General features: G+C 39.4%; 1 protein-coding gene, 2 long non-coding RNA genes and 1 other non-coding gene across 6 annotated transcripts; 2 read left to right on the plus strand and 2 right to left on the minus strand.

Moving 5' to 3' along the window:
* Window positions 1-28,971: 28,971 nt before the first annotated feature.
* Window positions 28,972-152,798, minus strand: LOC106998073 (uncharacterized). 3 transcript variants are annotated; one of them, XR_013417007.1, is made up of 5 exons: window positions 152,686-152,798; window positions 80,609-80,713; window positions 32,633-34,199; window positions 29,615-29,661; window positions 28,972-29,094 (listed from the first exon to the last, which is right to left on the minus strand). It is a non-coding gene; the product is annotated as an uncharacterized LOC106998073 (long non-coding RNA). The 3 variants fall into 3 exon arrangements; XR_013417008.1 differs by lacking the exons at window positions 80,609-80,713; window positions 152,686-152,798 and adding an exon at window positions 57,695-63,843; XR_013417009.1 differs by lacking the exons at window positions 80,609-80,713; window positions 152,686-152,798 and adding an exon at window positions 49,809-49,949.
* Window positions 152,799-238,374: 85,576 nt separating this feature from the next.
* LOC106998072 (uncharacterized) lies at window positions 238,375-259,568 on the minus strand. Its single transcript, XR_013417010.1, has 3 exons — window positions 259,242-259,568; window positions 258,866-258,970; window positions 238,375-243,275 (listed from the first exon to the last, which is right to left on the minus strand). It is a non-coding gene; the product is annotated as an uncharacterized LOC106998072 (long non-coding RNA).
* On the plus strand, window positions 243,727-243,801 carry LOC114677860 (small nucleolar RNA SNORD28). The gene has a single exon (XR_003729289.1). It is a non-coding gene; the product is annotated as a small nucleolar RNA SNORD28 (small nucleolar RNA).
* Window positions 254,644-255,792, plus strand: LOC709077 (PSME3-interacting protein). Its single transcript, XM_078001237.1, has one exon. It carries the CDS (start codon window positions 254,859-254,861, stop codon window positions 255,621-255,623), a length of 765 nt encoding a protein of 254 aa, XP_077857363.1. The 5' UTR covers window positions 254,644-254,858; the 3' UTR covers window positions 255,624-255,792.
* Window positions 259,569-288,358: the final 28,790 nt, after the last annotated feature.

Here is a 288,358-nt window from a genome sequence, read left to right on the forward strand (position 1 = left end):
ATGAGCATACCACATGACTCAGTCCTAGTTTTGCAAGTCCATGACTGACACTCATGTTAATTTACTGAGCAGGACAAGGTTGGGCTTGGAGAATTGAATACAATAACACCAGAACATGGAAAAGACTTTACGCAACATCACTAAATGTCACTTGTCCTGATTTTTAATTTAGTGCCTTTCATTTGTGTTTTCCTATTTCTGAGTGTGTATTTGCAGCACTAAGTACACTTTCTTTTTCTTTTTATCCCATTTTAATATTTTTTCCATTTTAAAATGTTTTATATAACTCCTCATTTGCCATCTCTCTGCAAAGCCATGAACTCCAGGACAGCTGCTGAAAATAAACAGGCTTGGGGAGAACAGAGAAAAGGAGAGCCAGGAACAATTCCACTCAGTGCAGTCCTCCCATCCTTGTTCCAGGGTAACTCTTGATACATCCCCTTTGCCCGTTCATTTCCTCTAACCCACCCTAGGGGTGATGAATCTGATCAGTAATGGTGTGAAGGGAAAATGTTTTTCCCACTCGTCTCTTCTCCGTCTAATTCCGTCTTTGAATTTGTCTGCCATTTACTGAATACGATGTTATTTCCACAAACTCCTGTTAGGGGGATGCAGGATACATCCCAAAGAGAAGCTCTGGGATGACTACCTTGAGCTTCCAAATATATAATCCCTCAAATCATACTCAGGATGCCACCAGGATCAAGAAACCGGGACTATGGAGTGACAGCTAGCTCTCCTTCCTCTCTACAAGCCAATAGGACCATAGCTGAATCCTTTAACTCACCCCCAATGTGCCACCAATTCAGGGAGTCACTTCCTGAAAGCCAACTCTGACAACACAACTCCTTGCCTTCCAAACTTGGGTGCCCTTAAGAGGGAGCTGAGACTTGCCAGTTTTCTTTTGCAGGGTCATTAATCCAGTGCCTTTTGTGACAGCTAAACTCACTGGGAAAAAAAAGAAATTCAAAATGATTTCAGTGGCAGGCAGCTTCTGAAATTTTCCAAATGTACTTTTTTAGCTCTCTATTTCCCTTAAGCCATATGATGTCATTTGCCTCTCAGTCCCTGAGTGCCAAAAATTCTGCTTTCATATCTCTGAAATTTGCCAAACTATAAAAACCTCAGATCTCAGTTTGGGTTTTTATCCCGCTCGCCAAAAAGGCAAAAAAATTACTTTCTACACTTTCAAAGTAAGAATCTCAGTCACACACACACACACAAAATTCTCAGTTCACAAATCCAGTAAGTCTTTTACTGTGTGTCCCCCTGTTTGGGCTAATAGGCTGCCCTAATTTTATTCAGAATTTTTATTTCAATAGCTTGTCATCTGCTGCTTCAGGACATACCTAAAAATCCTGACGCTCCCGACTTGACAGGTAACTAGGAGACTGATTTTCAAATGCAGTTTTACTTTGCTGTAGGACGTGTTCATTAGTGATTTTTGAAGTTAGAACATTTTCCCACTGATTTGGAAGATTCGTAGATTCTTGTTATGTATTTACCCAAGCTTTTTACTTCACCTAAGAGAGAGGCAGAGAGAAAACCTGCTTCCCTTTCTAATTACAGTCCCATTTCCTTAGCAAGTCCTTGAAAAAAGAATTCCCCAAGTCTCTAATCATCTCTCTAGTCGTAATCTCCATAATTGTGTCCCTTCCAGATTCCTTCTTGGCACAGCCCAGGGACTGATTTGCTCCATGTGGTTAAAAACCTTTTATTTTATGCCAGTTAGGACTTGTTTTCACGGCTTGCCTTCTTGGGCCTTAATGCTACATTGGATGCCATTGATCTTCACAGGCTCCTTTTCTATCCCCAGTGAGTGATTGTAGCCCTCGTTCCATCTTCTTAATGGAGGGGCCGACTAAACCTGTCTGACGGGATTCTAACTACAGGGTTCCACTAGGATACCGCCTCCGCTACATTTTCTTTTCTCCATTTAGTTGATCAGTTCAATACAAAACCATTAGGAAGAGAATTATTTCTGCCATAACATTGCCTCAAATAAAAAACGGGGTTCATTGGTCTTAATTCATCCTTAGACTGTTGGTTCTGAACCTTGGACAATTTTACCCCCACTCTTGCCCCTAGGGGACACTTAGCGATGTCTGGACACATTTTCAGTTGTCGCAACTTGGGGGAGGGGTTGCTACCGTCATGCAGTAAGTAGAAGCGCAGGGATACTGCTTAACACCCCGACATATATGGGACTGCCCCCATAACAAAGAATCCTCTGGTCCCAAGGTCAGTAGTGAAGAGGCTGAGAAACGTGCTGTAGACGAAGCATGACCCAGCCACCACATAAGTCCATCGATTTTCTCTGATTTCTCCGTGTCCCCACCTTCTAGGAGACTGCCTGGCGCATGATCATTGTTTGTTGATGAGCCTATGGAACTTTAAAGAACTCTCCCTCTGGCCAGGCACGGTGGCTCACGCCTGTAATCCCTGCACTTTGGGAGGCCGAGGCAGGTGGAACACGAGGTCACTAGTTCAAGACCAGCCTGGCCAACATGGTGAAACCTCCTCTCTACTAAAAATAAAAAATTAGCTGGGTGTGGTGGCGTGGGCCTGTAATCCCAGCTACTCGGGAGGCTGAGGCAGAATTGCTTGAACCAGGACCGGGGAGGCGGAGGTTGCAGTGAGCCGAGATCGCACCACTGCACTCCAGCCTGGGCTGCAGAGCCAGACTCTGTCTCTAACATCAACAACAACAAAGCACTGTCCCTCGCTGGCATTCTAACGATTATCCATCTTCAGTAATAGCAGCAAAGTGTTGCTTACAGTCTAACTGGAATTCTTTGGGTTGCAGGCTAGCCCGTTTCTTTCTAAGTTCTGTCCTCACTGGAGAGGGCAACACCTGCACACACTTTTCTCAGCCATGTGGCAAAGGTCTTCCTTTGAGCCTTGGGATATGAAGTCAGGTCCCGGACAAGGGTTCTTCTATTCCTAAGGGCTCCAAGCTCTCTTGAGGGATATTACCAACTATCCTCTGGACTGGTGATTAGGTCCTTCTAGATTAGATTAAGGTCCCATAAAGGAGAGGGAAAAGTCCATCCTAACTGACCCCCGCGAAGGGTCTCTGGCGTTGGTGGTATAAGAAAGGCAAGGGTCAGTGTTACACATAAGGTTTAGGAGGGCAGCTCAGGGAGAGCCCCTAAAAGCATCCCTAGCTGGGCTCTGGTACTTCTGAAAGGAGCTGTTAATGGAAGACCTCAGTTCGGGGACGCAACAGCCGCAGCAAGCAGAATCGCTGATAGAGGTGGCAGGGATGGGGGTGGAGAAGGCAAAGAAGGTGGAGGGGAGGTGGGAAGTAAGGTCCGCAGGTAGAATGAAGCCACGGATGGCCCAGTAGCGCCACAGCTCACTGAGATTATTGTCCAGGACTATTCAACTAGCTCTCTTAGAAGCACTTGGAAACGTCCCAGCTTTCTTACCTGTGGAGTCCACACCCACAAGGACCCCCGTTATGCAGGTTCTGTGGAGCAGAGGCGGTACCCTAATGGAACCCTGGAGCAAACTCCAGTATCATATTGGGACCTCTGAGTTTTACAAAATTATTAAGACACCAAGCATCTTATAAGAACTTGAATGTCTTTTTGAGGCATATGATCGCTAAACCTGTATTCACTTTTCCTTTGTTAATTACCATTGAGTATAACCCCTAACAGGAGAGAGAGCTTATAAAAACAAAAACCACATATATATGTGGTTTCAGCACCAAACACTTCGCCAGACCAGCCATTAGATACTAGATTGTCTGGTCTGGGCTCCTCCACGCCCTGTTATACACCCTGATCACTCTCTAAAGAAGTTCTAATGAGTAATGAAAAGGACTGATCTTGAGCTGCTGGTTGGAATTCTCTACTTCCATTGCAAGAAACCATCCCGAGTAATTTCCCATTCTGGTTGCTGTTTTCATTGGGTCTCTTTCTTCGCATGGAATTTCCTCATGTGCTTAGGAATTTTATGTGGGAAGTTACCTGTTAGTCTCTCTCCTTCCCCCACCCCACTTTCTCTCTCTCTCTCTCTCTCTCTCTCTCTCTCTCTTTCTCTCTCTCTCTCCCTCTCTCTCTTTCCTCCTCTCTTCTTTTTTATTACCCATCCCTCCACTCCCCGTCTGAAACTTTTCTAGTCACTTCTCCTCGTCTTCCTCTCACCCCACCTGCCATCTCATAGATAGTTCTTTTGAAATTTTGGGGTGATGCTGGGGCTATCCCAGATCCAGCCTCCAGTCCAGCCAACCACCCAACTCTTTCCTTGGCCATAAGGTCACTCTCTGGTCCTGCTGCAGTCTGCTGCTTAGTGCTACAGGGCCAGGCACCAGATACTAGTTTGGGCAGGTACCATTTTGTCCAGAGTCATCTCTTGGGCATGGGAATGGGAGCAAGTGGCGGCACCAGATCCACCCAGCCCTAAGTTTTGTTTTTGTTTTTGTTTTTGTTTTTTTGCAAGGGTGTGGTACTTGAGACACAGTCTTGCTCTCTCACCCAGGCTGGAGTGCAGTAGTGTGATCATAGCTCACTGCAGCCTCAAACTCCTGGGATCAAGTGATCCTCTTATCTCAGCCTCCTGAGTAGCTGGAACCACAAGCATACACTACCAAGCCCGGCTACTTTTTAAATTTTTCGTAGAGATGGGTGTATGTTTCCAGGCTGGTCTGGAACTTCTGGCCTCAAGCAATCCTCCTGCCTCAGCCTCCCAAGGTGCTGGGATTACAGGTGCAAGCCCTAAGTTTTAATTTATGGGTCTGGTTTATGTGACTTGTCTCTCAAGGAGCATGTTTGCATGTCATTTCCCACAGAAGTTTAAACCCTCAGTCACCAGTCCCCTCTGCTGACTTCCAGACCAGTAGGCCGACCCCAGTCTGCACCTTAAATTGCTGTTATTTTCTGAGCACAGCTATTTATTTTCTATGTTTCTTTTTTTAATGCTTTAACGTGCGTTGCTGAGTATTAGGAAAGAAGGGATACTCTGGAGCATGAACCCTGATGCCGTCTTGAGAGGAAGACTTCCCTGAAGGCTTAATTTTATATTGATATTTATTTTTTCCACTTATAAGGATGATGGATATTCAACGTGGAGAATGTGAGAAGCTGAAAATTATAACTCTGAAATAACCACTGTTAATATTTTAGTGCATTTCTTTTAAACCTTTGACTCTATAAATGTATATGCACAAATACACACACTCATACACTTACAAAATTGATTCATAGTGCGCCTTCAGTTTGATCTTCTGCCTTTATTTTATTACCAATTATTGTTCTTCATGTAGTCTGAATACAATACATACTCACTGTGGAAAATTCATGAAACGCAGAAGTAGGAAAGATATCTTTTCTCTAATTTCACCATCCAGTGGTAACCACTGTGAAAATGAAGTATTTCATTCTATGAATTTTTAGAAATTTGAATAAAATATATAATTTTACACAATGCTTTTTTACATAATATGATATCATGGGCACTTTTCCATGATTTGCAGTGACCACACAGCTGTAATGTTGTGGAGTTTTCCCCATGAATAAAGGTCAGAGTATATAACCCACGCATTTTGTGATTTTTTGTAACTTAGTTTGAAAAAGGTACCCATCAACCTTCAAAAAGAATATGCATTCTCAGCTTAATTTCTAATCATTATTTCAGTCTCATTAAGTATATCTTACAAATTTTTGACACCCTTATTACTTTTTTAATCTCCATGATCTTCGAAGGCTTGGAAAATTGTGTTAAAGGCTCACACAGCAGTCTTGCAACCAATTTATCTTTGTGGTAAGAACTTTGGTTGATGTATGTAGTTTAGGTAGATGGCTCTCAAAAGAACATGTTCCTTATTCACTGTGTCTTTTATCAAAATAAAAGCTCCTCTTTGGTTTAATGATTGTACCTTAATTTCTATTTTGTCTGATGTTAATTCTGCGGCCACATATTGCTTTCCTTCATTGTTTCCCTGAAATATATTTGGCAAACATTTAATTGTAAACTTTTTGTTGTTGTTGGTTCTTTATTGAGGAGTGACTTGGAACCAGGTGATAGAGAGATTTGATTTACTTTTAAAAAATCTTTGTCCTCTACTTATTGTCATACATGACACATGTGGACTTATTATCATTTTATTGTTATCATCATCAGATATTTCTTTTGTTGTCTGCTGTTAGACATTTTTCTGGCTTTTCCTTCTGAAGTAGTTTGGCAAGTATGTATCTTATTTATGATTCTATTAATAGTTACATTTGTGGTTTCATAATCTTTGTTAGAGATAGGGTTCAGTGACAGAGACCGGGTCTAGAACATTGTCTAGAGTGGCTTTACCAGACAGGCACTGACTGTTCTCATATCAGAGGAAGTGGGGACAGAGGAACGCAGGGTCGCAGCTGCTCCCAAAGGGTCATCCCATGGCCCAAGCTCCTTTTCTTTCTCTGCTTTGTCATCCTAAGAATAAAACTTGCATCTCATGGAGCCTCAGAGTCCCAAAAGACAGAGGGCTGCATCTTGGGCCTCCATCTACATTCCAAACAGGAAGAAAGGTGAAGAGGAGGGTGGAAGGGGGCGAGAGTGCACAACAGGAGGGAAGAGGCGACGATCTGGATCTGGGTAGTGAAACTTCCCTGGAACCCCCAGCCAGCTTCCTCCCTAAACAATCGTGTTACATGGCCATCTCTAGCTGCAAGAAAGCTGAGAAATAGACAATTTGTGCTGAGTAGTTTGCCATCCTGCACAAGACTGAGTTTTGGTTAGTAAGAAAGAATATATTTTCGTCAAACAATTAGAAACGCTTGCCATTATTTCAGAGATTGTCAAAGATAAGAGCAAAACTGTGTTTTGTCTGTCTGCAGCTTCTGCTCTCCCAACCCCACTCCTGCACAACTGCATTGTAACTGTGTATTTGTGAATTAAAACACATTTAAATCAATTTTCTTACTAAATTATGGTTTTAGATTATAGGACGTTTCTTTTGAAAGTTTCAAAATCACATTCAGCTTTTAAAACATACTTGAGCATTAAATGTATTACTTAAATTTAATATTATTTTCTCTGTTTACTTCAGATTCTTATATATCATAAAATTGTCTTTTTTACACTTTGAATTTTGAGTTTTGTGTTTTGTTTGTTCGTTTTTGCTTTTTTTACAGTTTTCTAAAGTATGTATTCAAGAGATTTTGGAAAATATTTGCTAAGTGGTATGCTAAGTGGTATGTGTTCTGGGCTCTTGCATATTAGAAATTCTCTTCCTAATTCAACAATCCAGAGCCTAACTTGTGGGTAACATTTGAAAATAGTTGCCATTACAAAAAGCATTAAAAAGCAGGCAAAGGACATGAACAGATGCTTTTCAAAAGAAGACATACATGCAGGCCAACAAACATATATTTAAAAAGTTCAGGATCACTGATCATTAGAGAAATGCAAGTCAAAACCACAATGAGATACCACTGAACACCAGTCAAAATGGCTATCATTAAAAAATCAAAAATAACAGATGCTGGCAAGGTTGTGGAGAAAAAGGCACATATACACTCTTAGTGGGAGTGTAAATTAGTTCAACCGTTGTGGAAAGCAATATAGTGATTCCTCAAAGAGCTGAAAACAGAACTACCATTTCACCCAGCAATCCCGTTACTAAATATATACCCAGAGGAATATAAATCATTTTACCATAAAGATACATGCACACGAATGTTCATTGTGGCACTAGTCACAATAGCAAAGACATGGAATCACCATAAATGTCCATCAGTAGTAGAATGGATAAGGAAAACATGGTACATAGACACCATGGAATACTATAAAGCCATAAAAAAGAACAAGATCATGTCTTTTGAGGGAACCTGCTTGGAGCTGGAGGCCATTATCCTTAGCAAACTAATGCAGGAAAAGAAAACCAAATACCATGTGTTCTCACTTATAAGTGGGAGCCACATGATGAGAACTCATGAACACAAAGAAGAGAAAAACAGGGGACTCCTTAAGGGTGGAGGGGGAGAGAAGAAAGAGGAGTTGAAAAAATTGCTATTGGGTACTAGGCTTAGTACCTGGGAGAGGAAATAATCTGTACAACAAACCTCCATGACACAAATTTACCTGTATAAAAAGCCTGTACAAAAAGCCTGTAAATGTACCTCCTGACCTAAAAGTTAAAAAATAAATAAAATAAATACAAATAAATGGACTCACTTAGGCTACTGATCACTTTATAACCAAAAAGTAACTTGCTCTTCTCTGAAATCCAGAGCCAACAATTTTTGAATTTCCAAACAAAACAAAACAAAACATAATTCTGAAAGCATTGACAAAACAGCACAGATCTTAACTGAACTTATAATATGAAGGCAGGAGCCACACTGCACACCACTTAAAAAGACTTCTACAAATGTATTTCTCCATTGCACTCACCCTTTTCTTAAAGTTTCATGCTTTATAGCAGGTACCGTGTCACCTCTCTTGCTGCATCTTGGCCCTCCTTGAACATTTGGCTTTCTGTTGCTCTCTCCTACAGTCTCTGAAATCTGTCCATTTACTTTTTATTTTTAATTTTGTTTTTAATTTTCTCTTTTTTGGCATGCAGTGTGTATATTTTGCCAAATGCACAGAACTGTGCACCCCTCACCCCAAACAGGATACAGGAAACATCATCCCAAAGGTTCCTCATGCTTGCCCCTTTGTAATCCAACCCTCTCTTCCCCGACCCCTGGCAGCCACTGATTGGTTATTTCTATCATTTTGCTTTTTGCATTTTGCTTTTTTTCCCTCCCTCTGTCATTTTGGAATCACACACTATATAGCTGTTTGAATCTGGCTTTTTTCATTGGCGTAATACATTTCATATTCATTCAAGTTGTTGCATATATCTATAGTTTGTTCCTTTCTGTTTCTGAGTAATATTTCATTGCTCGGACACACCACAGTGTGTTTATTCATTGGCCAGGGTAATGAGTGAAATTATGTCTCCAAAAAAGACGTATCCAAATCTTACTCCCCTTTATCTGTAAATGTTTCCTTATTTTAAACAGCATATTGGCAGATGTAATCAAGTTCAAATGAGACCATGCTGGATTAGAGGGGGCCCTAAATCCAGTGGCTGATATCATTATGCGAGAAAGGAGAAAGAGATTTAGATACAGAGACATGGAAGAGACACAGGGAAGAAAGCCATGTGCGGATGGAGATAGAGATTGGAGTGAGGCATCTGCAAGCCAAGCAACACTAGGGATTGTGGGAAGCCATCAGAAGGGAGGAAGAGGCAACTAAGGATTTTTCCCTAGCACCTTTAAAGGAAGCATGGCTCTGCCAACACTTTACTTTGGATTTCTAGCTTCCAGAACTGTGAGAAAATTAATTTCTGCTATTTTAAGCCTCCAAATTTGTGATTTTTTTTTTTTTTTTTTTTTAGAGCAGCCCTAGGAAACTAATAAAGCCAAATGAAGGGTATTTGGGTTATTTATAATTTGGGGAATAAATTATGAATAAAGTTGTGATAAAAATTCATGTCCAGGTTTTTGTGTGACCATAGGTTTTCATTTCTCTAGAGTAAAATAGGAGCGAGATTGCTAGACTGTATGTTAAATACATGTTTAAGTTTATTTTAAAAACTGCCATGCTCTTCACCAAAGCAGCTCTACCGTTTTGCACTTCTAGCAATGAATAAGAATTCGAGCTGCCCTTCATCCTCACCAGTACTTGTTTTTACCAGATTCTTTCTTTGTTTTTTTAAAATTTTAGCCATTCTCATAGTTGTGCAGTGGTATCTCATTGTGGTTTAATTTATATTACCTTAATGACTAATAGTATTAGTCCATTTTTACACTGCTAAAAAAGACATACATGAGACTTCGTAACTTATAAAGAAAAAGAAGTTTAATGGACTCACAGTCCCACATGGCTGGGGAGGCCTCAAATCACAGTGGAAGGTGAAGGAGGAGCAAAGTCACATCTTACATAGCATCAGGCAAGAGTGAATGAGTTACCAGCAGGGCAAATGCCAGATGCTTATAAAACCATCAGATCTTGTGAGAACTCGCTCATTATCACAAGAACAGTGTGGGGGAAACTGCCCATGATTCAATTATCTCCACCTGGCCGCACCCTTGACACATGAGGATTATTGCAATTCAAGGTGAGACTTGGGTGGGGACACAGAGCCAAACCGTATCACTAATGATGTAGAACATTTTTTCAGGTCCTTTAATGCCATCCATATATTTTCTTTGGTTAAATGTCTGTGCAAATACTTTGCCCATTTTTAATTAAATTGTTGGCTTTCTTATCGCTGAGCTTTTAGAAATTATTATATATTCCTACATGTGCTTTATCAGATATATATTTTACAAATATGTTCTCCTAATCTTTGTCTAGTCTTTTCTTAGTGTCTTTTTAAAAGCAAAATTTTTAATTTTGATAAAGTCCAATTTATCATTTTTTCTTTTACAAACCAGATTTTTGGCATCACATAAAAGTACTATTTGTTGGATCTAAGATCACAAAGATATTCTTCTATGTTTTACTCTAGAGTTTTAAAATTTCATTTACATTTTATAATTACATTTAGTTCTGTGATACATTTTGACTTACTTTGTATAATGTATGAGATATAAATTCTAGTTTACTTTTATGCATGTGGTTATCTAATTAGTCTAGCATCATTTATTGAAAATATTATGGTTTCTTCATTGAATTCCCTTTGTCCTTTGTCAAAAATCAATTGAACACATTTGTGTAAATTTACACGTAGACTTGCTATTCCAGTAATCTGTGTTACTTTTTAATAAGTCTTCAAACTAGATAGTGTAACTCCTACAATATTTATTCTTCTTTTCCAACATTATTTTGTGTGTTCTAGTTCCTGTGATTTCCATGTAAACTTTACTATATTTTTTATTTTAGATTCGGAGGGCACATATGCTTGTTTGCTGCATGGGTGCATTACATACTGGTGGGGATTGGGCTTCTAGTGTACCTATTAGCCAAATAGTGAACATTGTACCTGATAGGTAATTTTTTTAACCCACATACACTCTAAAATTGTACTGCTGACATTTTTATTGAGATTATGTTGAATCTATATATCAATTTTGAGTGAAGTGACATTTTAACAATATTGAATTTTTCAATCTATGAACACAATATACACCTCCATTTATTCAGGTCTTATTTGATTACTTTCATCAGTATTTTACAGTTTTCTGAATATAGATCCTGCATATATTTTGTTAGATTAATACCTATTTCATAATTTCTTGGAGCTATGGAAAATGGCATGTTTTATAAATTTTGATTTTTCCATTGTTCATTGCTAGTATACAGAAATACTACTGATCTTTATGTTTGTATCCTGTATACTTGCTAAAATCATTTACTAGTTCCAGGAATTTTTATAGGTTCTTTGAGATTTCCCATGTAGACAAACATGTTGTCTACAAAAATAGTTTTATTTTCTTACCAACATTTGTGCCTTTTATTTATTTATTTATCCTGCGTTATTGTGTTGGCTAAGACTGCTAGTAGGATGATGAATAGAATTCGTAAGAGCAGAAATCCTTGCCTTGTTCCTGATGTTAGCAGAAAAGCATTCAGTCTTTCACCAATTAGAATTATACTAGCTATAGTTTTTTGTGGATGCTCTTTATTAGGTTAATGAAGTGCCCTCCATTCCTACTTCTCTGAAAGCTTTTGTCATAAATTAATGTTGACTTTTGTCATATACTTTTTTGCATCTATTATCATAAAGTTTTTCTTCTTTCATCTGTTAATATGGCAAATTACATTGATCGATTTTAGAATATTAAACAAGCATTTTACTAGCAGTAAACTCTCATTATTTGGGATGTAGAATGTGTTCTACATATTGTAGAATTCAATTTGCTCATATTTTCTTAAGAAATTTTGCGTTTTTATTCATGAGAGATATTGTTCTGTAATTCTCTTCACTTGTGAAGTCTTTCTCTGGTTTTAGTATTAGTGTAATGTTGATCTCGTAAGTCAGTTGAGAATTGCTCTCATCTTTTTCATGGAAGATACTGCATATAATTGGTATTATTTCTTCCATAAGTGTTTACAGGATTCACTAGTGAAACCAGTCGGGGCAGAGTCAATGGTGAACGACCTGGTCCAAGTCCAAAGGCCTGAGAAACAGGAATGCCAGCGTCTGGGGGCAGGAGAAGATGGATGTCCCAGATCAGCAGAGAGCAAACTTGCCCTTTCTTCACATTTTTGTTCTCTTCAGGCCCTCAATAGATTAGATGCTGTCCATCCACATTGGTGAGGACAATCTTCTTTACTAAGTTGTTTCTAATGCTAAAGCCTTTTGGAAACACCCTCACAGATACACCCAGAAAGAATATTTTGCCAGTCATCTGGGCATCCCTTAGCCCAGTCAAACTGACACACTAAAATTAACCATCACAATTGTTAACTTATTATTCTTTTAATGTTTTCAATTTTGTTTCTGACTGTGATAATTTGGATATTCTCTTTTTTTTCCCTTGGTCAGTATGGCTAGGAGTTTATCACTTTTTTTACGTTTCTTTCAGTTTCTCTATTATTTATGTTTTCAATTTCATTGATTTATTTTTTAAAAATCTATTATTTTTTATTATGCTTTATGATGGTTTAACTTGCTTGTTTTGGTGTCTAAAGTAGAAGTTAGATTATTTATTTCAGATATTTTTTCTAATATAAGCATACAGAACACTTGTAAGTGACTCATACGTCCAAGAGAGAGTCTTAAGGAAAATTAGGAAATGTCTTGAACCAAATGAAAATGTATAATGTGTATAATGTGTATACATTTTCATTCTCAAATCAAAAATTTGTGGGATGCAGCTGAAGTAGTGCTTAGAGGGAAATTCATAATAGTGAATGCTTTTGTATATATACCAATAAGTGGGATTGCTGTATCATATGGTAGTTCTATTTTTAATATTTTTCAAGAAGATCCATACTGTTTTCCATAGCTGCTTTACCATTTAACATTTCTGCCAACAGTGTACCAGAGTTCCAATTTCTCTATATCCTTGCCAACACATCTTTTTTCAAATAATAGCACCCCAACAAATGTGAGGTGATATCTCATTGTAGTTCTAATTTGCATTTCCCTGATAATGAGGTTGAGCACCTTTTCATGTATCTGTTGGTCATTAATATGTCTTCTTTGGAGAAATGTCTGTTCAAGACCTTTGCCAGTTTTTAAAATGGGTTATTTGGGTATGATGCTATTATTAATAACTTGTATCAGTGTCTTCTAAATTTTGGAAATTAACTTCTTCTCATATATATGGTTTGTACATATTTTCTCCCATTCTGTAGGTTGTCTTTCCAATCTGATTGTTGTTTCCTTTACCGTGCACAAACTTTTCAGTTTGTTGTAATCCCACTTGTCTATTTTTCCTATTGTTGCCTATGCTTTTAGTGTCAAGAAATCATTGCCAAGACCAAGGCCAAGAAGCTTTTCCCCTGTTTTTTGGTAGGAGTTATAGTTTCAGGTCTTACATTTAAGACCTTGATTCATTTTGAGCTGATTTTGTTCAGAGAAAAATTCCAGATTCAGGTATATAAAATCCTCCTGCCTCAACCCCCACAAGAGCTAGGACAGGTGTACGCCACCACACCCAGCTAATTTTATGGTATAAGGTAGGTATACAATTTCTTTTGCCTGTTTTTGTTGTTCTTTTCTTTACTTTCACATGCTGATATTCACTTTCTTCAATGCCAGTTGTTAAAGAAACTATCTTTAGCCGGGCGAGGCGGCGGGCGCCTGTAGTCCCAGCTACTCGGGAGGCTGAGTCAGAAGAATGGCCTGAACCCAGGAGGCGGAGCTTGCAGTGAGCTGAGATCTGGCCACTGCACTCCAGCCTGGGCAGCAGAGCGAGACTCCGTCTCAAAAAAAATAAATAAATAAAAAAATAAAGAAACTATCTTTTCTTCATTACATATTCTTGGAAACTTTGTCATAAATTGGCTCTGTTAGTATGCAATGCCCTTCTTTATTCTAGGAATTTTTTTATTTGAATTTTTCTTAATCTGATATTAATGTAGCACCTCTTCCTTTCTTTGGATTAGTTTTTTCAAGGCATATCATTTTCCATCTTTTTTCTTGTCTATAAAATTGTATTTTTATAGGTATGTTGATTTGGGTTTTTGTGGGGGGTTTTTGTTTGTTTGTTTGAGGCAGGGTCTCACTCTGTTGCCCAGGCTGGTGTGCAGCGGCATGATCTTGGCTCACTGCAATCTCCATCTGCTGGGTTAAAGTGATCCTCCTGCCTCAGCCCCCACAAGTAGCTAGGACAGGTGTGTGCTACCACACCTGGCTACTTTTTGTATTTTTTGTAGAGATGGGGTTTCACCATGTTGCCCAGGCTGGTCTTAAACTCCTGAGCTCAAGCAATCCAATTGCTTCAGCCTCCCAAAGTGCTAGGATTACAGGCATGAACCACGGTGCCTGGCCTATTGTGGGTATGCTGAAAATTTTACATACCTGAATCTGCAATTTTTCTCTAATTGAACAATTGATGTTTTTTAATTTGGTTTAAACAATATTACATTTACTGAAATTATTGGTATGTTTGAACTTAAATCAATATTTTATTTTTTGTTTTTCTTTAGTATACTTTGGTTTCGTTGCCTGACTCACCTTTTCTTCTATCTTCTTTTGAGTTATTTGAATATTTTTAGTTTTTTCTCTTATCTAGTGGATTTGGGGATCTACTTTTTTGTGCTATTTCTTTAGTTGTTTCTCTTTCACAGTTAACTTAGAGTTAATAGTTTACGATGCACAGCTATATAGGTCCCTTTTTCTTCTTCCCTTTGTGCTATACTTGTCATATTTATTACAGTTACAAACATTTAAAACCACAACATAAATATTGTAGGTTTTGTTCTAAATATTCATATATATTTTAAGTCAAAATAATACTCTATTTTATTTACCCAGATACTTACCAATTCTGTTGCTGTCTTTTTTTCACTCCTGATGTTCCTTTTTCCCTCTAATGTTATTTACTTTTCACCATGAAGAAATTCCTTTAGTTGCTGATAATGTCTTTATTTCGCCTTCATTTATAAAAGAGTTTTCCTGAATATAAAATTCTGGGTTGAAAGTTTGTTTTGTTTCTCCTTCAAAGGTGGTGTTCCACTGTCTTCTGAGTTCCATGTTTTCTTCTTTTTTTTTTGTTTTCTTTTTCCTTGAGATAAGCTCTTGCTGGTTGGAGTGCAGTGGCATGATCCTGTGCAACCGCCACCTCCCGGGTTCAAGCGATTCTCCTGCCTCAGCCTCCCAAGTAGCTGGGACTACAAGTGTGGACCACCATACCCGGCTAATTTTTTTATTTTTAGTAGAGACAGGGTTTCACCATGTTGGCCAGGCTGCTCTTGAACTCCTGACCTCAATTGATCTGCCCACTTCAGCTTTCCAAAGTACTAGGATTACAGGCGTGAGCCACCGCGACCAGCCTGACTTCCGTGTTTTCTGATGACAGATATGCAGTTTTCTCCTGTAAGTAACGTGTCTTTTATTCCTCTGGCTACTTTCTAGATTAATTTTTTAATCTTTGGTATTCCACAGTTTGATTATGTGTTTGGGCCTCTACTTTGGTGTGTATTGAGCTTCTTGAATCTGTAAATTTGTATCCTTAACTAATTTGGAAATTTTCTATTACAATTTTTTCAAATATTGTTTCTGGCACTTTTTTTCCGCACTCCTTTCACTTTCCTTTAGGTGCTTCAATAATTTAAATGTTAAACGTTTTGATATTTTCCCACATATACCTGAGCCTGTGTTTGGTTTCTTTACTATGTTTTTCTCTCTGTACTTCAGATTAGATCATTTGACTCTATCATTATGTTTATTTTTTTTTAATATCTCCATCATTCCATTAAGGCCAGATAATACTTTTTTACTTACGATATTACATACTTTTATTCTAAAGTTCCATTTAGTTACTTTTTAATTGTTCCTCTTTTTCTGCTGAGAGTTTCTATCTTTCCATTCATTTCAAGAGTGCTTGCCTTTAGTTCATGGCACATGGTCATAAAAGCTGTTTTAAAATCTTTGTTTGATTATTCCAACACCTGGGTCTTCTTGGCTTCGGGGTCATTGATTGTCCTTTTTCTTCAGAATTGCTCAAATTTTTTGGTTCTTTGTATGTTGAGTGATTTTTGAATTATATTATAGATGTATGAAATGAAATGTGAGCCATATTGAATATAATGTAGTGAGACTCTGTATCCTGTTAAAATCCTCCAAAGAATGTTCATTTTTGATTGGCTTGTTTGGCAGTCAATTTATAAAACAAAGCTATTTTTGTAAAGTGCTATTTTTCTTTGAGTATGCTCTACACATTTAGCTCAGGTGGGATCTCGGGACTTGTGTTGGTCTGTGTACCATAATTAGAGTATACCCTTCCCTAGCTATCTCTTCTCAAAGATTCTGCCACTCTTTGGCTGTTAGAGACTATTTTACCAGTTCTTCTGGCCACAAAGATGAGCTTCTTTTTGGATTTTAGGCCCAGTGCTCTTGCACTGTTCTGTGCAATGGGGGCTACACTTGGGATAAAGGGGTAAAAATATAACAGAATAAATAAAAGACTCCTGCACGCTATTCAGGCTACTGGGGTCCCTTTTTCCCATTCCTCTGACCATGGATATGGATTAGCTCTTGGGATTTGTATACCCCACCACCACCATATCTAGTCAATACATCACCATGACTGGGGCTGGCCTCAGGCAATGCCAAGAAAGGAAAAAGAGAAACAAACAGAAAACAAAACAAAACAGGGATTTCATTTCACATTCTCTTTCAGTGACTTATTTTTACTGGTCATCTGATTGGAAAGATGGCTTTCTTTTGGGTTTTGCTCTCCACACCTGTGGCACAGTTTCACCTCTCAGACTGTTGTTGGTTTTCCATGAATCAAAGCTGAGACATAGAGGAGGAGAATGAACAGAAAATTTACCAGTACTGGCTTGTTATGAACTGAGTGTTTGTGCTCCTCAAAAATTCATATGTTGAAATCTTAACCCCCCAATGCAATGGTATTCAGAGGTGGAGTCTTTGAAAGGTAATTAGGTCATGGAGGTGGAGCCTTCTAGAACAGGATTAGAGTCCTTATAAGAGAAGACATGACAACTTCCTTTTCCCACCTCTCTCTCTCTCTCTCTCTGCCCCCGCCCTCTTTTTTTCTATCTCCCCCCATATGAGGATATAACAAGAAAGTAGCCATCTGCAAAGCAGGAAGTGTGCCCTCCCCAGACATTGATCTGCTGGTGCCTTGATCTTGGACTTCCCAGTCTCCAGAACTGTGAGAAATAAGTTTGTGGTTTAGCCACCCCATCTATGCTATTCCATTATAGCAACCCAAACTGACTAAGGCATGGTTGTCCTTCAAGTTTTGACTTCCTGTCTGTATTTATCTCTTATTGTTTAACTTTTAAGTCTTCAAATAGTTGCCTTACGTATTCTTTCCAGAGGTTTGAGTTTTAACCAATGGGTTAGATAAGAAATAGTTGGCTTGCTCCACCTTGGCCACCCACAAATCTGTCATATACTCATTATTTAGAATAATTTGTCTCTTGGCTTCTCTCATTTTTATTGCTTATTCATTAACTAAATGACAATTTTTCCCTACCGCAATGACATTGATTCTACTGAAGTAAGGATAAAGTAATGTTTCTTCCACAACAATACTTACCTGCCCACTGTGGATTTTTATTTTTCAGTTTGTTAAAGGGTATCACATATTAAAAACTTTGTAAAGTTAATGTGATCATTATCGCATGCGTCCATCATTCAGTTTACCAGTAAAGGAGATTTAAAAGCCGAACAGAATAACATGGAAACTATAAAACTTTAAATCAACTATCTGCTCTTAAGTTAGAACTGTCATTTTATACAGCTAAAGGATCGGTAGTCTGTAATAATATATCTCTTCTTCTCCTACAAGAATGTGATTAGAAAGACACCATATGGTAGCAGTCTGTGTTTTATATATAAATGGGGCAGGGGAAGGAGGAGGAGTGAAAGAGAGGGAAATAAAGGTACTTCTGATTGTTAACCAAGTATGATAAGATACGTCAAGATGAATTCTCTCTCTCTGACAAACAGAGCACCCACCATGGAAGGCAGGCTTCTTGTTACATGCTGGAGGAAAAGTTTTAAATGCATAAGACAAGTTTTCCTATTTCTTAGGAGTTTGGTAGGAGAAACAACTTGTACACCATGGTTTTAAAGGAAGTTAAAGTGTTATAATGCCAAAAGGTGATCAGTATAAACTACAATGGATGTTCCACAATAAAAGGGTGGATGAGTTGATCATGAAAGAGTTAGAACCCCTAAAGAAGAGTGGAGATTGGAGAATACAATGTTTTGGGTAAATGCAAAGGTAATAGAATGAAAAGAATGAAGTTAGCAGAAAAATATAAAGCATAGAAAGGAAATATCACAAAATTCCATTTTCTACTGAGTGGTAGGAGATAAAGCTGAAAATGTGGACTAGGACAGATCATTGATAGTGTTAAAAGCCAAGGCAAAAAAAAAATTAACTTGGTAATTATCAAAAAGCCACAAAAGAAAGTGGTTAAATAGGAAGAGTGGCACCACAGGAGCTATGATTTTGGAAGATCCATCTGTAATGTGAATTACGATGATGCTTGACTAGGGAAGAACACGGACGAAAGAATGTCAGCTGGATTGATGCAATGATCTGGACAAGAGTTAGCGATTTTAGCTAGGCAATTAAAGTAGAAATGGAATGGAAAGAAGATTGATTAAAGGTAAAATCAATGATGGTCCTGAGTGCCTTGGAAATAGGAAACACAGAGGGGTGACAGGTTGGGGAGAAAAGTAGGCAAGTATAGCCAAAAATATTGAATTTGAGTTGCTTGTAAGACAATCTGTTAGAGATGCTCATCAGGCAGGTAGAATGGAAGGGCTCAACAGCACAGGAGAGGAGCCAGCTCTGGAAATGGAGAGGCAAGTGATGAGATCAAGGATTTACAGAATTTCCAGGGAGGGGGTGAAGGGGAAAAAAAGAGAAAACCATGGGAGATATCTGACTTTCCAGGACAGGAGGTAGAGAAGACAGAGATGCTTTGAAAAAGAGGTAGAAACAGTATCAATTCTGAACAAGATCTCAGAAGACAAGGGAACAGACAGTTTCGAGGTGGTGTGACAGTGCTATAGGGAGACTAGGAGGGTAAGCACTGAGACAGTTTGCAACTGAGAGACTAGTGATGACTGCTGCAGGAACAGTTGTGATGGCAGAAGCAGGGATACAAGGGTGAAGGATTAATATGGTTTGGCTATGTCCCCACCCAAATCTCATCTTGAATTGTAGTTCCCATAATCCCTATGTGTTGTGGGAGGGGCCCAGCAGGAGGTAATTTAATCATGGGAGCAGTTACCCTCATACTCTTCTTGTGATGGTGAGTGAGTTTTCACAAGATCTGATGGTTTTATAAGAGGCTTTTCCCCTTTTGCTCAGCACTTCTCCTTCCTGCTACCATGTGAAGAAGGACATGTTTGCTTCCCCTTCCACCATGATTGTAAGTTACCTGAGGCTTCCCCAGCCCTGCAGAACTATGAGTCAATTAAACTACTTTCCTTTATAAATTACCCAGTCTTGGGCATGTTTTTATTAGCAGCATGAGAACAGACTAACACAAGGATCAAGAGGCTGAGACTGGGAGCAAGGAGCACAGTGCACGTACCTCTCTTGAAAAAGTCTAGGAGTTATAACCTAGATTCTACAGTACAATCTAAGAAGAATATGACTTCTACTTGGTAGATTTACTAACAATTTGAAGGAAATGATTGTCCAATGGTGTCAGATGTTCTAGCTTGTTAAGACGCCCCCCCCAAAAAAAATTATGTGGAAAACAAGAAATGATGGATTCAAGCAAAAGGTTTTCCTCATACAGGGTGATACAGATTTTCTTTTCTTCAAAAATCTCTTTTATCTCATTTCATAAAAAGACTTATTCCCCTGCCTTTGTCAGGTTTATGTTCCCGCAGAAGACAAGGAATGGTGTTACATTCCAAAGATGCAGACTATGAAGAAAGAACACTCTCTTTCTTAGCAGCGGGAAGGGGAAAAAAGCAAAGCAATGAGCTGGGAAGCTCTCATGGAAAGCAGATGTACCACTTTGGCCTCGCGTTCCCACTTGCAGCCAAACTCATGCTACAACCTACAGCCTCCTTGCTTGGGAGTTTCCAGTGGGAAGTTAACTGTGCCTCTCGTTCTTCTTCGCTCCACTCCACTTCACTCCCCAGTTGGTTTTATTATCAGCGCCTCCTTCTTGCCCTTCTCATCCCACAGCCACCACCTGCTTCCATATGACAGCGAGGAGCACAGCAGGAAGAGAAGGAGTCTTGCCGAGAGCTGAGAAACCAGCATCTCTTACTGCCTCAGCCATTAACTGGTAAATGCAGACCGCAGGCTCCTCCTTTGACACTGGGAAGCTAGAATGTTCGCCTAAGTACCTTGTGCTCTAAGACTTTATAAAAATGTGAAAGGGGGGCTTGGGAAAAAATGAGAAGGTCTGCAGTCTGGGTTTTCGGGCCCTCCCTGACACTCACTCTGCCATTGATTACACTGACTGACACTCTTAGGGAGATACTACAGTGGCCTGTTTACAAATATCACTGAGGTTACTTAACGCTCATTTTTTAAAACTGCAATGAAATGGAAAATAAGGAAATGTCAAGGTCAGCCTCATCCTGGCTACTCTCAGCCCGTCTTCCCAGGACCTTTATCCAGGACACAGCGGAGCTTACATGCAAATTCATCTCCTCCAGGACTGACAAGTGTGACAGGACTTTTTGTAGGACATGCTAAATCTAGGAATCATCAAAGGGTAAGTTCTCAAAGGAAATTCTGGGTTGGTGAGGTGATCCATTCTGTCCTCTTTTTTCCTCTTTTCTCTGCCTTCTCTCTCTCCTCTTTTCCTTCTGTAGAGACATTTGATGTCAGGGCCAGGAATGCCGTCTGCCTAAGTTCTGCAGCGACATTCGATAAGAGGTAGGGCAGGAATACCTTCTGCCTGACTTGTGCCTTTAGCTCTGGAGGGATATGGAGAGCTGGGGAAGAGGAGGGTGAACCGGGTCACAGTAGACGGGAGGAAAATGCCAGCGGCTCACGTTCAGTTCTGCAAGGTGAGAGTTCAGTTCACTAGACTAGTCAAATAGGGTGGGGATTGGAGACAGAAAGAAACCCAGTGCGAAAAATTAAATGGTCTGGCCGAAACGTCCATCTCTTTGAAAAAACACCTCTCGACAACCCGAGGAAGGGATAAGCAGCTACACAGGTGCTGATACAGCCAGGAACAAAAACCCTAAGCTACTGTCTTGCAGAGGGTGGACCCCTGAAGAAGAGCCATGGAACCAGTAAGAAGGGATGTCAGGAAGGATGAAAGAAGCACAGAAAGTCAGCAAAGTACCAAGCTCTGATGCTTAACAAAAAAGCTGCACAGAAATGGAACAATGAATTATGTAACCCAAATGGTTTCTATGGTCAATGAAGTACTAAAACTGTGTTCTTCCAAATGAGGACTGTGGGAGGCGCTCTGCAGGAAGGCGGGGCGGTGGCTGGCTGCAGGGGGGCTCCCATGGCAGCAGGTGAGCAGCACCAGGCTCAGCCCTGCTGTCAGGTGCACTCAGCAGACTGCCAACGGGCCCAGGTTGCCCACAGTTGCTCTCAGACAAGCCTAAGAGAACATAAACAATCCGTTATTAAACATCCCTATGCTAATAGCATGACTCTGAATTTATCCAGCACTCTGCCAAGAGCCCAAACCTTTATCCAGGAGACCAGAACAGTTGATCTTAACACCTTTGAACAGATGGAAACTGCACAAATGGGAGAAGCAGGAATAGAAAAGAAAACTATACCTCTTATGTGCTAACCTTGGCCCAGAAAGGACATAATGTGTAAAGGGGAACTGTCAAGAGAAAAATTGCAATCTCTTCAGAAGCCAATGTACCTTTAATTTCAAAAGTACAACTGAGTACCATTTTCTAGACAGATGATTCCCCACTTCATATCTCTTGCTGTTCTTTGGATAACTTCTGTTATTTCTCTTCCATCTGTTATTTTCATTTATTTCAGCTAGATTTTTCCAAATTGGAGGATCTTATTTTGGGAACGATGTATTCCAGAAATGTTACCCCATTTAAAAAGAACGATTGTTTTTTTGCAACTTGGAAGAGTATTTTCTGGGTCCAGGAGTCAAGTATATTTTCTAGTTTCAGAAACTAACAGCCTTTTTTTTTTTTTTATTTTTTGAGAAACTTGCAGCCGATCTCCTTACCCAGCCCCAGGGAGAGTAGTGGGTTTGGCCACCCTCGTGCTGCCCCCTGGAAAGGGTCACACTCGAATATTTTTCTTAGAGCACTACAAGTCCCCCTTGAGGAAGGTCTTCCGTGTGTCCTAAAGCTCCATCTGAGATTTTGGCAGGCAAGAGAACTGAAACACAAATAAGTGGGTATCTATGCTATATCCACGGAGCCAGTTCTCAACAGAAGGACCAGAACTTTCATCAGAAAAGCAGGGAGAAGGAAGAGGAGGCAACATATACACGTACCTGCGGCGTGTAAAAGAGAGGGATGGGAGGTTGTGGGAGCAAAGGAAGGCGCCCGGGGATGAAGAGGTGCTGCGGGTTCACTCAAAAACCCAAGAGACAGGAAAAGATACTAAAGGACTCAAGTCCGGGCATGGTGGCTCACACCAGTAATCCCAGCACTTTGGGAGGCCAAGACAGGTGGATCACCTGAGGTCAGGAGTTCGAGACTAGCCTGACCAACATGGCAAAACCCCATCACTACTAAAAAAAAAAAAAAAAAAAAAAATTACAAAAATTAGACAGGCATGGTGGTGCGTTCCTGCAATCCCAGCTACTTGGAAGGCTGAGGCATGAGAGTGGCTTGAACCCAGGAGGCAGAGAGGTGGAGGTTGCAGTGAGCTGAGATCTTAGTACTGCACTCCAGCCTGGGCAACAAAGCGAGACTCTCGTCTAAATAAAGGAATAAATAAATGGACCTACTTTCACACCCAGAGTGACATTTTCACTTAGAGTCTTCTCCCAGACGTTACAATCTTAAATATATGACACTGAAGATGTGCCACTTCTCTCAAGTGACTTGCTTAAGTCTTGTCTCCCTCTTCTCTCAACTTACCTTGGCTCTACCTGTGATGGATTCCTGCTGATTCCAAACGTGCCACGTGCCTTCCCATGAACACGATTTTGTGTGTAAAGAGCCTGCCTGGATGCCATTTGCTCTTTTCTGTGCCCGACAAACTCCTGCCCATCTCCACCAAGCCCGCTGAAATGCTGTCTTCTCCACAAAACCTTCTCAGATTCCCAAACCGGAGTTGTTACGTGTTCCCCCCACTTGCTTTCTTGCATACGCCTCACATCTTCCTTGTGGCACTTTTGACATTTCATCTTAATTGTTTGTCTGTTTTCGCCATTGGACTGCATTAACTCAGGAGCTCCATCAATACTGAAGTTCATGGTGGGTCAATGTGCTTTATAGTAAAGGATAACACAGCCTAGAATTGAACAGGGCCAAAAGCAAGTTGCCTTGACTAGCTCTCTCACAAGGTGTTATTGTGGTGGCGATGTCTACATAGACAATCATGAAGTAGCTCTGTCCTCATTCAACTTGGTGGAAAAGTCTTAAGACTCAGACCCAAGAGACACCATTAACTGGTGAGGTGATCTAAAATCCACTCACCCTCACTTTTCTCACCTGTTGATGTCATTACTCTTATTTCCTTCACTTCTGCCTATGCATTTTGAGGTTAAAAGAATAAACTGGCCAGATGCAGTGGCTCATGCCTGTAATGCCACCACTTTGGAAGGCTGAGGAGGATGGATCACGAGGTCAGGAGTTCGAGATCAGCCTGGCCAACATGGTGAAACCCCGTCTCTACTAAAGGTACAAAAAATTATGCAGGCCTGGTGGCGCATACCTGTAATCCCAGCTACTCAGGAGACTGAGGCAGGAGAACTGCTTGAACCCAGGAGGTGGAGGTTGCAGTGAGCTGAGATCGTGCCATTTCACTCCAGCCTGGGAGACAGGGCAAAACTCTGTCTCAAAAAAAAAAAAAAAAAAAAAAATATACTAACAGATGTGTAGGCACCTAATGGTTGTATAGGAAAATGATAGTCTGATTGAATGTCCTTAAATTTCGCCTCCTCCTCCCATCTCACCAGTCTCCACCTGTGTGTCAGTAAAGCAGGCAGGTGAAAGTTCAAGAACTATCTTACTCTCTTCTCCAAAGCATGAGACACCTCTATGGTATCCTACGGGATCTAAGAACATAGTTTGAAAACCTCTGCACAAATGCCTTCATACTCATTTGTCCACGCCACAGTGAAACAGGCAAATATCTGCACTGGAGATGAGCAAACTTAGGGAAGCAGTCCCATGGAAAAAAATAATAATTATTATACACTGCCTGTATCTCATGAGAGCCACAAATTAACCATCTTAGTCCCTAGTCAAGGAAATCTGTAAAAAGAGCATATATGTTAGTTACAAAAGAAGGCTACAGGCGGGGTGCGGTGGTCCATACCTGTAATCCCAGCACTTTGGGAGGTCGAGGCAGGCGGATCACAAGGTCAGGAGTTCAAGACCAGCCTGGTAAAACCTCATCTCTACTTAAAAAAAAAAAAAATACAAAAATTAGCTGGATGTGGTGGCAGGCGCCTGGTATCCCACCTACTCAGGAGCCTGAGGCAGGAGAATCACTTGAACCTGGGAAGCCAGAGGTTGCAGTGAGCCAAGATCATGCCACTGCACTCTAGCCTGGGCAACAGAGTGAGACTCTGTCTCCAAAAGATAAAATTTTAAAAATAAAATGAAATAAATAAGGTTGCAATGTAATTTGGGCCTTTGCTGGAGAGAAAATATTTTGCTAATAACATAAATAGTTATAAAACCCATCCATAGCTGGAATGACCAGCTACCAGCACAGGCATATCCTGACTCAGAGCTCTTTAGAGTCCTGCCATCCCAGACTCTGCCAACCCTTGAACTTTCAAAACATTCAAAGAGATTCCCACAAGTCAGTGTGGAAACAATTGTTCTGAGGGACCAATCCCAGCTCTACAGGAAGCCAGTGTTTAGATACATAGAGAAGTTCTGATTCCATTGGAATACAGCCCAGGTACCGGAAGAATCAAGCCCTAAATAAATGAGAAGAAACTTTTCTAAAATTAGGTTTTATCTTATCTTTAGTCAATGTAGTCAGGCATCTTCGTTTACTGCAGCTGCTATAAAAAAAAAATATATAGACTGGGTGGCTTATAAGCAACAGAAATTTATGTCTCACAGTTTTGGAGGCTGAGGAGTCCAAGATCAAGGTGCTGGCAGATTTGGTGTCTGGTGAGGACCCCCTTTCTGCTTCATAGATGATGTCTTCCTGCTATATTCTCACATGGTGGAAGGGGTGAGGGAGCTCTCTGGAGCCTCCTTTATAAGGACAGCAATTCCATCTATGAGAGCTCTGCCCTCAAGACCTAACCACCTCCAAAACGCCTCGCCTCCTAATATCACCATATTGGAGATTAGGTTTCAATGTATGAATCCAGGGGAGAAACAGACATACAGACCACAGCATCAGGTAACCGCTTCCTCTGCCTGATGTGAGCTGAAGGCATCTTTTGGTCAATATTAAACACTATGCTATGTGAATCAGGAATATTGAGGCAAAAACAAACTACAGTACTTGTTAAACTTACTGTTAGGATGAGGAAGAAGTTTCCTCTCCCGTGATGAGTTAATTTTGTGTAAACTTAAAAAAAGAATTATTCCAAAGATAAAGGAGGAAAGTTAAGAGGACCCACCCCAAGTCCATAAATTCTACTTTATTTTGAATTCTTTTGTAGTACTTTCACATTTTCATGCAGAAAATCTAATCAGCTGCATAGTGCACACTAAAATATAATACATTTATATCTGGCTTTCTCATACACAAATTGAGACATCGACTGACTAGGTCAGCGCAGTAATTAAAAATCTCACCAAATCTAGGATCTTCATTCTCCGTAATACCTGAATCATTTAGGGTTTGGTTTGGCTGTATGTGACAGAGGGAAAAAAATAGCTTAAAAACAGTGGCTTAAACAAGATAGAAAGTTTTTTTCTCTGTCATGCGAATGAGGCCCAGAGGTGAGCTGTCTGGGCTTATTTAGCACCCAGGGTCTTTCCAGCTCACCTTCCTCATGCCTCATCCTCAGAATCCAAGATGGCTAAATTCATCTTCCAGGCAGCAAGTCAGAGACAGTGATGGAGAGGAAGAGAGCAAAGGTGCATGCCAGCTGCCTCTCATGACTGTTTTTCAAAACCTGCCGTGGATACTTTTGCTTTCCTGCCATTGGCCATGATCCCTGATTGGCAATTGTGAAATATCACAATTAAGGGGTTTACTAGGGAATGCTGCCGCACTGTACTAGAAATGTGACATAAATTATAAAATCAGAAAAATGCTGAACTCTGAAACACTCAGTTTTTCAGAAAAGTGAGAGTGGAATGGTACTGACAAATTTTCATAGAAGTCTAGCAGTATCTAAGGATAAGATTATTACTAAGGTTATCTGTTATTCTACTATTCTAGATCTTTCCACTCCACTTTCAAATTATGCATAGTGGTAATAGGTATGACATCTCTAACTTCCTTTCAGATCAACACCTCTCAAATACAGTGTCCATCACACACTGAAAATCATTGCAATCAGGCAGTAGGGTGCGCCACTGGTAATTTGAGTATAAATCCCCCAGTAGTAAGAAAAATTTGATAACTAAAAGTATATCCTCTTAAAAGGAGATTGAGATTTGAAACCACAATATCCTTGTGTTCCAGGTGGGAATATTTTAGGTATTCCTTCAATTTTACCAAAATAAAGTAGACATTCTTTCCTGGAATAGAGAGCTGAGATGTCAATGAAGAGCTATATTTCAATAATGTTAATAAAAGGCACCATGGGCCGGGTGCGGTGGCTCACACCTGTAATCCCAGCACTTTGGGAGGCCGAGGCGGGTGGATCACCTGAGGTCAGGAGTTCGAGACCAGCCTGGCCAACATGGTGAAACCCTATCTCTGCTAAAAATAAAAAAAATTAGCCGGGCATGGTGGCAGGCACCTGTAATCCCAGCTACTTGGGAGGCTGAGGCAGGAGAATCACTTGAGCCCAGGAGGCGGAGGTTGCAATGAGCTGAGATCGCGTCACTGCACTCCAGCCTGGGCAACAGAGAGAGATTCCATCTCAAAAAGAAAAAAAAAAAAGGCACCATGATGTATGTGGTTTTTATTTAGAGTAGAATATTGTATTGTCTGGGGGCTTCAGAGGCAATTGAATTTGAAATTCTGAGAGGCCCTTATAAGACATCCATTTTCAGTGTCCAGTTTTAAGATTTTTGTTCCCTGCTTTGTAATATTTATTGGAGGTTCTCTCCAGGCTTTCGGCTAAGTGTACCAGAAGTGTGGCTCAGCCTGGGAATTCAGTTACAAGGCATCAGAGCCTCACCAGCATAAAGAAAAATAGAGCAGGGTTGGGTACCAAACAACAGTGACCAAACTGGTTGGGGACAAGAGGGAGGTTTGCAGGAACACAAAGGCCTTCTTCAGAGAGTCCCAGAGCGTTCTGAAGTTTCAGAAAGCACCTCCTAAATGTTTGTGATTGCCTAAGTGATGAAAGGAAAGAGAAAGGTACCAGGGTGTTGCAGCTGAGATTGAGACTGGATATACACCATGACTGAATTTGAAAAACCAGTTCATGGTGATCTGCCTCAGTCTCTTGCCTACCTGCTTCTTGGCCTGTCCCTCCCTGGGGACCAAGGGTGAATCCTGAGAAGAAAAAGGCATTGCACTTATAGCTACACAGAATACAGGGACCTTCTGGCACATGTAACTCAGGATAGTGCAAACATGTGAGGACCTTGAAGATTGGAAGCCCCAGGATACAGCACCCTCAGCAATGGCACCGTCTCCATGAGAGTATCGGCAGGAAGACTGGGTGATGAGGGGACTTCCTCAAAAAGAAGGCATTGCCACAGGTCCAAGAAATACCAGGATGAGACTCAGTCAGGAATACAAAAGTCAACCAGAAAAATGTATGTTCATGCTGTTAGCATGCTCTCCTCTGAAACCTACTAAGGAATATGACTTTGTAAGGGACTACTAAGGTCACCAAATATGAAGGTTTCAGTCAACTATGATGGGAACACACAGTGGAGAAAACATGTGAATCATGACAGAGCACTATGAAGTGCTAAGTGAGGCAGAGACCAAATCCTCTGAGAACAGAGGAGAAGGTACAATGGACAACTTGCAAGGCATGAGATGGGGGAGGCCTCCAGGAGGAGGCAACAATTGAAAGCAGAGATAAGTGCCCAGTGCTTTGGGAGGCCAAGGTGGGCAGATCACGAGGTCAGGAGATCGAGAGCATCCTGGCTAACACGGTGAAACCCCATCTCTACTAAAAATACAAAAAATTAGCCAGGAGTGGTGGCAGGTGCCTGTAGTCCCAGCTACTCGGGAGGCTGAGGCAGGAGAATGGCATGAACCTGGGAGGCAGAGCTTACAGTGAGCTGAGATAACACCACTGCACTCCAGCCTGGGCGATGGAGACTCGGTCTCAAAAAAAACAAAAAACAAACAAACAAAAAAACCACAGAGATAAGTGAAAAACAAAGTCAGCATCCACATGGAGTCGCCATCCTTCTGAGAGAGACAAATGTATACCAGGGTGCAGGGGTTTCACAGAGCCTAAAAGTAGATGAAAGAAGCTACAGTGGAAGGACGTGGGGCAGCCGCAGGGGGAGATACTGCCTAATTCTCATCAGAAGGTCATCATGATCACCACTGTGATTCACAAAGATCACTCCTCCAGCAGTGTCATGGAAACACTGGAGAGAGATTCTACCAGGGAGACAAGTTAGAAAACCATTTCAAGGATACGGGTGGGAGTCGAGGCCAGAACTCAGAGTACTCTGTTTATTTCAAGGCACAAAACAGACCATTTCCTCGCTTACATCTCCATTCCCACTCCCTTCTACTGGGCACCTCTGGAGACATCTTCAAAACATTTGTTTCATTTGTTTTCCTAAAATTGAAAAAAAAAAAAAAAAGACGTGAACAATCTGTACTGGCAGTCTATCATTTTCATAAAGGCTTAAAGTCAAATGTGGGTTGTAGGGGTGGGGGATGGAGATCTTACAGATGCAATTTTCTGTTGAAAGACCATTTGAAGAAAACTGAAATTCGTGGTGAGGAACAAGTGTTCTGCTTAACAGTTTTAAGTTTCCTATGGGCCTTCCTGAGTCATCAACTGACTCATTCCACCTGCTCAATTTTATTATTAATTCCAAAAAAATTCTGATAACAATAGAGTCAAAATTATGTTGCAGGTTTTGATTTCTTTCCTCCCATTGCATAATTCTCCAGTTTTGCCCACATTTTGGCAGTTACTCTCACTACCCATGCAACAATGAGAAACATTCGTTTAAAAATATTTCCAACCCCCTCATGTTCACATGACATTGTTTCAATTCTAACTTTTTTTCAGTTCTTATATAAGATCCATTGCTATCTACTATTAGATCACTGTATTACGCGTGACTTACTTCTAATGTGCGGTAGGAGTCTGACAGATCGTTGATTTGGTTTCTCTCTAAAGCCAAAAAACAAAAACAAAAGGAGCATTTTGTGTATGAATGATTAGTCCCAATTTAGTTGCTTGTTGGATTTTTTTTTTTTAGTTAAAATTTTGTTACTTTGAGAAAAAATATATTTATTGCAATTATTCCTATAGGTAAATATGAGTGCATGTGTATGTAGTGTATGCCATAAATTTAAAGATATAATCTGATTAATGATCAAAATTCAGTAAAATTGAAATAAAGAAGCCCAAGTTGACCTCAGTTGTCCTTCAGGTGTGAACTCTGAAAGTCACTAAGTTTTCTAGAAATGACCACAAAGCAGAAGGGACATTCCTGCTTGAGGTGAATGCTTCTCTTAGCCTTCAGAATTTGGGTGAAAACTGTCTTGACACTGACTAGACATTGACTATATTATATTTGAAACAAAAATGTGAAATAATCTTTGTCACCAATTTTACCAAGTCAGTATAAAATTGTCAATGTTAAATATGGTCTGGAAGATGACATGTAGGTTTGAAATTAACTTAGGGATAAGATAGTTGCTTTAGGAAAATGGATCTGATTTTTTTTTTTGAGAGGGACTCTCACTCTGTCGCCCAGGCTTGAGTGCAGTGGCATGATCTTGGCTCACTGCAACCTCCGCCTCTCCACTTCCCAGGTTCAAGCAATTCTTCTGCCTCAGCCTCCGGAGTAGCTGGGACTACAGGCACGCACCACCACACCCGGGTTGGTTTTTGTTTTTTCTTTTTTTTGTTTTTTGTTTTTTTGTATTTTTAGTAGAGACAGGGTTTCACTATATTGGCCAGGCTGGTCTCTAACTCCTGACCTCGTGATCCGCCCGCCTTGGCCTCCCAAAGTCCTGGGATTATAGGCGTGAGCCACTGTGCCTGGCCTGGATTTGATTTTTTCACATAGGCTGAGAGATGAAGAAGAGGAAGACAGAGGGCAATGGTGAGAAGGAGAAAACACAGTTTGTCCTTCCTAGGTTGAGTTTTTACACAGCTGCCACTTCTCAGAGGCTAGGATTTCCTTCCGAGCCCCAGCCTTGTGATTTGCACATTAAGCCACTAGGCCTTGGGCCTCTCCCCATGAAAATATGCAATTGCTTAACCCAGGTAAGTCAAATATAGTAAAGATTCTAAAAATGTGAATTTTTCTTACACAAAATTCCAGTCTATACCAATGTAAGTACACATGGTTTGGCAGCATCTTCCACCTGTCTGCTCCAGTCAAAAATGTTTCAGTTTCCGGCTTTCAGCTGTGTAGGGGCTGAAGTAGGAGTAGCGGGGTAGAGGTGGTGCAGAAAACAAAAACTTTGCTATAAAATCTTGGGAAAAATACATAAAGATGAGGAAAACTGTACTTGCGCTTAGAACTGCACTTTAGTGTTTGTGATGAAAGAGTAAGACTTAGAATCATCATAGAACAAAAGCTTTTTCCCAGCTCAAGCCTTCAGTTACCTGCATCTCAGGAGAACCATGGAGGACCAAGGAGGAAGGACTGGACAAAGAGCCCCAGAATGTTAGTGTCAGAAAAGCATGGAGTCTCTCATAAAGCCAGACAGCAAACACAACTTCATATACAGATCTTTGCAGAAAAGCAAAACAAAGTTTCAGTGCTCTCCTTGGAAAAATCCTGAAAAGTGTCTAGTCGACAAGAGATGGCAAAAAGGAAATGGAAATATGGATTGGTACTTTTTTTACTTTACATATAAGGTAACTTTTACTTTACATATAAGGGTTCAGAAATATTAGGACACAGAGTCATCCATCCACCATATGTGTAAAATGGCATTTAGATTGCCTATCTTTAGTGTCTTATCTTTAATGACCTAGTCAAGTAGAAACAAAAATCTTCACAAGAATTTTCCTAAACATGAGATTGACCATGGTTCTTTCAATCCTATTTTCTGCACAGGCCCCAACATTCTCATCCAGCAGGTTCTCCACCCACAGAGAATCTCAGCTACTCCCTAGGTTTGGGGAGAGACCACACTAGATTTGTAGCTAAAAACAGCTCTGTGCGTGTGTGTGTGTGTGTGTGTGTGTGTGTGTGTGTGTGTGTGTATATATATATATATAAAGTTAGGCACCTCACTGATGAATTTCTGTATGTACCTAAATCCTGCCTAATGTACCTCTACGTATGTTTTTGTTTTCCTTTTTGTGCTTTCCCCCCTGCATCTATAATGGATATCTTTGAACTTTAAAAAAGATACTCCAGGGGTGACTACCACAAGCTTAAGGATATCTGGAAAGTTCTTACAAAAGACACTTTGGCATTTCATCCAGCCTTGAGCTTCCCTTCCAATAGGGCAATCTTTTATTGTCTATTAGGTAAAAAGACAAATGAACACATTTGGCCTCATTAATATTACTTTTCTACTAGAATGTCTCTCCTGTTTCTCTTCTTCTATCTCCCCAGTAGAATAAAGTATTCATCCATTTATTAAGAAATATACATTGAGTGCATGTTCTTTGCAAGGGGCTAGGGGACCAGTCAACCAGTTGAACTTACAGTAGCTCAGGGAGGGAGGACTGGGGCTTGGTGAGTTGTGCTAGTCTGGCTTGGGTACTACTTTAAATAGTAATTAGGATTGAGACTCTGCTAGTCCTTCTGGGAAAAGCTAAGGCTGGAAATGTAGGGAATGCTCTCCAGCTGTGGACAAAGGCAAAAGACTTATCATGGGAAACTGAATGGGCACTTATTATTCTAGAGACAAATATGGAGGTAGATCAAAAATCTAGATTTGAAACCAGGCAAAGTATAAAGAAAAAATATCAGGAAAGGGAGAGCAGAGTCCAGGAATTATTCTGTCCAAGCTGGGAAGCAGACTCCAGGTGACCAGGATCAACCCCAAGAATAAGCAGGCAGATGTTTAGATCACAGCCTTTGGAAGATTCTGTAGCCCTTTGTGGCAGACTCTAATCAATGTGAACCCCAAATATCACTTGCTATGATGTTCCAGGTCCTGCAACCTACCTGAGACTGGTTGGTGTGGTAGGAAGAATTGAAAACCTTCCTGTTCTCAGAAGAGCCATTCTGGGATCAGACAAGGCTGATCGGGAATAGTGTTGGCTCAAATGGAGGCCTTCTCAGCTGATACAGAAGCTCTTTCTAACAAAGAGAATTCAAGGATGGTGTTACGCACAATCAAACCAAGGATATTGCTTCCAAGAAGTAGAATGCCTTTCCTATCTGTTCTCTTTTCACTGGCCCCTTGTCTACTCGGACAGGGAACATGGCCTCTTTCCATTGAAAGCCCTAGAGAGATGAAGGAAATTCATCTTCGCCAAAGGCCTAGAGAGATGAAGGAAATTAAATAGTAACACCATGAAGAAACAATTTAAAATTAAATGTTAGACATTCCTCCTCTTTTTCATTTCTTTCTGTCACCACCACTAACAGGAAATCCTCACTGGCTAGCGTGTCTCCTCAGACTTCCAGAAAGCCAGTCTCATTCTCACTTTTTCTCCTCCTTACCCCTCTTCATTTCTCCTGCAGAGGACATAAGCTATCACTTAGGTTCTTTGTTTCTCTCCAACCCAGTCTCTTGAGCACTCAAACATTGCACCAACAGTTCTCTATCAACATATTTTATTTAAATAAAAAGGTATCAGTCTAAGAATAAGTAATGCTACTCTCTTTGGTGCTAAAGCAGTTGAAGTTGATTTTAGTAGCATCTTTTTCCTTTTCTATGACAAATAGTTGGCTCTCCGTTCACTTTAGAATTGCAAACCAAGCCCAGAATACAAAAGACATAAGATTAAAAGTTATATACAGATATGTGTGTGCATATATGTGTGCATGTGTGTCTAGCTGACCCTTGAACAACATGGGAGTTAGTGGTGCTGACCCCCTACACAGTAGTAGATTTATGTAAGATTTTTGACTTTGCAAAAATTTAACCACTAATAGCCTACTATTGACTGGAAGCCTTAGTAATAACACAAACAATTGATCAGCACATATTTTATATGTCATGTGTATTATATTCTGTATTCTTACAATAAAGTAAGCTACATAAAAGATGTTATTAAAAATTATAAGGAAGAGAAAAAATAGTCACTATTCATTAAACGGAAGTGGATCATCATAAAGCCTTCATCCTCATCATCTTCATGTTGAGCAGACTGAGAGGAGGCGGAAGAGGAGGCTTTGGTCCGCCATCTCATGGGTAGCAAAAGTGGAAGAAAATCAACACATAGGTGTGCCTGCATAGCTCAAATGTTGTTCAACTACATATATATATAAAATATACATACATATACAATATATACATATTATATACATATACATGTTTAGCTCATAAAGCAGGAAGCCTGATTACTTAGCTCATAGTGTGGTTCTTGGATCCGAATCAAGAGCTACTAAATCCTCAAGTCAGTGGATGAAGACTGAGTTCACTGTCCCATCCGCCAAGGCCAAGATTCCTAAGTCGAAGGCAACACAAAGTCTATAGGAGGAGGCCAAGAAGGACACCAACATTAAACCGACACAGGACTGAGTACCCAGACGGACTCTGAGTTTGGGGCCAATTCCACACTTGCTGTAAAACAGACGTGAAAAAACGTAATTAACTTTTAAATAACGGATAATCATATAGATTAACTAAAATCCCTTTTTGCCAGCCCTCAACTGGACCCTCTTGGATTCAATTACAAACAACTGATATAAAGTAGATGTGACTTAAAAGACATATCATTGAGGATATACACTTTTTGAAATATGTCTCCTCTAATCATCCATAGAATCTTAAATGCACACATTTCAGAAATCTTATAAATTCCTAATCAATGCATATTACTATACATTTTAAAGTCATAAATGCAATTTGATAAACTTGTAAATTAATTTAGCAAGCAGCCATTTTAGAAAAGTGACTGACAAGCTGGTAATTTTATTTACTAAAGATAATTTAAGCAGATACTTATAAATTCATTAAGGGGTGAATCATCTTCCATTCAACAAGTTTATACTGAATATTTAGGACATGTGTTCACCATACTAAACTAGGCGGAAAGCACCACTGAACACAGTATACATTCAAATAATGTTATTTAAGTAAAACAAGTTATATATACTGGGTCTTTTGTTCTAACAAATGTATCTTAATAAAGCAAATGTGTGTGTGTGTGTGTGTGTGTGTGTGTGTGTGTGTGTGTGTGTGTGTGTTAATGTTGGCTCTTTTAAGTATGAAATTTAAAAATTTTGGCATTAGGAACAAAAAAAAATATGTGGCTGTATTGACTCAGGAAACCTTAAATATTGGGTTATGCAACTAATTCAATCTAACTTCCTTCTCACATGTTTTTAACAACTGCGAAAGAAAGATAAGCTGTCTTTTTTTTTTTCAGTTCCCAGATGATTTTAATGTTTAGAAGAAACACATTTGAAAACTGTTCAACCATGATAATAATGAAGTTAAAATGTAAACAATAAAAGGCTATTTAAAACAAAATTTTAAATGATCAGATTGTGATAACAATGTTGGGGTGATTCTAGTGCAATTTGTGACAGCAAGCAATATCAAACGATAGGCTATCAAGATACACCAAAATATTTTATTTTTTAAGAAATTCCTCTTGGAAAAAAGAACAAAAGAAGAAAAAAGATATAAGCACAAATATTCACTGCAGTACTAATACAAAAGAAAAAAAATGAGAAGAATGTAAGTGTCAACTATGAGAAAGATTTAATTGTATATTTTTAATTTGCTGAAATATTATAAGGAATGTTAACACATCAGCTAAGTTTTTGCAATAACATGGAGAAATTCTGGCTGTATAACGTTAATTGTAAATGTCAACTATATGATCACTCCCATACTGTGGTTTTAGCTGTTAATATTATAAACAAGTAATGGAAAAGCAATTTAGAAGACAAAATAAAAAGGCGTCCGCTACAAAATAAAAAAGCTATCATGAGAACCACTCCACCCAATCCCAGACCTCTCAAGTGGGGTATTATGTGCCTGTTATTATGGGAGAAACATCTGCTGGTAGATTAGATGCTGTTTTAAGGAAGAAATAAAAGAATTATGCATGTGTTTTGGAGGAAAAAGAAAGAAATTGCATGGGGAAACATTATTCTTGTTTTATTCTCAAAATTAAAACATAGGTGATAATACAGGCTAATTAGATATGTATATTATTGTTGATTATGTGCCCCAAAAAGGTATGTTTAAGTCCAAACTCCAAGACCATGGGTGACCTTATTTGGAAATAGGGTTTCTACAGATGTCATCAAGTTAAAATGAAGTCATACCAGGATTGGGGGGCCCTAATCCAATGACTGATGTCCTTTTTTTAAATTTTAATTGTAATTTTAAATCTTAAATTTTTTTATTATTTTTTGAGACAGGGTTTCTCTCTTGTTCCCCAGGCCGGAGTGCAATGGTGTGATCTTGGCTCACTGCAACCTCCACCTCCTGGGTTTAAGTGATTCTCCTGCCTCAGCCTCCCAAGTAGCTGGGATTACAGGCGCATGCCACCACATGCTGCTACTTTTTGTATTTTTAGTAGAGATGGGGTTTCACCATATTGGTCAGGCTGGTCTCGAACTCCTGACCTCAGGTGATCCACCCACCTCAGCCTCCCAAAATGCTGGGATTACAGGTGTGAGCCACCGTGCCCGACCACTGGTGTCCTTTTGAGAAGAGAAAAATGTAGACAAAGACACACACCCAGGGAGAATTCTGTGTGATGAAGGCAGGCCGTGGGGAGCTGCATTCACAAGGCAAGGAAGGCCAAGGAGAGCCAGCAGCCAGCAGAGGCTGGAAGAGACCAGGAGGGATCCTCCCCTGGAACCTTCTGAGAGAGCACATCCCTGCCAGCACCTCCACTTTAGACTTCCAGCCTCCAAAACTGGGAGAGAAGAAAATGCTGTTGTGTTAAGCCACCTAGTACCTAGTCTGTGGTCCCTTATCACAGCAGCCCTAGGGTGCTAACATACATAAGCAAGCTAATTAATATCCAGGGATACTGCTTTCCAAAATATTACTTTCTGGTTATTGATACTTATGAGGCAAGAAATTCAAGCACTGTTCTTTACATATTATGAGACCAGGCTTTGCAAAACTCTTTCAAAGTTAAGGGGCAAGAGTTACTATCATTTTGGAACTGTACTGGCAGCATGGCACTGTGATTGGGGGAGTCACAAGACATGGGTCCCAATATTGACTCCATCACCCAGTGGTGACTTTGAACAAGTCACAACCTCTCTGTGCCTGTTTCTTGCTTCGTAAAATGGTGATAAGAATTGTCTCACTGGACTATTATGAGAACATTAGCTAATAAATGTAAAGCAATTAGAACAGTAGCTGGCCCGTTATAAGCCTTCAATAAATGTTAGCTATAATTATCATGTCTGACTAAATATTTTGGTTCTATTCCCATTTTAGAATTGCAGAAATTTCACAGGCATATATTTAGAATGCATATATCAATTTGTAAATTACTTATATTCCACTATATCAACACTTCTCTCTTCCCAAATCCAAGTGATTCCTACTCATATTAAGTTATATAACTTCAAAAGCCCTGATCCTAGGACTATGAGAAAAGGTGAGTGGGCAAGAGGGGGGAAGAACTAGAACATAAAGAAAATATTGCTGATTTGAGTTCCTCTGGAATTGAAATTCTATGAAGCAGTGTCAGGCAGGATCAAAGAGGATCAGAGGTTTGAGCGTGGCTGCTTGACAAGCCAGGTGCTGAGACAAGCAGCATCTTCCGTGTCAGTGTAGGAAACGGGACATTGGTTTTACTTCTTCTCATGTGGATCCACAATTGAGTGAGATTTACTCAGATGTCTGGGCTACACTTGGCCCATATTTTTGTACTCACTGGGGGACTCCACACAGGAAATACCTTCAAGCAGCAGCAGAGTGTTCTGGCCAGCATCATTCAAGTGAAAGGGTGAGCTCTTTTCAGGATAAGTCAGGCAAATCAGTTGCAAATTTGTCAAATGCCTGTCCCAACCATCAGTTTGCATATGAATCTGTTCGTAGTTGTCACCATCCTGCTCTTAAAAGCTTCCCAGAGGCGGCAGAGGTTGCAGTGTGCCAAGATCGCGCAATTGCACTCTAACCTGGGCAACAAGAGCAAAACTCCATCTCAAAAAAAAAAAAAAAAAAAAAACCTTCTCAGAGGCCAGTCATGGTGGCTCATGCCTGTCATCCCAGCACTTTGGGAGGCTGAGGCAGGTGGATAATTTGAGGTCAGGAGTTCAGGACCAGACTGAACAACATGGTGAAACCCCATCTCTAGTAAAAATACAAAAATAGGCCGGGCGCGGTGGCTCACGCCTGTAATCCCAGCACTTTGGGAGGCCGAGGCGGGCGGATCACAAAGTCAGGAGATCGAGACCACGGTGAAACCCCGTCTCTACTAAAAATACAAAAAATGAGCCGGGCGCAGTGGCGGGCGCCTGTAGTCCCAGCTACTCGGGAGGCTGGGGCAGGAGAATGGCGTGAACCCAGGAGGCGGAGCTTGCAGTGAGCCAGGATCGCGCCACTGCACTCCAGCTTGGGCGACAGAGCAAGACTCCGTCTCAAAAAAAAAAAAAAAAAATACAAAAATAGCAGTACATGCCTGTAATCTCAGCTACTTGGGAGACTGAGGCAGGAGAATCACTTGAACCTGGGAAACGGAGGTTGCAGTGAGCCAAGATCATGCCACTGCACTCCAGTCTGAGTAACAGAGTGAGACTCCGTCTCAAAACAAACAAAAAAACAAAACAACTTCCCAGATATCTTAAATATTTATTGTCACCGTAACTGCCTTGCCTATCTCTGTGGTAATTATGCCTGCAATTCTCTAGGCTTCCTCTTTCATCGTACCTCATAGGCTAGTGTAAGCCTGGGTCTCCAGCTAGGAAGAGGTGGTAAGTGAACAGCTCTCATGGGGGGAAGCATAGCACTATGCAGTGCCAGAGATTTCTGAAAGAATAGTTCATGTTTCTGAAGGCCAAATCCAAAATTTGCTCCCGCTGAGAAACCAGCTATTTAGATGTCCCTGACTAATCTACTGGGCTTTCTTCTATAAATTAAGTATAAAATAAGATTGTTCTGATAAGCAGTGTATACTGTTTTATATTTTTTTAAGCATGCAACTTGCAGTAGTATTCAAATACAGTATCCACATGGAATCCAGTCCCATGAACCAGTCCAGGTTCAAAGTCACTCATGAATAAATGCAAGAGGAAAGCAAAGTTTGACAAATACCTGTGCTGTCAACAGAACCAAGAAAAGGACCTTTGTAGAGAAATGGGGGAGACTACAACTCATATTGTGAATGGTATTGGTGCTGACATGTTGCTGGCACCTGAAAGAAATAGCTTTTATTGAATGTCAGCTTAAGAAGAAGAAAAGAAAGGAAACGGAAAAAAAAAATTAGCTGAATGAGTACAAGGGAAAAGATCAATAACTCCCTCTGATGTTTTTTTGGCAAATTGGCCAAGAAAGGGCTGAAGTCTTTACTGGCTGACAATTCTGGCATCTTTCCCAAATAGAAATGTTGCAGCCAGAAACTGCACTTAGTGAATTTAGTGAGACATTAGTTTGGGAATATACATAAAGGGAAGAGCACAGACCAACAGACTGTCATCAAAGCACCTAGATCTACCCTGATCCCATGCAATGACAACTGGTTTATGCTACCTGGGCCAGACCTCCCACTTGATGAGGACACAGGGACCCTAATGCCCAGGTTGTGTGCTCCGCACCCAGCATGAGTAGTATGATCGCGCAACTTCTCACCCAAATCCAAACACCTCAGGAATGAAAAGAGGTACAATTAATCATCAGGCTGGGCCATAGGGGTAAACCTTGCACTCTCTCAGGCAAACCACAACATATTAACAGGCTAACAGGAACATGTGTGTCTCCCTAGAAATCCACTCATTTGTAGTCATTGACTATGATCACTGACCCAGACCTTACCCACAAGAAATGGGCGGTAAAAGGGGAGATCACTTGTGTTAAATTTGTCACTCCTGCTGGAAAATGACCTCAAATCACTTGCCCATATGGCTTGGGGACAGGAGTGCTATCTTTCTGTGTTTTTTAGACTTTTTATCCAGTCAAGCAGATTTTCAACACAGAGTTTTCATGATGGCTTAAATAGGGATAGGTAAGTGTCATTGTTATAATTAAAATGCAAACATCGACAACACAACAATGAAGCAAAGGCATCCAACAGTTTGAAAAGAAGAGAGAGACCTGAGTACAGTCACCAAGTTCTAGTTTGCTTCCAAATGCAGAAATTCTGTTGGTTCCATCATACCATTTTTGTTGGTTCAATTCTTAGTGTTTTCAGTTTTGTAAAGACTACTTTTTTATTACCATAGAAATGTTAAGTTTTCCTCTCTCTCTCATTTCAATCTGTTTCTCCCACCCAACGCCACCCAGGTAGTTCAATTTTGAATTGTAATAGATGCACATTTGTTTCTATTAAGTTCTGAATCATGTCATGAAAATAAACTTAAAATAGATGACTTAAATATGGAAAATAGTCATTTAGCCACCAGGATTCACTGACCAAAAATTTCAATTCAGTCTGAGCACGCCCCACAGAGGCTGAGAGCTCCAGACATCTTCTGATGTGGCTGCCTCAAAATCACAGCATGCTGTCTTAAGTACAGCTTGAGTAACATGTGTAATATGTGTTACTTTCAAAGCTCTATCCCAAATAAAGGCCTGTTTTATCTTCGTGAGAATTTTGAGAGAGGTCCTAGAGAAAACACATTTATGTCCATTTTGCAGATCAGGAAACCAGCACACAGAGAGAAATCTGGCTGCCTGGAGCCACACAGTTGATTTGAAACAAATTCAGCAGCACTGATGTGTCTAACTTCTATCCTGGCCTATTTTTTATAAAAACTGCTAACTCAATTCTGCCACCATCTCAAGATGTTAAGATCTGTCACCTTGCCACTCATACCCATCCAATCTTCGAAGGAATCTACTGTTGATATTTAGTCTCTGGGACACAGAATGTATAACTATGAATAACAGAATCATAGGATTGGGGTATTTTTATGTGCTCCTCAACTGGCACTCAGTCTAAATATGTAACCCATATTTGGAGCCCAAATATAAGAGTGATTACAACTATTTTAGGTACCTACTGAACTCAAAACTTTTTAATTTCTAAGAAACAACATTTTCATAATTGCATTAGCTCAACCACATTTTCAGAAAAATAACATGGACTCAAATGTATATGTTATTAATGGATTTGCCTTACGAAAATTTTCAGTCATTTTGAGGTTTTGGTTCTTGATTTCCCACATTCCCATTACAGTAACAGCACCATAAAATTTTATATAAATTGCTAGAATAATGGTAAATATTTTGAAAACCCCTTCCTAAAGAAGAGGTGATTATATAATGAATCATGCTAATCAGCAAACAGAACATCAGGAAAAAGGTATAAGCTGGGGCCACAAATATCAATGAGGATGTCCAGTTGCCACATTGGCATATATACCCATCCCTCTCGCTAAAGTCCAAGGGAAATAGGAGGAGAGATTTCTCAAGATCCTGTTGACGTCAGAGATGCTGTGAATGTTCTTTGCTAACTATGACTGACTAAACCCGAACGTTGAACGTTTTTGGTGATAACAGTTCGTGGTAAAAGAAGTTAAAAATTTTTAGATAATATTTTCCCTATGTCTGTTAGTTTGAAGAAATAGTCAGGGTAGGTGGCTGGGGAAAAGAAAGAGAACAAAATGTCTTTCCTTTGGGCTAAAGCCAAGGACAACCTCAAAGAAGATATTCTTCAGAGATGAAAAATCAGAGGAATGACTTTAGGAATGCGACTGAAACCCTGGGTGACACGTGACATATGGGGTGAAAGGTTTGTAACACAAGAGGCATACTAAATTTTTTGGGGTGGGCTCTGAGGCTGGGTCCTTTTTTAGGGTTCTTTGTTTTTCATTTTTGTGTGTGGGCTCTTTGTGCTTTGAAGTTCCAGCCAGCAACAAAGAGAAAAACTTGCTCTGGTGTTTTTAGTTTGGCTGAGAGCTGCAATTTAGCTAAGGCTTCCCCCATATATGGACTGTAGGCTGATGCTGCAGGGTTGGCCGAGCCTGTCATAACCCTCTCAGTGTGTCTCTGAAATGGACACGGGCTTGGGATCTTGTAAGGAAACTTGTGAAGCCATCATTACTGTACAGCTACAAAATTCATCAACACAGCTAAAAAGAATAGCCTGTTGCCATTTATCCGAAGAGGTTAACAAACATCCAGCACACTGCCTATTAAAACGTAAAAGCAGCCTTGAGTTCTTTCATTCCCTGGCACTGGCTTCATGATCCTGTAGGGACCTTCTCGTTAGGACTTGTTGCTTCCACTTTCAATGTTATTAGTGGCAAACCGTTAGGCCAACAGTTATGCCCTGTTCTTTTGTTCTTGTAGGAAACATCTGTTCTTTTGTCAGAGAGCACATGCCAAAAACTCTGCGATTATAAGCAGTGAGCTCTTCGGGGAGCAGTCAAGGCATCACACACCCTGGAGCACAGACCTTGAAAACTTCCCGCACTCCCGCCTGGGTCCTGGCAGCCTCCTGGAGCTAGACAATTTGCTAAGTTAGTCACAATGAGGTCCCCAACCTAGGCCCCCAAGCACCCAGGCTGGAGGGAGGGAGGAAGGCAGGCAAGTAGGGAAGCATGGAATGAGGCAGAGAGTGGAGGTTAATTATCGATGAAGCTACATAAAAACATCTTTAGATGCTCACTTGGCAAGAGTATGTGGGCCACCCACGTGGATCTGAACCCTCCAGGCCAGTGCTCACACTGTATCACATACACGGTTCATGCTAATGGGAGAAGGAGGTAGAGACTACGCACACTGGGAGGCGTGCAGAAAATGATGAAGGAAGCACTCAGGAGTGCCTGTGGTTCTAACTTATCAGTTCTCTCAAAGGTGCAATGCTTATGGCTCGCCCTTGCTTTCAAGGGTCCACAAGCAGACTTGGGAGCCATGACGCCTGGGTCTGAATCTGGGCTTCACCCATTCTAGATCTCTGACACTAAAGGCATTACAAGTTCACCGAGCCTCAGTTGCTTTATCTGTAAAATGACAGCAATAATGGTATCTGTCATATAAATGAGCTAATGTGTAAAATATCTGTATAACAAAATAAGTTAAATCAATAATCTAAGTTTCTGCCTTAACAAGCTAAAAAAGAACAATAAATGAAACCCCCAAAAAGCAAAAGCAAGGAACAATAAAAATTGGAGTAAAAATAAAGTAGAAAACAAAAAAATAGAGAAAAGGTTGATTCATTAAAAATATTAATAAAGTTGACAAATTCCTAGATAGACTTTAAAAAAAGAAAGATAAAACACAAATTACTAAATTCAGGAATTAAAAAGGAGATATAACTAAAATATTTTCAGACATTAGAAAGTTAAAAAGCAAATATCATAAACAACATTGTGTTAATACATTTGATAAATGAAATAATGATCTCCTTAGAAATACAATGAAAACTGTAGAAATCTAATATTTAAGTACCCTTATACCTGTTAAAGAAATGAAATTCATGATCAAAATCTTTGCACAAAGAAAATGTCAGGCCCAACTGATTTAAAGCTAAATTCTTTGAAATATTAAGAGATAAAAGATAGCAATCTTTAAACAAAAACACTTTTAGAAAATAGAGGAGGAATGAGCATTTCTCAACTCTTTATGAGTCCAGCATTACACCAATACCAACACAGACATTTCAAGAAAAAAAATTATAGATAAAAATAATTTTTAATATATATGTAACAATTATCACCAAAATATTAGCAAACGGAATCCAGAAATGTATAAGAATAATATTACACCATGGCCGGGAATGATTTATTTAAGGAATGCAAGGTCAGTCTACCATTGGAGAATAAATCAATATAATTTACCACATTAATAAATAAAGAAGAAAATTCACATATTTGAATAGATGCAGAAGTTGCACTTTAGAATATTCAACACCCATTCATAAGTTCTTAGCAAATTAGGAATAGAAAAACTTCCTTATCACAAGGCACCTATAAAAAACCTACAGTCATAACACACTAAATGGCAAAAAAAAAAAAAGGAAAAAGAATGCTTTCCCATGAAGATTAGGCAGAGAAAATGATGTCTGGTGTCATCACTCACCACTATTATGAAGTAATGTTGTGAAACTCTTATACAGTGCAATAAGGCAAGTAAAAGAGAAAAGGGGCATAAAAGTTGAAAGTACAAAATTTATTTGCAAAAGATACAACTATCTATCTAGAAAATTCTAAGGTATCTACAAAAAGAGCTACAAAAACTTGATACATGAATTTAATAAGATCATAGGATATCAGATGAATGGGACACAGGAAATGCTACCCCACAATATGGCACCTTGGTTTCAACTGAGTATTTTAAGCTGAAGGAAACTGAGAAAACTGCAGAAGTAGAAATGTCTCACTGACCTTCCCTTTTTCCTTCCCTGACCTTCTTCTTTCTTCTCTGAAGCATGGTCATAAAAGAATTCTCTGACCTATCTTCCCTGAAAGTAAGTCATAAGAGTCTCCTTCCACAGAGTTCTTCCCCTCTACCCAGAGGCCAAGAAGAATCTAAACTAAAAACCATTGCTGAGGTCATACCCCCTTGTTGTCCAATTATACTTCCACATGACTGCCCATTCTTCACTACAGCCAAGAATAAAAATACACAGTTTTCCTGGGTTCTTTATTTCTGAAGACTCCCATGTCATCTAAAACTTTGGTTAAGTAAATTGGTTATGCTTTTCTCTCATTAATTTGTCTTCCTTTATAAAGGTGTCAGCCATCAACCTTGCAATGACGGACGAAAAGATATTACTCCTTCTCCCTTACAAGATCAAAACACAATTACTATACACAATTTGATTTATATATAGAAAATGTAGAAATAATTTGAATTTTTAAAACAATAACGTTTACACTAGCTTTTAAAAAAGTACTCAGGAATAAATTTAACAAAAGATGCCAATGACTTATATACTGAAATCTATAAAACATTGCTGAAAGAAATTAAAGATATAAATAAACTGAGCAATATATCACATTCATGAACTGGAAGGCTAAATATTAAGATAAGCATTTTCCCAAACTGATCTCAGCTTCAAGGCATTCATGATTAAAATCCTATCAGATTATTTTATAAAAATTAATAAGCTATATTAAAATGCATGTGGATATGCAAAGGACCTGAGATATAGCCAAGCAATTCTAGGAAAAATCAGAGGACTTTCACTGCCTAACTTCAAGACTTCCTATATAAAGGTACAAAAATCAAGACAGTGTGGTTTTGGTGTAAGGATAGACACATAGGATACAGAAACAGAACTGACTGCAGAAATAGATCCAAACTCATATGGTCAATTCACTTTCACAAAGACACTAAGGCATTTTAACGAAGCAAGTGTAGACGTTTTATTCAGTTGTCAATGCTGAAACAATTGGACCTTGATGGGGAAAAAATGATCCTCAGTCCCTATCTCACACCTTACACAAAAATTTATTTGAAATGTATTAAATAACTCAACATAAAAGTTAAAAAAATCATAAAACTTCTATTACAGGAGATAATATCTTTACAATCTTGAGATGGGAAAAGATTTCTTAGGACACAAAAAGCATTAAACTTAAAAAAAAAACAAATTCTATTCATCAAAATTAAAACTTCTGCTTTTCAAATGACATATCTGAGAATGACAAAGTACTACACAGACTAGGGGAAAGTTCAAACAGGTAGGTAGATATGCTATTGGGAAGGGCAGGAATCCTCAGTTCTTAGTCTTACTTAGGAGAAAGGATTCTGCCGAGTGACAATTTAGCCATAAAAAAAAAAAAAAAAAAAGAATTCATGAAAGAAAATCGAGAGCAGAGAGTTTATGTAGAGAGACAATACCCTCTGAAAGATGAGGCAGAGTGCATTGCTGTAAGAGAATGAGACAGCAGCACCCATTCTGCATTGGGTTTTTAGTATGTCAGATTTTTCTTGAAGTTCCTGCCTCTTTCTTAAGTCTCCGCCTTTTTTCCTTGTCTAATTTTTCCTTCTTCTGCCTTAAGTCCCCATCTTTTCCCCTCCTGGTCCCCACTCCAGGCTTGTGAGACCCTCTCTTAATATTGGTTGGTGCGCATGCATGAGCCTGGTGTTGGACACACGTTCTACCTAACAGCTGCATTCCTTGTTAACGCCATCCCAGAAAGGTTGTATAGCAGTCAAATCTGTACTTACTGTGCCTGCATATTTCTTAGGAATGTCCCCTTTTGTGATTCTCCTTCCTTATCAGCATGTACCTAGGAACATTCTGACATTTTAACTGTAGAGTGAGAGATGACTGGGCATCTTAAGGGGCGTTGCTTTCTGCATAGGTATTTCTCCTCCTGTCTGCTCATATCCAGTATGCATGTTTTGGATAGTCTCTGGGGCGTAAGACTTTCCAGACCTCCCTTTTCTCAGGGGCTCCCCACTTCTACTCACGTCTAGCTATTTGCCTACTCTAACAGATAGGTAGATAGATGGGTAGGTAAATGATAGATAGATGATTGATAGACATAGGTAGATGGTAGGTAGTAGCTAGATAGACAGACATAGATTAGATAGATGATAGATTATAGATAGATTAGATCATTTGATTGATCGATTGATAGATTCAATAGATTAGATAGATATAGAGATAGATAGATTGACTGATTGATTTAGACGGATGATTGCTAGACAGAATGATGGAAGATAAGACACTTTTTGTAGAGATATATCTTCTTTGTGTTTCCCATAATTCTTGTCCCTCATGTCTATGTTACAAGAACAATGATATATATATATATATATAAAAGCCAATAAAGTGAGCACGAACAAGATGTCGTCTTTAGTCAAGGAAATAGGAACAAGAGCTCAAGACCCAAGCCCTCCAGCAGGGGAGAACATAAGTGTTAAAAATCACAAGGCATTCTCTGAGAAGTAGGAAAAAGCATAGTGTTATGTCATACCATGCAACACAATCAGACCATCATCAGCTTTGTTAAAATAAAATTCTCTATGATGTTTATCTGATTTGGCCCACCCTTGGTGGCAGAACCCAAATATTTTACATAGCAATAAAGTGTTCTTGTAATCAGGCATTTTCCATTTGTATTACATGTTTTGAGTACCCAGTATTGATCTGAGGACTTGAAAAATATTAGCCCATTTAATACAAAGACCTTATGAAGTAGGTGCTCTTATTGTTATTTTCATTTTATAAGTGAGTTAAGTGATTCACAGAGTCTTGAAATTATCTGCCCCACATCGCAAAGTTAGTCAGTGGCAGAACCAAAACTCATCCCAGGCAGGTGGACAGCAGTTTCTCTGGCCCTAACTTGTTGATAAGGAATGATCCCCCTCGCCCCTCCCCATTCTAAAATGAGAGCTACACATTTTATGCACACACATGTACAATGCCAAGTGGTTTTGCTATCAGTCTCCAGGACCACTCACCGAGGAGTAATGTCAACTTTCTAGCAGCATCAGTAAGGCAATCATTTTAGCTGAACTGAAGTGTCTTCTTTGTGTGTCTATAGTTCTTGTTCCTCATACTCTAGAACAGTGGCTCTCAAAGGGGGATCTCAAAAACAGCAGCATCAGCACCATCTGGGAATGGGTTAAAAATTCAATTTCTCCAGCGGTGCCCATGACTGACAGAATCAGAAGCTGTGGGGTGCATTCTAGCCTCTGATTTATCAAATGCCCTCAAGGTGATGACCAGGAGGCTAACATGGGAGAACTACTGGTCAAGGGTACTGCCTTTTCACTTGAGGGTTCTGGTCACTCTTGGCATTTGTTATCTATTGACTCAAACTTACATCTTTAAGCACTGAGGCTTTAAGTTTTGATTTGGAGTGAGGGCTTTGTTTTGTTAAAATCCTGAAAGCTGGCTGTAGTGTGTGATACTGCAGCTGGTGAAGGTACACTCAGTGTGGCCATACTGGCAACTGCATTCTTACTGGCATATCAGATTTGCTTTATTGTTTTTCTACTATGACCATAGAAGCAGGATGTCAAAGTCTGATTGAAACCACCATTGCAAAATTATAACTGAGACAATGAAAGAGATCTGACCTAACCAACTCCATCTTGCTTCTAACCTCCAAGCTGTCTTTGTTCATTCCTGGGCATAGGCTGAACTAACTATGGGAGGTACCTAGCTTTGAAACAACGATGATCACAGCCCTTTCCCAAAACAAACCCTCTTAGTCACAAGATTTGAAATTATAGGTTAGGAGTCATGCAGCTGAAGGCTGCAAGATTCTAAACTTCCCCAAATTGCTCCTGGGGATAGCATCACTATTGTAAAACCTAAATAAGTACTTGAGATATTTTGCAGACCCTGTACTCCATGGATCGGCTGGCACCACTCAGATCAATAAACTGGCGCATCTGGTCTTATGGCCCCCTACCCAGAAACTGACTCAGCAAAAGAGGACAGCTTTGACTCCCTATGATTTCATCTCCAACTCAACCAATCAGAACACCCTACCCACCAAATTATCCTAAAAACTCCGATCCCTGAATTCTCAAGGAGACTGATTTGAATAATAAAAAAACTCCAGTCTCCTGCACAGCTGGCTTTGTGTGAATTACTCTTTCTCTATTGTAATTTTCCCGTCTTGATAAATTGACTCTGTCTAGGCAGTAGGCAAAGTGAACCCATTGGGCAGTTACACCTCTGGCAGGGAAATATCCTACCTATTTAAAGAAACAACTGAAAGTGAGGTCATTGAACAAGAATGTCATGTAACTTTCCATGTAATTCCCTTAACCACCTTGCTGGTAAGAATGTTTCACTCATTATTGTTCAGTCACTTGGGACCATGATAACTCTTCAGAAGAGGGAAGTTCATGTGGGCAAGAGCTGGTACAGGCCAGGTAGAGAAGGAGGAGCAAATGACACAAACCATGAATGCAAGTTTTGTTTTTCATTGTAAAACATTATGTTTCTTCCTCATATGAGCATCAAGTGGGAAACGATCTGTACGGTGGAAGAAAAACAAGAGTTCTACTTTAATAAAATAAGAACACACATCACCACCTACACATTGGATATTTGGCAGTAGATCATGGCTACAGGATTTATGGGAAGCACAGAAATGAAGAGGAGAAATCAAGCACTAGCCCAGAGACTGCAGGACTCATTATAAATAGCTATCTTTAATTAAGAAATGAGTATCTTTGAGAAGAAAATAATGGGTTGTGGAAATGAGCTAAGAGAGGAAAAGAGGTTCTGATTAAAATTACCTTCTCAAGGAGCTAGAAGAAATGTTAGATATCTTCTAGTACAACCTCCTGATTTGACAGAAGGAGACTGAGTCACTCTAGTTGGAGCCAAGTAATTTCCAAACCAAGGTCAACTACTCCTTAGACCAAGAGACCAGAACTCAGACCCTGGTCTCTTGGCTTCAATTTGTTTGGATGATTAAAGTCCTTATTCTTCTGAAACATGCCAAATGATTGAACTGCAGACAAGGGTGAAGGCACCACGGACTGGCTGTCCAGGGGGCTATTCAATTAGAACAGTAAAGCTTGATTTAGGTTTTCAGTGGCATGAATATCAGAGCTGGTGCAACAACATGGTCCCCTATAAGGTTCTGGAAAAGCAAACTCATAAAGTGTGAAAAATGTATCTACAGTCCAGGAAAACAAGACCATAACAGGCTCTCTCCCAAAGAGAAATGGGCTAAATTTTCACTGGGTGGGTAAGAAGCCTCCTATGGACACAAATTCTACTTTATGATCAGCCTACGGCAGAGGCACAAGTCACAAACACAACTTCAATGCTTCTATCCATGAGTCATGCCCGCCCCTGAGTAAAGTAAGGGACCTTCACAGTGTCTATTAAGAGAATTTTAAAAATCAAGCACACAAGAAAGAAAAGTGTCATTGTGATGCTAATTGAGGATGCTATGTTTTGGGGTTGTTTCATACAGTTCTTTAAATTTTCATAAATAGAGTTTCTGCCTCTATTTGCATTCTGAAAAGATGGTCCTTTTTCTTTCTAACATTAACATGGTATCACCCTCCCCAACTCAAAAGTAAAATCAAAAGAACAGTTAAGGTTCAAAATGTTTAAATTATGCAAAAATAAAAGGAAATAAGAATAAAAAGCAATACCTCTTTGTTTCAGCCTGCCCTTGTTCCTGCGAAAATCCATCTCATTATATTTACGTGTCCCAATTTAAAGAATAACACACTCGGTGGGGGTCCAATGACTGTTAATGCTGCTATTGTTAACATCATGAATGGTGTGGGGCTTTTTCCTACCCAGGCACCACATTTTGGAACAAAGGAAAGGAACAAGGTAGCTCTGCTATTATCCAGATTGGCCTCTGGCATCCACCGGAGGAAGTGACTGAGGCCGGCTGCTCTTTCTCAGGTATCCCCGGGGAATATACACGTGCGATTAGCCTAACTGGCCACTGGGTGTGACCACGCTCCGCACAAAAGGAAGCAGAGGCTGTTCTCAAGGGATTATCCTGGCAGAGCTTAGGCACGCGCGTGCACGCACACACACGTGCGCACACACACACCATGAAGCCTTCACCCTCGGAAGGGAAAGTTTAATAAGTCAGTTCATGCTTGTTTGTAACTTCCAAGTATACACTTTGGGTCCACATTATTCATTTCCTTTTCACTCTACAAAGATTATAACCCATCTTTCTATCAGGTCTCAATGAAAGAAAAAGAAGCGTATCAGTTCTGTATCCCAAATAACACAAATCAAAAGAAATCATCCCCTACATTAAATCTAAACACGCCTGTAGCAAAATCTGTCCATCCAAAAATCATATACCTCTGATTCCCACAACTAATAGTGTCTGTGGCTGGATTGCAAAGACAAGTATTTCTGGGTTTCTTTTGAAGAGCAAAGCCTAACATATTTGTGGTAGTGAATTAGACCCACATCCACTGCAGTTTTAAAGAAAACTGATTCAGCTATGCATGACAAAGACTTGAGTTCCAGTGTCATAGAAGAGCACTGTGCTCAATAACTTCTCATGATACTATCGGCTAATCAGGATTTTTCCTTTCTTTCCACACTGAACAGTATTTAAATGGCAAAGCAAGGGAAGGAAGGATAAAGTCTACTACTGCAAAGAAATATTTTAAAAAGAGTAACCACTCACATTGTTTTTCAGCTTTATTGAGATACAATTGACAAATCAAAATTCGTTCGTTATTTTTTTGTTTGTTGTTGTTTTTGTTTTTGAGATGGAGTTTCGCTCTTGTCACCCAGGCTGGAGTGCATTGGCATGATCTCGACTCACTGAAACCTCTTCCTCCTGGGTTCAAGTGATTCTCCTGCCTCAGCCTCCTGAGTAGCTGGGATTACAGGTGTCCACCACTATGCCCGGCTAATTTTTTTTTTTTTTTTTTTTGTATTTTTTTTAGTAGAGGCAGAGTTTCACCATGTTGGCCAGGTTTGGTCTTGAACTTCCAACTTCAGGTGATCCACCCGCCTCGGCCTCCCAAAGTGCTGGGACTACAGGGGTGAGCCATCGTGCCTCACCAAAATTCTATATATTTAAGATGTACAACATGATGGTTTAATGTATATATACATTGTGAAATGATTACCACAATCAGGCTCATTAACACATCCATCACCTCAGTAGCTGCCATTCTTTCTGTGTGTAGTGAGAACATTTAAGATCTACTGTTAGCAAATTTCAAGCATACAATACAGTATCATCAGCTGTAGTCACAATGCTGTGCATTGGAACCCCAGAACTTATTAATCCTGTAACTAAAAGTGTCAGAGGCGTTTGAACCAGAGCAACTCCATCTTGACTAGGGCTGAGTAAAATAAGACCAAGTCCTGCACTCTAAGTCACAGGATGAGACAGGAGGTCGGCACAAGATACGAGTCATGAAGACTTTGCTGATAAAACAGCATGCAGGAAAGAAGCCAGCTAAACCCCACCAAAACTAACATGGCGATGAGAGTGACTGTTGGTCGTCCTCATTGCTACTCTCCCACCAGCACCGTGACAGTTTACAAATGCCATGGTAATGTCAGGAAGTTACCCTATATGGTCTAAAAATGGGAGGCATGAATAATCCACCCCTTGTCTAGCATATAAACAAGAAGAAATAGCCATAAAAATGGGCAACTAACAGCCCATCCTGCTGCCCTGCATACAGAGTAGTCGTTCTCTTATTCTTTTACTTTCTTAATGAGCTTGCTTTCACTTCATGAATTAGCTTTGAATTCTTTCTTGTTTGAGATCCAAGAACCATTTCTTGGACTCTGGATCCAAACCCCTTTCCAGTAACATCTTTCCGGAAACCAAGGAAGGGACAATACTGAGGAAACCCCCGATCCAAAGGCTAACGATGGTTAAGTGGTGGGGTCCAGTAACACAAGCTTATATTCTTTGGCCAACATCTCCCAATTTTCCCACGTCCCAACCTCTGGCAATCACTGGTCTACTCTGGTTCTATGAGTTTGACTTTTTTAGATTCCACACATAAATGAGATCATACGGTATTTATCTTTCTGTATCTGGCTTATTTCACTTAGCATAATCTCCTCCAGGTTCATCTGTATTGTTGTAAATGGCAGGATTGGCTTTGTTTTTATGGCAGAATAATATTTCACTGTGTGTGTAAATATACACATAAAGAAAATATGGTGTGTGTGTATATATGCTTGTGTTTGTATATATATACACATATATATATTCATATATATGTATATATATCTTATTTTCTCAATGTAGTCATCCATCTATAGACACTTAGGTTGTTTCTATATCTTGGCTACTGTGAATAATTCTTCTAAAAACATCAGAGTGCAACCATCTCTTCAAGATGCTGTCATGGTGCTGGTGGGAGTGTCTTTTAGCATGCTAATACATTCCTTTGGATATATACCCAGTAGTGGTAGTTCTATTTTTGAGTTTCTAAGGACTCTCTATACCATCTTCCTTAATGACTGTGTTACCAGAAAAGATCCTGATCCAGACCCCAAGAGAGGATTCTTGGATCTCACCCAAGAAAGAACTCAGAGTAAGTCCATACAGTAAAGTGAAAGCAAGTTTATTAAGAAAGTTAGAATAGCTACTCCACAGGCAGAACAGCCCCGAGGGCTGCTGGTTGGCTATTTTTATGGTTATTTTTTGATTATATATTAAACAAAGGGTAGATTACTCATGAGTTTTCCAGGGAAGAGGTGGGCAATTCCTGAAACTGAGGGTCCCTTCCCATTTTAGATCATATAGGGTAACTTTCTGATGTTGCCCTGGCATTTGTAAACTGTCATGGTGTTAGTGGGAGTGCATTTTAGAATGCTAATGCATTATAATTAGTGTACAATGAGAAGTGAGGACAGTCAGAGGTCACTTCCATGGCCATCTTGGTTTTGACTGGCCTCTTTACCATAACCTCTTTTATCAGCAAGGTCTTTGTTACCTGTATCTTGTGCTAACCTCCTGTGACTTAGAATGCCTAACCTGGTAATGCAGCTCAGTGGGTCTCCGATTCATTTTACCCCGCCTCTATTCAAGATTGAGTTGCTCTGGTTCAAATGCCTCTGACAGCTACACCAATTTACATTCCCACTAACAGTGCACAAGGGTTCTCTTTTTTCCACATATTGGTAAACTTTGTTATCACTTGTACTTTTGATAACAGCCATACTGACAGGTGTGAGGTAGCATCTCACTGTAATTTTGATTATATTTCCCTGATGATTAGTGATATTGAGCACCTTTTCATTTATCTGTTTTTCATTTGTATATCTCCTCTTGAAAAATATCTATTCGAGTCCTTTGCCTATTTTTAAACTGGATTATTGGGGGAGGCTGTTTATTGTTTGTTTTTTTGCTATTGAATTGTAATTGTTTCTTATATATATTGGATATTAAGCCCTTCTCAGATACATAGTTTGCAAATATTTTCTCCCATTTTGTAGGTTACATTTTCATTTTGTTGATGGTTTTTGGTTTTTTTGTTTGTTTGTTTTTTGCTTTGCAGGAGTTTTTGGTATGATTCAATCCCATTTGTCTATTTTTCTTTTCTTGTCTGTGCTTCTGTGTTCACATACAAAAAAATTATTGCCAAGAACAATGTCAAAGAGCTTTCTATGTTTTACTCTAGGAATTTTACAATTTCAGGTCTTACATTTAAGTATTTAATCCATTTTGAGTTAATTTTTGTGTGTACTATAAGATAAGAATCCAATTTCATTCTTTTGCATGTAGATATTCAGTTTTCCCAATACCATTTGTTAGAGACTATCCTTTCTCCATGGTGTATTCTTGGAACCCTTGTCAAAGATTAATTGACTATTTATGTGTGGGTTTATTTCTGGGCTCTCTATTTTGATCCATCGGTCTATGTGCCTATTTTTAAGCAACTAAGAAAGCATATAGGATGTAATGATTTATGTAAAAATAAAAACTGTACCATACTGTGTTGATTACTATAACTTTGTAATATAGTTTGAAATCAAGAAGGGTGATGCCTCCAGCTTTGTTCTTGTTATTCAAGATTGCTTTGGCTCTTGAGATCTTTTGTGGTTCCATATGTGTTTTAGGATTGTTTTTAATGTTTCAATATAAAATGCCATTGGAATTTTGAATGGTATTGCATTGCCTCTATAGATCACTTTGGGTAATGTGGTATTTATACAATGTGAATTCTTCCAATCCATGGACATGAGATATCTTTCCATTTATTTGTTTTCTTCCATTTCTTTCATGGATATTTTACAGTTTTCAGTGAACAAACCTTTAGCCTCCTTGGTTAAATTTAATCCTAAGTATTTTACTCTTATTGATGCTATTCATTCACATTGTTTTTAACACAACCTTTAACTACGTGCATTCTCAGTTTCCAAATAGGTCATGCACACACATATCCACACATGTACACAAAAACATATGAGCATGTGCACATGCATGATGGAACATTTAATATTGACCTGTAGTTTAAATTATGTCTTTCTCTTTGAGCACACACAAAGGGGTATTCACTTGACTTATACCGTTTGTCCCCAAAAGGTTCATGAGGCTTTCACAGGGCTATATGAAAGAGAAGGAATAGGTACGTTACATCTCCAAGAAGAAGCAGGGTCCAACATTGCCCTTAAGAGCACATCCTATTTTTCTAGCATCTTATTTCAAAGAAACCCTTAATGTGTATGTGCAGTGCTCAGAAAATATTTGTTGATTGCTAATTCTATGTCTGAAAATCAGCTGGAAGATGTTTTCCCAAGCCTGCCAGTTTACAAAGATCAGCTAAGTGCCTGGCGTTCCTCCATATTTCTTAGCCGAGGATATTTTTCATTAAAGAAATGTTTCTGTGGAGAGTCTAAAAACTGAATGACAAACCACAGATTCAGAGCTCAGACTGGAAATCCTCAATGGGTCCTGGAATCACTGTCCTTTTGTACTGAGCAGAACAAGGCATTTTATTTTTACATAAATAAAGTATTACATTCTATGTAATTTCTTAATTGCTTAAAAAGAGACTTGGGCATAATTAATGGAATTAATGAAAACAAAATAAATCTCACAGTTCTTAAGATTTTCATCCATATTATTTCTTAATTTTTTTTTCAGGAAAAAAAATTTAAGTCACACTCATAGCCAAGAGTGTATTGATAGGTATTTTAATATCCCAAAATAGTAAAAGCAGTAGCTGTTTTTTCTTAAGATGGAAGGTTTAAGCATATATTATCCTTATTGAGATGAAGCTCAGAGACCAGATTCACTATGAGCCATTTTCTGGTACTACTCTAGACTCAAATCGATTCCAACAGTAATGCGCTAACAAGTAGCAGGGTAGTTGCTTTTAAAGTTGTTTTCCATGTCAAATTGCAATGGGGGTTTATAAGCACCAAAGATAAAAATTGACTCAAAGATTACTGGCTGTTAATTTTTATCAATTAATAATCAGTGGGAACCACTAGAATTAGTATAGTAGAATTAGCAAGGTCTCTTTTCAATGGGTTCAAGTTTAAATAAAAAGAAGACTAAATTCCACATGATAGAACGGACCCTGCTTTATTTGACCCTTGCTTGATTTTTCAGCCTCATCTCCTGACAACTCTGCTATGATCACCACTCAGCATTTCCTGAATACACATCCTTTCAAACATCCATATTCATTGCATGTACTGTTTCCTGTAGCTGAAGGGTTTTACTCACGGCTAAACCTGACTGCTCAATTTAACAAACTCCTACTTACCCTTTTAGCCAGAGTTAAAATATTACCTCTTATACTAAACCTTCTTCAAATACACTGTCCTAGTGGACCCATGGGACTGGACGTGTACTCCTCCTACAAAGCATTTATTCCATTGTTTCTATAGTGAGCAGAGGTAGTCACACTTGTCTCCCACAGCAAATTGTGAGCAAGACAAATATTTTCAGATTTGTACCCGCAGGGTGCCTGGAACCATGTGTAGTTCTTTGTGGGAGCTCAATGAACATTGGATAAATGAATGAAGGAAGGAGGTGTGAATGGAGTGAATAAGTAAATTGATTCAGTAACAGACAAATCAATAAAATCCAGACTTGGGTAGGGCACTCCAGCAGGCAGAAGCTCACCTATAAACCAAAGTGTAATGAAGGCAAAAATACAATGCTGTCTCCTACACAGTGGAAATATACTCCTGAACCTCTCAAAGAAACAGAGTCTAACATGCCCATGTAAAGTACATCCCACTATTCAAGTCCTTCTCCTCTGCTAGAAATGGGGGCCTTTGTGGACTAACCCTTTTCCATTTCTGACCATGACTTTTGATATAACCCCTGAACAATAACGTGTGCCACCCGATCAGGTTTTAGCTTACAATTTCCAAACTATTTTCCTATAATTTGGTTTAAAAGCTCTATGCTGATCTTTTTTTTTCCCTCTTTTTACTAGTTTTTATTCTACAGCATCCTATATGGTTTCTCAGCCATATGCTCTGTCATGGAGCTTCATAGACAAAATAAAGTGGTGTGTAGAGTTCTATTTTTTGTAAGTTAAGTTGTGAATCCTCTTCAATTTTAAAAAATTCACCTGATTCAAATTTCCACTGTCTCAAATTTACAAGATCGACTCTTCCTTGGTCAATCCTATTATACAAACTAACACGGTAATCCAATCATTGCTTCTGTAGCCATGGTGATGGCCATGGCTCCCACAGTCACCTCTGAGAGAGTGGGTCCTGGATCAATGGTGTCAGCTCTAGACTCTTCTTAAAACCCTAACTTTATGTGTCTAACAGGCAATTAGACATATCTACCAAGATGAGTAGGTGGAACTTTAAAATGGGATTCTTCCACAAAGCAAACACATCTTCCCCTAAAGAGTTCTCCCTCCGTTTAGTTGTTATTTGCACATCACCTTCCTTATTCATGTGTGCTGAACACCACCAGTGTTCTTTGCTTTATTTCTCTACCAAAGTCTGACTCATCCGTCCTCAGATCCTGACGACTGTGCCTTTGTTATCCCTGGCTGAAGTGTTACTTGGGAAACCATGTTCAGTTACAGTACACATCCCAAATGTCCTCCTTCCCATCTCGCTAGCCTTTCTATAACACCTACAGGACTTCCACATATTGCTCCCATGATGATTTCCTACCATCCTACTGTAAGCTTTTTAAATAACTCTGTCTTTGTTTCCTTCCTCTAGTCTTTTACACATTGCTAGAATTCAGATGTGATTAGTAAAAATGTGTTTCTTAATATTAAATCACAGCCTTGTTTACTGTACTCTTTTCCAAGTTCACACTAAGTAGGACTTCTTGCTTGGACGATTGCATCTTCTCTCCTAGCTCTTCTCCCTGACTCTAAATCTGTTATTTTATCTAATCCATCACACACTACGTTAATTTTTCTATGTTATTTCATCTTGTCCAAAAACCTTTAATGGCTCCTTCTCACCTAATGAAGTAAGGAAATCTCCTTTGCCTAGCATTTGGGGCACTTAAAAATTGTAGACCCAACCTATCTTTCTATATTCATCTCCTACTACTCTCCTATTTTCCTTTGCTTGCTCTTACCTGAACATGGCTCTATCATTCTTAGGTTACACTTTTCACATTTTCTATCACCTTCTTGGTCCGCAGTGAAATTCCTGGGAGAGAAGGACACCGGGCAGAGTGGGTCCTGGGAGCTGACCCAGGACATGCCTTGTAGGGCAGCAGGGTCCTCGGATGCACCCAGGGCTTAAAGTCCTGGCAAGCACCCCATTCCTCAGGTTGGGCCACTTTGGGCAAATAGCACAACCTCCCGATCCCTCATTTCTTCATCCCTAAAAAGAGCATAAGAACCTTGTTCACAAAGTTATTTAGAAGATGAATGGTAAAAGTACAAATACTGAAATTATTGTCACAAAATAACAGAAGTTAACTATAGTTGAGGATTTACTCCCCTCTCTTACAGCAAATACTCAGGATAAGACAAAACTGGGGCAAGAGAATTTCTGAAGATGAAACCTCTCTCCAATCTGAGGTATCTCCTTTATTAAGTCATTACAACTTTAAAATTACTCAAATGCCTTTCAGATGAGGAAAACAGTGAAAACGATTCAATTGTTAAGCAAAGGACTTTTTTTTTTAAGGAAATAAAAGTTTATGCTTTTCCTTTTCCTTTATAACTCATTTTCTTGGTGATTTAATTTAAAATTTAAAGAATTTGGTTTAGCTTAATTTGGGGCACTTCTAAACTTCTCTTTCTCTTTCTTTCTTCCTGGCCCAGATCAAGGGATCAATTCCTGTCTCCTGGAACATGGGAGTGGTTTCCTCTGAAGTCATTTAGAAGCTATACGTGAAAAGCAGAACGGGTCTAAATAATTGCTAATGTTACTGCCAGAGCAGGTGCGTCTCAACAAGGTGCGTAGTCATCCAGAGCCTTCAAACACCCATTTTAACCGATCTGCATCCACAGATGCTCCTACATACCCAGCACCCTCTGCTTGCTTCAGCTCTGAAGAGGAAGTGAGCGTTCACTCTCAGGGTGAAACCTTGCTTGGACTCTTTTTGTTTTTTTGAGACGGAGTTTCGCTCTTGTGGCCTAGGCTGGAGTGCAGTGGCACGATCTCAGCTCACTGCAAACTCCCCACCAACCAGTTTCAAGTGATTCTCCTGCCTCAGCCTCCCAAGTAGCTGGGATTATAGGTGCACGCCACCATGCCCGGCTAACTTTGTATTTCTAGTAGAGATGGGATTTCACTATGTTGACCAGGCTGGTCTTGAATTCCTGACCTCAGATGATCCACCCACTTCGGCCTCCCAAAGTTTGGGATTACAGGTTGAGCCACCACATCCAGCCTGGAGTCTCTTTCTCAATAGGATGAGTTCAAGGTAACTGGGAGCTAGTTAACCTACCCAAACAGGGAAAATTCCAAAGTGGAGCAAGTCGGGCTTTCAGCTATACAAGGCTGTGTATAGTGTTTGTTTTTTGCCACTGTATTCCCTGCACATTGAACATAATAGATGCTCAGTAAATATTTGATGAGTGAATAAATATACTAGAGAGCTCTGAAAATTCAGATTTTATTCCACTTACTACGTATGTAAAACAAACTATATTTTTGTTTATACATATATATGTGTGTGCATACACATATACATACATACATACATATATATATATATATGTTGCTAATGATTTGAATGTCATTTTGTGAAACAGTAAAATGCACGAAAAATAGCAGGCTTTCTTTCCCCAAAACAATCTAGGAATGTTGTGAAAAAACAACCATGACTTTAACCCTAAATCAATATACTAACAGGGTTCAGGTCACAATACCCCTAAATATGGCACATCAGCATTTCTGGAAACAGTAGAAGGAAGGTCACACTCACTTCCTCGCCCTTCTCCCCTAAAGCAGGCTATAAAACCCTCATTCAAGAGGTCCCCTCCCCACACTTGGAGGAAAGGAACATCCTTATCTCTGAAGACACAGAGGCACAGAGAAATCTGAACAAACAGACCTTACCAAGTTTCATCCAGTTTATTTCCATTACATCATATCCTTTCATCTTCCAATCATATTTCTTCATGACTGTCCACTCTTCAAAACTAAGCATAGAAATACACAGTTTACCTGTTTCTTTGGGTCTTCATTTTCTTATAAAGGCTCCCCTGGTACATAAAACTTATTAAATTCATGTACATGTTTTCTCTTGTTAATCTGTCTTTTGTTGTAGACTCTTCAGCTATGAACCTACTGATGGGTGAGAAAATATATTTTTCTTTCCCCTGCAGTAAGAAATGGATGCATGGCAACAAATGAAAAAAAAAATTACCAAAATTATCCAACAGTATTCTTTGTTGTTTTTTAATAATTATTTTACACTTGCTTACACAATTTTTATAAAATGCACAGACCAGTAAGCTCTATTTAATTTTTCACACTTCTAGGCAATATGCTGTTTTTCATTCACTTATCCACTTTTTTTCAGTAAAAAATTATTACATGCTGGCTAAGAGCTTGGGCACTATGCTAGGTAATTAATGAGAAAATTAAAAATACTTCTGCCCTCAGAGACATTATGTTTCATAGAGGAAGCAGGTACCTGCATAGGTAATTATAATACAGCGGGTTAAGGACAATGATGGATGCAACAACAGTCTGCAATGGTAGCACATAAGCATAGTACCTGGTCTACAGTTAAAGAACAGAAAAAAAAAAAAATCTCTAGGGAAGACAAATCTTCACTCAATCTTGAAATTCAAATAAAACCAAACTGAAGAAATAAGTTGGAAAGTGAATGAGCCAGGTGGAGGAACAGTTCAGTGCAAAAACCTAGAGACAAATATGCCCTCGTAAGAAACTAAGGGACATGTATGGCTCGGCAAAGATTCCATCATGTGCTCTAAGCATGACAAACCCATCACCACTCCCCCTTCCCGTGTCCATGGCAGACATGGCTAATTGATCACAGCATTCCCACAGAACTCAGATGCCGCCCCAAGTCCTTTTAGCATGGCGCTCTAGGGAGTCAATTTCAGTCCATCAGAATGCAAGATGAAATATCCTTGCTACCTTTGCTATAGATGATGGGGAGCCTTTGAAGGTTATAAATAAGGGAAGGACAGTAGCCTGATTTGTGATTTAAAAGATTCCTGTGATAGGCCGGGCGCGGTGGCTCAAGCCTGTAATCTCAGCACTTTGGGAGGCCGAGACGGGCGGATCACGAGGTCAGGAAATCGAGACCATCCTGGTTAACACGGTGAAACCCCGTCTCTACTAAAAAAAAAATACAAAAAACTAGCCGGGCGAGGTGGCGGGCGCCTGTAGTCCCAGCTACTCGGGAGGCTGAGGCAGGAGAATGGCGTGAACCCAGGAGGCGGAGCTTGCAGTAGCTGAGATCCGGCCACTGCACTCCAGCCTGGGCGACAGAGCGAGACTCCATCTCAAAAAAAAAACAAAAAAACAAAAAAAGATTCCTGTGATAGAACTGTAGATAGTGGATTTGGGAGGAAGTCTAAACAAAAATGAAAGGATGCTTTTATATCTTATATATGAATCATTAAAGGACATAAATTCTTCTCACATATTCAAAAGGGAATTAGAAGGCAACTAGGATAGAGCCCATTTATCTCTATAAGGTCTGAGCTAGCACTGTGTTTGGCCCCATCATTAACAGAAATTCCAAAGAGAAAAAAAATTCAGAGCCTTCCCTCAGAAATTTCTACATTTGAGCTATGCTAACATTTGCTCCTGGAGGATGAAGGTGCTAGAGTTTCTTTAGAAAAAGAAAATAATCTCATAATGAATGCTACCACCTTACTAAAGAGGAAAGAACGTTATTTGTAGCTGCTGTTTTACCATCAGAGAGTTGAGTTCTAGAAACTTCAATTAAAAAAAAAAAAAACTCAACAAGAAGGGAATAATAATTTAGTTTGGTCTACACAGCTTTTGCAGCCAGAGCAGTCAGTGACTTTCAAAATAACCTCAGCTGGGCTTATTGAATTAAAAGACTGAACCTTTTTTTTTCCACCTTTTTTTTTTTTTTAATCCCAACAGAACCACCACTTGTCAGTCGATTTGCTTTTAATTCCCAGATCTCCCTGGTTTGTTTGTAGCTACTGTGTTTTTTCTTTTTAAGTGCATGAGGAGGGTTAGAGTTTTGATAATCCATGTCCCCCAAAGGCTCCGGGGATACAGGGAAACAGCTAAGTTGAGAGGGAATCTATCAGGAGAAAACACTAGATACGAAGGTTTGTTCTCATCACACAAGTGAGGTTTTCACATGAGTACTGCTGGTGACAAATCAAGAGGAGGGAATCAGATATTAGACACCAGGCATTTAGCAGGAGGAGACAGTAAGAGGAGATTTCTCAAGTCGATCTCATATTTGGGTAAAAATCTGCAGGTTTGAGGCACCTGTCACTGCTACGTCTAGACTTCAGGACAGACACCAGCCTGGAGAGAGGAAAAAGGTGGGTGAGAGATGAGCAGCAGCAGGCACCATGAGGAGGGGAAATTCTTTTCCCAAAGGACTCTACACCAAAAAAGTGCAACCAGAACAAAGAGTTGTGCTGTTAGCATTGAGAGAGAGAGATCATTCTTTAAGAGTGACAGAGCAGGTTGAGTCAGGGAACTCTAACCCCGACCCTCCATGGTGTACCCTCGGTAACTAAAATACCTTTCCATACCACTCTGTTTTCTATGTGTTTTCTTCATTTGTTTGGAGGAGATACTGTGAGAAAAACTGAGGAATACTATTAAGAATTTTAAGCTCCAATTTTATACTTTATTCTAGAAAGGATTTAAGAAAACTTTTAATGGCAAATCTACCTCCCAAACAAGTCTATCAAAACTTAGGGAGTACTTTTTGTTTTGTTTTTTGCTTTCCATACCCCAAAACAAACTCTTTTGATGGACACTTATTTAGTCTGCTCTTTCTCTCTCAAAAAAACAGCTGTTACAGTCGGAGACCAAGGCTTCCCCGCTGCTTGTAGAGTGAATGGAGGAGGAGTCTGTTGTCATGTAAATTACACCTTTGGTCTTCCACCAAGACAGTCTCCACACCGTGAGTTGTTTTGTGAGTATATCAACAAACAAGCAAGGTCTCGCATAAAGTGCAAACCAGTCCTTTACTTTCCCTCAGAGATGAGTCTACCTGAGATCGGTATGATAGGGTTCCCTTTGATCTCTAATCTCTCTCTCTCTCTACTCAGCACTAACCCCCACAAATACTCTGTGATTCTACTTCACCCTCCCCACAGAAGGATGCTAAACAATGATTCATATCATTAAGATGGTCCAGAGTGAAGATTTCACAGGATAAATATTTTTTTCTTCTTAATATGAATTACCTCTCCTTAAAAACCTTGATCCAGTATTTTATGTCTACAAAATGACTACTCTTTCTGTAGCCTCACTAAAGCCTGTCTTCCCAGAGGGAAGGAAGGAAAGAAGGAGAGTCAGGAAGAGACACCAACCCTGCCCAGGAGCTCTATTTTCTAATTGTGCAATATTGCCATTTCTCTTCATTTCTACACCCAGAGGCACAGGCAGTAAGACAGGTAGGATTTTGTTTTGTTTTGTTCTTGATGGTTTCTGTTTTGACAAGACCTCTGTAAAGACCTGCCAGGGCTGTAAAAAATTTGGTCTGGATTGAAACTTGGCATTTATAGTTGCAGTCTCAAGGAAGTCTTCTTCTTTTTTTTTTTTTTTTTAACTCTATTTGGATTAAATCTGTTAAGACTCTCAATTAAGTGTAAATATCCCTTTCAAGAGCTTTATGAGTTCCTTGATATTTTGTGTCCTACTATGTGAAGAAGAGATTCAAATCTCTAAGAGAGAAAAGCCACCAGTCTACGATTCACGCTTCTTCCTAAGGCATGTGGGTGAACGTATCTATGTAGATGATATCTTCATCCATGTATTGCCCATGCACGTTCAAATAATGAAATAAATGTTCAGCAAACTCCCAGCCCCCATCTCCATCCCCACTGGGAACCTGATCTTTGTCAGGCTGAGAAACCCGTAGGAAAAGCAAAGAGGAGCAGGAGCCCGCCTCGCGTCCCTCTCTCTGTGACACACAACAACACAGGCAGGTGAGGGCGACAGAAGCCTGTTGTCCCTACCAGGAGCACAAGTCCACTCTTGGCAGGAGGCCCAGAGTGCAGCGGCATCTGTTACCAGACCACTCAACTTGTCAAGAGAGCAGCTTGGTTCCTTTCATCACACTGATGTCTCTCCCGACTGTGCCCACCCACCAAAGGGTTAGTGGCAGCCATGATATCAAACTCTTAATTTTCCAACATCTTGATTTATTCTTTATTTTCCAACATCAATAGTTAGAAAAATATTTCTGTTATCTTCTCCTGTTTTGTACTGATTAATGTTTTTTGCTATACTAAAATGTCCCCAAAATGAAAACATTTAAAAATGCATAGAGTGAGAAAAACCCCAGCCTCCTTCACCTTGTGCTGTCATCTACCCCTGCAAAAAGTCATCTGTGTTGGTTTCTCCTTGGTCCCTCCAAGCTTTCTTTCTGCAAAAACGAATGTAGGAACATGTCATTTTATTTTCTTCTCTTTCATATTACACTCCTCTGCACCTTACCTTTTTCAGTTGACCATATCATTCCACATTAGTACCTAGATACTGTCCTCCTTCATGTTTGACAGCTGCACGGTGTCACATCGGGTGGATGTAGAATCAACCACACACTTGGTTCTCTGTACTTGTGCTGTTTTCAATCTTTCCTTATAAAAGACATAGAAGCAAAGAAGGCCAGGCATGGTGGCTCATGCCTGTAATCCCAACACTTTGGGAGCCTGAGGTAGAAGGATCCCTTGAGCCCAAGAGTGTGAGATCAGCCTGGGTAACATAGGGAGACCCCATCTCTACAAATAAACAAAAAAAAAATTAGCTGGGCATGATGGTGCATGCCTGTGGCCCCAGCTCCTCAGGAGGCTAAGGTAGGAGGATCACTTGAGCCCGGGAGGCTGATGCTGCAGAGAGCCAGGATGGCACCATTGCACTGCACTCCAGTCTGGATGACAGCAAGACCCTGTCTCAAAAAAAAAAAAAAAAAAAAAAGACAAGGGAAGGGAAGGGAAGGGAAGGGAAGGGAAGGGAAGGGAAGGGAAGGGAAGGGAAGGGAAGGGGAAGGGGAAGGGGAAGGGGAAGGGGAAGGGGAAGGGGAAGGGGAAGGGGAAGGGGAAGGGGAAGGGGAAGGGGAAGGGGAAGGGAAGGAAAGGGGAAGGGAAGGGAGGGGAAGAGGAAGGGAAGGGAAGGGAAGGGAAGAGAAGGGAAGGGAAAAGGAAATATATTGAAGTAATATATTCTAACTGAAAAACATATGCTTTTTAACTTTGTTAATGACATCCTCTTGTTCCCTTCTCCAGCTTTTTGAGTCATATATCTAATTAGCCTATTTTCATTGTTTCATTTTTTATTGATAAAGATATTTCAGGCTATAACGTTTTTCTTAGCAATGATTTAGTTTATATCGCAAAATTCTGATATATGTTTTCGTCATTATTAAATTTTGTATTTTGGTTTACATTTCTTCTTTGACCCAGGAATTGTTTGTAACATTTTTGTTATTTCCAAGTGAAAAGGCCTTGTGCTGTATTGAACTGTAATTTCATTGCACTGTTTTCAGATAATTTTGCTGCCCTATTTCTGCTTCATTAGAATTTATTGAAATTTTCTTTGTGGTATAATTAATATGTGATCAATTTGCATCTATGGGCTCTTTAAAAGTTGGGGCCAGGGTGTTCATTTGATATATATCCAGAGGAAGTAACTAAATATGTTGCTTAGGTCTTCTCTATCCTTGCTTTTTTTGTGTTTCCTTTAAACCACTTGATGCGACTTGTACTGAGAAAGGTTAGTCATAGCCTCCAGTAATTTGTGAGTTTCTTCTATCTGCTGTGGTTTCTGTTTCATGAAAGTTCCCACTGTAATTTGCTATATAGATGTTCGTAAATATTGCATCTTGAGTGAATTATAGCCTTGAGCATTATAAAGTTTCATGTCTGTCATTATTAATGCTCTTTGGCCTGGATCTCACCTTGTTTAATATTAAGATTGTGACCTCCATTTCTGTCTCTTTTTGTTTGCATTTTCCTAGTATAACTTTATCCATCCTTTCGTTCAGCTTTTCTTAATCACTTTTAGATGTTTCTTTTGTATACAGCATAGACAGTTGCATGTACTTTATAATGCAGCCTGAAATTTCTATTAACAGGTACGTTTATTTGTATTTATTCATACAGCAGATAGATATGGTCTCTAGTCTGTAATAATATTAATTCATACTATGTTCACATATATGTATATGTATACATAATTTTCACAATGTGGTCTGTGATTTTTTTTGCTCTATTTCGTTTGCTGGTTTTTGTTATTATTCTAATATTTAGAAGTCTATCTGTTTTGTTCTCAGAGTTAATTTTATATTAATTTTTATATCATGTCTTTAATTCCATCTTTGCTTTAGACATTATATATTGGTTCCTATTATAAACAACAGTTTGCAAGCTCTTCCTTTTCCTTCATCACCGAATTTTTAAAAATACAGTTACTGCTTTTTATATTTGCCTTTGTAGTATTAAATAAGCTAAACATTTTTTTTTAATTTATGGATGTGTTTCTTTTTCTTTTTTTTTTTACTTTTAAGTTTAGGGGTACACATGCAGGTTTTTTATACAGGTAAACTGCATGTCATGGGGGTTTGTTGTACAGATTATTTTATCATCCAAGTATTAAGCCTAATACTTATTTGTTATTTTTCCTAACCCTCTCCCTCCTCCCACCCTCCTCCCTCAGGTATGCCCCAGTGCCTATTGTTCCCCTCTATGTGTCTATGTGTTCTCATCATTTAGCTCCCACTTGTAAGTAAGAACACAGTGTTTGGTTTTCTGTTCCTGCATTAGTATGCTAAGGATAATGGCCTACAGCTCCATCCATGTTCCTGAAAAGGACATGATCCCATTCTTTGTTATGGCTGCATAGTATTCCAAGGTGTATATGTACCACATTTTCTTTATGCATTCTACTATTGATGGACATTTAGGTTGATTCCATGTCTTTGCCATTGTGAATAGTGCTGCAATGAGCATATACATGTGAGTGTGTTTATGATAGAATGATTTATATTCTTCTGGGTATATACTCAGTAATGGGATTGCTGGGTTGAATGGTAGTTCTGTTTTTAGCTCTTTGAGAAATCACCACACTGCTTTCCTCAGTGGTTGAACTAATTTACACTCCCACCAACAGTGCTGAAGTATTCCTTTTTCTCCACAACCTTGCTAGTATCTGTTATTTTTTTGACTTTTTAATAAAAGCCATCCTGACTGGTGTGAGATAATATCTCATTGTGGTTTTGATTTGCATTTCTCTAATGATCAGTGACGTTGAGCTTTTTTTCATAGGCTTATTGACCACATATACATCTTCTTTTGAAAAGTGTCTGTTCATTTCCTTTGCCCACTTTTTAATGTTTTTTTCTTGTAAATTTAAGTTCTTTATAGATAAATAAGCTAAAACTTTTACTAACTGATTCGTCAGCTTTAAAGGATAACTTATTGCTATTACTTTTGTAGCAAGCAATGATCTTAGACTACTTTCCACATTTGCTTCCCATTCTTCCATTTCTTTTTATTTTATTTTATTTTATTTTATTTTTTGAAACAGAACCTTGCTCTGTCACCAGGATGGAGTGCAGTGGCATGATCATGGCTCACTGCAACCTCCACCTCCTGGATTCAAGCGATTCTCCCTCCTCGGCCTCCTGAGTAGCTGGGACTACAGGTGCATGCCACAAGGCCCAGCTAATTTTTGTATTTTTACTAGAGACAGGGTTTCACCATGTTGGCCAGGATGGTCTCAATTTCTTGACCTCGTGATCCACCCACCTTGGTCTCCCAAAGTGCTGGGATTACAGGTATGAGCCACTGTGCCCAGCTCCCATTCTTCCATTTCTGTTGGTGTATTATTCCTACATTTTCAGAGCTTCTACAATGTACATATCATTCTGTTATGTTTATTTATAACTTTCATTTAATCTGAATTTCAAAGTTGAATATATGTAATATTCATCACTAGTCTTTTTCCTACAACTTTCCCTATGTCCTCCTTGTTGGCCAAAGCTCATTCTCTAGTGAATTTACCATCAAGATACAATCAAAACAATTTGTCTGTATCCATTATAATTGTATTAGTCAATTTTCATACTGCTATAAAGAAATACCTAAGGTTGGGCAATTTACAAAGAAAAAGAGGCTTAATGGATTCACAGTTCCACATGGCTAGGGAGGCCTCACAATCATGGCAGAAGGCAAAGGAGGGGCAAAGGCACATCTTACATGGTAGCAGACAAGACAGTGTGTGTAGGGGAACTGTCCTTTATAAAACCATCACATCTCATGAGACTTAATTCACTATCATGAAATAGCACAGGAAAAACCTGCCCTCATGATTCAATTACCTCCCACCAGGTCCTTCCCATGACATGTGGGGATTATGGGAGCTACAATTCAAGATGAGGTTTGGGTGGAGACACAGCCAAACCATATCAAAAACTGAGGAGCAACTTAGCTTCATACAAGGTTTTGAGTGCATCCATTTTTTACCCTTGGGTATCTCATAGGTAGTTCCATGGCTTCTGCCATAAGGCATTGCTGTTGAGAGGCTCAATTATGACATTGGTCTGGTTTGTGCAGCTATACCTGAACACCATGCACTGGGTAATTTATAAAGAATAGAAATTATTTATCATAGTTCTGGAGGCTGGAAAGCCCAAAATCAATGCACCAGCACCTGGAGAGTGTGTTCTCACTGTACCATAACATGCCGAAAGTATCACATAGGGAAAGGGCAAAGAGAAAGACAGACAAAAGGGGACTGAACTTGTCTTTTTTAAGGAACTTACTCCCACAATAAGGAAGCCACTTCCCTAATAACAGCATTGACCCACTCATAAGGACAGAGTCTCCATGGTCTTATCACCTCTTAAAGGTATCACCACTTAATATTGTTACAATGGCAATTAAATTTCAACATGAGTTTGGGAGGGGACCAACACTCAAACCAAAGCACAACTTTTCTTACAGAAGAACTTTGTTTTTGCCTGACCGTTATAAAGATATTTGTTTCATTTTCAAAATCAAATCTTGAAAATGGTCAGTGTTCACAATTTGGGGTCAATTTTCACTTTTAATGTATACATTTAAATCTTATTTCAAGAAAAGTGTCATGAATTATAGTTTAAATGTTTGCTTTGTTCCAGTGTGTTCATTTTCTTCTTTGAGAATTGCAATTACAGAAATGTTACATTTCCTTTGCCTATCCTCTATATCATTTTTTTCTATATCCATTTTTAAAATATGTTTAAATTTTTTCTTATTATCTCAGTTCTAACCTCTGTGTTCCTAATCATTCTTCAAACCATGACTATTTTATTTTGTTCTGAATAATTTAGTCTTCATTTCTGAAATGGCCTTTTTCTCCTTTAGTCATTTATTATTTTTTTTGAGACAGTCTTGTTGTTGCCCAGGTTGGAGTGCAATCAAGATTCACTGCAGCCTCTACCTCCTCGGTTCAACCGATCCTCTCACCTCAGCCTCCTGAGTAGCTGAATCTACGGATGCGCACCACCATGCCTGGCAATTTTTTTTTTTTTTTTGTCACTTTGCGCAGACTGGTCTCAAACTCCTAGGCTCAAGTAATCTGCCTACCTCAGCCCCCAAAGTGTCAGGATTATAGATGCGAGCCACCGTGCCTAGCAGATGTGGCATTTTTAAACGTTGAAACAACTCCTGCAGGTATAGCAGGGCCTCTCTATATGTGTATATATTAGTGTGAATCAAAACTGAGGGCTCACTATCCCTGTCTGTATCAAGCTAAGAATTTAGCCTTAGGAATGGAAATAGTATTATAGGGATGCTCTGAAAAACCTGTCTGTTTCATAGGTGACCCACACAGGAAACTTAATGAAATACTGTAGAATACCGTAGTCATCAATCAAAATAGTTCATTAAATCAGATAACCAGTTCTAAAATTACATATATATGTGAAATATATATGATTTTAAAATCTTGTTTTCATTGAAAATATTCATTCACCAAACTTTTCATTAGTTAATTTTCACTTTTGGATGGGTGATCAGTGTTTAGAGTTTCATGCCATGGTGCTTGTTTGCTTTTGCATAACTCACACTTATAATGCAATGTCTATAACTTATAATTTCAGTTTCTTTAACATTGACAGAATGTAAGTATCCTTGAGGAACAATATGGGTAGTGGGGTGAGCTCACAATTTTCCTAATATCTTATAGTCATCTTATTCACATCTAAAACAACAGGAATATTTTATAACTTTGAAGCTTTACGTAACATTTAACTTTGGTTTCATAGACATAGAAACTCTTTTCACAGTTAAGTTTCATTATATAACATAGTTTAATTGAGATGTACTACTAAAATAGTAAATTTAACTACTATAAACCCAACAGACTTTTTAGATCTGTGCGGGTGGTAAACTGAGAGTAGCCTACTCTGGGTGGGGGCGGCAGAGGGGCTCAGTCAGTATGTTTTACAGAAAGAGTTAAGAGCATTGGTTAATTGGATGAGTCAGCTTTGTGCATGCCAATTAAGAGAGTGTCTACTGCTTTGTGAATTTATATAGCTCCTTCCAGGGCACACCAAGGTATTCTAGGTCTCTTCATTTGGTATTGTTGTGGAATAAGCCATTCCCTTATAAAGAGAACAGAGGCAGATCTCTTCTCCAGTTTACTGCTAAGAAACATAGATTCAGAATCCTCCTATGATATGCTCAGTGAAACAGAATTATGACACTCCCCCGCCTTACCCCTGTGTTCTTGTTGAATATTGATTGAATATTGAGCTCTTTCTCTGTCCAATCTGTGTGTGTGTGTGTGTGTGCGTGTGTGTGTGTGTGTGTGTGTGTGTGTGTCCACATCATTGCTTCTTGCTCCAGCAACTTTATTATCTTTTTAAGAGTTTGTTGTGTTCAGGACCTTCTAAAATATACTGTGGCAATTTTATTCCTTTGCTTTATTCCTCAGCATAAAGTCTACATTCAAATTGCTTTCACTGCTAATTTTCTATTTTATTTCTAGTGAGGTGGCTAAGTTGCATTGATGCATTCTCTTCAGGAGAACATTGGTTTCCATTAAGATTTATAGCTTGCCAAGGAGTTCCAGCCTTTGAAGCATCAAAAAAATATTTTGAACAATTTGAAAGTCATGTAAATTAGCAATGAAATAGTGTCCCTTAGCATTCATGGGAAGAAATAAGAGGGTAGCAAGGCCAGCAGGGTCAGATTCAAGCCATTGCATGTGCTGGCAGCAATACTTGCAGCATTGGGGGAGTTCATATGAGGAGCATACATTATTGCCTCATGAGGCAACACATATAGAGTTAAATCAGCTAACTTTTTGTTTGTTTGAGAACCAAAGGAACAGAGATCCTATGGTTCTCAAAGAACGTGATGCAAACCCCACTTCTCAAGCTACACATGGTCTCTTCCTCCCTTCTTGATTTTTACATGCTGGCCTTCTTTCTCACTTCTTTTCATATTTCTACACCTTTTAGAGGTTTTCATTTAAACAATTACAAACTGCATCTTGTAACAACCTTAGCAAAGAGGTGTTACCAAATAGTATATAATTCTTCTAAGCAGAAAAGTCTTAGAAGAAAAACAGGGTTTGATAGTAAATGAGACAAATTGTAAAATAATTGCTTAAACAGAGGCACATTGATTAAGATGTGGATGAAATACCCTAGTGGGAAGAAACAGATTAAAATCACTGCATACTATGATCACATTTTTTGTAAATGTAACAAGTTTATGAATATGTATGTATATATTTGTGTGTGTGTGTGTGTGTGTGTGTACTCACACACTGTTTTAGTGTGTGAATGCTAAGCTAAGAAAAAAATTCTGGAAGAATGTATACCAAAATATTAATTGTTATCTCCAAGTATTAGAATTTAAAAGGCCTCCTTCTTTTTCTTCCTATGTATGTTCTGTGCTTTCTTAGTTTTAAAAACAAGAATCAATTATTTTTACTAGAAATACAAAACTGTTAACATTCGTTGCCAAAAAGGAAACTCAAATGGACATATACTACAAGTATATGAAAGCACATATCTGGCTCACTGGAGAGCTAATTTTGGCTAGGTATCTCTTGTACCCCTTCCAAGGGAACTTACACATTGAAATACCAAAATACTGCTCCTCTCCTGGGCACAGATCTGAGGACACTGGAGTCAGTGTGTACGTGAACATAGATCTGTATACTGGGGAAATATATAAATATCGGAGGAAATCATTAGTCACAATGAAGTCTACAAGATGTGATAAAACCATATGTGAAAGTCAGAATCAAAAAAAAAAAAAAAAGACTGCATTCATCAAGCATAAGGACCACCAAAACAAAGTACAGTATTCCTTCATTCTACCCAGGTGTCACTCAACTAGAATGTGGCAGAGGTCATATGTATCAAGTATCAACCTGCTTCGAGCAAATGCTACTAAAACACAAAAACTGTCTTTGTCAGCACATTGCCAAAATCTAAGAGTAAGAAATTATTAATGCAGGAAAACTTCTAGGGTCTGGGTCTTCTATTGATTCATGAAAATATTTTTGCAGAAGTGGGCCTTCAAGCAAAGCTTGGGAAACAAGAAGTTCAAGAGCCCATGAAAGTGTAAATTGAAGTTAAAGTGGGAATACTGAGAAGAACCAGATTGGCGGTATGCCCCCTTTCTGAGTTGCTGGTGCAGTCCCAAGGCATGCTGTGTTATAGGGGATGAGAAGGAGAAAACAGGAAGATATATGAGAGTGATTTTATTTATTTCCAATGTAAAACACACACACACACACACACACACACACACACACACACACACACACACACCCAACTCTTTCTGGTTCATTTGAGCCCAGGTGGAAAGAATTCTTCCTACTTATTGATGTGGGATAGGTGAAGAAAAATGCTGCAGGAGAGATGAGAATAGAAAAAGAGAAAGGCAATCTGATATAATTCTGATTTACAGGTTGGAATGCCAACTAGAAAGCACATACTGATGAAGATGGGGTGGAACAAATATTCACTGAGTCACTACCATGTGCCATACAATGTGCAAAAGATCTAACAGTTTTCATCGCTCAAGAAATTTACTTTAAGTTCAAAGAGAAGTTAACCAAAGAAGGCATTTCTGTAAATATCTCCTTTCTTAATTTTTGAAATGTCTATTTCAAAATTCACCCATTCATGAAATATTTTAAAGGGTTCTACACAGGCTAGGTCCTGTGCCTAAAAATTTAAAACACATAAATAATCAAGCCTGATCTCTGTCCTTGAGGATGTAATAATCTGGTTCAAATTTAAATATATTAATCAAACAAATAAAATATAAACCTTTAGGTTTCGTAATATGACACGATCAATCTGACTCCATTCCTCAACTACAAACGTGTTGAAATAATGGATAAATAAATATTTAAAGACAAAAATGGAACTTAAAAGAAATAAGGGAAATTCTCTAGGTACTTACGATTAGAGAATTCATAATTCTTTTCAGATATACAAAGAAAACTTATTATTAATCAAATATTTGTCTTAAAAGTCATGCCAAGGGAACCGTTTTTTTTTCTTTAGTATTTCAGTAAGTAAATACTGAACTCTAAAGTCTGCAGAGGATTAGAAATGGGTTCTCAATACAGGTGGTACATATTCATCTAAATGCTTCTTTATCTCCTATATAAACATCTTTGTTTTCTAGTAAAAAATATTCATATTCACCTTTCAAATTCAGAAGATATAAAAAATGCAAAGAAAAAGAGAAATCTTTTAAAATTCTAGCACTTGGAATAACTGCTATTAACATCTTGTTATATAAACTTTCAGATTGCTTTCTGTGCATTTACTCACACAATATGAGTATATACATATTTTACATACTTTCATCTTTATAAACACTTAATATACAGATAATCTTCTCTGACCATTGTTAATTATAATTAGAAATAAACACCATAAATTTATAACTTTAAAATCATCAAATTATTTGTTTATCAAAAAGTTATAATGCAGAATTTATAGAATATCTAAAATAGAACAACAAAAATGACAAGACTTTTTTATATCAAAACTTGTAGCATGCTGCTAAAGTTGTACATGGAGGGAAATGTTAGCTTTATATATCAATAAAGGAAACATTATAGAAAAGTAATAAGCTCAGCATTCAAATTAAGTTAGAAAACTAACAATTAAGTAAACCCAAAATAGGCCTAAAAGGAGGAAAGAAAAAAATTAATAAAATAGAAACAATTTATCTGGAGAATCAGCAAAAAGAAAATTTGTTTGAAAATTAACAAGCCATTGGTAAGACTGATCAAGAATCAAAAATATTTGTCACACATAAACATAATTAGAAATAAGAAAAATAAATGTATCTTATAGAGAAGGCATTTAAAATGTAAAGATTTACCAGATATTTAAGAAAAATTTATGCTGTATATAATGCAATACTTTTGGGAGAATACAAAGGTAAGGCTCTTTAACTTATTTCACATAGAACAATTTTGATTAAAAAAATACACAAACATAGTAAAAAGAAGGGAATATCATAGACCAAGATTGTCCAAGAATAGAAAAACAAAAATACAAACTAAAATACTAGAAAATCCTTACTTACTACCCATTAAAACGGCTACTAAAAAAAAAAAAAAAAAGGAAATAGGCCAAGCATGGTAGCTCATGCCTGTAATCCCAGCACTTTGGGAGGCCGAGTTGAGCAGATCACTTGAGATCAGGAGTTCGAGACCAGTCTGGCCAAGAGGGTGAAATCCTGTCTCTACTAAAAATACAAAAATTAGCCAGATGTGGTGGTACATGCCTGTAATCCCATCTACTTTGGAGACTGAGGCATGAGAAACACTTGAACCCAGGAGGCGGAGGTTGTAGTAAGCCGAGATCATGCCACTGCACTCTACCCTGGGTGACAGGGCAAGACTCTGTCTCAAAAAAAAAAAAAAAGAAAAAAGAGAAAAAAGAAAACAAGCATTGGCAAGGATGTGGAGAAACTGGAGTCCTAGTGCACTGTTGATGGGAATGTAAAACGATGTAGCTACTATGAAAAACAATATGGTGCTTCCTCAAAACATTAAACACAGAATTAACATATGATCCAACAATTCCACTTTTGGATATGAAGCGGCATTATTCACAATAGCCAAGAGGTAAAAAACAAACAAACAACAAAAAATAAATAAACAGCATAAATGTCCACTGATGGATAAAGGGATAAACAAAATATGGTATATACATAAAATGGAATAACATTTAGCCTCAAAAAGGAAGGAAATGCTACTACAGATATGAATATGAAGCACATTATGCTAAGTGAAAAAGCCAGCCAGTCACAAAAAGACAAATACTGTGTGATTCTGCTTATATTAGGTATACAGAGCTGTCAGATTCATAGAAACAAACGTAGAATGATGGCTGAAAGGGACTGAGGGGAAGGAAGTATAGGGAGTTGTTTAATGGGTATAGTTTTAGTTTTGCAAGATGAAAAGAGTTCTGGAAATTGGTTGCACAACAGTGTGAATATAGTTAATACTATTGAACTTTATACTTAAAAATGGTTCAAGTAGGTACATTTTATGTTTCTCCTTCTCAACCTCCCGAGTAGCTGGGATTACAGGCACCCACCACCACGCCCAGTTAATTTTTGTATTTTTAGTAGAGACAGGGTTTCACCATGTTGGCCAGGGTGGTCTCGAACTCCTGACCTCAGGTGATCTGCCCATCTTGGCCTCCTATAGTGCTGGGATTGCAGGCGTGAGCCACCACACCTGGCCAAAATTAGACCAAATTCAGCACTGGCACCAGAAAGAAATGTATATGATCAGAAATCAAGAGCAACAGAAACGAAAGACATCTGAATAAATGTAAATAACTTTTTTTTCTCCTCTTAAGTTCTTTGTAAAGAACTTCATATAGAATAGAACAATTTTGATAAAAACATATTTGATTGTTGAAAAGCAAAAAGTACAACATTGTTGGAGTTTGTCAATGAATGCAGATGTAATATATATGACACTTTAACATGAAGATCAATGGGGGACAGTAAAGGGACTGATATAGTTGTAAGAATACTAAAAGGGACTGATATAGTTGTAAGAATACTAGATTTTACTAGAAATGGTAAAATATTAAAAACACATATCAAGAAAACTTCAAAATAATCATTCATTTTGAAAATTAGACTTGAACAAATAGAAAAGTTAGATATGTATTGTAATCCCTAGAGCAAATACCAGAAAATATGAAGCTTAAAATTGAATAAATTAATATGGAATATTACAATAATTCAAATAATCCATAAGAAAAAAGGAAAAGGAAAAACAAGTGAGCCAGAGAACAAACAGAAAATTCCAACTGTATCACTAGCAAGAATGTTACTAAATGAAAATTATAAATGGTCTTAACACATTAAATGAAAGATGGAAATTGCCATATTCTGTTTTTAAAAGACCCAGCTAAATGCTGTCAATAAGAAATGTATTTAAAATATAAAGACATAGATGGATTCAAAATTTTAAGATGGAAAAAGTCATTATGCAAACAGAAATGAAAAGAAAACTGAGTGGCTCTATTAATATTAGCCAAAGTAAACTTCAAGCAATGAATATTACCAGAGATAAGCAGATACATTAAATAATGACAAAAGGGTCACCTTAACAAGAATGCACAACAAGCCTGAATATTCATTTAACAACTTAAATTGAAACATATGAAGAAAAGTCTGATAGAAATGAAAGAGGAAACAGAAAAAGCCACATTTATAATTGGAGGCTTCAATACTTCCTTCGTAGTTGTTGACACAACAAGCAGACAGAAAATAAATAAGGATATAGAAGACATGAACAAAATTATTAACCAATTTGACCTAATTGATATTCCATTCTACAACAGCAGAATACACATTCTTTCTGATTGCATGTGGGACATTCACTACGATGGATCATGTTCGGGGCTATAAGACAAACCTTAACCAATTTAAAAACAGTAAAAGCCATATAAAATGTGTTCTCTGACATAACTGAATTGAACTTGAAATCAATGACAGAAAGATTGCTATAAAATTCTCAAATATTTGGAAATTAAATAGAATACTTCTATATAATCCATGAGTCACTGCAGAAATTACAAGATAAATTAGAAAATATTTTGCACTGAATGAAAATGAAAATGCAACGTATCAAAATGTATGAGATCCAGGTAAAGCAGTGTTTAAGTAGATATTTACAGCATTGAATGATTAGGGGGAAAAGCCCTCAGATTAATGATTGAATGTCTGCTTTAAGAAACTAGAAAAAGAACAGCAAATTAAACCCAAAGCAAGCACAAGGAAGAAAATAAGATCAGAGCATAAATCAATGAAATAAAATCTAGAAAGAGCAATAGAGAACATCAATGAAACCAAAAGTTGGTGATAACACATAAATATTTCTATTTCCAGCTATAATGGACAAGCTTATACCATACTAGCCATCCCACAAAAAGCAAAAATAAATAAATAGAATGCAAATCAAATATTTAAAATATATATGAAGTAAAAAAAAAAAAATCAGTTTCAGCTTCTCTGCCTTTTGTCCAGGAAATTACACTGATATCATCCCAATATTCTATGATGCCTTCCCACTTTTTATACTTTTTTATACTTTTCTTCACTAATAGAACTGCCATATATTTAGGTCAGAAAAGAACAATCCCTGATGATTTCACAGAAACCCAGGAAAGAACAAGAAACAACAGAAAGGCTAAATATATGGATAAATGTAAGTGAATACTGGTTACACAAAATAATAATAATAGTAATAATTTTAAATACATATACATTTTAAGATACAATACAATACAAATAGGAGGCAGAGGGAAGGTGGTAGAATTCAAGCATTCTAAAGTCCCTCCCTGCACTATATAGGAAACAGTAAAAAATATTAGTTTATATTAGATTCTAATAATAAGGACACATACCATAATTTCTAGGATAACCACTAAAGAAATGGTAATAAGAAATGGGAAAAACACAGTAACAAATAAATATTTGATTAACCAAAAAAATAGAAAAAATTAACAAATTTGTTATATAAAAATGTAGTAATATGGTACATGTAAAACCAAGTATATCAATAATTACATTAAATATAAATTGAATAGAAACTCCAATTAAAAGGCAAAGACCATCAGGCTGAATTTTAAAAATTAACATACTGTTTACAAGAGACCACTTTAAATAAGACACAAAGTTAAGTAAGGTTGAAAAAGAAGATATATTGTGCAATACTAACTGAAAGAAATTAGCTCCATTAATAGCAGGGAAAATCGACTTTAAGGCAAAAGTATTACAACAGAAAAAAGGAACAGTTCATAATGTTAATAGGGTCAACTTACAAGAAGGTGCAATAATACTAAATTTGAATGTATCTAAAAATATAGCTTTAAAATGTGTGAAGAAAGAGGCTCTGAAGAAAAGGAAAATGAACTGCCAATCATCATAAGAAATTATAATACATCCTTAGCCTATTTTAGTTCACCTAGAGTTGGACAGTTTTTGGTACAACTGACAGCATCCCATATCAGGTGCCTACACACCTTGCTTTTCTGCCTGGGATCGTTCTCTAGAAACTTGAGAAAACTCATCTTCATCTATATAAACAATCTAGAAATACAGAGGGATTCATGCCTCTGGGCACAACCCTGAATGGAAGATGGGAGTTAGCAGGCAATTTTTTTCTTCTTTTTTTTTTTTTTTTTTTTTTTTTGCCATTCTGTCCAACAGTGAGAAAATTCTGAGGCATGTGCTACACATTATTTTTAGACTGTCTCAAATGGCATTAAGCCCTAGTTTTCAAGAGTGGTGACCACCTCAATAATATATCCTTTATTGACAACTCTCTCCTTTCTTGGCTCACTTTCTCTACTCCCTTCTTGTGATATCCAGGGTTGCCACTCAAATAAACCACCTGAGCCCAAGTATTTTTTCCTCAGTGTGTGATTTTAAGAGGACCCAAGCTAACACAATAACTTACTTAGTAGCAAGCAGTAAAAATAATAGTAAAAATATATAATTTGAATATAATTAACAAATGTTGATATAACTGAAATATGTAGAATACTGTATCCAGAAACTGCAAAATACAAACAACGTTTTTGAAAAATGCATTTTTACATTTCCAAACAATAGGGTATTTTTCTCCATCTTATTGATTTCTAGGTTACTTTCATTCTGATTAGAGAATGTATGCTTAAGCATTAAAATGACCATATTGCCCAAAGCAACCTACAGATTCAACACTATCCCTATCAAACTACCAATGTTATTTTTCACAGAACTAGAAAAAAAAAACTATTCTAAAATTCATATGGAACCAAAAAAAAGAGCCCAAATAGCCAAAGCAATCCTATACAAAAAGAACAAAGCCAGAAGCATCACATTACCTGACTTCAAACTATACTATAAGGCTACAGTAACCAAAACAGTGTGATACCAGTACAAAAACAAACACACAGACCAATGGAATAGAATAGAAAACCCAGAAATAAAGCCATACACCTACCACCATCTTATCTTCTACAAAGTAAAAAAATAATAATAATAAGCAAGAGGGAGAGGAATCTCTATTCAATAAATGGTGCTGGGATAGCTGGCTATTCATATGCAGAAGAACGAAACTGGACCCATACCTTTCACCATATACAAAAATTAACTCAAGATGGATTAAAGATTTAGGTGTGGATTTCAAACTATAAGAATACTAAGAGAAAACCTAGGAAATACCATTCTGGACATCAACCTTGGGAAACAATTTATGACTAAGTCCTCAAAAGCAATGGCAACAAAAACAAAAATTTACAAGTGGGACCTAATTAAACCAAAGAGCTTCTTTTAGCAAAATAAACTATCAACAGAGAAAACAAATAGGAGAAAATATTTGTAAGCTATGCATCTGACAAAAGTGTAATATCCAGAACCTATAAGGAACTTAAACAATTCAACAAGAAAAACACAAATAACTGCATTTTTAAAATGGGCGAAAGACCTGAATAGACACTTCTCAGAAGAGACATACAAGTGGCCAACAAACATATGAAAAAGTGCTACCCATCACTAATCATCAGAGAAATACAAATCAAACCATAATGAGATACTGTCTCACATCAGTCTGAATGATTATCATTAAAAGGTCAAAATACAACAGATGCTGCCAAGGCTCTGGAGAAAAGGGAAAGCTCATACACTGCTGGAAGAAATGTAAATTAGTTAAGTTACTTTGGAAAGCAGTTTGGAGATTTCTCAAATAACTGAAAACATAACTACCATTTGATCCAGCAATCCTGTTACTGGGTATATATCCAAAAGAAAACAGAGTATTCTACCAAAAAGACACATGCACTTGCATGTTTGCAGCACTATGCATAACAGCAAAGACATGGAATCAAGTCATGTATCCATCAATGGTGTATTTGATAAAGAAAATATGGTACATATGCACCATGGAATACTATGCAACCATAAAAAAGAATGAAATCATGTCCTTTGCAACAACATGGATGCAACTGGAGGCCATTATCTTAAGTGAATTAATAAAAGGAACAGAAAACCCAATACCACATGTACTCACTTATAAGAGGGAGCTAAACATTGGGCTCTCTTGGGCATTAAAATGGCAGTAATAAAAAATGAATACTACTGAGGGCGGAGGGAGGAGAACAAAGATTGAAAAACTAACTATTGGGTACTATGCTCAGTATCTGGGTGATGAGATCATTCATACCTCAAACCTCAGCAATACACAATATACCCAAGTAACAAACCTGCACATGCACTCCCTGAATCTAAAATAAGAGCTGAAAATAATTAAAGTAAAAAATAAAATGAAATATTCTGTGACTTACTTTATAGCCCAGCATATGATCAATTTTGGTAAATGTTCCATGAGATACAACTTTAACAAGTTGCATTTTGATGAGTAAATGTAGTGTGGCATTCTGGATGGAATTCTGGAATAGAAAAAAAAAATTGGGTAAAAACTAAGGAAATTTGAATAAAGTATGCACTTTACTAATAATGTATCAATATTGGTTCATTATTTATACCAATGTAACATAATCATATAAGATGTTAATAATAGAGAAAGCTGGGTATGAACATATGGAAACTTTGTAACATCTTCACTATTTTTTCTCACAATTTTAGCAAATCTAAAAGTGTCCTTGGCCAGTCGCAGTGGCTTATGCCTGTAACCCCAGCACTTTGGGAGGCCGAGGTGGGCAGAACATTTGAGCTCAGGAGTTCGAGACCAGCCTGGCCAACATGGTGAAATCCCACCTCTACTAAAAATACAAAAATTAACTGGGTGTGATAGCACACACTTGTAGTCCCAGCTACTCCAGAGGCTGAGGCACGATAATCACTTGAACTCAGAAGGCGGAGGTTGTAGTGAGCCAAGATCGCACAACTGCAATCCAGCCTGACAGAGCTAGACTCCGTCTCAATCAATCAATTAATAGTGTTTAAAAAATAGTTTATTTTGAGACACAATTTGTACTATTTTATTAAGACATAATATTTTACATAGAGTAAATGTGGTATTTTGTTATTAATACATGCACAGAATGTGTAATGACCAAGTCAGGACATTTGGGATATCCATTATCTTGAGTATTTACCATTTTTATGTGTTGGGAACATTTCAAGTCCTCTCTTCTCCTACTTTGAAACATAGAATATATTGTTGTTAACGACAGTCATTCTACTCTGCTACTGAATATTAAAACTTACATCTTATATCTAATTGTGGGTTTGTGCCCATTAACCAACTTTTCTTCATCTCCCCTCCTACCCAAACATCCTTCTCAGCCTCTAGTATCTATCATTCTATTCTCTAGCTCCATGAGATAAACTTTTAAATTTTCCACATACGAATGAGAACATGCAATATTTGTCTTTCTGTGACTGATTTATTTTACTTAACACAAGGACCTACAGTTCTACACGTGTTGCTACAAATGGCATAATTTTATTCTTTTATATGGCCAAATAGTATTCCATTGTGTGTATATACCACATTTTCTTTATCCATTCATTCATTGGTGGACACAGTTTGATTCCATATCTTTTGTTTTGTGACTAGTGCCACAATAAACATGCAAATGCAGGTATCCTGTTGATATATTGATTGCTTTCCCTTGGGATAAATATCCAGTTGTGGGATTACTGAATCATATGGTAGTTCTATTTTTAGATTCTTGAGAAATCTCCATACTGTTTCCATAGTGGCTGCACAAATTTGCATTCCCACCATTAGTATAAAAGACTTCTCTTTTTTCCACATTCTCATCACTTATGTTTTGTCTTTTAAATATTAGCCATTCTGACTGGGGTGAGATGATATATCATTGTGGTTTTGATACAGTTCCCTAATGGTTAGTGATGTTGAGCATTCTTTCATATACCTATTGGCCATTTGTATGTCTTCTTTTGAGAAATGTATGTTTATGTCCTTTGTTCATTTTTGTAATAGGATTGTCTTTTTTACTCTTGAGTTGTTTGAGTTCCTTGTATATTCTGGATATTAGGCCTTTGTCAGATTAATAGTTTGCAATTATTTTATCCCATTTAATAGGTTGCCTCTTTGTAGACTGTTTTTGTTTGTTTTGCTTTCAAGAAGCCTTACAGTTTTAGCTTAATATAGCCCCATTTGTCTATTTTTGTTTTTGTTGCGTGTGCTTTTGAGGTATTAACCATACAATGTTTGCCTAGATCGATGTCCTGAAGTACTTCCCCTATGTTTTCCTCTAGTAGATGTACAGTTTTGGGGTCTTATATGTAAGTCTTGAATTTATCTTGAGTTTATTTTTGTATATGATGAGAGACATAGGTCCAGTTTCATTCTTCTGGTTATGAATAACGAATTTTCCTGACCCCATTTATTCAAGAGGGTTTCCTTTCCCCAATATATGCATGTGACAACTTTGTTGAAAATCAGGCTATTGGTATGTGGCTTTATTTCTGGGTTCTCTATTCTGTTCCATTAGTTTACGTGTCTATTTTTATACCTATATCATGGTGTTATGGTGACCATAGCCTTGCGATATATTTTGAAGTCAGGTAGTGTGGTACCTCTAGCTTTGTTCTTTTTGCTCAGGATTGTTTGTCTATTTGGCTTCTTTTATGGGGTCCATGCAAATTTTAAGAATTTTTTTCTAATTATGTGAAAAATGATGTTAGTATTTTGCTAGACATTATCTTGAATCTGTATACTGTTTGGCGCAGTATGGTCATTTTAATGATATAAATTATTCAAATCCATGAAAATGAGATGTATTCCCATTTGTTTGTATCTACTTCAGTTCCTTTTATCAGTGTTTTGTGGTTTATCTTGTAGAGGTCTTCCATCTACCTGGTTGAATTTATTCCTAGGTATTTATTTTAGCTATTATAAATGGGATTACCTTCTTGATTTCTTTCTTAGTTAGCTCATTATTGATATATAGAAATGCTGTTGTTTTTTTGCATTGATTCTGTATTGGAGTTAATCTCTCCCTTTAGATCTAATAATACTTGCTTTATATATCTGGGTGCCCTAATGTTGGGCTCATGTGTGTTTAGAATTGCTATGTCCTCTTGCTGAATTGGTCTCTGCATTACACAATGACCTTCTTTATTTCTTTTTATGTTTTTGAATTAAAGTCTGATTTATCTGATATAAGTATAGCTATTTCTGCTCTTTTTTGGTTTTCAATTGCATGAAATATCTTTTTCCATCTACTTACTTAAAGTATATATATGTCTTTACAGGTGAGATTAATTTCTTACAAGTAGCATGTACTTGGATTGTTTCATCATCCATTCAGCCAGTCTGTATCTTTTAAGTGGAATGTTTAACCTATTTACATTCAAGGTTATTATTGCTATGTGAGGGCTTATTTCTGATATTTATTAATTTATTTCTGCTTGTTTTGTATATCTTACTCTTATGGTTTATCATTGCGGTTTGGTGGTCTTCTGTAGTGGTAACATTTGAATCTTTTCTTTGTGTGTTTGCTTTACCAGTAGGTTTCATATTTTTGTCTATTTTCATAATAACAGATACCTTTTTTTTTACTTCTAGTTGTAGGACTCCCTTAAGTATTTATTGTAGACCTAGTCCAGTGCTGATTAATTCCCTCAGCTTTTGCTTGTCTGGGAAAGACTTTATTTCTCCTTAATTTACTTCTCCTTTGCTGGGTATAGTATTCTTGGTTAGCAATTTTGTTTTGTTTTGTTTTTGTTTTTCCTTTTAGCACTTTGAATATATCTACCCATTTTCTCCTGGCCTATAAAGTTTCTGCAGAGAAATCTGCTATTAGTTTGATGGATGGTCCTTTATAAGCAATTAGACACTTTTCTCACACTGTTTTTAGAATTCTCTCTTTGTCTTTGAATTTTGATAGTTTGACTATAATATGCCACAGAGAAGAACTTTTGAATTATATCTCTCTGAGGATCTCCAAGCTTCCTATATCTCAATGTCTGAATCTCTTGTTAGATCTGCGAAGTTTTCAACTGTTATTTCATTCAATAGGTTTCTTTAACCATTTCATTTTTCCTTTGCCTTCTGAAACACAGAAGTTTAACTATATGTCTGCTTATGGTGTTTCATATGTTACATAGCTTTTGTTCACTTGTAAAATTCTTGTTTCTTTATTTTCCTCTAACTAGATGATTTCAAAAGACCTCTCATCAAGTTCTGAAATGCTTTCTTCTGCTTGATCTGGTCTACTATTGAAGTTTTTTGAGTTCATTTTGTATTTCGTTCAATGAATTTTTCAGTTCCAGAATTTCTGTTTCAGTTTTATAATACCTATCTTCTTTGGCAAATTTCTCATTCATATCCTAAATGTTTTTCTAATTGCTTTGTATTGCTTTCCTGTATTATCTTGAATTTCACTGAGCTTTTAAAAATAAATATTTTATTTTTTTCCATGATTTTGTAAATTGATTTTTGATTGGAGTCTATTCCTGAATAATTATTGTGTTCCTTTGGGGATGTCATATTTCCTTGCTTTTTCATGTTTCTTGTGTCCTTACACTGATATCTAAGAAGCAGGTCTAACAATCACTTCTTTCAATTTTTTTAATTTACTTCCATAGGGGAGGACTTTTCCCTGAAGATATAATGTTGATAGTGTAGGGCACTTTGGCTTTGATTCTGGGTGTGTGCAGTAGTGTGATCGCCACATGATTTCCTCAGCTATAAAGAGGGTCAATGGTGTCTGTCGTTTCCTCAGTGGTTTATGGCACAGCTGTTAGTGAAGGCTGTAGTGAAGTTTACTTGGGACCAGGATGCCAGGTGAGCCAGTCTTTGGGCCCCATAGTGGCAGTGATGGTAGGCCATGCATGTTTCTTTGGGCCCCAGGGTGGTATATTACGCTGGCATTGGTGTTAGCATGTCAAGGCAGGCCAAGTCTAGAGCCTCAAAGTGGGTTGCTCAGGTGCTTGGAATGGGAGCAGTGGGCTGGGTGGTTGGGTGGGTCCTCAGGCCCCTGTGCAACAGGCATGGTGTGGGTGATGGCAATAACAGTGGAGAGACAACCTCTGGGTCCCCAGTTCTCCATTTTGGTGTTGGCAGTGGTTGCAATGGGCTGGATGGGCCATTCCCCAGGCCTGCAGGTGGTGTGTGGGGGTGGGTGTCAGCTGTGGTAGTAGCAGCAGGTTGGGCGGGCTTGACCTTAGGAACTCAAGAGGAATGCTCAGGTGCCAATGGTAGCAAACTGGGCTGAACAACCTCAGGCCCCAGATGACAGGCTTGTGTACTGGTGGGAGTAAAGCTGGGCTGGGCGAACCTGTCCTTAGACAACCTGATTGTGCACTCAGGCACTGGCTGTGGTAGGCAGGTGTGGGGTGATTTCTAAACCACTGGAAGAATTCTCAGGTAGGGGCAGCAGAGTCTATACTGGAGCGCTGTTTCTGGGGAGGGAGGGGTTGCTTTCAGTGGAAGCAGCCATAAGCAGACAGCTAAATGCATCTGTTCCACTTGCACCTTAACCTTAAGAAACAGCCCACAACGACAGCAACTTTAGGCAGCTGAGTTTGTCCTTGGGGTGTGTTAAAATTTGCAAGTGGCCCGCTGCTGGAAGGGTGGGGTCACCCATGTTTTGGTCCCAGTGACGGCAGCAGCTCTCAGAGACTGTGGCTCAGGCAGGGTAGGCTTTCTGCATGACTGTCCCTCTGCTGGGTGGGGCAGGGTCACTGCCAGTGGCTCATGCTTTGGCCCTGGTGGCAACTGCAGGTAGGAAATGTCTATAAGGTTTTGGGGACGTGGTGATGGACAGCTTCTTGAGCTCCAGGGCAGGATGCCATCTGGTGGTGTTTGGGCTTTCAAAATGGTACGCTGCTGAGGCTGCTTAAGGCTTGTGAGTGTATGGGGCCATGCTGCCAGTCTCCAAGCAGTTCCTTTTGTTAGTCTTGGGGCCTATGAAGATCAAGGGGCTCTCCTGTGACTGAGACCGCAAGAGTCCATGGTGGAAATGTGGATTACTGTGGGTTTCTCACTTACCCTTTCCCTGTACTGGGGAGTCTCTCAAGGTTCGCTGCTGATTTCAGCCAAGCGGACTGCCTCTCTTTCCTCTCCTGCCTTTTTGTAGGTGCTTCCTGTCACTTCTCTATTGAATTCCAGTGCTCTTTCTTAGATTATCTATTTGAAGTGTGGTTATATGCTCACTGTTTTGGTGCTTCTTTGTGGAAGAGGTGGGTGGGTACCAGATGCATCTATTCTGCCAACTTGAAGCCCCTCTCGATCACAAATTTAAATGTAAAACTGTACATTTTTGTGAAGAAAACAAGATAAATACTTGGAACAAAAATCTTAAGACTTCATAGACATGACACCAAAGGCATGATCCATATTTTTAAAAATTCAATAAATTGGAATCTATCAGAACTAAAAACTTTTGTTTTGTGAAAGATCCCTTTAAGAGGATGAAAAGACAAGCACAGATGAGAAGAATAATATATTTGCAATTCACATGTATGATGAAAGACTCGTATCTAGAATGCATAAAATCTCTCAAAACTCAATAATCATTTTATAGTTTCAGATCTTACATTTAAGTCTTTAATTTATTTTTGAGTTAATTTTTGTATACAGTATGAGGCAAGGATCTAATTTCATTATTTTGCATGTGGATATCCAGTTTTTCCATCAATATTTTTTAAGAGACTCTCCTTTTGGATATAACACCAAAAGCACAGACAACAAAAGCAAAAATAGACAAATCGAATTACATCAAACTAAAGATTATCTGCACAGCAAAGGAAACAACCAACAAAACGGAAAGGCAAGCTTTGGAATGGAAAAAGAATATTTGCAAATCATAGATCTTATAAGAGGTTTATATACCAAATAAAGAAGGAACTCATACAACTCAATAACAAAAATACCAATAATCCAATTTATAAAATGGGCAAAGCACTTGAGTAGATTTTTCCAAAGAAGACATACAAATGGCCAACAGGTATGTAAAAAGGTGCTCGACATTGTGAATCATCAGAGAAATGCAAATTAAAATCACAATGAGATATCACCTCACACCCGTTAGAAAGGCTATCCAAAAAAATCACTGATAAAGAGCGGTAAGGGTATGGAGAAAAGGGAACCCTTGTATGCTATTGGTGGAAATGTAATTTGGTACAGCCAATTCTAGAAAACAGTATGGAAGTTCCTCAAAAAATTAAAATCGGAACTATCATATGATCTAGCAATCCTTCCTCTACATATATACGAAGGAAATAAAATCAGTATCTTGAAGAGATCTCTGCACCCCATTATAGCATTATTCACAATAGCCAAGATGTGGAAACAACCTAATTGTTTATAGACGGATGAATAGATAATTATGGTACATACATAAAATAGAATATTATTTAGCCCTAAAAAGATGGAAATCCTGCCACATCATGGATGAACCTAGATAATGCTATGCTAAGTGAAATAAGCCAGACACAGACATGCTATATGATCTTATTTATATGTGGAATCTTTAAAGTAGAACTAACAGAAGCAGAAAGAAGAATGGCAATTGCCTGGTACCAGGAAATGGAGGAAGTAGAGCAATGTTGGTCAAAAGGTACAAACTTTTAGTTACAAGGTGAACAAGTTCTGAGGATCTAACATCAGCATGGGTGTTGACAGATGTGTTGATTAATTTGATTGTGGTAATCATTACAATATATGTACATCAAAGGATCACATTATACATCTTGAATATGTTCAAATCTTTATTTGACAAATATGTTAAAATAAGAACAAAACTCAATAGTTATAAAAAAAAAACCCACAATCTAATAAGAGGAAAATCACACCAAAAGACATTTCAACAAAGAGGAATATAGATAATAAATAAGCACAAAATATTCAACCTCACCAGGCATCAAGAAAGTTCAAATTACAACTGTGAGGAGATATCAGCACACACCTATTTGAATAGCTAAAATAAATAATGACAATAACAAATGCCTACAACAATGCAGAGAAACTGAATCCTTGATACATCAATGGTGAGAATACAAATGGTATGGTCACTGTGGAAAATAGTTTGGCAATTTCCTACAAAACTAAATTGTGCTGACCATAGGACTCAGCAAACAGGCTTCTGTAAATTTGTCTCTAAAAATGAAAAACTATGTTCACAAAGCAATCTGTATATGAATGTTCAACTGGCTTGTATTTGGGAGAATCAGTAGGTTCCCCAGATAATTTAGCATTATCATGCTGTGGGTTCTAGTTAACCCACATTTGGAGTAATTCACCACTCTGAGTGTGGATTCCAGCTTAACTTGATATTGTACGATTCTAATGGAACTCTTCATTTTACTGAGGTTGATCAAAATCATAGGCAGAATTCACACAGATTAAAATGGAAGATTCCATTCATGAGAATCAAAAGAAAATTTTGACTTCAACACAAGTGGTAGTTACAAACTTTTTAAATAAAAGGAGCATCAGACATAAAAATATTTGGAGTGACAATATGGTGGCTGTTCTTAAGGAATAGTATGCCAAATCTATTGGTATATTATTTTTCAAAATGACTCTTAATGGCTGCTACCAGTCAATATTTTTTAGTATGAACATTTGAAGTTTTGTGTGGAGGTAACATTGTCTGAGTAGTTTCCTTATTCTCATTGAAACGGTCAGAAATACAACAAAGTGTGGGAAGGAATGGAAGATTTAGCAAGACTGCAGAATATGCCATTTATTCCATGTTCAAAGCAGTAGAAAAGAAACCAAGAAGATGCCTTTATTCTTACATGAGAATTCTATTGTTCACCATGTTCTAATTATGAAACTTGAACTCAACAGGATGAAAGAGAAGCTCAGTCCACAGTATAAAGTGTATCTTTTCTGGAAATAGTTGTTAACGACTTAAATGGCAGGTTTATGCACCCTCGACTGACCCAATAGTTAAAGTAATAGACTGTAATACTCAAAACAGTCTGCAAAGCTGCATTTCTTGATTCGTTTGTGTTCCAGACAAATTAGAAGGCTGTATGGCAGAAAGAGAAAACACTGCTAATGTTTTATGACCTATTAGGTGGTTTCGCTGAAATGGAATTGTAAAAACGCATTTCTCAGGCACAAAAACTATATATGCCGTGCCGTTATTTTCCTCAATTCAAAATGAATTCATTTATTCTTTAATCACAGAAAAAGAAAAAGCTCTGCAAATTGTGCAAAAGAAAATGTAGGGAATTTCCACAAAAGAGAATTTTAAAACAGACTTCATAAATACTTTTATTCTTTTCATGCACACAAGGGAGTTAATGGAAACTGTGGCCACAGCAATCCAGAATTAATGTCTTATATTTGGAAAATCAACATGTTTGGGAACATGAAAAGAGGAAAGCTATGTGAAATGAAACAGTCTTGGGTCATTATATATCTACAATATTTGCCTCACTCAGGCGTAGTCAGACATATGTTAAAGACATAACTGTCTCTACTTCCACTTGACGTATTTTTTTTTTCAGTAAATGAAACTCCAACCACAAAAGCAGTTGACTATGTGAAATTACAAAAAAGCTGTCAGAAGGCTTGTGTGGGAGATACATTCGCCATAAGCACCAGTGCTAGGAATCTGAGAAGCTTTTTTAATGGATTCAGAGACCTTTAGAAAAAAAAGGTCTCCTTCTCCAGTAATTGAATTTGACACCAAAGTTCTCTGGATGCTAGGGCTGTACAGGGTACTTTCCCATCCACATCTAGGCTAAATTGGAGATGGTGACCTCTGATAGACTAGAGCAATCCAGGAAGTAATAGAAACCTCACTTCATAGAAACTGGTGACAGGTTGGGATTAAATTTTAGGCTGGCCAGGAACCGTCAAACTCTTTCTCAGAGAGCCCACAGGCTTCCGATAGAAGGGAGATTTTAGAAAACATTCTATAAATGATTCTTTTTCCAATGTACTCTAATTACATTGAAAATTATAAACTAACATCGCTTAAGGTTTGAGACTCAAACAGGACTTAAATCCAAACAAGATGTCTTAGTTTCCTAACTTAAATGCCATTTTACAGAGCTTTGTAACAATGGTGAAGGAGAAATAGTGTGGAATGTACACAGGGTTCCTTGAACTGTTATTTAAAATAGTGAAAAAGCAGACACACCTAAGTATTCAGGAGCAATAATTGGTTAAGCAAGGTATATAGTAGATAGAAGTTTATGTAGTCATTAGAAAGAATCTTTTTAAAGGATATTTAATTAAATAAGTTTCTCAAGTTACATTATTGTAAAAGCAATATATAGAATTATACATCTAATGGATATACAAATACCTGGATATATAGTATATACATAGATTAAAAATGAGAAATTATGGAGTAACAATTACTAGGCAGTCAGATTACAAATGATTTTCTTTTCATATACTTTTGCTAATTTACATGTTTATTACAACAAATATGTACTACTTTATAGCCAGAAATATGAAAAATAGTATCTGAGAGAGTGCAAATATGGTTATAGTCCTTTGAGCCACTAAAATTTTTGTTATATTCACTTATTAATTATTAATACGTTTGTTAGACAAAAATTTATGTGTTTGGACTTCTGAGAAAGACCTAGAGAAAACATGTTTGGGTAACTCCTCTCCCAGAAACTCACAGAAGAGAATAAAAATGAATTAAAATTACAGAATGAAATTGTATGTATTATAAAACTAGGGAAATGACACACACCTATACAACAAACCCTAAAGAATATCTACAAACTATAATTAAATTTTCCTATTAGAGAAGTATATGAAGCATCTCCCTAAATAATTTCCCTTAAAGACTAATTGAGAGAATAATCTTTTGACATATCTGTAGCATTAGAAATAATAATTTAGATTGACACAAATTGACTTACAGGGATGTATTATTAAATAAGAAAAGAAGGGCACTGAAAACTATATTTTTATAGGTATAGCATAGGTAAAGATATACATGTACATTATAGATATAGAATAGGTAAAGATATACATGTACATATCTATTATTTGTAATTATATATTCCCATACATAAATATATATACACAAATAATTATATTTTTTTATTTTTATAAAACAATGCCTTGCAAACTCTTAATGATAGATAGTGTACAAGCATGAGAAAGAGAAAGAAAGAGATAGATTATAGGGGCATAGAAAAAACATGAAAGAATTGACACACACCAGTGCTAATCTTAACAGAAGTCAAATAAAATAATCAAAAGTTATGTTTTAAATCATATACATAAATCTCTCCTTCTTGCCATGACAGTAACTGGTAACTGAATTTGTTTTCCCAACAATTATAAAACTGGACAAAATGTATGAGTCAACTGTTTGTAGATGTTGAAAAACAGACAGCACAGGATGTAATTTTTTAGAGAAGGAAAACATGAGATGAGCCCAACAGTTTCTCCACAATTGCCCCGATTTTCTGCCTAATGGTATTTTTCTGCCACAGATCAGGAAGGGAAAGCCAAGCAGAGCAGCAGTCTTGCTGAGTTGAGAAGCCAGGTACTGGACTTCCAGACTGCTGAACCAGCTGGAATTTTTAGAGCAAAGCACATGAGAAAAGAGAGCTATACGGTAAAGGGACAATGAATCTCATCCACTAGAATGCTGGGCTGAGGACTGATTTGATCATGCAACAAGATGAGTGTCTACGAAATCAATCAGAGATTGCCTGCTGCAGGGATGATAGCTAAACAATAATATTTGAGGCTGTGCTGTGTTAGGAGACATTGGAGTTCTATCCCTACTGCATTCAAGGGACTACACTAACCACAGTGCACATTCAATGGATAATAATCATAGCTAGAGTAAAACACATGCCTTAGAATGTGGCCCAAAACTGAAATACACCATCCTTCACAAAAAATAAAGACAATATCTACAGGATCAAAATAGTTTGTCCGCAAAAACAGTAATTTAACATCTTTTATAGTAAGACAATATAACCCAAACTCCCCACAACATATCATCTAAAATGGCTGGCACATACTCAAAAATTAGTAGAAATGTGAAAAAAAAAAAAAAACAAGAAAATGTGATCCACAAGTAGGATAAAAATTAGTTAACAGTAACAGGACCAAAAATGACTTAGCTATTGGGAATAGCAGATAATATTTTTAAATAGCTATTATAAATATGTTTAAAATCTTAAAGAAAAATATGGTTGTAATGAATAAAAGAATGAGAAATTCAACAGAGGAATGTTATAAAAAAGAATCACATAGACATTTAATAAATGAAGTGAACAGTATCTGAAATAAAAACTTCACTAAATGGACTCCTTATCAGACTGGGAGCAGCAAAGGAAAGAATCAGTGAACTTCAAAACAGATCAATACAATTTTTCCAATGTTAATAACAGAGAAAGGATTAAAATAAAACGAACAGAATATCAATAACCTTTAAGAATATATTAAGAGAAGAAAGAGAGAAAATGGAACAGAGTAAATATCTGAAGAAGTAATAGCAGAGAATTGCCCAAGTTTAGTGAAAAACATCAATATATACCTCCAAAAAACTACCAAAATGTAAACAGAAAAAAATTCAAAGCGATTCAACCCTAGACACATCATAATCAAAGTGCTAAAAATCAAAGAACAAATTATAAAAGTAACCAGAGATTAACCACATATTATATACAAAAGAACTGTAGTATCAATAGTGGCTGATGTCTCATGAGAAATAATGAAATCCATTTAAAAAACTGAATAGCATCTTTACAATTATGAAGGAAAGCAAATGTCATTTCATAATACTATATTCAGAGAAAATATCTTCAAATAAAGGTAAAATAATGATATCTTCAGACAATAAAAACTGAGAGAATTTGTCATTAGCAAACCTTTACTGAGAAAATTCTAAAACAAGTTCTTCAGGCTGAAGGAAAAATTATACCATATACAATGAAAACCTACAGAAAGGAATAGAGAACACTGGAAATGTTAAATGTGAAAGTGTATGTAAAATACATTTTATTTTCCTCTTATTATCTTTAAAATAATTTAACCTTTTAAAGCAAAAACTGTAATAGTGATTAAAGGTTTAAAATGTCTAGAGACTTATAAAAACAAGATTATAAAGTTTCAGAAATAAATGGAACTATGCTGTTGCAAGGGTATACCTTCTGTAAAGGATAAAACATTTACTCTAAAAACAGTGATAAATTAAGGATGCATATTGTAATTTCTAGAAAAACAACTACAAATAAAATCTGTCTGAAAATCCAATAAAAGAATAAAAACTATTTGATTAACACAAAGAAGACTTATAATAATAGATGGGAACAAAAAACAGAAAAGACAAATAGGGAAAAAATAGCAAAATGGTAGACTTAAATCTATCCATGTCACTAATCATTTTATATGTTAATGGATAAAAGACTCCAAATAAAAAGCAAAGGTTGTTGAGCTAGATAAGGGAGAAAATAAAGCTATTCTAAATTATGTGTTGTTAATAAAACATACTTTTTTGATAAAAAGAGACACATTGGTTGAAAGTTTTAAATGTAAAAGACATACCAACCAGCCTGGGCATGGTGGCTCACGCTTGTAATCCCAGCACTTTGGGAGGCCAAGGCAGGTGGATCACCTGAGGTCAGGAGTTTGAGACCAGTCTGACCAATATGCTGAAACCCTATTTCTACTAAAAAACATATAAATTAGCCGGGCGTAGCGGCGTGCGCATGTAGTCCCAGCTACTTGGGAGGCTGAGACAGGAAAATTGCTTGAACCTGGGAGGCAGAGGTTGCAACGAGCTGAGATTGCACCACTGCACTCCACCCTGGGCAACAGAGCAAGACTCCATCTCCAAACAAAATAAAACAAAACAAACAACAACACAAAAGAAAATACCAACCACACAATATGTAAAAGAAAACTGGAATGGGTATATTAATATCAGACATAGTGGACATCAAGACAAGGAAAATTGCTACAGATTTTTTTAAAGAATAGTTGTTAATAATATAAGGCTCAATTTTAAGGAATAAATAACAATGATGAGTGTGCATCAACCTAATAATGGAGCTTCAAGATACATGAAGAAAAACATGCAAGAACTAAAGGGAAAATGAACAAATTCACACTGACAGTTGTAGATTTTTAACACCATTTTTCTAAGAGAGAAGAACTAGGAAAAATTCAGTAGCGATGTAAAAGACATAGAATAATACTATAAACCAAATTGACTGAATCAATATGTCTAGAAAAATATATTCAACAATTGGAAAATACACATTCTTTTTAAGTGCATAGTGAACATACAGCAATGTCATAAGTTCTAACACATTTCAAAGATTGCAACATCATAAAATATACTCTCTGACCAAAATGGAATTGAATTTTAGGAATAAATGACTATATATTTACAAAGCCCCAATTATTTAAAAGTTAAACAATATGCTTCTAAATAATTCAGGAGTCAAAAAACATTATGAGAGAAATTAGAAAATAGTTAAACTGAAATATAATGAAAATACATCATTTCAGCATTTGTGGGCTGTAACTAAGGCCATAATTAAAGAAAAATTACAACTTTGCATAGTTACACTTTAAAAGAAGAAAAGAAAAAATAGTTTCCTACTATAAGAAATGAGAAGAAAAATTAAAGCCAAAAAAATTAGAAGAAAGAAAATAATAAAAATAAGAGTATAAGTCAATGAAATAGAAGACAATAGAGGGATTTAACAAATCTAGAAATTGGTTCTTTGAACAAAAATTAATAAAGTTAATAAATTCCTATCAAAATGATCCAAAAAATAAGAGCAAAAATAATGAAATAGAAAGCAGATAATAGAAAAAATGAATTGTCAGAAGTTGGTTCTTTTGAAAAGATTAATAAGATAGATAACCCTAGCAAGACTGATGAAGAAAAAAAAGAGAAGATACAAATAATCAAAATTAGGATTAGAAATGGGGATATACCTCCATATCCTGTAGACATTTAAAAGCTAATAAGAAAATCTTGTGAACAACTTTATGTCAATAAATTTGACAACACAAATTAAATTTCTTGGCAAAACAACATACATAAATTAAAACAAGACAAAGTAGAAAATCTAATATAGGAATTTCAATTTGTTATAAAAATTTTCTCACAAAGGAAAGCCCAGGCCCAGTTTGTTTCAGCGGTGAATTAAAATATTAAGGAAGTAACAATGCCAACCTTAAACAAATCCCTTAAAAAGACACAGGAGGGAATGCATCTCAACTTATTTTATGAGGCCACAATAATCTGATTTTTTTAAAAACCTAGTGAAATTAAAAAATTAGAGAGATAGCAAGAAAAGTGAACTATATATCAATTATTCTCATGAATATGGACCCAAAGATCTCATAAAATATTAATTAGTTAATTCCACAACACATAAAAAGAATAATATACCATAACTAAGTGTGATTTTTCTCAGAAATGCAAGTTCATTTTCACATTCTAAATTCAATCAGAGAGCAAGATGGTAGAATAGAAGGCTCCTTGGTCCTTCCACCCACCGCCCTGATAAGGATGCCAGTTTAACAACTATCTACCCAAAAGCACCCTAACAAAACCAAAACTCAGGTGAGCACTCATAGTATCCAGTTGAAAGAGGCACTGAAGAGGTAGTAAAAACAGTCTTGGATCATCAGCACCACCTCTCCTCCAGCTGCCACCCCAACCCTGGCAGCAGTGATGTGGAATGCATTTCTGTGTGCTTGGGGAGGGAAAGTGCAGCAACTCTGAGGCATTGAACTCTGCGCTTTCCTGTTATAGCAGAAAGGAAAATTGAACCAAATTCAGGCGATGCCCACCCATGGAGGAAGCTTTTAAACTAACTCTAGCCAGAAGGGAATTGCTGATCCCATCGGTCTGAACTTGAGTTCCAGCAAGCCTCACCACCATGCAAGTGCTCTGGGGTTCTAAATAAATTTGAAGGGCAGTCTAAAACACAAAGGCTGCAACTTTTTTTTTTTTTTTTTTTGAGACAGAGTCTCGCTCTGTCACCCAGGCTGGAGTACAGTGGCCCAATCTCAGCTCACTGCAAGCTCTGCCTCCCGGTTCATGCCATTCTCCTGCCTCAGCCTCCCAAGTAGCTGGGATTACAGGCGCCTGCCACCACGCCAGGCTAATTTTTTGTATTTTTAGTAGAGATGGGGTTTCACCATGTTAGCCAGGATGGTCTCCATCTCCGACCTCATGATCTGCCTGTCTCGGACTCCCAAAGTGCTGGGATTACAGGCGTGAGCCACCGCGCCCAGCCAAGACTGCAACTTTTATTGAGTCCTAGTGCTGAACTGGACCCAGAGTCACTAGACTGGGATTGGGGCACATGATCTACTGAGACATTAACCAGGGCAGCTAAGGGAGTGCTAGCATCACCTCTACCCTAACCCCCAGGCTGCACAGATCACAGCTCCAACAGAGACCCCTTTCTTCTGCTGGAAGAGAGGAGAGAGAACGATGGGGTGGGGGGGCTTTGTTTTGCATCTTGGATACAGGCTCAGCCACAGTAGGATAGGGCACTGGTCAGAGTGATGAGACTCCCTTTCCAGGCCCTAGCTCCCAGAAGACATTTCTAGACACACCCTAAGTCAAAAGGGAACCTGCTGCCTTAAAGGAAAGGATCCAGTCCTGGCAGCATTCATCCCCTGCTACCTGAAGAGTCCTTGGGCTCTGAATGAACAGCAGCAATACCTAGGTACCACATCAAAAGCAGAGAGAGTGAGACACTGAGGCTTGCTGGCTTCAGGTGAGACTCATTGTATTCTCAGCTGTGGTGGCTATGGGGTGAAACTCCTTCTGCTTGAGAAAAGTAGAGGGAAAAGTAAAGGGGATTTTGTCTTGCACCTTAGGTACCACAAGGGGGTAGGACACCAAGTGGGCTCTTGGGCTCACAGATTCCAGGATTTGGCTCTTGGATGGCATTTCTGGACCTGTTTTGGGCCAGAGGGAGACCCACTGCCCTGAAGGATGAGTCCCAGGCCTGGCAGCATTCACCACAAGCTGAGTGAAGAGCCCACGGACCTAAAGGGAACATCGATGGTAGTCTGGCAGTACTCCCCGGGGCCTGTAGTGGGAGTGGCCATGGGGTGAGGCTCCTCTGTGTTTGGAAAAGGGAAGGAAGAGTGGAAAGGACTGTGAATTGCGGTTCGAGTGCCGGCTCAGCTGCAGTACAATAGAACACCAAATAGACTTCTAAGATTTTTGACTCTGTTCCCTGGCTCCCAGATGGCACCTTTGTACCCATCCAGGACCTGGAGGAATTCACCACCCAGAAGGCAAGGACACAGGTCTGGCTGACTTTTCCATCTGCTGATTGTAGAGCCCCAGGGCCTTGAGTCAACATATGCAGTAGCCAGGAGTGGTTACAGCAGGCCTTGAGCAAGGCCCAGTGCCATGCTGACTTCAAGTCTGACCAAGCATGGTTATAATGGTGGTGGCCATGGGGTACTTGTGTCACTCCACCCCCAGCTTCAGGTGGCTCAGAATAGAGAGAAACTCCACTTATTTGGGAGAATGTAAGGGAAGAGAACAAGAGTTCCTGCCTGGTAATCTAGAGCATTCTCCCAGATCTTGTCTAAGACCATCAAAGTAGTACCTCCATAAGTTTGCAAGAACCGTAGTGTTACTGGATGTGGGGTGCCCCCTAAAGCAGATACCCTTAGATCAAAACACCTAAGTCCTTTAGAATATCTGGAAAGCCTTCCCAAGGACAGATACAAATAAGGCCAGGCAGTGGAGACTCAATAAATATCTAATTCTTCAATACACAGACACCAAAGAATATCTACTAGTATCAACACCATCCAGGAAAACATGAACTCACCAAATGAACTAAATAAGGCACCAAGGACCAATCCCAGAGAGACAGAGATATGTGACCTATCAAACAGAGAATTCAAAATAGCTATATCGAAGAAACTCCGATAAATTCAAGATAACACAGAGAAGGAATTCAGAATTCAATCAGATAAATTTAACAAAAAGATGGAAATAATTTAAGAAGAATCAAGCAGAAATTTTGGAGTTGAAAAATGCAACTGACATACTGAATAATGTATTACCATCTCTTAACAGCAGAATTGATCAAGGAGAGGAAAGAATTACTAAGTTTGAAGATAGGCTATTTGAATACACAGTCAGAAAAGACAAAAACAATTAAAGAATGAAGCATGCCTGCAGGATCCAGAAAATGGCCTCAAAGGGGCAAATATAAGAGTTATTAGCCTTAAAGAGGAAGTAGAGAAAGAGATAGGGGTAGAAAGTTTATTCAAAAGGACAATAACAGAGAACTTCCCAAAGCCTGGAGAAAGATATCGATATCCAAGTACAAGAAGGTTATATAACATGAAGCAGATTTAACCCAAAGACTACCTCAAGGCATTTAATAATCAAGCTCTGAAAGGTCAAGGATAAAGAAAGGATCCTAAAAGCAGCAAGAGCAAAGAAACAAATAACATAAAATGGAGTTCCAATATATCTGGCAACAGACTTTTTAGTGGAAACCTTACAGGCCAGGTGAGAGCATATTTAAAGTGCTGAAGGAAAAAACTATTACCCTATAATAGTATCTTCAGCAAAAATATCCTTCAAACATGAAGGAGAAATAAAGATTTTCCCAGACAAAAAAAAAAAAAAAAAAAAGTTGAGTAATTTCATCAACACCAGAACTGTCCTAGAAAACAAATGTTAAAGGGAGGCTGCAATCTGAAAGAAAAGAATGTTATTGAACAATAAGTAATCACCTGAAGGTATAAAACTCACTGGAAATAGTAAGTATACAGAAACACAGACTATTATAACATTTTAACTGTGGTATTTATAATACTCTTATTCTAAATAGAAAGACTAAATGGTGAACCAATGAAAAGTGGTAACTACAACTTTTGAAGCCATAGACAGTCCAATAAGATATAAACAGAAACAACAGAAAGTTAAAAAGCAGGGGAATGAAGTTAAAGTGAAGAATTTTTATTAGCTTTCTTTCTGCTTGTTTGTTTATGCAAACACTGTTAATGGCTATAAGACAGTCTTTTCAAGCCTCATGGTAACCTCAAACCAAAAAACACACAAGCATCCAAAATTAAACAATGATAAATTAAATTATGTCACCAGAGAAAATCATATTCACTAACAGAAGGCAGGAAGGGAAGAAAAAAGGAAGAGCAACCACAAAACAACCAGAAAACAAATAACAAAATGGCATGAGTAACTCCTTATTTATTGATAATACTATTGAATGTAAATGGACTAAATTCTCCAATCAAAAGACAGAGTGGCTGAATGGATTTTTTTAAAAGCCACTGATCTGTTGCCTATAAGAAACACACTTCATGCATAAAAACATGCATAGACTGAAAATAAAGAAATGGAAAAAGATATTCCATGCCAATGGAAACCATAAAATAGCAGTAGCAGCTATACTTAGACAAAATACATTTTTAAGATAAAAACTATAAGACAAGACAAAGAAGGTCACTATATAATGATAAAGTGGTCAATATATTTAAACAATTTTAAATATATATGCACCCAATATTGGAACACCCAAATAAAGCAAATATTATTAGAGCTAAAGAGACAGAGACAGGCCCCAATACAATAATAACTAGGGACTTCAACACCCCATTTCAGCATTCAACAGATCTTTCAGAGAGAAAATCAACAAAGAAACATAGGCTTTAATCTGCACTATAGACCAAATGGACTTAAGAGATATTTACAGAACATTTCATGCAATGGCTGTAGAATGCACATACTTTTCCTGAGCACATGGATCATTCTCAAGAGTAAACCGTATGTATTAGGTCACAAAACAAGTCTTAAAACATTCCAAAAAAAGTGAATAATATCAAGCATCTTTTCTGACTGTAATGGAATAAAACTGAAAATTCAATAATAAGATGAATTTTAGAAACTATACAAAAACATAGAAATTAAATAATATGCTCCTGAATGACAAATGGCTCAATGGGATCAATGAAGAAATTAAGAAGCAAATTTAAAATTTTCTTGAAACAAATGATGATAGAAACATAACATACCAAAACCTACAGGATACTGCAAAAGCAGTACTAAGAGGGAAGTTTATAGCTATAAGTACCTCCATCAAAAAAGAAGAAACATTTCTGCTAAACAATTTATGATCTATCTTAAAGAACTAGAAAAGCAAAAGCAAACCAAACCCAAACTTAGCAGAAGAAATAATAAAGATCAGAGGCAGAAACAAATAAAAGAGAAATGAAGAAAACAATACAAAAGATCAATGTAACAAAAAGTTATTTTTTTTGAAAAGTTAAACAAAATTGACAAATCTTTAGTCAGACTAACAAAAAAGGAGAGAAGGCACAAAATAAAATCAGAGATGGTGACACTATAACTGATACTTCAGAAATTCAAAGGATCAGTAGTGGCTACAATGGGCAACTATATGCCAATAAATTGGAATACCTAGAAGAAATGGATAAATTCCTAGACACATACAAGCTACCAGGATTGAATCATAAAAAATCCAAAACCTGAAAAGACCAATAATAAGTAAGAAGACTAAAGCAATAATAAAAAGTTATCATGATATGATATGTCATATCAACAGAATGAAGGATAAAAAATGTATGATTATTTCATTGATGCCAAAAAAGCATTTGACAAAATTCAACATCCTTCATGATAAAAATCCTCAAAACACTGAGGATAGAAGGAACATACCTCAACATAATAAAAGCCATATATGACAGACCCACGGCTAGTATTATGCTCAATGGGGAAAAACTGAAAACCTTTCCTGTAAGATCTGGAACATGACAAGGATGCCCACTTTCACCACTGTTATTCAACATAGTACTAGAAGTTCTATTTAGAGCAATCGGACAAGAGAATGATAAAAAGAGCATCCACACTGGAAAAGAAGAAGGCAAATTATCTTGTTTGAAGATGATATAATCTTAAAATTGGAAAAACCTAGACTTTGCGCACACACACACACACAAACTTATTAGAACTGATAAACAATTAAGTAAAGTTGCAGGATAGAACATCAACATATAAAAATCAGTAGCATTTCCATATGCCAACAGTGAACAATCTGAAAAAGAAATATAAAAGTAATCCCATTTACAATAGCCATACTAGGAATTAACTTAACCAAACAAGTGAAACATCTCTATGATTAAAACTATAAAAAGTTGATGAAATACACTGAAGAGGAAACCAAAGAAGAAATATTCCATGTTCATGGATTGGAAGAATAAATCTTTTTAAAATATCCATACTACCTGAAGCAATCTACAGATTCAATGCCATCCCTATCTATATATCAATGATATTATTCACAGAAATAGAAAAAACAATCCTTAAATTTATATGAAACCACACACACACACAAAAAAAAAAACAGAATAGACAAAGCTATCCTAAGCAAAAAGGACACTGGAGGAAGCACATTACCTGACTTCAAAATTTTCTACAGAGCCATAGTAACCAAAACAGCATGGTACTGGCATAAAAACAGATACAAAGACAAATGGAACAGAATAGAGAACCCAGAAACAAATACACACACCTACAGTAAACTCATTTTGACAAAGCTGCCAACGACATACACTGGGGAAAAGATAGTCTCTTCAATAAATGGTAGTGGGCAAACTAGATACCCATATGCCAAGAAATGAAACTAGACCACTATCTCTTGCCATATCCAAAAATCAAATCAAAATGGACTAAATACTTAAATATAAGACCTCAAACTATGAAACTACTACAAGAAAACATTTAGGAAAACCTCAAGGACATTGGTCTGGGCAAACATGTCTTGAGCAATACCTACAAGCACAGGTAACCAAAGCAGAAATGGACATATAGGATCACATCAAGTCAAAAAGCTTCTGCGCGACAAAGGAAACAATCAACAAAGTGAAGAGACAACCCACGGAATAGGTGGGAATATTTGCAAACTACCCATCTGACAAGGAATTAATAAACAGAATATACAAGGAGCTCAAAAACTCTATAGAAAAAAATTTAATAATCTGAACAAAAACATGGGCAAAAGATTTAAATGGGCATTTCTCAAAAGAAGACATGCAAATGGCAAACAGGCATACGAAAACGTGCTCAATTTCAGGGATCATCAAAGAACTGCAGGTCAAAACTACAATGAGATATCATCTCACTCCAGGTAAAATGGCTTACATCCAAAAGACAGGCAATAACAAATGCTGGTGAAAGGGAATCCTTGTATACTGTTGGAAGGAATGTAAGTTAGTACAGCCACCATGGAGAACAGTTTGAAGGTTCCTCAAGAAACTAAAAATAGAGCTACCATATGATCCAATAATCCCATTGCTAGGTAAACACCCAAAAGAAAGAAAATCGAAGAAATATCTGCACTCCTAGTTTGCTGCAGCACTATTCACAATAGCCAAGATTTGGAAGCGATCTAAATATCCATCAACAACAGATGAATGGATAAAGAAAATGTGGTACATATACACAATGGAGTACTCTTCATCCATAAAAAAGAATGAGATCCTGTCACTTGCAACAACATGGATAGAACTGAAGGTCATTATGTTAAGTGAAATAAGCCAGGCACAGAAAGACAAATTTTGCATGTTCTCATTTATTTGTGGGTGCTAAAAATTAAAACAACTGAACTCATGGAGATAGGGAGTATAAAAATGGTTGCCAGAGGCTGGGAAGGATAGTGGGAGCTGGTGGGGAGGGGAAGTGGGGAAGGTTGATGGGTACAAAAAATAGAATGAATACCTAATATGCGGTAGCACAACAGGGTAACTATAGTAAATAATAATTCAAATATACATTTTTTAGTAACTGAAAGAATATAATTGGGTTGTTTGTGATACAAAGGATAAAGGCTTGAGGGGATGGATACCCCATTTACCCTAACGTGATTATTACACATCACATGCCTATATTAAACTATCTCATATACTCCATGTACTATGTACCCACGAAAATTTAAAAAGGTAAAACTTTTTTAAGTGGCCCTTGGGTGAAGACCTATGCAATATACCTCTCTGAGGTGTGATGGGAGCCGTGCTCATTCCTAAGGGAAGGCATGTTTTCCGGAGAGTGGTGATGTGTAATGTGGACTGAATTGCAAAGGAATTAGAAAAGAATTCAAATGAGATGAAGTAGGTGAAGATAATAAAAGACAGAATTTCCACTGGAATTAAAGGTGAAGATTTCAAAGCAGTACTTTCACTTTCCTTCCTTAACTGATCCTGACCATTGCCTGGTCAGGGCAGCAGGACGTACCTAGAACATTGCAGGACCAAGGCTTCCAGGTCCAGATCTTCTCACTTTACTGTTTGGATTTTGGATAATCCACATGTTTTAGTACTTTAGTACTCTAGAATTTTAAGCATATATAGTGTGTGTGTGTATGTATGTGTGTGTGTGTATATATATGTTTTATTTATTTATTTATTTATTTATTTATTTATTTATTTTTTGAGACAGAGTCTCACTCTGTTGCCCAGGCTGGAGTGCAGGGGCGCAATCTCAGCTCACTGCAAGCTCCACCTCCCGTGTTCGCGCCATTCTCCTGCCTCAGCCTCCCAGGTAGCTGGAACTACAGGAGCCCTCCACCACACCTGGCTAATTTTTTTGTATTCTTTTTAGTAGAGACGGATTTCACCGTGTTAGCCAGGATGGTCTCGATCTCCTGACCTCATGATCCACCTGCCTCGGCCTCCCAAAGTGCTGGGATTACAGGCTTGAGCCACCGCACCCAGTCAAGCCTATATTTTTTAAAGAATAAAGTATATTATATCTAATTACAATGTGCTCTTCCTTTATTTCCTGAAAGTAGAAATTTTTTAAAAATCTAAAAGTAACAAATAAGTCACTTATGATCACTGCTTAAAAGACAACCACTGACAAGTAGAATTCCTGGGCCACAGTATATGAATGGGAAACATATTTCTTAATTCTTTCACCCAAAGGATTATGCTAATAAATATTTCAATCAACCATGTACCTGCATTGAATTCAACCAATTAAAATGTGTTATCCTTCCCTTCAGTACCCAGTGAGCAAAGTGCCAGCCCTTATCCTCCACAACAATGCTTGGTCCCTATCTTTCACTGAGTTCATCTTCCCTGAAATTTCTGAGACTCCTGTGGATACCACATCCACAGATTCATCCAAGTATTTGGTGGTCCCACCCATTACAGACTATGGCTCTGGCCTCTGCCCGTCATGGTTGCCATCTGGTCATTTCCTTTCCATAAAGCCAGGGTTCACCCAATCTATGCCATTCCAGGTGTTGATGCAGGTTAACCTTTAATTCCTGAAAGCACAGCTAAAATGAACATAGCATGTAACTAACTTTACTAAAACCTGGGGGTCAGAAAGAGGATAATAGAATATAGGTGAAAAAGTATTTTAACTGATTCACTAACTTGTTTCCTCCTCAAGTCTTTGGCCATGCCCCTTTTGGGGCTCCTTGCAGCCTTGTCTCTCCTTAGCCCCCTAAGGTTACCCCCTCTCACAGCGGACAGTTTACCTCCCCCAAATGGGAGGCGCCTCAGCCCTGCCCCTATGCCTTCAGTCCAGCCCCAACTGCTCCTTCCTGTGCTCAGCCAAAGAAAAATATGGTCACAAAAGTCTTTACAGAGATCCAATGTTTTCTGCAAATGAGACAAGTTTTATATTATGTGCATATAACTTAATATATCAATCTGAAACACCTTCATTCAGATTATGGTGCTATTCCTAAGAACTCTGGGTGCCCTACCTGTCTCAACACCTAAAACCAATCACTTCCAGATCTTCCAGAACACAGGGAGAGCCTGCTGGGACAACTTCAGCTGCCACACCACATGCAGAACCTCTTAAGACTTACCAAAGATCAATTATTTTCATTGCCAACAATCTTAAGATCCAGACTCCCACCCTGGCCACAGGAAACACTCCTCACAGTTTTCCAGCAGTTGCTTGTCCCATATAAAGAGATGAAGATCAGAGCTCATTTTTGTTTAAGTTCACACTCCTTTGATGACATTCAACTATTTGTTCAGATTTGTATTGCGCACCTACCCTCTGACTCTTATCTTTTTCATGTATGCCTATGTCTCCCAGATCTACACTCCACGTAGTTATTTCAGCTCCTTGCTACACACAATCAGACCATGAAACCAGAAAGCAGGAGCCACCAGACAAAGGGAGGGAAGACAGTCTGAAATTTAGAGAATGATCCCACTCATCTTCTAAGCAGGTTGTGTGAGGACCGGTGTATTCTGCTGAAGGTATTAGCATTGACCAGGTACCAGATACCATTTGTCTGATATCACAATGATCAGAGTCATGTGAATACCACAAGCAGGCTCAGCTCAGGAATCAGGGCCAACTTGGGCTGCATGGACCCTACCCTGGCCTTGTCTCAAGGTTTATCATCTAAGTTCTTGCTGCTTTCTCTGGAATCAAGCCATAACTTCTGAAATCCTAGAAACTATACCCCCCACACCAAATTTTACTTTCTTCCATGCATTAATTTAATAATATTTATTGGCATCAACCCCACCAGGAAACTGTGCTAAACACTAGGATCTTAGCAATGAACCTGACCAATATGTCCTTGCCTCCTACTAGTGAACACAGACTTGAAACAAATAATTCTAAAGAGCTAACACAAGGTGCTGTGGGCATCCCATAATAATTCCTGCCTTGGTTTCCCACCCAATGCCTCACTTTCTCTGGAGCTGCAGTATTACCTTACTTCCCCAAAGACTCTTCTTGACCTCAAAGCTCTGCACCCAACTCCACACTTCTCCCATAGGACCCCTGCCTGCATAAATCTCCATTAGCAGATGTCATGATGTTAACACCTGCCAGAACATTCTCCGACCTGGACTCATCCTGAAACTCAGAGCTGCCTTGTTGCTGATGCTCACTTCTAATCATTTTCTTCCACCTGAATCTCTTCAGTCTCCAATCAGTAGTCAACCCAATTAGGAGAGAGAAAGTGATCAGATACAAGGAATCTAGGCATGAGAGTAACAGAAGCTAAAAAATATAGGAAAAAAATCATCCTATGAGGAGTAATCTATTAATAATATATCTGGGTTTCCAAAGAGTGATTACTTGTGTTATTTTGTTAATCGTCACTACTTCATTTGTAATTAAACTCATCTAAATAAATAGTTACATAACTTGGGAAGAAAATTAGTCAAGTTTTAATTAAACAACTGGTTTTTCTATCCCAACAGTTTGTCAAACAGAGAGCTTTGTTTTGCATATATGTGTGCAACATGTCAGGTGTCAGAGGCAGATGTGTTGGCATAAAGTTCTTTGGTATAAAATAGAGCATAAGATGCCTGCATAGTTCATATGAACAATTTTTAATTAATGAGTCCACTTTCTGGAGAGCATCAGCTTGAGAGGGATGGAGGGTAGTACTTCTGATCTTATGTTTTTGACACAGCTTATAAAGGTCTGTGCCACTCATCAAAAGGCGAGACATACCAGCTTCCAGAGTATAGAAAGTATTGACTTCACTGATTTTTAAAACTTTAATTCATCCATAAGTACAATAAAGGGGAAATTAATTTGTGGTTGACAGAGCAAATTTGACAGAGCAAACTAAAGCCACAAATGATAACGCTGTTGGAGCAATAAAGCAGTGCAATATAAAATGGAGTGGTGGGCACAGAAGAGAGTCATGGGCACTCGTTTGCTAAGATCTGCTGCTTTTATCTCTTTATATACATAAGCAGCAGCAAACTATAATCAAATAAACATGCAGCAAGTCATTGGAATAATGTCATTGAAATTTTATCTGTTCATTGCTTCAGGAATATGTCTTTTCCTCGATTTGATCTGTATAGAGTATAATATATTATCTTACTCTCTGGGGAAACATTGATCAAAGTCTTACAAAAGAGGTATGTATCTTACTCAATAGAGAATTTTACTCTTCTCCATTCTGCTATTGTTAGCTACTCTATCACCAACGAGCAGCTTCTGCTTTCTTCTCATGCTTGCCTGAAAGCTCTCAGTCAGAAATTTGGTCTGCATAAAGGAAGAACAGCCTCAGAGTCTCATGAAAAGGACTCTGCCAGGTATTTTTAACAGCTGATATTTCAAGGACTAGACTTAAGAGCTGACATCTCTTAGATAATTGTCAGAGGGATTCAGGATTTCCAGGACGCTTTTGAATTCAGTAGTAGATAATTTCATGAAAGCTGTTTGATGACTCAAGATCCAATGGAACAAGAATAAATTAATACTGAATGAACTCAAGAGGAACATCCAATTGTGATTATTTTTTGTGAAATAAGGTTGGTAGAGTTTTTAGTGTTCCACTTTCTGATGACTATATAAGAGAGCCCTTTCTTTTTCTTGTTGATCTATTTTTTCTCTCTCTTTTTTTTTTTTTTTTTGTTGTTGTTGTTGTTGTTATTGTTGCTGTTTAAGATGGAGCCTTGCTCTGTCACCTAGGCTGGAGTGCCGCGGCACTATCTTGGCTCACTGCAACCTCCACCTCCCGACCTCAAGTGATTCTCTCACCTCAGCCTCCCAAGTAGCTGGGACTACAGGCATGCGCCACCATGTCCAGCTAATTTTTGTATTTTTTGTAGAGATTGGATTTCATTATTTTGGCCAGGCTGGTCTCGAATTCAGGTAATCCACCTGCCTTGGCCTTCCAAAGTGCTGGGATTATAAGCATGAGCCACTGTGCCCAGCCTCTTTCTGTTTTAATTGTGGTAAACTACATATAACATAAAATTTGCCATTTTAACCATTTTTAAATGAACTATTTTGCATCATTAATTATATTCACAATGCTATGCTAACATCATCAAATGTATTTCTAATTTTTTTCATGACTCCAAACAGACTATATCCATTAAGTTATAACTACCCATTCTCCCTGCCTCGCCTCCAGCCCCTGGTAAGCTCTCATCTGCTTTCTATCTCTATGAATTTGCCTATTCTAGATATTTCACATAAGTTGAATCATACAATATTTGATCATTTTTGTCTGGCTTATTTCACTTAGCATAATAACTCAAGGTTCATTCATGTCATTCATGTCAGAATTTCCACTCCTTTGAAGGCTGAATAATCTTCCACTTATGTATATGCCACGTTTTGTTTATCCATTTATCTTTCTATGGACACGTGGGTTGTTTCTACCCTTTAGCTATTGTGAATATTTCTGCAAAGAACATTTGCACACAAGTATCTTTTTTAGTCCATTTTCAATTCTTTGGGATATATATGTAGGATTAAAATTGTTAAATCATCTTCTTGATCTATGTCTAACCTTAGTTAATAACTGTGCTTCTCTATCTTGTTCTCTCTGACTCATCAAAATTCAGAAACAAATACTTTGAGTTTATCTGAATAGCAATATAGATATTTGCAATTGGTTCATAAAAAGTTAATCATATTTTCTGTTAGAATGTAATTGAACAGATTGAATGTGTAACCTAGACCATCTATGGAGTGTCATATTTGAGAACAAACCTCATTTAATCAGCTATGAGAAGCCCACCACTAAGGATCAAGGGCTGCAGTTTACAGCTGGAATCAATGTCTTCAGAATTTGCCCAGGAAATCACTTTCCTGTTTGTTCTATGGCTTATAGTGTCTCAGCTTTATAGGTAGTATTACACGTCACTTCCTGTCAGGCCAGGAAGTTTAGGAGATTTGGAGACACTGCAGAGAGAGGAATTCACACAAATTTGAAGGTGCTACAGGCAAAATCTGATGGAGATAAATTTCTTGGGTTTGGCATCTTAGCCTCATAATAGAATGAATACAGGCAATATTCTGTGTAATCTCTGGAGAATAGAGATTATTGAAAATTCAGGCCTAGGTGTCTTACAAAATTTTCAACAGATCTTTTTTCTGGACTTAATAGTTGCTTGACCCCATATGACTCTAGACTTGATGACCATACTAAAGCTTATGTATGTTCATTAATACTGAATGTTATACCCATGAAAGCAGCCAAAATAAAATGAAACCAGCCATTTTTGAACCAAAAATAATCCCTGAAGATAATTTATAAACACAAGGACGAAGTATTAAGAACACACTCCACGACCTGGATATGGACAAAAGGGTGACTCATGTCCTTCCAAAGTCACATCCAAAGCATTAACTAACAAGGCTACTCAAGAATTATCTGATTCTCTAGGACTATGTAACTTTAACAACGCATTCACTATTAATGAGGGAATTTTACAAATCTCTAAGGATAGACTTCAATCTGTGCAAAAGTAGTAACAATGCAAGTTATTTTTTGCTTTATGGCAATACAAATGAATTTTTCCCTGTGGATAAAGGTTTCTGTCAAATGGTTTCTATCTGGTAGAGAAGACTTTATCTCAAAGGTGAGAGTTGTATTGCCTGTAACTGTGACATTAACAAGTCTTCCGCAGTAACCAGTTTTGTATGTGATATAGCATTTTTTTTTCAGTGAGTCTAAATACTTCTGCCTCTCCTACACTTCTTAGAGCTAACTCACCATCCCGTTGGTTTCCTTATTCATGAATTAAATCAATCTGTGGCATGCACTCACTTGAAAAAAAAAAAAAAAAAGAAAAAGAAAAAAGCTATAAGGGAATGGCAAATTAGACTAGCTGCATTCTTTCGTAAAAAAAAAAAAAATCAAGAAATTCCAGATTATGTTGGAATAATATCTTCAGAGTGCAGAGAAAATAGCTGTCAACTTAGCAGTTATACGTAGTTCATATATCATTTCTGACTGAGCTAAAATAAAGCTACTCTCAGACACACAAAGATAGAGAGTTAACTGCCTCTTTAAAACAACTATTAAAGGAAATATTTCAATGAGAAGAAAAGTAAACTAAGTAAGAATACATGTTTCTTTTTCTAAAAGAAATGGTGAAACTAAAGATATAGGCAGCAATAACGAGAATTTGGGGGAATTAAAAGAGAGGGTAATACATATGAAAACCTTTTTTCTTTTGGAGAATGAAAAAAAAATGAATATGTTTAGATTTGTTTACAAAATCTGTAGTTACCTGTATTTTAAAATTTTAAAGTTGTTAAAAATGTTAGAAATACAATATATGGCTTCCAAACCAGCATAGAGAAAAATAAAGAAATAAAGAAAACTCTACTAATTCAATAGAAAAGAGGAAGAAAGAGGAAAGAGGCAAAGAAAAATAATACTAATTCAGACAGGCTACATTAAATGTTGGAGATAAGTATAAATACATCAATAATCAGTAAAAATGTAAATAAATTAAGCTTGTCTATTAAGGAGGGATTATCAGATGGAATTTAATTCTGCTCCATGGTGGTTTCAAGAGATGCTTAAAAAAAAACTCACAGAGAGATTTAAAATAAAGTTACTGAAGAAAGACTCTAGGCAAATATGAAAATCAATAAAAAGCCAGTATAGTAAATTATTACCAAACAAAATAGAATTGAAGGCAAAATGATAGAAATAAAGAGCTACACTGCATAAGAGCAAAGGGAAATTAGCAATAAAGTATGAAAATCATGAAATTGCATGCACCTCCGCACATAGCTTCAAAATGTGTAAAGGCAAAACTGACAGGATTATAATGAAAAATTGATACACTTCCATCAGACAGAAAGATCTAGTCAGGAAAATGTTATTGAGATTAAATATTTGAATGACAAAATAAACAAGCTTAAATCTGAAAGCAAACATGAAATATTTGTAAAAAATTGTGTTCTGCCTACTAGATCACAAAGGATATTATGATAAATGTCAAAGAACCGATACTGTTGAAACTACATTCTCTAATGACAATACAATTTAATTGGAAATCAAACAATAAAGAAATGACTAAAATTGCATATGCCTGGATCTATCTCAGTCTCTTTTCCCCCATGAATTATGGAATAATTCACAGTTAAAATATTCACAATAAAAATAACAACATATTTGGAACAAAGCCTCATTAAAACTACTATTATATCAAAACCAATGAAATGGAGCTAAGATGTGACCTAAGTAGAAAATATATGGCTTAGATATATTTTGAAGAGAAATATTAACAATAAATGAACTGAGATTAAGTTCTTGAATCTGAGGGAAAATCAGTAAATTCAAAGGTAAGAAGGAAGGAAATAATATGTAAGAGCCAAAATTAATAAGACGTTCAGACAATGTAAACACCATTTGTAAGACAAACACTTTTTAAAAACCAATTATGTAGCACAAAAGGTCTAGTAACACTGATGAAGGAATAAAAAGCAAATACCAAAACAATAGTTTTAGGAAAAAAGAAAGATATACATAGAAATATATTTGAGATTTTTAAAGTCTAACAGAATATTGTCAATAATTTCATGCCAATAAATTTGAAAACTTGGTCAAAAGGTACAATTTTCTAGGAAAATGTAAATCACTAAAAGTTTTATATAATGGTTCATAAACCATTACATAGATTTACTTTTAGTATCTTCCCCCAAGCATAGCTATAAAACCCAGATCAGTTAACAAGTATTTAATGAATACATAATTTTATATAATAGGTAATAAAATTTCAAACAATAGAAAAAGGGAGACATTTTTCTAGATTTAAAGAAAATGACAAGAATAGTTCAAGAAAGGAAGATTATAGGCCAGTGCAGTGGCTCACACCTGTCATCTCAGTACTTTGGGAAGCTGAGGTTCACCATTGCTTGAGCCCAAGAGCTCGAGACCAGCCTGGGCAACATGGCAAAACCCTTTCTCTACCCAAAGGAATACAAAACTTAGCCAGGCATGGTGGCACATACCTGTAGCCCCAGCTACTCAGGAGGCTGAGGTGGGAGGATTGCTTGAGCCCAGGAGGTGGAGGTTGCAGTGAGCTGAGACTGTGTCACTGCACTTCAGCCTGGGTGACAGACCAAGAACATGTCTCCAAAAAAAAAAAAAGGAAGACTATAACTTCATATTATAGAAGTAGATGCAAAATCATAAATATTAGAAAACATAAATCCATTAATGAAACAATTATTTTAAGTCCATAAAATATAACAAAAAACCAGCATGACCAAGTACAATTTATCTCAGAAATGCAAGGATAATTTCATATTAGGAAAAAAATATAGATATATTAATAGAATCATATCATCTGCAAACAGGGATTGTTTGACTTTCTCTCTTCCTACCTTAATGCCCTTTATTTTTTCCTCTTGCCTGATTGCTCTGGCCAGGACTTCCAATACTATGTTGAATAGGGGTGGTGAGAAAGGGCATTCTTGTCTTGTGCTGATTTTCAAGGGGAATGCTTCCAGTTTTTGCCCATTCAGTATGATTTTGGCTGTGAGTTTGTTATATATGGCTCTTCTTATTTTGAGTTATGTTCCTTCAATAGTTTATTGAGAGCTTTTTAAATGAAAGAATATTGTATCTTATCGAAAGTCTTTTCTGCATCTATTGAAATAATCACGTAGTTTTTGTCTTCAGTTCTGTTTATGTGATGAATCATATTTATTGATTTACATATATTGAACCAACCTTACATCCTGGGGATGAAACCTACTTGATCCTGGTGGATTAGCTTTTTCATGTGCTGCTGAATTTAGTTTGCCAGTACTTTGTTGAGAATTTTTGCTTCAATGTTCTTCAAGGATATTGGTTTTCTTTTTAAGTTTTCTCTTTTTGTTATGTCTCTGCCAGGTTTGGGTATCAGGATGATGCTAGCCTCGTAGAATGAGTTGGGGAGGAGTCCCTCCTCGTCAAGTTTTTGGAATAATTTCAGTAGGAATGGTACCAGCTCTTCTTGGTATACCTGCTAGAATTTGGCTGTGAAGCCATCTGATCCTGGACTTAACACATGCACACAAATGTTCATTGCAGCACTGCTCACAATAACAAAAACATGGAATCAACCTGAATGCCCATCAATAGTATACTGATGAAGAAAATTTAGTACCTATACACTATGGAATACTGTGTAGTCATAAAGAAGAATGAGGTCATGTCCTTTGCAGGAACATGGATTGAGCTGGAGGCCATTATCCTTAGCAAACTAACACAGCAACAGAAAACTAAATACTGTATATTCTCACATATAAGTGGGAGCTAAATGATGAGAACACATGGACACAAGAGGGGAACAACAGACACTGGGGCCTACTTGAGGGTACAGAGTTGGGGGAGGGAGAGGAGCAGAAAAAATAACTAATGGGTACTAGGCTTAATACTTGGGTGATGAAACAATCTGTTCAACAAACACCCATGACATGACATGAGTTTACCTGTATAACAAACCTGCACCTGTACCCCTTAACTTAAAATGCAAGGTTTTGTAAAAGGAAGATAACTTATTACTAGGTTGAGCAAGAAAAACTATCTGACCATCCCAATAAAGGAAAAATAAATTTTAACCAAATCCAATAGCTCGTTAATAATGACTACTCTTAATATACTAAAAATAGAAGGTAGCCTGTTTACATACTCCCCAAATTCATATGTTGAAGGCCTAATTCCCAGTACCTCAGAATATGACTGTATTTGGAGATAGAGTCTTTAAAGAAGGGATTCAATTAAAATGAGGCTGTTAGGCCGGATCCTAATGCAATAGAGGGTAGTCTAATTCAGCATCAAGAGGGAAATAAAGCTGAAATCTAAAAGACACATATGAAAAACCTACAGCAAATCTTACAGATAATGGTGACACTTTAAAAACATTCCCTGCTATCACTGTTTTTATTGTACGTGGTACTAGAAGCTTATTATTGCAAAACCAATAACAAACAAAAAATAAATATGTAAAAACTGAAAAGGAAAAACTACAGCTTTTATTACTTATAGATAATGCAATTGTCCACATCAACAACCCAAGAAAATTTGCAAACACATCATTAAAACCAATAGGAAAGTTCACGAAAATTTCTGGATTCAAGATCATCATGTAAAAGTTGTAGTTTTTCTCTGCAGTAGAATAAAATATTTTCTTAATGCAGTAAATAAAAACAGACACATAAAAATCTGCTCCATAACTAACTTATTATTTCTACCTGGAAGCCTACAGGCTTTTATTCTTTATTATCTATGTTTATGAATATTGCCAAGATGTGCTTGGATATCTTTTTTTCTCCTCAATTCTCTTTGGAACTGTGAGCCTTTTGAATCTTAAGATTAAGTCTTCCCTTAGCTTATGGATATTTTCTTTTAGTATTTGTTTACGAATATGGAATATCTAATATTCACACACTAAGTCCCCTCAATCTATGCCTGTCTCTTTTCCCTCGTGATTTCTGCCTCTTTATACCTTATTTTAAAGTCAGAATAATTAGGACAGCATGATACTAAATGTAGTGATAGAATTATAGATAATTGTAATAATAGAGAAGGGTAAGTAATAAACTCATCTATTTGGGACTTCAATATATGACAGCGGGATCAGTCCACCAGTGGATGAGATTAAACATTTTAAACTTCAATGTCAATTTTAGCTAAAACTGAAAGAGAAATTAATCTTGACCAATACTTAATATGCAAAGTGACACTGGCATCCTTACCAGGTCTTTATTTCAGTAGACAAGGTCATTTACAATGAAAGTATCACAACACAGAGGAATTGCCCTCACTACCACACACAGAACCCTAAAATATTAAGTTTACAGAGATGACCCCACATAGAAAGTACATTCACCATGTCATTTACAGGAAGATCATTGCAGCAAAGACACTGAGGCCAGATTTGCACAAAGTGCTACAGATTGTCCACAATGTGGTTAACGTTATTAAAACAGGACCTTTAAAAGACAGATGGAATTTTACAATATTTCATAACAAAATAGGTGAGAGACTAGGCAAATCTGTTGTTCTACAAAGAGATTCATTGTCTAGCTGTGGCAATTTACTTAAAATAATTGTCAAATTTACAGACGAGCTACAAATTTTCTTTTACTACATGACAAGTGTTTCCAGTTTGCTGACCTTTTCTACGATAAAAATCAGCTGTAAGTAGTTTGCTACCAAAATAAATGTTTCCAAAAGAAAAAAAAAATCAAATTTAACATGCCCCTTAAGAAGCAAGATTACTTTTTGACAACGGTTGGAAACAAAGACTGCTTTTCAAAACTCAGGCTATGGATTAAACATTTTGCAAACACATATTTGGGTATGTTTCATCATTGTGCAATTTTATTGCAACAATGCAGGTATATAACTATAAAAGTTATCACATATTTATACTTAACACTGTAGAAACCTGATTTTCTAACTTAACAATTCTACAAATGAGACATTTTTATGGGTTTTATGATGGACAGAGTCCATACTATCAGTCTAGTGGGGAAGAGAGGTGAGTACTGCAAAATTTGGTAAGTGCCATGTGAGTAGGGAATTCAGTGTAATTCAGCATCAAGAGGGAAATAAAGCTGAAATCTAAAAGACACATGTGAAAAGGTGTAGTGGAGGAGGAAGAGTGAAGAAAGTGCAATGGGAAAATTTAAGGTTCACCCAAATGTACCAGGGCATAGCAGGTCTTCTGGTTTTAGAAGAAATTTTGCTCCTCCTATTTCTACATCATAGAACCCGGTGTTTTTTTCATCTGGAAACTGAGGTTGGCAATGTCACTGAGGGAGACATGGGAAAAGAAGGCAGCTGAGGTCAAAACCAGGTTCAGATGTAGGTCAGCCTCCTCTCCTCCATTTCCTTCCCATCATCTTACAACACTCTCTTTGCCTTTAATCTTCTATTCCTTAATACATTCCACACATGCATCAGGATCATCAACTTGACCCTAGAACAGCTGTATCTTCTCTTCACTCTATTTCTGTAGCACTTCCATACAAATGGTTGATAAGAAAAGTCATATCTTTTGGATTGACATTGGGACGGAGGAAGATACCTCTCTCCCCATGCTCCAGCCTAGAGTACCAGACAGCTCTCTTTGTGGGATTTGTTGCTGAATTCCTTTGTCATTGCTCCTTCTGTATACCGCCCCCAGAAACCTCTTGGGGATAAGGGGCCTTTGGGTCCCTGGCCCAGGAGTTTTCAAACCTTAGGGGGCACACAGATCTATTTTGGGGCCTTGTTAAATACATATTCCAATTCAGTAGGTCCAAAGTGAGAAATCGATTGTGCCCTTCTTAACAACTTCCAAGTAACCTAGGCTCTCAGCGAATTTACAGCCTTCCAAACTCTCCCCAATTTCCTGAAATAAGAAAGTACCTGATCCCTTTGAATTAAATTATGACTTTAATCCAAGAAGACATTTACACCACCTGTTATGACTAAATTATATAATCCCCAAATTCATATGTTGAAGGCCTAACTCCCAGTACCTCCGAATATGACTGTATTTGGAGATAGGGTCTTTAAAGAGGGGATTCAATAAAATGAGGCTATTAGGCCAGATCCTAATACAATCTGATAATATTCTTATAAGAAGATTTGGACATACTAAGAGACACAGGGATATGCAAGCACAGAGGAAAAACCAAATAGGAACACAGCAAGAAGGCCAGGTGCGGTGGCTCATGCCTCTAATTCCAATCCTTTGGGGGGCCAAGGCAGGTGGATCACTTGAGGTCAAGAGTTCGAGACCAGCCTAGCCAACATGATGAAACCCCATCTCTACCAAAAATACAAAAATTGGCTGGACATGGTGGCGGGCATGTGTAGTCCTAGCTACTCGACAGGCTGTGGCAGGAGAATCACTTGAACCCAGGAAGTGGAGGTTGTAGTGAGCCAAGATCACACTGCTTCAGCCTGGACAACAGAATGAGACTCTGTCTCAAAAGAAAAAAAAAAAAAAGAACTCAGCAAGAACACAGCCATCTGCAAGCCAAGGAGAGAGACCTCAGAAGAAACCAAAAATGCTAGCACCTTGATCTCAGACTTCTAGCTTCCAGAACTGTGGAAAATAAATTTCTGTTGTCTCTGCCACTCAGTCTGTGAAATTTTGTTACGGCAGCCTAAGGAAATTAATATAACCATGGTATTAAAGAATTTGCATACCATGAGTCTTTGAGAAGGAATGAAAATAGTACAGGTACCTGCAAGTTGGAAATAGGCACTTTCAAAATAGTCCATTTGACTTTCAAAAATGGGAACAGCACGAATTCCAAAAATTACAGATGGGTACAGTTGAAATGAATTCCCTTGACAAAATTTTGGACAGGATTGTTAAACAGGTGGTTGGTGAGTTCTTAGACAACAGAGCCATAGTTACTAAAGAAAAGCTATGTTCACTCAGACTAAGTCAAGCTGAGCTAACTTCCCTTCTTGTATTGATAGGGTAGTAATGGAGACCCTGAGAAGGCCACAGCCATACTGAATCCAGATTGCAATAGGATATTTGAGAGAAGGTTGGGATCCTTCAGGGAAAGATAGAAAAATAGGGACCGAACATGATTTGGCATTGAGTGAATTTGTGGCTCACTGAAATCCACGACCCTGTGGTGTTAAGGAAGCATTGTAAATGAGAAGACCAGGACCCACAGTTAGCCCTTAACATAAAAGCTCTCACTAATTGCATGCATGCAAACACAGAAATCATGCGTGGCAAAGATTGCTCACTGTCTGCCAATAATGATTTTCCCTTCTTTCAGATAATAGAATTTTTAGCTGAGCAGATGAACATACAGGAAAAAAAAAAAAAAAAAAAAAAAAAAAAGACCACTTTTCTCAGCCTTCTTTGCAAGTTGGCCTAGCCATGTGACTAAGTTCTGTGCAAAGCTCTGTGGATAAGAACAAATGTGGTTGTTCTGGGGATCATGTCCTTAAAATGCAAGCCTACCACCTTTCACTTTTTGGCCCTTCTTATTCACTAGAACGTGAACATGTTGGTGAGCTGGGTTGGCCCTAGGGATGGCCGAGAATTAAGATAGAAGGCTCCTGGATTTCTGACCTCATGAAGCCTTCCTTCTAGTCTTACACTGTTAACACACAGGCAGTTAAGAAAGAGAAGTAAACTTCCATCTTGTTTAAGCCACTGTTAAGCCACTGTTATGCTGAGTCTTGGTCTGAGCACCTGAACCTATATCCTAAGTAATTGAGCATGTGTATCTGATTGGCAGAGGACATTAAGCTGGGAGGATAACCGATATGGTCTGCATCAATCAGAAAGCCAAGAAAATCTTAATAGGCTGGAATAAAGAGCCTAACCTCACATGGTGCATTTTAACAGCCTTGCATTTGTGTTAAAATAATCAATTGCATAATAAAGTGTAGGAAGAGCCACCATAAAAGAAGCTCATGTGTTTAAAAAAAGGGTGGTGGAGATTTTCACTGACTTCAAAGCTCAATATGGGTATAGCCTTAGACGGCAGTAAGCAAATGTGATGTCCCCATCAATGACATTAAGAGCCCTCGTTGTTCCATTCTGATCAGACCGCACAGGAAAGCAGCCAAAGGGTGAAGCAAAGCGAAATGAAAACTGCGTGATCCCTTTACTGAATGGGCTGATCTCCACGGGCACATACACAAAATCTATCTATCTTCTCCCACATAGACTTCAACACACTAGACTGAATCTCTGCCTTCACCACCACTTGACATCACAAACAAATTCCACAGTTTTAGCATGACTTTCACTTATAACCATAGTCTCATTTCGTTGTTCTTTTTCTTTTTGTTTTTGTTTTTTCGAGATGGACTCTTACTGTGTCACCCAGGCTGGAGTGCAGTGATGTGATCTCAGCTAACTGCAACCTCTGCCTCCCAGGTTCAAGCGATTCTCCCGCCTCAGCCTCCCGAGTAGCTGGGATTACAGGTACCCGCCACCATGACTGGCTAATATTTTAATTTGTATTTTTAGTAGAGACGGGGTTTCACCATGTTGGCGAGGCTGGTCTTGAACTACTGACCTCAGGTGATCTGCCCACCTTGGCCTCCCAGAGTGCGGGGATTACAGGCATGAGCCACCCCACCCAGCCCATAGCCTCATTTTGATCATTCAAAATAATTTTCAGGCTTGAAGAAGGACAGTTGTGAGGGAGATGTTTCACCATATATCTTTGATTTTTGAACCATATGAATGTATTATCTGGCAACAAAATTAACCAAATAAAATTTTACATTTCAGTATAAATCAGAAATTCAATATCACATTCAATTCAAACCTGCTCCCCTCCCCCAGTTCAGTTCAGCTCATGGCTCGAGGCAGCAAGGAGGAGGGAATAATCTGTTCTAGCACTGCTCTCCTGGCTCCTTCCATACTCTACTCCTACTCACTCTGCTTCTTCAGGCAGAGCAGGTCAGGACAGCCATGGAGAGAAAGAGAAATCAAAAGTTTTTTCGTTTAGCCGGAGCCGTGGGTGTTCTCTCTTGGTGAATGCCAGCTGGCTGTCCTGTCCTTTGTGGCAGGAGTACAAGTGCCCACCCACTCACAGAGCTGATGTGGGGCCTTCTTGGTGACCCTCAGAGGAATCTCTAAGCTGCACATCTCCATGGCCTGGTCACGGGCTCCCCCGAATGTTTGTTAGACTCCTCCGGTCTTAATACCTATGATACAGCCCACACACTATCACTGCCCACTTGAAAAAGAGCTATCAGGTTGGTGCACCCCATGCCCATCTGTGGTCCATGTCCAGGACACAGCTTTGGCCTTTCAGACATGAAGAGGACAGGCCACTGTCACTGCTGCCTCTCCTCCCACTCTTTGACCACAGGGAGACTCCACAGTCTCTGGGTCTCAGTCTCCTTCAGTCAGGAAGCAACCACCAGTCTCCATGTTCATACATCCTCCTGGGCTCCAGAGGACAAGTTCATGCTCCTTCAAGATCACCTTCACTGCCCCCTGCTTGGACGCTCCAGAGCAAGCCTAAGAGTTTCTGCCACTCCCTGTGCCAGGCTCACCTTCTTACAGACATCGCAATCTCTGTGAGCCAATCTTGGATTCCCTCAAAATTGTTTTGGGGACACCCTTTTGTTGCCTATGGAAAAGGAAGGAGAAAAGTCAAATATTTCACCTTAAGTCTGTGGACCCCTATGTGATTCCATTCAGTTGTCTCTTTGAACTCGCTGGAGGTGAAGACAGGGGATCCATGTCTTCACCCCTTATAAAGTCCTGCAAGCATATGTCTGGCAGCTCTTCCTTAGAATGTGAGGCGATTTGGGACTTGAAAGAGACTGCTAATTGTCCCTAAAATATGTTTCCCCTTCTTTCATGTAACAGACTTTTAGCACTTAGCTAAATGTACACAGTTGCTCAACAATTAACTTTTTTTCCCTCACTTCTTTGCAGTTAAGGTTCTGCAAATTTAGATCTAACAATGAGATGAGCTTGGAAGGTAGGAGGTAGGTACGGACATTCTTCTGGCTATTGCAGCTGGCTAGAAAATGATTTCTTGGCAGTTCCCCGGATTCATCTTTGCCTGGATGTCATTGCTTCATTTCAGCATTATTTCCCACCTGGAGAGGCAGGGAATTTTCAAAACCATCAAGTCTTCCTCCTTTAGGATTAACAGTCTTTCCTTTCACTTTTCTGTCTCCTCTTGCATTTTAGTGTGAGCAACAAAAAGAAGTCAGAAGGCACCTTCGAGGTCTGTTTGAAATCCTCTAAGCTATTGGCCACCCCCTTCATTAGGCACACTTTTTACAGTCTTGGTAACACAGGCGGCACCCTTGTTAAATGTCCTGCCACTACACAAGTGCAGTTTCCAGATGGGTCTACCTCACCTCCTTCAAGTCCTCACCACAGCCTCTAGGCCTTCATGGTTCTATGAACAACTTCTTCGAAGCTCTTCAAACTTTCACCAACTCTTTCCAGCCTCTGCCTACTGTCCAGTCTCAAACCCACATCCACATTTTAGGTGTTCGTTACAGAAGCAACCACTTCCAATCACCAAAATTTGACCTCAATATCTATCACTGTGTAATAAATTACCCCCAAATGGAGTGGCTTAAAACAACGAACACTTTATATGTCACAGATGCTATGGGTCAAGAGTTCAGGAGCCACTCAATGGAGTGGTTCTGGCTCAAAGCCTCTCATGACTTAGCAGTCAGGAGGTCAGCAGGAAAGGAAGCAGCCATCTCGGAGGCTGGCAGGCCTTCCCTCATAATTTCAAGATGGCTGCCCAGCATGGCTGCCTGGTAGGAGGCCTCAGATTTCACAAGTGGACTCCCCATGATTCTAAGGCGAGGGCAAGGAAAATACAGTGTGATCCTGGAATATGTTATAGTATCAGAAAGTAAGAAAGTACCCCCCAAGAATGTGTTTCTAAGATGAAGGCACGTCTAAGGGACCCAAGAATCAATCTTAAAAAGCTCCCAGTGGCCAGAGCTAATATAATTTGAGCATCGTAATAAATTTCACTTGTATCGAATTATCACCTAAAGAATAAAATAAATATCCATGAGCACATACTGATATAAATAAATAAATAAACAAAAGAAGAAAGACCAATCTTTCTTACATAATAAATCCAATTAATAAATGTAGAGGGAATCGGAGAAATAGAGAATTGCCATTGGAACACCACAGTTATCCTTGCTGTAGGCAAGACTCATTGATACTTCCTAAAATTAGTGGTTGAACTTTAAGAAGTAACAGAATGTTTGCATCATATTCGTATCCCTTTCTAAATTACTAATCACTATTATGGTTTTAAAACATGACTTTGATACTCTACCTCCCTCCAGGAGGTAGAGTTTAATGGCCCTTTCCTCAAATATAGGTTGGACTTACTGACCTGCTTTTATGAATAGATGACAGAAAGGGAAAAATTGTAACTTGACAGTGGGGAAGCCTAACAGACATCACATTAGCCAGGTGATCAAAGTTAGCATTACCTGCAGTCATGCTGATATTATACACCCACTGACATGATACAATGAGAAGGGCCTATCACCTCTGTGGTGTTCTTCTCCAAAATCCATAGCCTCACAATGTTTATGAGAAACCATCAGATTAACCCAAATTAAGGGCTTTCCACAAAACACCCGACCACTACTCTTCAAAACATCTAAAGTTACAAAAGACAAGAAAATACAGAGAAACTATCCCAGATTGGTGGAAACTAGGGAGACATGATGAATAAAGGTATCATGGTATCCCAAAAGGGGTCCTGGAACAGAAAAAGAACATTAATAGGAAAAGTTGTGAAGTCCAAATAAAATTGGTAGTTGGCTTACTAATATTGCACCACTGCCAATGTCTTGGTTTTAATAAACATACGATGTAAGATGTTAACATGAGGGGAAGTTGGGTGAAGGGTATATGGGAAGACTCTGTACTGTCTTAGAAACTCTTTACTGTAAAATTATTTCAAACTAAAAAGTTTTTTTTAGAATAGGTAGAGTTGCAAATAATTTGGAGAGAGGTGCAGAAGGAGGTATCTCTTACCTGTGAGGTAATAAGCCAAGTAATTGCTGAGAAACATGTGGGTGGGAGAAAGTGGCTGCAGAGGGCCTTTGTTATGACTTGCCTGAAGGTCTATACTACGTTAGAAAAAATTACCAAAAATGACCACACTGTGCTGTAATGGGGCCATGTCTCCACGTATCTGCCAACTCTGCATTCTCTGGGCTTGCTGTCGTGTTGGGAGGGACTCAAATCCTCCTATTCAGCAAAAGGAGAAGTTTCCTGATGGATGGTCTGAGACAGGAAGGATGTCCTTTCCACGGGCTGAACACGGATTCCAATACCCCACTATATGATGCCAACAAGCATCATCTCTGGCCACTGAAGCCCAGGATCTTAGGTTTAACCATAAAATGCTTCTGTCTCATGGGCTGCAAACCACCAACATAGAACTAAGATTGATAAGAAAAATTCGCTGTTTACTCAAAACAAGTGTATACCAGCCTACATATTTATAATGTCCTATTATATGGTTGTACAGTTCGTATCCTCAGTAATTCAGTAGGTATCTCACTAACATCTATTTGAAATCCCCCCAAAAATAACATTTAGCGGTAGCTTCATGATCTCCCTAGAATGGTGTCTTTATTTTTCTTAAACATTTGATATGTTACACCACCCAGGCAGAAAATAGAACACAGAGTGTAGGATACACATGTACTCACCATAAAAACAACCATATTTTAACAGCAAAATATATTTATAAAATTGGTCAAGGAAATTGAATTTAACATATGCTGTTATCACACAAGCATTTTTAATGAAATAACATTTTGTATTTATATAGCACCTTTCTACTAAGGAGCAAAAATATGGCTCAGATATTATTACTCATTCTCACACCATCCTTGACAGGTGGATAAGTAGCAACATTTAAACCAAGTTTTAATCACTGGGAAACAAAGACATGCATAAAGACAGCAAATAAACCACAAATGGTAACCCAGAAAGTTGGTGTTTTCCACCCCCCAGTGCCCACTGTGGTCCACTCACTCTTTTTTTCTGAAATCTTAAAAGCTAGTTTGAATAGTGGTGAAAAAAAAAAAAATACAGGAACAGTAGAGAGATAAAACAGGTATATACCAGCCTACTCAGGAACCTGATGGTGGAACTTAGACTGGAAACTGTTCAAAGTTAAAACAATTCCCAAACCTTGAGCACCTACTTAGACAAATGTAATGTGTACCAGGGACAAATGAAAGTATCCTTCCAAACTATGTCCCAAATTATTGTCAAGCCTTTCTGTAATAAAGGCCCATTCCTCAAGCAGCTGTCACATAATGCGCAGGTGATCAACAGCAAATCCATTAGCAACATAGGATAAATAAATTTGAGTGGCCCAGAAACTCTTGCATAAAACATAACTTCAACAAGATAGGAAATTCTGGATGATGCACTCCTGAGGAGCACTTTAAAAATTCATTCAAGGAAATAAAAAAAATGTCTCTTTAAAGATAAATGCAAATTATACACATAGTTGAAACCTAAAAGTATGTCTTGAATAAGAAAATTACCAGAGGATGAATTTCCTAAAAGCATGACTGTCTTTTAAGAGTTTCTGATACATTTAATCTCCAGTAAACTCTAGGATATCCAAAGGTGTAGTACCTTTTTTCCCCCCCAGAATATGCAGTGTCTGAGAAACTTCCACCACATCTATCCATGTAGTCAACTAATGTCAGCAAAACCAGATGGGAAATCTTGTATAAAGGGAAGGATGAAAATATTTTATTGTAAACTTCTGAGTCACAGGGATAAGGAAAGGAAGTTACATTATATTCTAATAACAAATTTCAATAACACGAAAAAAGAAAAGTAACAGCCAACACTTATTAAGCACTTCTATGCACTAGTATGGGTAACAGCACCAGGCACAATACATGCCTTATCTCATTTCCTCTTCGCAAGCCTCCTTTGAGATATACCCATTTTATAGACTTAGATTAAGACATTGTCAGAAGTCAGGATACAAGCAGCTGTCTGACTCCAAACACCTTATAGATGCTGCCTGGCTTTTTCTCTAGCCCTTGACTTCTTAATTAGTACAGAGAACCAAGTCTTGCCTTTCATTTCTTCCCCTGCACTGAAGAAAAATCTAAAAGCCATCCTTTTGTAACGTTGAAAACTTGGAATCGAAAATCCATTAAAATATTATCTATAGAAACACTCCCAAAGCCTCATAGCAAGAAATTCAGATAAAAGCACATATTTTCACTACTTTGATGTGCATAAGTTTAAACTCCATGACTCTTATTTTGATCTTCATCATTCCCTATTTGACTGATTTTTAACCTATCCTCTTACATCATGGAGTGGCAAATACGATCAAGGAATCAAAAAAAAGCAACTCCTTCAACAATCTAATTTATATGAAATATAGTAAATTACAATGATGCCTTTTTAATTAATCTAATTAATTGATTAATTGATTAATTTAATTAATTAGTTAATTAACTAATGTCCCTGGTGGGCAAAGCTTTCTTAACCAGAGAGCTTCCTGGCCCACAGAGGAAAGAAAAAAGTAATGATCCTTCAGCTGTTTCTGAACTTCAGGACAGTCGCAGGCCCAGCTTCAGGGATCATGTCTTCGGTGAGGTCACAAGGGAAATTACACCTTCAAGAATGCACTGTGCAAGCCATATCCTTGACTCCAGTGAATCAATTAGGAAAGGGTTATTGCTATAAATAAGCAAATAAGACAGGTCATCAAGAAATTGGTCCTCAAGGTTTGACTTTTCTTCTCCACCACTGAACAGAGTTTTTTTTTTTTGTTTTTGTTTTGTTTTTGTTTTGTTTTTTTTTTGAGACAGAGTCTCCCTCTGTTGCCCAGGCTGGGGTTCAATGGTGCTATCCCAGCTCACTGCAACCCCTGTTTCCTGGGTTTTTAAGCAATTCTCCTGCCTCAGCCTCCTGAGTAGCTGGAATTACAGGCACCCACCACCAGCCTAGCTAATTTTTGTATTTTTAGTACAGAGGGGGGTTTCACCATGTTGGCCTGGCTGGTCTCAAACTCCTGACCTCAAGTGATCCACCCGCCTTAACCTCCCAAAGTGCTGGGATTACAGGCATGAGCCACCGTGCCCAGCCGAGATTTACTTTTAATCTCATGAGATGCTGAGGACTAAGATCTCCTCCTTCCCAGGGCCCAAAGCAAGAAAATGAGGTGGAGGAGAGACACATCTCCAAAGATCTTACCCTTGGAATAAGGGTCTTTTTCCCACACCTTCTTTACATCTATTCCCCCTGGGCTGTTTTTATTTTCCTACCCCAAGCTCCATCAGCTTTAAAGCACCAAAATCTTTTTGACCACCTCAGGACAAAAATTGGTTACAAAAGCCACCTCCCACATGGAATTAGCTCAGCCTAACTAAGTAAATCAGGCTTTGGACAGGCTCTGCTTCCTGTTGGTTGTTCATACATTTGTGTTGCTCAAGTCTTCATCTTAGAACTCAACCCCGCCTTGCTGGATTCATGATGGAATTTCTCTTTGCACCTGAACAACTCTCAGGAACCTTCTCCTTTTAATTTTGAAGAATGTGATACCTTTCTGTCAGAAAAGGTATCCAGGTCTTAGATTCACACTCAAGCCCTGAATAATACTCTTCTGAACATACATAAACACACAATTTTCGGGAATTCTCCTTCTCCTTGCACAGAGATCTTCCCTTCTTCCTCCTTCCTTCCCTTTCCCTAGCTTTCTTTCTAATTCTCACCTTTCCTGGCATTTGTTTACTTGCTCAACCTTCTAACAAATGTTTATTTAACAAACGTCTGCTATGATCCAGGCACTGAACTAAGTGACACAAAGGTGAGTATGACACAGTCCTTGCCATAAGACATTCATGCTCCTACGAAGCAGACCAATTATCAGACCATGAGAGCTCATAGCAGAAGGGCAGAGATAGAGTTAAGCCTCAAAAAGAGCCAAGTCACCCCGCTGAAGACCCAGTCTCTTTCTCCTCACTCTTCAGGTTCTATGTGTTTTCAGGGGTTTGTTTCCTTAAAGTGTTTAAATAGTTTCCTTTCTAGCAACCTCCCCCACAGAGAACGAGGTAGACCTTCGCAACTCCCAATCTGAATCATCCTATTACTTCCCGGCCAGCGACTCATATACTCCCAGACTCATCAACTTCTCATTATCCATTCTACCACAAACATCAGAATATCTAAAACCCCTAGAGTCCAACCCACTCCAGTCCATGTTTGAGTTTTCCAAATTCACATATTATTTGAGGAAGGTGAATTTTCCATGCAGTGTGTTTTGAAATCAACAGACATATACTTAATTCTTTTGCCTCAATTTCTGATCGTCATAAAGACGGGAAAAACCGAAATCCTCAGTTCATTTTAATTCTCTTAGTCCCTAATGTGATATTCCGTGTGCACCCTCAATGACTGGCCTCTCTTTTACCTATCTGGTTTTGAATTACGTTGGCTAGCTTCAGAAAAATCATCTTGACTAAATTGTCTCTGAAAGAAAGTAATTGAGGCAGAAGATATATGCAGTCCCTCAACAATTGTTTTAGCTGCACTATCAGGTTTGAAATAAACAGCCTAATAAGAGGTCAGATACATGGGTTTTAAAAGCCTATTTATCATACAGTATTCAAAACCTTTAATCATTTTATAAGCCTCGCATTAAATGTCAATTGTCATTCTTTTTCTTATCATGATTTTTTTTTTTTTTGAGACGGAGTCTCGCTCTGTTGCCCAGGCTGGAGTGCAGTGGCACGATCTTGGCTCACTGCAAGCTCCGCCTCCTGGGTTCACCCCATTCTCCATTCTCCTGCCTCAGCCTCCTGAATAGCTGGGACTACAGGCGCCCGCCACCACGCCCGGCTAACTTTTTGTATTTTTAGTAGAGATGACCGTGTTAGCCAGGATAGTCTCGATCTCCTGACCTTGTGATCCGCCCACCTCGGCCTCCCAAAGTGCTGGGATTACAGGCGTGAGCCACCGCGCCCGGCCCTCATCATGATTATTTAACAAACCAAAATGCCATTATGTTGTTCGTTTTCTAGAAAAAAAAAATTGCTTGAATGTGAAAAAAATAAAGCTACAGAGAGACAGGGCTGGCACAGGGGATCTGGACCTAGAGAACCAGCTTCAAATTCTGCTCCACCACCTATTTATTGTGTGATTTGAAGCCAATTATTTAAGTTCTTTGAGCTTCAGTTCCTTGATCTATTCAAGGAAGATAATAATCTCTTCCTCACAAGTGTTTTTAAGGATGAGCCCACACCCATCCTTGAGTGAATCATCACCTTGGTGGGCTCCATGGCACCCCCCTCCCCCACCCCACCCCCTGCCCTCCTTTCTGAAGCAGCCTCTCCCACCCTGAGCTGCCCCACCCTCCAAGTTTCCTTCTGCTCTGGGCTCTCCTAAGTCTCTGCACTATGGCCCACACACACTGGACTTCTGGTAGCCCAGTCCTAGTCTTCATTCTCATTTCGTAGCCTCTCTCTAAGACAGCTCATCCATACTGGCAGCTTCTGTTTTCAGAGGCTTCCAATCCCTCATTTGAATATCAGACCTTTATAGGCAACTATTTACACCATACCTCCTTTTGGGGTTTTCTCCCACTCAATAGGTCTAAATGAAGTTCGAGTCCTCTCCTAAATCTAGCAGGCTTCCCATGTCCTCCTTCTCAGCTAGTGGAACCGCCACTCATCCAGCTGTGTAAGCCAGACACCAAAGAGCCATCCCAGACCCTTCACCTGCCACCCCAACCCCAGCCATCACAAGCCCTGTCCATTCTCCCTCCTAAAGAGCTCAGAAATATGCCTTCAGAACTACATCCAATTGGACCACCCCAGTCCGAGGTACATTCATCGATTTCCTAAGCCATCCCATTGTACTCACTGCCATGCCACAGCGGAGGGCCCTTCTCAATGCACAGGTGTTGTGATGTCATTTCCTGCTTCTGTCCTCTCACAGCTCTGCATTGATCTTAGGGTCAAAATTAAAATCTTTTTTTTATTTATCTAAATGTATGGGGCTCAAGAACACTTTCGTTACATGCATAGATTGTATAATGGTTAAGTCAGGGCTTTTACATATTCATCATCCAAATATTGTACATCACACCCATTAAGTAATTTCTCATTCTCCACCCCCTCCTGCTCCCTCATCCTTCCAAATCTCCATTGTCTATCATTCTAATCTCTATGGCCATTTGTACACATTTTTTCACTTCCACTTATGAGTGGCAATATGCGACATCTGTCTTTCTGTATCCGGGTTGATTTGCTCAAGATAATGGCCTTCAGTTCCATCCATGTTGCTGCAAAAGACATGATTTCATACTTTTTTATGGCTGAATAGTATTTCATTGTGTTTGTATGCCACATTGTCTTCATCCAATTTAGGATATTTAGGTTGGATTCCATATCTTTGCTATTGTGAATAGCGCTGCAATAAACACAAAAGTACAGGTACCTTTTTAATATATTGATTTCTTTTCCTATGGGTAGATGCCCAGTAGTAGAGTTGCTGAATCAAATGGTATTTCTATTTTTGGTTCTTTAAGAAATCTCCGTACTGTTTTGCACAGAGGTTGTACTAATTTACATGCCCAGCAGCAGTGTTTAAGAGTTCACTTTCTCCATATCCTCACCAACATCTGTTACTTTTTGTCTTTTTAATAATATCCATTCTAGCGTTTGTTTTCTTAGTATTGAGTTGTTTGATTTCCTTACGTATTTTGGATATTAGCCCCTTATCATATGTATGGTTTGCAAATACTTTCTCCCTTTCTGCAGGTTGTCTCTTCACTCTATTAATTATTTCCTTTGCTGTGTAGAAGCTTTTTAGTTTAATTAAGTCCCACTCATCTGTTTTTTTTTGGGGGGGGGGGCGGTGGGGATGGAGTTTTGCTCTTGTTGCCCAGGCTGGAGTGCAATGGCACGATAGCTCACTGCAACCTCTGCCTCCTGGGTTCAAGAGATTCTCCTGCCTCAGCATCTCAAGTGGGGATTACAGGCACGTACCACCATGCCCAGCTAACTTTTTTGTATTTTTAGTAGAGACAAGGTTTCACCATGTTGGTCAGGCTGATCTCGAACTCCTGACCTCAGATGATCCGCCTGCCTCAGCCTCCCAAAGTGTTGGGATTACAGGCGTGAGCCTGTTTCTGTTTTTAAATCCTTAGGAAGACATACATGACCCCACAGGATCTGACCCTGGTTCCCGGTCAGCCTTACCTCCCATGGCTTTCCTGTCCCTGTACTACATTGCTTTCTTCCCCTTCAGCCTCAGTTCAAGTTCACATCTTCAGGATGGTAGTCTATCATCCCTGATCCCAGTTGAGACCATCTTCTGGGCATTCCCACCTCACTGCTTGATTTTCTTTCAGGGCATTTAACGCATTTGCTGTTGTATGACAATGTGGGCCTTTTCATCAATGGCAGTCTCCCATGCAAGAATGTATAATCCAGTACGGCAGGACATAGCTATATATTGCTTATCCATGAATTCCCAGTAGCAAGCCCCAGTAGAATTTCAATATGTACATAGTGAGTTATTAAAAAGTGATTTATTAAGTTATTAATTACTTTTTAAATTAATTAATATTGAGGTGAGCCAGAAACATGGTTAAGAGCCCTCATTCCCCAGTCAAACTACTCAGATCCATTTGTGGCTCTACCACATACTGGTTTTGTAACTTTGGGAAAGTTATCATATCATTATCTCTGACACCTCCTCTCCAAAATTGAGTAGCTTGCATAGGAAACTCAAGAAGACAAAAGTTAGCCTCCCAGCAACTAGCTAAACAAACCCACTCTTTAGCCAAAACCAAGAATACCTATTTAATAAAAAATAAAGAGCAAACCATGCTCCTAGCACACATTAATTTGTCAGAAGATAATAAAGAAGAAGAAGTGGAGTCACAGCCAATCGTGCTCTGCTAACAAATAACAATCTTGACAAGACCTTAGGAGGACAACATCAGCCAGCACCCATTTTGGATACAGGTGACTTGGTGGACCTTTGTTTCCCATCAAGTCCCTTGCCTCTAGTACCCAAGCGCCCCTGCAGTCCTCCCCTGACACAGCCTGGCAGCAGGTGTTTCCCCTCCAAGGGAACCAGCCAGGCCCTGTGCCCCACAGGCAATGAACAAGGCTGGGCTGTGCCCCTTTCCGGCAAGCAATCAACACAGGCCCTCAAGCATGAGATTTAATTGCTTGTTCATTATTTTAGCTTGCAGGGGCTACAAGAAAGTATGGCATTTCTGAGCACACCATCCGAAGGAACCCTGGGAGCTGTCAAATTAAAAAATAACAACAGAAATGAGAAAGGAGCCTGTCTTTAGCCAAACGGCTTCAGGTGCCTGTGACTCAATGAGAGGGCCCCCATCAAAACCTATGGAAGCCCCTCACTGTTTGTTCTGCCCTTTTCAATTCTGTCTGAGCGGGGAGGAGAGTGCCACAAAGGGACGAGAATTTGAACTCGCAGCCCCCAAGTGCACCAATGTCCTTTTTCTGCCTGATTGTATACTTAAAGTGACTGTAAAGTCAATAACTTCCCATGGTTTCACAGCAAAGCCAAAAGATTAAAAAAGAGACATTGTCCTTTTGAAGATGTGGAAAGTAATAAGTGAGCAGGCTGAATCCTCTTTGGGTTTAAAAGCCTGTGCAGTTCTGCTTTAAGGTGTCAAAATTGCCTTAAATCTTTAGCTTTGTTATACCCTGCTGCTACACAGATATAATAGGACCAGGCTGACTCTCTCAAACAATTTGGAGATCATTTTTTCTCTCTAAAAACTTTGTTGAAATATATATGTTAGCACAGACTTTTTCTCAACATTTTCTATTTAAAATATAGTATTTTTTTCAGATGCGTCTTAAGAGAGCCGAATAGTCAAACAGTAGCTCTCTTTTAGAAAAAAAAAAAATTGTACACCATCTTCAAGTTTTAAGCACAAAGGTTACAGTTAGTTCTCCTCCCCCATTTTATTTCCACTGTTGGAGCAGATCTGACCTCGTCTCTCTAAAGGCAGAAAACTTCAACAAAGGCAGGAGGACTATTTAAAGTGATGAAAAAGATTCTGAATGAAGGATTATGCCTTTGATGAAGCCTGAAAGAAAAGCAGTGCTTAGGAGTGGATAAAAGTCAATAGCAACAATTCTTGGCTTTGGACGAAACCTTGAAGGTGCACTTTTCCCCAGTGATATGAAAAATAAAAAAATAAAAACAACCAACCAGAGACGCATAACTCTTCTGGGTCTGTGGCATCTGTACATTCGCATGATAGAAACTTACTAAATCCCAAAGCGTCCCTGGCAAAGCCCAGGCTCCATGATGGGCTGGGAGCCCTGTCACTGCACCAGGAGAAAAGGAGTCACTAGGCTCTGGATGGGGAAGAGAAAAGCCTCTTTCCTCCCTCCCATTCCAAAAGAGAAGAAAAAACCTGGACAGCTAGATAAAAGCAGCCTTGAAAAATCACTCTAGAGGAGAAAAGACCAGAAGAATGTCATCCAGAAAGAAGACCAGGAGACAATGCTACAAAGGGTGCTTTTTCTCCCTCCTCTCTTTCCACCTCTCCCATAGTCGCCTCTCCCTCTAAACCACCCCCACTCATCTCTCTCCAGATTCTACTCTCCCGCTGGAGCCTGACCAGCACATTTCCCAAAAGCAGATTTAAAAAAAAAAAAAAAGCAAGGGTCTCAGGCTCTGTCATATCCAACTCATTCTTATATGCCAGGGAGACAGTGACATTTTGTGTATCTGTTGGATTGTGAATTACCACTTAAGCATAGAGACTGTTCTCAACAGTGAGATTCCCTTCATGTAGACACCCTCATGCTTCAGCTAGGTGCTTACAGGTGAACAGTTACTCAAAAATCGTCATGTAGGAAATTTGAATTAGATTGAATTGAATTTTCTGAACCTTGAATTAGAGAGACTCAGGCATACACCAAGGAAATGTCTAGCTATGCTCTTCTCCAGCCTCCCACCGGGCTGCGGGTCTTAGCTATTCTATTGGTATCACTGGGGTGTGCTGGGCTTTTGTTTGAATGGTCCGATCTGGCTGCAATCATTTTATGAGCGGACCCGATCGCTCTGCCGGTGTCTGCATTGTCTGCCTCAAAAGTCAGGCTCACCAGAGACAGCAATTTCGTAATGGAAAGAATTTGTTATCAGTTTAGGCCACAAGCCTGAATCTTTGAAACAGCATGACTCAGATAGCTCATCACTCAGATAATTAAGGTTTTGCGTCCCTCAGTTCTAAGTGAAGTTTTCTTCCTCTTTTGAAGGTAGCAGAATTAAATTACCAGAGCCATCTCATTGGTCATTTATTTAGTATTGACCACACCTACTATGTGCAAGAGGTAGTGGGAAGTAGAAAGATTAGAAAGAAAAGCTCCTGGCCAGGTGTGGTGGCTCACGCCTGTAATCCCAGCACTTTAGGAGGCCAAGGCGGCTGGCTCACCTGAGGTCAGGAGTTGAGATCAGCCTGGCCAACATGGTGAAAACCCATCTCTACTAAAAATACAAAAATGAGGCAGGCATGGTGGGGGATGCCTATAATCCCAGCTACTTGGGAGGCTGAGGCAGGAGAATTGCTTGAACCTGGGAGGTGGAGGTTACAGTGAGCCAAGATCACACCATTGCACTCTAGCCTGGTCAACAAGAACGAACTCCATCTCAAAAAAATAAAAAGAAAGAAAGCCTCCTCCATCAAAGAGGTTAGTAGCTTACAGATCTTAGAATCATACAACTTAGAAAAATATGTTGAAGCTTATATATAGAATCTAAGTGCTTTATTTTACAGATGAAGAAGACAGACCCTGAACTATTCCGTATCTCCGGTGGTAAACTACAGAGGTAATTCTCAAACCCAGGTTTTCTGACTCAAAGAAGGACCGTGCCTTTCCATTCTGTTTCTAACAGCTAAGAGCCTCCAGCATCCCCAGGTCCTAGAGGCATGTGTGGTCTAGAAAGCTGGTGCGTGGTCATCAGTCAAAAGCACACACACCCCTCACTGCATACATACACCACGACCAGCACACAACTGGAGGTTTGAACTCACGCATTCACACACGTACGTAATCCTTACAATAAGTGTTTGAGGCAAGGATTGGTACTCAGGATGTAAGCTTGAGAAGCTGAGCAGAGTGTTAACTAACCCATTCAAGGTTAAAGGGTCCCTGTGGTGAATTGAGGACTCAAAACTCAGTCTGTTCTCTGCCCCTACACACCAGTAGCCTCGATTTCCAACTCGTTTGTTTGTTTCCTGTTATAGATTGAATGCTGGTGTCTCTCTCCCAAAATTCACATGTTAAAATCCTAATCCCCAATGTGAGAGTATCAGGAGGTGAGGCCTTTGGAGATGACTGGGTCATTAGGGTGAAGCCCTCATGGTGGGATTAGAGTCTTTGTTAGAAGAGACACAACAGAGATCATTGTTTCTCTTCAGCCATGTGAGGACAGGACGAGACATCCATCTACATACCAGAAAGGGGGCCCTCACCAGACACCAAATCCACTGGAGCCTCGATCTTGGACTTCCTAGCCTCCAGAACTATAAGAAAAAAATGTTGGTGGCTGGACGCGGTGGCTCATGCCTGTAATATCAGCACTTTGGGAAGCCAAGGCAGGTGGATTACTTGAGGTCGGGAGTTTGAGACTAGCCTGGCCAACACAGTGAAACCCTGTCTCTACTGAAGATACAAAAATTAGTGGGGCATAGTGGCACATGCCTATAACCCCAGCTACTCAGGAGGCTGAGGCAGGAGAATCGCTTGAACCAGGAGGCGGAGGTTGCAATGAGCCAAGATTGTGCCATAGCACTCCAGCCTGGTCGACGGAGCGAGATTCTGTCTCAAAAAAAAAAAAAAAAAAAAAGGAAAAGAAAAGAAAAAGAAAAAAAAAAGCAATATTTGTTGTTTAAGCCAGCCAGTCCATGATATTCTGCTATAGCAGGCCAAACTGACTCATACACTCCCTTTGTTTCATCTTCATGTATTTCTGGCATCCTAGTTTGTACCAAAAAATGGAATCTTAGAATTTTTAAAATGGAAATGTTCTTAGAGACGATGCGGTCCAGATCTCTCATTTTACAGGCGAGGTAACTAGTCCAGTGACTCATCTGTGCTCAGGTCATGAGAGCCATGCAAGCTCTAGAGAGCACACACGGAGTGAGAGAGACAAGCCAAGATCCTGTCCCCGCAGGCGCTAGCCTCTCCACGGTTTCGTACAAGACGGGTGTCACCCTGGTTGTCCCAAGCTTCAGCAGCCAGTGGATGTTAATACAGTCACATTATTAATAAAAACAAGAATGAATAAAGTACTAACTTGATGTAGGAGCCATACATATGCATCTGTCTACTACAGCACCTCCCACCCCTCTCCAAGTCCTCACCTGGGTTTTCTGGAGTCCTGTTGTCTGTCTCACAACCACCCTTATTTGTACTCAACATCCCAGACGTCATTCAGGTGTTTTCCTCAGTCATGATGGTAGCTGCTCAGATCTTCTTTGTCAATGTCTGCTTCCCCTGAAAAGACTTCTCTCTCTTGCCTCTCTGTGTGTGTCCACAGTGTCTGAATTGAAGGTCCTTGGTCTTCAAGGAACCAAGACTACACTGAGATCCATTCTTGGGAAGTGCCCCTCCTTCAACCTCCGGTACCACTCATCCATAAACACCAACACTGTTCGCCTCTTTGTGTATCATAAAGTCCCTCATTGAAACAGCCCTTAAACTCCAGTCTGGAAAACAAACCCACTAGGCTACAATAAGGACCAATTTTAGACACAGACATCCTCCCGCTTCCTCTTGACCCCAGGTATTCTCTGCCAAACTACAACTCCTCCTGGAAATCAGCTTCTAGCAGCACCCCCACCAACCCATGGAGGTTTGTTTTGTTTTGTTTTGTTTTGTTGAGGCAGGTCTCCTCTGTCACCCAGGCTGGAGTGCAGTGGTGCAATCATGGCTCACTGCAGCCTGGGCCTCCCCTGGCTCAAGTGATCATCCATGGAGCAGGTTTGAAGAGATCTGAAGCCCCAGGTAGGCTCAGGCTGGAATTCCCACTATATACAGATCACTAGATTCAATTTAAATGTGTCTTAAATTTTACAAATTATGCAACAGGATAAAAGATGTAATTGAACAAAACTTGTCCAAGAAGGTCCTTGGTTTTTTTCTCTCTTCTGGAAATCATCGATGAAAAAGCATGTTCCATGAGCTGGCAGAACTCAATCTTTTAAGGATAAAAAAAGGTCATTTAATTGCACAATAAGAAGCATACTGTGGGTAGAAAACAGCTCCCTGTTTATTGCATGTATCAAATTATTTAGGTATCTAAGAGAGAAAGGTGGATGTACCAAAAACCTAGTCTATGTGTAATCATTGAAATTGAGTATCAAATTGAGTTCTACATTTCCTGGAAGCCAAGATAAAAAGTAAAATAGATAAGTTATATAGTTCTCCACTATTATTCATCTCATAGAGTAACACAGCATCTGGTCTAACAGCCAAAAGCCTATCATCACATACATAAATGATTAATTGTCTGGATCCCTAAATAAAAGGAATAAATCACCCTAGACAACAAGGTCTTGGAGGGCCTCGTCTGGGTGGTCCCTACCACATGCCCCAAAGCAGTTTTCCATAATAGTCAGAAACCGATTTCGTTTGACTTCTTATGCAAAGTACAAGAAGAAGTCACATTGCTTTCTTTCCTGATCATTTTGAGGAGGTGTTTTTACAAAGACCTCCTGCTCTGAACACTGCTAGTTCTGCCTCTGATGGGCCCAGCTTCCTAGATGGACCACACATGGTACCAAGCACGGCTTATGAGACCCTTGAGCCTGGCTTGTGATGACTCTTGGTGGTGATTTTCCTCATCTTCAGCCTGGGCCAGCTTGTCTATCTCTCTTGGACACAGGAAGGTGTTAACCTCTTTTTACCCTCTGCCATAACCAGTGCACAAAAAGATGCTTGGATCCTGGGTCTGGACTGAAGGAAATGTGCATCTTCTTGAGTTTAGGTCCATGAAGGGACATCATGGTCCAACAAAGCCAACCCCAGATCTCCACGGCAGCCTCAATAGGAAAATAATGTATGCCTAAAAGCAGGTTTTTCATCACATAATTCTGACTGTGGGGATGTGGGGAAAATAGAGGAGGGTGTTCCCAGCCTTGAGAAGCCCAGTTGTAGAGGCAGGACCATGGAACAACAACCAGAAGGTAGGATTGTGTGGGAGGCTGAAGACTAGAGGGTTAAGAGTACAAGCTGTGGAGTCGGGAAGACCCAGGTGTACACCCCAACTCTGTTCCTTACGAGCTGCTTGGCTTTGGGCAAACTAGTTAAATTCTCTGTGTCTCAGTTTCTTCATCCGAAAAACAGTGAGAACTTGTTGGAATTGTTGTGAGAGCCAGTGGAGATCAGGGATGGGAAGAAGGGAGCAGTGTTAGCCACATGTTAAGTCACTCGCAGCACATTCTAGCTGTTGCCATCACCACTACTCCTTAAGTGTCAGGAAACTTCAGAGAAAGAGAGATGATTGGATGCTGGAAACAGAGAATCCTGCACAACCTCACATGGGTTCTAGGGTCAGAGAAGCCTGTATTTGAATCTCTATTTGATTACCTCAATGAATTTACACAAGAACCTCGATACCTCTGAACATCAGTTTCTTTGCCTCTAAAGTGGGAACAGTAGTGCCTATCACGCATGTTTATTACGTTTGTCTCTAAGAAAAAAGAATGTCATTTGATTTCACAATAAGAAACATACTTCATCTGTGGGCAGAAAACAACTCCCTGTTTATGGCCTGCATCAGTTTCTTTATGCACCTACCAGAGAAAGACAGATGTATCAAAAATATAGATGTAACATATAAATCACCCTTATTACAGCCCTGAGCCTTAATGGACCCTCAGTAAACAAGAGCTTCTGTGAGTAATATGAGGCAACTAGATTCAAGCACTACTTCAAAAAGTAAACAGAATTAGTCTGGTAAATGGAGTACATGGAGGAGGAGATATTTCAGAACCAGGGGAGAGGATGAGAGTCAGCATAGAAGAGAGAATAAGCTCATTAGATATGAGATGAATTCAGAAGAACAGTCTGAATTTGGGGAGCGATTCATTGGGAACAATGGCAGGTAAGACCACATAAAGGAACAGACCCAAACACTAGGACATGGGCTGAAGAGTGAACAGAAGGTTACCATTGTGAGTGCCAAAGCAGAGAGTAGCCAGATGGGATCCAAGTCATAAAAGATCAGCCTGGACGACTGGGCACAGTGGCTCACGCCTATAATCCCAGCACTTTGGGAGGCTGAGGTGGGTGGATCACAAGGTCAGGAGATCGAGACCATCCTGACTGACACAGTGAAACCCCGTCTCTACTGAAAATATAAAAAATTAGCCGGGCAAGGTGGCGGGCACCTGTAGTCCCAGCTGCTCAGGAGGCTAAGGCAGGAGAATGGCGTGAACTCGGGAGGTGCAGCTTGCAGTGAGCCGAGATCGCACCACTGCACTCCAGCCTGGGCGACAGAGTGAAACTCCATCTCAAAAAAAAAAAAAAAAGATCAGCCTGGCCATGATAAGCAGAGTGGATGGAGTAAAGAGGAACTTGAGGGGTGTAGTCTTCGATACCTAGGGATAGTAGTTTAGTACAATTCTGAACACTTCCAGCACGTACAGCTCAACTCTCCATTTCCAACCTAATTAAATTTCATGTGGATATTCACTTTCTCTATTACTGCCATTGCTATTCTGCACAGTAAAGATTTCTTTTCCAAGACCCAAGGGATGTGTAGATATGGATTCCATAAGGATTCTAGTCACTCACCTTCTACTGATTTTTAGCTTAAAACACAGTAGAAAATTATTGACATTATTTCCTTGAAAACCCTTCCCTGCCTGTGCATGTCTGTGTCAATAATTGTCATGTAGCAATTGGAAACGGGCCTTTGGCAGCTCGCCTAGGAATGTCAAATAGTCTCCATTAGGTTTGAAAGCTCTGAGTTTCAGTAATGGGTTGATACTCTACCTGATATGATTGTACAAAATTACATAATTGATTTCTGGGACACTGTGCCACACAAATTTTATAGGTTTCTTTTATTTTGTGCCTCAAAAGGCAAGTGTGCTTCCCTTCATTTTCCTCAGTAAGAGGATTTCAAGTCTTGCTCCTGGCTGGTCCAGATTAAGCTCGGGTATTTTATAAGGCTCTACACCCCTTTTCTTAGTTATTTTACACATCAAAGACTGTGATTTTTCCATTGGCTTCTAGAAGTTGGTAACTAACTAAAAAGTGGGCCTGAGAATGTCGTCTTACCAACTCTACGCTGCACAAAGGATATTCTTCCCAGGCTGAAATTAGGAAGGAACATTGCTTAATTGTTTCAGTATGTTTGCAGTCTTTCTTTTTTCATTCAGCTTTATGATGATTGCAAATGTAGCATTTGTTACATATCTTTAGAGTATATTTGGTTAATGCAGGCATTCTCTTTAAAAGAACCAGTTATTTCTAATCTCGAGAAAGCCTATGGTCAGGGAACAACGACAAGAAAAGAAAGAACTAGTTTCTGTGCAATCTATTCTCTCTGTGTCAATGGCTCCAAGGACTAATGGGCTGCCATTCAGCATCACTGTTCCGTCTAGGCCAAAGCAGAGAGCAAAAGCTAGATAGGCCACCTTCGGTGTCACTGGGCAATTGTCCCTAATATTTAACAATGGCCATGACAAACCCAATGCTTGAGGGAAGGAGAAAGAAGTCATTAGTCTGACTAGGTGCTGGGGGAACAGTAGGCGCATTTCGAAAGCAACATCTTGTATTAAGAGAGAGGAATATAATGAAATGCAAAAAGGCATATTATAAGAATAGTAATATTCTTTAAAAATACTGAAAGGCAAGAAGAACTGAAATCAAAACAAAACCTGCTGAAATGAAAATTATTTCATTATTTCTGGCTGGGCACAGTGGCTTATGCCTGTAATCCCAGCACTTTGGGAGGCCAAGGCTGGTAGATTGCTTGAGGTCAGGAGGCCGAGACCAGCCTGGCCAACATGGTGAAACCCTGTCTCTACTAAAAATATTAAAAAATTGGTTGGGCATGGTGGTGCATGCCTGTAGTCCTAGCTACTCAGGACGCTGAGGCAAGAGAGTTGCTTGAACCCGGGAGGCGGAGGTTGTAGTGAGTTGAGATCGCGCCACTGCACTCAAGCCTGGGCTACAGAGTGAGACTCCGTCTCAAACAAAAAATAAAATAAAATAAAAAAGAAAAAGAAAATTATTTTATTTGTTTAATTTGGCTCACAAACTGAATGCTAAACTGAGTTACAATTAACTCATATTCAAGTAACCTGATTTTCAGACATGATTTTCAAACTGAAGGACTTAAGAAAACTTCTCATTCCTTCTCTTTGAGAACTGCACTTCTTTTAGATAGAACTTTCTAAATAATTAATAAAAATAGATTGCCACCAATGGACAATTCCAAAAATATTTCCAAGTAAGAAAAGTGACAACCAAGAAAATACTATATACTATGTGATCAAGACCTAATATTATACCTTGTGTGGTGATATGCCTACATACAGGCAAGAGTCTAATTGACAACACTCTTGCCAAAGATGTAATACAATTTTTATTCTAGTGTTCAAGAGAATCCTAAGGGTAGAATCATCTCAAGAATGCCATACAGGTATAGTTTTACTGTTAGAAATTGTGACATTACCAGAAGTGTCATGTTATTTTTTAAACGAAAATCATTTGAAATTAATTTTGTTTTGAAATGGTTACAACTTCCTCAGAAATACTTGGGAGATATGCCAAGGTTTTATAAAACCGGTGCTTGGCTGGACATGGTGGCTTACACCTGTAATCCCAGCACTTTGGGAGGCTGAGGCAGGTGGATCATGGAGTCAGGAGTTCGAGACCAGCCTGACCAACATGGTAGAATGCCGTCTCTACTAAAAATACAAAAATTATCCAGGCATGGTGGCTCATGCCTGTAAATTCAGCTACTCCAGAGGCCAAGGCAGGAGAATCACTTGAACCTAGGAGGCAGTGGTTGCAGTGAGCTGAGATCACACCATTGCACTCCAGCCTGGTTGACAGAGTGAGACTTTGTCTTGAAAAAAAAAGGAACAACAACAAAAAAAAACAGTGCCCAGTCATTATTCCATGCTTATTCCAGTCAATATGAATAGATGGACTATTCAAACATGAGGCACAGTTCAGTCAGCAGTCAGGATGTGAGAATTACAAATTGAGAACAGTTCCCACCCACAGGGAGCAGAAATACAATCAAACACCCAAAAACCCAAGTCCACCCATTTGTTCTTAAACGCAAGAATTATCTACTCAAATTTTAGACAGATAAAATAGATAAATAAACAAGCCGTCATAAGTAATTTCTCCTTTTACCCAATTTCATGAACTTTAGAAAAGAAATTCCTCTTCCGAGGCTAAAGTTTGAGCAATTTTTCATTGTAGCTTTGGAATGGGAGGCCTTTCTGTGACATATTTTCTTACGAAGACCATGATTTTTCTTTCTACTCAGATATTAATACATTCTTAGGCAGGTGTTTGAAAATCAAACTTGTTTTGACCTTTGAATCTCTGTGGAAGCCAGTTCTCCTCAGCTATAGCCAGTTCTCTCACTCTGGGTACCAAAAAAAACAAAAACAAAACAAAAAAACCTAGCTTCCTGACCCACCAATGTGTTGGGACACACACGCCCTCCAAGCCAGTCTTTACTTGCCCATACTAGACATGCCCAGCATTCTCTTTTCAAAGTGATGCCATCTTCCTGTCAGTGACTGATCTTTCAGTCTGGATCCTGGAGAAAGAACCGCAGGGAACAGAGCTCTCTACCAACCTTGAGGGCCATGTGACAAGAGCAAGAAATCGCCCTTGTAATTAGCCACTGAGTTTCAGGGATTGCTTGTTACTGCAGCATAACTTAGTCCATCCTGATAGATGACTTCTTTTAGTTTCACTGCTGAAATGCTCTCAGGGTTTTCTATCAGAGGAGGATTGAGCAAAAGAAAAGAAAAGAAAGGCCCTCAGGATGCCATCAGTGGGTCTGGGGGTCTTTAAAGGCATGAGCTTTTTTATGTTTCATAAGAAGAAAGATGACTTGTGAGAACCAGGGCATGTGGAACTATGCCCATTATCCTGTAGGAAAAAAAAAGGAAGGCTTCCCTCCTCTTTCTTAGAATGGTTAATTCTCTCCAACTATGTACCTCTCTCCTAGGCAAATGGCTTTAGGCTAGATGGAGTTGGATCAGGAGGTAGGGCTGATAAGAGGACTAAAAAGAAGCTCTTAGGAAGATCTGAGAAACCAATAGCAGGAGTGCCCAGGTCACCCTATGCATCTATCACACATTAATCACTCAGATTGAGAGTTTCCTAACATTCTGAATGACTTCTAGTGCTGGACACTGGACCCCCTCTCTGCTATGAAATTCTCCAGTCTTCTGACCTCTGACTCACCTTGAAGACTTACATGAAGTAGTCTCTTTCACAAATATCCTTCAAGCCTTGGGAATCCCAAGACTTGAAGGGATTAGCCACCTTGTATGAGGTGCAGTCCAGTGGTTTCTACCTGTGGCTGGGCAGCAGCTCAGCTTGCATGGTTTTGTTAACACGCAGATGGAGGGAAGTTGGGATTCATCACATCTGGAGTGTTCACCTCTCTTCCCTCCTGCCCCCATGTGTACTTCAAAAACATCTCACCAGTGACTCTGCTGGGTAGTCAGGCACCATTGAAAGCCACTGCTATATAAATGCTTTTCCTTTCAGATCACCAGTGTATTATTCTGTTCTCATGCTGTTGATAAAGACATACATGAGACTGGGCAATTTACAAGAGAAAGAGGTTTAATGGACTTACAGTTCCACGTGGCAGAGACCTCACAATTGTGGCAGAAGGCAAGGAGGAGCAAGTCACATCTTACATGGATGGCAGCAGGCAAAGAGAGAGCTTGCACAGAGAAACTCCCGTTTCTAAAACCATCAGATCTCATGAGACCCATTCACTATCGTGAGAACAGCACGGGGAAGACCCATCCCCATGATTCAGTCCTCTTCCACTGGGTCCCTCCCACAACACGTGGGAATTATGGGAGTGACAACATGAGATTTGGGTGGGGACACAGAGTCAAACCATATCAACCAGGGAAATAAACAACTTCTAATAATAATAACAATGATAATTGTTAACATATATTGAGCACACACATGCAACTTCTGAGCATTGGCTCATTTAATTCTCATACCAATCCTATGAACTAAATATTGATATTATTCTCATTTTATAAACTTATCCAACATCACATAGGAATAAGTGGTAGAATAAGAGTGAGAGCTCAAATCCACAAAGCTCTAAAGGCCTTCTTCCCCAAAGCAGAATCCAAACTTTTTTTGTTTGTTTGTTTGCTTGTTTGTTTGTTTGTTTTTGAGACAGAGTCTCGCTCTGTCGCCCAGGCTGGAATGCAGTGGCGTGATCTCGGCTCACTGCAAGCTCCGCCTCCCGGGTTCACTCCATTCTCCTGCCTCAGCCACCCGAGTAGCTGGGACTACAGGCGCCCACCACGTCGCCGGGCTAGTTTTTGTATTTTTTTAGTAGAGATAGGGTTTCACCGTGTTAGCCAGGATGGTCTTGATCTCCTGACCTCGTGATCCGCCGGTCTAGGCCTCCCAAAGTGCTGGGATTACAGGCTTGAGCCACCGCACCTGGCCCCAAACTCTTTACTTTAAACTGAATTTCTTTGTTTCCAATTAAAACACAGCCACAGCCACTGGAGGTATTACACTATGGAACTTGCCTGTTCTCCTCAGGAGGAACTGACTGCATGCTACCAATCTTACTGGTTCTGAGTGAGTGCCCAAGAAGAACATGCTTCCCAGCCTCCCTGGAAGATAGGCTGGGTCTCCAGGACTGAGTTCCAGCCAGTGGAACATGGGTCCCTTCCAGGCCTTGCAGAAGACATCTCACAGACTGTCCATACAAGCGTGGCTCCCTCTGCATCCAGGAAGGCTGTGTGCTTAAGGTGGCAGCAAGACAGGTTAGAAGGGACCTGGATTTCTGAGCCTTCTTTTAGGGGAGAGCTTCCCAGAAAAGCTACCCAGTCTACAGCAAACTATTACAGGAGGGTGGAATAACTCTTGATTGTGAAAAGTCACTAAGATTTGGAGGTTGATCTTTTAGCAGCTAGGGTTCCGTATTCTGACAAATATACTCTCCCATAGTAATAACATGGAAATACTCATGAATGGCTTACAGTTCCATTTTTCAAATTCCACAAAAATATTCCAAATCTCATCATCACCAAGAAGTCTGAATTCAGCAACCACTGAGCCAAGACTCTCTTAGTTAACTAACCAAAACAAACAACGATACAACAACTCACCTGCAACACATCCAAGGACCTTCACCCCCTCCCCCACAAGAAACTCTTTTTTTTTTCTGGAGTACTTCTAAGACAATCACTTTATTCATGTCATCCCATCTTACCCGACTATTTGGTGCTGTATCTTAGAAAATCATTTTAGAAAATCTTCCTTTTAAAAGCCTTCTGAAACCACAGCATGTGTGAGTGGGTGAAGCGTGCCAGTTTATTCCAACTGCTCACAGGATACAGAGGTTGAAGATGCCATTCCAGTTCATCAATTACAACCCATATGAGGCTGTTTTAATCAGTGCTTCAAGATGCACCTGGAAACAATTAACTCTCGTAGGTAACAATAGCAAGAACAGAGAAAGTATTCCTGTGCTGTTGCAAATGGCACCTTCATTTTACAGTATCTGAGATTCTCAGGTGTCTCGCAAGAGTAAGGCCCTATAGCATATTCCAAAAGGAAATGATGATTACTTTGGTCTTTGCATGTGAGTGATCATTGTACAAAACGGATTACCACTGCATGGTGGTCAGTGGGACTTAAGTTCATACTGGATGATGGCTTAGGATATTATGTAAACACAGTCTAAATTTGTCATAGAGATGTTCATCCACTTAACATATTTTTAAAGAAAGTTTGGCAAAATGCAGGGCTGGGATGTGACAGTTCTGTGACAGATCTCTCAAATAGAAAAGATAACAGTGGGGACTCTACATCACTGATGGTACAAAAATTAGTAACGGGCTGAGCAATCTGAAGACGCAATTCTGGGTTTAACGTTCTCATCTTTTTAAGTTATTAAGTGAATACTGAGATTTATATATTTTTGTCTTATAATAGGGTACACAGAAACAGAAAGAGAAAACTTTTTTGATAAGAATGTTTGAAAACTAAGAATGGCATTTCAACCTGGATATATTGTAGATGCAGGGGTATGTGGGGAAAGAGAGGGAGTATACATTTGCATACAATGCTCTGCCCCAGTGATGCATTGCTCAAGAGCTTTGAAAACTAGGGTGTAGATTTGCTATATATACAGACTTCCCTTATTGAAAAGATGCTCCTTTCATTAAAGCAATGTTTCCCAAAAAGGCGGTCCAAAGATACCCTGCAAGAGAGTAACCTGGGATATTATACACAAATCAGATTCCTCAGCCTAATCTTCAGTCAAATGAATCAGAATGTCTGGGGCCTTCGCATCCAGGATCTGAACAATCAGCATGTGACTCAGAATCACCATCAGTGAGAGATCAAGTGGGAGAAATAGAAGGCATCAAAGGCAGAAGGAGTTTTTCTGCACGCGAACCCAGAGAAGTCAACCCCCCCATGGCAGTGATATTTTTTCAAAATTAAGATTTTAAAGATCAGAATAAATAAGAATTAAATGTGTCTATATAAAAGAGATCAGATGAAAGGGTAGTGTGAGAAAATCATTCTGCATCCAATAGAGATACATTTGAGGTCTAACTTTTTATTCTACTAAATAGAAATAAAGATCATAAGATGTGTAAGGTAATAAGGAGATAGACAGGTATTACAATGCCCACTGTGCTTAGCAACTAGCTTAAGAAAATGCCTTTTGTTCTTCATTTTCTATTCCTCTCTACTTTTAGCTTTCTTCTGTTTTTAAAAACGAAGACTCCATAGCAGTCAAAGGGGAAATGTTTTGAAGCAGCTATTAGAAAGACAACTTTTCTCCCTCAAACAGCCAGTACAATCCATCCTTCGTGTATCAGAACTTCTCTGTGGGAGGTTAAATTCTGAAAGTGGTTTGGTGAGGATTTCCTGCTACACCTTTCAATGTATCATCTGTTTCCCAATGCACTGCATCCACGGTGCTGCATCCAGTCCCTCCGCCATTGCTAGAGCCTCTGCAAGTACGACTGGAAATAGATAAAGCTTGAGCAACCAAAACCACATTTTCAAAAGAAACAGATGAGATGGCCATACTTTTTAGACAACAGGGAAGTTTCAGTACATGTGAATACCAATGAAGGTATGAGAGCAAGACAGAAACTCACAAATGAAAATACTGCATGAACCTTGGTTATCTGTTTGTGAAACAGATTTCAGCTGCTCAACACAATCCATGATGACAAATGTTGCAATGCCTAATTGTCGCCATGGCATTCTAAGGCATAGTTTGAGAGAAACATACAAAAAAACTTAGTACAGAAATCAGAATATAGTGCCCTTACAAAGAAAGTGATCCCACCATCCAGCTGTGAGCCCATGAGGGCAGGCACATTCCTGAAATTCTCATGAAATTCTCCAGTGCCTCACGCACTCCCTAACTCTTGTAGGTATGCATCAACACCTAAATAAATTAATTCATTTTGAAAAGATCAAAAATTAAAAATCACTATAAATAAGATGGGCTTTCCCAAAACTATCAGAAGAAATTCCAAGGTACAGCCTATCCTTGCACTGAGTCTTACCAAGTTACTTCCTAAGTATCTTTTAAAACCTTCTACCTTGCCCCACCTCTGCCACCCTCACCTTAATCTCAACCACCATCAGCTCTTTCCTAGACAACTATAAGGTCCTTTCAAAGCATCTCCACTCATTGACAAGCTCACCTTCAATCTTCTGTTCATATTTCAACCACACTCATCTTTTTCAACTGCAAATCAGATCTTGTCACATCCACACTCACACAGCGCCCTCCACACATGCACACAAGCCAGGTTAAACCATTTCAATGATTCTCCTTGCCCTTAGAATAAAGACAAAAACTCTTAGTATGGCTACCAAGATCTGCATGGTCTGGCTGCTATCTGCTCCTACATGGTCACCTTGCAGCAGGCTCCAGCCACGTCGATCTGCTCTCCAGCCCCCTAAGACCCCCAAACAACCTCTGCCACGGGGCTTTGCTACTGGTCGTTCCCTCCACTGGAATCCTTCTGCCCCTCCCCACTTCCTGTGCCTTTCTTTCTTTTTGCAATTACAAATCTTTCAGATCTCGGTTCACGTGCGCCTTCTTTAAGGAGCCTCTGTCAGCATCTGTGTCTAGACAACTTTCCCTACTGTTTACTCTTAAGTCACCTTAAACCTCTCCCTGGCAGCTCTCAGGAAATTCTTTATTTCCTGTTCATTTGTGTGATTATTTGACTAAAATCTATCTTCTTTGCTACATTGAACACTCTCTGAGGGCAAGGATTGTGTCTTTAATTTTTACTCACAACTATATCCATCATCTAGTACAGTGCTTGGCGTTATAGTTGGTTCTTAAGAAATATTTCTTAGATCCATGAATCAATTCGGGGACTGATGATTTAAAGCTATCCCATGTATCTGTTGGTTCCATATGCCTAGCCCAAGGTTTTTTGGTGGCATTATTGTTTTCTTTTTAACATCATGGAAGCTTCCTTTTTTTGTCAAATGATGCACATTTAAATGATTTAACCAAGTTGCTAATGACATACAGAAAGTCAGATTCAGACTTTTGTTGGAACCAGAAGTCCAAAGTATTCCCAAGCAAAGGGACCTGAGTAAGGAATTTCTAATAACGACATCCCCACAACGTTTTGGGGTCCTTAGAAAGCTTCTTGGGTATTGAAGCTAAAGCAACTGGCTCCATAATGGTTACAATAGAATCTGATTTCATAACGTTCAGGAAACAAGGTATTAAATTGCAGGTCAATAACAGGATAATATCAGTGGAGATACTTGGTATCTGCATGGGACTTAAATAAGAAAATTCAATACTGAGACCCAGCTCACAGGCAGAATGCTCACTGATTGAGTCTAACCCCTACAATGAGCTATACCAAGCGTAGGCAGAAAATTTTGAAAGGGCTGGGCATGATGGCTCATGCCTGTGATCTCAGCATTTGGGGAGGCCAAGGCAAAAGGATCACCTGAAGCCAGGACCAGTTTGAGCAACAAAGTGAGACCCACATCTCTATAAAAAATAAATAAAATAAATAAAACTTAAAAAAACAAGTTTCCAAAGACTTTTTTCTCTTTATTATTATTTTTTTAAATAAAATGATCTTTCTTAGTCTCATGAACCCAGGTACATGATATTCAGCAGAATATTTGGATCCATTAAAGAGTAGCTCAGCAGGTTTTTTTAACTTCTAAAAATCTACCAAAATATTATTATTTAATAAATATTTAACAAATAACAAAAATTAACATATGTAGATTGAGAGACAAAGAGAACTGGGGAGTTTATACAAAAACATTGTAAGATTGACAAATTTGTGTTACTGTGTTCACAATTATGCACATGAAAACTCTAAGGCTCAGTCACACAGCTGCTAAGTGGCCCCAAAAAATTCAAATCTATCTCAAAAATCCCATGACACCACCATCCCCACAGCCCCATTAAAAAGAGAAAATTGTGCTGATCGGTTTTTGCAACATGGTATATTAAATATTTTAGTTGCAATCTAAAATATACTAAAGTGATCAATTTCTACCACCCATGTGTTTTCACTTAAGATATTTTCCATAAATTTTTTCTAAAAGAAAGTCTTAAGCAGATTTTAGAATTTTATTTCACATTGAGACAAAGGATAAAATATCTTCTGAGTTCCAGGCACGTTCCTTGCGATTTCACTCACACAGAGGTCTGCTCTTAATTTTTTTTTTCTCTTTCATTCAAAAAGCAATTCCACTACCAACCTGAGGTTAGCTACATTAATCTAATGTCAACTCCATTATTGTTAATTATTTTATGGTGGCTATATTTTAAGAGAAGGGGTACAAAGATCCCTCATGTCATTTGATAGCCCACCAAGAATTATATTGAAATAACTACATTGATTTCCAGATCTCAGCAAGCAACTAGGACATAATTAAACTTTTATCTCTGCAAATTTTGCTGTCTTTTTTTTTTTTTTTTTAAACCTGGTTACCTATTGTTCAGCAGACTAATCTTATTTTGCTTCTCAGGTGGGCCTAAAATTTCATTCAATGCTCAAGAAATAAATTAAAATATAAGACATATAATATCTGGACATTTCTCAAATAAGAATTTCCATTGGCATATTTTCTGTGGGTTCATTTTTTTTCCTATTTCTTATTTGACTTTAATAAAGCTATACTCTATTGAAGTTAAATAAAAGCATTCCTCTGAGCACTTGGAGTTAAATTAAAATAGCTATAAGTCTGAAGAAGCAGCCATTTAAAGACTCTACTTGACCTACCTTAGAAGAGATAACCTGTAGCTATAGAGAAAGCAGGCTCTACTGGGACCCGTGCCGTGCAACTCGCTTCAAGCTCCTGGGCTCTTCCCTCCCGTGCACATCTGTCACCTCACCTTGCTCCCACCTCACCCCTCGCTATAGGCCTTAACCTTGATGAGAAGGAAACTTTCTCCAGACTTCTGGAAATTTTTCCTTCCATCTTCTTTTTAAAAAAAAACTAGCAAGTGAAGGAGCAGTATGATGACGTAGGAAGCGGGAAAGAAAGGCTGAAAATAAACTTGAATTCATGTTCTCATTAATTACCTATGTCATGCCGGGCAAACCCTTTTGTGCTCTCCATGCCTTAATTTCCTCATCTAAAGATGTAAGGAGCTAGATTAGATCCAGGGCTGGGACTAGGGTGGAGTGAGTAAGGGCTTCACCTATGGTGTCAAATTTACAAGGGTACCCAAAATCAAAATTTATGTTAAAAAAAAAAAAAATCTATGATGGACAAAATATCAAAATTTTAAATAGGGACAGTCTCAGGATAACTGATTTTCCTTTGGTCTTAGCACAACTCTGTTATGAACTCCGATTCAGATTCATCTCCCTCTAATACCCTGTGACACAGGCTCTAGTCTCAGCTAATAGCACCTTGGAGGTAGCACTACCCCATGTCTCCCTAAACCCTGCAAAGTGAGGTCCAGCCCAGCACAGCCCTATAGGGATACTTTCATGGCATCCTGTAAGAATGACTGATGCGCTCCTTCCTTTTAACTCTCTCGCTGTCTTCCCAGGGAGACAATGACTTCATACTGCTGCATATCAGAGATTCTGTGGACAATCAAGATTAAAATCACAATCTCATTTCTGTAAGAGCTCTGGGAGGGCACACATTTCCAGCAAGCTGCCCCATGCCATTCTGGACCCTGACTTGCATTGACTTGATTAAACTGAAGCAGCAGACTGAAGCCTGCGCAGGGCTTCATTCAAAGATTTTCTGAGGCTGTCTTCTCCCTGTGCCAGGATATTCCTATCCCTTTCCTCCTTTCACTCCCATCAGGTCATCTGGGGAATGCCCTGCTTACTGCTTTTGGGAAGGGGTAGCACAGCATAGAAGGAGGATGACCACAAAGGTAAATGTTGATTTTCAAAGCCAAAGATCAAAGTTCCTCCTTTTATTCCTGAGAACTCAGGAGAAATAAAATACCAGAGTAGGGACAACTGCGAGGTGACTCAAAGCAAGTAAGGGACCTCATAGAGATCCTCTGAGCCCCAAGGTGGTGCAAAAAAGTGGTAGCGGACCTTAGAATGTCCTGAGGCTAGCAAGGGAGGGTGGCATGTTTTCCACGCTACTCTAGGTATAAGAGATCTCAGAATTGGACAAGTTGAATTATTTGAAAAGATAGAGAGAGCCACATCTCTCATACAGCCAAGTTAGCGGCCCCCTGTGATGGTTAATACTGAGTGTCAACTTGATCAGATTGAAGGATGCAAAGTATTGATTTTGGATGTGTCTGCGAGGGTGTTGCCAAAGGAGATTAACATTTAAATCAGTGGGCTGGGAAAGGCAGACCCACCCTTAGTTTGGGTGGGCACCATCTAATCAGCTGCCAGCACAGCCAGAATATAAAGTAGGCAGAAAAATGTGAAAAGGCTAGACTGGCCTAGCCTCCCAGCCTACATCTTTCTCCCATGCTGGATGCTTCCTGCCCTCAAACATCAGACTTCAAGTTCTTCAGCTTTGGGACTCGGACAGGCTTCCTTTCTCCTCAGCTTGTAGATGACCTATTGTGGGATCTTATTATCTGGGATCCCAGATCAACGTAAGGGAGTTTAATACTCCTTAATAAACTCGTGTTTAGATAGATAGATAGATAGATACATAGATAGATACATAGATATAGATAGATAGATAGATCTATAGATATACATATGTCTATATAGATATATCTATAGATATACATATATCTATATAGATATACAGATATATAGATATCTATGTAGATATACAGATATACAGATATAGATATCTAATTAGTTCTGCCCATCTAGAGAACCCTGACTAATATACCCACACTCTGTTTCTTCCTCGGGTGCTCTCCCTTAAGAACCTTGTCTACATAGCACAGTGCGACACAGGAGTCCAGGATTATCTGGTCAAAGTGTATGAGGCAGTCTGGATGTGGACAAAGCCCTACAAGGCCCATCGGGAGTGCTGAGGCCCTATCAAGCCTTGTCTCACATCTAGGCCAATGCGCCTTCACTATTCTCCTACAGAGGCAACATTCATAAATCTGAAGATGTAACCTTTTTTCAGAAACTATAGTTACTTAGATAATCTGATCTCCTCCCTCTATTGCTCCAGTATAGCTCATGCCCTGTGATTTATAAGGACTTCAATGTTCTTCTTTCATATTTAAAAACCCTTATGCAAATCATGCCAGCAGCATAGCCAATGAAAGTTTTTTGCATTAATGCTTCATATTATTCACATACAAAAATTCCATTTAAATCTCATTAAGCTTGGGACATAAATCCAAACAAACTAGAAAATGCCCTGTTAAGGTAGAAAAGTGACATATGTCTTCCAATCCCCTGACAGAACAATGAGGAATGAAAAAAATGATAAGGTACTACCCATTTGGGACAGTGTACCAATGGACACATATGTTACTTTTCTGCCTTTAACTATTCACAGCCTTCCTGCTTTTATCTCAATAGCATTTAAATGAAGTATTTGTCAGCAACTATTTCTGGTAATGTGACGTATGTGATTCAGGGAGGCTGTGAGCTGAGTTTCTGGAAACATAGCAGTATCCTGGGAAAATCATAAAAGGTCTGTCTGCTAACGGCATTTTTTTGATTTCCCTCTAGGCATTTCTTGAGGTACGCGATATAATTTATCTGTCATGTACTATTAACAATATACTTTTCAGGGACTTAAAGATTAGTGGGGCCCCTGGGCTGCACTGAACGTCCTTCACATTGGCATGCCTCATCTCTAATCCAGCTTTTCCTTTAAAACAATTATAATATCAGAGGGTTACACGAGCTTTACAACAGCACCCTACAGTCCTTATGACCTTTGCTAATTGCCAATGAGTCGAAATTTTAATTCTATAATGTGTTTAGGTTAGCAATTTGGTGAGCTGGGGAGAAGCAGCTTTGGCCTTTGGCAACTGCAAATCTGAGTTTATCTCCCCTCTCAATGTGAACACGCACAAGTTCAGGCGGTACTCTGAGTGACAGCATTACAATATCATAATCATTTACGGAGCGTCTGCAAAGAAAGAAATGAATTTTGGGAAAGCATTCAGTAGCTGCAGGACTCCCTCAGAAGGCTTAATAAAAGTATCTTAAAAAGTATGAAAGCCCTTGCTGTTTCAAAGTAAAATGAAGTAGCTAGCCTATGTGGACAGCCCTCCAGGCACTCTCATTGAACCTTCAGGGACTCCACCAGAAAAGGAGACATGTTTTTCTCCAGGCTCCAGAGGCTCAGGTCTGTTGTCTGTGGCTGTCAGGAGTAAAATGCATGCACGGGACCCCATCTCCATTCATTCTAGAGAGAGACAATGAAAGAGACACAGGGAGAGAAAGGGAGAGAATGACTAGAAAGGCTGTTTGGTCAAAGACACAAGTCCCACACACCCATTGCCTGAAAGGCATTTACCCTCTCTTACCTAATCTCAACTCAAGCAAGGCTTCCCCGGGCACCCTTCCGTACTCTCCCCGCCACAACTGAGGTGGAGCCCTCCTGGGGCACATCGCTGGAGCAGTGTGCAATGTCGCTTCACCGCACTTCTCAGTTTGTCATTATGAAGGAGGAGCAGTGAGGTGGGTAGGAACATGACGTCTGCAGCCACCCTGCTAGGGTTTGGATCTCTACTCTGCCATGTGCTGCCTGATCCTGGGCAAGGAACTTACCCTTTGGCACCACACTTCCTGCATCAGTAAAATGTGAGTTATGCATAGAAGATACATTGTTACAAATGCCTAGCCCATAGGATTCAGTAAGTGTTACATGTTATCATTATGATTTTATATATACAATTATCCCTCTTTCCCAGTAGACTAAGAGCCAGTGAAGTTAGGGACTCTGTTTTGCTCACCTAGAACCTAGCACAGGGCTTGGCCGAATCGATATTGATGGATATATAGATACCGGTGATCTGAAAGCATTCTTGTAATTATTAAGCAAGCATAATTTCAGAGGTATCCACATGATGTTTTTTTCATTTAAAAAATGTTATTGAGATATAATTGATATAAAAACTGCACATATTTAAAACGTACAATTTGATAAACTTTGATATATGTATACATCCACAAAATCATCACTACACTAAGAGAGTGAACCCTTTATAATCCCTTCTTCTAGCACCCCCACCCCACCCCAGGCAACCACTGATTAGCTTCCTATCACAATGGATTAGTTCCTATTATCTAGAATTTTATATAAGTGGACTCGTGCAGTACATAATCATTTTTGTCTGGCTTCTTTCATTCAGGCTATTTATTTTGAGCTTCATTCATTCTATGAGGTGCAGCAATATTTTCTTTCTTTCTACCTCGAGTGGCATTATGTTGTATGGATATACTATAGTTTGTTTATTTGTTTATCTGTTGATAGACGTTTGTGCTGTTTCTAGGATTTGGCTATTATTTAACAAGACTGCTAAGAACATTCATGGACGTGCCTTTGTATGGATATAAGTTTTCTTTTCTCTTGGGTAAATACTTAGTAGTGGAATGATTGGACCATATAACAGATCCAAGTTTAATTTTTAAAAAAACTACCACACTGCTTTCCAAAGTGATTGTAACATCTTACATTCCACCTAGCAGTATAGGAGATCTCCAGTTCCTCCACATCTTTGGTAATACTAGATGTAGTCAGTCCATTTAATTTTTCATTCTAACAGGTATGAAGCAGTATCTTACTGTGGCTTTTCTTTGCATTTCTCTAGTGACTAATTGATGTTGAACATCTTTTCCATGTGCTTGTCATCTATATATCTTGTTTGAAAAATTGTTCCTATCTTCAGCCAATTGTTTAAATGAGTTGTTTATTTTCTTACTGTCAAGTTTTGAGAATTCTTTATGTAGTCTGCTTAGAGGTTCTTTATCAGGTATGTGTTTTGCAAATATTTGCTCCCAGTCTGTGGATTTTCTTTTCATACTCTTACATAAGAGACAATTTTTTTTTATTTTGATGAAGTTTAGTTTATGAATCAATTTTTAATGGATCAAGCTTTTAGTGATATATCAAAGAAATCTTTGACTAACTCAAGATCACAAAGATTTCCACCTGTTTTCCTCCAGAAGTGTTATAGTTTTGGGTTCTACATATATATATATATAATTTTGAAGAGTTTCCATTGGTAGAATATGTCTTAAAGTTCACTAATCTTGGTGATATGGTTCATTTGTGTCCCCACCCAAATCTCATCTTGAATTGTAGCTCCCACAATTCCCACATGTTGTGGGAGGGATCTGGTGGGAGGTGATTGAATTATGGGGGCGGATCTTTCCTGTGGTGTTCTCAGGATAGTGAATGAGTCTCCTGAGATCTGATGGTTTTTAAAACGGGAGTTTCCCTGCACAAGCTTTCTCTTTGCCTGCTGCCATCCATGTAAGATGTGACTTGCTCCTCCTTGCCTTCCACCATGATTGTGAGGCCTCCCCAGTCATGTGAAACTGTAAGGCCACTAAACCTCTTTTTCTTCCCAGTCTCAGGTATGTCTTTATCAGAAGCATGAAAATGGACTAATACTCTTGGTTTCCCATTTTCTCTACCATGTTGAACTATGTTTGTATAATGTGAGGGTAAATTAACATGAGTTTCAGGAATAAAAGGGATGAAAAATTTGACTTCCCTTGGGTTTGTGTTTAAGATCCTATCACAGAATATGGAATCTTAGAAAGTGAGCCAACACAGGAAAAGTAATGGAAAGTTCTAGAGTAAGCCTTATTCAAAAGACTTAGCCAACAAACAGATCAGAATAGATGGAAAGAGAAAGAAGAGTTAAGAGGCTTTCAGGAGAAAGGAGAGTGAAAAGGGGGAGGGAGAGTACAAACAGATACTTAGATGTGTTTGATTATTTCAAAGATTTTACAAAGCATTTAACAAGTGTTGATTTCAAAAAAGTTTAAAGACATACATAAAAATAAGCAAATAAAAATTGTACAATTATTAACTTTAGGAAAAACAAAACGCTGTACAAGAAAGGAAATCTAATAATACATGACATGGATTGACAATAAAAATAATTTACCTACTCATGATAACACAAAAACTGTCAGATAATTAACTGAAAATATAATATAATTCAATTGAATGAATGAATTAGTCAAGGGAAGAGTTCTAGACAAGCTAAATCCTCAACTACCATTAAAGAAATGTAAGAGATATTGACCCAAACTAGATACTCAACACTATAAGCACATTTTTTAGAAATATGAAGGTCACTATCTGAAGTTAACAGCTAGAAAAATTTAAAGTGATGGCTTCTGGGCATAGAAGGGTAGGGAGCGGGTGTCCAGTGGGAGGACTAAACCCAGGGGCTCCACGTAGAGTGGAGAAATGAATAGATGGAAAGTGTTGTTGTTGTTGTTGTTGAATTATGAACATATATTACTTTGTTTTCAAAAATTGATTTTTAAAAATGCAAGAAGTTACTCTTTAAAGTCTTATTAATGAGTCTCATAAATAGAGCCTTTGACTAAAGAAAATCATCAGGACAATATGGCTACCCTAGGAGAGGGCACTTAAGTAGTGTCTGCTGTCTTCTCTGTGTTATGAGAACATCTCTCACATTCCATTTCCTCTCTTAGCCCCTTTTCACTTCTCTTCCCATCTTTGCAATCTTCTCCACCCTAAGAGTCCCTGAAAGGTCGCTCTACTCTAAAATTGGAATAAATCATTGCTTTCAAAGGGAAAGAATTAAATGCAAAAGGAAAGGGAGTGGCGGTTCCAGATTCTACTCAAAATCCAACCACAGTTTATCCTAAATGGTGTCAGCCAGCAATAGGCTTTGTGCTGCTGCCGACAAATGCGGTTCTCTTAGGACTACTGGATGATAGTGACAGTGATGTTGCTGTGGTCTTCTCTGGCCATTCTGTCAGAGGAAGGGGTGTTGTTGGTAAAAACAGCCCAGCTCAGACAATGCAGCAGCTGCCTCGACTAAGAATAGAATCCGTGTTTGATTTGAATTAGCCATTTGAAACAAGAGCAAAACAGCTCTGAAAGTAGTACCATCTGTTTTCCTTTAAGGCTGGGTCATAAATAACAAGATGAAAATATATTTCCTGTTCTGCATTTGTGACCTGAACTGCCTTCCACTGTGTTGTCACTGACCACTTCTGCTGTAAACGCACATGACATTAACTAGGCAGCTGTTGGCTGTGAGGTGTGTAGACTTTGTTGTTGCTTTATTTTGTTTCCTAATCTCTATACTTATCAGGAGCTCCTTTATTTCACCTCTCACATGTTAAGCAAAAAAAAAAGAAAAAAAAAATAAAGAAGTTATTCTTTGTATATTTTTTAAAAAACAACTCACACTCCAAATAGCAAAGTGATCAAACAGTGTAAAACTCTGGCTGACAATTTCTTCGTGGTAGAAGGATATCTTCCAAGTCAAGGTCAAAATGAATTAAGAGGTAAGGGAGAAGACAGGGAGATTATCCAGCATCTATTATTCACCAGGCTAGACTTGCTAATCCCCATAATATAAGAATGGAGAGAAGAGAGAAGCATCAAGAACAGAGAGAAGATTCCATAAAAGCACAATTGTTTCTCCCATGGAGATCAGCACTCTGTCCTTGAGTCCTTCCAAGCTGGGCTCTCCAGCAACTGTAAACTGTGATTGACCAGCACTTTCCTTAGTTATCTTTTTAACTGTCATTCACACGGAAACAACTCTGGTTTTGTTTCCTCGATAACTCAAAAAGGAAAGGCTATGAAGCCTGGTAGGCCATCCCCCTTTTATGCTCAGCTTGGCCAGTTGCCAATATAGTCTATGAGGCATTTCAGATGACAGACATTGCAAACATGAAACGCACCATAAAGGGCTGTGGTCTGTGTGGGTTTTAGATCAGCCAACCATGAAGAAAGCTGCACTTAACAGTGAATATCTCCAGGTCATAATAACATGTTCTTTAAAGAAACAGTGTGGAGGGTAAGGGGAGGGAGAGCATTAGGACAAATATCTAATGTATGCGGGGCTTAAAACCTAGATGATGGGTTGACAGGTGCAGCAAACCACCATGGCACATATATAGTTATGTAACAAACCTGAACACTCTGCACATGTATCCCAGAATGCAAAGTAAAGTTTAAAAAATAAATAAAATAAAATAAAAAGAAATGATGTGGAGCCAAAGACAGACTTAGAGAAACAGAAGTGTTATAAGGCATATCCAGGCGTTAAGAAAGACGTTGCCTTGGAGACCTGGTACAAATTCCAGGTCCCCAGGATGATGCTGGACACTTGACAACATGGAGCCCAAGCACAGCAAGGACCACACCGTCATCGGCTGAGAGATCATAATAGAGAAACAAGGTTGGGGAGGACCTGGTAACACCACACTTGGACAAACACAAAAGACTCCTGATGAGTTTTCCTGCCTGCAGGCTCTGCCTATCCAGACCACTCTGGACCATGTTGACAGATTAATCTGTCTTTTAAAAAATGCTATCAAGACAACAACTACGAAAACACCCAACCACCTCCACTCATTTCCTGTTTCTTCAAAATCATCCTTTCCTCCCAGTTTGTCGCCAGACCACCCCTTTAGCTGGTCTCCCGTGGCTCACTACACTTCTGCCTTTGCTCCTTCCAAAGCCTCTGCTTATAATATACAGCTCTTGCCCCATTTCCATTGACTACATGAGGCCTCCCACTCATCCTTCAAGGCAGGATCTTACCTTTTCCCAAAGTTTGCTCCACCACTCCAGCCATGGGAGCTCCATGGAAGAGCAAAAAGATCAAATATGCTTCCAAATCACCACATATGGAGTCTTCCTTTTGGAGAGTTATTATGTAATTGTCATAGAAGGCTCTGAGAAGTCACACAGTGAAGAAACCTTTTGAATCTTTCCAGCCTGTGGTAGCTAAACATATTTGACCCCAGGACCATGTTAATCATAACAAGCTAGGGGCTTTTTTTTTTTTTTTTTTAGAAACCACTCAGGAAAGCACTGACTGAAACCCACCTCTTTCAGGAAATCACTCCTGAACAGTCCATCCCATCACTCTAGTCCTGCTGAACTCAAGACACAGTGACTGTTTGCACTTCTGTTTCAGTACATGAAATGTCTGGCCATCTTCTTATATATGTATGTCAAGTGATACTAATAGGAATCATAATAAATACCATTTAATAAGAACTAGTTACTTTCCAGGAATGAAACCTAGAAGTTATTCTTTACTACAAGGTCATAGTAATTTCTCTATGCTGAATTTTCCTTTGTGTTGAGTAAGGGAGTAGGATAGTAAGAGCCACATGTCCTTCCTATTCACCTTTTGTCTGGTTTGGTTTCATTTCAATGTAAAAACTAAATCTTATATCATTGGTAAAAGAAAAAGTACAAAGTTATATGCAATGGTTACTTTTTAAGATAAAAGAAAAATGAGAATTAAGTAAAGCACTTCAAAGTTAATTTACCAAAATCCAACTACATCCTTGACATGTGCTGACCCCAATAAGGCATTAATTACAAAAGGATTAACACTTTTCTCCATTGTAACAATGTAGTCCTCTGTCAATGGAAGGTGATAACAATATTTGCATTCATCCATTAGCATAGGATTCATAGATTATGAGAAAGGTCTTAACACTCTTCCTAAATGAAGTTAAGCATCCAGTGAAGGGACAGATCTACTTTCATAGTCTAAGAAAATGAAACATTTTCAAACACTCAGCAACATCTTGCTCCCTGCTCTGCCCAAAGCTGCTAGGGGTGCTGGGAATGTGCTGACTGGCAGTATTTATCCTGTTTGCATGTAACTGGCTACACTGCATCAGCAACTCATTCTGATGATACTGTACAAGACACTATTTTCTGCATTATACACTCAGCCTTCCCTTTTTCTGCTGCCCACTCAGATGACTGTCAAATTTCAGATTGGATGCAATGGCTCAGTGAGAGATAGAAATAAATACTATTTCTTCCCTGAATGATTCAACATGTTGCAAGCATGTTGGACTGGAGAATACCATTAGCATGGTAAATTTTAGTTATAAACATTTAGAGTTATTTTTTTCTTAACTAAATTCCAACACCAACTCTACTACTGTCTATGCCTTGAAATAGGATTTTGTACTTTTTGTGGAATGACATGACTCTTTAAAAAATGTAGTAAATATAAGGATACTTGGGCCAGGGAAAGAAAAAAGGATTTATGAATAGTATACACACCCTCAGGGGAATTTTTCTCTTTCAAGTTTGTCCTCTCCTCTAGGTCAAGTCAGTAACACTGCCAATGTCTTTAGAGGCATAAGAAAGCCTTTCACATGCTTATAACCTTGAAAGATGAATAGAAGAATATCTAAGAACTTCCCTTAAAGGTTCATTTTTTTCCTCCATGAAAAGGATATTTGGTTGAAAATAAAAGAGTTGATAAAAGTGCCAAATTCTACCACATTTCTGCCACTGTTTAAACTAGTTACTTTATCCTACACACACGTCCTGAGGTTTGAGCTCCTAGGTAACATGAAGGGACATGGTGGCATCATTTGATAGGCTTGGTGTGGTAGGCAGAGGACTCAGCTGACTCCCATAATCTTTGTCTCTTTGCGTCCCTTTTGCCCATGATTATGTTCTATTGCATGGCAAAAGAGATTGTGTAAATGTAATTAAGGTCACTAATCAGTTGGCCTTGAATTAATCAAAAGAAAGAGTATCTGAGAGAGCCTCAGCTAAACATATGAGACCTTTACAAGCAGAGAGTTTTCACCAGCTGGTGGCAGAAGAGGAAGGCAGAGATTCAGAGTTACATGGGATTCAACATGAATGAACTCCTCTGTTGCAGAGATGGGAGAACCATGTAGTAAGGACTTGAGTGTGTGCACTAGGAGCTGAGAGTGTCCCTTGGCCAACAGCAAGCAATAAAATAAAGACTTTAATCCTACAACCAAAAGGATCTAAATTCTGACAACAATCTGGATAAACTTAGAAGGGAATTTTTTCCAGAATCTCCAGGTTAATCCCAAACCCCTTGATTTTGATCCTGTGAGACCCTAAACAGGGGACCCAGTTGTGTCTACCCAGATTTTTGATCTACAGAACTATGAGATGATAAATGGGTATTGTTCTCAGCTATTAAATTCGTGATATTTTGTTCCACAGCAATAGAAAATGAATCCACTTGATATTAATTGAGAACTGGTCTCCAAACTTTTTCCACTATTCTCCTGCTCAAAGTCTCCTTTTCAACCAAATCATATTTATTGGCTCCTAAATATACCTTTTGCTTTCTCTTATTCAGTATTTACGCACATTATTTCACCATCCTGGAAGGCCCATTTTCTGTTTAATCAACACCTTTGAGACCAACTCAGATGTCATGAATGAAAGGATCCTAATACAGCCTGTAGCTCTCTCTCCAAAATCGAGTACTCTTCACCTGTATAAGCTGTTGTCAATTAATCAAGTCCCACTTTATGGTACCTTTTCTATGTGGTCTGTATCCTTATTTTACTACTACCTAGTTTTTGTTAATTAGATAGTGAGGATCTTGAAAGCAAGGGCTCCTAATTTTTATGCCTCACTCTACCCTTTATATACCTTGCACATCACAGGCACCAAATAAATATTTGTTCATTTGTTTTGTTCTAAAGTATCTCTCTTCAATGTTAATGAGATTAAATGACACAAAAAGTCCAAAGAAAACCTTATTAGCCAAGCAGTAGGAATCTCAGCAGTGACCTGCCCCACATTCTGTGTGGCCTTTAACTATCGTGAACCCTAAACACACTTAAACTGTCAAAATTAAAAATGTAACTGCAAAAACAAGATAATCACAGAAAATAATTTTTGCCAATTGATTTGTGCGACTTTCAATGACATTGTAAGCACCCAACTATTCTCTGAGCTGCCAATTTGCATAGAAAGGGATGTTCTCCACAGACTATATTTACAAGGAATATACCATTCGCATGAATGTGCAGGAAAGGAAAACCACCAGAGAAAATACAAACAGTTTTGAATGAAATGCTGCTGACAATTAAGAATAATCAACAGAACAGGCTTGAAGAAGCAAGGGCTGGAAGTTACTTGCAGTGCTGCAAACCAGGTAGATTTGGTATAATCCCTTGAAATACAAATGGGGCTTAAAATCCCAGCGTAGACATTTACTGAACTAAATGAACCTATTTTAAAGTTTCGGGGAAAAGCAACAAGAATATAATTTGGAAAAATGATGAAAGTCAACTTCGTCACAGCCCAGTGACTCCCTCTGATGTTACCATCCAACCCCATAGCAACATGTTCCACAACCGTCTGAAAATTAAACCTGAGCCTTAAAAATGTCACTATTTTTCCTTGTTTCTCAAAGGAAAAATGTAAAATAAAAATCAATTTTACATGCATTTTATGTGCTCTCTAATATATAGAGAATCATAGAACCTGAGTGCTGGCTGAGACTCTGGCAAGGTATTTTGTTTATTCTTCTACATTAGGCAGGCCCACACTTAATCCTTCCTTGATAGGAAAATCTCTATCATTTTTAAAGACTTTCAGAGAAGGAGATTTCTTAGACTCTCTCGAACCTACTAAGGTAGTTAATAACTTTTCTTATTATCTAGCCTAAATCCTTCACACTATGCTTAAGACTCATTTCGTCTTCTCTGCGTTCACTAGAGGTAGGAGAAAAATTTATCACTCTCTTTCATATAAGAAATACTCGTATACTGATAATAATTATGGCATAGGCTCTGCAATCTCCTAATGAAATATTCCACAGCTATTGTGGTTTTCTGCTAAACTTTCTGCAATTTCTCCTGCCCTCCTTTATCTATAAACCTCAAAATGGTTGCCAACCTCTGTTAAGGATTTAATTACCTGATACTGAAGTCTTTGATAGTTCTTGTATGTTACACCTTGGGCATCCATCCAGGGCCATATCTCAGGAATATAGGAGGAAATAAATCATCCAAGGCTTTCCTCACTGCTGCAAATAATTTTATGAAGATAATTTAGTTGAAATGAGTATTGAGGGCAGCTATGAAATGTGAAAATAAGTCACAGAAAGGTTGCCTATATAGAAAAAAACCCTGAAAGTAAATATATCACAATGTTGATAGCAGACATCCCTGGATGATGGTGGAGCTATGGGCATGTGTGGTTTTCCCTTCTTTATACTTTTCTATATTTTCCAAACTTCTTGTTATGTGTATGTATTAATTTTCAATGAGAAGAGAGCATGTGTGTGTGGCAGGGATGGGGTGTATTGAATGAAAGGGGTAAGGAGGAACTGCCTGAGAGAGTTATAAGGAAGGGAAAAGGTAGATGATCAACTGAAAATTGCCCCAGTTTTAGCACTAAAAGTCTTGCATCTCAGGAAAGCGCTCAGACCAAAGCCAATCTGGATGGTAGATCACCCCAGAAGTAAACAGGCTAAGGGACATCATAGATGCTGCCCATGGCAAACTAGGAATGGGAGTAGCGCCCAAGTCATTACTTTTCCCACCAGCATGCAATTTGGAAAGATAATGGAAGTCAGCATCATCACTCACCTTTTCCCCATGTGAAGTTGACTTTCATTATCTTTCCACCTCCCTCCCGTATAGGCAGCGCCTCTTTATTCCTCACAATCCACTCCCTCCCTGCCACACACACATACTGTCTACTCATTAAAAATGAACACCTACACATAACCAGAGGCTTAGAAGTTGTAGAAAAATACAAAGGAGGAAAAGACCGCACCACGCACACAGTTGCACCATCATTCATGGGCTGCTAAGGACCCTCAAGTTTTGGTGACCTGAATGCATGAAAAGCTAGAAAAGACTGTGTGTTCCAACCATTTTCTCTTTTTCATCAACAGAACCACTTGCAGGTTCAGTCAAAGTAGTAAGAAATAAGATCATTGTCTACTGGATCAGAACAGAAGATTCTAGGCTTGCTTTGCTTTTTATTTATGTCGCTTTTTCCTATTCAGGTCACAAGAACTCAGAAACACCAGGACCACAGTTTGAGAGCCAACTTCAAGGCACCACTTGGGGTCGGCGTGTTGACTCTAGTAGCTGACATCGGTTTCTACCCATGGAGCCAGCTCTGTGAAAAACTGCAGCAGGGACACAGTGCTGACTCGTCACCGGCCTCCACTCAGAACCAGCCTTCCCTCTACCAGGAACCTGGTGACTATCCTTGTTGTGGAGAGGAAATTGGTTTCTAAAAGTGTTCTGTGGTAACAGTGGATCCTTAGGAGACAGAATAATAACATTTGAGAGCAAGGTTTCAGGTGAGGCACACAAAGCTTAGGCAAATCTACTAGCAAATTCACTCGCTCACCTCTCAGCCTCCATTTACCTCTCTGAAACAGCAGTAATAACCATACCTACCTCACAGGTGACACAGTTTCCTCTAATATCCCTGGAACAGGCAGAATACATAGAACACATAATAAGCATGTGTGTGTACACGTGTATAAAATATGCATATACACACACACACCAGCAAGAAAACAGCCATAGTAGCAGTCTTCTAGAATACTTCATCATTTCTTAAACGCTTATCAAATGCTCGCTGGAGGGCAGACTGGGCCAAATATAAATATAAGGGCCAATATATAACAAGTATATTCCCTGGACTGGACTGAACAGATGTATTCCAGGTCATTTCAGCACCATGCAGTCGGCTCTCCCAGAGCTCTCTAAACAATGAAGCACATGGGTAGCCAGTGCTCTGAAGACTAACATGAGGGACACTTTACACAGCGGAGATGACCTTGGAACTCAATCTTGTAGATAACAATAGTTAAGGCTGGGCACATGGCTCATGCCTATAATCCCAGCACTTTAGGCGACCAAGGTGGGTGGATCACCTAAGGCCAGGAGTTTGAGACTAGCCTGGCCAACATGGTGAAACCCCATCTCTACTAAAAACACAAAAATTACCCTGGCATGGTGGCATGCGCCTGTAATCCCAGCTACTTGGGAGACTGAGGCAGAAGAATCACTTGAACATGAGAGGCAGAGGTTGCAGTGAGCCAAGATTGCACCCCTGCACTCCATCCTGGGTGACAGAGCAAGACTCCATCAAATAAATAAATAAATAAATAAATAACAATTTTTAATTTTTTCAATTTTAAAGGCATACATCTTCACTATCAAAAAATTCAGAACACCTAAGCACAAATAAATAAGTACATTATAATCATTTGTAGCCCCATTGCCACAAGATAAACAACTTTTAGCATTTTTATATCCTTCCAGAAGGTTTTACATAAATACATGTATAAAATGCATATATGGGGCTGGGTGCGGTGGCCCACGCTTGTAATCCCAGCACTTTGGGAGGCTGAGGCTGGCGGATCACGAGGTCAGGAGATCGAGACCATCCTGGCGAACATGGCGAAATCCTGTCTCTACTAAAAATACAAAAAATTAGCCGGGCGTGGTGGCAGGCGCCTGTAGTCCCAGCTACTCAGGAGGCTGAGGCAGGAGAATGGCCTGAACCTGGGAGGTGGAGCTTGCAGCAAGCCAAGATCGTACCACTGCACTCCAGCCTGGGCTACAGAGCGAGACTACATCTAAAAAAAAAAAAAAAAAAATGCATATATATATATCCTTAGTGAGGATTCTATAAATAGGTGGTACTTTGCAATCTGATTTTTTTCACTTAAAAATATGGCATGAACAGTTAAATATTTTTTAAAATTAAGTGCAACTTTTTAAATAGCTACATTGTATTCTACCGTAATGCATGTATGCATACGCTTTCTAACCCACTCTTCTGACTGTTTCCAGCTAAGTTGCACTGAACATTCCTATTCCATAGGAACTAGAAGATTTATTTAACAGAAGCAGTGGCTTGATGTGATGCTGAGGAATCAATCCAAGTGTCATAGAAGATGGATTTAGCGAAAAAAAATTTCAAAGGATACCAATATTCTGGTTGGAGAAAATGAGGGTCCAAATTTGGCCGTAGCACAGCCGATGGTGGGGAGGAGTGAATTTGAATTTACGGAAGTTGGGGATTAACTTTAGGGAGAAAAGCCATGTATGTCTTGATTTGGGACTTTATCTCCTGGATGCTCATTGACCAAGAATGCGGTGTTTGGAGGGATGTGGGCATTCTGAGGTCATTTCAGGACATATTGAGGTTGAAGCCCAACGTGACACATTAACGTGGTGAAGATTAGTTGTCGAATCGACACACTTGTCCACAACTTCACATCACATCCCAGGTGGAGAAGCAGCTTTGGAAGTCTCCAGCATGACTGGAAGGGTAAAGTCCTGGGAAGAGAGAAGATGATCCAGGGAGGGGTGAAAGTATATAGATCAACAGGTGAGGGCAAAAAGAGCACTACCATTTAAGGAAGTGGAACCAGCCAGCCACTGAGTCTGAAATGCAGACATGAACACCCCTGGTAGGGTCGTAAAGATAAATTGTCACTGGAAAAGAGCCTTGGAATAGGTCTGCCTTGGTGACAGCCTCGGGCCACCTGAGGACTGGGAAAATGCTGTTAGCTCTTCTGTGGATATGCTCTTCCTCTGAGGATAACTCAGTCTCCAATGTGAGCACCCTATCGAAGGTCAGCAGTGGTGGTGCAGGCTTGGTTGTTAGGACTGAGCACCGAAATAGCCTAGAGGACACTCTAACTCTGCCCTCATAAAAAACGGGGAGGGAAAAGACTTTGATAGTCAAATAAGCTTAGGAACACAGAAGTAAGCGTTCAAACAGGATTCTTTAGTGCAGGACTTTTTCAGAGGCTAATACCCACATTGATATTATGTCTCTCCTCCAAGAGAGAAATGTGATGTCTATTCAGGGCTGCTCTAAAAAAGAAAAGAAAAAATTAAAATAAGAGAAATGCAGTCTAAAGTCTCTTTCAAACTTCTGCAACCACAGCTCTGTCTGCACAGGACACCTGTTGACAGCTTGGAGATCACCAGCGTTCTGACCGTGACCTAGAGAAACGCCAGGCAGGCACTCCACAGAACTCCAATCTTGATTCCTTACAATGACAATACAAAGCAGCTAATTGACCTTGTCTGCAACAGAACAGGTCAAATACCAAAGGCAGAAGAGCAATAAAGGAAATAAAGTCTTTCCGTGCCATCTTTCATCACACATTTCTTTTTACATTCTTACATCTCTGAAGCACGAAACCAGGACGTGTCTCAGAGTCAGTGCCATCTGACAAGCTTCTGTCTGCCTATGGCAACTGTAAGAGAGTTCTCACCGTCCGAGCATGACTGAACATCAGCAGTGTGGGAAAAAATCCTGAAAACAGAGAGGCACACTCTTGAGTTCTTGTAAGAACTCAGAATCAGTTGGCCGTGGAACACAGGTTGGGAGGGAGTGCCAAGAAGTGAATAGCCTCAGTCCTGAACCACAGCACACTAGCTCTCCACTGAATTCCAAAGCCAAATAAAAAGCTCTGTACCAATGGCCTTTTGCTACTTTACAGGTTCTTTTAAGAAATGATGAGTCACCAGTGTCTTCAATGGAATAGGTATCTACAAAATCATGGACATCCATGATGCTCAATGACGAGTGAGGCAGAAGAACTGAACTCTTGATGTAAAGAAGCTTAGGAATACCTTACCCAACCACCCTTGAAATTCTCCCAGTCCTCAGGCAGCATGAGGCTGTCACAGAGGCAAACCTTTCCAACCAGCTTGGTCCCGTTTACTTTCCTTATCCTTGTAGGCGTAAGAGTGACCAATGATAAAAACTTGTGTATAAGTTCAAACAGTGCTTTCAATAAGCATAAAATAAAATCAAAGTGATAAGAAAACTTTAGATCACAGCTTAGTGGGCAGTGATTTTTCCTCCTTCATGGTACATAAAATGGTGGGGCATTTAAAATCAATTTTGACTTGGAATTAATAAAATGGGTAACTGGCTTTTAAAAAGAGTATTTTACCCAATTCTCTCTAAAACATTTTGGATTTTATTCTTGAATAGCTAAAATTTCCAAGGAAATTCAATTCACTTCCTTTAGAGTAAACTTTTGAGAACTGCCCTTGGTTACCTTATTCTTTAATGTCTCGGAATTGTCACTCTGCTCTTGCCGAAAGTGGCAAGCCAGCCACCTCCTAAAGCAAATCTCCATAATAGGCTTTCCTCAAGAACAAGGCTTTGCCTTAGACCAAGTCTCCAGAGAAAACCTGGCCTCTTCTAAGTTTGTGTTTTCCTCTGCAATTCTCTTTTTATAGTTTAAGCTAGTGGTAAGGTCAGCCAGCCTCAGCTGGTCTCAATTACACCCCTCTGTCTGAAGCAGAGGCTGGGGGACACCCAGCACTGTCTCTCGCTCCTTCATTTCCCCTCTACGAAATGACAGAATTCAACAAGATGTTTTCCAGATCCTTACAGCATTAATATTCTATGTTTTATGTTGACTTCAAAAAGAACAAAAGTATTGCTATTTCCTTCGTATTGTATACAAAACAAGCATATTATACGAAATTAACTATTTTGCCTTAATAAGCAGATATAGATCTTTTTTTTTTTTTTTTTTTTTTTTTGGAGATGGAGTCTCGCTCTGTTGCCCAGGCTGGAGTGCAGTGGCACGATCTTGGCTCACTGCAAGCTCCACCTACTGGGTTCACACCATTCTCCTGCCTCAGCCTCCCGAGTAGCTGGGACTACAGGCGCCGCCACCACACCCAGCTAATTTTTTTGTATTTTTAGTAGAGATGAGATTTCACCATGTTAGCCAGGATGGTCTCAATCTCCTGACCTCATGATCCACCCTCCTCAGCCTCCCAAAGTGCTGGGATTACAGGTGTGAGCCACCACGCCAAGCCCAATAAGCAGATATAGAGCTTTAAAACTCTCACAGCATACTGCTGATCACTGAAACATATCAAAAATTAACATTTTTCAAAAAGTCACACAACATATACCAGCAACACTCTGAATTGTTTGCCTTCTGTTTTTTTGTTTTTTGTTTTTTTGAGACAGAGTCTTGCTCTGTCACCAGGCTGGAGGGTAGTGGCGTGATATCAGCTCACTGCAACCTCCACCTCCCAGGTTCAAGCAATCCTCCTGCCTCAGCCTCCTGAATAGCTGGGATTACAGGTGCATGCCACTACACCCAGCTAATATTTGCATTTTTAGTAGAGATGGGGTTTCACCATGTTGGTCAGGCTGATCTCGAACTCCTGACCTCAGGTGATCTGCCTGCCTCGGCCTCTTAAAGTGCTGGGATTACAGGCATGAGCCACTGCACTCGGCCTCTGTTTTTTTAAATTATTTATCTTTTCATCCTGAAAGTAACCAGATGTGCTAGGTCTTAGCAAGATTCCTAAATTGAGATGGGCAGTGATGATGAAGTTAACTGTTAATGTTATCTACAGCTCCTAGACTACAAGGTGGTGAGGTCAAGTTCATATTCTCTTTGTTTGCTGTGATATCCTGAGCACAGACCAGGGTGCATAGTACATACGTGTAAACACCTATTTACTGAATGAAGAAATTAATGACTCAATAGCATTGAGAAACAGGAAATGAGGGAAAAATTAATTTTTACATGCCTGTTACATATGTACATTTTATACCACTGCAAATAAGTACAGATCATTTAATTAAACTAGCTTTCTTCTAAAGTTTCTCTCCTCCAGGACACAGTTCTGAAATACAGAGACAAAACTTGCATTTTTATTGATCATAGAGCAATAGGGGACTGATATAGAAATCTGAGGATTCTTTGTAATATACATGCACATGTCTCTTTTCAATCACTAATTATCAACCAGACAGCTTCAGCCATAGCAAAAGGGGAGTCCCAATCCAGATATTTGAAATCTTTTTTTTATGTTTAAGTTTTGAAGACTCAGCCACTTGAGAGAAACTTTAAAGAAAACATTGAATGGAGAGATAGGCCTTTAAATACCAGGATTATCGCTCCCTGAAAAGGCTATGTTGCAGACTCCCCAAACAATGATGGGAGATGCTCTTAGGTGGCAGAAAATTTACTTTTATTTTTATTTTTTTTTTAAGAGACAGGGTCTCTCTTTGTCACCCAGGCTGGAGTGCAGTGGTGCAATCATAGCTCACTGTAACCTTGAACTTCTGGGCTCAAGCAATCCTCCCACCTCAGCCTCCCAAGTAGCTGTGACCACAGGCATGCACCACCATGCCCGGCTAATTTTTTTCTGTTTTATAGAGATGAGGCCTCACTATTTTGCCCGGGTTTGTCTCAAACTCCTGGGCTCAAGTGTTTCTCCCAACTTGGCCTCCCACAGTGGTGGAATTACAGGTGTGAGCCACCACACCCAGCTGAAAAATTACTCTTAAGGAAGACAAAGCTAAAATTATTGAGAGTCTTATGAAAAAGGAGAAATGAGCTTTTAGGTGTGGCACAGGGAAATGGAATCATATAGCCTCTAATAGTCCCCCAGAGGTATCTCAGAGGAAACGGGAAGACTATTCCTAGATGCCTGCACCCTTGTCAGCAGACAAAGGAAGGAACACAGCAAAAGCATCAGTTGCCCAGAGCCCGTGGGGATGATAAGAAAAACAGGACAGTGTGGGGTTGCCAGGGGACCTAGCAAGAAAGGAGGAAATGGCAGGGTTTGAATGCCTATGCCTTTACTGGTTTGGGGCTCTGAGACAAAAAACCCACTGGCATTTGAATTTGGGGTCTTGTTTATCCCCGGTTTTAGTATGCCTTAGAAAGGGAAGAATAATAACACTGAAGTTACTTAATATTTGAGATGTACATCCAAATTCTTACTATCTTCCCTAACTGGTTTGCTAAAATTCCAGAACTCTAATAAAAGTTAGTATTCTCACCAGAATTCATGAAATTCATCCACCAAACTAAATCTGGAAATTGTCAGGACAAGCTTCTTCTCATCTGTCAGTATTTCTGGATCTTTCTATGTTCAAAGGAAATATTGATGTGCAGAAAAAAAAGAGAAAGGAATGGAGAGGTAGTGAGCAAGGGAGAATGTAATTCTGATATTTTTCAAATCATAAAAAATGTGTGAATCAGGCTGGGCACAGAGGCTCATGCCTATAATCCCAGCACTTTGGGAGGCTGAGGCAGGTGGATCACTTGAGGTTAGGAGTTCGAGACCAGCCTGGCCAACATGGTGAAACCCTGTCTCTACTAGAAATACAAAAAATTAGCTGGGCGTGGTGGCAGGTGCCTGTAATCCCAGCTACTAGGGAGGCTAAGGAATGAGAATTGCTTGAACCTGGGAGGCAGAGGTTGCAGTGAGCTGAGATCACACCACTGCACTCCAGCCTGGGCAACAGAGAAAGACTCTCGTCTCAAAAAATAATAATAAAATAAATTTTAAAAATTTTGAATCAGGAAATGCTGTTATCTATCACAACAACAGAAATGTACACCTTAGGTCTATACTTTTATGATTCTATGCATTATACCAATGTATTAGCTATTAATAAGCACCACACTATACATTTTTATCAGATTGGATAATTTAATTGGTCATATGTGACTAAATATTATAGAGTCAAGTGATAAATTGCAACCTGATACAATCACTTAAATCATCTTTATACATCACAGAGTTATATATTCAATACATGAATATTCAAGATCATATAACCAATGGCACAGTTTTTAACAGTATGAAGTTATTTGGTGGGGTCAAGGGGAAATAGGAATAAAGACTTATTTCATCCAACAATTCTACTACTTATTTGTTCTGAAGAAAAAGAAATGCAACTGCTATATTATTTGGCAGGAGTTTAGAATGTCTATTTTTACCATTCTTTCATTGAAGGAAAGTTGGGTAGGGGAAGAGATGTTAGCTAAGAGCATGGCGTATAGTCCATTCTCACACTGCTATAGAAAACTACCTAAGCCTGGGTCATTTATAAAGAAAAGAGGTTTAATTGACTCACAGTTCTGCAGGTTGTACAGGAAGTATGGTTGGGGAGGCCTCAGAAAACTTACAATCATGGTAGGAGGGTGAAGAGAAAACAATCAACTTCTTCACATGGCAGAGCAGGAGGAAGAGAGTGAAGGGGGAAGTGCTACACACTTTTGAACAACCAGATCTCATGAGAGCTCACTCACTATCACCAGAACAGCAAGGGAAAAATCTGCCCCCATGATCCAGTCACCGCCCACCAGCTCCCTCCCCTCCCGCAACATTGGGGGATTACAATTCAATATGAGATTTGGGTGGGGACACAGAGCGAGACCATATCACGTAGTTAAAGTCTTCTCCCGACATGGGTCCTCTTTCCACCCTCCCTTCCTCTCTTCTGTATGTGTGACCCAGTCAAGTTGCTTCTGGCTCTGTGCAAAGACCTGCAGGAAGAAGGTTTAACTGAAGGCCTCTGACCAGGGCTACCATCCTTTGTTAACTTATTTCTGCACCTTCCTACATAGGCCTGCTCAGAGACAGGGAGACATGGGGTGTGGCACTGAGGGAGAGCCTGCGTCAGAGCACAAGCTGAGCGGAAACCAGAGATGCTCATCCGTGTTGACCCTCGCCTGCCTAGCAAAAGATGAGGTGGACTTCCAAATTTCTCTCTGAGGAGAATATGACAAGTACCAGCCACTCTGAACAAGGATCAGTCAAACACGAAAACCTTGCTGATTCTGAAAGGCCCAAGGCTTCCTAGACAATCCATCAAGAAGAAGCAAGTACCTGTCTCCATGGTGCTTCACATAAATGCGTAATGGATCAGTGGATAATTGTGAGGCCAATGTCATTTCATCACATTGGAAGCAGGAAAGTTGAGAAACAAGTCAGAGGGAAAGTTGAGGAAATCCAGAGATTAACAAAATCCCAATGCAACGGGATGTATTTCTCTACTTCCAAAGAATCACAGCTCTATCCAAGTAGCACATATTTTATATAACATTTTTAACAATGTATTTCATTTGATTAAAGCTCTCCAAGCATACAGGTAAATGATATCATCAAAATGAACCCCATCTAGGTGTTCCTACCATGAAAAGATGCCTAATCACTGATAAAGAATCACTCTCTTCATAGTCTTTTCCAAACAGCATTCCATGAGTCAGCAATAGCCATGCTGTGGGCAAAAACAAACAAACAAAAAAAGGATAAACAAAAATCCACACTGGAAATATTTTTTCATATATGTGTAAATTCAGATCCCCCTCCCATGGAACCATATTTTTTTCATATATAGGACAAAATACATATGGCTCCACAGGAGGAAGATCTAATCTAATCTACACCTGCTATAATAATCCAACATGACTTCTGATATTAGGTGACCTCATCATCAAAAAAACAATACAAAGACAGCATACTGTTGTCATTGTTTTAAGAACAATATTTTTGTATGCCATCATATTAGAGTAGAAAAAATAAAATGAGTGATGTTTTACGTATATATGTGTGTGTATATATATGTGTGCCGGGGGTGTTGGGAAGAGGACCCATGTCGAGAGAAGACTTTAACCATGTGATATGGTCTGGCTCTGTGCCCCCACCCAAATCTCATATTGAATTGTAATCCCCCAATGTTGGGGGAGGGAGCTGGTGGGCGGCGACTGGATCATGGGGGCAGATCTTCCTCTTGCTGTTCTGTTGGTATGTATATATACACACACACATGATATATATATATCTCACCTAAAATTCAGGCCATGCTGCAGAACAGCACAAGAAATCACATGACATATGGATTTCACCCACTTACCTCTGGCCTGTACTACTACGCAGTTCTATACTTCCAATTTAGAATTGGAATGTTGCAGTTTATTTCATATTAAATATTACATTTCATTGTTTCCATGACTGAAGGACATTTTACATGAAAATGTTTTAAAAAGTCATATCTTGTTTTTGAATGATCTGAGCAAAACAAGCAAAATGTTAGAATACTTCAAGGAAGAGAAATTGTAGCTCTCAGTTCTAAAAAATCAGTAGGGAAGCTGTACAAGATGAAACAGTAATTTTTGGAACAACCTAATTCAAAAGAACTCAACTGCTGTAACATATGCAGTGATGTTTCTCTTCCATTTATTAAAGAAAAAGTCCTGTGGAATGACAGACTTCTGAGCTATGAATGAAAAAAGGGGGGAGCTCCATGGGAGGAAGATCTGAGTCTATGCCCGGTATATGAATCCAACATGACTCCTGATATTAGGTGGCTATGTGATGCTAAAAATGATACAAATATGGTATACTGTTTCACTGTTTTAATGGAGATTTTTTGTATGCCACATTTTAGTGTAGAAAAAATAAAATAAGTGATGTTTGACTATTTCTGAATATACTTAGCTCTTAATAAAATATAAATGATTACATTTATCTAATTTGTTTTTTGTTCTGTTTTGATAAATTAAATTTGATCATTTCTTGTAGCAATTAATTTATCCAAGAAATCTTTTCCTGCTATTTTAATCCAAGCTCATGTTATATCTAATGAACCCTTACTGAAGTTTCAGCAACAGATTATGATTTTTAAATTCCATTATCTGAAAAATAAAGTGAGTTTAACTTTGCATTAAACACACAGCCAGAGTAAGCTGGTAAGTGAAAAGTCCACAGGACTTCCAGTTTCTAGCCTAGGATATTAGGTGTTCAGAATGTGTCACTTCATCCTAAAAAGTAAAAAGCTGAACAAACTGAAACACCAGCAACTCTTCTTAGATCTGTGAAAGAAGTGAGATCACAGTACAAACTGCCACCCCCAAAGTTGGAGAAATAGAGAGGCAGATACAGAGAATCACAATCCACCAGAGCAGAATCCCCCTAGCAGAAACCCTGTGGGGACCAGGTAGGAGAACTTGAACTGTAATTGGCAAATTGCTAGAAGTACAGCGTAGATCATCTGAGAGACAAAAACTCCAATGGGGCCACGTTACATCAGGAACTCCACACTTTTGAGAGTTTTACCTACAGTCCTCACAGTGAAAAACAGGTAAACAAAAATAAACAAAAAACAACCAAACAATAAACCTTCATGCTTCCAAAAGGAAGAGGGAGAAAATGAACCATTTGGAAATATGCCAGAGCATCCAATTCTTGTTAATAAGGCCTGTCCTCCAGAGAAGCTATTTAAAAGCCTAAACTGTTGGGGTTTCATCAGTGTAAGTGGGGGAAGGAAAATATCTAACTCCAGTCTGCTCTAGCCTTCCACGTGGGAAAAGAGAAATAGCTAACTTCAGCCCTGTCTTCACTCTTCTGCCCTGTGAAACACAGAGTTTGTTCCTTTTTGCCCTTCCACCTTTTACCATGTGAGGACACAAAAAGGCCCTCACTAGAAACCAGATGCTACCACCTTGATTTTGGACTTCATAGCCTCCAGAACTATGAGAGAATAAATTTCTCATGTTTTAATATAATTATCCAGACTGAGGCATTCTGTTATAGCAGCACAAAACTGACTAATACATATGCTAAGGGTTCTAATGGATAAAGTAGACAGCATGCAAAAACAGATGGGAAACTTAAGCAGAGAGATCATGATTCTAAGAAAGAATAAGAAAGAAATGCTACAGATCAAAACACTGGGACAGAAAGGAAGAATTCTCCAATGGGCTTCTCAGTAGACTGGATTGGACGCAGCTAAGTATAGAAGTTCTAACCTTGAGGATATGTCAATAGAAACTTCCAAAACAGTAAATCAAAGAGAAAAAGATTGAGAAATAAACCAAACAGAATATCCAAGTGTGGGACAATTACAAAAGATGTAGCATATGTGTAATGGGAATACCAAATGGAAAAGAAAGAAAGAACAGGCAAAATGTTTAAAACAATAATGACTGATGACTTTCAAAAATTAATGTCAAACACCAAACCAAAGACACGGGAAGCTCAGAGAATACCAGAAGGATACATTTTTAAAGAAAAGTACACATGGGCATATCATATTCAAACTGCAGAAAATAAAAACTAAAGACAAAATCTTGAAAGAAGATAGAAAAAATAAACTTACCTACAGAGAAGCAAAAATAAAAATTACATCCAATTTATCCTCAGAAACCATGCAAGCAAGAAAAGAGTGGAGTTAAATATATAAAGTGTTAAGAGAAAAAACAAACCCACCAACCTAGAATTTTGTACCCTAAGAAATTATCCTTTAAAAGCAAAGGAGAAATCAAGACTTTTTCTGACAAACAAAAGCTGAGGGAATTTGCTGCCAGTAAATCTGGCTTCTAAGAAATGTTAAAAGACGTTCTTGTGCCAGGCGCAGTGGCTCACGCCTGTAATCCCAGCACTTCGAGGTCAGGAGTTCAAGATTAGCCTGGCCAACATGGTGAAACCCCATCTCTACTAAAAATACAAAAATTAGCCAGGCATGGTGGCAGGTGCCTGTAATCCCAGCTACTCAGGAGGCTGAGGCAGAAGAATCACTTGAAACTGGAAGGCAGAGATTGCAATGAGCCAAGATGATGCCACTACACTCCAGCCTGGGGGAAAGAGCAAAACTCCATCACAAAAAAAAAAAAAAAAAAAAAAGCTCTTCAGAGAGAAGGAAAGCAAAATGGGTCAGAAATAAGTGAAGGGAGATCATTAGAAAATAAATGAGTGAGGGTAAAAATAAGAACATATATTTTACTTATTCAAAATTGACTAACAGCAGTTTGTTCAAAATAATAATAGCAACAATGTATTTGAATACATACACACACATCGTACACACACTTTGCACACTTCTGGATAACTGAATGAATGAAAGCAATGATACAATGGACAGGAAGGAGGAATTAGGATTATTTTATTATTGTCAGGTACTTGTACTATCCATGAATTGGTATTGTGTTATTTGAAAGTAGACTTGGATTAGTTGTAAATACATACTGCAAACCCTCAGGCAACCACCAAAAAAAAAAGAAAGAAAGAAAAAAGAAAAACTGATATACTATAAAAGAAGAGAAAAAATGATGTAAAGTACAGAATTAAAACCACAAAAGGCATAAAAAGAGTGGAAGACAAAAATAGAAACAAAGAACAATGGCAACAAACAGAAAACAGTAATGAATATGGTAGATATCAATGCAACTATATCAATAACCATTTTAAATGTCAATGGCCTAACTATACCAATTAAAAAACAGATTGTCAGAAACAAGACCCAACTATATGCTGTCTACATGAAATCCACTTTAAATATAAATACACATATAGATTACAAATGAAGGCATGGAGAAAAGATAAATATGAAATCCACTTTAAATATAAATACACATATAGATTACAGGTGAAGGCATGAAGAAAAGGCATACCTGAAATCCACTTTAAATATAACTACACATACAGATTACAGATGAAGGTATGGAGAAAGGTAAACCATGCTAACATTTGTCAAAAGAAAGCAAGAGTTATTGTATTAATTTCAGACAAGGTAGACTTTAGAGCAAGGAAAGACATCAGGAATACAGGGGAGCATTACATAATCACAAAAGGATCAATACTCCAAGAAGATGTAACAGTCTTTAATGTGTATGTACCTAAACAACAGAGCATCAACATAAGTAAGGCAAAAACTGAGAACCATAAGGAGAAATAGATCAATCCACTATTATAGTGAAAGAATTCAACACCCCTCTATATAAAATGGACAGATCTAGCAGGCAGATAATCAGTAAGGATATAGTTGAACTCAACAGCAACATTGATCAAATGATACAATTTGCATCTCTTCACCCAACGACAGCAAAATACACATTATTCTCAAGTTTATATGGGACATTCATCAAAGTAGATCACATTCTGGGTCATAAAACAGAACTTAATCAATTCAAAGTATATAAATCATACACTATCTGCTCTTAGACTACAAAGAAATTAAACTAAATAAACAGAAAGATAGTTGGAAGATTCCCCAAATACCTGAGGATAAACAACACATTTATAAATAACACAAGTATCAAAAATGACATCTAGAGAGAAATGTTAGAATATTTTGAACTAAACAAAAACAAAAATACAACTTATTAAAATGTATGGAATGCAGCTAACATAGTGCTTAGAGAGAAATGTGTAGAATTGAATGCATGTATTAGGAAAGAAGAAAGATTTAAATCAATAATCTAAGTTTCCAACTTAAGAAACTGTAAAAAGAAACACAAATTAAAGCCAATGTAAGAAGAAAAACTAAATAATAAAAATTAGAAAAGAAATCAATGAAATTGAAAATAGGAAATCAATAGAGAAAATCAACAAAACAAACAACTGTTTCTTTGAAAGACCAATAAAATGGATAAGCCCCTAGCCAGGTAAAGAAAAAAAGAGAGAAATCACAAATTACTAATATTAGAAATGAAAGAGGAGGCATCACAATAGATCCCACGGATATTAAAAGGATAAAAAAGGAGTATTATGAACAACACTATGCCCACAAACTTGATAACCTAAATGAAATAGACCAATTTCTTTAAAGATAAAATCTTCTAAAACTCACACAAGAAGAAAAAGATAATTTGAATAGGCCTAGATACATGTTAAAGAAATTGAATCAGTAATTAATAACCTTCCAAACAGAAAGCCTCAAGCCCAGATGGGCTCGCTAGTGAAATCAACTGAACATATAAGAAGGAAATTATACCAATCCTCAACAGCCTCTTCCAGAAGATAGAAGCAGAAGCGAGTATTTTCTAACTCATATGTGAGGATAGCATTACTCAAATACCAAAACCAGGTAAAGACATTTTGAAAAAAGAAAACTGCAAACCAATATCTGTCATAAACATGATGTAAAACTCTCAACAAAATATTAGGAAATTGAATCCAACAATGTACAAAAGAAAATTTACATCAGGACAAAGTAAGATTTATTACAAGTATGCAAGTTTGGTTCCCCATTCAAATTAATGTAATCCATCTCATCAACAGGTAAAGAATTAAATCACACAGTCATATCAATAGATGCAGAAAAAGCATTTGAATAATCTAACACTCATTCATGATTAAAATTCTCAGAAAAATAGGAATAGAAGGGAACTTCCTCTACTTGATAAAGAACATCTACAAAAAACCTACAGCTAACATTGCACTTAATGGTGAGAAACTAAAAGCTTTCCTGCTAATATGAGGCACCAGAGAAGGGTATCCCTTCTCACCACTCCTTTTAACATCATACCGGAAGTCCTAGCTAATGGAATAAGATAAGAAAAGGAAATAAAAGACATACAGATTTGGAAGGAAGAAATAAAACTGTCTTTGTTCCAGATGACATGATCATCTATGCAGAAAATCTAAAAGAAACCACAAAAATTCTTCAGGAACTTACAAGAAATTATAGCAAGGTTGAAGGACATAAGGTTAATATACAAAAGTCTGTTATTTTCCTACAAACCTGCAATGAATAAATGAGATATGAAATTAAAAACACTAGTGGGCACGGTGGCTCACGCCTCTAATCCCAGCACTTTGGGAGGCCAAAGTGGGCAGATCGCTTGAGCCCAGGAGTTTGAGACCAGCCTGAGCAACATGGCAAAATTTCATCTCTACAAAAAATATATAAATTAGGCCAGGCGCAGTGACTCACACCTGTAATCCCAGCTACTTGGGAGGCTGAGACCAAAGAATTGCTTGAACCTGGGAGGCAGAGGTTGCAGTGAACTGAGATCACACCATTGTACTTCACCCTGGGCAACAAGAGCAAAACTCCATCTCAAAATAAAAAATGGGAATATATATATATAAATTAGCTGGGCATGGTGCCACATGCCTGTAGTTCCAGCTACTTGGGTGGCTGAATTAGAAGGATCCCTTGAGCTCGACAGGCAGAGATTGTAGTTGCAGTGAGCTGAGATCACGCCACTGCACTCCAGCCTGGGCAACAGAGTGAGATCCTGTCTCAAAGAAAAGAAAGAAAGAAAAGAAAGAAAATTAAAAACACCATACTATTAAAATGAAACAGTTAGATATAAGTCTAACAAAATATATTCAGGATCTTTATGAGTAAAACTACAAACCTTTGATGAAATAAATCAGAGAACTAAATAAATGCAGAGATAGTTCATGTTTATTAACGGGGAGACTCAATATTATTGAGATGCTAGTTCTTTGATTTGGTCAATGCCAATAGAAAGCCCAGCAAGTTATTTTATGGATATTGACAAATTGATTCTAACATTTATATGGAGAAACAAAAGACCTAGAATAGACACATTACACTGAAGGAGAACAAAGTTGGTGGACTGACAGTAGCCAATGTCAGGAGTTACTACAAAGCTGCAATAATCAAGACAGTGTATTTCTTGGTGAAAGAACGAACAAGTAGATCAATGGAACCAGTAATAGAAAGCCCAGAAATAGATCCACTTAAATAGAGTCAACAGATCTTTGACAAGGAAACAAAGGCAATACAATAAAACAAAGACAGTCTTTTCAACAAATGGTACTGGAACAAGTGGACATTCACATGCAAAAAAACCCAGAATCTAGACACAGGCTTTATACCTTTCAGAAAAATTAACTCAAAATGAATTATAGACCTAAATGTAAATACAAAACTATAAAACTCCTAGAAGATAACATGGGAAAATCTAGATGATTTGGGATTTGGTGATGACTTTTTAGATACAACATCAAAGACAGAATCCATGAAAGAAACAATTGATAAGTTGGACTTCATTAAAATTAAAAACTTCCATTCTACAAAGTACATTGTCAAAAGACTAAGACAAGCCACAGACTGGGAGCAGATACTTGCAAAAGGTATATCTGAAAAATAATTATTGTTCAAATATAAAAACTCTTAAAACTCAACAATGAGAAAACAACCTGATTAAAAAATGAGGCAAATACTTAAACCTCGCTAAAGAAGATATAAAGTGGAAAATAAGCAAATGAAAGGATGTTCAGCATCATATGTCATTAGGCAATTTCATATTAAAACAACAATGAGATACCTCTACACACTGATTAAAATAGCCAAAATCCAGAATATTGACAACGACAAATGATGGCAAGGGTATGGAGCACTGGGAAGTCTCATTCATCGCTAGAAGGAATGCAAAAGAGTACAGTCACTTGGGAGGACAGTTTGGCAGTTTCCTACAAAACTAAACACACTCTAATCATATGACCCAAGAATCATGGTTTTTAGTATTTACCCAAATTAGTTAAAAACACATGGCTACCCAGAAACCTGCTCATGAATGTCTTCAGTAGCTCTGTTCACATTTGCTAAAACTTAGAAGCAACCAAGATGTCCTTCAGTTAGTGAATAAATAAAGACACTGTGGTCTATCCCGATAATGGAATAGTATTCAGCACTAAAAATAAGCTACCAAGCCATGAAAAGACATGAAGGAATCTTAGATGCATATAACTGTGTCAATGTGAAAAGGCTGCATAGCATATGATTTCAATGATATATTCTAGAAAAGGCAAAACTATGGAGATCCTAAGAAGATCACTGACTGCCAGGAGTTAGGCAGGAGAGTACGATAAATAGGCAGAGCACAGACGGGTTTAGGGCAATGAAAATAATCTGTATGGTACTATAATGGTGGATACCTGTCATTATATATTTGTCAAAACCCACAGAACACACAACACTAGGAGTGAACTCTAATGTTAAATGCAGACTTTGGGTGACAATGTTGGGTCAATATATACAACAAGTCATCACTCTAGTGAGGGATGTTAATAGTCGGGGAGGCTGTGTGCATGGGGCAGAAATCTCAGAACCTTTCACTCAGTTTTGCTGTGAACCTAAAACTGCTCAACATATTAATGTCTATTTTTAAAATTCTTGTTTTAAAAAACATACGGGGTTTTTTTAAGTCCACGGTAATCTCTGTGCCACTTTCTTTTTCACTGCGATTCAATAGCACTTTATTAAGCATGTTATATCTGTTTGCTAGGGCTGCTAGAGAGAGTATCACAAACTGGATGGCTTAAACAACAGAAATTTATTATTGCACAGCTCTGGAGAAATTCAAGATCAAGGAATCATTAGGGATGATTCCTTCTAAGGGTTGTGAGAACTTGTTCCATGCCTCTCTCTAGCTTCTGATGGTTTAATGGCAATCTTGGACAGTACCAATATCTGCTTTCAGCAGATATTGTCATGCCTGTATGTGTGTTGTCTTTCCTCCTTTTTTTTTTTTTTTTTGAGGCAGAGTCTCACTCTGTTGCCCAGGTTGGAGTGCCATGGCACAGTCTTGGCTCACTGCAACTTCCGCCTCCCAGGTTCAAGTGATTCTCCTGTCTCAGCCTCCTGAGTAACTGGGATTACAAGTGCCTGCAACCACGCCTGGCTAATTTTTTGTATTTTTAGTAGAGGTGGGGTTTCACCATGTTGGCTAGGCTGGTCTTGAACTCCTGACCTTGTGATCCACTCACCTCCACCTCCCAGCATGCTGAGATTACAGGTGTGAGTCACTGCACCCGGCCAAGTTTCCACTTTTTATAAGAACAGCATTCATGTTAGATGGGGCCTACCCTACTTAACTACTCTTAACTAATTACATCTCCAACAACCTATTATCAGATTCTAAGGTGATATTCCAAGGTACTCATTGTTAGGACTTCAACGTATGAATTTGAGGGGGACATAATTAGGCCCATAATACATATCTATATACATAACACTGTGATAGCTTCTGTTAGCAATCCAAAATATTATGAGGCTTGCTCTTGAGAACATAACAAAAGTTATCCACAGCCCTAGCAATAGCACAACTGGTATCACAGGACAGTATAGGAATAAAGGTAAAATGAGAAGTACGGGTTGAGATAGACCATTTATGGGTTGAGATAGACCACTTATGGGTTGAGATAGACCACTTCTGGGTTGGAAGCCTGCACAGAAGTTTTATAGAAGCTGTAAGGATTAAGTGGGGATATATCTGATGTCACTAAGCAGAGCAAGGTAAGAAAGCTTCCACTACTGCACTGGGTTGCAATTTCCCTTCCAGGGTCTGTGAGTAGACAGGGCCACAAGCGGGAGATGATCTAGGTGAGTAGTGAGTGGGTGATAAGGCTGGAAAAGTCAGTGGTGGGGCCAAATTACAACAAATCCCAAATAATCAATATGGGTTCCATGTGAGGCAAAGCTGCTTGAGGTAGACTTCATTGGAAAAGAAATTCATTCATTCAACAAGCATTTATGGAGCCCCAACCTCTCTGCCCAACAGAAGCCAATATACAAGTATTCTTTCTAAAGTAAGAGATCATCTGCCACTAAAGTACCCATTTACAAAAAGAGTAAGTCTAGGACCTACCTGAGACAGAAATAATCTCAGGAAACTGGGTAACTGGCCTGCTTTTATCTGTTTTTATTTTTTTCTTGAGTGCCATGTGCTAGAGCTTTACTTAGGAATCCTTGAAACTTGATTCCATCTTCACTCTTCAGCAAACTGCGTGTTCTCACACTCAGTGGACCACAAAGACTATGCTAATAGATCCTAAATTGGACTTCAAAGAAGGACTGGGGTCCAAAACCCAGCTCTGTAAGAATCATAACCCTCCCTCTGTCATCATAGATGCAAGCACTTGAGGAGGGAAAACAAACATAAGTAAAATTGTATTGTTCAGATTTCCAGCTACATAAATCAATATTTTCCTTGATGCTGTACTGTATATTGTATATCATATGATTTATAGGTTTTTGGATTGATTGAGCCAACTACCCTCTGTGTGACATCAGCAGGTTCTGTCTCTCCTGGTGTCAGCACAAAGAAAAAAGACAGTTACTTGTACATTCAAGATGAAATCACATTGTATTTTCAAAGCACACGTCATCTCAAAAAATTATGCTTAGGCAGGAGTTTTCATATAAATAATTCTGCACTGGGCAATCCATCAGAGGCTGCTTTTTTCTTTCTCCTTTTTTTTTAAGTTGGCTAAGTGTGTGTTTTTTAATAAATAAGTAAAAGGATAAACCTTAAAAGCTCATCTCTAATAGCAGGCTTAGTAAGAAAGAACAGAGAAATTATTTTCTGGAAAATAATATTCTTAAATGATTATAGCTCGTATTTTTGATTTAATAGATAGAAAAGTTTTAACCCTTATCATTCATTAACATGCATTACTTTTGACATGCTATATTTGCAGGTATCTACACCTGTAAATAATCTAATAGCTTAGTCATCCATTTATTTCTTCTTGACATTTTTATTTTTTTATTTTCATGCAATCATAGATTTTAAAATTTGGATTATTAGAGATCTTCTTGACCAACTACCGTTGGTACAGAGCTTAACTAGTTAAAACAATAAAACTCATTACTTTTCTCTTGTTTTAGCGTAATTATCAAAGCAATATAAAAACATTACAGAAACATTGTTATAGAGACCATCTTATTGATTTCTACCTTCTAACACAGCTAATATGATATTTAGAATATTTATTTCTAGTATTTCCCCATATGCAAATGTTTTATCATAATTATAGTAATTATAAAACTTGGCATCCCACTTTTTTAAGTTATAGGATGTTTCTGGTAGCAATAATTCTTTCTAACACAGGCCTATAGCTGCCCAAGTCAAGCCTATAGAACTGAAGCCTTTGCCTTTAAGAGGTAAACCCGGCTAGCTTTGGTACGAGTCACCACCTCCTTGGAGAGAACTCTGCCTGCCCAGACCAAGAGGAGCACAATGTGGAGGTTCCCAAAAATAACCCCGGAGAAGCAGCATAGAACCGGATTGAGGCCTGGGGGGAGTTCGAAGGCCAGATGGGAAGTGTAGCCTTGTTTCAGTGAAGCACACGAAGGCATCATTTTTGGCCAGAAGTGCAAGCTTTGGAAAGGTATAGCAGCCGCTGAATAAGGGACCGCAGTGAGGGGAGAGAAAACGCCTGGAATGATGCCAGGCGAGGGGGGACGGGGGTAAGTTCTTGGCTTAAGGTTAATGACATGGAAGTGATGAAGACAGCAGGACTCTGAGACATTTCAAGTTATGAAATGATAAAACTGGCCAGAAGACTTTATTTAGAGGCTAAAAAAAAAAAGTTGACCCAAAGGTCAAACTTGCTCTCACTCCCCATCTCAAGAAGCTTCCTCCTACCCACACTTTCCTCCGAACTCCTAAGAAAGGAGAAGCGTCTGCTCATGAGACTGCTGAGTCATGCGTGGGGGCTGTTGATGGGGCCATGTGCGTTAGTGGGTGGAGTCACTGCACCACTGAGGGCAAAACCCAGGATCCATTCTCTCATGGATTTCCTCTTTCTCCTCAATTCACAGAACTGGTAAACTCCACCACCGCTGGCCCTTCCCATGTGACTCAGTGTAAAAGCGGACTCAGACGCTCCCGGACCTTTCCCTCTCTGTCTCGCTGCAGGCACACGGGAGGTTCTTGTCCTAAGCGCTAGGTGTGGGAGAAGTGGGGACCAGGGAAGAGCAGAAAAGGGCAGGGAAGGGGAGAGCAAAGGAGGAGATCCCATTTAGCCTCTAGCCTGAGGACTCAGGTGCACTGAAATATCAGGAGCCTGTCCCGCCACTCACTGTTGGAGTCCACTTCCCTTCAGATACCATCCTGAAGAGACAAACTGGGATTTAAACGCAGTCCTACTGAGCCCCAAGCCCAAGCTCTTCCCAGTATCACACTGCTCGAGGCTTTAATATGCAAATCAGAACCACAGGTAGAAAAGGATCATGACAATTATTTTTGTTTGTTGTTTCAAAGTGATGTATTTTGTTGGACAAAAATTAAGATGTGAGCCAAAACTTGCATATTATGGAACATAACTGGGCTGGCAAGGTTAGTTACCAAGCTAGTTTCTTACCGGAACCACCGGGCAAATAGCAAGTAGGAGGCCGCCAATGCCCATTTCCAGTGGAATATTAGGATCCAAGGGCTGGGCTAGCCCAGGCATCTTCAAACTGTTTCTTGGAATCCTAAGAGATCAGTGGAGGAGCATTAGCATCACTCACCCCTTTTCAGCCAGAACAGTTCCATTATCAGCTTTATTTGTTTACACTTCCTAGTACGTTTAACTAAAAAAAAAAAAAAAAAAAAAAAAGGAGTTTTTTTTTTGACAGTTACCATATGTTCAAAAACTACTGAGCTAGTCCAATCTTCTCATTTTGTAAAAGAAAAAGAACATGACATTGTAGAGATCTGAATTGACTTTCCTCAAATCATACACAGCTATTAGAGACAGAGTTAGCCCTAAGACTCCAGGAGAGCATTGCTGTGTTTCACAGAGAGTCGAGGTTTTTCAGTGGGGACCAGGGGAAGCGTGCAGTGCTGGTGGCATTGGGGGTCTGCCTTGCACTGCGTCTTGCAGTTTCACTGGTTAAATGCTTTTCTCCCTAACGTTATGCTAGACTGTGCATATGGAGGCTCTGGGAAGTTCAAAGATATTGCTCATTTTTTCCTAGGAATATCAAGGTTTCTTTGATGTGCTCAACTGCTTTTACTTTGACTTATCTCTGAGTTTGAGGTAATGCTCATTCTTTTCCAAATATAACACTAGCCTTCATTGTCCATAAAAACTGAGGAAACTTACATGGGGAGGGAGCCTCCTTAACATTAAAACAGTATGTTGTGAACAATTAGGCAGTAGAAAGTGATCTGGAATTTAACCAGCTAGGAACCTATACATACATATGAAAAGGAAACAAAACAGTTAATATAAATTAAAGGAGAGGGAAATTAAAGAAACACTTGGAAAACTATCAAATGGGAGTGTAATTGCACTGAGATACTTAATGCTCAAGTGTGATTATTATCTATCGTCATGATGAGGGCTACACAAACTGTAATGGTAATTTTGACCAAAGTCAAACCTGTAATTTAGTAATTCTGGACATGCCTATAGTTGTCTTTTTGAGTTTGGGACAACAGCAACTTTTTTCACAGCTTTGAAATTGGTTCAGAGCCACAATATCATAAGGTTTAATGACTTCCACTCTGGTGACCCAGGGCCCAAGATGCTCATGATACTACCAGAGATGTATTCCAATGCTATTACTCCTAGCATATTTAATGAAATTAAATTTCTTATACTGCTGCAGCATTTTATTAAAACACTTTCCGCCTCTTGTCTGGTGGCCTATCAGCTAAGAGACCACGCAACAAAAACCAAATTTCGTTACATAAAGAAAGCACGTGGTTCAGGGTCTACCCACAATTAGCTGCTAATTCTCAGTCATAATGCTTACAAATACCAAAATTCCTGTCTCAACTACCAGTCAATTCAGCTGAATATCTGCTCCCCTGCCCTGATGAAGCAGTGGTTGAACTAATTTGGTCAAATCCATCATTCAATGTGGCTTCACATAATTTCAGCTTTAGTGCCTAAAAGTAACTCAAAAGCTGAAATTAAAATTCTATCCTTAGTAAACCTAGGTGTGGGGCCCCCATTGCCTATTACCTCAGTGTCTGCATCTATAAAGTGAGAATGTTAATTACACCCACATTCTAGGAATGATGCTAGAAATTTCAATAAATGATGCACTTCCCATCACCGGGGCCTGGCAGGAAAGGGGACTCTCTCTGCCCCATGTGTTCTCCCCTTTGCGTGTTGATGAGCCCAATGAGCCTGCACCCTCCCCTCTTTAACCACCAAGCCCTGACTCAGGCTCTGCGCATGACTGAGGAGCACAGAGCAGAAGCTGGAGGGTCCCTAATGAATGTTAGTCACTGAACCCTGAGCTTTGGGCAAATGATTCTAAGGACCTTGGGGGATGGAGGAAATGGAAGGAGACAGAAACAGCTAAGAAGCAGGTGAAGGTCATTTTCAGGACCATCCCAATCACATCTCTGAGTCTCTCTAGTCTTTCTGGTACCTTTTCAACATCTCCCCACAGCCCCGGGATGAGCATCCTACTGGACTGTGGACACCGTGTGGTCCTCCAGACTTTTCATCCCTCTCATTCCTGCTCACTGTCCCTTGGTCCCAGCAATGCTCCTCTGACAATGGGGAATAACGAGAATCACTGTCCTCTTTCTGCTTTGCATCATGTTACATGCATGCTTTAGCTTCCCTCCTGGACTATAAGCCACTTGAGGAGAGAAACTCTCACATCCACAATTTCTCAAGCATATTTGTTGAATAAATGAAGGAGTGAATTATCTCATCTTCTACCTCCAGGCAAGAAGAAAAATAATATCTGCTGGGTAGCTACTGAGTATCAGGCACTGTGAATACTTTATCATCTAACACCCTTTAATAATCCAACAACACGACTTGGTTAGTACTGTTTTACAGATGAAGGAATTGAGACTCACACCTTTGCACTCTCTGTTCCCTCTGCCAGGAACATCATCTGTAGGTTGCGTCCTTCCCACCAGGTTTCAACACAAAGGTAACCTCCTCAGAGATGTCTTTCCTGACCCCACAATCTAAAAGAGCCTTCTAGTACCTATCCCATCACCCTGATGTATTTCTCACTTTCATCCCATAAGAGGCATTTATCTTATCTGAAATTACTTTATTCATTTATTTGTCCCCTCACTAGCTAAGCCCTATGGAGCAGGTACCTTATGGATCTTGCTAATTACTGCATTCCCATGGCCAAAAGCTATATGTAAATATGTAAACATAGTAGGTGTTCAATCAAGATTTATTAAATAAATGAATTAGAGTGGGCGAATGAATGAGCAGGGCAGGAGGGAAGAGGAGAATAAGGTGACTCCACCAGTAAGACCCAGGACAGAACTGAAACTGACGCTGTCTGATTCCAAGCCTGTGCTCTTCCCACCTCTGCAGTGGCTCCGCTACCTGCTAACTACAATAATTACTTGGGATATTGACTTAAATGTAGATTCCCAGACAGCTCCCCTAGAAAGTCTAATTCTATAGGACCCACGCTCTGTATTCTATGAATATGAGTGATTCTTGTGTTCAGCTAAGTTTAGAGAACACTGTACTATATTCCACTATGTTTCATTGTGTCAGCATGGCAAGGGGAGTTGGAAGCAGGGACCATTCTTCAAATTATGCCCTTAATGCAGCCACCCATAAGACTAGCCCTGAGAGATTCAGTCCTCTTTCCCTACTCATCTGTTGAGTATTTACTGAACTTCTACTATTAGCCAGGCATTGGTCTAGGAGCTAGAAACCTATCAGTGCACAAAGAAGACAAACTGTCTGTCAACAAATAGGAGATAAATGCTAGATGAATCTATGAGCTGTTTGTAAAGGAAGAGCTGGACAGTACTTAGATAACGTGGTCAGGGAAGGCATCACAGCCAGGGGGACATTTTGGTCTGGGGACTGGAAAAAGAAAACAAGCCAGCCAGGCAAAGCGCCAGAGGGAAGGCAAGCCAGGCAAAGAGAACAGCAAGTGCATATTCCTGAGTGAGAAAGAAGCAGCCATGCTTATGGCAGAGAAGGTGGCCGCATGGCAGAGTGCAAGACTGCATGAAATAGATGAGCTCACCAAAAGATCGTCAAGGACCAGAACAGCATGTGTCTGGCAAGCCACATCAAGTTGTGGAGCTTGGCCTTCACTCTACATGCAATGCAGGGACACTGAAGGCTGTTATCTAGTGAGGTTAACATGATGGAATTGATGTTTTAAAAGATCTTTTGGGCTACAGTATGAAGGAGAAACCAGAAGAGGGAGAAGGAGAATTGGAAAGTGGGAGATAGTGAAGAGGGCATTGTAGTAACCCACACCTGGAATGATGGTGGTGTATCAATTAGTGCTTGCTTCTTGACAAACTGCTTCCAAAACGTACAGGCTTAAAGTATAATCGTATTTTAGCTCATAATTCTTGGAGTCAGCAACATGGGCTGGGTGCAGCTGGGTGTGTCTTCCACTGGTGTCAGTGGGGCTCACTCATCTATCTATAGTCAACTGCCAGTCACCAAGCTGAGGAAGTGATGAGGGACACTGAGCCTCATGTCTCCTATCATCTAAGTCGGTACATATTGTGGTGATCGCTGGCCTCCCAAAGCAGTTAAATAGAGCAAGTCCCCAAAGCTAGTGATTGTCAAGTCTCTCCTCGTCATGCTAGCTATCAGCCCATTGAGCAAAGCAAGTCACATAGCCAAGCTCAGAGTCATCATAGGACAAAACTACTCTAGGGCTTGGAGACAGGGAGGCATGAAAAAATTGGAGGCTACTTCGGCAACCTTCCTTATGTGACCTAGACCATGATGGTAGAAGTAGAAACGGGGGTGGTGAGAAGTGGATGCATTTTTAAAATTATATTTAGAAAGTGGAGCCAACAGAACTGGGTAATTTATGGTGAGGAATGAGGAGAAAGGACAGTGGATGATTTCTAGGCTTTGGGCTTGAGCAACTAGGTAAAGTTGATGACACTTGTTCACAAGTGGAAGATAGAGAAAGCAATCACATTTATCCTTTCCCAACTCGATCTCCACATCTGTGTACAATGGTTCTCAAAATTTGTGGTTTCAGGACGCTTTCAGACTCTTAAAAAATTACTGAGGACCTCAAAGAACTTTTGTTCATGTGGATTATTTCCATTGACTTTTCACATATTAGAAATTTAAGTGAATAAATTTTAAAATATTTTTACTTCATTTTTTAAAAACAATAGTCTATTGCAGATTGCCATAAATAACATAATCTTATAAAATAGCTATTTGCTAGAATAGAAAATAGTGATAAGAATTTCCCTGTGTAACAATTTTTCAGATCTCTTTAATATCTACTTAGTAGAATGCAGCCGAATTCTCATTTCTGTTTCTGCATTTGATCTGTTGAGATATCTATTTTCATGGATGCACATGAATAAGATACAATTTGACACGGATATGTAATTGGGAAAGGGCAGAATATTTTAGCCTTTTCAGATAATTGTGAATGTTCTTCAATACTATGCCAAAAGTCAACAAGTGGTAGTTTTATAAGGTTAGCTGTGATATGGAATCTCAAGCTATGTTGATGAATTTTTTCCTACTTTAAGTCCATTTATCTATTCTTCACTTTGAATGGATCTTTTACTCATGCATATTTTGAAAATATCTCTTCATTAATTTATACAAATCTTTTCATTGTTGACATACGTTACATATGTATGTAATTGTTGACATATATACATAATTGTGGACATTACACAATATCAAAAAACAAAACCAATGTGCATTAATATCACCAACAACCTCATCAAAAAAGCCTTTAAGTATTGAGAACCTGTCAAGCTTGTAGTGGCAGATACAAGTTTTCCAAAATTCTAATTTTTGCTTGAAAGCTCAGATTTTATCATTGGCAACAAATACTGTCAGTTGTTTTCCTAGAAGTGACAGGCTCCCTTCATTCATTTTTAAAAGAAAATGTCTGCCAATACCCAAGTCTGAATAACCAGTTTGTCTGTCAGACATTTTCAAGTAAAAAATAGTGTTTCATGAAAAAAGCAACTAGTTCAGCTCACAACTCAATCACACAGCGCTTTGCATCCAGGCCGCCACTGTACCGCACGGTGTGGCAGAAATGTTTTATGTGAGCTTCCCACTTTTTCACACAGAATATTAAAAAGATGTGTACTCAATGTCTGAGGTTTAATAAAATTAATTATATCACTGCTTTATCAGGGACGTCCTTAAGTGAAGCTGGCATTGTCTTTTTTAAAGTTTTTTTACTGTGGGTGCTCGCTGGTATGAATACCGTGAATACTCCCACAGCTTGAGGCTACCTCCGAATTCAGACAAAGGCTCCTGCGGTTCTGTCCCATCATTGCTTTTGCACCAGCAGTAGAAATGTCAAAAAAATGAAAAGGGCAAATGACATCTAATGTTATTATGAAAATAGTTTTGCCTCCAGACCCCTCCCCCTTAAGTGGTCTTGGAGACCTCCAAGGGCCTGTGGATCACACTTGGAGGACCAACCCACCCAGTGCACATCTAGATGGATGAGATATATATATGAAATATATGAATTTTATAGACAGGTTTTGCTTTCCCCCAACCTTCCCACCATGAATGTATAAGAGGAAGTATCAGCGTCAAGAGTGTTTATTTGACAAGTATTGGACACATATCAATCTAAGCAGTGTGTGTGTGTATAAAAACAGTCAAAGGCATAGTAGAGGTGATAAGATAAGACATGGCAATAAAACAACCAGGGGACAGCTACGGAGCAATGCAGGCTGGGGTACAAGGCTGGAGAGAGCAGAGGGATACGGAATGTAAGAAGGATCAGAATGGGATGTTGTTAGATAAGAAAGCCTCTTGGAAGCCAAATTTTGAAGGGCAAAGGGGACAAAGATTAAACAAAGAAGAGAAAGATCTTTCATATAAAAATTACCGTGTCAGTAAAGGTGGAGCCTGACATAGAAGAGAGGAGAATGGTTAAGAAACACCAGCTCTGGAGAGCCAGCGACCTAAATTTGAATTCAGATTCTGCCACCTTTTGACGTGTAGTCTTATGACTTTGGGTGAGTAATATTACCACTCTATGCCTCAGTTTCCCTGGATGTAAAATAAGCAACGTGATAGTACTGATTCCATGGGATGACCATGAGGACTAACATGATCATGAATGTAAAATACCTTGCAGGCCATCTCACCACATGGCAGGCTTTCCATAGATGTTTGCTGGCAGCAGAAGTTACAATAGGGAATGGAAGAGAAGGAAGGAAATTAAAGCAGGGTCTGGCAAGACATGGGAGGGACAGTGAAGTGAAACAGGTGAGCTGGAGTGGAAAGGGCCCAGAGTATTGAGAGATGATGCTGGAGATGGGGAAGTGGAGGAGAAGTTTAATGAGCACTTGGAGTGCCTGGCTGAGAGGCTGGGTTAAGAATATTAAACAGAAAAAAGTCACTCAGAGATTGGGCCAGGAGAGTAAAGGGATTTTTCAAAAAACACAGTATTTGAGGAAAATTTACACTGACCCAGTGTACCCTAGAGGGGAACAAGCAGGACTCAGAGACAAGACGCCCTGTGTGGAGGCTTTGGATGAAGGCACGTCAAAGGTGGAGGCTTTGAGATGGAAGTTTCAAACAAAACAGATTTCACAAGAAGGAAAATGAGATTAAGAGCACAAATGCAATGACCCTAATTGTATGGTGTGGCTTGGTCTATATTTGGTCAGGATCACCCGCCTTCTTCTGTTAACCCTTTCCCTCTAAATGGATCAATAAACTTCAATATCAAATCGAAGTGAAACACAAGTGGAACTGTTTCCTCATTTGGGTTTGAAGGTGAAAATGCACACACACAAAACACCAGTTGTTTCAGCTACTTAAAATTCTTCAAAGCTTTCTATTACTGTTAAGATCAATTCAGTCCTCTCAGCAAGACACACAACACTTTCTGTAGCCTCAGACCTCTTGCTGGCCTCATGGCTTGAGATTACCCAAATATACCCACTTTTCAGGAGCCTGGAAATCAATTCCAACTAGCTCAAGAAAATAAGTGTATGTATGTGGGCAGGCTGGGTGGGGGAGATAGACAGAGGAAGGGAGTGAATATATTGGTGTGTTGAACTGATAACCCAGGAAGTTGCCCTCCAGCCATCTCAAGATAACTGCAGTTTTCCAAACACAGGGCTGTCTTTCACCCCTAGGACTGAGGCTGGAAGGTGTGGACGCATACTCCTTCCCAAGAGAATCCCAACGAGTCTTGTTCCTGTTCACCACCCACCCCTCTGCTCTTCTTCTAAGCATGCTAGGGCTATGGAAGCTTAAGCATGACTCCAGACCTCCTAACTTGGAATTTGCACTTTAAGGAGATCACATGAGATACAGTATATTAGAGACTTGAGGTAATTCATATATGACAATCACTTATTTACACACCAGTCTCCTTGAAGACAGGCATTTTTTACTTGTAGCTAAATTTCTTGAAGATGGCCTGCAACACACTAGGTGCTCAATAATTGCTTGCTGGATAGGTGACAGAATAATGAATGAACATGCTGAATTTGATTTGTTCTTACATATTTAGGAATTATTTTATTTTATTTTATTTTATTTTATTTTATTTTATTTATTGAGATAAAGTCTCACTCTGTCACCAGCCTGGACAGCCTGGAGTACAGTAGCGCCATCTTGGCTCACTGCAACCTCCGCCTCCTGGGTTCAAGTGATTCTCCTGCCTCAGCCTCCCAAGTAGCTGGGACTACAGGCATGCACCACCACGCCCAGCTAATTTTGTATTTTTCAGTAGAGACGAGGTTTCACCGTGTTGGCCAGGATGGGCTCGATCTCTTGACCTCGTGATCTACCCGCCTCACCTCCCAAAGTGCTGGGATTGCAGGCGTGAGCCACTGTGCCCGGCCATATTTAGGAATGATTTCTAAACAAGAATTCAAATAGTTATTCAGTAGAGGATTCATTCCATTTCATCAGTAATAGAAACACTAAAACATATAGATGATACATTCATTTTAATGTGCTTATTTCTAAATGCCTACTTATGTATATAAGCCACAGCTCCTCCTTTCCTGAGAACTCCTGTTTGGTTTTACAGATAAATCAAAATATCCCAATAGTCAGAAAACACATGTATATACTCTAAGAATAAAACCATCTCTCTAGATAGATAGATAGATAGATAGATAGATAGATAGATAGATAGATAGATAGACAGATAGATAGATAATCTCTCTCTCTCTCCATATACACATAAAAAATTAGGCCTTAAATGTTGACCAATGAATCTTTAGGACAATTATTGACTTTGTAAAGCTCCTCCTAGATTAATGTACAATCAAATCTGTTCTTCTAAATTTTTTTCAATGTTTTTATTTGGTTCTCACTCCCCCCATTTTATCTTTTCAACAAACAAAGGTAGTGGTAAGAGCAGTTTGCCATTTTTAAGGCGTGAGGATTAAGCTCTGACTAATTAGAAGATTTGCCCATTATTTAAATGAAACTTGTTTGCAGTTTCATCATCCATGTGGATCCAGAAAGGCAGCGGACTGGCCCATCAATTTGGTTAGAAAAGAATAAATGATAAGGCAACTGACAGTGTTCTCTCGTGGGAGACTCTCTGTGGCTGTACTGTTTCTCCAGTATTAATTATCCACGTAAACATACTTCACTAGGCTGCACAATCATCTGGCCTGCTCTGAGCTCCCCAGTCAGCAGCCTCCTGGCCTTCCTTTTCCTACATTTGCATCTTCGATGTCAGGAAGTGCTGTGCGCTGATGTGTTCAATGTCAACAACATACTGAGAAATCTCGCTCTGGGCAGCCAAGAGTTATCTTGGCTTCAGGCTGCCTCTGAAAGTGAGGTTAGCCCTCAGCCACATGTAGGAAAGATTCATTTGCAGTCCTGGCACCCCTTCCCAGTTAGGATTTTGAAAGACACTGCCAGCACACTTTGTGCATGAACTTTGAGAGATGTGCAAGGAAGTGTTATTGGCGGGGCACTCAGGAACTCAAACTACTGGTGTCACAGAACTGATGGGAAGAGAGAGGCAGGGAGGAGGAAGAGGAGGAGAGAGGGAGAGAGTCGACTGGGCAACCCCCACCTCATTCGGTGAAGGGATTTTAAATCATAGGCATTAAAGATTCCACCTCTCCTTCTACGAGCTGTTCAAATGGTGAAGGAAGAGTGGATTCCCGTGACAGGAAATGCAGGGCTGGCTTTGGACACAGAGAACAGAAGGAAGCAAAGAACACGCAGTGAAGTCAGGGTACATGGGACCTGGAAGAGTTCAGATGAGGCTCAAAGCTGGAAGGTTTCTGTACTATGGATGTTAAGGGGCTTTTTCTTTCTTCTCCTTCAGACAGATTCATGCATTCTCAATTACAACTTGAGCTCTATGTTAGACCCAATTCAAAAACCCTGGTAGGAGTTTCTCTACCATTAGATAATATACTAGAACTACTTTTATTTAAAAAAAATAAAAAAAAATAAAAAAACATAAACCAAAGTCATTCTGTGGACATTTTGCATCATCACCCTCTAGATAGATAGAGCATGGAGCTCTACCCTTCTGAGAGGCAGCCCAGGCCTCTTCCTGCCCTATACCTTACTGCTTACAACAGGCTGCACCCTGGTTCTCCCCCTCCACTGGCATCCCACTCATGCCACAGGACTCAGCATGGATAGTGCCTCCTTCCCCAGGAAACTGTGCCCCTGCAGTCCCCTTTCTGAGGCTTTCCCAGCATGCTGAGGCCTCTTCCATTCAGGCAGTTACTCCTGGACCCTGTGGTGCCCCTCTGAAAGGCTGCTCCTCACCACTGCATCCCAGCACAAAGCACAGTGCAGTAATCATTGTCACCTCCCAAAAGTCACCTATGATGACTAATTAGTCCGCTCTCACACTGCTGAGACTGGGTAATTTATAAAGGAAAGAGGTTTAATTGACTCACAGTTCCACATGGCTGGGGAAGCCTCAGGAAACTTACAATCATGGCAGAAGGCTAAGGAGAAACAAGGACTTTCTTCACAAGGCAGCAGGAGGGAGAAGAGGGAGCAAGAAAGGAACTACCAGACACTTATAAAACCACCAGATCTCATGATCACTCATTCACTATCATGAGAACAGCATGGGGGAACCACCCCCATGATCCAATCACCTCCCACCAGGTCCCTCCCTCAACACCTAAGGATTACAATTCCAGATGAGATTTGGGTGGGGACACAAGGCATAACCATATCAAACATACATGAAAGAACAGAGGTAGTGGAGTCAGAGACGTGGTCTCTCTCTCTCTCTCTCTCTCTCTCTCTCTCTCTCTCTTTCTCTCTCTCTCTCTCTCTCTCTTTTCCAGGTTTTCTTATTTAGTGGAAAGGAGAGTTGAGTTGGGACAAGCAGCAGTTCCTATCTTGGTGACCCTCCTTTGCCCTCTTCCTTTCCCCTGACAGCCCAGCTGAGGGGAGGAGGAGTTCTTTTGCCAAAGGAAAATTCTGCAGCCCCGTCTGCCATCCCCAACCCGGTCAGGATGTCCCCTTCCCTGGTTCTGCCTTCCTTCATGCCACACCTGCTTGTCCCTGTGGCACGGGAGAGGCCCCAACCTCAGAGGGAAGGCCTCTGGAGCATCAGAGAATGCTTCCAAAAACTCTCCCTGCTTTCAGCATCTAGGCTACTAAGGCATCACAGCCAAAGGTCTGCACCTCTGCGCTCTGTTCAATGTGTTTCAACTTCTGTATTTGCCAGCTTTTCCCTTTTAATCTCTAGAGGAGTGTGCTTTCTTGCCCAATCTCCAATTTTCAGAATATTCACCCCAAAATAAGGTATCACTGCCTGGTACCATTCAAGTTTGTAGGTTTCTTGTACTTCTTTTTGGTGCTTCACCATTACACAGTCAGAGTCTTCTCCAACATGATCTACCGTGTAGCCCTAAAAAACCTTATGGTTTTACATATACTTCACACTACTCTATTGTACACTTAAAAATGGTTAAGACAGTATATTTTATATTTTGTGGGTTTTACCACAATACTTCTTTAAATGAAACATTTTAAAAATCTAAATTTTTAAATGAAACATTTTAAAAATTTAAAGACTTTATTTTTTAGACCAGTTTTAAGTTCACACAATATTGAGCAGAAGGTACAGAAATCCATATATATTCCCTGTCCCCATATATACCCAGTCTCCCCTATTACCAAACATCTCCTGCTAGAATGATACATTTGGTACAACGAATGAATCTACATTAATGCATTATTATTATCCAAAGCCTATAGCATACATTAGGGCTCATTTTTGGTGGTATACATTTTATGAGTTTTAGTGAACATACAGTGACATGTACCCAACATTGCAGTATCATACAGGATGGTTTCACTGCCCTAAAAAACATCTGTGCTCTGCCTGTTCATCCTTCCCTCTCCACTAACCCCTGTAAACCACTTATCTTTTTCCTGTCTTCATTCTTTTGCCTTTCCTAGATTGCCACATAGTTAGAATCACACAATGTGTAGTCTTTTCAGATTAGCATCTTTTCACTTAGTAACATGCTTTTAAGTTTCCTACATGTCTTTTCATGACTTGATAGCACATTTCCTCTTAGCATTAGATAATATTCCATCGTCTGCATATACCACAGTTTATCCATTCACCTACTGAAGGACATCTTGGGTTGTTTTCAAGTTTTGGCAGTTACAAAAAGAGCTACTATAGCCATCTGTGTGTAGGTTTTTGGGTGGCTATAACTTTTCAACTAATTTGGGTAAATACCAAGAAGCACAATTGCTAGATCATATGGTAAGACCATGTTTAGTTTTGTAGAAAACCACCAAAGTGTCCTCCCAAGTGGCTGTACCATTTTGCATTCCCACCAGCAATGAATGAGGCTTCGCTTTGTTCCACACCCTTGCCAGTATTTGGTGTTGTCCGTGTTCTGGATTTTGGCCATTTTAATCAGTGTGCAGTGGTATCTCGTTTTAATTCGAAATTCTCTAATGACATATGATGTCGAGCATCTTTTCATATGCTTATTTTCCATCTGTATATCTTCTTTGGTGAGGTGTCTGTTCAAGTATTTGACTCATTTTTCAGTCAGGTTGTTTGTTTTCCTATTGCTGAGCTTTAGAGTTCTTTGTATGTTTTGGATAACACTCCTTTATCAGACATGTCTTTTGCAAATATTTTCTCGCAGTCTGTGGTTTATCTGAGCTTTTGGACAGTAAATTTTACGGAGCAAAAGTTTTTAATGAAGTCAAACCTATCAATGATTTCTCTCAGAGATCCTGCCTTTGGTGTTGCATCTAAAAAGTCATTGCCATATGCAAGGTCACCTCGATTTTCTCCCATGTTACTTTATAGGAGTTTCACAGTTTTGCATTTCATGTTTAGGTCTATGATCCACTTGGGTTAATTTTGGTGAAGGGAGCAAGGTCTATGTTTGTGTCTAGATTCTTTCCCTTTTTTTTTTTTTTTTTTTTGCATATGGATGTCTAATTGTTGCAGCACCTTTAGTTTAAAAGATTATCTTGCTCCGTTCAGTTGCCTTCGTTTCTTTGTCAAAGATCAATTGACAACATTTACGTATATTTCTAGGCTTCCTAGTCTGTTCCATTAATCCATCTGTCTATTCTTTTGCCAATACTACATTGTCTTTTCAAAAATGTTTTCATTGATACATAATAGATGTACATATTTTCAAGGTACATGTAATAACTTAATAAATTCATAATTTGTAAAGATTCAATAAATGTAATTAGAATATCCACCACCTTAAATATTTACCTTTTCTTTAAGCTAGAAACATTCAAATCACTGTTTCCTAGCTGTTCTCAAACATACAGTAGATTATTGTAAACCAGAGTCACCTGACTGATTTATCTAACACTAGGCCTTATTTCTTCTATCAAACTGTACATTTGTAATCATTCGTCAACCGCTCTTCATACTCCCCACCTCCCTACCCTTCCGAGCCTCTGGTAACCACCAAATTACTCTGTCTTTATGAAGTCTACTTCTTAGCTCCCGCATATGAGTGAGAACATGTGATACTTGTCTTGCTGTGCTTGGCTTATTTCATTTAACATAATGACCTACAGTTCCATCCGTGTTGCTACAAATAGTAAGATTTCATTCTTTTTTGTGGATGAATAACATTCCATTGTGTATCTATGTCACATATTATTTATCTATTCATCCATTGATGGGCACTTAGGTTGATTCCATACCTTAGCTATTGTGAATCGTGCTGTAATGAACATGGGAGTACAGATATCTCTTCAATATATTGATTTCTTTTGAGTATATAAGTCAGTAGTGGAATTACTGGATTATATGGTAGTTCTCTTTTTAGTTTTTTGGGAAAACTCTATACGGTTTTACATAGTGGCTATCCTCACTTACATTCTCATCAACATTGTACAAGTGTTCCCCTTTGTCCACATCTTCACCAGAATTCATTATTCCCTGTCACTTTCATAAAAGTCATTTTAACTAGGGTGAGGTGATATCTCATTGTGGTTTTGTTTTGCATTTCTCTGATGATTAGTGATGTTGAGCACTTCTTTTATATTCCTGTTGGCCATTCATATATCTTCTTTTGAGAAATTTTCTTCAGATCTTTTGCCCATTTTTTAACTGGTTTATTTGGGTTTTTTGCTAGTGAATGGTTTGCGCTCCTTATATATTCTGGTTATTAATCGCTTGTCAGATGGATAGTTTGCCGATATTTTTCCCCCATTCTTTGGGTTGCTTTTCTCACTTCTGTGCTGTGCAGAAGCTTTTTATCTTGATGTAATCCCATTTGTCTATTTTTGCTTTGATTGCCAGTGCTTCTGAGGTGTTACACAAAAAAAATCTTTGCCCAGGCCAATCTCCTGGAGTGTTTCCTCAAGATTTTCTTTCAGTAGTTTCATAGTGTCAGGTCTTAAATTTTTTCCTAATTTTTATCTAATTTTTATATACTGTGAAAGATAGGGGTCTCATTTCATTCTTCTGTACATGGTTATTCAATTTTCCCAGAACCATTTATTGAAGAGACTGTCCTTTCCTCATTATATGTTCTTAGCAGCTTTGTCAAAAATTAATTGGCTAAAAATGCATAAGTTTATATCTGAGTTTTCTATTCTGTTCCATCAGTTTAGCCTATGGGTCTATTTTTATGCCAGTACTGTGTTGATTTTGTTACCATAAGCTTTATAGTATATTTTGAAGTCAGGTAATGTGATGCCACCAGCTTTGTTCTTTTTTCTGGAGATTGCTTTGGCTATTTAGGATCCTTTGTGGTTCATACAAATTTTAGGATTCTTTTTTCTGTTTCTGTCAAAACTGTCATTGGTATTTTGATAGAGATTGCATTGAATCTGTAAATCGACTTGAGTAGTATTATCATCTTAACAACATTAATTCTTTCAATCCCATGAGCATGGAATACCTTTTTTTGTATCGTCTTCAATTTCTTTCATCAGTGTTTTAGACTTTTCTTTATATAAATTTTTCACTTCTTTGTTTAAATTGATTCCTTGGTACTTTATATTCTTTGTAGCTACTGTAAATGGAATTGCTTTCTTGATTTTTTTCAGTTTGTTCACTGTTGGCATAGATAAATGATACCAATTTTTGTATGTTGGCTTTGTATCCTGCAAATTTACTGAATTTGTTTATCAGTTCCAATCGCTTTTGGTGAAGTCTTCAGTTTTTTCTAAGTATAAGACAATGTTGCCTGCGAACAAGACTAATTTAACTTCTTCATTTCCAATTTAGATTTTCTTTCTTTCTCTTGCTAGTACTTCCAGAATTATGTTGAATAAAAGTAATGAAAGCAGGCATCTTTATCTTGTTTCAGATCTTAGCAAAAAAGTTTTCAATTTTGTCCTGTTCAGTACAATGTTAGCTGTGGGTTTGTCATATATGGCCTTTATTATTTTGAGATATGTTCCTTCCATATCCAGTTTGTTGAAGGTTTTTGTCATAAAAGAATGTTGAGTTTTAGGGAGTGTTTTGGGAATCTGTTGAAATAATACTATGGTTTTTGTTCTTGGTTCTGTTAATGTGATGTATCACATTTATTAATTTGTGAATGTTGAACTATCCTTGCATCCCTGGAATGAATCACATTTGATCATGGTGAATGATCTTTTTAACGTGTTGTTAAATTTGGTTTGCTGGTATTTTGTCGAGGATTTTTGCATCTATGTTCATCAGTGATATTGGCTTGTGGTTTGCTTTTTTGTTGTTGTTGTTTCCTCATTTAATTTTGGTATCAGAGAAATGCTGCCCTTATAAAATGAGTTTGGAAGTGTTTCCTCCTCTTCATTTTTTTTTTTAAGACTTCAAATAGAATTGGTATCAGTGCTTTAAATGTTTGGTAAAATTCATAAGTGAAGCCATCAGGTCCTGGGCTTTTCATTGATGGGAGATTATTTTATTATGGCTTAGATCTCATTGCTCATTATTGGTTTGTTGAGATTTTCTATTTCATCATGGTTCAATCGGCTGTACGTGTCTAGGAATTTATCTAATTTTTCCAGGACTTTCAATTTGTCAGCATATAGTTTTTTGTAATAGTCTCTAATTTTTATTTCTGTGGTCTCAATTGCTATGTCTCATTCCTCATTTCCGATTTTATTTATTTGAGTCTTCCGTCTTTTATTCTTAGTCTAACAAAGACTTTGTTAATTTTATCTTTTCAAAAACCAACTTTTAATTTCATTGATGTTCTGTAGTGTTTTCTGGTCTAAATTTCATTTGTTTCTACTCTCATCTTTATTACCTCTTTTCTTTCACTAATTTTGGGTTTGCTTTATTCTTGCTTTTTTAGTTCCTTGAGGTGAATTGTTAGCTTGTTTATTTGAAGTCTTTCTACTTTTTTGATATGTTTCTATTGCTATAAACTTCCCTTGTAGTAGTGCTTTTGCTGTATCTTACAGATTTTGGTACGTTGTATTTCCATTTTCATTTGTTTCATGAAATTTTTAAGTTCCTTTTTAATTTCTTCAATGATTCATTGGTTATTTAGAAGCCTGTTGTTTAGTTTTCATGTGTTTTATATTTTCTGAGGTTCCTCTAGCTATTGATTTCTAGTTTTATATTATTGTGGTCAGAAAAGCTACTTGATATGATTTCTTCTGTTTTAAATTTGTTGAGATTTGTTTTGTGGCCTAAGATATGGTCTATTCTGAAAATGTTGCATGTGTTGATGAAAAAAATGTGTATTCTGCAGCAGTTGGGTGACATGTTCTCCAAGTATCAGTTAGGCCTATTTATAGTTTAATTCCAATGTTTCATTATTGATTTTCTCTCTAGGTGATCTTTCCATTACTGAGAGTAGGGTGTTGAAGTCCCCTACTATTATTGTATTGCAGTCTATCTTCCCCTTTAGATCTATTAATGTTTCCTCTACACACTTGGGAGTTCTGGTGTTGAGTACATATATACTTATAATAGTTATATCCTCTTGCTAAATTCACCACTTTGTCATTACATAGTGACCTCCTTTGTCTCTTCATTACATGTCTGATTTGCAGTCTACTTTATCTGATGTAAATATAGCTACTCCTGCCCTTTTTTTGGTTTCTTCTTCTATGGAATATCTCTTTTAACCCCATCACTTTCAGTCTATGTGTCTTTACAGGTGAAGTGGGTTTCTTGTAGATAGCATATAGTTGGGTCTTATTTTTTATTTATTCAACCACTCTATGCCTTTTTACTGGAGAATTGAGTCTGTTTCCATTCAGTGTTATTATTGATAAGGAAAGACTTACTGTTGCCTTTTTGTTGCTTGTTTTCTGGTTGTTTTGTGACTCTTATCTCCCTTTCTTGTTGTCTTTTCTGTGCTTAAGTGATTTACTCTAGTAGAATGCTTTAACTTGTTGCTTTTTATTTTTACTAAATTTATTATAGGTTTTTGCATCGCGCTTATCATAAAGCTCACAAAAATATCCTATAGATATAACAAGTTATTTTAAAGAGATGACAACTTATCTTAGACCATAAATAAAAGAATAGAAACAAAGAAAAGTAAAAAAGACCCCTCTACACTTTAACTCCCTCTCTCAACATTTTGACTTTATGCTGCCTCAATTTGTATATTTTATACTGCCTATTTCTTAACACATTGCTGTAGCTATTTTTTGACAGACTTGCCTTTGGGGCTTCATAATATAGTTATGAGTGGATTGCATGCTACAATTACAGTATTAGAGTATTCTGAGTTTTTCCATGTACTTAATTTTACCAGTGGGTTTTATACTTTCAAATGTTTTCTTGTTGCACATTAGTGGGGTTTTTTCATATTGAGGAACTCCTTTTAGCATTTCTTGTAAGGTGAGTCTGATTCTCTGAGCTACTATTTGTCTAGGAAAGACTTTCTCCTTCATATTTGAAGGATATCTTTGCTATATACAATATTCCTGGATGACAGTTTTTTCTTTTCACATTTTAAAAATGTCATCCCACTCCCTCCTGGCCTGTATAATTTCCATTGAGAAGTCTGTCACCAGATGAACTGGAGCTTCTTTATATGTGATTCTTTTTTCTTGTTGCTTTTAGGATCTTTTCTTTGTCCCTAAGCTTTGAGAACTGGGTTACTATATGCCTTGGGGTAGTCTTATTTATGTTGAATCTGTTTGGTGTTCTCTGACCTTCCTGTACCTAGATATTTCTCTTTCTCAAGTTTTGGAAATTTTTTGTTCTTATATTTTTTAATAAGCTTTGTAATTCTTTCTTTTACTCATCCCGTCTCAAACACCAACAATTCTTAGATTTGGTCTTTTGAGGTCATTTTATGTATCTTTTAGGCAATTCTCATTCTTTTTCATTCTTTTTCTTTTTTCCTCTAATGTCTATTTCAAGTAATCTGTCTTTGAACTCACTAATTCTTTCCTCTGCTTGATCCATTCTACTATTGAGTGTATCGAAAGCCTCTAATGAATTTTTCAATTTAGTAAAATGTATTTATCAGTTCTAAGATTTCTGTTTTTATTATTTCAACCTGTTCATTAAACTTCTCTGATAAAATGTTTAATTGATTTTCTGTATTGTCTTGGAAATTACTGAGTTTCCTTAAAACTGCTATTTTGAATCCTTGATCAGAGAGTTCACATATTGCTATCTCATTAGGGTCAGTCACTGGTTCCTTGCTTTGTCCCTTTGGGGAGGTCATGGTTCCCTGTGTGCTGTTATTTCTTCTGAATGTATGTCTATATCTTTGCATTGAATGATTGGCTATTTATTCCAATTTTCTCTATCTGGACCATTTTGGGTTTAATCTGATGTGTTTGCTTAGGGATTCTTTGTAATTTACCTGTTGATTTTCCCTTTTGTTGGTTTTCCCCCCACTAGATTGTTGCCTCCTTTTCAGCACTAGATGCCACCTTAAGCTCAAGTTTGCCTTGGTTCTAGTAAACAGAGTGCTGCCTGCTCTGAATGGGGAGGTCTCAAAGAGGATATCCTGGTAATGTGGAAAGGCTGGCTAGAGTTTTGTGCCTAGGGGACATGTGAGACAAACCTCCTCCAGCATGGTTCCCATGCTTGGGGAGGTTTGTCCCACAAGTCCCCTGGCATCTGATTTGGCATCTCTGTTGGCCACTTTACAGGGCTGAGGATAGCAGTACCATCACCTGCTTTTTTCTCTGACTGTCCTCAGGGATATTTCTACCTTCAGTCACTCCTGATGCTTCCCATGGTTTGAAGCAGGGATAGATCTACTGCAAGGGAACCCAAGTTGGTGGAGAAGCTTGTTGTCCACCTTGATCTCACTTTTTCCAGTGTAGGAACAATGTGTAATTGGAAAACGTTTCATGTGCTTTGTGCCAGGCATAGTAGGGGAGGGGTATTTTGTCTATGAACATCCAATTTTCTTACTGTCTGCTCAGAATTTCTTCACTTCTCTGTGGCCCTGGGGACAGTTCTCTCTTCATATTTCAGTTCTGAGATGTTGCTAGTGATAATCTCAGTGCATATATTTGTTTTAGGTTTTCTGTGGTGGGGACTACAGCTAATATGCTTCTATGCTACCATTTTAAAACAGGAAGTCTACACTGTTTTGACCACAAATTTAGAGTAGGTCTTGAAGTCAGGTAGTGACAGTCCCTCAACTTTGTTCTTCTATTTTAGTATTGAGTTGGCTATTCTGGGCCTTTTGCTCTCCATATAAGAATTAGTTTGTCATCAGAATTAGTTCGTCAATATCTGTAAAATATGTTACTGGGATTTTGATTGAGATTGTCTTGAATCTATATATCAAGATATATGTCAGTTTGGGAAGAACTGACATCTTGATAGTATTGAGTCTTCCTACCCTTGAACATGTAATATCTCCTCTGTTAATTTAGTTCTTCTTTGTTTTTTGTTTTTTTTTTAATCAGAGTTTTGTAGTTTTCCTCATTTAGATCATGTACACATTTTGTTAAATATATATGTGTTTCCTTTTCTGGGGTGGTAATGTAAATGGTATTGTGTTTTAAATTTCGAATTCCATTTTTTTTTTTTACCGGTATATAGGAAGGTGATTGACTTTTATATATTAGCCTTGTATGACTTTCTTATAATCACCTATTAGTTCCAGGAGAGTTTTTGTGAAATATTTTGGATTTTTTTTCCACAGATGATTATGTTATCTGTGAACAAAGACAGTTTGATTTCTCCTTCCCAATTTGTAGGCCTTTTATTTCCTTTTACTGTCTTATTGCATTAGCTAGAACTTACATTTGAAAATGAATCATGATGTGGGACATTCTTGCCCTGTTCCTGATTTTCTTTGGAAAACATTTCGTTTCTTACCAAAACAAATAAATAAGGTTCTAAAAAAATTCCTTTGCCCAGAAACCTCCATGGCTACCTCGCTGGCAACAGAGGGTAATTTTCGATGGGCAGCTCTATGAATTATTTCTATGTGTTGTGAGTTGAATTGTGTCTTCCAAAAATATATTTTCTAGTTATAACCTCTAGAAGCTTGGGATCTGATATTATTTGGAAATAGGGTTATTGAAAATGCAACTAGTTAAGATGAGGTCACACTACAGTAGGGTGGGCCCGTAATCCAATATTACTGCTGTCCTTATAAGAAATGAGAAGCACAGAGACAGACACAGGAAAAAAGGTCATGTGAAGATGGAGGCATAGATTAGAGTGATGCAACTGTAAGCCAAGGAACACCAAAGATTGCCAGCAGCCACCAGAAGTTGCAAAGAGGTGAGGAAGGAGTCTACCCAAGTGCCTTCGGAGAGACTGTGGCCCTACCAACACCTTGATTCTGACTTCTAGCCTCCAGAACAATGAGAGAATAAGTTGCTATTGTTTCAAGTCACCCAGTTTGTAGCACCTTAAGTTGTGGCAGCCCTAGGAAACTAATATACTAGGTATACAAATCCATAGAATATTTGAAAATTTCCTTGAAGTTGCATAAAACTTAGTTCCTGCCGCTGCAACGTCCCTTCTCTCATAAGCACAAACATAGTAGCAATTCTTTCTGTTCTCCAAAGGGTTGCCTGTGCCTCAACAACATCACCTTATGTTCTCTTTTTTAGTCAACACAAGCCTAGATCCTTGGCTTTTCCATATCACCAAGTTTCCTGAGTCCCTGAATCATTTTCATTGCTTTCACTTTACTTTCCCCATTGCTACAATATCCTTTTTATACCAAAAAGATAAGAATTGAAAATGATATTCTAAATGAGACTCTGCTAGTTCTTTTATATAATGGTAGAATAATTCTCTTTGACTCAAATTCAATACACTCTATTCACACCTCTCAAAGCTGTTGGTACATTTTTGTATAGCTTTATCATTGTGGATTCAAGTGCTAGCTATTGTCACACAGGATCCACAGACTGCTGGAGGTTTAGAGGTTACAACCCATTTGCTTTTTGCCTCTCACTTCATCATGTCACTGTTGTCTGAAATTGCACACTAATAACATGTATTTAATATGCACTTCATTCAATATTACAAATTTCCATATTAATTAGGTCCAGTACATGAAGTAGAAGCTCTCCCACTCCCAGGTTAGGGCAGGAACAAAAACTGACATTTATTGAACACCAACTATGCCAGACACATTACATACACGATCGCCATAACTCTATGAGGTAGTTATTACTGTTATTACTATTAATATTTTTATTATTTCCATTTCATAGACATAGACTCAAAAAAGGAAAATAATTTCACCCAAAGCCACTGTTATAGGTATCAGACCAAGAACTGAAATCCAGGTCAGTCTGACACCAACATCCACACTCTTCCTCTGGACCATAATGCCAGCAAGCAGAGGACAGGCAGCATTTTTCTCTCCTGCCGGAAAGAAACTGAGACTTCAAAGAACATGAATAATAAGCCAAAGAGGTGGTGCATTCTGGGAGAAAGAGCACTGCATTAAGAATAAGAAACCCTGAGCTCTAGAATCATGTCTTCTCTTAAGCTTCCATAAGCCATACACACCTAGAGATCATAAACTGAGTTTTATTTACTCATGGCAGTGGGATCTTGAGCAAGTCACTAAAACTTTCTGGGTTTCAGACTTGTTATCTGTAAAATAAGATGCTTGGAGGAGGCGATCTCTTAGCTCCCTGTGAGCTTTCATCTTGATTAGTTCCAAACCAAGAACTGGAGAATGTTCTTCCCTTTGTGCCTTTAGTTTTATGCACAATATGTGCTCCAAGTTCATCAAACTCAGCACAGAACACTTTCAATTTCATATTAATTTCTTTTCATTTTTCTTAGATTTCTTGGTTTTCCCCAGAGTGAAGGGCATACAGCAATACAAGAAGCAACAAGCTCACTTCTACCTCTCACTCAAATTCTCATGAGGATGGGGCCAAGCCACACTTGTACTGCTGCGTCAGCGACAGGAGGGCACTGGGGAGAGACCATTGGTCCAGTTCCTGCAGCTCAGCCAGTCAGTCACCTCTGACCAAGCATAGCAGTTACCACGGCAACCATTGCACTGTGCTTCGTGGAGGCCACGGGTTGCAACCGCAGATGCCACCACCAGCAGACACACGCTCTTCTCCACTCCCAGCCCACTCTGACTCAGCAGCACCATTCACACACCCCAGGAACAGGCTACCAAAAGCAATCAGTTAGAGTGAGATCAAAAGTAGATCCCACTGGGGAGCTTCTATCCCCATATGTCTATCATATCCATGACGAGCATTGCACACACAGCACAGACTTCTTTCAGATGATGGAAGAGAACCCACTGATGCTTCTCAGCCCACCCTATGGCAAACATATCAGCCCAAAAGAGAAAATTATTAAAATATCAGTATTTCCTCCTTGAGCTGTGAATTAAAAAGTATCCCCTTTGCAGTTTGAGGATGTGGGTCTAAGCTTTGAAGATTCTGCCTGCGTCTTTATGGTGTATACAAATTACCTGGAGATCTTGTTAAAATGCAGATTCTGGTTCAGAAATCTGGGGTAGGGCCCAAGAGTCTGATTTCTTACATCAGGGGATGCTGATGACCTGGTCCAGGCTACTGAAGGCTTTGAGTAGCAAAGCCTTAGATCACACTAGCTCCTACTGCACATAAAACTGACCTTGCCCAATCTCTGCCATTTATCATTTCAAAAAGGAATCAGAGTAAATATTAGCTGGTTCAAAGCACACATTTCTACAGGGCAGAGACTACATCTGCTTGGAAAAAACATAATAGCTACAATTTATTGAGGGCTTGCTCTTTGTCAGCACGTGTGTGCACATGCGTATATGCCTCATGCAAGAGCCTTTGAAACACAGCTGCTACTTAATCAAAATTTAAAGATGAGGGAACTGAGGCTCAGATCTATGCCACGACTTACCCAAAGTCACACTCTCAGTGAGTGCTCAAGTCGGGATTCAAACCTGCCTTTCTCCAAACCCATGTGCCCTTCTCTCCCCACGAGCTTCTCTGTGTATCGACATAGCACACAGCAGCAGACACAAGGGGTCTCACTGCACACTGCCTCCCAAGAGCAGTGGTCTCGTCGTGAGTTTCTGTGTCCCCCATTGCCACAGATTCAGGGAAGGACACTGAAAAAAAAAACTAATAGGAAAATCCCCATGTTCACCTTTGGTCAGCCCCACAGCTATTACCTCAACAATTAGGGTTTTCATTAATTGGAGAAGCATTTGTTGTTTCCCATGCACAAATCATGTGGGGATTAGAAGCAAAGGACATAGGCTCTTCCTTCCTCATTCTAGCTCCTGTCGCTGATTTTTGATCTCTTCTTATCTCAGTCTCAAGGAGGCTCACAATTTCTTCCCTGTGGAGGCCAGACTCTGCCATCACCAGGCTGCTGTCACCTCTTGTTGCAGGCTGAGAAGGCTGGCTACTGGGGCTGAACTTCAAAGGTGTCCCCAGTGGAAATAGGCACCCTGGGGCTAAAGTGATGGAATAATGAGGGTTTGTGGCAGACCAATCTGACCTGGGAGAGAAAGTCCAGGCTCGGGAGTCAGACATGTGGCTCAAATGTTAATTCCAGTACTTACTAGAAGTGTGGCCATAGAAAAATTATTTAACCTCTCTCAGCATGAAAGGTTTTTTGTTCTATTTTTTATCTTAATGTTGGGGTTACTAACACCCACTTCAAAGGTTTTATTGTACTACTCTGCCAGTTTTGTAATCCCAAGCACATGATGGGCACTCGGTGAGGACTAGTTTCCTTCCTTCTGCTAGTGCACCAGGCATGATGTGAAAGTGAGAAGTTCACGGTGGATCAAGGAGTAATAGAAAAGACAGAGCTGAAGCAGAAGGGATATCTGGTGCTTTTCTTTCTTTTCTTTTCTTTTTTTTTTTTTTCTTTTTTCTTTTTCGAGACTCAGTGTCACTCTGTCGCCCAGGCTGGAGTGCAGTGGCGCAATCTCGGCTCACTGCAAACTCTGCTCCCGGGTTCAAGTGATTCACCTGCCTCAGCTTCCTGAGTAGCTGGGACAACAGGCATGCACTACCACACCCTGCTAATTTTTGTATTTTTAGTAGGGATGGGGTTTCACCTTGTTGTCCAGGCTGGTCTTGAAAACTCCTGACCTCAGGTGATCCATCCTCCACGGCCTCCCAAAGTGCTGTGATTACAGGCGTGAGCCACTACGCCCTGCCCCAGCTGGTGCTTCTTATGAGAGCAAGCAGACTAGACTGGGAAGGATCAGAGGAAGGGATGGACAGACAAGTAGACAGCAATCACATGACCAAAACCACACTTGACAACCAGGAAGCAAAACAAAGCAGCAAGACTGAGCCAGCCAGATCCAACAATGGGATTCTTCCTGGAAGTGAGTTGTTCCAACAAGGTTATTGGAACTGTCTTTTCCCTCTTCCTTCCTCCCTCCCTTCCTAGCTCCCTCCATCCTTTCCTTCTTTCCTTCCTTCCTTCCTCTTGCCATTTACATACTCAATCTCCTTGAAAAGTCCCAACCTGGTATGGTGTCTGTTATGGCCACTGTTATGACTTACTCTTACTGAAACAGCAACCTAAGCTCTTGACTAGTGTTCACCATAGACTGGTGCCATTTCCTGCCGTCTGTAGTCCTGTTCAGCTGCAAACACTGGGGTTCTTGAGTCTTCATGAAAGTTCAGCCCGGCAGCCCCATGCCAGCTATTTCAAACTAATAAAGGGCCTTTCTACCCAGGTTTATTGTTCAAACACCGAGAAGTGACTCACTCACAGCCAGGGTTATTCCTTGTCTCCCTCTCCCAACCAGTCCCATATTTCTCTGCATCCTCATCTGTCTGCCGCTTGTATCCTAACACAGATTTCCATATGACAACAACCAAGTGGGGCATCCCAACAAGTATCTGCCTATTAATTGGGACTATGGAAAATGGGAAGCTTTACAATGCATTTTCACTTGGTTTTTGAACAATCTAGTATTCAAGACAAATCTACCACTCTTGCTCTGTCACAGCCTTCTGATCCCACATCAGTGTTTTCCAGTATTACTCAAATGCAGGAAATCTCAGACTTTAATGTGTACACAAATTTCATGTAAGGCTTTTTAATATGAACATTTTGACTCCATAGACCTAGTGTACACCCAAGATTCTCCACATCTAACAAGCTCCCTGGAAATGTTCATCTAAAGGCTGTATTGTAAGTGTCAGGACTCGAAAGGGGGAAAAGTATGAATAAAATGGGACGTATTCTATTCCTGAATCGCCTGTGTCCTCAGCTAAAGGGAATTCCATCAGATTCTGTATTATTGTCTTGTTGCGAGTGCATTTCCACACAGGAAACATCTCCTTCTGTCATCTTCTACCGACGTATCAGAGTGGTGCCAAATCCTGCCACACCCAAGCGGAAGGACCCGGGAAGTTTCCTCTCCTGTCTGTTATGACGGTCATAAAAGCTTAGCGATGAGAAAGAGGAAGGTCACCTTCCAGAATCATGGAGACAGCATCTGCATTTCTTTATCAGGAGCCTCAGAGCCAATTCTGACATTTATAACCTTCAAATCATGGTGGTGGGAAGGACCTTGGAGACCATCTTAGAAATCTAGTCTTATAGTTTTTGAATATTATTTTAGTTGTAGAATCCTTTCTTCCAATGCAAGCATATGTGAAGTTAAAAATAAAAGGAAATAAGGAGGAGGAGGTCTCAGGCTGAAGAAAGACGAACCTTTCAGACGCAGAGCCCTCTTAACAGAAGTTGAAGGACTAGCGCGTATCTCGTATCTTGATAGTGGCATCAGCAGGATAAGAACACAAATACTTCTGCTACTTTCACCTTGATTTCCACAATTCCCATTCACTTAGGGGCATGGAGTGGTGTAATGGAAGAGAACATGAGCTTTATGGCCAGACAGATATGGATTTAAATCATATCTTTACTGCTTATGGTCTATATGACCTTGGAAAAGTTACTTATTCTCTTTGTACTTCTGTTTTCTCACAAGTTAACTAGAAATAATTCCTAGATTATTGGGTTGTTGAGATGAGATATGAACTTAAAATTCTTGTGTTATAAAGTCAAGCAAGCATCAAGGAACCCAAAATTGGTGGTTCCGATTGATGGTCCACATATAAATATACCCAACCATAAAAATTATTTCCATTTTGGAGAAGTTTCAGTCACCTCAACCCCACACATGCTAAGGAAAACCCAACCCTCAGATACAGTATAGGGTGTTGTACATTATCTCACCACTTTCTGACTTTACTCATTTTCTCAAGCCCATGGATCAGGATCATGAAGAAAGCCACATTCTGCCCCCATAAGACATGTTTGACATCCATAGTGGACCCTTTAAGCATGGATGGAAGGATGCTAAGAGCACACACCAAAGATGACCCCAGGCCACACTCTCACCTGAAACACCTTTGAGTGCTACAGATAAGGGGTCAGTGATATTCCTAATAAAAGTCAGGTCCAGGAACAGCTGGAGGGGGGTTTCTGAAACAGAAAAGGGGGTGGCTTCTGCAAGGCATCTGCCAACTATGGCCAGGAGCATCATATTGAAGAGAAATTACTTATTGCTGTACTCTTTGTGTTTTATAAAAATTTTATTGAAATTTTTGTACAGTTTGTCCAAGCACAGTTTTGAGGAGAGGCTCCAATATAGAGGAATTAGGGAGTTGATGTCAACTACCAACTACACCCTTATGTCATGCATGCATGGCTTACATGTATGGCAACTGCAAGTGTCATAGAAATACAAAATAGAGAAGGGTGAAACCCTGATTCCTGATATAGCTAGATATTGAAGATGGGAGGTGAATGCGGTGTCAGGGAAGAACAGACCATCTGCTGGGTAATCAGTCATTTTCCACTAATGGCTAACAACCCACAGGTGATGTGACTCTGTTTCCCCACATGCCTGAGGTCAGAACCAAGACCTCAGGGGCTGCTGGGGGTGTCTGCTGGAAGATGTAGATTCCAGCATGCATGCCCCTGCAGAACTACTGAGTCAGGACCTGAGACAGGTAGCCAGGAAACCGCAATTCAAACAAACTTGCAAGAAATTACTATGTCAACACAGAGGCATCTGAAATCTACTTTGCTGAGGGGGTAATGACCACTTACTCTTTAATGAATATTAATTTGCCATTAATTAATGACTTTTATTTTAATTTGGGTTTTATTGTCTTGTTGCGAGTCCATTTCCACACAAGAAACATCTCCTTCTGTCATCTTGTACCAACGTATCAGAGTGGTGCCAAATCCTGCCAAAACCAAGCGGTGCTTTAATTTGGGTACCTGGGTGTTTCTGGGGAAAACTGGCCGGGGCAAGTTGGGACAAGGATCACCCTGGACTTTGGGTAGCCAGAGAACCTCTGGAGGTTGGGAGAAAGTGAAGAGGTGAGAGTGGAAGGGAGGCCAAGGCCCACCGTGAGAAACCTCCAGATTCAGAGCCTCCATCATTTCTCCCTCAGTCTGATGTTGTCCTGCCAAGGAAATCATGCCTTCTGCTTCCCTCTCCTGATGCTCCCCACCCCATCCCTCCCTCTTTCTCCCCGTGGATATCAGGTGCCCACTTAACTTTGTAAAACTCCCAACTCCTTAACCTGCAGACTAGGGGAGTCAATTCAATTCTTCTTTAGGTGCTGGGATTTTTCCTCTGTGACAGTGCCCCTCCTCCTGAAGCCCACACAGAGAGCACATCTCTTCTTCACTAGGTATTTCACACGCCTGGACTGTCCTCCTGCCTGGACCCCCACATCATTCTACATCAGTGGAGTTTAACGTTGACTGCACATCTGAATCCTCTACAGAGTTTTTAAAACTAATGATTCCTGGATCCGAACTCCAGAGGTTCTGATTTAATTGGCCATTGGTGTGCCCTGGATACTGGCATTTTTCAAAACTCCACAGGTGATTCTAATATGCAGCCAAAGCGTCACTCCTCTAGACCCAATAACTGCTACACTGCAAAGAAATTTATAGGACCAATGCTTCTCAACACTGACTACACATTAGAATCACCAGGGAAGCTTTAAAAATTACAAGCCCTGGGCTCCACCCCAGACCAAATAAAGTGGAATCAGCAGAGGTACCGACCATGTGTCAGTAGCTTTCAAAGCCTCGCAGGTGATTCTAACATGCAGCCAGGATTGAAAACCACTGCTACAGACCAGAGGTGTGGCCAGAAGCCATCACAGATGGAAGAATTACTGAGTGTCGCCCTGCAGGTGAAAGCAAAGGAATAAGGAAAATATTCTCCACTTACACGGCGGCAACAATGAGAGTGTTTTGTTTTGTTTCTTTTCAGGCTCTGATTCAACTTCGTCTATTTGCCTACCTTTTCCAACTGTTAGTTGGTCACCTGGCTGCCAATATTTGTGCGTAGGCTCTGGGAGTTTACAGTCAGTAAAGTATCCCACCTGCAGACTTAAACAGGGCTATTATCTGGCACGAAGTTGGCGTGATTGCTTCTGTATTGCAAAATGATTTTATCTGCTGATCTTTCCCTTTATCAGTCTGAGAGAGAAAGAAGAACCCAGAAAACGAGCAACTTAACAAGCCTGGCTGCGGGAATTTGAGGTTTCCGAACATCCACTGCCTATTGTTAGACTTTGCCTAACATTTGAGATTATTACTAACAATGTTTCTCCAGATACATATTTTTTAATAGTATTTAGGATTGTATTTTTGAAATATCTTATACTACTTTATTACCTATTTATCATATGAACCAAGAGGAGATGTTTAGTAATGTGTTCTATTTTTAAAGGGGAAACATTTGGCACTAAAACCCAATTGAGTAATGTTATGACTCAAGATTATATAACGAGGCTAAAGAAAAGTCAGAGTCATTCAAATGGTCTATAATTTTTCAATTTCTAAATTCACTGGTTATCTCTATTGTTCTCATATTTATTTTTGTGCACATTTCCTGGTGAAAACACAAGACAGCTCAGTGTTCATTCATTAAAACACTAGGATTTAGTTTACAGATTTTGTAATCTCCCTTAATTTCCCTTTATCTGCACTCTTTATATTGCCTGATGTTCACTTTACCACATAATCAGTCCTTTTCCATAGGTTAGGAGATAAGGGAGGGAAAAGGGAGTTTCTGGAACTGTCAGTCCCTTTTCTATGGAGTGACCATTCTGATGAAGTCTCAGTGTTGGAAGAGTAGAAAATATTGATTAAGGCCAGGTGTGGTGGCTCACACCTGCAATCCCAGCACTTTGGGAGGCCAAGGCGGGTGGATCACGTGAGCTCAGGAGTTTGAGACCACCCTGGGCAACATGGTGAAACCCCGTCTCTACTAAAACATAAAAAATTAGCTGTGCATGGTGGCGTGCGCCTGTAGTCCCAGCTACTTGGAAGGCTGAGGCACAAGAATTGCTTGAGCCCCGGAGGCAGGGGTTGCAGTGAGCCTAGATCACATCATTGCACTCCAGCCTGGGCTACAGAGTGAGACCCTGTGTAAAAAAAAAAAAAAAACAAAAAAACAAAAACAAAAACAAAATAACAAAAAAAAAGAAGAAGAAAAGAAAAAAAAAAGGAAATATTGATTAAGTTAGTTTGGAGGATTACCTTAGAATTTAATATGGTTAGTTCCAAGTTACGTTAGTATAATATTATAGACATTTGTTAGTGTCCTTCTCAAATCCATCCCTCTTGTTCACTAGCAGCCATTAATTTCCCATTGGGCAATATACCCTTCCAGTTTTCTTCAGTCAGGTGCAGAATAGCTGAGTCTAAACGAAGAGTGACACAAACAAGCCATACTTGCAGGAAGCAACTTGCAGGAAGCAGTCTGCCATTGAGATATGGTGAAGGAGAAAGACAGATTGTAAACATACCTGCGCTTGCCAAAGTAAGTTAAGTAAGAAGTAAGGAGTAAAAGAACTGTCTTTTACACAATACCCTATGGAATAAGAATAATTTCTGACAGCCATTATTCTGGCCTCTCCACGTTAGCAACGTCTTACAAATGGCTGTGAACAATAGTAAAAATGAATCAACATAGAAACTATACAAAACTATTACAATAGCAAAGAAGGAGAAAATCAGAAAAATAGAAAATATAAGGGAAAAATTGCTCAAGACCAAAGTTTTTTAAATTTTCAAAGTTTTTGATTTAATTTTTCTAAGTATGAAATTTCATAAAACTATTTTTTAATATTTCAAAACTGACTGACAGTAAATGCAAAGTTTTTAAGACATCTATTCTAAGAAACTCTTCCACCCAGTAGAACAGTTTTATCTGCTCCAGCAGTACACTAAATTCTTCTTGGTGCAACCTCAGAGGAAGAAGAAAGTCATCATATATACATTTCAGAATACCATCAATGGAAATATCTGATTAAAAATGCTTCTTTCTTCCTGTAGAGGGATTGGTAGCTTATATTTTCCATAATAGAAAAAAAAATATTGTGAATTTTCATACTGATTGCTCTTCCTTTTTCTCAAAGAAGAAAGGGAGTTATAAGAGAATTGAAAACAAGTAGAGAATGTCATCTGTTAGTAATCTGTGTACAATGCAGTTCAACACACAATTCCTTAAATTGTTCACGTCCATCTGATCTGCAATGCTGCAAATATGACCAGACCTCAAATGCAGCTAACTCCAAAGTGGGCATGAGGTTGGCATAAGAGGAACCAGACTAGGGTAACACTACTCCTAGATTAAGCAGTGACTACTCACATTTACAAATCAAGGAGAAATAAGGGAATTGATCCCTAAATGCTGTTTTCATTAAAATCTTGCTTTTATGTATTATTATTAAACCCAATCCTTAGAAATATCGCTGCCTCATAGAACTTTATTTCTGCAAATAAGGTCTGGAAAATTCATGGGTATGAGAATGGTGAGCTTGAATAGATAGCTGAGACAGGAATCTCAGCATCCCTAATTACAGGTTCTATTATTTAGCCAGTGAATAAACCAATTCAAATCATTTCAACAAACATTTATTGAGATTATGCAATATGAAGAGATCTGATTTTACAAAGCTAAATATACTAATAATGGTGAATATTATTCTCTATTAAGAATAATAGACATATATTTCTCTTAATTTCTCTATTATTAATAGAGAATAAAACAATATTAGAGAACATAAAAATATTCTCTATTCATAAATTATTATAATACAAATAATTTTTCTCTATTAATAATTCTCTAATAATATTATTCTGTATTATAAGTAGAGAATATATTAACAAACATAACAGTATCATTATTCTTTATTAATAGAGAAATTATAACATTTTCTCTATTAATAATTTTCTATTATAATATTATTCTCTATTAATAATAACAGATATATAATTTCTCCTTCCCTTCCTCTCTCTCCCTCTCCTTTAAAAATGTTTTCTGGGTTCATTAGAGTATCTTTACCCCTTCTATATGGACTCATATCCCAATGACTCATTAGAGTCTCTTGAATCCAGAAAACATTTTTAAAGGAGAGGGAGAGAGAGGAAGGGAGAGATAAATATTTCAGTTTTTGCTAAATAATATAACTGTACTTAGCTTAGTCAGCTCTGCTATAATGCAACATATGGATTCCTAAATATCACTGCACTATGCAAAATCATGCAACAAAAACCACAGGGCTTATAGAGAAAATGAAGCTAGGGATATAACACTCAAAAACTTTGTCAGTGACATGTTTCACAAAGTTAAGAAATATGAATCTAAAACAAAACAGTAGGGCATATGTTAAATAGTTAAGAAATCATATATACTACAGTAAACATGGCATTTTACCTTGAGAAGATATGAAGTTTGCTTGCGGAAGTGGGCATCACGGGGTTGCTGCTTGAGAGTTGCGATGTGACAGAAGAAAGGTTATTTGCATAGGAGGAAAGTCAGGACACCACTCACCACGTGCATGAGTGTGCATGGCTGTGGCCTCACACGCTTGGTGAACTTGGGGAGATGGCAGATACTTAAAGTGTGTGCACTCTGTGTTGCCTACAAGGCTTGGTTGAGCTGGGTGCAGTTTTCTGGATTCACCTAGTGTTTCTCACTGACAAAACTGCGCAGAAGCCAACACAAAATTCACATTGTGTTCAAATCGTTCCCTAACATATCAGTCGTGCTGGAACAAATTCAGTTTCCAAATAAGCATTATAGCAGAACTGACTTAAAATATATATATTCATATTCTAGTCTTTTGCAAAACAGTATTCTTCCTCATCCACAAAGTATATTTGATTATTATTTTTGCCTAGGCAATTCAAAAAAATATAATACTCCAAAAATTTGTATTTTAAAATAAGAACAGTAATCACAACTGCTTGCTAAAATTGGTGATAGTCCCAACCCCAGCTGCAGGTTCAGCATTCCACCTGCCTCGCCAAGCTCCACGGCAATGTGACTGAAGCTGACCTGTGGATCTAGGAGCTTGGGCCCTCAGCCTCCACCCAAGAGAGGTTTCTTTTTGTCTCTGGCAAAGAGTGCTGTTGATACCCAACTACCCTGTAGACCACTTCCGGCTTCAATAGCATCACATATCGGGGGTGGGTGCTGAACAAAGACAGCATCCTGCAATTCATCTTTCATTCATCCTCTTGTCACGTTCCTTGCACAGCCTTAGGACGAAAATCATCCTTTGCCTTTATGTATCAGTTTAATATGGGCCATCTCATATCTGATATGTGGTGGGCATTTTGGCACAACACGCAGTTAAAGCAGTTCCTTTAATATTTATGTAAAAACCTAAGTTTCCTCTACTCCCTTAATTATTTACCCGAGTAAGTGCACATTAAGGCTCAGACTAATGGGCGGTATGTTTTTTTATATGGACTCATATCCCAGTGAAGCATTATGACTGTCTGGTTGTGGTGATTCCTCAGGGCACTGTGGATAAATCTATTCTCTATAGAAGCGAAGCTTTTCTGGGTTATACCAGAAAGAAAAACAAATGGGAGTACCCAGAGCACCGTGGGTATAGAATTTTCTGCACACATTTCTTTCCCAAAGGACACATGCCACCCAATGGATGGTATACAGAACAAACACCATGTTGACATTGAAACCAATGGCATCTGCCTTGAGAAAACTCCACCAATTTCTCTTTAAATATTTTGACTTAATTTCACTTGGGTGTACATAAATTATTCTATGGAGTTTAATTCCTACAAAAGAGAATATACTCCAACCTTCCGCTATAAATGCAGCTAGAATTGCATTCTGGTGCCAAGTAGCAGGGAGAGAAATCAAACAGTTGGCCCCTAGTGAATTAATCTATATGCCCCAGTTTCCTAACACTAAGCATGCCTCAGACAATAGGCTGGGTTTTAACTCTTTCTCATCAAGCCTTCATCATAAGCAGCCAGATTGCATATTCTTCTTCTCACTTCTCACCCCATTACTCACAAAGAATATCTTTTCCCGTGAAACCTGAGCTAACACACTCGGCAACCAATGCTACAGTTTGTAGTAAAAAGTCAAGTCTCACCGTCAGAAGCACATTAGCATACAAAATATTTCTATAGGAAGAAAAAAATCTGTGGATTGCAGAAGCTGCACACTCCATTGTCTTGAATGTTGCTGTTCTCGGTCAAAACGTTCACCCACCTCTACTTTGAGATAATGCATGTTCAGATCGTGGTAACCTTTTATAGCAATTGTAGGCCCTGTGTAGGAAGGAAATGTTAAAACTACATCCAATTAGATTCAACAGAAGTTGGGGGAGGTCTTTCAGACAGAAATAAAGACACAGAGGTCAAAATAATTACTGTACACTTTGCAAGGACTGTTCGTTTCTGTGAACCTCACTTAGTAAAGCATAAAGGCCAACACTAGCCCATACTATGATGTTATGAAGAAAACTAGGTAAAGGAATCCAAATGAAAGGAAGCAGGAGTCATTTCACAATATCCTGAATTTATCGCATCCCGCCCAGCGGTCAGTTAGGCAGGCAAATGAACAGTTAAAAGGCTCCACTGAGCCATAATCCCCAATCGTTATACTTAAATGGTTCCTCTCAATATAAAGGAGACTCTTCAATAACCATAGATCTAATTTCTGTTAATTTCATGTAACTCTAACAGAGTCATTAACATTCGTGGAGCCCACTCCACACGCAGCCCCTCCCTCCCCTCCTCCCCTCATTTCTCCTATGAGCATATCTCTTGAAAATTTAATTATTACCAGTAGAATTCCTGCACTAACTAAAGGCTTTTGCAATCAAATCAATAGTTGATGAAAGAGTGGTCCGAAAAAGCCATGTTAAATGCATTATCTTCCTTCCATTTCCACATCATCCGTGTGGCTCCTTTCATGATGTTACAATTGGAGACCCTCAAAATAACATCACTTTCAGGGAGTTAAAATGTCTAAGTGTTATCCAGAGATCGCTATTATATATTTATAAGGACTCCCCTAACTATGCCTCTTCTGGATTTATTAAGTGCTCTAAGGATCTGTTTGGCTTATACCAACTACCACACACTGATCTGAGAAATCAAGGAGGAAATACTCAAGTGCATAACTGGACAGAAAGGGAAATGTGTGTGGGTCTCATGACTGCTACAAGGAGCAAGGCCAATTTTATGTGTTACTTAGAAATGAAAATAAGTCATCTCCCTGCCCTCACCCTACTCTTACACCCCCCAGTGTCTGCTCTAATGGAAGAGCCCAAATGCTGTGCTGTCTCTCTTTGTGCTTTTCCACCTATGAAGAGTCTCCAGCACAAAATAACATGCCTTTGGGGAGAAACAGATGCTTCGGTGTTGTGTCCTTTGCTGCTATCAGTGGAATGGACTTTGGTACTTTAATTAGGCAACTGTTGTTGCATCAGAGATGGTTCTGTGAAGCAAACATCTTATCTAAGCCATGTGCAGTGTACCTCATGGCATTTTGCAATACTCCCGGTATATGAGCATTTTTTTAAGCATCTGACACACACATATTTATAAATGGTTACCTGGTCTCCAGCAGGGTGAGCAGGGAGATTTGCAGACTGTGCAACGCATGATCGTACTGTGTACATTACTAGACTACTACAGACTAGGTTGGAGAGGTGCATTTAGATAAATTCTCTGGATAAACAACCAGAGTCCTCTCTTAAAGGGCTGACAGGCTGAATAAATAAGTGGGAATCCTAATATATAGGACCAGGTGTGCAAACACAGTTCAGATCCTCTCATCTAACCAACATGGGATGCAGCATCACATTATCTGGAAAATTCAGCCTGCCACTATTTTCCTGCTAAATTGTGCAGATAATTACTTCACTCTTCCATTTCACTTTGACTTAGAAATCTAGTCACAGGATAATAACAGGTCATACAGGGCAGAAGCTTATTTGCTTATTTAAAATGCTTGTCTATGAACAACCAATTCCCATGTGCCTTGTACTGCCCTCAGGACGTTTTATTCTAAAGGAAGTAATAACTCGGACTCTTTAAAAAAAATCAGTTGACACGAACAATGATCCTTTAAGAGCAGGATTCAATGAGAAAGAATACATTTCTTTCTGTGCTGTGGGGACAGAGAAGCCAGAGCCCCCAGGAAGGCTTAATGGCACACAGAAGCTTGCCATGGCCTCTGGCAGGCCCCTGACTTTCATATCATCCATGGAGAATGAAACGGACATACAGAATGAAATGGATATACATCGCAGAGTAAATGCTTGAGGCTGCTGCCAGCCAGTGGTAACCAGAGCCACCCGACTCCCATAACAGACCTGGTGACCCCAAGGGTGAAGGGAATCTGTATCTCATGACCCCTGGGAACCCACTCAAAGTCCTCCAGGTGAGACACTCTGCTTTCAAACAGGCGTAGTTGAGATTTAATTAAGCAGAGAGAAGGATATGAGAAAACAGAAGAAACTGTGGTATAAACTAATGTGTCATTCTTTGAAAAGCAGCTATAGCTTTTGCTAAGATAAATGTAACCAAGAAGCAAAGCCTCAAAAAGTAGTGTGGTTCAATGATTAGGTGCCCAGGTTTTAGAATTAGAAAGTTCTGGGTTTTAGACTCTGCCCTGCTACCAAATAGATGCATGCCCTTAGGCAAATTAACTTCTCCAACAAAAGGAGGGGTTTCCTAGTCCCTACCTATTACTGTAATTATTCCCACAGACCTATGTTGTGATGAATTAATGAGATCATGTGAATAAAGCACTTTGCACAGAGCCTGGCACATGGAATGTTCCACAAATGCCCGCAATGATTTTAGTAATATAAGTATTGCTAGTAAGGTTTCTAAGTGTTGTCTGAAGCTAAAAGTCAGCAGCTTGGGAGAGAGGATACCATGACTTTTAAAAACTAGGAATATGCAAAGATTTTATGTATTTGCTGGTGCAGAAAAAAAAAGAAAAGGAAAAAAGAAACAATTATTTCAGAGGCAGAAGTTCTGATCAAATCGGAGAAACAAGGAATGTTTTTGACAGCTGTCTAGGACCAATTAGGACTTCTGTTTCAGATGACACATTCAAATGCTTATCTGTGCAGTAGCTCTATTTTCTATTCTACCCCACTCCCCGCTTCTGTACGTTCATTTTTGCAGATGCATGGATAAACAGATACAACATTTAGTGCAACTGCCAAAGGGGCTGCCCATCACTGTCGCGCCAGCTGCACGGTCTTCACTGAGGGAGCTTCCAAGTGCCATTTTATTAATGTGGAGAGAAGAATAACAGACCATAAATATTTGAGGTCTATCCAGCCGGAGTACAGGGGATTATCTATTATCCTGTGTGAGTTAAACCTAAGTAAAAGTTAGTTATGGAATTTGAGATAAAGTTGAATTTCCCTGAAACCTAAGAGAACATAATTTGTAGCCTCGTCAGTTGTGACATATAAATACACATGATCTCCAAAGGAGAACATAAATGATAAATTATCAGTACCTACAGGGCACCATGTACTAAATAAGCAATCAATTTAGACTGGCAATATAGAGTACCTTCCTGTTTGCAGTATATATTCATAAAAAATTTCTCAGAAAGAGAAAAAGGTTTGCAATTGCAAGATGTCATCAGTTGTACATTTTGTCTTATTATTTAGAAATAGACATTTCGATGCCTACAGTGAAATGTCCACATAAAACACCTTCATAAAGTACTTCATTTACCAGTTATTTCACATCTATTCATCGCTCTCAACTTCCCCATCACCCAGTGAAAACTGCAAGAGCAACTTTAACTCCATTCTATAGATGAAGAAATTAAACCTAAAGAAATTAAGTAATTAACCGTAGACCCTGTGATTTGAAAAGCTGAGAGCCAGCACTCAAAGATCCTAGCCCTAGACCTAGGATAAAGATCTTTCAACTATTGTCCACTCCTCATTATCCATTCACCTCATCATATATTGTCCTATTATGGAAGCATTGTTTCAGGGACAGGAGCCGTCAAGGCTGAGGGTGAATGAGACAACTGTCCCCACACGGCAGCCAGAAATGTCAATACAAGTCAAGAAAACACACAAGGCAGAAGCTTCAGGAGTGCACAGACACAACAACAGCCTGTCGGGTGGACTGGCTGTAACTATTGGTTTTGAAGAGGAGGGTGGAATATGAGCCCTGAGGAGCCAAAAATGACAGGCACAGGAGTCTGGGATTTATCCCAGAAGCAATTGAGAGCCATCAAAGAGTTTTCAGCTGAGGAATGATATAATTCAATATGTGTTCCAAAAAGATAACGTTGGCAAGGGTTGGAGCCTGGACTTCAGGCACTGGAAGCCCTGCAGAGGAGCTGGGGGCTGAAAGAGGAATGGAACAGCTCCTTGGGAATGGTGTCTGTTACAACTCAAGGTTAGCTCTTTGACTTGGGTGGTTCTAGAACATGGACAACTAACTCCTACTAAACTGTGAATTCTTTGCAGGAGCTCGTGTTTTATTCATCTTCTTGTTCCTGTGAATTATATAGTGCAAAAACTGCTTAGAAGGCTTCCCCTTCTAGACAGCCCCACAGCCCCTAAACCTCAGCCGGAATGAAGCTGAATGCGTTACTGTGCACCCAAATACAGCTTCTCTTCCTGCTTTCTCTCTCCCGGTAAATGTGGCACTGCCATTCCAAATCTGGCATGCATCCTAAGACCCTTTCTCTCCCTTATCCCCATCTCCCATTCAACTGGTTTCTATATAATACTCCCTCTCCTAATATCCCTCACACCTGTCTCCTGTTCACTTTCTGTGGGGTTTGACCAGAAAGAAGCTCCTAATCAAAGTCTTCTCTGCAAACCTACCCCTTTTTAGTCTACCTTCAACACTCCTATCAGAGGCATCATTATAAAACAAAAACATTGTCATGTCACTGACCTGCTTAAAACCTTTCTTTGGACCACTATTGCCTAGAGTTTGCTTGAGTTCAAGCTCTGCATCATCCTAAACCTGCAAAGCCCCACCATGAACTGGCCTCTCATCTCCAGCCAATCATCTCCAAGCACGGAAGTTGTAGTCAAATGACCTGCCAAGCATGCTGCACTGAGTCTAGGAGACTTCCCCTTTACCCTGCACTTTGGTCCTGCCCACACTCATTACCTTCCTGGAGATCTCCAAATCATCCCACCTCTACCATCCCCTCTCTGAGAAAGCTTCTCTCACACAGTCACCATCCTTTGCCAGGGCCCCAGAGCAGAAATCATCTGTCCCTCTTTTTATGGAACTATTCTATCTTTGTTTACCACCATAAGAGTTCCTGACCGGGTGCACTGGCTCACACCTGTAATCCCAGCACTTTGAGAGGCCAAGGCAGGCAGATCACTTGAGGTCAGAAGTTCAAGACCAGCCTGGCCAACATGGCGAAACCCTATCTCTACTAAAGGTACAAAAATTAGCTGGGTGTGGTGGTGGGGACCTGTAATTCCAGCTACTCAGCAGGAGTATCGCGTGAACCCAGAAGGCAGAGGTTGCAGTGAGCCAAGGTCACGCCACTGCACTCCAGCCTGGGCGACAAGATCGAGACTCCATCTCAAAAAAGAAAAGAAAAGAAAAAGAGTTCGTATCCCATTGTATTAAGGGCAATTATTTGTATACTACTTAAGGGCAGGGTTGTTGCCTAATTCAATTCTCTCTTCAGCACCCAAGACTTTATACATAATAGGCACTCTTTAAACATTTACATAAATTATACATATTTTAAACACAAAATGATTGAATTTTAAAATGTGTTTCCAACTTAAGGGCAGGGATGTTGCCTAATTCAATTCTCTCTTCAGCACCCAAGACTTTATACATAATAGGCACTCTTTAAACATTTACATAAATTAGAGTATACATATTTTAAACACAAAATGATTGAATTTTAAAATGCATGTCCAGCCTGGACAACAAAGTGAGACTCCATCTCTACAAGAAAAAAAAAATTTTTAATTAGCCAGGTGCAGTGGCACGTGTCTGTAGTTCCTACTTGAGAGTCTGAGGCAGGAGGATCACCTGAGCCCAACCTGGGTGACAGAGTGAGATTCCATCTTAAAATACATATATACTTTTTAAATGTGTCAATGTTGGAAGATTTTTGCTTCTCTATTCTCAACTGCATGAGTACAGTAACTCTACTTATAAAATCTGACAACTGGCATTTGAAAGATATATAAATAAATATATACCAATACATAGGGGCACGTGTATGTGTCCTGGAAACGTACAATCAATTTCGTTATGGCATGGTTACACTTTACACACAAAAAGTAGGTTGGCACTTGACAGGTGTATGTGGATATACGTGATTTAAAGAGCCCAAGATGAAGATATAAATCTCCACATTCCCTTAAATGAGATTAAAATAACTTTTCCTTACTTTAGTTTTATTTCTCTTTTCTATATCAAAACTTTAGCCTATAGAAATTTCTTGAAATCACAAGTTTAAAGATTTCTTTGGTCAATGATTGGTGAATGGGTTAAAGTACTATACTGCGTTTGGTTAACCAACCCGGATGCCCAGCTTACCAACATTGATTCTATTTGTTGAAGCTGTTGGACAACTAATGGCTATTAAGTCTATCACAAAGACCTTCAAAGTCTTTTAGTTTTTTCCCCTTAAAGCTTCAAACTGGGAAATTTTTGTGAGCTGCTTTAAGATGTTCTAAATAAAATACAATTACAATTGTATAGCTTGACTTGAAAAATACAATGCCTGGCACGGCAGAGATACTTGACAAATATTTGTTATTGTTGAATACCTCCTCCTTGCTTGATTCAACAATCCCTGAGTGCAGTAAGCAAGTCTTATTAATAGCACAGCCCCCATAGAGTCAACCACTTTGCTCAATGTTTGTTTAAGAAGTGGGTGCTCATGGGTATTCGAACTTGGGCAAGACAGACACATTCTTCAAATGCTATTTGTGTTGGTTTCATTACCTTAAAAATTGAGTTCATTGGTCTCCACAGGTACCAGTCATTATTAAATTGAGCACCCTATTTGACTATTACAGGTACAAATCAAGTACACAGGCATGAATGCTAGTTTCCATCTGGCGCTACAGACCCAAATGTGAAATCTGAGGAATTGTCTAAGGAGAAGTCAGTCTCAAAATCAGGGAACAGAAACAGTGATCCATAAATGTTGTTTCTCCATCTGCAACAGTGATAAGTCACAAACAAGTAAAGTGAGGCATATTATCATTGTTAACTGTTTCAGATCACCATCTGCAAAAAGAACACAACAGAATGGAAATTGCTTTTATAAAGTATTCGATACGATTTAAACATCTCATGATATGCAGTGGGGCTCTCCAAGATGTGCCAGATGCTATTAAATACAGCTTGCTCTATGAGAAAATCATGCAAAATACATTTGCCAATTGAATTATATTGCAGGGCATAAAGGGCCGAGTACATAAACAAATCCCCATTACCTTGGTCTGTGGGCATTTTTCCTTGTAACTTTTGGAGATAGAACAAGAGAAATACGAATCACTATAATGCTTTTATCTTTTAGCTAACAATATGCTTTCAAAGCATCCACCGTTATAGCGCAAAACACATCATAGCATGTACCCATTTCTCACTTAATAAGAACAAGATTTACTATTCACATTTCTATCATTTTGCTCAACACTGTAGCTAGGGAATTGTTTACCGAAGGAGCCACCATGGGAAAGATGCATAGTCACAAAAATAATTACAGGTACCCATTCATTTGTTTAAACTTTTTTTAAAATAACAAATGTTGCATAAATGAAGGAAATTATTCTTTTTCTTTTTTTTTTTCTTTTTCTTTTTTTTTTTTTTGAGACAGAGTCTCGCTCTGTGGCCCAGGCTGAAGTACAGTGGCGCAATCTCAGCTCACTACAAGCTCCGCCTCCCGGGTTCACGCCATTCTCCTGCTTCAGCCTCCCGAGAAGCTGGGACTACAGTCGCCCGCCACCATGCCCGGCTAATTTTTTGTATTTTTAGTAGAGACGGGGTTTCACCATGTTAGTTAGGATGGTCTCGATCTCCTGACCTTGTGATCCGTCTGCCTCCGCCTCCCAAAGTGCTGGGATTACAGGCGTGAGCCACCGCACCCGGCCAGAAATTTTTCTGAATCTTAATGTAGCAACGAACATTTGTAAACCTTTTTATATTTTGCAGAGAATTTTCACTTTTCCATATTATCTTCTGAATTAGGATTTTGCCCATGATAAGTAAGGCAAGTATTACTTAGTAGATAAATTATAAACATGAGAAACTAAGGTTTCCAGGGATAGCGTGGATTTACCCAAGGATGCCAAGGAACAAGACTTCACACAGAAAAGCTCCAGGTCAAACGTCCCCTCCACATCCTGTGTCCATTCACTCCCCTAGGACCGCCTCAGGGGCTGCCTGGAAGAGGAAGCTTGGGCTAGACAGGACCCCGTAGGTCCCCAAGCTCTGGGGATACAACTCTTTTATGTATCACTTACGCCCTGAAGCATGTTTAGGGTTAAGAATACAGAGTGAGAAATCCACGTGCTGAAGTGGTAAGTACTGCGGGGAAGGTAAAGTCCAGGGTGGAGCATCCTGAGCTACGACCAAGTGTAGGAACAAGAGCATGAACCAGTTCACCAACATCAGGGTTCACCTATCCTCAGGGCTCAGTTCCATGCTTCCCTCTCAGTGGTGGTCTAGTCTTCCAGCTGCTATACAACTGACCATCAGCACCACCTCAGGCAAAAAGGTCTTGCTCAATCCCCTGTGGATCAAATAAAAATGGTTTGCTTCGAGTAGAGTTGGAAACTAACTCACAAGGCTACTGGCATTTTTTTTTTTTGTAATGGTAGATGGATGGAAGGTTATTGTTCAAAGTTGTAGACATTTATGCATAAGAACTAGCCTGGCTAAGACTCTTGATCACAGACAGAGAGTGGAACGGAAAGAGTCTTCCAAAGGGAGCAGGCCTTTGGTGACATACCAAACACTGAGGAACTGACCAGAGCCCAGCCCGGGAGAAAGATTTATTGTATTCATACATCGTAAGTCGTCTTTTTCTTGTGGATGGGAAACTGGCACAGAAGCCAGTTAGAAGGAGAAGAAATACTGAGTGTGCAGCAGAGTGACAGCAGCAAAGATGCCATGTTGAGGAGATGGGATATCCAGGGCAATGAGATGTAGAAACATCAATGATAAGATCACGTGTAGAACCAGGGGGCGCCATTAGCAAAGGTGGGGGTGTCAGATTGGTGAGATTGGGGGTTCAGGGGTGGGGAAGGGAGTGGACTACTCCCTTCCTGAGGGGACCCATCATGGGCATGTTAATGGGCATCAAGGCTGCACTGCTGAGATGGTAGTGTGAGATGACCAGGAAGAAAGTGTGCTGGTGCTAGTGATACTCAGAGTGAGTTTCAAAGCCTGGGGATAGCGGAGACAGGCTGGAAAACCCTGAGAGGAGTAGAAAAGATGATCGAGGCCAGGCACGGTGGCTCACGCCTGTAATCTCAGTACTTTGGGAAGCCAAGGTGTGTGGATCAGCTGAGGTCAGGAGTTTGAGACTAGCCTGACCATACATGGTGAAATTCTGTCTCTACTAAAAATACAAAATTAGCCGGGCGTGATGGCACATGCTTATAATCCCAGCTACTTAGGAGGTTGAGGCAGGGGTGTCACTTGAACCCGAGAGGCCGAGGGTGCAGTGAGCCGAGATCGCACCATTGCACTCCAGCCTGGGTGACAGAGCGAGATTCCATCTCAAAAAAAAAAAAAAAGAAAGAAAGAAAAAAGAAAAGAAAAGAAAAGATGATCAAGATGGGTAAGCATCTGACTCCAAGGTCAGAATGCCTAGGTTTGAATCCTAGCTCTGACATTTGGTAGCCCTATAAACTTAGTGAATCATTTAACCTCTCTTTCCTTCAATAGCCTCATTGGCAACATGGAACTGATAGCAGCCTCTGCTACACAGAGTGTGGCTATCACTGACTATGTTCATATATGGAAAGCATGGAGAACAGTGTCTGGTGGATATTGAGCGCTACAGAAAGAAGTATTAGTGAAAATAACAGTGGCAATGACAATAATATAAATGGATGTTTACATTTGGGGAAGAAGAAGAAAGGAAAAGGGTAAAAGAAGCAGCAAAAGGAAACCGAAACAGAGAGAACTTATCAAATAAGTTCTCATGGAAATAAAGAGTTAAGAGAGTTTTAGGCTGGAGAGGTTAATTAACAATATTAAATGCTGGAGAAAGGGCCAGGGAAATCATACCTGAGAAAATGTCCCTAGCTTTGGGAGGTTTGAGGCCATTGATGACCTTAAGGAAAGCAGTTACAATAGACAATGGCAAGCAGCAGCCAGTGTTTAAGTGAGGGGAACAGGGTAAGAAACAAGAAGTACAGGCTATTCATTCAAGAATTTTAAAGGGGAAAAAGGAGGGGGAATAAGAGAGTTACCAATAGGATTGCAGCACATAAAGTAGATTTGTTTTAAGGTTGGTAAATCTTAATATATCAAAAGACAGAGAAGAGGTCCACAGAAAGAAAGAGAATGAGGCAACAAGTTAAAAGTAGAAAAAACTGATGAGGTTGGATGTGTGAGGAGGCAGTGGGAATTCAACCATGGCACAGGGAGGGGAGTGCGGAAGAGGGAAGGGCCATGCCTGTCCTCAGAAAAGAGAAGGAAGGGACAGGAGAACATGCAGATAAATATTGAGGTGGAGAGAGGGGACAGTGAGGGGGCTGAATTTAAAGGGAAACGTTCTTCCCATTAAAGTGAGGTCCATTTTCCAGGGATGCTTGAGAGTTATTGAGTTGAGAGTTTGAGAAAAAAAAAATAATTTAAAGAAAAAAAATCACTCCTGGTTTCTGTATGATGTATTACATGACTGCCTAGGAGACTCAATTATCGCATTTTTGTGACCAACTTCAGCAACTCTTGGTCACATGGAAGCTAGATGCAAAGTCCAAGATTGGCAGGTCCAGAGCACAGGTGTTCCAGGACACTAAGAAGAGCGCAGCTGAGACACCTGACCAGGCTAGGTAGGAGAAATGTGAAGCCAGGAGAGACTGTAAGGACTAGAAGAGCAGAGACAGTACCATACTTAAGGTTTTGTTAAGAATAAAAAAAAATACAAAAACGGTATGTAGGAAGTAAAGTACTAGGAGGGCAGTTATGGCTGGGAAGAAAGGCAGAGGTGGGACCACAGAACTAGAGACACTAAAAGTCGAGAGCCTCCTGTTAGGGATGATCCCTTGACTTTGGGGATGAGCTAGAGAGTCGTTTCAGAAGGACGGGTCCCCAGATGTCCTCGGCCAACCCAGATCTCCCCTGCTCCTGCTTATAATTCTCAACTGTAGGATGTGCTGGGAATGCAACCTCTCGAGATAAGAAGGAATAGTCTACAACAGCCCAGGCTCTGTTCCCATTCCTCTTATAATAGTGATATAGGAGTTAAGAAGAAATTACTTAGGCAGATAGTGAGGGTACAGGAGTAAGGCTTTTCCTTTTTAATGAAAAGCCGCCCAAATCATTTTCTAACAAAGATCAGCCTGTAAAATTGAGCTGCATAGACAAGCAAGCTGGAAGCTTGCACAGGTGAATGCCGTCAGGAAAAATGCTACCTGGGACTAGACATGTTCAAAATGGCGGCTCCATCGTCCCTCCTCTTTGCCAGCCACGTGTACAGTAAGGAGCAGACAAGATTGCGCCAGTCAGGTGGAAAGTCTATTTGCATAATAAGATTAGGGTGGGGTGGGCAGCCATACATGCGCGCTATGTAAACATCACCTGATCAAACCAATCTGTAAGCCCTACCTAAATTAAACATTGCCCCCTCAAGCCTGCCTATAAAATGCAGCGAACTCCACCAACCCCTCTTTCCTTTTGGAAGCCCCTCACTCTCATGAGAGAGAGGGCGGTTCTCCTTTGTCTTTCTTTTGCCTGTTAAACGTCCGCTCCTAAATTCCTCGTGTGTGTCCGTGTCCGAAATTTTCTTGGCGCTGGACTGCGAACCCCGGGTATTTACCTCAGACAACGACACCACTTCAATAGAATGTCCTGCAATGCTTTAGCCCCGCAATCCCAATCTTCCCCCGGGAAACCCAGAGCAGAGTGCTTTGGGGGTCCCCTGGCGGTGGTACGATGTGGGGCATGCACAGACAAATTCCATGTGCCACACGCAGCTTCCCTTTCCCTTGGGAGACGAACTTGTCAGGAATCCTAGGCTTCTTTTGTTTCTTGTCTGTCTGTGAGTATTACAGTTGCTTCACTTAATTTGTCGTGCATGTGTTCCGTCTTACCAGACTGGTGCAAGTGTTGGAAACTTCAGATTGGTAACTGGTGCACACCAAGCCTGCTTCACAGTAGTAGGTGCCAAGGAGCTGCTAGGCCTATCCTGTTTCATCCAAGAGGAAAGCCCCACTAATCCTTTTCCTATGTCTAACTTTTTTCTTGCTTCAGTCCAGAGACCAAAATTAAAATGTAAAGGGTAGGATTCTACAAGACAAACGCTATGTTTTCTATTCATTTCTTTGTTATCATTGTTATTATTATTGTCATTATTGTTATCCTTTAACTTGTCATTTTAAAGACAACCTTTGGAGAGAAGGGGGAAAAATCACATGTGCTCAGATCCCATCTCAAACCGGAACCACGCTTTTTGATTCTCAGTGTAGAGCTCATTAGTGCTGCCTGGGTTACTTCTACCAAAAAAAAACAGCTCTGGTCTAGGATTTCCTAAAATAACAGAGACCAGAAACTCTTTTCCTGAGCTTGCCAAACGTGTGTGCTTCTATGACTTTGAAAATACCTGTGCTTTAGCTTGGAACACTCTTCCTACTCTTGCCTACTTAGAAAATTCTAACTTATCCCTCAAGTCTCAGTAGAAGTAGTACTTGTTCTATGCAGCTCCCACGGATTCACTCAAAGAGCAAGTACCACAGGGACAGTATTTTTTAAATAATGCCTGAGAGTTCCTTAGATCGGCAGGTTGTGTTCCTTCCCTGCACACCAGCTACCACCAAAGCCAAGCCAATAAAACTTAACTCTCCATCTGAGTCCATTTTGTTTTTGTATTTTGCTATAACAGCATATTACAGACCAGGTATTCTGTGTAAATACAAATGGTAGCAATTCTAGCAAAATACAAATGGACTAAGCATTTGTATTTTGCTATAACAACATACCACAGACTGAATCATTTATAAACCAAAGAAGTTCATTTGGCTCATGGTTCTGGAAGCTAGGACGTTTAAGATTGAGGGGTCACGGCCGGGCGTGATGGCTCACTCCTGTAATCCCAGCACTTTGGGAGGCCGAGGCGGGTGGATCACCTGAGGTCAGGAGTTCGAGACCAGCGTGGCCAACATGGTGAAACCCTGTCTCTACTAAACTATATATATATATATAATATATATATTTATAAATATATAAATATATATATAAACTATATATAAATATATTTTTATATAATTATATATATATAAATTAACCTGGTGTAGTGGCAGGTGCCTGTAATCCCAGCTACTTGGGAGGCTGAGGCAGGAGAATCGCTTGAACCCAGGAGGTGGAGGTTACAGTGAGCTGAGATGGTGCCACTGCACTCCAGTCTGGGGGACAAGTATGAGACTTCATCTCAAAAAAAAAAAGAAAGAAAAAGAAAAGATTGAGGGGTCATATCTGGTGAGGGTCTCTTCCTGTGTCATAACATGGTAGAAGGCATTACATGGCAAGAGCACAGGAGAGAGAGAGGGACAGAAGGGGGCCAAATTCATCCTTTTCTCAGGAAACCATTCCCACAATAACAGCATGAATCCACTTACGAGGGCAGAGCCCTCCTGACTTCATCACCTCTTAAAGGTCTCACCTCTCAACACTGTTGCATTGGGGATTCAGTTTCAACACGCGAACCTTGGGGGATACATTCAAACCACAGCACTCCTCTAGCAAGAAAGAACATATGACAAAGAAAATGTCTTTTCCAGGGAGAATGGGAAATGGAAATCTGGACTTTTCTAGCCCAGAAGAGGGTAGAAAGACAAAGAGAAGCTGAAGGCAGTCAGGCCACAATTGATTCGTAACATCCATGTGTCATGGTTTCCCACTTACCAGGTAGGTTGGAGGATTAGGATAAAAGAAATGAAAGGACATGTGTTTTGTGTGTGCCCCAGTTTCTATTTGGAATTCAGATGAGACTGCTGGGCTTGGTGGCCCATTAGCAGCATGGTGTGCTGCACTGAGTAAAAATGGCGGCACGCTGTGGTGGGGAAGAAAGCTTTGGTTATCATTCTCAGGCATCCCTTGACTTCTGTGGCAGAAGTAGCCCCACTTGCCCTGTGGAGAAAGGGAAAGTACCTGATGGTGCTGGCCAGGGAGTGAGTAGAGAGAGGAATGGTAATGTGGAAAGGGGTGGGAAGGTCACCAAATAGCCAAGGGCCTCTGGGCAGCCTTGGCCTCCAAGCCCCATGGGGTTCCTGCAGTGCCAGGAAGTACTGACGAGAGCCCAGTCAGCAGAGAAAGACCCTGAGGCCAAGATAACATGGGGCACAAGTCCCTCTGTCCGTCACCATCCTTAGTGATACGCAGGCAGAGGTCACTGCATGCAGAGCCTGGGGAACATAAAGGGCAACAAAGTGTCCAGCAAATGTGCCAATAAGACATTTTTCTTCCCCACCTCCACAAGAGCACGAGTGAGTCAACCCCCACTGCCAGACACTCATGTCATTTTGGAATAGGTCACAGTGAAAGGGAAGAAAACTAAAACACTAAATGTATATTAGAAAGGAATTAAATTACTTATAAAAGTTGATTTATGCCAGAAGAAATGGAGCTAAATTAACGAATCTTAATTGACTATTTAACTCAGTAACTAATTTCACTAGCTAGGTTGAGATAACTAACTAGTTAAAGCCAACACACACATAGATGCAGACACACGACACAGATCAAGTTGGACGGGGACCTGCAGTAAAGACCATTACCTAACATAGAGAGGCTACATTTTCTCTTTAAATATTTGTAAGTTTATGATCCTGTTATGCAAAGCCCATACTATATTGTAATTGTTTACTGATACTTATATTCTCACATTAAACTGAGGTTTTGAGAGTCAAGACCCTGTATGTTCAACTTCTAATTCTTCAATAATTCCTGGCATACAAGAAGTCCCTAAAAATATTTGCAGAATAAAGGAAGAGAAGAATCAGAGTTGACAAGGTAGTGTGAGAATAACCACTGGGCAATCTTAATTGACATGCATAACAGCAAAATAGACTCAAGAATCCAACCAAGACAATCTACCTCTGTCTTGGCTTTTGACGAGCTTTAGTTCTGAGTTTTCTTAGTGTCTGTTCTCCTTTATTTATTTTTTCCTTTCTTGCTCCACCGAAGCATTAAGAAGAAAAGAAAACAGAAGACTTTACCTAATGAGCTCTTCCAAATGTTTCTGAGCATCCCCTCCCCTCCTCTGAATGTGTTTGAATGCCACTGTAGAGGTACAGGAATGATAAGGGAAGCAGGCAAGCGACATGTGCTGTGAGAAACCAGGAAGTCAAAGCACACATGCACGCACACACACAGTTAACCAACAAGTGACCCAGTCATAATGGTATTTTAATAAATACATAGATGTAAATATACATACATATATATGCTGAAAAAATATATAAGGCAAATACAAACTAGTCTACCTGAAAGCCTAGACATTATTTTACCCTATGTTCTATCCAGTCTTGCTCCATAATAGGAAACAATACGAAACACTGCTAAGTAGCCTTTAAAAATAATCTTTGCATATTAGTCTGTCTTCACACTACTATAAAGATACTACCTAAGACTGGGTAATTTATAAACAAAAGAGGTTTAATTGACTCACAGTTCAGCATGGCTGGGGAAGCCTCAGGAAACTTACAATTGTGGCGGAAGGGGAAGCAGCCAACTTTTTCACAAATCAGAAGGAGACAGAAGAGTGAGCAAAGTGGGAAGGATCCCTTATAAAACTATCAGCTCTCGTGAGAACTCACTCACTACCACGAGAGCAGCATGGGGGAAACCACCCCATGATCCAGTAACCTCCCACTAGGCCCCTCCCTTGACACGTGGGGACTATGGAGATTACAATTCCAGATGAGATTTGGGTGGTGACATAGAGCCAAACCATATCACTTTGCAATTGCTTATAGGAGTGCCATGATGAGTTTGACCAAATTCTGCTAAAAGGAATCTTGTAAAATAGGACCAGTGTCTCTAAAGGCATTAGAATTAGGGTGAAGGGAGGAAGGGAAGACCTAGCTGAGTCACAGTGCGGTTGACTCCTGGACACCATTTTCTCCTCCTATCATCCCCCTGCTATTCTGCAGAGCAGGACATCAAAAATGTACATTTTCCAAGATCCTGGTCAGATTCTACTCTGAAGGAGCACTCACATGTGATTTGGAAGGCAGAGAGAAGCAGTCATCACAGTGGTGCTCCTCTGGCAGTGAGGGACACATGGGGGCTTTGAAAGATGTGGGATTTTGGATGAGCTGCGAGAGTTCTGGAGGCAGCTGCATCTGCTGGAGACCTTACAACCTGCTGCCTCGCTCAAAGCTAAGTCATCTCCTGTATTAAATTCCTTCCTTCTTGAAACACCTGGAGTTGTTTCCATTTCTTTGAACATCCCTGATGCCATGGAACTTAACAGTTTGTCTTATTCTATAGTGAAACAGAGAACACATTTTTAGGGAATGCTAGCAAGAGATGAGCTTTTATAAATCCCACCCCTCCTTAATCCACCAGCAAATCCTTTTTTCCTGTCTTACAAGTCAACTTGCATAGTCACTTCCTAATCCTATGATGATCACTCCAGGGCGAACACCCCTAGGTCCCATCCAGTCCTCCTCATCTAACACAAGACATAGATAGAGGCTCAGCACTGCTGCTTTTTCTGTGTCGTCTGCATTGCTCTCATGGTCAAAGGTCTTCTGTGGCTATATCTTCCCACCTCAGAGCTGAAACGCTCTTACCATCCAGTCCCTCCAGAGCCTGGCTCTCCCCAGCCACCTTTACAACACTTCCCTAGCCCATCACATCTCTAGCCAGGCTGCTCTCCCTCCTTTCACCAGCACACCACATGCATCATACCTTGCTTCCTTTGTTCAGGCTTTCGCTCCCTGAGAATGCCCTCGCTCATCTGCCTGGTCCCGCCACATTTGCAGAGACAACTCATATCTTAGCTCCTCCATGAAGACTTCCCTAACCACACAAAATTCCATCAATACCTTGCTTCTCAGAACTGAAATATTTAAGCATAGGAGACTGCCTCCCAAGTCCAGCTCAAATTGTTGACCCAGAGACTTAGAAGTTAAATGCATGGCTATTGCTTTAAACTACCATCAGCCCTCTGTATCCATAGGTTCCACACCTGTGGATTCAACCAAGTGCAGATAGGAAATATTTTTTATAAAAATTTCATCAGTACTGAACATGCACACTTCTTTCTTTGTCATTATTCCCTAAACAACACAGTATAATAACTTATTTATATAACATTTACATTGTATTAGATATAAGTAATATAAAGATGATTTAAAGTATATGGGAGGATGTGTGTAGGTGGTAAGCAAATACTACTCCATTTTATAGCAGGGAGTTGCATCATCTGTGGATTGTTGGTATCCAAGGAAGGGGGTCCTGATAACCACAGATATCAAGGGATGACCACTCTACCTTTTGGGGTGGTTTTTCGGCAGACACTAATGGCTAAAGATTGCTCCAGCTCCTATGGTATCTTTTCCACATGGCAACCAGCAATCTTTTTACACTGGATATCAAAGCACACTCCTTCCCTGTCCGGCTTCTCCTGCACCATGTCCCCAACATGAGCAGCCAGTCACTCCATTTTCATTACACTGGTCCTTTTGCTCTTCCCTAAAGAAACCATGCTTGTTCCCACCTCAAGACACTGGCAGGTGCTGTTCCAACCATCTGGAAAGCTGTTTTCTTAGAACTTCACATAACTCCCTCCCCTTCACTGCGTCTCACTTCTCTACTCAAATATCAGCACCTCAGAGAAGCCTTCTCAGATAATTCTTTCTACCATGCCTTCTCTTCAGGCTCTGTCCTCTTACTCTACTTCATTTTTCTGTTTTTATGCAATACTTCTATGACGTATGTATTTGTTCACTGGTTTATTTTCCATCACTCTAAAAAGGAAGCTTTCCGAGGATGAAGAGGCAAGTGCCTCATGGACCATTATCCCCCTAATAGCAAAAACTGTGCCCACCACATAGCAGCAGCTCAGGAAAGATTTGCAGATTGAAAACATGAATGATTCTATTTCAACCCATTGAGCAATGTTTGGGATAGAGTGAGTCTTACACTCTAGAACTCAAGTTAGACCAGATGACTAGAAATCTTTCTGTATCTAAAAGTATGTTTCCAATAATGAACAAAATCAAATGTAAAAGTTGTTTTTCTTTTTATATGGCATTATAGTCATTTTGATGTGACACTGACATAGTTCTTGTTATGTTGTTTCCCTTTTATAACACAATTTGAATAATTTAAGGACAACCCTGTAAGATCTGCAACAATTGAAGGCAAAGCCAGAAAATGTTATTTCAAGAGTCTTATGATTTGCAATCCTCACCAGCTCTGTGTAATTTTGTTGTGTCTTGTGGTAAAGGCATGAGGTGGAACATGTAGTCCACCCTAGGAAGAGGAATAGGAGCAAACATTTAAACATGCAGACACGTTAACATTGAACTGGCTATTTCTTTTATTGATATCAACAAGCTTTGGCTGCCCCAACATTCAGCGATACTCAGGATAGTCACAGAATTAAAGGTAGCCCAGCCTTTTCTAGCTATACCCTACTTAAGCTAGTCACTTAAAATCTAAAATCCTTTTATTGCGGCATTTCTTAGAACCAAAATACACAAATTTTCATCTTTCTGAAGCTAAGAGTGCCATATAAAATAAAGTTGAAATGCTTTTAGCTCAAGTAAAATAAGCAAATATAATCTCAAATAACAAACAAATGCCAACAAGAGTGGGTTTGGGGGAACAAATCTGCTCAGAAATTTGTATCCGTTTTCTCTAACTATGAAACAGGCCCAGTCTAACAGCACATTCTGCAGACAAATAATGCCATTATTTATGACCTTTTCAACATTCTATGAATAAGAAATGGGCATAGAAAATTTTTATAAAATTAAAAAATATATTGTCAACAATAGCCAAATGCCACCTAGTTAGGACTAGAACTCACTTATGTTATAATAAAATATCAATAATTTATTTGAACATTAATAAAACATAGGAGTTTGTAGAATTAAGAAGATATTGTTTAATTGTTCCATGAGTGCAATAGCAACCCATGCTACAAATAAATAACCAATTTCTCCATTCATACCAAAATGGTCAGAACATACAGGAAAGATACTACTGCCACAGATTCACTCAAATGGCTTGAGCCTGCAGGGACACGAAGGCCTCAGAGCACTTCTCCCTACACAATAGCACCATAATTTACCTGTGAGTCAACAATATATTCAAATAATATTCATTTTATCACTTGATATTAAAATAGCTTGAATATGATAAAAAGAATTAATTGGATGCCACAAAGAGCAACCAGATCTTAAGATAAAGAAGCCAAGGGGCATCAAAGGATCTAGCTTTAGTGGGCTGGAAGATGTTACGATCTTAGGGCCCCTCCTGAAGAAAAAGAGTACAAAATTATAAACATAGAATTGTTGTGGAAGTATATTTTATACATAATTGAGAAAAGAAATCTCAACAAATTACATACACAATTTAAGCTAACAAATTCAACACAGATCATAAAAATCCAACAGAACCATAATATTTTTATTAACTAAATAACTAGCATACTTCTATAATACTTTTCTTCATAACTTTGCTGGATGTTCTTTTAACCCCTCTTCATAAGACAAGAATGATTTAATATATTCCATACAGAGAAGAGAAAGATGGCTTAGTCTTTCCTCTAGCATGGTTGATAGAAAGAGACATTAACAAATACATTCTTGGCAAGAGAGAACCTCCATTTTCACTGGTTGTTGGTAAGAACCAAATCTTCTCTTAAGAATGTAATATATTTGGTGAAATTTTCACAAACTGACCTCTGGCTCCATACTAACCTTGTTTCTAACTTGTCTCTCCCCTACCACCAACACACACTTCCAGCTGGGGAGGGAGAGAGTGCTGGATTCAAGACGGTGTCTACCAGATGCTCCTCAAGTTGGCATTCCCAGAAGTTGTTTCTTCACTTGCACAGCCAGCAATACTCCATCATACATGGAAGGGACTGCAAATCACAGAAGTGTATTCCACTCCACTCGCAGTAAACATACGCCCATCTCATCTTCTCCTTGGGTCATCTCAGAATTGTCCATGGCGGCTCCAGTATGGCCCAAGAGGAGGAGAAAGAAGAGAAGTTGGAGTGGAAAGACATCATGGTCTTAATTGACTGAAATTTAAAATTTCTTCTTTGTGAAAGTTTTAAAAATCAAATATCAACGTGTGAATACATGTCTGGGGCCTCTCCCAGAGCCTTGGGAAGGGTTCCTCACAAATGACAGGCCTGACAATTACACTTGGGCAGTTTCACAGTAAAGCTACATCATTCAGAAGATGAAGATTAAAGAAAGAATCCCAGAGTTGAAATAGAAGATTGGTCAGAACTGGAGAGGCAGAGTGAGTCAGCACAGCCACCCTTCTCCTGCCTATACCACAACCAGTCTCACATGGGCTGCCCAGAAAATGTCGAGTTGTGTCAGGTACAATGAGCACCCAGACAGAGATGGTTGAAAAAAAAGCAAAGAAAAAATACAGTAAATCATGTTATATTACCATTTTGTAGGTAAAATGATCGAATATCTGCAATTTTATGTGTCTGACCTAATACTTATTATCCATATTTAGTTAACGCACCATGTGCCATATTTTTGGCACTCCTAGGCAGTGTCATGGGTTGAATTGTATCCCCACAAAAAAAGATGCAATGAACTAACCCCAAATATCTCAGAATGTGATCTTATTTGGAGATGGCATCTACAGAAGTAATCCAGTTGAGATGAGGCCATTAAGGTAGACTCTAATCCAAAATGACTGGTGTCCTTTTAAAATGGGGGGATTTGGACACAGAGACAGATGTGCACAGAAGGAAGATGATGTGAAAAGACAGAGAGAATGCCATCTACAACTCAAGGCTGCCAAAAGCTAAGAGAGAGGAATGGAACTGATCCTTCCCTCACAACCCTCAGAAGTCAACCGTGCTACACCTAGACCTCAGACCTCTAGCCTCCAGAACTGCAAAAGAACACACTTCCGTTTTTTACACCATGTTGTTAACAGCACGTTGTTACGACAACCCTAGGAAGCTAACCTAGGCATTGACTCCTTAAAGCTTCACTATGCTCCTGTAAGGTAAGTGCTGTTACTATTACATAAATTTCAGAACACTGAAGCTCAGAGAAGCTAAGAACAGTGTCCAAGTTCACAGACATAGCAGGGGATGAAACTGGGCTTTGAACCCCAGTTGCCTGGCTCCAGGCTTACTCTTATCATCTCCATGAAGCACTAGCTCAGTGGACCTAAGTTTGCATTCAGTAATTTTTTTTTTTTTTTTTTTTTTTTTTTTTTTTTTAGATGGAGTCTTGCTCTGTCACCCAGGCTGGAGTGTAGTGGTGCGATCTAAGCTAATTGCAACCTCTGCCTCCCAGGTTCAAGCAATTCTCCTGTCTCAGCCTTTCGAGTACCTGGGATTACAGGTGCATGCCATCCTGCCCAGCTAATTTTTGTATTTTTAGTAGAGATGGGGTGTCGCCATGTTGACCAGGCTGGTCTCGAACTCCTGACCTCAGATGATCTGCCAGCCTCAGCCTCCTGAAGTGCTAGGATTACAGGAGTGAGCCACTGTACCCAGCCCAGTAATTATTTTTAATTAGCAATATCCATGGATAATATGAAGAACATTTTTAAGGCCCTGAAAACCCCTTATTCTCTGAAATACTATTTATAAAATATCCACTAAAATCCTGTTTGCAAGACAGGAAGCTTGCCTCGACTAAGGATAATTGGCAGCAAAATGGGAATGGTGCCCATTCATTTACAGTGAAGACAGAGAGAGACCAAAACTAGTGATAGAAAATGATAGGAAGAGATAGCTTCTAAAACTTCATTTTGGGTGAAAACTAAGAAATAATGTGTTAATTCTCAGGATGAACAAAAACAAACATTTGAGAAGCGGGTAAGTTGTATTAAATTTCTAATAAAGTTATCTAATGCCCTTTATTTCATATTTGATTTTCATAGCTTGACAATAAAGAAGGTCATTCTACCAAAAAAAAATTAATAAGTCATTGATTTTTCCAGGGGTATCTCTTATTTTTTGGAGATTCACAATTTTCATTTTGGAGAATCCATCTAGTCTTCCTCCTTATTGAGTTTCTCTTCTTTAGTTCTTACGTAGGTTAACTCTCCGGGAATCTCATTTGTAAATGACTTTGGGTAGTAATGCTTTGAGCTGTTCTCCAACCTCACTTCCATGGACTTTATGAAATCCCACCTCTTTCACAAGAACTGCAGCTTCCCTTTGTAGTTGAAATACACTGTGCTGTCAGGTGTTTACAACTTGGTGAGTTCAGAGGGACTATGGACCAGAAAGACACTGAGCTCTCAAAGCACACAGATGAGATGGATATAAATAAGTGTTATATGATGTGTACCAGATGCTGTAATGGGGACTGACATTATGCATTATGGCAAAATATAGTTTCCTGGGGAACTTCAAATGTCAGGGACTCTGATAATCAAAACAAAAAATGAGAGCCACCCCCTGCCCCATGTCTTTGCTTACAACCTCATTTCCCAAAGTACATTCCAGTGAACTATAATTCCTGGAGACGTGATTAGTAGGGATAAGTAGGAAGTACAGGGAAGCTATGGTTAAGCACTTCTGGGAAACACAGAGTTAAACATAGACCAATGAATTTGAATGCTTTGAGAATTCCCTGAGACTATAATGTACTAATCATGTACATTTTGAATCTCTAAGAGCTACATAGAATAGGTAATGTTTTCCAAAAGCATAAATTTGTTTAAAACTGTCTTCTCTAGCATTGGATAGGATAAGTGTTCAGGAGAGCATACTTTAGAAAACGGTGACTTAGAAAACCCCTTTCTGTATATCTGACACAAGATTATACTTTAGTAAACTTAAGGTGATTGATCATAAACTCTACTCTAGGATGTCCAAATTAGTATGACTTCATTCTTTTAAACAATGATGCCCAGAGCTCAGCTTCAAATAGTTTTGAGATTAGGACCATGGAATATCACAGGAAAAGCATTAGACCGAAAGGAGAATTTACAGAGTCCTCATGACTTGGGGGCCTTGGCTTCTCATTAGCCAATGGGGTAGGGTGGTGAATCCCTAAGGTTCCCTGCAGTACATAGAACCAGAACTAATAGAAAGAGAAGACTCAGAGTGGCAGAGAATGCTAAGGACAGGTAGGGGAGTACACCATCAATGCTGGTGCCTTTCAAACCAATCATTGCAGAAGTCATAGAATTGAAAGCACAAGATTTCTTCCCTTTTGTAATGCCTATACCAGTTTGTAATAGGATAGAGGCCACCAATAGGCTGATTTCTTTGCAAAAGAATTCACCTATTTTAAGGGATTTTTTTTTTAAGTTGATTAAGCCTTAGGCAAGGGTAAACAGAATTGAAGAAGGGAGAAGAGGTGCTACCAAGAAGGATGGTGGAGGATGTCAGGCCCATGACTGAGGAGTAAAGCAGCTGAGAAACAAAGTAATGCTGGTGAAACTGCTCATGTCTATGGGAACCACCAGCAAATTAAACAACATAGCAAAACGATCTAGTCATTTACTCACTCATGCCACAGTGAGCAGAGAGGTTCCATGTTAGCGTCATGTTAGTAAAAAGTCATTAACTTTAAAACTTCACATCTCTCTTTTTTTCACCTGTTATTTATCATTTCTACCCTGCTCACATCCTCAAGGTGAAGTGAGTTGTCTTAAATTATTAAGTCATATAGAAAAATTCAGGGTGAAAGATCAAAACCAATTAAGAGGCAGGCATCTGGGTTTAATTAGTCACTGCAACTGAGCACATCAGCAGGCTTACTATTAGCTAGCACTGGCTTTCACTAAAAGGAAGTATCTAAGTTCATCGAAATGAGATTAATTTATTTTCCAGGTACTATATTCGAAGAAGGCTATACTGCTGGTGTGTTTATATAAAAAGTGATAGACAAGGAAAGTCTTCATCTCTAATGTTGATCCCACTCCCACACCTTTCATTTCTCCTTCAGCCTGAACTCTGCATCAAGGCCCCTCACAAAAGTTGCTGTCGCCTGGTATTTACCTATCCCATTCTGCAGAATCTCCAGAAAAGAGTTACAGGTTAAAGAAGCCTCTAGCTTCTTCTGCCATCTGTCTGGAGGGTGAAACATGGGACTTAGGGTACCTTCCCCTTAGGAGGAGCAATGGATCTGGATTCTGAAACAGGTCATTACCTGGGGTGGAGAGGTGAAGGGCTGAAGCTTCAAGCTGGCTCTGGTCTAGGCTCTGACAATCGAGGTGTCTGGATCACCCAGAGAGATTCAATATGAGAGGAAACAGTCTTGGATTTAGACCTGTTTTCTTTCTTGTGTTGTGTCTCTCAGGAACTTAATGCTGCTAGGTTGCAGGAGCTGTACACCTTTGCTAAAGAGTCACATGAATATGAATGCTAAGTCACACCACACCAAAAAAAAGTTACAAGAAAAACCTTAAGTGATCATCATCGCAACACTTCTAAGGCATTCTACAGGTGTCTTTTCATTAATTCAACCCATCTCAGAGGCTTACTATCACATCAATCCAATTTGGAAATATTTGGAAAACTAAGATAATACAATGTGTATTTGTTAACTTGTGTAATTTTTCTTCTCAACATTTACTCGAGGCAGGGAAAGATTTTAGAGACACTAGAAGAATAAATGAGCAAGATGTTCTTTGGACTGTCCCCTTCAAATTAAAACTAAATTAAAATGAAAACACATTAAAATTAAAACTCTGTTGACCTTTTGGCAAATTCTTAGTTGTTTTTAGAGTTGACAGCCCTAACAAGGGCCTCTGTATCAAGAAGTCACAGTGTCAATTAAAGAGGAATCTCTTCAGATGATTTGAACTGATAAGCTGAGGCTCTATGAGGAATGACAGTTAAGAGCATATTAAAGTTGTTATGAAAAAAAGAGAAAACTCTCTGAGTCTTTGTTTGATGTCGGATGCAGAACTGAAGACCTTCTGAGAAAACGAAGGAGCGTGGTTCACACCTTGATGAAATGCAATCCCAGAAGCACACCCAGTGTGATCCCCTGATGGCCAGGAGCAATTCTCAACTCCAACACTCTTGAAATTTGGGGCCAGATAATTCTTAGACTGGAGGAGGGGGCGCGGGCTGTCTTGTGCATAGTAGGATGTGGGATGTTTGGCACCTTACTACATGCCCACTATGTGTCAGTAGTACTCTACCCAGCTGTGAAAAGCAAAAATGTCAATGTCCCCTGGGGTAGGGAGAGCAACAACCCCAGCTGAGACCCACTGGCCCAAAGCTAGGGCCAAAGCCTTTTATAAAAACTGGATTTAAAATCTGCTCAAGTACTCTGACAGATCTTGGACTGCAACCTCCAGATTTCTGAGCCAAAGAAGGAAAGAAAATATTTTGGTCTGAAATTTTTAAGGTTAAGTCTTACTGCCTGGGTACCTCAATAATTTTGAAATCCCAATATGGCCCCAGGATAATTTTCAGATTGTCAATAGCGCTGAATTCTCATGAGTCCATCAGGCTGTTAGCTGCCATAGGTACCCGCAAGAACCACAAAAATAGTCTCTAACATGAATAGAGCTTCACATTCTACCCAGAATTTTTACATTTGTTATCTTATTTAAGTCTGCATGAGTTATTTATTTAGAATTTCCCAGTTTGGACAAAGTCTAGCTTATCTCTGAGGAATCTTGGTCAGCCACAATAATTTTAGTTTTCGTATAGTAGATACTTTCTGATGATAATCAGGAAAAGAGCTCATCAGTGTTTTATGGCCATTCCAATAGGTGGTACTAAGATTATGTCGTCAACATGGAAGTGGATGAATATCTTCCTAATTGCTATGAAAGACAGAGAAACATCCAAATTATCTAATTGTCGCACGGTTACTCAAATACACGTTTAATAGAAGAATGGCATTGCTTCACACCACTTAGATTGGATTTTGATCTGACAAAAGACATTTCTTTCCCCCTTAGATTTTGATAATAGTATTGCGAGTTGGACTTTGAGAAACGCTAATAGCCTGAGTTACATGATGAAGTTTGAGAGACTGGCCCACCAAAAAAAAAAAAAAAAAAAAAAAAATTCTGCCTACATGTTGAAGACCAGCAAAACAAAAATAAGCATTGAGAAGAGTTCCATGTTGTTCTCAATCGTTTTATCAGCAGCCTGAGAATACAGCAATGAACAGTGTTAAACTAGTTTTGCATAAAATCTAAACCGTTTTAGGATTAGGTTAAACTCAAGGCTACAATTTACATCAATGTCCCACAGAGTGCTGACTCTGTAATTTATAGGCAATTGAGATTCTCCCTATCCAATCCTGATAGAAAAATACCTGAAGAGTTAATTTAGCAAAGACTGAGGCCCATGCCTCAGGGGAGACTCTAAACTCTGTAGGACAGAAAGAAAGAACCCCCTGGGATACTTTTAAGGTGACTGAAGGGCTTTTAACATGCAGCTGGTTTACTGCATTCCAGATAATAAGAGGCCAGAAATATGTAACACACAGCAGGACTCTTGTAGAGAAGTCCAGTATAATTAGTCATCTGATCATCAACAAAGATTTAGGCTCCTGCCATTACAGAATCTATTGCTTGGGGGGCAATGTCCCCAGATCTGCATTTGGTATTTTTTCTGACAAGCAAACTCAAAGACTCCCTCCCAAATCTACTATAACCTGATTTTTGAAAAGGTAAGTTGCTTATAAAAACATTTGAACTTAATAAGTTTACATATGACTCATCTGGGTTCCGATTGCAGTATTATCTTGATAGCACCGCCAGGCTGCATGGTTTACGGGCAGGCTTCATCCAGCAGGGAGACAGACAGGCCCATTCACTGCCCAGAAATGGAGCCTTCCAGGCCAGTGGTTCTGAAGGTGGCTCTGAGCATACCCTAACTCTATCAGAAGCATCTGAGTACCTGCTGAAAATGCAGATTCCAGGCTCCCACCCCAGACCTACTGAACTTGAATTTTGGGAAGAGAAGTCCCTGGAATCTGGATTTTAACAACCATCTAAAAGTGATCCTAATTTTTTTTTTTTTTTTTTGAGATGGAGTCTTGCTTTGTCGCCCAGATTGGAGTGCAGTGGTGCAACCTCAGCTCACTGCAAGCTCCATCTCCCAGGTTCAGGCCATTCTCCTGCCTCAGCCTCCTGAGTAGCTGGGACTACAGGCGCCCACCACCACGCCCAGCTAGTTTTTTGTATTTTTAGTGGAGATGGGGTTTCACCGTGTTAGCCAGGATGGTCTTGATCTCCTGACCTCGTGATCCACCCGCCTCGGCCTCCCAAAGTGCTAGGATTACAGGCATGAGCCACCGCTCCTGGCCCTAAAGGTGATTCTTGAAAGCACTAGAGTCTGACTCTCCAAAGAGTGACATGAAATTCGAAGAAAACAGGTCCCATCTTAATGTGCTTGTGTGCATAGCATCAGCTCTTTGGTTGCATGTTTGGTCAATCATGGTGACTTCATGACAGATTTGGTTTAAGAGGTGAGTGCTTAATTTAAAACCCAGATGTCTACAGCCCCTTCCTGGTTCCCACACTCTACCACAACTCACCTTACCTTGCACCTTATTTGAGGCATACCCAGTGTGATCCCCTTCAAATTCACACACACGTACACACACACACACACACTTATAAAAGGCAATAAAAATGCATACCTGGCACTCTTCTCTGATGGACCTGTGCTGTGCCTCCTCTAGAGATGTTGGTCTGACCCTCTGAATAGCTGTTGCATTTGCTAGATTTTAGCATTTGCTAAAACCTGGCTCCTTGCCTCTTCTTCCCCCCACTTTCCAGTTGTAATAATTATTTCATTGTTGAAAGAGGCTCTCCATTCCCCCATGAAAGGCTTACAGAAAATACTTACCATAGGTATTTGAGTTACTCCTGCCCTTATGCATGAACTTATACATTCTGATAAATAAGTAGCAGCTTCTCTTTTATCCTTCTTATTGACCATCCTACAATCTACAGTTACTGTCATCAAATAGCAAGAACTATAACAAAAAGTAGGAAAAACCTTTGTGAAAAGAAAACGTGCACAAGGAATGAAAAGAGCTTAACACCTGCTTATTACTCAACCTTTACATCATATCAATGTAACATAATGTCATTTGATTAAAGGACAACACATTTTTTCAAGGAAAAGAGTAAGACTTCAGAAATGTCTATTTCCAGCAGTGATTTTTAAATCAGATCTTTTTTGAGAAAGAAATGCAGCGTATCAAAATCTCACTAATTTCAGCCAGTTGGCAAACTATTAAGTGTCCATTTTCTATCATACAAATTAAACACTATATCTGGCTTCCAGGGGACTCCTGAACTAAGATTGTGTTGTAGATTATCAGAGTCTTCCATGAGCTTTACAAGGTAGAAAAATAGAACACCATCATATTCTGCAGCTTCTTAGTACATGAACACGGCTATGAGATAGAGCACGACAGAGTTCCCTATGCATCTATGGATGTGTGCAAGGGCAGAACCCACAGTGCAAGGCAGTCTGTCCCTGGGAGGTCTCTGCCACACCCAGCACAGCTGACAACTGCCAAGGAATGATACAAGACCCTCACCTAACAAAATTCTATTTGTAAAAGGAGGACTGTCAAATTCATTTGGAAAACACAATCATCTACAGATTCATGAAAACATTGCTCTATCGAGACTCTGAAAATTCGTATAGTAAAGACAATGCTAACCTTGTTTGAGGTGGCATTCCTCCAACTTGTTTGATCCTGGAACTTTTTTCTAATCACACCTATTCCTCTCCCATGGACCCACAGTTCTGCAGGGAACAATTTTAGGCAATTCCATCAGCCCTAGGAGAGTCTGAGGTCCATGGCGGCTACACAGAATGCTACCGTCACTGCATACTGCCAGGAGTCTGGGCTCCCTCAGTCAACAAGAGCTGTGATTGAGTCTCGAGACCACGGAGAGCTTTTCTGGGTGGTGAGCAGAGACTTGGCGAAGTATGAGGTTGGCTTCCAAGGTGATAGAGTTTGGATGTGTGTCCCTGCCCAAATCTCACATTCAATTGTAATCCCCAATGTTGGAGGTGGGGCCTGGCAGGAGGTGTTTGGGTCATGGAGGTGGATCCCTCATGGCTTGGTCTTGTCTTCAAGACAGTGAGTGAGTGAGTGAGTTTGTGTGAGATCTGGTCCTTTAAAAGTGTATGGTACCTCCCCCCACCACTCCCTCTTGCTTCTGCTCTGGCCATGTGATGTGTCTGCTCCCACTTCACCTTCTGCCATGGGTAAAAGCTTCCTGACACCTCCCCAGAAACAAATGCTGGCACTATGCTTCATGTACAACCTGCAGAACTGTGAGCCAATTAAACCTCTTTCATAAATTACCCAGTCTCAGGTATTTCTTTATAGCAATGCAAGAATGACCTAATACACAAGGTATTCCAAATCCAGCTAGGTAGCATAGGTAGGAGAGGAAGAAAGGTAGACATAAGTAACAATATAAAACAGAATATAATAAGAATGCATGGATGCTGTGGGCATACTTCTCAGAGGAAGAGAGGCAATGAATTTACAGTGGACCCCAGTGTCCACAGAAAGCCACAGAGACTGGTAGTACACTGAACCAATGAGTAGGGCAGAGAAAGATATTGTGCAACAAGCATATCCTAGGATTTACTAAATGGAATGCTTGTGGGGATAGAGAAAAAGGGAAGAGCAAATTTGAATGCTGAGCTTTTGAACACAGAAAGTGGGGGAATGGTGACTCTCCCAAAGCCAGAGCAGAAGCATCAAGTACAGTTGGACCCTCAGTACCCATGGGGGATTAGTCACAGGGCCCCTCTCTGATACCAAAGTCATTGGATGCTCCAATCCCTTATAAAAAGTGGCATAGCATTTGCATATAACCTATGCACATCCTCCTGTACACTTGAAGTCACCTCTAGATTACTTGTGACACCTAACACAGTGTCTACACATCACTTTATTCATGTAGATTCAAACACAGTACTCAGCACATGGCAAAGTCAAGTTTTGCTTTTTGGAATTTTGTGGGGGGTTTTTTTCTGAATATTTTTAACCCACGGTTAGTTGAATCCATGGGTGCAGAACTCATGCCAGCTCTGCTGTCTTGATGGTACTTTGATGAATTGGAGAAAAGGCAATACAACTGTAGTGAATATCTGCTGGTTTTGTCCATCAGGATCCATTCACCCATCTTGTCATAAAACAATGTCCAGATTCTAAAGCTATGCTGTGTAGGGTAATTAATTCACCTCTAAAGCTGCTGGCAGAAGCTCTCTCTACTCATGGCAGGGCAGAAAAAGCAGCAGCATGAGTACTTTTAGCTGCTGGCCATCAGTCCAATGCCAACAAACATAGGAGAAACAGATGAGAAAACTCAGGGCCCTGGATATATCATGGGATCCCCTGGGTCAACCATACCTAAAGCCATTTATTCTGGATATTTCAGCTAATTAACTCCTTTGCCATTTCAAGCAGTTTAATCTATGGTGTTATGATTGCAAACACACAAACAAAATTCACAGAATACCCAAATGTTATAAACTGATAGGCTGGCCTGAGAATATGAGTTTGGGAAATCAGCTCAAAAAGGTGACAGATGAAGCCACAGAAGCAAAGAGGTCCAGGGAGAAAGAACAGAGAGAAAAGGAGAGAGCCAAGGCTGGGATCATAGGAATCATCACAGGTAAGCAAAATTTGAGGAGTAGGTGAGCCACAAAGAAAACAGACAGGCAAGTGACATGATTTGGATGTTTGTCCCCTCCAAATCTCATGCTGAAATATGATTCCCAAGGTTGAAGGTGGGGCCTGATGGGAGGTGACTGAATTATGTGGGGGGACTCCTCAGGAATGGTTTAGCACCCTCCCCTTGATGATAAGTGAGTTCTCATTCAGTTCACAGGAGATCTGGCTATTGAAGAGAGTTAGAGACATCCTCCTTCTCTCTCTCTTGCTCCAGCTCTCACCATGTGATACACTAGCTCCCTTTCACCTTCCGCCATAATTGTAAGTTTCTGCGGCCTCACCAGAAGCAGATGCCAGCACCATGCTTCGTACAGCCAGCAGAACCATGAGCCAATTAAACTTCTTTTCTTTGTAAATTACCCAGTTTTAGGTATTCCTTTATAGCAATGCAAGATGTACTAACATGGAAAATAAGAGGAAGCCCAGAAAGTAAAGTATCAAAATCCCCAGGACATAGGTAAAGAGAAGAGTAAAGCTTTCTAATTTTCAGCTACTATTATCTGTTGTTCACTTGTTCCATGCTAGACAGTGTTCTGGCCACCATATATTTAAGAAATCCTTCAATCCCCTCACTCTTACTATCAGGTGGGTATTATCATTATCACTGTGTAGATGAGGAAGCTGAAGCACAGCAGTTAATGAACTTGCCTATAGTCACACAGCTAGTAAATGGCAGAACTAGAATTTGGCCCTGGTATCCTGCCTCTAGAATTCACTTTGTTAACCAGTATACTCTACACTTATCAACTTTCTGCATCTTTCTGGAACTGCTGCTAAGCATGCAAGTAAAGATTCATTTAACCAAAAATTTATCTTCTACATTCAGTCTGACGTGGATATCAGACTGAACATCCAATGACATACACACATTGTATATTATTCCCTTTTTATGGTACTCTGTTAAAATAAACATAGACTAGAGGCAGATAGCTTACTTAGTCATTCACATCTTAGCATGAATTGGTTTGATTTAAAATTTTTGTCTTATACCAATGGAGGAACCTGGGCCCATATAGATGTGCTAAGTGTATGAGATGCTATACATAGAATAGCTCAGAGAAGAGAGGATTAAGAATAAACTTTTCCCCTTCACAAGTCTCTTGTGAATCCAGACTTTTTTTTCTCCTATCCAGTTTCTATTACCTGAAGTATAAGACTGCATGCTTCACTGGGCACAGGTTAAGAGGTCAGCATGAAGGTCAGCCTTTCTCTCCATGAGCCCAACCCCACAAGGCACTTATAGAAGGACAATCTTTGGTGTTTATTTTAAATGCGCATCTGTCGCACCTGGGATGAAGGGTTCTAGTAACATCAAAAATTAGTATGGCTATTATGGAAAATGGCATGGAATTTTCTTAGAAAACTAAAAATAGAATTACCGTGTGATCCAGCAATCCCACTTCTGGGTATATATCAAAGGGAATATATACCCTTTGGTATGTCAAAGAGCTATCTGCACTTCTGTGTTCACTGCAACACTATTGACAACAGCCTAGTTAGGAATCAACATAGGTGTCTATCAACAGATAAATGGAAAAAGAAAATATGGTATACATACATAATGGAATACTATTCAACCTTTAAAAAGAACAAAGCTCTATCGTTGGCAACAACATGGATAGAATTAGAGATCATTATGCTACATGAAATATGCCAGGTGCAGAAAGACAAATACCTCATGTTCTCACTCAAATGTAGAATCTAAAACAATTGAATTCATAGAATCAGAGAGCAGAATGGTGATTACAGAGACTGGGGGCTGGGGAATGTGGAGATGAAGGTCAAAGAGTACAAAGTCTCAGTTATGGGGGATACAGATTTTTTCTTTTTTGAGTCTACTGCAATGCATGGTGCATATAGTTAATCAGAGAGTATTGTACAGGTTTTGAGGTGATGGATATGTTAACTAGCTTTATTTAACTATTCCACTTTGTATGAATAAATTATAATATCACTTTGTACCTCACAAATTTATACAATTATAAATTGTCAATTTACAATAAATAAAGGTTATAAAATGAAGGCAAAAAATTAAAAATAAAAACTACATGGGGTAGACTTTCCAAGTAAAATACCAATGGTAGAAAATATGCAGGAAAATAAATACTAATTGATTTTACTAATTTAAAAACCCTAAGATAGACTATGAGCTAAGTTAGCTAAGTTTGTTTGTTTTTTGTTTGTTGTTTTTTTTCTTTTCTTTTCTTTTCTTTTCTTCTTTTTTTTTTTTTGAAACGGAGTCTTACTCTGTCATCAGGCTGGAGCACAGTGGTGTAATCTTGGCTCATTGCAAACTCCACCTCTCGTATTCAAACAATTCTTCTGCCTCAGCCTCCCAAGTGCCTGGGACTACAGGCATGCGCCATCACGCCTGGCTAATTTTTGTATTTTTAGTACAGATAGGGTTTCATCATATTGGCCAGGCTGGTCTTGAACTCCTGACCTCGTGATCTGCCCCCCTCAGCCTCCCAAAGTGCTGGGATTACAGGCGTGAGCCACTGCACCCAGCCTGTTTGGTTTTTTTCAAGCAAGAAACCGGTTAGGAAAAAAAAATATTTTCAACCTACATTCCTGGAGCCCCTATCTACCCAGTCTATCCCTGGCTAAGTCCTGTCTTTGTAACATCTTCTCACTCATCACTGCCTGTGGGAAGCCTCCCAGGATAAGCCCAATAGTCTACATAGCCCTGTAATACTCTTGATTTCAGGTTTTCATCATTTATTTCATATCCATTTTCCTGCCTGAACTTCATATCCACCAAGGCAAGGATATTCACTGTCTCATTCACCACCAGGTGCTACCCCTGGGACTTGGGTAGCTCTCATGAATGAATTAATAACTAAAAGTAAAGGATTGCTACCGTATGAATGATCTTACAAGTCAACAATAAAGAGGGAAACGCTCCAATAGAAAAATGGGCAAAATTAGTATGTATATAAAAATAAATGTAAAATAAAATCATGACACCATTTTTCAGACATTTTCCCTCTCCTTTAAATTCAAAAACAAAATAAAATCTAAGGAAAACTAACACACACATCCCTTAGATGTGGGGAATGGCCACTCTCATAGGCTGCCACAACCTTTCAGTTGGGCACCTTGGCTCTATGTATTGGCTTCTTTAAAATGTGCCTGCCCTTTAGCTCAGCGATTTTGCTTTTAGGAATATGTCCTAAGAATATACACAAATATTTATATGTGGAACAATCAGTGCATCATTGTGTATAACAGCAAAGAGAAATCCAAATAAGCAATAATAGAGGATTAAATTATGCACTCGAGTAAAATAGAATGATATGCAGCACTCTTAGTGAACATTTATTGATCCTTGTATGGGCCAGACACTGCACTAAGTACGTAGCATGCAGTGTCTGACTTAATCCTCAGAACACTTTATAAAGTAACTATTACTATTACAGCCATTTTCCATGGAGGGCAATTATGATTTAGAGAGATGAAGTAACTTGCTGAAGGTTACACAGCTAGGAAGTGGCTGAACAAGAAGCAGTTCCCAAGGCCAGGCCCTAGGTCACAAAGCTATCTACCCCCATGTTAAATATGTCCAGTGCACCTTTAGTGACATGGAAAGGCGTTCCTTATAGGTTCCTTACAGGTTCCTGTGTTCCTTATAGGTTCACTTAAAAGATAGAGTACAAGATCATATACAGTATACAATCACCTTTTAGTAAAATACATATTATACTAAAATGCATATCTGTGTCTGTCTTTTTGCACAAGGACTAAAAGGAAAAATTCACCTCTAAAGGTTCTCTGGGAGGCAGGGTCATGGGATAATGGGGTTTTTCTTTTATTTTTGCTTACTCCAGTGTTTCTTGGTTTTCTAGAATGAGAATAGGTCACTTATATTATACTTTTTAAATGTTTTAAGTTGACCTCAAAGTAGCCTAGAACTTCAGAGGTCCTTACATATTACCCAATCTAACCTTCTTCCTAGCAAGAAGATACAAGCCTGGAGAAATCAAGCAAGGGCCTCACAGTGTCTTGCCTAATTAATACCCCAAGAGCCAGGATTGTGACGGGGCTGCCTATCCCTGGCCACAGGGTCTTAGCATCACCTTCACCCCAGGAAGGCACCTGACCGTGCTCACCTGCACAGTCAAGAGAAACACAACTCGGACACTCACTCATTCTTCTGAGCATTCAGCCATCTACCTTCACTCGCTATAACTAGCATCTTGAGTGACACCCTGCTGCCCTACAAAACAACGGTGCCCTGGGAGATGAAACGCCTGAAGAGCATGACACTGCAGCCTCCAACCAGCTCCGGATCATTCTTCCTAGACCAATGGCTCTGAACAGAGATATCTGGCAGCATCCCCTAGCAACATTTTCTGAAGATGAGGCCCGCATGGAGATTCTGACTCAGTGGGTATAGAGAGGGGCCTACGTCAGAATGTACTGAAAAACATTTCCATGCAATACTAATGTACATCCCCAATTAAGGAACCCTGGTCTATATAAATCTTCAAGTGTCAGTGTCTTAACTGGGAACTAGACACAGTTGTTTTCATCCTAATTTAAAACTCTGTCTGCTGTTAGGAAGAACAGATGCATCCCTTTCTGCCAGAAGCCTTGACGTGGATCAGGCTTTCTTTTTAGTTGTTTCTTATCCTCGGGAGAAGAACGTTGTGAAGGGCAAAGGGGGTGTTGGCTCACTCCCGCCACATTGCTCCAACACATCTGGCCGAACCCCGAGTCAGGCAATTGAGAACCCAAAGCTGGTCAGCAGTGTGTAGGCACAGGGCAGATGTGACAGCAGCTTGAGAGCCAGAACTGGGGACCAAGGCATGGTCCACGAGGGAGGCCGGGCCGGCTGTGGGTGCTCCAAGCATCCGCAAGGTTACAGCACACAGCAGAGCTCCAGAAGGAGCTTAGAACGCCATTTTGCTCTTAGCGTTCATAACCAGCAGCAGTGGAAGCAGTTCAGAAGCAAACCTTCTCCAGAAACAAGATGAGGCTGGTCTTCTCTGCTTCCTCTTTAAAAAATTAAACTTGGAGGAAGCCCTGAAGGGTCAAAAGGAATACAAAAGCAAAGGCTATTTTCTTTTTTCTTCTTCTTCTTTCATTCGTTCCTTCCTGTTTCTTTCTTTCTTCCTCTCATTTTTGTTTTTCTTTTTTAAGAGCGAGCGGCTCTGCGGTGGCGGTTTGGGGTAGGCGCCGCCGAGGTGAGGGCGTCTCGCCTCCCGCGCGCCGGTAGATTGGATGTTTCATTATGGATGGAGGGGATGATGGTAACCTTGTTATCAAAAAGAGGTTTGTGTCTGAGGCAGAACTAGATGAACGGCGCAAAAGGAGGCAAGAAGAATGGGAGAAAGTTCGAAAACCTGAAGATCCAGAAGAATGTCCAGAGGAGGTTTATGACCCTCGCTCTCTGTATGAAAGACTACAGGAACAGAAGGACAGGAAGCAGCAGGAGTATGAGGAACAGTTCAAATTCAAAAACATGGTAAGAGGCTTAGATGAAGATGAGACCAACTTCCTTGATGAGGTTTCTCGACAGCAGGAACTAATAGAAAAGCAACGAAGAGAAGAAGAACTGAAAGAACTGAAGGAATACAGAAATAACCTCAAGAAGGTTGGAATTTCTCAAGAGAACAAGAAGGAAGTGGAAAAGAAACTAACTGTGAAGCCCATAGAAACCAAGAACAAGTTCTCCCAGGCAAAGCTGTTGGCAGGAGCTGTGAAGCATAAGAGCTCAGAGAGTGGCCACAGTGTGAAAAGACTGAAACCAGACCCTGAGCCAGATGACAAGAATCAAGAGCCCTCATCCTGCAAGTCTCTCGGAAACACTTCCCTGAGTGGCCCCTCCATCCACTGCCCCTCTGCTGCAGTCTGTATCGGCATCCTCCCGGGCCTGGGCGCCTACTCTGGGAGCAGCGACTCCGAGTCCAGCTCAGACAGCGAAGGCACCATCAATGCCACCGGAAAGATTGTCTCCTCCATCTTCCGAACCAACACTTTCCTCGAGGCCCCCTAGTTTCTCTGTCCTTACACAGGGAGCTCCTCCCCAAGGGTAGATTGGACCGTTCATGCTGCCTTCGGGCATTACGTCTCAAAAAAAAAAACTCCTTTGCCTGCATCCTGTGCACAACATGACACTTTTAACCAATCCAATCTAAAAATGTGCCAGAATCCACCTGTGGCCCGAATTGTGTTTGGTTTCTCTTTCTACTGCAGTGCACATGAGCAAACCTATCCCGCTGCCACTTTCCTCACTGATATTGGGAGGAGGGCAAGGCCCAGCTGAAGTTCCACTAAAAATGCCCTAGGAGAATAGGCACCGGCTGGCTTGCCAAAGGGTTTGGGTTTTATTGCTTTCTGTTTTTTTCTTTTCCTGACAGCACAAAGAAGTAAGGGCAGTTATAAGTAAGAAGTAAGGTGTTATTTAAACATTCTATTGTAGGTGAACGCGTTGTTTGGTTCTACTGCATTGTGGAGCATGCGGGGGAAGAGAACTGACCCAGGTGATGAAATGGAGCCCTTCCCTGGAACTAACCAGTCCTTGATGTTGTGTGACTAAGTAAAGATGATAAACCCCATCTGCTGGGGGTGTCACTTCACACTCGGCATGCATTGTGAAAGCTTTCCATACCCTTGGCCATTCTCTCTCCCCTCTTTATCCAACCCGGTTTATGCAGGAAGGGACTGCTAACAAGAAAGCTTCCATCTCAGACCTTTTCTCTGCCTGGGAAATTATTTTATGTTTGTTTTTGAAATAAAGGATTTAGTTTAAGATTCTAAAAAAAAAAAAAAATTAAACTTGAAGGGGGCAAGAGCTGTGACATCCTCAAGGCTTTTGCTTTCTACCTGCCTCTTCCCGTTATGAAGGATTGATGATTCAGGAATACTTCCACATTCTGTTAACATGGAGGAGAGAGAAGGGACTCTGGTTCCACCAGCCATTACTGCTAAAACAGGGCTCAAGGGGTCGCCGACACCAGCATTCTTCTCACTGAGGAAGCAAGGTTGAAAGAAAACAGAAAGATGGCCCCATTGGAAAAAGAACAGAAAATGTTTACAATGAAGTGGGATGTAAAGGTAGAAAGTAGAAGGAAAGAAACACAAGAAAATTAAAATGCGCTTGTAAAACTGTGAACTACATTATGCTATATTACCAGTAACTTTAGTGACTGCTCACTTAGGAACGCTTTTCTTTTGCAAGAAAAACAGAGCCAGCTCTTTCTTAGTTGAATAATAACAGAATGTTTAAGCCTGGATTGTGTTTCTTGGTTTTTAACATTGTTTATATTTGTTATTTGTATATGTTAATACATAAGTAGATTTTAAATAAATCCTACCTGGGAACCATTTTTAGAAATTTGGGGTTTTTGGTTTTTTTTTTTTTTTTTTTTTTGACAGTTCTATATTTAGCTAGACTGTTGAACTCGGTAAAATGTAGGGCTACGTTATGATTGTAAAGAACATTACAGCTAAAAACTCAAAATAATAAGTGTTTTGTTTAAAATCATAGCCAATTCTTCTGACATACAAAGTGACAGTCATTCCTCAGCTAAAAGAACGTGCTGGCCTTGCTTATGAATACATAGAATTTGGATGATATTTTTATATGCTTAGTAACTTCACAGTACCTGGGACAGCTAGAGCTAGGGCTACCTTAACCTCTAGTGGAGCACAAAGAATGCAACCTCAAGCCAGGGGCAGGTTTCAACTCCCCTTGCATATCCAGACTGAATATTCCCTGGTCTACACAACTTCCACAAAATAGCTTGAGCCACTCCCTTGGGCAGAGACCTAAGCTCTCCTCCTCTTCTCCTTCTGATAAAATCTCCATCGACATCCAAGGAAGTTCAAACCCATCTCAGCCTTTCTCTGACTCAAGGCTTCTGTTTCCCAGCTAGAAAGCATTTGCCTCAGGGATTATATTAAGACAGCAAATGTTGTGGGAAGAACACCAGCCATTAAGGCAGAAGGCAAAGGTTCAAGTCACAATGAAGTCACTTCCTTCCACATATGACACAAAGCCTCTCTGAGCCATGATCTGTCCCTCGTAGGCAGGGAGAACCCACTCTGTGTTGGGTACAAAGCCAATCGATGCCAAAGCACTCGCCACACTGCACGGTGCCTCCAAATACAAGTGAGGAGTGGAGAAACGAAGACGGACATCAACTCTGTGCTATGCCAGCATCCCCTCCGGTCTACAGCCTTGTCCCCCAGGCAGTGAACCTCTCTCCCTGTGCAAGCAGGCTCAGTCACACGAACAGCAGGCCCTGAGATCCTCCACAGGAAACGCTAAGCAGGCTAGTTTCCTGGCTGCCCACCTGGAGGCCCTGCGAGCTAGCCTTGTTCTGCCAATGACTATGTGCTGATCCTCAGACAGCATCCACTGAGGTTTTCTCTGTCTAACATCTGCCAGTTAGTGGTGCTCCTGTTTTATGGATTTTCATTCATTGTAATCTTTGCTTGCTGCAGCAGGGGCTGGGTTAGCCCAAAGAGAGGGCTCTGCAACAACAGTGTTAAACAAATAGCACCAGGCCTGGTATTTTTAGATATGTTAAAATTCTCTCTAAGCGCAATGTGAGGGCCTGAAAAACTCAGGCTGTTTCCTATGGCTGGGCGAATACTGATAAGAGCTTTATCCAATTTATAAGGCAAGAGAAGGAAATAATCATGTGTGATGGAATTGGACAAATAATCCCGTTCCAAACAATTATGAAATATAACGTAATTACAGAAGACTGTGCCAGGGTCTGGAAGTACCAGATTTCTCTCTCTCAAGAATCAACAATAATCTAAAATTTTGATTCTTCCAGGCCTCATGAGTCACCAAAAACCGTAGGCAACTAAAAATCAAGACAAAATCAATATACACACACGTGTGTATGGCACAAACATCCTTTCTTTTACATTTTTGGGGACTGATTTCACAGTGCTTCACAGACACACCCCTGCATACCCCACCAAGTAGGAGAAAGCACTTCAATTAATGCCAACACCCCCCTCCAAATCCAACTCTGCATACCAAGGAGAAACTCATATTCTAGTTACGATTTCTTAGAGAGATGGGGAAGAAGTTTCATTATCGAAACCACACTGCAGAAATGGATGAAATCCCTCAACAGGATTTCCAGTACTCCACCCAGGAGTCTCCTCTCCGGCCACCAGCTCCGCCTTCCCCCACTCTCCATCCACTGCTATTCAGAGCAGGCTGATGCCCCTCAACTTCTGAGTTTTGTAACTGAAATCAAGACTTCTTCCTACCTGTAATGTCTGTTTACAAGATGAGACCCTGACTGCAGAGATCAAAGGTGAGGTGAGGTGGATGTTTGAGGCGGAATTCTTCGTGCTGCTGGGCTGTAGTCTGGCCTGCGGTTTGGGAAAACAAGGGAAGGATTAGAGGAGGCTGAGGATTATAGAAAGGAAAGGAAGGAAGGGGTTCAGAGAAGGTCTGCTCCTTTTAAGGCATAGACCTACCTCCTCACCTAACCCTGGATCCTCACTGACATCTTAAGAAAGCCACTAAGCCACATGGAAAGAGACTAGAAGTTATGGGTATGAGCTGCTGTTCAGTTTGGTCTTCATCCATTTGGCATCTCCCCATTTTCCAGCAATAACTCAGGAAGACTCAGGTACGTACCTACCATCTTCTCAGGTGTCTCCTCCAAATTGAGCTGCTCTTCCCTCCCCCTGGCGTCTACTGTCTCTAGTGTCAGGTGACTTTCCAGGCCCCCGGAGGAGAGAGCAAGACATTGGGGGGAACTGACCAGTGGCTCCAAATCTGAGGTGCTTACTCCTTGCTGAGACAGTTCTTTATTCTCGCCCTGAGCTTCTTCCCCACAAGCCCCACCCTCCAGGTGGGCACACCACGAACTCTGTGCAGCGCTCTCACTTCACCCACAACAGAACAAAAGTTCTGACCAGACAGCTGTGCTCACCACCACCTCCTCCACAGCAGGTTCCCGCCACGCAGCCTCCACAGGGCTGGTCACATAAACTACCCTTCACACTGCTGCCAGGGCAACAAACCTTAGAAAAACAGAGGTTTTCTAAGATTAAAACCTCTCCATGCTCACTCTCTCTCTCCCTCCCTTTCTCTCTCTCTCTCTCTCTCTCTCTCACACACACACACACACACACACACACACACCCCTGCATTTCTGCTTAAATGCCTTTAGTTCAAAAATTCCTTTTGCTTTTAGAGGAAAGCTCAAACTTTAAGTGGCTTGCAAAGCCCTTCATGATTTGGCCTCTCCCTTTAACACCCTCTCCGCACTCCAGCACCTTAGAGCTTTCTTAGGTTCCTTGAGCAGCTAAACTCTATCTTGCCTCAGATCCTTGCATATGCTGTCTTCCTCCTCCTCCTCTTCCTCCTCCTCCTCCTTCACGCTGCAAAGAACTAGTTCTTACCATCCTTCAGTCATCACTTCAACACCGTCTCCCCAGAAAGGTCTTCTCTGACAAGCCCATCTGAATCAAGTTTCCCAAACACAAACCTACATGCAATACTGATTCTGTGGCACAGCAACCTGTGGCTCCTAGCTTCATGGCTCTTACTGAAATTTGCAATCACTCACTTCTTTGTCCACTGTTTTATTATCCAATTAAGAAGCTTACTATTATTTCCAAGATGGCAGAGGGGATGATTCAGTCACCTGGCGTCAGCACCATGCATATGGTAGGTTCTCCAAATCATGACATTATCATATCATCATAACTTGTATTCCTCTTGGATCTTGCAGACAGACCAAATAGGAAATTATGCTGTATTTAGAGAACAGTGGAAAAAAAAAAAAAAAAAGATGACAGCCTGAGTCAGGAGATTTGTAGTGCAAAGTCCTCTCCTGGAAATAAATGTGCATAGATGTGGTAGACAGGCTTACAGGGTAGCTCTTAAAAGCCCAGATGATAAGTCTGGGCTTGATCTGGCTCAATGCCTGAGAGGAACAATGATATAAACTAGAGGGTATCAAGAGACTAATACTGAGTCAAGGCAGGCCACATGGAGGAGTGAAGCGCTCCGAGCCTGAACTGGAGAAGAATAAGGTAACACAGGGTAATGTCTTCTCTATCATAGGAGGAACCACCAGATCTAAAAGGCAGATGTTTGTTCCTGTGGGCAAAACTGGGTTCAATTGGTACAAGCTTTGCCCCAGTACAAGAATAAACATGTCCTATAATGAAACTGATTACCGCATGAGGTAGTGAAGTGCTGGTGGCTAGAGGTGATGGGCAGGGGACAGAACAAGGTGGTTGAGGAGATCATTTCTATATCCAGCAGGAGACTGGATTTTCATGATCCTTTTCCATTGCAACACTCAAAGCTCAATGGAAAGTCATCACAAGTTTTGAGCCAAGAGTAATGTGATTTTTAAAAAATGATGTGTTGTATCAGAAAGATCTGTGAAAGGTTTTGTAAACTAAGAAGTTTTCAGTACCAAATGAAAGAATTAGAGGCACCCTGAGATATCAGAAGACCAGGATGGAGAATTATTACTCCAAATGAAATTTGATTTGACCAAAACAGTGTAAGAAAATAGTGTCTGCAAGATTTGTAACAGCTATCAAAGTCTCCAAGATAAAAACTTTCCTTCAGACTAACATCTTTAATGATAAGTAGATGAAGGTTTCTAGCTACCTCAGATATTTTAGAACATATTTCAATAAGGATGACCCTCACCTAAACATTGTGTGTGGATACTCAATTACAGCCCTGTTCAAGATCAAAAACTTAAGGGATGTCTGATGTTTACATAGATTCCAACTAGCAATTGAAGAGATTTCTGTGCTATAAGTAATTAAAATAAGGTTCTCTTATGCCATATTTAAGTTCCTAAAGGAGACTTAAGTAACCTCTGCTATATGTAGTGTGGTTGGTTTAAAAACAAAAACACCTTATTTAAAAATGTCTAAGATGCCAGCTTCCTTTTTGACTCACCATCACCTGAGAGTTTTTTACCTGTTAAATCATGGAGGAAAAGACAAAGTTTCACAAAGTCTGTAATAGTCCAGTTTTTTTGTTGTTGTTGTTTTGTTTTGTTTTTTGGGACAGAGTTTCGCTCTTGTTGCCCAGGCTGGAGTGCAATGGCGTGATCTCGGCTCACCACAACCTCCATCTCCCAGTTTCAAGCGATCCTCCTGCCTCAGCCTCCCAAGTAGCTGGGATTACAGGCATGCATCACCATGCCCAGCTAATTTTGTAGTTTTAGTAGACACAAGGTTTATCCATGGTCAGACTGGTCTCAAACTCCCAACCTCAGGTGATCCACCTGCCTCAGCCTCCCAGAGTGCTGGGATTACAGGCATGAGCCACCACACCCGGTTAATTTTGTATTTTTAGTAGACGGGGTTTCTCCATGTTGGTCAAGCTGGTCTTGAACTCCCGATCTCAGGTGATTCGCCCACCTTGGCCTCCCAAAGTACAAAGTGCTGGGATTACCGGCGTGAGCCGCTGCGCCCTGCCAGGAATAGCCAGTTCATAAAGTGCCCAGCCCTGGGCAGTGATCACTGCATCTGCTCCATACTCTCCCTTTCTTTTTCCTTTCCTTTTCTTCACCTATGTGACTGGAAAAAAAAGGGTCTCTGGAGTAAAGATGTCACCTGTGAAACTCTGGGTGGTGATTCAAACATTTGCAAACATTCTGTTTTTGCTCAAGGGCGGTGGTGGTTATAGTTTCAGCTTGCCCTACATACACATGCACACGCCCATGTCAGCTGGTGCCTTCTCCATACACACAGGGTGGAACTTGCACCTGTTGCCAGCTGACTTAATTCTCTTTTATCATTTAAAGAAAAAACAACAAACATGTTTTCCACCATTTTCAGTTGAAGAGAATGTTTTGCCTTCTATAGGAGAAAGGGGTTGTGAGGGAGGGGAAAATGTTTAAGAGCAAATCTTCTACACAACTTCCTTCCTTCTGGCCATGACCAGGTCAGTCAAGCCAACAGTAAATGGTAAATTCACATTTATGATGCGAACCAAGGCCATCACTAATAAAACTGTAACCTCACTGGTGGAATACTGAAATATGTCTTGACATCTTTGCAAGAGTTGTAAAGAGAGTCTGGAAAAGAAAAGGAAAGCCCAAGTGTTCTTTTTGCATTTTCTTTTTGCATTTCATTCAGCAAAGACTTTTTGAAAACTTAGTAGAGGGTGATACCTGATTTATTTAGTCTGCAGTGTGGCCAGCCTTTAAAGTACATGAAGTAATCCCATCCGAACAATACCACAAGTACCTCAGGTATCTCACGTAACCAGTTTGGAAACCGCTAGAGGGCTTTGTGTTAAATATCAGAAAATATTCATAAGACACCATAACAACAGAAACAGAGTCGAACTAAAACTTTGTGGCAAAGCCAGTATGTAAATCACAGCTGGTGATTTCTGTTAGGAACTTTGGTTTGGGAGGTTTCACAGCTTCATCTCCAAAGTCCCGATTCAAAACCACAGTGTTCAGCAAGTCAGTGAGATTTCATGCTTTCATCTGAAACCCACACCGACAAATGCATCTCTTGATGCAATTCAGGATCTCAGAATCTTCACTAAAGAACCAAGCTAACCCATGGAACGCAATCTCAAAGCCTTGCTCTTACCCAGAGAAGCACGGTTGCCACTTAAAGATTCAATAAAAGGAGAGGTAGGGAAATGCCTGCTGCAACAGCCCATTAGTTGCTACATTTAAACCCCTACCACAGTAACCAAATGTGATTGAGGCTTCAGAAGGAAACCTACATGGTATGAAATGTAGCAATTATTGGTCTATAAATATAGGATGTTATTCACTGTCAAGTACTTTCTCTAAAGGAGGGGTGGGGGAATTCTTACTGCAAAGGTAGGTTACAAAATTTTTTCACCTAGAAATAATTTAGAAACTGGCTGGGGCACAATCTCATAATGTCTCATGTGCAAAAAGTTTCTGATGCACCGGAAACAAAAGCTGGCAAAACAAAAGCGACGTCAGTGTCTCCCTGTCCTACCAATTCAAGGGTGATGCAAAGGGAGAATTTTTTTTTAATCCCAGGATTAGTGAGGGACGCTAACCCCTGAACCAGAATTACTGAGGGGCATAGAAAGAAAATGTAAGGGAGGAAAAAGTAACATTTTACAAAAGATTTCCGTTGTAACGACCTTCAGACCCTGGGGCTGCAGAAAGGAGTAGGCGGCTGCTGTGCCCCGGCTCCTGCGCGTCCACGCGTGGGAGGCGAGGCCAAGGCTGCCAGGAGGCGCTCCCGCACCCCAGGTGCGCTCCTCCAAGGAGGCCATGTCCCCACCCGCCTCCGCTGGCCCAGTTTTTCGCTGTTTTCTCGGCGCACCACGGCGCCTGCAGTTAGTAGGCAATCCATCCCCCCGCGCGGCAGCGAGTTAAGTTTCAGGCCTTTTGTAATGGCCTCAGGTGTGAGCTGCCGCAAGCCGCCCCCCGGAGAATCACTGGCCCGGCTGAGAGGACTAGGAGCCAGGTGTGCGAGGCCGCGGCATCCCCGCCGTTCCCGCGCGCCCATCCAGCGCCCCCTGGGTTAATAGGCCCCGCTCCCCCACACCACCAGGATTGTAGCGAGGCCGGAATCAGGGCCCTACCTCGGAGCTCCCCCTTTAAGAGAAGGCGTCCAGAGGGCGGAGCCAACTTAAAAGCGGGTCGAGACAGTCACCTGTGGTTAGGCAAAGACACGAGAGAAATGGTTAATTCCTCAGGTGCCCCAAATCACAACAGAGCTCGGGAAGAAGGAACAACTTGACAGAGAAAAGGGGACAGGACGTTGATCAGGGAGGACGTCTGCAGAGCCTGGGGTTGGGGGATTGGGTTCCAACCAGGGAAGGTAATTCTGCAAAATTGGAACACACAGGCCCTCTGTCTGTAGGCAAGTCTGACAAAAGGGCACAATCCAGGAAATGGAATTGAGATGCGTCCCCTGCCTCTCAGCCTACTGACCCACTTTCCTCCGGCTCCGTCTCCCCCAGATCCATGCCCCTCCTTAAATCTTCCTGCTAGCCCAGAGGGAGGAAGGATGAGGCCTGGGGATCACAATGTAGGTGGAACGACCAACCTGGGTCTGTTTGACAGTTTCAGAAGCACAGAATCCTCTCTCTCTTTCCCAAAAAAATCCTTTCTGAGCCCCCCTCACTCAGTCCCACCGTACATACACAATGCACCTAAAGAGACCCCCAACTCCCTGTCAAGGAGCCTGAAATTCTACACGTAGTCGCTCATTTTGTTTCAAGCACAGAAAACATCTGCACCTAATAAAAGATGTTAGTGTGCCATTCTAGAAAAGAGAAGCCTTTGATCCATTCTTTGGTGTTAAAGCTGCGGCATGAAGTATTTTCCCAGATTGCAGTCTGTTATCTGAATGGGGCAAAGGTTCCGTAAGTGAAGGAAATATTGAAAGAAAGTTCTAGAGCGTGCAATCCTGTCCAGTTGAAGTACCGCAGGAAGAGGAAGCACGCGCACACATATGTACACACATACACACTCATACATGCAAATCTTCCATGACTGTGCCTCAGAATCACCTTAATCAATTGACAGAAGCAAAATGTGACTACCACACTTTTGTTACATCCATCAAGTGTCTGTAAAGAAACACAAGTCATGCGATCCTTGACTGGCATGGCTGCCTCTGCCCTGCAAGTGCCCATGGCAGCAGGGAGTTGCAATGGTACCAGCATGGGCTTTGCATTAAGTATATTTAGATTTGAATCCTAATTCTCGCACCTTCTGACCCAACCGCCTGAATTCAAGTTCTGGCTCTTGCTCTCAGAAGCTGCCTGGTCTTGGACAGATGCCCTGACTTTCCTGCCCCTCTGTTTCCTCGTCTGCCGTGAGTGTAGTAACCTCAGACAATCCATGCAAAGCACTTAGCGTGGTGCCCACCACGTGCTCCATAAAAATGAACTATCATCATTTCAATTATTAACCATTAGATTTTGGGTAATTTTCCTGCTTTCAGCCTCAGATTCCTCATCTGTAACGCGGAGATTATCGTATCTACTTTGACAGGAATGTTGTGCAGGTTGAAGGAGATATTACGTAGGAGAGTTAGGGAGCACTCAACAGATGACAGCAGTGATGGTGATTAGGAGAATGAGGATGAGGATGATTTTGATGTTAAATATGTTCTAGCCAAGCCAGAATATTCACAGGTACCAGCCCAAGCCCACCCATTAACAGGAAAGGTAAGCACCCATTCCCCCCTCCCTCTCCCTGGATGGTGACAATATTTGTCTCATCAGGTGGATTCTCTTTGGCCAAATTAGTTTTATGCGATTAGGTCTGAAACTACATATGACATAACCCAAATTCAGGGAATCTCAGCTATTTGTTTCTTTCCTTTTTCCCTTTTCTCTAAGCTCTGATGTAAGATAGTGTCTCAGAGAATTGACTCATCTGCCCGTATTTGTTCATTACAGCTGTTGCTAGGAAGTTATTATGTAAATGGCCCTGCTCCTCAATCTCCATTATGCTTTCTTCTTGTTATTGTGAGATGGAATTAAGTGCTAGCCCTGTACTGAGTTTTTATTAGTCTTCTTATTTTTATCTTATATTTCTTATTAAGATAAGAAATATAAGATACTTTCTTATTTTTCTCTCCTTCTTTATCAGTCCCTTTAGAAGTTAATCCTTTTAAGGACTTTAAAGAAGATGCAGAAATTCTTGAGCATCTTGGTGGGGAAGGGGGTGGATTTCAAAGTGGCTTGAGCCTCTCCTTCTTCATTGTGTTGATATTTAGTACCTGGCTTCTTTAGTTTTCAAAAAATCAAATTTAAAACATCATCATGCTCCTATAAGCTTCACTACTTCTGATAATCAAAGAGCAGGTTTCAACATGGATAGGGTAGTGTGGTGTGCCACGTTCATTACCATCCCTTCTACTGGATTAGGTAACCGAGTCTAATAAAGATAAAAAGCTTCCAAGATAAAAGTATAAAACAAACACTAGTACTAAAAGTAAACAATAAATTAAATAACTAGTACAAAACCAATTTGGAAATATAGGACCAGGATGTTGCTTTATTTTTTGCCACATTGCAAAAGATATTTGTTATATGTTCCAAAGTGCAGAGTCAATATAATTTTCACCGCCTAAAGGTATACCACACATGTATGAAGATTTCAAAACCGGCCCAGCAGGCTTTCCAACAAATGGAGAGTGAAGTTGCACATTTCATTTCAGATACCTGTTTCTAAATCATTGATTTTTGTAGAAATGTCACACTGTACTGAAGAGAAGTCTCTCTTTCTCAATAAGCATACAGCCAACTTCCCAGAAAATGCCAACATGTTTAGTTAAGACGGAAAGCTTCAGAAAAGCCCATGAAATTCAACTCACTCTCCCACCTTATGCACACAATATCCAGTGACTTCAGTTATGCACCAGTCTTCACCCCTGCACTTCAGGGGGAGTTTTAAGCCTAAAACAAGCAGTGAATTGGCCCTACCCCTGCTGAAAATTTGTGGGAAGAACAGTGGGAATCAACTACTTACTCTTTAGTTTCAATACACAGAGGAAAAAGGGTTAGACTTATTGCTCAGGGTAATAAGGCCAAAGCTGTAAGGGGTAAAAAGACTGCAGGTTTACACCTGTAGTTTTATTTTTCATGATGCTTTAAACTTCAAGCCAAATCTTCAAAGACTAGAACCAGCACTCTAAGAATAGAACACATGTTCAAATTCAGTGTTCCCACCAAAACTATGTACATTTAACTTAAAAGAAGAGATGATGGCTGGAAAAAAAAATAGAGGAAACAAGCGTGAAAAAATCTAGATAAACGCTGAACTGAGTGTCTATGAGGGTTCATTATTACTATTTTCACTATTAATACTTTTGTGTGTGCTTGAGAATTTTCACAATGAAGTATTCATGGAGTCCCTCTTACTCAAAAAAGATTGGGAATCACTAGACCGGATGGTAGAACAGTGACTCAGGCATTTAGCTGGTGGAGGGAGGCAAGAATAGTTTCACTGAATAGCGCTTACATTTCTCTGAGGCTCTCGGGCATCAGCATAAAGATGTTTGGTTAAGAGGGCCATCCTTCTCCAGAATCATGATGGCGGATTATGACTTCTCCCCACTGAAGGCTGAGCTCAATGTGCTTATTGGCCTAATGTCACTTTTAGAAAAAACTGGGGAGAAGACCCTTGACTATGGCTAACTGTATACAACACAAAGCTTGATGTGGGGTGAATAAAACAGGCAGCAGGGGTGGAGACAGGCAGTAAATGCACTAAAGTGCTAGAGGTGCTATATTAGAAGGAATAGTGGGGTATAGACAAGAGAGAGAATCAGAAAAAGTTTCCTAAAGGAGGTGAATCTCTGCAACTTCCTGCACAGCCTGCTGTACCTGTCCACAATACCCAGTCCATTGTAGGTGGTCAGTAAGTACTTACTGAATGTTACTGAACACTCTCACCACTCCTTCTTCAAAAATTGTCCATGGCTCAACTCTAGATACAAAATGAAATCCAAATTCTTCAGCCAGTCACTCAGGGCCCTTCATAGCCAGGCAATATCCTCCTCTCCAATCTATCCAGACTTATCTCCTGCAATCCCATCTGATATAGCCTGGCTCTGTATCACCACCCAAATCTTATCTTGAATTGTAATCAAAATTGTAATCCCCGTGGGAGGCCGAGGTGGGAGGATCACGAGGTCAGGAGATCAAGACCATCCTGGTTAACACCGTGAAACCCCATCTCTACTAAAAGTACAAAAAAATTAGCTGGGCATGGTAGTGGGCGCCTGTAGTCCCAGCTACTCGGGAGTCTGAGGCAGAAGAATGGCGTGAACCCGAGAGGCAGAGCTTGTAGTGAGCCAAGATTGCACCACTGCACTCCAACCTGGGAGACAGTGAGACTCCATCTCAAAAAAAAAAAAAATTGTAATCACCAAGTGTTTGGGGATGGACCTTATAGGAGGTAATTAGATCATGGGGCAGTTTCCCCCATGCTATTCTCATGATAGTGACAGTGAGTTCTTATGAGATCTGATGGTTTTATAAGGGGCTTTTCCCCACTTCACGCTGTACTTCTCTCTCCTGCTGCCATGTGAAGAAGGAAGTGTTTGCTTCACCTTCCACCATTATTGTAAGTTTCCTGAGCCGCCTGACTGCCCTCCCCACACCCTGCCCAAGCCATGCAGAACTGTGAGTCAATTAAACCTCTTTCCTTTATAAATTACCCAGTCTTGGACAGTTCTTTATAGCAGTGTGAGAACAGACTAATACACTATCTCGGCCTCCAGTCAATCCCAGGGAGCCCATTTCACCAAACTTCCCTGAACCCTGATAACTCAGCATGTCTAAGTTGCACCTGTGCCCAGCCTAGCACCTCCAAAAGCGAGAGGAAAAGAGAAAGATGCAGGTCCTGAGGTGAGGCCAGGTGGATGCCATTTGCAGCAACAGGGAGAGTCAGGGGGACCAGTGGCTTCAGCTATAGAACCTCACCAAAAAGTAGGCAAGTCTGTCAATAGTTAAGAAAAATGTTTTTCATTATGTGGCCTCTGCACCCAAATAAAAATTCTCCACAATCAGTTCCACAGAGGGAATGCTGCCCTACTTAGAGAAAGGTTTTCTGAAGCCTCTCTGAATCAGGAGTTCCTAAGTATTCACATGTAGAGTTTATGTTATGTCCTCCAGACCCAAAATACTGTCTCGGTTTTCATTCCTCCAGAAGCAAATGCTAATACAAGGATTTGGGTACAACTAGGTGGTTTGGGAGGTGCCCATGGACTTGCAGGGGAACGGGTACATCAGACAAAGAAGGAAAGAAGCCAATAAGGAGTGTGTTGTGGAGCAGGTGACAACTGCAGGAAATGGGACCTTAATCCCACTGAGGAGCTCGAGACAGTCCATTTTGTCTCAGCTCAAGCTGAGAGTGATCCCTCCCATGGGGTAAAGTAGCTGTGATAATTATCTACAAAGTACTGTCAATCATTGGTTAATAGCTTAAGGAGGGGAGAGTCATCTTGGTTCTTCAGCAGGCCTGTCCTCCTCCCCATGCAGGGCCTCACAGCTCTGGTAGCCAGAGAAAACCTTCAGGTAATGAGGTGTAAGTATGGGAAATGGAAGCCAGGCCAGCATGCCTGGAAATTGTAAGTGCTGTAGGGATCTGAACAGTTTATTTTGATGCACACCCTCAGGTTTATACATACACGTATATAAATCTGTGAACTCATGTTTATTAAACTCTGAAGTTGAAAAAAGTATTGCAATTAATCATCTTAATACTGGATGAAGTTCATCTTTTTATATTGTCTTTCTACAGAAGGAGTCAACAAATGAAAAACCATAGGCCAAATCTGACCCCTGCCTGTTTTTTAAATAAAGTTTTATTGAAACACAGCCATGCCCAGTCATTTACTATTGCTGCTTGCATGCTACAGTGTAAGGGTATAGCAGTTGCAACAGAGATTATATGGCGTGCAAAGCCAAAATTATTTACTATCTGACCATTTATACAGAACACCTGTTTCCCTGTTGGTCTTTTTTTTTTCCTGAACCCATCATTCAAGACTAAGTTCAAAAGGAATCTCCTTTAACTTCCTCCGGCTGGTCCTTCTACCCTTAAATAAAATGGCTTCCTAACCTGTGTGTCCCTCATGCTATATCCACTCCTCAATATGTCTCTTACTACATTCACTGTCTTGTATATTTCCTTTCATAACCACACCACCACAAGAACTGAGCCTGTTTAGATCCCTAATGTCTAGAGGGTCATTACTGCATATTTAAATAAAATGAAATCATCTGAGGAATTTCATCTCAATGGTCACTGATCCACTGCATGGTGATACAGTTTGGCTCTGTGTCCCCATCCAAATCTCATGTCAAATTATAATTCCCAATGTTGGGGGAGGGACCTGGTGGGAAGGGATTAGATCATGAGGGCAGATATCCCCCTTGCCGTTCTCATGATAGTGAGTGAGTTCTCACGAGATCTGGTTGTTTAAAAGTATGTAGCACTTCCCCCTTCACTCTCTGTCTCCTGCCACCATGTGAAGGCGTGCTTGCTTCTGCCATGATTGTAAGTTTCCTGAGGCCTCCCCAGCCATGCCTCCTGTACACAGCCTGTGGAACTGTGAGTCAATTAAACCTCTTTTCTTTATAAATTACTCAGTCTCAGATAACTCTTTATAACAGTGTGAGAACAGACTAATACAGATGGGTTCCAGAAAGTGCAGAGAACTTGCTCAAGATCACATAAGTACCTAGGTAGATTCCACTGTTGCTAGTGCAGGGTTTTCAGTTCTATATAGGTATAATCAAGCCACTTACTGCCTCTGCAGTGCATGTACCACATTTAACACACAGGCATTTTTGTAAGAGCAACTCAAGGTTATGACCTTAATCCACACTTCCTCTTCTTGGCCAGGACCTCAATACCTGGTGGCCATGTCTCTGTATGTGCCTCCAGAGTAGCTATGGTCTACATCTCTGAAAATTCTCCTCCTTATACTAACCCAGTGCTCCCAGATCAAACCTCAAAAGTCTCTCACGCTTATGGCTCCATGACCTGTTATCTTTCAAAACCACCTTAGGTGTCAGTAATAAATCTTTTGCTTTCTGAAGAGGTAAATCAAAGCTTTGGACATTACTAGCAAAAAATGGCTTTTCATTATTTCTGCCTTATAACCACAGGGTTCAGATGGCACCTTTCAGAGCTGCCGAAATAGTAAACAATAACAGAACATCTTTACTGCCTGATAACTAGAAGCAACTTACCTTCATGAAAATAAATCTTGGCAGATTTCAACACTCTTGGAAAGAGCTGGAGAGGATAAAAGGGAAAAACAAACCTTAGTGGAATGATATTTTATTTATCTCCTTTATGTCCTGCTTTGTAAAAATAGGCATCTTACACCCTAGAGTGTGGGCAAAATCTGCATCCAAACAGTTCAGGAAATTTGTTACCTGCTTAGCAATATTTTTTATGAAATCCAGAAAAAGTTAAGCCATACTACAGACTAAAACCTTTGCCATAAACTCCCTATCAGCCAAATCCCTTTGGGGACCCATTTAAAAAAACAAACATTGAAGAATTTTTTTAAATACCCAGGTCCTAATTGATTTTAATGAGTATTTTCCCCTCTTCAAAAAAGGTAGAGCTTAATTTTCAAGAGTTATAAAAATAGCTGCTTCTCCACCCTTCATGTCAGAATCCTACCTTGAAAAAATTTGGCAACCATCTATGTCAAATATATTCAAAGTAATGCTTTGCATTCTATAGACAGTTTAAAGATACTTTTACACTTGTCACTTCATATCTTTAAAATAATCCTGTATGGTAGAACACAGTGGAGGAAAAATAAGTTGAGAAGGTGATCTACTTCAATTTACAGGGGAAAAAACCAAGTTTATAATGGGTAAAGTAAGCAGTATCATCTTCATTTTTCCAATAAGAATGGCATAGCCCTGAAAATGTTAATAACTTCCCCAAATTCACGATGAGCCCAGAAAAATGATTAAAGTCCAGGCCTTGTAAGTTTCATCAGTGTCCAACAATGCGAACCGCTCTTAATTATACTTTGTAAGCATTAAATAAATTTTAATTAAAATAGAAACAGTCATAATAGAGCATCTTAAGGTTGTAACAAAAGCTATAAAATTAAATGACTGAGTGGTGTTTACATGGGAAGTACTCTGCCTTTTCAACAGATTTTCCCCAAAATGTATTAGATATCTTGGCCCAGACCTTAGGGATGGTGTGAGAGAGAGTAATTTGAAGAGGACTGTATTAAGTTGAAGAGGTTAACATGAAGGCCAGGCCTCCCCTCCAGTATTGTTTCTTAGATGATATTTTCACCACCCCTTACTGAAGACAAGATCTATGATCATTTAAAGACCTACCAATAACACTGTTAAGCCTGACACAAAAAGTTTACAGAAAAAATTATTACCTCAAAATGAGTTTAAAATCATTCCATCAGGAGCCACTATATAGACAATGCACATGCTAATATTTTAAGACAATGTATGGAGAAATGTATCCATCTCCTGAGAAAAGTACAATACTCCAGTGGAAATTTTTCTCCCTATCTGTCTCTCTCTTTGGAAAAAGATTTTTATTTATGGGTCTGAAAACAAGAAAAGCTACCCATGCATTAATAAGGACTGGCAAAACCCACTGTTGCTCACTTAGCTACAAATAGTAGCCCCTGAGAAAATGATCCATTCAAATAATAATCTCTTAAAATGATATTTGACTATTATATACCCAATGTGGTTTATGTTGAATTTAATTTCCATCTAAATTTAAAATACAGGAGACATCTAAAGCCATTATTTCATTTCGAGTTGAATGAAGTAAGTCATTTGGAAGTACAGTTTAATTTTTAAAAGTCACAGCATAACTAAAGGAGGTTTAGTCAGTCTATTTCTACTTTGGAAATACACAAGAGCAGCCTGGAATGCTTAAATGTAAAGTGCTATATTATAAAAAGGAGCAAAATTAAGTAGTCAGATATATTTGCTACATTAAGACAAAATGAAAACTACTGTGATCAGAGCAGTTTGAGAAAAATGGATGTAAAATACTTTCCATTTAAATTACAGCAACAGCTACAATTAAAAGAACACTTTGTTATTTGCACTAGATAGAGGAAGATGGTTTTCATTTGCAGTTTGGTGGTTTTTGTTTTTTTAATATGCACAGGTTGCTTCAAAGCAGGCCAGTGCTGCAGCCCTACTTGGGCAGGCCCCCAGCCCTCCTGAATGGCTCTCCTGAGGAGCAAGGGCTCCGCCCAGCTTCTGGAAAAGACACAGGAAAGCAGAGTCCCAGGAAATCTAACCATGCCTGCGTGGTCCAAAGGAACCAAACACACAGGTAAATTCAGCTTGCTGAGGGATGCTCATAGCTGTGCTCTGTTATCAATTGTAAATGGCTATGTTGGCTTCTTCAAAATGGAGAAATTTCAACCCACTAATACTGAGAAAGGCAAATGTAAGTCTTTTTTTAAAATTTGTATTAGTGATTAAAATAAAGATAATGCCTTTTTTTTTTTAATGCAAAATACCAATACAGATTAATCAAGACTGAACTGCGAAGACTGAAAATCAAATCTATTCTTCACCACTGGTTAGAGTTGGTTATTTATTTGTTTGTTTGTTTGTTTGTTTGTTTGTTTGTTTAGAGACAGGGTCTTGCTCTATTGCCCACGCTGGAGTGCAGGGGCATGATCATAGTTCACTGCAGCCTCAAACTCCTGGACAACTACTCAGGAGGCTAAAGCAGGAGGATCACTTAAGCCCAGGGGTTACATTTAGAGTTATATTCCCACAGAGGTTCCTGTGGATTTTCACATACAAGACTGAGATCACACCAGGTATGCTCTTTTGTGAGACACACAACCTCATGCCTTTTTGCTGACCAAGAGCCTCAGGGATACACATTTATGGCTTCCAGAACTTTCGAGGAAGATTGCAAGCTGTGAGCAGAAATAATGAGTCTAGCATTTCCTCCTAACTAGAAAGAAACCTCATTTGCATTCTGGTGCAACCTCACCATTATCCCACTTACCATAGGGCCCACCAGTAAATAGAAAATTGGATTTTTTTTGAAAAAGAAAAAAATCTACATATGGATGTGTGCTGATGTTGAACAATACGTTACAGGATTTTTTAATATTCTTGCTACTAGTTTATAATCCAATTTGACATTTGGCTATCTTTGCAAAAAAAAATTAGAGAGGGACTTTTCTGGATCCTATAGATAGGTCTACACAGTATAATCCAAAGTTTGTCTGATAATATAAATTACCTGAAAATTACTTCAAACCAAAAATCAGGGTCTCTCCTCTGGAGACTTTGACTTTTTACATCGTGGATGGGGCCATTTGATCCATATTTTTACCACATGCTTCAAGTGGTTCCTACACTCATGTGACTTGATAAACTCTGTTGTATGCAATAGGGAAAACTAAGGACTCACTAGACCTGAAGAACAAAAGGGAAGGGGTACTCCTCTGGGTCCAGAAATGACTCAGAAGAGAAGAAACGCATCATAAAAAAGCAGACAAAAGCTAAGAAATAGCCTGCCCCACTTTCTCTTCATTTCTGTGTAGACTAGGACAAGGAGATCCATTACTCACCTTTTTTTAGATTTCTTACAAGTTCTCTGTTTGTTATCTTATATTGTAGCTATCTGTTTCTCTATAGTTATTAGCAAAACAACTTTTTAATTAATAAAGGGGAGCCTGAATAATTCAGATTAGGAGACAGGATATCCTCTTTTGTGGCAAACCTAGAATGAGGAGGTGGCCTGGGTTGTGAGGCCAACAGGAGAAAAGAAATGTAGGCGAGGTGTCCACAAGGGATTCTGGAAATCTGTGCACTGACAGAAGTTCCGGAAAGTTCTTGTGACAGGGAGTACAGTAGAGAGGAATACACCACGGAAGCAGCTTCTGCTGTTTGTGACGTAAGTGACTTGAAGCCCCAGGAATCGCCCAGCCTTCCTGATTGTCCTGGGCCTCACCGGGGGAGGAGCCTAGATTGGCAAGCTGCAGGCACTTGCCTGAACACACTTGGTGAGCCAACCACAGCAGAATGGTGTTTCCGAGGACTGGACACATCTCCATCCCAGAAGACACCAAGCATCTGTGGTCCATACAATCACACCAACAGTTGCTGGGTGTTTCACACAAACTTCAACAAATGACGGGTACAAAAAAAAATAGAACAGCATAAATGAGACATACTATTTTATCAGACAGTAAGGTGACTATAATCAACAATGATTTAATTGTACATTTTAAAATAACTAAAAGTGTAATTGGTTCGTAATAGAAAGGACAAATGCTGGAGGGGATGGCTGCCCCATTCTCCATGATGTGATTATTTCACACTGCTCACCTACATCAAAACATCTCACGTACTCCACAAATATATACACCTAGTATGCACCCACAAAAATTTGAAAAATTAAAACAAACTTCAACAAATGAAGATCCCCCTTTCCCTTGTTATTTATGTCAGTGACTCCACCTACCCCCTTTCAAGCCTACAGATCTAGGCTATAATTCATTTTATGATAAAAAGGAGTATCAGTTCATTTTAGCAGTTGCCACTGCAAGGAAATATTTCAAACACATTCTTAGTGAATGATCACACTGCATGGCACAGTCAAATTGATATGTGAAGTTCCCAAAATAGTCAGCAATTAATACTGAATGTCCTAGAAATCACTGGGCCCTGGCTGAAGATGGAAGCCTTCTTCCTCACATCAAGAAATGAATTTGTGCACCAGATGTGTCAAATAAACACACTAATGGGCCCCGGGGGGGGGGCGTGTAGCTGTGTCTCTTAGTGAAGTACTATGGAACATCAGTGCCCAGAGACAGGACAGTGAGACACAGGAGAGGTGAGACCCAGGGCACAGCCACCTTTTCCTCTACTTAGGGTGATGATTGGGGCACATGAGCTGGCCCTGGCGTACTACAAGCTGCCCCAGAACCCAAGTGGTAATAGGGTTGAACTTTAGAGAAATGATTTTGTGCTTTTATTGGAATCCTGCTACTGAAGGGATCATTTTACATTCACCTGTCATTGGTTTTTGCATTTTTAAATAGGTCAGTTTTTAAATAGAGCTCACTGTCTATCTAGAATTCTGCCTCCTTCAGTATCTATCTTATCTGCACCCAGCCCAGGATCAGCAGAATTTAAAACAAAGCTAAAGCAAAGTGGGATTATTTTATTTTAAATAATAGTGGCTCATTTGACAATGTGTAACTTGGAAGTTAATTGTTACTGGCTTATGACCTTAGTTCACATAATGGTGATTTAATAAATGTCCTGAAGGAAAAAATACTCACCAAGATCTTAATCTACTACTATGAAGTAACTCCTACTTTTAAATAATATGGTTAGACACTTAGAGTTAATTGTAATGAATAGTCAAAAATCTCCTTTCAATGACAAGACATAATTATTGCAGATCTCAACACTGCAAAATAAAATGCATTAGACTAATAAGGCAAAGAGACACATCATAAGGTATTTACAGTTACACTATTCATACACATTTTCATTTTGAAAAACCAGTGATTTTTAGTATATTAGATTCATTGATAGAATATCAAACATGTTAAAATTGAGAAAACAGTTATAATAAATACTGATATGATACTTAATCATATTGATTTTTTCTAGTATTCCACCATTAAGAAAAATTACCATCAGTTTAACATGTCTTTTAATCATTTTACTTTAACTGGAATATAATGAATAAAAAATCATGCAACATGTTTTTAATATTTATATAATATTGTTCAGAAGAATATTATGTTTTATTTACATATTACTTAGATGTTGATATATTTTAAGTTATATTTAGTCTTGGCAATTACAAAGTAATACGTGCTCATTGAAGAAATATTAGAAAAACAGAAGGGAATAAGAATCTCTCATAGTCATCACCCAGATGTAACCACTATTAACATTTTATATCCTGGTGACCCATGAATTTGGAAAGGAAAAATACATCTTTATATTCTTACTGAAATTTTGATTTCCCTTAAATATCAATGCAGGCAACAAACCGCAATAGCATTGGTAGAGAAGGAAACTTAACAGAAACGGAGACTTAAAGAAAAGAACCAAATGGAACTTCTAAAACTAAGAAAATGCAATATATTAAATGAAAAAAAAATCACTGGATAGGCTTAATAACAAATTTAACACTGAAGAAGAAAGCATCAATGGTGGGCCGGGTGCAGTGGCTCATGCCTGTAATCCCAGCACTTTGGGAGCCCAAGGCGGGTTGATCACCTGAACAGTTGAACTCCGCTGGTCAGGAGTTCGAGACCAGCCTGACCAAAATGGAGAAACCCCGTCTCTACTAAAAATACAAAATTAGCCAGGCGTGGCGGCGCGTGCCTGTAATCCCAGCTACTTAGGAGGCTGAGGCAGGAGAATCACTTGAACCTGGGAGGCGGAGGTTGTGGTGAGCTGAGATTGCACCATTGCACTCCAGCCTGGGCAACAAGAGCGAAACTCTGTCTCAAAAGAAAAAACAAAGAAAGAAAGAAAGCATCAATGAACTTGAAGCCAGCTCGAATAGAAATTATATAGAAATTACGAACCACAGAAATAATAACAAAGACTGTTACCTTAAAATCAATAAAAATCATATATTTTCATACCACATCACAGTTGCTACAAATATCTTAGTTCATCACTGATACTCACCAATACTTTGAAATTATATTATTAGACCTCTAATGAAATCACATGTAATAATTGTGTCTGTCTATAGATATATGATATATTACATATGACATAGTGGCCTATTTTATTCAAATCTGTACCTGGTGGTGGTTTAGTGTATTAGTCAGGGTTCTCCAGAGAAACAGAATTGATAGGAAATACATATACAGTTATAGTTATAGTTATAGTTATATAAGCATATACAGAGTTATAAATAGTTACATATACATCATATATGGGTGTATATATTATAACTATATGTTACATATATACAATATACATGTGAAATGTATTATAAGGAATTGACTCATGCAATTATGGAGACTGCAGAGTCCCACAATCTGCCGTCTGCCACCTGGAGACCCAGGAAGGCCAGTGGGATAGTTCTGAGAACTGGGGGATGATGGTGTAAGTCCCACTCGAGGACAGAAGAAGACCAATGTCTCAGGTCGTGAAGTTAGGCAGAGAGAACGAATTTCCCCTTCCTCTGCCCTTTTGTTGTTTTCAGGCTCTCAATGGATTAGATGATGCCTCCCAACATTGAAGGGGGGCCGTTTGCTTTACTCAGTCCACTGATTCACATGTTAATCTCATCTAAAAACACTGTCAAAGACACACCCAGAAATAATGTTTAATCTGGGTACCCCATGTCCCAGGCAATTTGACACACAAAATTAACCATCACATTTAGCCACCAAGCAGTGAAGTAGAATGTTCTCATCACTGGAACTTTACTCAAAAGCTCTGATGAAAGACTTCCAGTTTGGGCCACGATAGAGTAATGGGGATCAGGTGTACTCTGCATGATAAACAACCATTAAGCTTCACAAAGTGTACGAGGTAATTATTTCCAGCCATTGGCCACGCGTATCACAAGGCTGTGATCCATGAGATAAGGGAAACACATGAGGTAAGCTCCACATCCACCCTGGTTTTCTGCCTGGAAGCACTTTCCAAAGTGCAGCACATTAAAGTGAAGCCAAAACAGAAATCAGTGGTCTCACTGGGCAACAGACACAATCTCAATGTTTGGGGATACTGAGGCAACTGGAATTTGTAGGTCAGGAGAAGATGGACCATGAAGGATCCCTAGAAATTTGCATGGGGTCAATTGCAATAAGTCTTAGATAAGAACTAAGTTGTGCATGCTCAGGGAAAGATTCCAAGAAGCCTAGTATAAAAGACCCACTTGGGTACTGACCCTAATTCTGGAGGTTTCACCATGATAGGAAATGGACTATTGACCAGGCAAAGAGAAATTCCATGATAAACACTCTGGACGTTCACTTAAGACCTAAGAAAATTCACACTTTTAGAATAGTGTTGTTCTAAATTAAACTGCACACCTGAAATTAACTGCTTGGCAGGGAAAAAAATAATATTTTTTAGAAGCAAAGAACATAATTTGAACTATCAGCAGCTTGGCATCTATGATGTCCAGCATGCCATTAAAAATACTAGACATATGAAAAAGTAACAAAATGTGACTCATAATCCAGAGTGAAAAAAAATCACTATAAATAGCCCCAGAGATGACATTGCTATTAGATTTAACAAAAACTTTTTTTTTAATTTTGTAAATATGTTCAAGGATGTAAAAGAAAATGCAGACAAATGACCAAACAGATCAGATATCTCATCTGAGAAATTGAAACTACTTAAAACAACCAAATGGAATTTCTAGAATTGAAAAATAAATTATCTGAAATAAAATATTTACTGCATGGACTTAAAAGAAGATTGTACACCAAAGTAGAGATTAGTGAACTTGAAGACAAAAAAAAAAGAAACTAAGGAAACTGACAGTCAGAGAGAAAACAGACTAAATAAAATTAACAGAGCAGCCAGGCACGGTGGCTCACACCTGTAATCCCAGCACTTTGGGAGGCCAAGGAGGGTGGATCAGCTGAGGTTGGGAGTTCATGACCAGCCTGACCAACATGGAGAAACCCCGTCTCTACTAAAAATACAAAATCAGCTGGGTGTGGTGGTGCATGCCTGTAATCCCAGCTACTCAGGAGGCTGATGCAGGAGAATTGCTTGAACCCAGGAGGTGGAGGTTGTGGTGAGCCAAGATCACGCCATTGCACTCTAGCCTGGGCAACAAGAGCAAAACTCCGTCTAAAAAAAAAAAAAAAAAAAAAAAAATGAACAAAGCCTCAGTGACCTGTGGGACAATATTGAGTACTCTAACATATGTGAAATTGGAATTTAAGAAAGTTAACAGAAAGAACTTGTAACAGAGAAAAATTTAAACAAACAATGACATTTTTTCCAGATTTTTTCTAAATTTCCAAATGCATAGAACCAAAGAAATTCAATATAACCCAAAAATATACACACAAAAAAATCCTCACATTGATACATCACATTCAAATTTCTGAAAACCAAAGATAAGGAAAATACAAACCACGCCCCCCCCCCGAAAGAAAAAGACAAATTACAGTAGTCCTCCCTTATCCATGGTTTCATTTTCTGTGATTTCAGTCACCCATAGTCAACTGAGGTTCAAAAATAGTAAATAGAATATTCCAAATTACAAGTTTTAAATTGCACACCATTCTGAGTACCATGATGAAATCCCACATTATCCCATTTTGTCCCACCCAGGATGTGAATCATCCCTTTGTCCAGTATATCAACTGTAAATGCTAGCCACCCATTATTTACTTAGTAGCTGTCTTGGTTATCAGATCAACTGTTGCAATATCACAGTACTTGTATTTAAGTAAGCCTTGTTTTACTTAATAATGGCCCAAAAACACAAGAGTAGTGAAGTTGACATATTGTTATAATTGTTCTATTTTATTATTAGTTATTGTTGCTAATCTCTTATTGTGCCTAATTTATAAATTAAACTTTATCATAGGTGTGCACGTATAGGGGGAAACATACTGACATGTATATAGGATTTGGGGGTCTTGGAATGTATCCCCTGTGGATAAGGGGGAATACCGTAACGTATTCTGGTTTTGAAGATGGAAGATGGTATGAGCCAAAAAATATGGGCAGCCTCAAGAAACTGGAAAAGGAATGAAAGAGAGTCTCCCTTACAGGCTGCAAATGAAATGCAGCCATCCTTCTGACACCTTTGTTTTGGCCCTGTAAGACACATTTTAAACTACTGATCTCCATAATTATAAGATAATAAATTTGTGTTGTTTTAAGCCATTTCTGTTTTAACAGTAATAGGAAATAAATACAGTGATACAGCTAAAATGTCAGTGGAAAAGATAAAATGGTATAAAAAAAACTAGGTTAACTCTAAAGGAACACGTAAGAACAAAAAGAGAACAAATGAGAAAGGGAACAAACGAGAAAAACAAATAATAAATTTCTAAGGAGTGAAATCAAAGTATGTTCTGTGACCACAATGCACTTAATTGGAAATCAATTTTAAAAATCTAGGAATTCCCCCAAATACTTACAAATAGCACATGATACTTCTAAATTATCCATGAATCAAGGACAAAATTATAAGAGAAATTAGAAGATAATTCAAATTGAACAATAATGTAAATCTAACATATTAAAATGTATGGGATGCCCCAAAGCAGTGCTTAGAGGAAAAATTATGCCTTTAACGCATATATATATATATATATATATACACACACACACACACACACACACATTTTAAAGCACTTATTTAATTATTGATTGATTGATTGATTTTTATTCTTCCATAGGTTATTGGGGTACAGGTGGTATTTGGTTACATGAGTAAGTTCTTTAGTGGTGATTTGTGAGATTTTGGTGCACCTATCACCTGAGCAGGGTACGCTGCACCCTATTTGTAGTCTTTTATTCCTCAGTCCCCTTCCGTCCTTCCCCCAAAGTCCCCAAAGTCCATTTCATCATTCTTATGCCTTTGTGTCCTCATAGCTTAGCTCCCACATATCAGTGAGAACATACGATGCTTGGTTTTCCATTCCTGAGTTACTTCACTTAGAATAATAGTCTCCAGTCTCATCCAGGTTGCTGCAAATGCCATTAACTCGTTTCTTTTTATGGCTGAGCAGTATTCCATCATATGTATATATCACAGTTTCTTTATTCACTCGTTGATTGATAGGCATCTGGGTAAGTTCCACGATTTTGCAATTGTGAATTGTGCTGCTATAAACATGCGTGTGCAAGTATCTTTTTCATATAATGACTTCTTTTCCTCTGAGTAGATACCCAGTAGTGGTATTGCAGGATCAAATGGTAGTTCTACTTTTAGTTCTTTAAGGAATCTCCACACTGTTTTCCATAGTGGCTGTACTAGTTTACATTCCCACCAGGAGTGTAGAAGTGTTCCCTGATCACCGCATCCACGCCAACATCTAATTTTTTTTGACTTTTTGATTATGGTCATTCTTGCAGGGGTAAGGTGGTATCACATTGTGGTTTTGATTTGCGTTTTCCTGATCATTAGTGACGTTGAGCATTTTTTCATATGTTTGTGGCCATTTGTATATCTTCTTTTGAGAATTGTCTATTCATGGCCTTACCCATTTTTGATAAGATTGTTTGTTTGTTTGTTTTCTTACTGATTTGTTTGAATTCTTTGTAGAGTCTGGATATTAGTCCTTTGTCAAAAGTATAGATTGTGAAGATTTTCTCCCACTCTGTAGGTTACCTGTTTACTCTGCTGATTGTTCCTTTTGCTGTGCAAAAGCACTTTAGTTTAATTAAATCCCAAATATTTAACTTGGTTTTCATTGCATTTGCTTTTGGGTTCTCGGTCACGAAATTCTTGCCTAAGCCAGTGTCTAGAAGGGTTTTTACAATGTTATCTTCTAGAATTTTTATAGTTTCAGGTCTTAGGTTTAAGTCCTTAATCCATCTTGAGCTGATTTTTGTATAAGGTGAGAGATGAGGATCCAGTTTCATTCTCCTACATGTGGCTAGCCAATTATCCCAGGGTCATTTGTTGAAAAGGGTGTCCTTTCCCCACTTTATGCTTTTTGCTTTGTCAAAGATCAGTTGGGTGTAAGTATTTGGGTTTATTTCAGGGTTCTTTATTCTGTTCCGTTGGTCTATGTGCCTATTTTTATACAACTACCATGCTGTTTTAGTGACCATAGCCTTATAGTATAGTTTGAAATCAGGTAGTGTGATGCCTCCAGATTTGTTCTTTTTGCTTAGTCTTGCTTTGGCTATGCAGATTCTTTTTGGATTCTATATGAATTTTAGAATTGTTTTTTCTAATTCTGTGAAGAATGATGGTGGTATTTTGATGATGATTGCATTGAATTTGTAGATTGCTTTCGGCAGTATGGTCATTTTCACAATATTGATTCTACCCATCCATGAGCATGGGATGTATTTCCATTTGTTTTTGTCATCCATGATTTCTTTTTTTTTTTTGAGACGGAGTCTCGCTCTGTCGCCCAGGCTGGAGTGCAGTGGCCAGATCTCAGCTCACTGCAAGCTCCGCCTCCCGGGTTCCCGCCATTCTCCTGCCTCAGCCTCCCGAGTAGCTGGGACCACAGACGCCCACCACCTCGCCTGGCTAGTTTTTTGTATCTTTTAGTAGAGACGGGGTTTCACCGTGTTAGCCAGGATGGTCTCGATCTCCTGACCTCGTGATCCGCCCATCTCGGCCTCCCAAAGTGCTGGGATTACAGGCTTGAGCCACCGCGCCCGGCCCATCCATGATTTCTTTCAGCAGTGTTTTCCTTATAGAGGTCTTTTGCCTCCTTGGTTAGGTATATTCCTAAGTATTTTATTTTATTTTTGCAGCTATTGTAAAAGGGGTTGAGGTCTTGATTTGATTCTCCACTTGGTCGCTGTTGATGTATAGAAGAGCTACTGATTTGTGTACATTAATCTTGTATCTGGAAACTTTGCTAAGTTCTTTTATCAGTTCTAGGAGCTTTTGGGAGGAGTGCTTAGGGTTTTCTTTTCTTTTTTTTTTTGAGATGGAGTCTTGCTCTGTCATCCAGGCTGGAGTGCGGTGGCATGATCTTGGCTCACTGCAACCTCTGCCTCCCGGGTTCAAGCAATTCTCTCCTTCCTCAGCCTCCCGAGTAGCTGGAGCTACAGGTGCCCACCACCATGCCCGGCTAATTTTTGTATTTTTAGTAGAGACCGAGTTGCTTTTTTTATACACTTTAAGCTCTAGGGTACATGTGCACAATGTGCAGGTTTGTTACATATGTATACATGTGCCATGTGATGTGCTGACCCATTAACTCATCATTTACATTAGGTATATCTCCTAATGCTATCCTTCCCCCCTCCCCCCACCCCATGACAGGCCCCAGTCTGTGATGTTCCCCTTCCCGTGTCCAAGTGTTCTCATTGCTCAGTTTCACCTATGATTGAGAATATGCGGTGTTTGGTTTTCTCTCCTTGTGATAGTTTGCTCAGAATGATGGTTTCCAGCTTCATCCATGTCCCTACAAAGGACATGAATTCATCCTTTTTTATGGCTGCATAGTATTCCATGGTGTATATGTGCCACATTTTCTTAATCCAGTCTGTCATTGATGGACATTTGGGTTGGTTCCAAGTCTTTGCTATTGTGAATAGTGCCACAATAAACATATGTGTGCATGTGTCTTTATAGCAGCATGCTTTATAATCCTTTGGGTATATACCCAGTAATGGGATGGCTGGGTCAAATGGTATTTCTAGTCCTAGATCCTTGAGGAATCACCACACTGTCTTCCACAATGGTTGAACTAGTTTACAGTCCCACCAACAGTGTAAAAGTGTTCCTATTTCTCCACATCCTCTCCAGCACCTGTTGTTTCCTGACTTTTTAATGATCACCATTCTAACTGGTGTGAGATGGTATCTCATTGTGGTTTTGATTTGCATTTCTCTGATGGCCAGTGATGATGAGCATTTTTTCATATGTCTGTTGGCTGCATAAATGTCTTCTTTTGAGAAGCGTCTGTTCATATCCTTCGCCCACTTTTTGATTGGGTTGTTTGATTTTTTTCTTGTAAATTTGTTTGAGTTCTTTGTAGGTTCTGGATATTAGCCCTTTGTCAGATGGGTAGATTGTAAAAATTTTCTCCTATTCTGTCAGTTGGCTATTCACTCTGATGGTAGTTTCTTTTGCTGTGCAGAAGCTCTCTAGTTGAATTAGATCCCATTTGTCAATTTTGGCTTTTGTTGCCATTGCTTTTGGTGTTTTAGTCATGAAGTCCTTGCCCATGCCTATGTCCTGAATGGTATTGCCTAGGTTTTTTTCTAGGGTTTTTATGGTTTTAGGTATAACATTTAAGTCTTGAATTGATTTTTGTATAAGGTGTAAGGAAGGGATCCAGTTTCAGCTTTCTACATATGGCTAGCCAGTTTTCCCAGCACAAGCCAGGCACAGGATATAATCTCCTGTTGTGCTGATGCTAAGACCACTGGTAAAGCACCATATTAGGGTGGGAGTGTCCCGATTTTCCAGGTACCATCTGCCACAGCTTCCCTTGGTAGGTAAGGGAATTCCCCGACCCCTTGCGCTTCCTGGATAAGGTGATGCCCCGCCCAGCTTTGGCTCATGCTCTGTGGGCTGCACCCACTGTCCGACAAGCCCCAGTGAGATGAATGTAGTACCTCAGTTGGAAATGCAGAAATCACCCATCTTCTGCATCGTTCATGCTGGGAGCTGTAGACTGGAGCTGTTCCTATTCGGCCATCTTGGAACCATCTTTTAATGCTTATATATTTTTTTAAAGTTTTAAAATTAATCATCTAGAATTCCACCTTAAAGTGAAAGAAAGTAGAAAGCAATGAGCACTTAAAACCTAAAGTAAATAGAAGGGAAATATTATAAAGATCATAGCAGAAATAAATAAAATTAGAAATAGGCAAGTCATAGGAAAAATGAACAAAGCCAAAATATTTTTTCTTAAAGAGAATAGTTAAATCGATTAACCATAGTACATAGCAAGACTGATCAATAAAAGTGAAAGAGAAAAAAAACATTTAAAAATTTTTTTTAACTGGCAGTTTGTATTAAAATTAAATATAAATGTGCCCTGTAACCCAGCAATGTTACTCCCAAATATTTATCCAATTTGCCCAAAATTGAAATGTATTTCTACAAAAAAGACTTAAACAAGGATGATAATGGCAGCTTATTGTATAGTAACCATGCACTAGAAATAGCCCAAAAGTCCATCAACAGGAGAATAAATAATTTGTTTATAATAAAATACTTCTTGGCAATTAAACAAATGAACAATTGATACATACAATAACATAAAGGGAGCCTAAAAGTAACAAGCTTAAGGAAAGCCAGATACTGAAGAGTGCATACTATATGACTCCATTTGTGTAAAGCTCAAAACAAGCAAAAGTCATATACAGGAACAGAAATCAGAAAATGATCAAGGGGATGGAATTAGGATTAGGCATTAACCACAACTCATGGAACTATACCTTAAGATTGTGCTTTTCGTAGTCTATAAATAATATCATAGTTTTAAAAAAACTAAATAACATATAAGGAAAAAAATCAAAGATCTGGAAAGAAAAAAGAGATTTGAAGAATCCTAATTTTTTTTTTTTTTTGCGACAGGGTCTCTCTCTGTCGCCCAGGCTGGAGTGCAGTGGTGCAATCTCGGCTCACTGCAAGCTCCGCCTCCCGGGTTCACGCCATTCTCCTGCCCCAGCCTCCTGAGTAGCTGGGATTACAGGTGCCCGCCACCACGCCTGGGTAATTTTTTGTATTTTTAGTAGAGATGGGGTTTCACTGTGTTAGCCAGGATGTTCTTGATCTCCTGACCTCGTGATCCGCCTGCCTTGACTTCCCAAAGTGCTGGGATTACAGGCGTGAGCCACTGTGCCTGGCCTCTAATGTTTCTTAAGACAGCCTATTGTCATCTTGTAAAGGAATTTATTGGAAGCAATTTATTCTACCTACAAAAGTAGGTTTTAGCAAACTTATATTCTTGCCACTTTTAACAATCAAAAAGAAATCAAAACTGACTGGATGTTCAACATGAACAAGTGTTTCCTTGGTAAAGACCACTCTATAGTGTAACATTCTTATTCAAGCTAAGTCATAATAGCCTTCACACTGATTTGTCCTTAAAAATGAAATTTAACTTTAGTATACCTGTACTTAAGTGTATTATCATTTAGCGTGATAATTAAGAAGCATGTATATAATTATATCAAAAGTTTTTCTTTTAACATTTTATAAGTGCATTTGTCTTAGTTCATTTGTACTGATATAACTGAATACCACCTATGGGGTAATTAGTAAACAACAGAAATTGCTAACAGTTCTGGCGTCTGGGAAGTCCAATATCAAAGCATCAGCACATTCAGTTGTCTAGTGAGGGCTGCATCCTCAAAAGGGGAAGGTCACTATGTCCTCATATGGCTGAAGGCAGAAAGGAAAGAGAACCAAACGTTGCATTAAGCCTCTTTGATAAAGGCCTTAATCCCATTTGTGAAGGAGGAGCTCTCATGGCCTAATCACCTCATAGAGGCCCCACCTCTTAATATTATCATATTGGCAACACTTGAATTTTGTAGGAAACACATTCAAACCATAGCAGCATTTAAATATAATTAGCTTCTTTGTTATCCTATTTTTTATGCATTTTAAAACATTAATTTTAGAAGTACATAAGCTTCATAAGACTTCATGGCATAAAACAGGTTAAGAATTCATGGAAATAATTTTAAACTTTACTTGAAATACATATACAAAAATGGATTATTTTATACTATTTTATAACTTGCTTTTTTGATTTTTGCTTAATAATATAAAATGACATAATTCTATACCATTAGTCTTCTGCGAGACTATTCTTTTTATTTAACTGCATCATTTTTCATTCATCAGATAGTCCATAATTTTACCAGTTTCTTGTATTTGGATAACCACGTTGTACCCAATCCTACGAATATTTTGAAGAATATTCCTTTGTGTTAATTCCAGCATAATATCTTCTATCTTTACATGGCCAAGTCAACCTTTTTATGACTGATGAGAAATTTGATCCTCACCAAACAGAGGAATTATGAATCCCGCATGGTTAAGGAGACAGTATTCCTATGGCACTTCAGTTAAGTATCTTTGTAGCAGCACAAATTGCATTCCACTACATAATACATTTTCTTTATTCAACATTTAACAAATATTTGAATACCTGCTATGTGTTAGGCATGAAGTGTGGGAGGGGTTGCAATTTTAAAGGTGGACAGCATGATACAAGATCATGTCAGAGCAGCAATGGTTGCCAGACTGCAGAGGGCTTTATAAGCCATCAAGAGGAGTCCGGCTTCCATTGGAAGACTTAGAGCAGAGAAGAGACTTGGTCTTCTTAGTCATCAACAGAATCACTCAGGTGTTGTGCAGAGAAAAGGCTTTAAGGAAAAGAGGACCAAGGCAAGGATTATGGCTAAAAAGCCATGGCAGTCATCCAAGTGGCATGTGTCTGCTTCTCCTCTGGATTGTAAACTTCTAGAGGGCAGGAATCATGCTTTGCTTCTCTTAATATCCTACAGTGGATATGAATCAAAATTAATCGAACATCCTAGAAGGATTGAGGGGCACCTATCAGTCATTAGAGACAGGCAAGATCCTATAATCTTATGGAAAAAAAAAAAGACTT

Source organism: Macaca mulatta, chromosome 4 (genome assembly GCF_049350105.2).
Source record: "Macaca mulatta isolate MMU2019108-1 chromosome 4, T2T-MMU8v2.0, whole genome shotgun sequence".
Taxonomy (NCBI): domain Eukaryota; kingdom Metazoa; phylum Chordata; class Mammalia; order Primates; family Cercopithecidae; genus Macaca; species Macaca mulatta.

Excerpts from the sequence above, each read along its gene's own strand:
- LOC709077 (XM_078001237.1), top strand. The coding sequence starts at position 254,859 with ATGGATGGAGGGGATGATGGTAACCTTGTTATCAAAAAGAGGTTTGTG.